The 288,358-nt window shown below is 38.2% G+C and overlaps 5 protein-coding genes, 2 long non-coding RNA genes and 2 pseudogenes across 12 annotated transcripts; 3 read left to right on the forward strand and 6 right to left on the reverse strand.

The window, feature by feature from the left end:
- Positions 1-401: 401 nt before the first annotated feature.
- LOC110544550 (UDP-glucuronosyltransferase 2B17-like) lies at positions 402-42,503 on the forward strand (annotated as a pseudogene).
- Positions 42,504-44,803: 2,300 nt separating this feature from the next.
- On the reverse strand, positions 44,804-92,014 carry LOC132646047 (UDP-glucuronosyltransferase 2B17-like). 3 transcript variants are annotated; one of them, XM_060380864.1, is made up of 6 exons: positions 58,575-59,360; positions 55,484-55,632; positions 54,087-54,218; positions 50,363-50,450; positions 49,719-49,938; positions 44,804-45,463 (listed from the first exon to the last, which is right to left on the reverse strand). In XM_060380864.1, exons 1-6 carry the CDS (start codon positions 59,296-59,298, stop codon positions 45,184-45,186), a joined length of 1,593 nt encoding a protein of 530 aa, XP_060236847.1. In that variant the 5' UTR covers positions 59,299-59,360; the 3' UTR covers positions 44,804-45,183. The 3 variants fall into 3 exon arrangements, 2 of the variants coding, with proteins under 2 accessions (XP_060236847.1, XP_060236848.1); XR_009590935.1 differs by lacking the exon at positions 44,804-45,463 and adding an exon at positions 91,997-92,014 and having other exon boundaries at positions 49,878-49,938; positions 50,744-54,218; XM_060380865.1 differs by lacking the exons at positions 49,719-49,938; positions 50,363-50,450 and adding an exon at positions 91,997-92,014.
- LOC132653189 (uncharacterized) lies at positions 82,898-100,113 on the forward strand. Its single transcript, XR_009590951.1, has 2 exons — positions 82,898-83,155; positions 99,781-100,113. It is a non-coding gene; the product is annotated as an uncharacterized LOC132653189 (long non-coding RNA).
- A 2,232-nt stretch (positions 100,114-102,345) lies between these two features.
- Positions 102,346-126,978, reverse strand: LOC110542873 (UDP-glucuronosyltransferase 2A3-like). Its single transcript, XM_021629362.2, has 6 exons — positions 126,218-126,978; positions 119,208-119,356; positions 117,467-117,598; positions 115,743-115,830; positions 115,120-115,339; positions 102,346-102,783 (listed from the first exon to the last, which is right to left on the reverse strand). Exons 1-6 carry the CDS (start codon positions 126,936-126,938, stop codon positions 102,489-102,491), a joined length of 1,605 nt encoding a protein of 534 aa, XP_021485037.1. The 5' UTR covers positions 126,939-126,978; the 3' UTR covers positions 102,346-102,488.
- On the forward strand, positions 117,664-179,415 carry LOC132653188 (uncharacterized). Of its 2 annotated transcripts, XR_009590949.1 has the most exons (7): positions 124,462-124,886; positions 127,982-128,037; positions 135,477-135,599; positions 153,715-153,786; positions 167,681-167,818; positions 170,331-173,369; positions 179,276-179,415. It is a non-coding gene; the product is annotated as an uncharacterized LOC132653188 (long non-coding RNA). The 2 variants fall into 2 exon arrangements; XR_009590950.1 differs by lacking the exons at positions 124,462-124,886; positions 127,982-128,037 and adding an exon at positions 117,664-117,728.
- Positions 163,687-189,033, reverse strand: LOC110541412 (UDP-glucuronosyltransferase 2A1). Of its 2 annotated transcripts, XM_060380872.1 has the most exons (7): positions 188,302-189,033; positions 178,791-179,420; positions 169,363-169,511; positions 168,388-168,519; positions 167,702-167,789; positions 166,950-167,169; positions 163,687-164,730 (listed from the first exon to the last, which is right to left on the reverse strand). In XM_060380872.1, the coding sequence occupies exons 1-7, from the start codon at positions 189,014-189,016 to the stop codon at positions 164,451-164,453; spliced, it is 2,214 nt and encodes a 737-aa protein (XP_060236855.1). In that variant the 5' UTR covers positions 189,017-189,033; the 3' UTR covers positions 163,687-164,450. The 2 variants fall into 2 exon arrangements, with proteins under 2 accessions (XP_060236855.1, XP_060236854.1); XM_060380871.1 differs by lacking the exon at positions 178,791-179,420 and having other exon boundaries at positions 163,692-164,730; positions 188,302-189,031.
- Positions 189,034-207,128: 18,095 nt separating this feature from the next.
- Positions 207,129-220,805, reverse strand: Sult1b1 (sulfotransferase family 1B member 1). Its single transcript, XM_060380882.1, has 7 exons — positions 220,457-220,805; positions 219,793-219,921; positions 215,383-215,480; positions 214,422-214,548; positions 212,675-212,769; positions 209,044-209,224; positions 207,129-207,352 (listed from the first exon to the last, which is right to left on the reverse strand). The coding sequence occupies exons 1-7, from the start codon at positions 220,602-220,604 to the stop codon at positions 207,240-207,242; spliced, it is 891 nt and encodes a 296-aa protein (XP_060236865.1). The 5' UTR covers positions 220,605-220,805; the 3' UTR covers positions 207,129-207,239.
- Positions 220,806-226,368: 5,563 nt separating this feature from the next.
- Positions 226,369-255,871, reverse strand: LOC110541414 (sulfotransferase 1 family member D1). Of its 2 annotated transcripts, XM_060378736.1 has the most exons (8): positions 255,771-255,871; positions 247,416-247,569; positions 245,296-245,421; positions 244,412-244,509; positions 233,320-233,446; positions 231,465-231,559; positions 229,151-229,331; positions 226,369-227,162 (listed from the first exon to the last, which is right to left on the reverse strand). In XM_060378736.1, exons 2-8 carry the CDS (start codon positions 247,558-247,560, stop codon positions 227,050-227,052), a joined length of 885 nt encoding a protein of 294 aa, XP_060234719.1. In that variant the 5' UTR covers positions 247,561-247,569; positions 255,771-255,871; the 3' UTR covers positions 226,369-227,049. The 2 variants fall into 2 exon arrangements, with proteins under 2 accessions (XP_060234719.1, XP_060234718.1); XM_060378735.1 differs by lacking the exons at positions 231,465-231,559; positions 233,320-233,446.
- Positions 255,872-259,760: 3,889 nt separating this feature from the next.
- On the reverse strand, positions 259,761-282,448 carry LOC132653190 (sulfotransferase 1E1-like; annotated as a pseudogene).
- Between the last annotated feature and the right edge of the window lie 5,910 nt (positions 282,449-288,358).

Raw genomic sequence — 288,358 nt, forward strand, 5'->3', positions numbered from 1 at the left:
ATGGCAGTTCAGTGTCCATAGTAATAGGAACAGGGACTATTTCTGACATTAATCAACATTCTTACAAAAATGTTCTTGAAAATGATATCCACAAACACTGGCAAGCTCTGTAGTTACTACATCTTGGGTTCTAGTTGAGAAAGAAAGTCAGACTCACGTCTCACTAACAAGTGTTCTTTCCACTATTCAAATCTTTTGCAAACAGAAGAGTTCTACACTCAGGACATAATTCCTAACTTTACTTCATTACAAAACATGTGACATTAAATACGCACATGCAAATATTAAAAAGTTAAATTTTTTCTTTAACTACCTTCCTCAGCCTAAAAATTAATTAAGTATATTTGCTTTAAATAACTCAGGTTATATTTTAACTCATTGCTCTTTTCTGTTTAGACATAAGGGCAAACAGTTAGAGAAGGGAAGACACTCTGAACAGAGGACTGTGCTCTCCCAGGATGCCTGTGAAGTGGATTTCTGCCCTGCTCCTGCTGCAGATGAGTTGCTGCTTCAGATCTGGTAACTGTGGGAAGGTGTTGGTGTGGCCGATGGAGTACAGTCACTGGATGAATTTAAAGATAATACTGGATGAACTTGTACAGAGGGGTCATGAAGTGACTGTTCTGAGACCATCAGCTTCCATTTTGCTTGATCCTGAAAAATCTCCTGGCCTTAAATTTGAAGCTTTTTCTACAACTATCAGTAAAGATGATCTGGAAAGTTTTTTCACAAAGATTGTGAATATGTGGACTTATGAGCTGCCAAGAGATACATGTTTATCATATTCTCCTTTGCTATAAAATATTTGTACAGAATATTCTGCTTATTATTAAAGTCTTTGTAAAGACACAGTTTCAAACAAACATCTTATGGCAAAACTGCAGAAACCCAAGTTTGATGTCCTGATCTCAGATGTGATTGCTCCCTGTGGGGAACTGATAGCTGAACTGCTCCATATTCCTTTTCTTTACAGTCTTCGTTATACATCAGGCTACACAATTGAAAAGTTCACTGGAGGATTTGTGCTCCCTCCCTCTTATGTACCTATGATTTTGTCAGGACTAGGTGGTCAAATGACATTCTTAGAGAGGGTGAAAAATATGATATGTATGCTTTATTTTGACTTTTGGTTCCAGACATTTGATGAGAAGAAATGGGATCAGTTCTACAGTGAAACTTTGGGTAAGTTATGTTTCTCATCGATAGCCTAGGACCTAACTTGCACATGCATTTAAAGCTATCTGTCCATGAAATATAAAGTGAGGTTTTCTTTTCTAGGTGGTCAAATATAATACAATATTGGCTAAGAAACTCTGAAACACTCTGCTAAAGCTCATTTTATTGATCAAATAGAAGAAGGCAGGAGACCTGATATAAAACATTCTGGTCAGCTATACAATTGCAAAGAGACACAAGTAGACTTTCTTTATGTGATTTTTTAATCCTTTTCCTGTAATTTACCCTCTATCTTAATAGGTCACTAGCTAGTTCCACAAACCTTCATTAGTGTACAGTAAAGAATGATATATTTAATGGAATAAACATGCATATATAACATTGAAGAAATTATTTTCTCTTGCGTAGGCCTATGCTTTATTTAAAACTAAAATGTAGGTTCTGGAAGCATCCTAGCTCTCACCCATGTCCAGGGATTCAAAATTGCCTCTCTGTTCAGCTTCAGAGGCCCTGCTGCCCTTGTAAGGTATCCACAGGTACCTAAATTAGCTTAGCTTATACTCACACAGACACAATACACATACATAAGAGGATAAATTATAATTATTTTTCCTAGGTTACTACAGAATTTCCCTAATTTTGAAATACACTGCGTTTGTTCACAGGCTTAAAAATGGAACTAAGGCTTCTACCAACCTCAAATTTCTTTATTGTATCCTTTTCTAACTTCCATTGAAAATATATCTGTATTCTATAGAAGCTTGGACACACAGTCCTTCAGTCGCTATTATTCAAGTCATGTTTATTCTTTTAAAAAATATGCCATAGTTAAGACTGGCCAAAAATCTCTCATTTCATAATTCTAAAAATATTTTAACTTTTTTGCAAGATAAGTGACATGGAATTTCTTTGTATGAAACAAGAGTAGAAGCACTTATTTGTAAGTATATACTGTGTAATTTTTTCTGCTTCTGGGATACCTCACTCAGGATGATCTTTGTTTAAAAATTATTATTATATTAATTACAGTTTGCTCACTTTGAATCCCAGCTGTAGCCCACTCCTTCATACCCTCCCAATCCCACCCTCCCTCATCTCCTTCCTGTCCTTCTCTAAGTCCACTGATAAGGGAGATCTTCCTCCCCTTCCATCTGATCCTAGCTTATCAGGTCTCTTCTGGACTGGCTGTATTGTCTTCTTCTGTGGCCTAGCAAGGCTGCTCCTCCCTCTGGGTGGGGGGAGGTCTAAGAGTCAGCCACTGAGTCCATGTTAGAGACAGTCTCTGTTCCCTTAACTAGGGAACCCACAAGGAGACTGTGATGCTATGGGCTATATATGTGCAGGGGTTCAACGTATATACTCACATATAAGTGGATACTAGATCTATAATGCAGATTATATAATGTAATCTATAATAAACTTACTAAAACCTGTACAACTAAAGAATTAAGCAAGGAGTTCCCTAGGTAAAATGATCAGTCCTCACTCAGAAAGACAAATGGGATGAACATTGGAAGGAGAAAACAGGAAACAGGACAGGAGCCTACCACAGAGGGCCTCTGAAAAACTCTACCCAGCAGTGTATCAAAGATGCTGAGACTCTTTAATCAAACTTGGGGCAGAGTGCAGGGAATCCTATGAAAGAAGGGAGAGGTTATGGGAACTGGAGAGGACAGGAGCTCCAAAAGGGGAGCAACAGAACCAAAATATCTGGGTATAGGGCTCTTTTCTGAGACTGATACTCCAACCAAGGATCTTTATGGTTATAGCCTAGAACCCTGTTCAGCTGGAGCCCATGACACCACAATCCCCAAGCTGGTTCCCTAGTAAGGGAAACAGGGACTTTCTCTGACATGAACTCAGTGGAGGGCCCTTTGATCTCCCCCACCCACTGCCAAGGGGGAAGCAGCCTTTCCAGGCCACAAAAGAGGACACTACAGCCAGTCCTATTGAAACCTGATAGGCTAGGGTCAGATGAAATGGAGGAAGACCTCCCCTATTGGTGGACTTGGAAAGGGGAATGGGAGGAGACTAGGGAGGGGTTGGGATTGGGAGGAAATGAGGGAGCCGGTTATAGCTGTGATACAAAGTGAATAAACTGTAATTAATATAAAAAATAAAAATTTATTTAAAAAAGATTAGAAGCACTAAGCGTACTTTCAACCATTCATAAACTTGCTGCTGCCTTGGCAAAACAAGGAAAAAGGACTAGCTACAAACTACACTGTCCCTGAGGAAATCTGTCCAGGGTACACAGCATGGGTTGAGTTTTGAACCTGGAATGTGTATTTGCATTTGCACTGGTCCTTCTGAAGCTTAGATAGGAGCAAAATGTGTGCTTATTGTTACAGTGGTTTAGTGGATCATTTCAAATTATTGTGAAAACATGAGGTGATTCTTATAGTTTGCATTAAAATTAAACCAAACTGACATTTATGTATATTATATGAGCTTCAAATCTATTATACATGTAAATTATGTTACATATAAATAAACATTAGGTTTATTTATTTTTTTGTTTAAATGCACATGCTCTACATCAAAGACAAATTCTTCCAACATCTCTATGAAAACATTTTACATTCAGATGACAATCCAGTTAGCTTTTTCCCTTCTCATTTGCTCATCTTCTCCATCTAGGAAGGCCCACCACCTTAGCTGAGACAGTCAGCAAAGCAGAAATGTGTCTCATTAGGTCCTACTGGGATTTGGAATTTCCTCACCCAACCTTACCAAATGTTGACTATGTTGGAGGACTCCACTGCAAACCTGCTAAACCCTTGCCTGAGGTAAATACATTTTTTTAATTTCTTTTTTAAATTTTCACTTGTGCTGAAAGTGTTTCTATACCTTTCACTACATTTTCTCCCAATGACAGAGATATATAGGAATCAAGCATACTGCTAACTAGCAGCTCAGTGAACTCAGGAGAGAACATGAGAGACATGGGAAATGTTCATAGCATTTGAGTTAAACTAAGTCAGGTAAGGTACTTGGGTAGTTAGTCACCGGGTAAGGTTATTACCAAGCAACCCAGAGGATGTGAGTTTGAATCCCCAACACCCATGTAAAAAGTTGGGTATCCTGGCATGTTATGTATGACTTTAGTCCTGAGATGGCAAAAACAGGGTAAGACCAACAGCTTGATGGCTATTAACCTGTTAAGAATAGTGGGATTCATGTTCAATTAGAGACAGAATCAAATATATATATTAAAGACTGAAAGGCAAAGACTCTTGATTTTGACCTTTGGATCCATGTTCAATATAGACACAATTTCAGCTTTAAGTAGTAGATTGTGGAGGTCATCTGTGAAAATACCATATTTACACATAATATCAAAAAATCATCATGGTACATTTTGTCAATGCAGTTATGATTATTTTGCAAAAGAAAACATTTTATTGATCATAGTTGGAAATTTTTATTAACTACATGTATGTATATACTACAATAAAGATACTATTTCATCAAACGTTAGTTAATAATATTAAATGAACCAACATAGAGAACAAAAAATACTAAGGAAAAAATTACACTCTCTTTAGAATGAGAAAATGTAAATGAGCTACAATTTAATGACTACATCATACATAGTATTCTTGTACTTCTGCGTTTTCATTTTGCCAGACCAAAATATTTAGTAGGTGGTTGAATTATGTGTGAGTACACTTGGAACTGCTGCCTGTGACATTCAAAGTGTTTGACCTTGCTATTTTTGTCTTCTGCATTTTTAACAGCAGTATTCTAAAACTTCCTAGGAACACTTCAATTTTTATTCTAGTTATTTTCATAAAAGTTTACACAAGTGATTTCTCTTCAGTTGTTACTTTGTGATGCAGCAGGCTCATTCTTAACAGGAAATGGAAAACTTTGTCCAGAGCTCTGGAGAGCATGAGATTGTGCTATTTTCTTTGGGGTCCATGGTCAGTAACATGACAGAGGAAACGGCCAACACAATTGCATGGGCCCTTGCCCAGATTCCACAAAAGGTGAGATAAAGTCCCCTCATTGGTGGCAACTCTATAAATGTCCCTCAAAGGTCTGATTACAGTGGAAACAGTGACTGCCTCTGACATGAACTGATTGGCCTGCTCTTTGATCACCTTCCCCTGAGAGGAGAGCAACCTTGCCAGGCCATTGAGGAAGACAATGCAGCCACTCCTGATGAGATTTGATAGACTAGGATCAGAAGGAAGGAGAGGAAGACCTTCCCAATCAGTGGACTTGTGTGAAGAAGGGGGAGGGAAGGTGAATTTGGGAGGGGAGGAGGGAGCAGTTTATGGGGGGATTCAAAGTGAATAAAGTGTAATAGACGAACAACTCCACATTTGGCTAAGGCCAAGGATCTGGCTTGCTTCCATGTATGTGGACCTATCTGCATTGCCCCCGTGGCACGCCTGGGTTGGCTACCCAGAGGCTATTTAAGCTGTGGGCTGGCTTTCCCCGGGGTCCGAGGATTGTTCAATGTTCCTGAATAAACTGCATTGAAAAAAAAAAAAAAGAAATAAAGTACCACTTGAAGTAATTGCACTTTGTAAGGTGAGTCTATCACAGAAAATACATTTGTAATGTGTTCAGGCAAGGAAGAGCCTTAATCACAACTTGGGTCAAACCCCTCTTCCCCTGACAGGATGATTTGTTGCATAATTAATTTGTTCCCTTGAGAGAAATGGTGTCCTTTGAGAAAACTCTAGCCAGCTGGGTGATATAAGTGGGACCATCTGCTCAAATAAACTCCATATCACATTCTCAAAAAAAAAAAAAATTGAAATAAAAATTGTTTTTTAAAAAAAATAAATGACAAAAAAAGGTCTGATTACAGAAATTAGTGGTGAAAGGTAAAGTTTTAGGTAAGCTGTAATTTACATTACCCAATTCAGAAACAGATATGCATAACAAATATTACAATGTACTACAAGTTGTCCAGAAGTTGTTTTTGACCTAGAATATCTCGTATATAAGCATTGTGATCTCTGTGGTCACATTCTGAAATGCTGGCGTGAGAGGACCTTGTACTTCAGAGTCACTTGTTGTATTTGTTGATTATTTAAACTCAATGCATGCATAAAAGTTTTGGTGGGATTATTCACATTCATTTTATTTTCTAGCCGAATAATATTATGTAGGTATTGAAACTGTCTGAAATGTATCATGGCTCTGCTAGGCATCCTAATTTTGAAGTAGGCCTGTTCAATGTGCAGGTGAGAGGGCCATTTAAATTCTCAATTCTTAATTCAAAGGGCCCAGGGGTCTTTTCTGAGACTGATGCTAGCAAATGCATTACACAGCAAGCCTACAGCCAACATCAAACTGAATGGAGAGAAACTTTAAGCAATCCCACTGAAAGCAGGGACAAGGTAAGGCTGTCCACTCTCTCCACATTTTTTCAACATAGTTCTTGAAGTCCTTGCTAGAGGAATAAGACAAGTAGAGGAGATCAAGGACATACAAATTGGAAAGGAAGAAGTCAAAGTATCACTATTTGTAGATGATATGTTAGTGTACATGAATGACCCCAAAAATTCAACCAAGGAACTCCTACAGCAGATAAACACCTTCAGCAAAGTGCATGGATACAAAATTAATTAAAAAAAATCAGTAGCCTTCCTTTATGCAAAAGTAAAAAGAGCTGAGAATTAGGGAAACAACGCCCTTCATAATAACCACAAAGGACATAAATTACCTTGGTGTGACTCTAACTAAGCAAGTCAAAGACTTCTATATAAAAAAAAATTCCAGTCTCTGAAGAGAGAAATAGAAGAAGATATCAGAAGATGGAAAGATCTCCCATGCTCAAGGCTTGGCAGGATTAACATAGTAAAAAAAAAAAAAGGACTGATATTCCAACCAAGGACCATGCATGGAGATAACCTAGAATCCCTTCACAGATATAGCCTGTGGCAGCTCACTCTCCAAGTGGGTTAATTAGTAAGGGGAACAGGAATTTTCTGACCTGAACTCAGTGGCTGGTTTTTTGATAACCTCCCCCTTAGAGGGTAGCAGCCTTACCAGGCCATAGAGGAAGACATTGCAGCCAGTCCTGATGAGACCTGAAAGGCTAACTAAGGTCAGATGGAAGGGGAAGAGGACCTCCCCTACAAGTGGACTTGGAGAAGGGCATAGGGGGAGATGCGGGAGTAAGGTGTGATGAGGAGAAAATGAGGGAGGGGGCTACAGCTCAGATACAAGTGAATAAACTGTAATTAATATAAAAAAATAAAAAAGTTCCCTTTTGATTAACTTAAAAAAAGATAATTAAAAAATGTTTCAGGGCTGCCTTGCCAAATATTTGTAGAAGAAATACATAAAGGAAAGACAGATGTGAATACTGCTCTTATAATAACCTCTGTGCATCATAAAATATGAAACACCCAGCTTTGTTTATAACTAGTTAGAATGAAAATCGTAAGATTCAAGAAAGTAATATGAAAATAAGAAAGAGTCTAACAGAACCTGCTATGAAAACAGTTTCAGATGGCTCATTTCATAAAGCAGACTACAAAGTAATTTTCTGGAGATTAAATTTAAATCTTGAACATTTATGAACATACTAAATTTTCTAGTGGAAAAACTGCTGTATAATCATCTACATTAGTTTATTTGCTGTGATCAATTATCAGTCACATAGTAAGTCTATGTTAGACATGTGGACCATTCTCCATTTTACAAAATTTGTCTACAAACAATAGTGGTTAAACTAAAGTAAACCCACTCCTATCCAATATACCTGAGAGGAGAGTGAAAACACCTTCCAAGTACAATCTCATGTTTTGAAGAAACTGAGGTCAAAAGACTCATCTATTTTCTTGGAATGGTTCCTACGAATCACTAAGAATTATTCTTCTGTGAATTCATTCCTGATATCACCCTCTTTGTAATTATTTTAGATGCGGGATGTCTAGAGTGATTTTGACTTGAGAGGTAAATAAACCTAATGGTCCTTTGATGTGTGAGTATCCACACATACACAGGTCTAAGAAGCTAGAATCACTAGAAAGAAATTCTCAGGGTTCTGTGTGATTCATAGACTGACTTCTTCCTTGGTGCTTATGGTCTTTATTTGGCCCAAGATGAGACAAAATTTATATAAAATATAAATTATTAGTAATGGGCCACTGCTTTCTTCAATTGAATTATGACACCATGTCCATATAGTAAACATAGTCATGTGTCATGAACTATCTGATTTGTGTAAATAACCCTGCTTGGAAAATGAGGATTGCATTCCACCTGTCTGAATGTAAAAATAAACACAGAAACTGCTGGCACACTCTTCATCTCCATCTTTGAACGATCTCATTACTCAACTCTTTTGATTTCCTCATCAATCCCAGGGGAAGTATTTAGCTCTGTTGTGTTTAAAATAAAAAAGTTACATATTTAAAGTTATTTTTTGAAATTACTTTTTGTTTTGTTTTATTTTTATATCTTTTGTTTAGATGTTTACTATTAATCTGAATCATAGCTCCCTGTTGCCTCCCTGTCCTCCCCTCACACATCTCTCTCCCTCTCCTGCCCCTAAAATAGTGGAGGCCTTCCCTGCACAAACCCACTTCAGCACAGGCAGTCTCATTAGGACTGTGTATTTCCTCTTTCACAGTGTTCTGGTTACACAGCCATGCCAGGGTGAAGTGATCAAAAGTCATGCAACAAAGACCTTGTCAGAGACATCCCTCATCCCTTTTCTGGGGCACACACATGGAGGCTAAGCTGACCATTGTGTATATACATGTAGAGGGTCTAAGTCTAGTCCATGCCTGGTCCTTGGTTGGTGTTTCAGTCTCCACAAGTCATGGTGGGACCAGGTAGATTGGAACTGTTGCTCCTCTTGTAGATCTCCTGTTCCCTCTGGGTCATTCTATCCTTGCCCCCATTCTTCTCCAAGGCTCCCTATATCATTTCTACCTTCCCATTCTTCTCTCGAAACATTCTTGTATCATGCCCCTTGCTCTCTTTCAAGTTCATGGCATCTTTTTCATTAACTGCTGGTACATAAATAAAAGTACCTATACATCCATTTATATTCCTAAATATAACTTGCTCAGTCTGGAAAAATGTTAACTTTGGCTCCAGAAATCAAGATAATCTCATATTTAACAGGTTCTTTGGAGATTTGATGGCAAAAAACTGGCCAACTTAGGACCCAATACTAGAGTCTACAAGTGGCTCCCCCAGAATGATCTTCTTGGTAAGACTCTGGAAAACAATGCTGAGTCATGACTGACTTTCTCTATACCCATCCTGGTTGACTTCAAAAGTCTTCATATTACACTTAGAGAAGGCACTATTTCTTTAAAGATAACAAGTTGTGTTATGCATCTGGTCTTTTGTTAACACTCATTTTCTCTTATATCCTATGTACTGTATGTGTTCAACTATGTACTTTATGTGTTCAGTATTACATAGTTCAAGTCTCAAGTCACACTAAAATCTACAAAACGGTCTCTGTATATTTAACTTCTTCTTTCTCTAAGAAAGAAAAACATTTCAGTGAGTTTTGAGTATAAAAATCTTCATGTAGAAAAATCTCCTTTGAGCTCCTCATAGTATTCATTTCTTTTCTTATGTCTAAGACAGCTAATTAATGTTAACCTGAATTCATCTTATTCTAGGACACCCCAAAACCAAAGCCTTTCTAACTCACGGTGGAGCCAATGGTGTCTATGAGGCAATCCACCATGGAATCCCCATGATTGGCATTCCTCTGTTTGGAGAACAACATGATAACATTGCCCACATGGTGGCCAAAGGAGCAGCTGTTGCATTAAATATCAGAACAATGTCAAAGTCAGATTTGCTCAATGCCCTGGAGGCAGTCATCGACAATCCTTCGTGAGTGTAACTTCCTAAAATGTGTATCCATTACTTCTTTATTCATTGTGCTTCTTATGGAAGGCCAAAGAAGCAAGAATTATCTTGAAGGCAAAAACAATGATAGGTGCAGAGACAAATTAGAACATGATTCAGTGCCATGATTTTTTTTTCTTCTTTCTTCTTGTTCTTTATTTCCATGTTTTACTTTATGTTTCCTTGCAATGTGTATCAGGCTGGTCCAAAGTGCAAAACTTTTCTGCTTCATCCTCCAGACTGCTTGACCAACAGGCATATGCCACCAGCACTGACCAATTTTTCTTTTCAATTCTTTTAGTAAAGTAATTGTTTAGCATTTTAAGGATAGTATAGAACTTATATAGCAAACAAGTGAAGTAAATAAAATGTCAGGTACCAACCAGATCTATTGCACACAGAAGCCATAGGATAACATTACCACAATTAAGCTTAAATGTTACAAAAGAGATATGTAAGTTTTATGGCAGTTACAATATTCAGCACAAAAATACAGTACATATTACCATAAAAGTAAAGCATATGGTTGGATGTTTAAATATGCAACCTAATATATTAGGATAAATTCAAATAGTGAAAACATAAGAGTGAAATAAAGAATATGTCCATCATCATTTCTTTAATGAAAAAATACAACTTGGAGGTAATTTCCTGGAAAAAGTTATTTCTCTACAACTCTCAGCATTCCTCAGATGCCTATAATATTATTTTGTAGAGTTGGGCCTAGGGTGAGATTTATTACTTTTCATATTACCTTGACTATTGATGTCATCCTTATTTAGATCTTATTTAGGCAACCATATTGTTGAGACCTCATGAGTGTAGCTTTCCTCAAAGATGCAACTTCACAGCAACTATCCTTGCCCTCTACTTCTTATAATGTTCCAATTTTCCATTCTATGTTTATCATGAAAGCTAGTTTTCAGGTAAGGTGCTTTGAAGTCAGTTACAGCTCAGAGGTCTGTGGTTTCTGATGTGCATGCTCTTTCATCAATAGAAACTGACTTTCTACCTCTGGAGAATAACTAAGGGCAACATCAAGTCTGTATGTTTTTAAGTCTGTAAGTCTCTTTGACAGTCCTGGCCAACATCTTAAAAAAAAGGGCTTTTCATGTCTGGCATTGGGGTTTATGTTAGGTAGTCCTTGGCTCTTGGAGCGATCACCATCAGTTCAGATAAGAACAGTTTATTACAAGGGACTGGGAGGGAATGAGGGACTGGGACACGGCTGGGATACAGAGTAAATAAAATGTAACTGATAAGAAAAAAAGAAAATTCAAAAAAAAAAACCGAAAAAAAAGAATAGTTTATTACAAGAAAATCATGAAATGCCTCCTGCCATTTGCAGGTGGCAAATGGCAGGAACTAAAAAAGATCATCCTGAATGAAGTATCCCAGAAGCAGAAAGACAGTCATGGTGTATACTCACCTCTACGTACATATTAGACATATAATAGAGGGTAAATACACTAAAATCTATACTCCTGAAGAAGCTAATCAAGAAGGAACACCCTAGGAAAGATGTTCAGTCCTCATTCAGAAGGATAAATGCAATAGCATTGGAAGCAGGAGAACACAGGGAATAGGACAGGAGCCTACCTCAGTCAGCCATTGGAAGATGCTACTTGTTGAGATATGGAAGCTGATGCTGAGACCTATAGCCAAACTTTGGGCAGAGTGCAGGGAATCTTATGAAAGAAGGGGGAGAAAGAAAGACCTGGAGGGGGCAAGAGCTCCAAAAGGAGACCAACAGAGCCAAACACATCTGAGCCCTAGGTACCCTGCAGAGACTGATACTCCAAATTAGGAAAATGCATGGAGAAGACTTAAAACACCAGCTCAGATGTAGTCCAGAAATGCAGTCTACAAGTGGGTTCCCTAGTAAGGAGATCAGGGGTTTTCTCTGGGATGAACTCAGAGACAGACTCTCTGATCACCTCCCCCTGGAGGGTGCAGCCTTGCCAGGCCACAGAGGAAGACAATACAACCAGTCCTGATGAGACCTGATAGGTTAGGGTCAAATAGAAAGGAAGGAGGACCTCCCCTATCAGTGTACTAGGGGAGGGGCATAGGGGTAGAAGAGGGAGGGAGGGTAGGATTGGTAGGAGACAAGGGAGGTGGCCACAGCCTAGATACACATTGAATAAAGATGACAATGCAGCCACTCCTGATGTGATTTGATAGACTAAGATCAGAAGGAAGGTGAAGGGGACCTCTTCTATCAGTGGACTTGGGGAGGGGCATGCGTGAAGAAGGGGGAGGGAAGGTACAATTGGGAGGGGAGGAAGGAAGGATATATGGGGGGGATACAAAGTGAATAAAGTATAATTAATAAAAGTAAAAAAAATTGCAATAAATGAAAAAAAATAATAGTTTCTTTTAGATGTACAGATTTTAGTAGGTTTATCCTATATTATATGTTTATATGAGTGCGTATATACTATGTTTGTGTTTCTGCTTCTGAGACAACTCACTCAGGATGATCCTGTCCAGGTCCCACCATTTACCTGCAAATTTCATGATTTCCTTATTTTTCATTGCTGAGTAATATTCCATTGTGTAGATGTACCACAGTTTCTGCATCCATTCTTCAGTTGAGGGGCATCTGGGCTGTTTCCAGCTTCTGGCTATTACAAATAAAGCTGCTACAAACGTGGCTGTGCAAATGTTTTTATTGTGTACTTGAGCCCGTTTTGGATATATGCCTAGGAGTGGTATGGCCGGATCTTAAGGAAGTGCTATTCCTAGTTGTCTGAGAAAGAGCCAGATTGCTTTCCAGAGTGGTTGTACCAGTTTACATTCCCACCAGCAGTGGAGGAAGGTTCCCCTTTCTCCACAGCCTCTCCAGCATGTGTTGTCACTAGAGTTTTTTATCTTGGCCATTCTGATGGGTGTAAGGTGAAATCTCAAGGTCGTTTTGATTTGCATTAAAATACATTTTAATGTGTTTAATAATTTAAAAGTATTTAATACTTTTTTGAGTCTTTCCTAATTATATGGTGGGAAAGCACAGTGGACGACTCCCTCTCCTTCCTTTGTGCTGTTGTTCTCTCAGATTAAGTGAATAGTTGAATTCATATAGAGAGTAAAAATACAATTCATGTGTTCTGTTTTTGGCTTTTGGTTCTAATCGCTTGCTGAGAAGAGATAAAAATAATTTCATAGTGAAGTTCTAGGTGAACTTTAAGATAGGTGATATATAATCTTAATATTTCTGTTCCTTTGAAAGTGAATCGTATGTTATTCTTTTAATCAAAATACTAAAGTTTTGTAAAACAATCAGGGAAATTGTATCTCCTAGTAACATAAGAAGTTATACCCATAAAAGTGATCACAAACATGAACTCCTAAACATGAACTGAAAAAGAATAACAACAGACATGACACACACACACATTCACACACACACACACACACACACACACACACACACACACCACACAAAAGGTCAACCCTACATATTGAGCTGCAGGAAACTAAGGAATGCTGAGTGTGGGAGAATAGTCTTCCCCAGGTCAGAACACACCAATTGGTTATGCAATACCAAATGGTCATTCCTGAAAACATACATACAAGTAACAGTTTAGAGACTTAGCTGGTTATATTTAGGGAGAGAGAGAGAGAGAGAGAGAGAGAGAGAGAGAGAGAGAGAGAGAGAGAGAGAGAGAGAGAGAGAGAGGAAGACAGAGGGATAAAGAGAGAGGAGAGATCACGCATATAACATTTAAAATCTACATAAGAGAAGAAATATGTGATATTCTCTTTCTTAGCTTTGCTAATTACTCTAATATGATGAACCCCCTTTGTCCATTTTCCAGAAAAGGACATTTATGGCTGAAACACCCCATGTATATAAATTAGTTTTCCTTTGTTCTCTATGCTGAAACCTAAGTTGTTTCCACAGCTTAGCTACTGTGAATAGGGTTGCAACATTGATGTGCTTATGTCTCTGTGATGTGCGACCTTGGAATCACAGAAGTTCATGTTCAGGAATGGTAGTTAGCTCACAGATAATCTAATTTAGCTGGGTTCCATTATTTGCTTGTTTTTCTGTATGTATGTCGTGTGTGTGTGTGTGTGTGTGTGTGTGTGTGTGTGTGTCTGTGTGTGTGTAAACAAATATGAAATACAACCTGCTTGGTCTATGGGAATTTTATGAAAGAGGGAGTAGAAAGATCATAAGATCCAGAATGCCAGGAAGTCTGTTGTTAAACAGTCTCTCCCAGAAACAGCTGCATAAACAGGACAGGAACAATGGCAATATCAATTGACATAGTAACATAAATGGATAAAACCTCTAGAGGTCCCTCCACTAGACGAAGAACTGCAAACAACTATTGACTCTTAGGAGGAAGAGAATTAGCCTCTCCCAGTAACGAGTCCCTTTGTTGGTTGTCCTAATCAGAGTGGTCAACACTGAAACCATGAGCACACAGTTTTCTGAGAACAGTGTGTTCCCATCCTTTGCCCTTTTACTAATTACACTGCCTCTTAATTTTAGTGTTTAGTTTGTGCACTCAGTGTATTCTGTGTATCAGTCCTCTGTCAGATATGTAGCCGGCAGTGTTTTCTCTCATTTCTTGGCTGTGTTTTGTCTTCATGGTAGCATTTGCTGGGTAGAAGCTTTTTAATTTCAGGCAATCCCACTTGTCAGTTCCTGACTTAATTTCTTACCTATGAGAGTTCTTTTCAGAAAGTCCTTGCCTAATGCAATGTCTTGAAATATTCCCCTTCTTTTCTCTACTAGTTTCTAAGTTCAAGTCCAACATTAGGGTCTTTGGTCCATTTTGAAGACCTTTGTGTTCAGGGTGAGAAATACAAATCTAGGATCAACCTTACCCATGTGGGTGTAATTTTTCTAGCACCATTTATTGCAGAATTTTCATTAGGTGTATGATATTCTCATCTGTTTTCCAAAAGTGATGCTAGTGGGAGCTGTGCATGTTCATTGAGTCTAGTCTCTGTCCCACAGAACTACATCTCCATTTTGTGCTAGTATCCTGTCACTGTGTTTACTATGACTCTGCAGTGTAATTTCAAATTAGACATGGTGATATTTTCTGCATTTTTCCCCTCAGGACAACATTGGCTATTTGGGATCTTCTGATCTTTCCTGTGAGTTTTGGGATGATTTCTACTTTTGTGAAAACTATCATCTTTATGTTGATGAGAATTGCACAGAATCTATAGAGTGGTTTTGCTAGTAAAGTAATTTGTATAATATTAATTGTCATAAAAAGAAAGGCCTTTCCATTTTATAGTGCCCTTTCAATTTTTTCCTTCAGTGTTGTAAATTTTGCACTATATTGGTCTTTCCCCTTATCCTTTTGGTGAGATAATTCTTATGTTATATTTCAGTGGTAGTGATGGTGTTTCATTGCAAAGCTGTTTTGAATAGAATTTTTTCCTAATTTCTTCTTCAGAATGCTCATTATTGACTTAAATTACACCTCCTGTTTTCTCATGTGTGGTTTTGTGTGTGCTTTGCTATGTATATTCATATGTGCATTGTGTGTGTGTAGCACATGTGTGTGTATGTGTGGAGGTCTGGGGTTGATACTATGAGTCTTCCTCAATCACTCTCCATGTCTTTTATTGAGTCAAAGTGCGTCATTTGAACACAGAACCCACCGACATGGACTAGTCTAGCTAGCTGACTTGATCTGCAGTTTCCCTGTCTCCATCTCCTGAACAATGACATACAGGTGGATGTCCACATGCATCTGGGTTTACTCTATTTGATTGAGTAGTGCTTGATTGAGAAGTGCTTTCACTGCTGAGTCATCTGCTGATGTTTGTGTTTTGGGTAAAATCACTGCTGAAAGTTCATTAGTTCTAAGAGTTGGCTGATGGACTATTAGGGTCTCTTACATAGATGATCATACAATATGCAAATAGCAGAAAACATTTTTATTTCTTACTTTAATCCATTTTATTTCTTCCTCTTGTATTCTTGCTCTAAGTTTTTTATAATTTTCATTTTTTCTTTACAATTTATTCATTATATATCCCAATTGAAGCCCCATCCCTCAACTCCTCCCAGTCCCACCCTGCCTCCCTCTTCCCCCATCTCCTTCCCCTAGTCCATTTGAAGGGGGAGTGCTCCACTATTGCCAACTGCCCATAGCTTCTTAAGTCTCAACAGGACTTCCTGGATCCTCCTTCTCCTTGGCCTGGCAAGACCACATCATCAGAGGCAAGTGATCAAAGAGCAGTCAGCTGAGTTCATGATCAAGGCAGGACCTGCTCCCCTCACTCAGAGATCAACATGGAGACTGAGCTGCCAATCTACCACATCTGAGCAGGGGGTCTTCTTGCATGGTCCTCCATTCGTGCATCAGTCTCTGTAAGACCCCCTGGGCTCGTATCTTTTATCTACCTAAGATTTTTTTTAAGTTTTTTTTTTAATTTTATTCTTCTTTTTTTTAATTTAATTTATTATTATTATTTTTTTATCAGTTACATTTTATTAACTATGTATCCCAGCCGTGTCCCGATCCCTCATTCCCTCCCAGTCCCTCCCTCCCTCATCTCCACCATGCCCCTTTCCAAGTCCACTGATAGGGGGGACCTCCTCCCCATTCATCTGATCCTGTTTTATCAGGTATCTTCAGGACTGGCTGCAAAGCCCTCCTCTGTGGCCTAACAGGACTGCTCCTCCCTTCGGGGGTGGGGAGACCAAAGAGCCAGTCATTGAGTTCCTGTTAGAAATAGTCCTTGTTCCCCTCACTTTGGGAAACCAATTGGTTACTGAGCTACCACAGGCTACATCTCAGTGGAGGTTCTAGGTTATAACCATACATGGTCCTTGGTTGAATGTCAGTCTCAGAAAAGACCCTGTGCCCAGATATATTTGGTCCTTGTGGAGCTCCTATCCTTTCCCCATCAGACTAACTCCCCTTCTTTCTTATGATTCCCTGTACTCTGCCAAAGGTTTGGTCATGAGTCTTTGCTTTGAAAACTCTGCGAGTTAGAGTCTTTCAGATGCGCTCAGTAGACTCCTGTCATACGTTCTTATTAGTTACATTTTGTTAACTCTGTGTCCCAGCTGTATCCCACTCCCTCATTCCCTCCCCAAACCCACACTCCCTCCCTGCTCTCCTCCCTGCCCCTTTCCAAGTCCACTGATAGGAGAGGACCTCCTCCCCGTTCATTTGACCCTGTTTTATCAAGTATCTTCAGGGCTGGCCACGAAGTCCTCCTCTGTGGCCTAACAGGACTGCTCCTCCCCTGGGGGGGGGGGTGGGGAGGTCAAAGAGCCTGTCCTTGAGATCCTGTTAGAAATAGTCCTTGTTCCCCTTACTTTGGCAAACTACCTGGTTACTGAGCTACCACGGGCCACATCCGAGCAGAAGTTCTAGGTTATATCCATAGATAGTCCTTGGTTGAGTGTCAGTCTTAGAAAAGACCCTGTGCCCAGATATATTTGGTCTTGTAGAGCTCCTATCCTTTCTATATCATACTAACTCCCCTTCTTTCATATGATTCCCTGCACTCTGCCGAGGGTTTGGTTATGAGTCTTAGTGTCTGCTTTGAAACACTGCTAGGTAGAGTCTTTCAGATGCCTTCTGAGGTAGACTCCTGTCATACGTTCAATGCACATCCCATTTGTCTTTCTAAATGTGGATTGATCATCTTCGCCCATGTCTGCTTTCTTGATTACCTTCTTTAGGTGTGTAGATTTCATTATGTTTATCATATCTTGTAGGTCTATATAAGAGGTATATACCATGTTTGTCTTTCTCCTTCTGGGATACTTCACTCAGAATGATCTTTAAGGTAAGATTTTAAGGACACTATATCAACTACACATGGACAAATTGGCCTATGTCTTATGCATGATCTCAGTGGTAATACTTGTGTTTCAATTGTTTAGTATATGTAAGCTACACATTATATATAGATATGTATATATATGTATAAATATATATGTATATATATATATATATATCCTTTTTATATTCCTTTAAATCAGTTTCTTCAGGGCTTTCATTGTGAAAGAATTTTGCATTTTCTAAAGGGTATTTCTCATCAATTTAGGAAATATAAAACCTTTCTGTGAATCTCCAACAATGGACTTTAGAACCATTCTCAACTGGACTTAAAATTACTCATTATCATTTTCTCTGTAATAAAAATAAAAGTTGTGTTACCTCCTGATATCCCATTTTCACTTTAAAAAATATTTCCCCATAGGAAGATTCCAACTGTAAACTAATGAATACATGGAGATGAAATCAAAACTTCATCATTTGGATGACAGGGCTGTGACATTTTGACATTTTTACTGTCGAAACCCTCCCATATGTTCAGCCCAGCCCTCCTTCAAACATGGCATCATTTTTTTCAATAATTCTTATTGCATGCATTAATGTATTTGTGCACACATACTAAATAGAATCTGTTTGGTCCATATACTGTTTCACATATGTATGTTTTCATGGCTGAGTTTTTGGCACTGAACAACCAATTGGTGTGCTCTTTCCTGAGAAGGACATCTTGTCTAACTCCCAGCTGTCTTGGTTGCCTATAGTTCTTTATGTAAGGTTGAGGATTGTAGGCTTTTCTCCATCCAGTTTGGCATGTTTGTTGTTGTCCTCCTTTTGCATCTCGTGTTTGGGCAGTCATGGTGTTGAGACTTTGGGGGGGAAGGTTAACTTCTGAGATTCCTAGCAGACACAGCCTCACAGAAAACTCCATGATCATCTGGCTCTTACAATCTTTCTGCTCCCTTTTCTCCAATGTTTCCTGAGCTTTCCATGCAGTATTGTTTTGTAAATGTTTCACCAGGACTGTGTTCCACAACTCTGCAATTTAATTGGTGTGGTTTTCTGTAGTGCTCTCTAAAATTTGCCAAGAGACCTTTCTTTGATGAAGGGTAAAAAAGATATTCACCTAGGGGCATATGGATAACAAGAGGAAAACTATGCCTGGCACTGAAAACCTAACTAACTACAAAGCACTAGCAAAGTCCTGATTATTGGAGGAAAATCTACAATCATTAATTTGCTATCACATTCATTTTTAATCACCTGTTGGGTACTTTTAATTTTTTAAATCGGTTTGGTGTACTGTCAAATTAACTTTCTTTCGTGTTAAAATATGTTTTTTTTTTCCAAGATAAAAAGAGAATGTTATGCTGTTATTGAGAATCCACCATGATCAGCCAGTAAAGCCCCTGGATGGGGTGATTATCTGGATAGTTTGTCATGAGCAATAAAGAAACTATGGTGGCAGCCTTTATCTGCAGCAGGTTTTAATGCCTTGCCCATTTGTGCTTAGGTTCCTGATAGCATGTGTAATGACTGTGACACTCATGATCACAGATATTACCTAGTTTGTTGAAACTGAAAAGAAAAATTAAAAAGCTTAAATCACATAATCATGTCCATGTTGGCAAGAATTTTAATACCTGATTTACTTTTCCTGAGACAAAATACTTTAAGAAAGAACCTGTCAAGTCTAATTTGTTTGCAAGATATTCACTACCTATGTCCTAACAGAGCACAGTATTTGTTACTCAAGAAAAGTTATTTTTAAAATAAATATAGAACTATGTATATTTGTGTTTGTTTGTTTTTATTAGTTCTTTGAAAATTTTGAAACATTTTGATCATAGTATGTCTCCCTCCCCCAAATATTGCAAGATCAGTCTCTGTCCTTCCCTTCCAACTTTCTGTGTTCCCATCTTTATCAAGGCCATGTGCTACACAAATTTTCTTAGGTTCATAACCGTGTACTAGAGCATGGATGAATTCTCAGGGGCTTTAGGGGAAACTGACCCTTTCCCTTCCAGTACTTAAAAGCAACCAATAGTTCTTTGCTTACAGGTGGACTTTCATGCCCAACAATGTGCTAGGATTTAGTTTGGTTTTGAAACATACAAATCTTGCATGTTGTATCACAACTTCTCTGAGTTCATATGTGCAACTTTCCTGCTGTATCCATAAGACATTCTTTCTTTGTAGTTACCTACTGCTCTTATGTCCTTTCCTCCTCCACCATGATCCTGAGCCTTTACTGGGAAGAATCAGTACATGTGTTCCGTTCAGGGCTGTACATTCTGTGGTCTCTTGTTCTGTGTACCTTGGCCAGTTGTAGCTCTCGTTATTGATTATCTATTGTAACCAGAAGCTTGTCTGAGAAGATTCCTTAACCTGGGAATATACTGGTAAATAAATACAAAATGGTTTACTACTATGTCCATTTAGCAGATTAATATTCTCTGCTAGGATCTATGATTTGTCTAACTGCAGGTGTTTGGTCTAATAATGGTGCCAGTACAGCTTTATATTGTGTAACAAGCCTCAAATTCAGTCATAAAATGATTGGGTAACCTCCTGGCATCTGTGCTACTATTGCATCATTGGGTATATCTGTCAGGCTGGTTGTTATTGTAGCTCACGGATTCACAGGTCAGTGCCAACCTGATTTCTCTGTTTCTCTGTGTTCTGTGATTGAAATATGTGGTGTTTTCAGAAATAGGAACACAGTATACAGGTGTTCCTTTTCTGCCACATTCACACCAACCTTTATCAGCATTTTTTTTTTTTTGGATCTTAGCCATCCTGTTAGGGTAAGATGAAATGAAATTTCACTGTATTTTTAATTTTCAGTCCCCTCTTGTCTAGGGATGTTGAAAATTTTTAGATATTTTTCAGTAGTTAGTATTCTTTTTATTTTTTAGAATTCTATTTAATCCCAGCTGCATTTTTATTGAACATAAAATTTTTTTTTTCAATGCAGTTTATTCAGGAACCTTGAACAATCCTCGGACCCTGGGGAAAGCCAGCCCACAGCATAAATAGCCTCTGGGTAGCCAACCCAGGCATGCCATGTGGGCAATGCAGATAAGTCCACATACATGGAAGCAAGCCAGATCCTCAGCCTTAGCCAAATGTGGAATTTTTCGTGACAGAGAGCACTCACCAAAAAAAAGGGAAAAAAATAATTTAAGAACCTTAAATGACTTTCAAAAGTGGAGGAAAACATGGAGTTAGTCAATTGGCATGGAGCACGTCTCGCCCCTGGGGGCAATGGTCTCCTGAACCTACTCAGACCTCGGACACCACCACTGCTAGTTCTAGAACTGACGCAGGATGTTCCAACGAGGGGTTAAGGCTTCTCATAATATTTCCTATAAGCCCACACCTGTTTGTCTATATCCCCCATTTTTATTCATTATTAGCCAGATAGAGCCATGTAGTTGTGGTAATGATACTTGCTTTTTTGCCCAACGCTGGAATGCTAGTAAATTTAGGTATGCCCTGGTTACTCGCATGCCTCACTGGGTGCCTGTGCCCATTGATGCCCCTCACGCTATGACTCTCTTCAGACAGAAAAGGGATCTTGTAACTACAGCCACCATTGTTACTACCATCTCTTTGGCGGCTGTTGGAGCTACCACCAGGGCATTAGCCATGAGTCATACTGGGCAGACTGCTCAGACCCTGAATAATCATTTAGCCAATGTAGCTCATGCCTTAGTTGTACATAAAGGAATTAATGCTCAACTAAAAGGAAGCTTGATGGTGTTCAATCAGAGGATTGACCTCGTGCAGGAGCAAATTGATACCCTATGGCAAATCGCTCAACCTGGCTGTCAATGAAAGTATGCTGGACTTTGTGTCACTAGCATACAACATGAGAATTTTTCCTGTGCTGCAAATCTGTCTAAACAATTGTCAAGCTATATTTTAGGTAATTGGACATAAAATTTTTATACAATACATTAAGATCATGATCTATCTTCCTTCATCTCCCTATAGATCATCTCCACCCTTATACCCAGCTATCTCCATGCCATCTTTCTCTCTTTTTAGAAAACAAAAACAATTTCTTTCAAAAAAATAGAGCACAAGACAAATAAAATCATAGACACATGTGCACACACACACACACACAAACACAGTCAAAAAATCCATAAAACACAAAATCAGAAACCATAATAGACAAGCAGAAGACCAAAGCAATATGAGGGGGAAGATCTTCCAAAACACTATTGAGTTTATTTTGTGTGGACGATCTACTACTGGGCATGGAGCCTCCTCTTAAGTGTGGTTTGTATATACAGAGAAACCCTGTTCCATGACTCAATTTTTATCTTGGTTGAAATGTGTGATTGTAAATCACAAGTTATCCACCATGCTAATTACTGAGATTAGCCATATTTCACAAACTGTTCATAAAAAAGTCTTTGAAAAATCCATTCATCACATGAATTGGTTTTATAAGTAGTCAGCCTATTTAAATATCATTTTAGTATAAAATTTCAGTTTTAACCAGCTCTAATAATTAGGAGTCACTTTGTTGAACTTTTTTGTAGACCGGTAGTGTTTGGTTTTATCTAGAACTCTGGGCTGTCTACTTGCTGGCTCTTGGTCCCCCAATCAGCATTGGGGGTGGGTTCTTCTCATTTAGGGGGCTTCAGACATTCAATGGCTACTCCCACAAGTTCTGTGCCACCATTTCCCTAGCACAATTTGTAGGGAGGATAGATGGTAAGTCTGTGGCTGAGATGGTGTTTAACTTTGTCTTTTGGTGGCATGAAAAGTACATTCCCCAACAAAGACAATATAATATAGGGGTGAAGGCTCCCTGTTCAAGACATCACCTTGACTTGTCCATGTTCAATGAGTTCTGTTGGTATTGACCTCAGCACTGGGACCTCATTGTCAGTTTGTGGACAGCATCCTTTGGTCTTAGCAACGGCCTGGGTTGTTTGGGGAATTCTATAGGATAGCCTTGGCAACAACTCAATGGATTGCAACCCATTCCCACTACTGGAAGCCTCATTCGGTGACAAGAAATGGCCATTTTGGGACTCTGCCACTCCCATTATTAGGAGACCTCATTAGGATCACCTTCATATGTTTTAGGAAGTTTCCACTGTGCTTGGTTTCCATATCATCTCTTAAATGGCCCTCAAATACAGCTGTCCTCCCCTGAATTCTTCCCCCCTCACTCTCTCTCTGTGTCCCTCTCCTCTATCTCATCTCCCTGTCCTCCCATTCCCATCCACACCTGGCCCCAGCTGACCCATAATATCTATTCTATGTCCTTTCCCAGGAAGATCCATGAATTTCCCCTCTAGACTTGTACTCCTAACCTCTCTAGGTCTATAGATGTTACCTTGAATATAATTTACTTAGTGGTTAATATCCTCTTATAAACAAATAGCTATAATTTTTTTCTGGGTCTGGGTTATCTCACTCAGGATGATTTTTCTAGTTCTCTCCATTTGCCTGCAACTTCCACAATGCCATTTTTTAAAAAATGCTGAGTAAAAATCCATTGTGTAAATGTATCATATTTTGTTTAATCTTCTGTTGAGAGAAATCTAGGTCACTCCCAGTTTTTGGTTATTATAAAATATCTACTGTGAATGAATATAGTGGAGTAGGTTTCCTGTGATAGGAAGGATCATCCTTTGGGTATATGCTCGGAAGTGGTATTTCTAAGTGTTAAGGTAGATGAATTACCAATTTTCTGTATTGATTCCTGTAGTAGCTGTTATGCATTTGCACTCCCACCAGTAATAAAAGAGTGTCCACTTGTTTTACAATCTAGCTAGCAGGAGCTGTCTCTTGTGGTTTTGATCTTAGCCATTCTGACAGATATTAGAGGGAATCACAAAGTTGTTTTGATTTGCATTTCCTTGGTGCTTACAGAAGTTGAACATAGCTTAAGTTACTCAGCCATTTCAGTTTCTTCAACTGAGAATTCTCTCTTTAGATCTGTACCGCAATTTATTTGGATTATTTGGGGTTTTTTATATCTAGTTTCTTGGTTTCTTTATGTATTTTGTATATAGTCTTCTATCAGATGTGACTTGATAAAAATCTCTTCCCATTCTGTAGGCTGCCATTTTGACTGAATGATGGTGTCCTTCCCTTACAGAAACTTGTCAGTTTCATGACAAACACCCTACCTTAAGAGCCCAGAGAACCCTGTGGAAGAGAAGGGGGAAAGAGTGTGTCAGAAGGGATGAAGGACACCAGGAGACCAAGGCCCTCTGAATCAACTAAGCAGGGCACATATGAGCTCACTAAGACTGAAGCATCAAGTGTGGGGACTCCATGGGTGTGCACCAGGTCCTCAATATGATAGATTTTGCTTGATATTATTTTGTCATGTTTGGTTGTCATCTCTTAGAAACCTATTCTTTTCTAAGATAAACAAAAGGGAGTGGATCAAGAGGGTCCTCCTCCCTGGAGGGGAGGTAAGAGGAATTGGGTGGAGTAAAGGAAGAAGAAACTATAATCAGGATGTATTGTATGAGAAAATAATCTATTTTCAATAAAATAAAAAAGAAAACTATTCTGGATATAATATAGTATACGTGGTCATCATTTGGAATAGTTTTTTTTGTACCTTCCTTATTTTTGTTGCATTAACATACATTTTTTATTTTTAAATTTTATTTTCTTATTTATTCATTTCATTGTTCTGATTGCAGCAGCCTCCCACATCTACTTCCAGTCCCACTCGCCCACTCTCTTTTCCCTTCCCCCTCCCCTATTCCACAGAAAAGGGGAGCCTCCACTTAGAAACTCACCTGAACACTTCAAGTCACATCAGGATGACATGGAAAAGTGGCCTTTTTCACTGAAGCCACACAAGGCAATCCAACTAGGGAAAGGTGATCCAAGACCAGACAACGGAGCCCATGTCAAAGACTGCTCCACTCCCCTTATTAGAGGAACCACATGAAGACCAAGCAGCCTATAAGTTATGTGTGAGTTGGAGCATATGTCCAGTCCATGCATGCTCTTTGGTTGGCACTTCAGTCTGTATAAGTCCCTATAGGTAATGGTTAGTAGCATTTGTCAGTTTTTTTGAGGACTTCTTCTCTCCTCTTGGACCTTCTATCCTTCTCTACTCTTCCAAAAGACTCCCCATGCTTCAACTAATGTTTGGCTGTGGGTCTCAGCATCTATTTTGAACTGCTGCTGGGTGGAGCCTCTCAGAGGACAGCTATGCTAGGCTCCTGTCTGCCAGCAAAGCTGAGTATCATTAATAGAGTCAGGGGTTAGTTCTGTCCAATGGGGTGGGTCTCAGGTGGGCCACTCACTAGGTGGCCATTCCCGCAAACTTTCCTCCCTCTTTATCCCTGCACTTCTTGTAGGCAGGGTAAATTTGGGGTCAAAGGTTTTGTGGATGGGTTGGTCTTCTCTTTCCTTCACTAGGAGTCCAGCTCAGCTAGGAGGTGGCCACTTCAGTCTCTGTGTCTCCTGATGTTAAGAGTCTCTGCTAGAGTCACCCCCAATTCCTGCCAGTAACCTACCCTGTTGCAGGTCTCCAGCTTGCATCAGAGATGTTCTTGCCTTGGTTTCCCTTCTCTCTCCTGGTCCTCCCAACCCTTGTGCCTGTGCTTCCCACATCTGATCACCACCCTTGTACCTTCTCCACACCCAGTTTCTTCTCTTAATCCACTTCTGATGTCTATTCCATCTCCTCTTCTGAGTGGTATGTAAGAATACTACCCTGTCCCCTCCTTGTTACTTAGCTTCTTTTGGTCTGGATTGTAGGAAAACATATATTCTCATGAAAATATTTTGCCATCAATAAATCAATAATAATAAAGGCATATTGCAAGACTTTTTAAATGTGTAACCAATATTTTAAATTTTTAAACCAATAATTAAAAGCGTTAGAAAGTCCACATTTTATGTACTAAAGAATTGGTAATGTTTTTGCTCAGCCTGCTGTCTTCTAGAACACAGGACCAACAGTCCATGATGGTAGCACCTACAATGGGCTGGGCTCTCCTCCATTAATCACTAATTTAGAAAATGTTCTATAGCTGGATCTTTCACATGCATTTTCTCAATTGAAATCTTCTCCTTTCAGATAACTATAGTCTGAATGTTGAGTTGACACAAGACTGGCCAGCACATACTCTTCCACACTGCATTCTAAATCTGATACCCATAGGCAAGTGTGTGACTTAGTCAATGTTCCATTACTGTAAAATGATACTGTGACCATGTAAACTCTTATAAAGGAAAGCATTTAATTGAGGATTTCCTACAGTTCAGAAGGTTAGTCCATTGTCATTGATGGTGGGAAGGATGGTGTCATGCAGGCAAACATGGTGCCCAAGCATATCAGAGAGTTCTATATCCATAAGCACAGGCAGCAGGAAGACTTAGATACTGGGCCTGCCTTGAGCATCTGAAAGCCCAAAGCCCCAACTCCAGTGAAACACTTCCTCCAACAAAGCTACAGCTACTCCAAAAGTGCCACACCTCTTAATAATGTCATTTCCCAATGACCAAGTATATTCAAATGCCCCCTATGGGGTCATTCCTATTCAAATCACCACAATATGGCTACCATGCTTCAACAGCATCTTTACAAGAGATAGCCATATCAGAAAAGCACAACTTGGCATGATGCAGATCTCAAAAGGTCAGAAAGATCTGCCCCAATAGATACTTCACATTGCACTTCCTGTACCTCCAGGTAAATGAATATGTTGAAAGTGAGAGAGCAGCATGGTTGTAACTGTCAGAATGCCAGGAAGTGAAAGTCCACAGTAAAATAGGCTCTCCCACTGTTTCCTGCATATGCAAGCCTGAGACAATGGTAACATCAGTGGACATATTAAAGCAGAAGGGAGGCAATTTTGCTTGTTCCCCTCCAGCTCTAAGAAACTGCAAACCAACATTTCTACCTCATCTTCTCTTTTCCTTACTTTCCCTACCAAATCAGAGACTAGTGAGGAAAAGAGCTTCATGCATTTCTGCTGGTGGTGGTTTTTCTTCTTCTTCTTCTTCTTCTTCTTCTTCTTCTTCTTCTTCTTCTTCTTCTTCTTCTTCTTCTTCTTCTTCTTCTTCTTCTTCTTTGACATTCTAATACCCTCCTTATAGAAGATAGTTCTTTACAGACCAGCAGCTGAGTCTCAGTTACATTTACCTCATCTACAGCAACAGCCATACAAACCACCCTTCCTAGAATAATCTTCAGTTTTTTTTAATTTTTATTTTTTATATTAACTACAGTTTATTTACTTTCTATCCCAGCTGTAGCCTCCTACCTCATTCCCTCCCAATCCCAACCTCCCTTCCTCATCTCCTCCTTGCCCATCTCTAAGTCCACTGAAAGAGGACGACCTCCTCCCCTTCAATCTGACCCTAGCTTATCAGATCTCATCAGGACTGACTGCATTGTCCTCCTCTGTGGCCTAGCAAGGCTGCTCTTCACTTGGAGAAGGAAAGGGGCAGGTCAAAGATAGAGCCACTGAGTCCATGTCAGAGACAATCCCTGTTCCTGTTATTATGGAAACCTACTTTGATACTGAGCTGTCATGGGCTATATCTGACCAGGGGTTTTAGGACCATATCCAAACGTGGTCCTTGTTTGGAGAATCAGATGCATAAAAGACCCATGTGACAAGATATGTTTGTTCCTTGTTCAGCTGCTGTCCTCTCCAGGTCTTACTAACTCCTGCTTCTTTTATGATTGCCTGCACTCTGCCCAAGGTTTAGTTATGAGTCTCAGCATCTGCTTTGATATACTGGTAGGTAGAGTATTTCAGAGCCCTTCTATGGTAGTCTCCTGTCCTTTTTCTTGTTTTCTCTTACTTCCAATGTCCATCCTGTTTGTCTTTCTAAGTGAGGATTGATCATCTTACCCCAGGTCCTCTTTCAGGTTTAGCTTCTTTAGAGGTATAGATTTTAGTATGTTTATCCTACCTTATAGGTCTAGTATCCACATATAAGTGAGTATATACCGTGTGTGTCTTTCTGCTTCTGGGATACCTCACTCAGGATGATCTTTTCTAGATCCCACCATTTGTCTTCAAATTTCATGATTTCCCTGTTTTTTTTTTTTTTTAATTACTGAGTAGTATTCCATTGTGTAACTGTACCAAAATTTCTGTGTCCATTCCTCATCTGAGTGACATCTGGGTTGTTTCCAGGTTCTGGCTATTATGAATAAAGCTTCTATCAACATTGTTGAACAAATGTCCTTGTTCTGTATTTGAGCATCTTTTGGATATATGCCTAAGAGTGGTATAGCTGGATCTTGAGGAAGCACTATTCCTAGTGGTCTGAGAAAGTGCCTGATTGATTTCCAAAGTGGTTGTACAAGATTACATTCTCACCAGCAATGGAGGAGGGTTCCCCTTTCTCCACAACTCTCCAGCTAATCTTCAGTTTCACCTGTATCTTTCCCTGTTAGGGCTAAAATTACATAAGATGTTTTTTTCCTGAAAATATGAGAACAAATTTTAAATAAGATCAGAAAATTCATTGACAAAAACAAACAAACAAACTAGTGCTTTCACTCAGGTGTGGCATGGTGATCCAAGGAATTTTGTCACAAAAGCACAGAAAACTCAGGCAACTATATCTCTGAAAGATCCACCTTGTCATGATAAAATCTTAGGAAAGAGGAAATTCTTAGGAAAGATTTTCTGTGTCATTTTGCCTTTGTGAGTTTGTAGCCAACTTGATACACATTTGTGTCATCTGAGAAGAGGAAATCTTAGTAGGGAAAATGCGTCAATCAAGTGATCCTGTTCTGGTTTGATGAAGGTTGTAGAAAAGTTCATCTTACCAAGATTGTTGGAATCCCTGGGAATGTAGTCTTAGATGTAAGAGAGAAAACACTGAGAATACCATCAGGATAAGCAAGTATCTATTGTTCCTCTATGGCCTCTACTTCAGTTCCTCCCTCCAGGTTCCTGCCTTGAATTCCTGCGCTAACTTCCACTCATGATGTACTACGAATCCAAGCTAAAGTAACACCCATGCTGTCCAAGGTGACTTAGTAATGGTGTTTGTCACACAAGAAAAACCTAAAGAGGACTCACCTGTAGATGTGTCCATCAAAGAATCTCCAGGAGCCAAGTAATCGTGTGTTTTATAGCAGAAGAGAAGTATTGTAAGATATTTTAGTTTCCTGGGTATTATATGACTCCCTCATTCTTCCAGGAGAAAATATGGCAATGTATAGGACCTAAAAACATACCATAATGTTACATAATCAACATTTTTAAAGGCACTGATGTCTAAGAAATGCTGATTCACCCACATCCTTGTTTGATCTCTACTGTTATGTAAGAACCCTTCAGAAATAGGAGCTTCTCATCTGTGATTATCAATATCACAAGATGTTTAAGACAGGATACTTGCTCATGAGTGGTGATTCAATCTTAGCTCAATAGTGCCAGGTACAAAAAAATAAAAAACAAACAAACAAACAGAAAAAAAAAACAAATATACTTTGTTAACCTTGAGTTCAGGTTCCATGCCCTTTATTTACACATGACATTACACCATCAAGCTCAGCAGTTCATTAATGTGTTTTGAAGTTATATGTTAACTTCTTGATTGATTGAACTTTGCATAAAACCATTAAAATCTGCAAAGAATATCAGATATCAAAAGCATTCCATCTCAGCAAGATGCCCATGAAACAGACTTTAGTTTTTCTGTTATTACAGCTGATATGCTTTTTAAGAACTGGAACTTGTGGAAAAGTGCTGGTGTGGCCCACAGAATACAGCCATTGGATCAATATAAAGATGATTCTTGATGAGCTTGTCCAGAGAGGTCATGAAGTGACTGTTCTGACATCTTCAGCTTTAATCATTATTGAGCCTAACAATGAAACTTCTATTAATTTTGAAATTTACTCTGTAAATATTGGCTTGGAAAATGGATAGGTGAATTGCCCCCGTGGCACGCCTGGGTTGGCTACCCAGAGGCTATTTAAGCTGTGGGCTGGCTTTCCCCGGGGTCCGAGGATTGTTCAATGTTCCTGAATAAACTGCATTGAAAAAAAAAAAAGAAATGGACTCCGTGATCATTTTCTGTTCTTGGTGCTGAAACCTCATCTGGCTTGAACCTGTATGTTGGTTTTATGTATGTTGCCATGGTCTGTGAGTTTGTAGGTACATCAGGCTCGTGGTGCCTGGAAGACACTGCGATGTTGTCATCCCTCTCTGGCTCGTAAGATCTTTCTGCCTCCTTTTCATGCTGTTTTTAAAATACCTCCAAATGATCCACTAATTTGAATGACATCTCTAATAGTATTACTTTTTCTTCTCTAATTTATGAGTTTTTGTCAACTGCACTATATTTTGGTCAAATGCACTCTCACTAAACATTGAGTATTGAGGCAATGAAACACTGGTCTTCCTAAAGTAATTCTGGTAAGGACAGACTAAGGTCTGTCCTAGTCCTTTAAATGTTTTCTGTGTCACTAATCATTTGTGATGTCACACATTTGTCTTTGTAGGAAATGGAAGAATTTGTTCAGAACTCCGGAGAACATGGCATTGTGGTGTTTTCTCTGGGGTCAATGGTTAAAGACATAACAGAAGAAAAGGCCAATATAGTTGCATCAGCTCTTGTCCAGATCCCACAGAAGGTGAGATAAAGTGTTCCCTAGGAGGACAATTGTATTTTAAGTCTACTGAACTCTGAAAGGATTTTAGTAGAAAAAATCCTTTGTGAAAAATAAAATGACGAACTCTTTCTTATTAATGTCAAACACTATTTTAAAAGAAAAGTATTAATTGCTGAGAATAAAATATTAGTCGGGTTCTGATTGACACTATGAACAGAATGATTATGCTCAGACCCATGCATGGTTGTGCATACCTGTCACCTGGAGATGAGGTAGGTTGAGCCACTCATATTTAAAGCCCGTTTACACTTAATGGTGATTTCCAAGCTTTCCTGTGCTAATCAGTGTGTCCATATTTCAAAAGAAGTGAGAAGAAAAAAGAAAAGAAAGAATAAAAGGAAAAAGAAATGGAGAAAAAGAGCAAACAAAATAATGAGAAATATTATGCTGGGGCTGGAGAGATGCCTCAGTGGTTAAGACACTCGCTGCTCTGCCAGAGAAACTAGATTTGATTGATAGCATTTATGTAATAGCCCCAAACTGTCTCCACCTCAATTTCCAGGGAACCCAATGTGCTCTTTAGGCATCCAGGCAACAGGCTCCCAGTGCACAGAATCACATGCAGGCAAAACAGCCACATACATAAACGTGTAAGAAAAAAATCTTTGTAAAGAAAGAGGAAAAATCTTCTACCCAATGAATAATGTAGGAAAACACAGGAGAAAAGATGAAAAAGGTCCTGAGCCTGAACTGAAGCTAAGATTACAAGATTATAAATGCAAGCAAGAATGATGTGGGAAGATTCTTAGAGGTCCCAACTCTAAAACTGTTCAATTGACTCATTTCCTAAAAGCACCGATTTTTAGCTGTTTATGAGCTAATTTACTCTATAACTTCATACAGATTTTCCTGATCATGAAGATATTTTTTTTATTTTACCAGACACAGAGCATACAGAAAGTGAAGATTGATAGTTTGTATTCCAGTTTATGGGGAACACCTGTAACTTAGAATTCAGTTTGATATTTGACATAAAATGTATTCAGCCCAATAAAAAGCATACTTAAAACTTTCCTATTGATACCTTTCTTTAGAATGTTTTTTTCTCTTAGTTTTTTTTTCCATTTTTTAAATTATTTTTTATTTTTTATTAATTACACTTTATTCACTTTGTATCCCCCCATAAGCCTCTCCCTCCTTCCCTCCCCATCCCACCCTTCCTCTCCCTTTTTCATGCATGCCCCTTCCCAAGTCCACTGATAGGGGAGGTCCTCTTCTCCTTCCTTCTGATCTTAGTCTATCAATGTTCTTAATAAGTTTTATCTGAAAATAAGTAAATACATTTCCTGATAACAAAGAAATATTTTATTAAAAATGGTAAATTACATCAATATAATTTTGTGCATCAAAAAAACCCTAATTATAATGAATACCCTAAAAACATGGGTATAAATCTCTTAGAGGACTTCTGTGGTAGGCTCCAGTCCTATTCCCTCTCTTCTACCACCTCCTGTGTCTATACTGTTTTCCCTTCTGAATAAGGATTAAGACTCTTCCCTAAGGTCCTCTTTTCATTTAACTTGTTTAGGAGTATACATTTTAATATGTTTATCATATATAATATGGCTAATATACACTTATAAGTTAGTATATACCATGCATGTCTCTCTGATTCTGGGATACCTCACTCAGGATGATATTTTCTAGTTTCATTCATTTATCTGAAAATTTCAAGATCTCCTTGTTTTGAAAGCTGAGTAGCATTCCATTGTGTAAATATACCACAATTTCCATTCTTAAGTGGAGGGATCTTTAGGTTGTTTCCAGATTCTGGCTATTATGAATAAAGCTGCTGTGAACATAGTTGAGAAAAAGTTTCTTGCTGTATGGTTGAGCATCTTTCAGAAATATACCCAGGAGTGGTAGAGCTGGGTCTTGAGGTAGTGCTTTTCCCAGTTTTTGGAGAAAGCTTCAGTTTGATTTCCAAAGTGGTTGTACAAGACTTCAACAAGCAGAGAATCAAAGCAAATGCAAAGACTCACAGCCAAACTTTGAACAGAGCACAGGGTGTCTTATGGAAGAAAGGGGTTCTAAAAGACCTGGAGACACACAAGACCAACAAATCCAAAAAAGCAGTTCCCAGAAAGACTTCAGAAATTGATGCATCAACCAAAAACCATGCATAGAGAGGACTTAAACCCTCTTTTCATATGTAACCCATATACAGCTCCGTCTCCATGTGGGCTCCCCAGTAAGAGAAAAGACAGTCTCTGACATGAACTCAGTTGCCTGCTCTTTGATCACTTCTCCCTAGTGGAGAGACCTAGTCAGGCCACAGAGTGAGAATATCCAGGCAGTTTTGATGGGACCTGATAGGCTAGGGTTAAACAGTACAGGAGGACTTCCCCTATCAGTGGACTAGGGAAGAGGAAAAGGAGAGGAAGAGGAAGAGAGGGTGGACCAGGAGGAAATGAAGGAGAGGGCTACAGCCTCATTAAAGTGAATAAATTGTAAATAATAACAACACTTGTGCCATACAGAATTTTGTAATTTGTTCATAGACTAAATGCAAATATAAATAGAAGGACAAAAAATAGAACATGGGTATTTAGATCATCTATGACTCAAAGACATAAAGTGATATTGAACTTGTAAAGTAAGGACACGATATATTCATAATCATAAATTATTACTAACTTGCTAAATATATCATACTATTTCAAATCTCCTCTCTCAGTTTCATTAGCATTCACCTGGATAAAGTTCAACTAAATAATTTCAGTTCCCCAAAATCAAAGTATACCAAACCTTTAGAATTTCTGTAGCTGAATATGGTGTTTTCTGTGCGTAACAGGTTCTGTGGAGATTTGATGGTAAGAAACCAGACACCTTAGGATCCAACACTCGACTGTACAAGTGGATACCCCAGAATGACCTTCTTGGTAAGGCAAGGGTCAATAAGGAAAACAAACAGGAAACAGTATTTCTTGAAGATACTAAAAATGAAACAATTTTTATATTCCTTTTCAAAAACACAAAATGGAAAATAACTACCTGTCACTGTTGCCATATTGCCATTAAAAACTATCTACTCCATGTCTAGAATCTAAGTATCTCTGGTTCAACTGTACTAAAGCTGCAAGAATTTTTCAGAGAGTGCATAAATTTCCTCTTTCTCTCTTGTTCCTTAGATTTTTCATTCTTTAATTCTACTACAGGAAGATGTCAATGCCATTGAGAACCATAACCACTCCTGTTTAACTGCTGACTGTGTATTTTCTCTTTTTTGATTAATTTTGTATTTATTCACTTTACATTCTGGTTTTAGGCCCCTCCCTCCTCTCCCAGTTCTACCCTCCCTCCCACATCTTCCCTCGCCTCTTTCTCAGTAAAGGGGAGCCACTCCAATTCATTAAGTCACATGAGGACTGAATTTGTCTTCTCGCCTTATGGCCTGGTAAGGCAGTCCCATCAGGGAGAATTGATCAACAAGCAAGTAACAGAGGTCATGTCAGAGACAGCCTCCGCTCCCCTTGTAGTGGGCTTCCATGAAGCCTGAGCTGTCCATTAACCACATATATATATCAAGGAGGAAGTTTCAGTCCACGCTTGGCCCTTGATTGTGTTTCAGATTACATAGGCCCCTCTGAGCCCTGGTTAGTTGGCTCTATTGGCCTTCTTGTGGAGCTCTTGTCACCTCTAGATCTTTTTATCCTTCCCCTCTGCCCCCACTATTGCATTAGACTCCCAATGTTTGGCTGTGTGTCTCAGTATCTGTCTCTAACCATTGCTGGGTGGGACCTCTCAGAGGACAGCTCTGATAGGTCCTGTCAGCAAGCACAGCAGAGTATCGTTGACAGTGTTAGGGGTTGGATTTTTCAATGAGTTGGGTCTTAGGGTTGGGCCAGGCATTGGTTGGACATTCCATCAATCTTTGCTCTATCGGTTCTATTTTTGTCCCTGCATATGTCTTCTAAGCAGTGTAAGTTTTCATGGGATATAAGTTTTCATGGATAGATTGGTGTTGTCCTCCCTCCACTGGGAATCTTGTCTAGTTAGTGGGTGTCCTTTTCAGTCCCCATAGCTCCTATTACTAGGAGTGTCAACTAGAGTCCCCCTAATATCCCCCAGAGGCCTACTTTGACTTACGACTCCAGCTTGTCACAGAGATACCCCTACCCACCATTTATCTTTTTTTCTACTGGCCTCCCCTCTCCCAGCTCCCTTCTCTCACTAGTCTGATCTCCATCATTATTTCTTTTTGCTCTCTCTCCTCTACCTTGTTCCCACTTTTCAACCACTACCTTTTTCTTTTCTGTGCAAACAAATGCTTTATCATTACCACAAAGCACTAATGTATTTCATGATGAATTGTAGCTCCATTGCCTTAGATTCCAATAGTGACCATCTTACTGACTGGACAGTACATATACAAGATGCAGTGACATAACTATTTCTATGTAAATATTCTATTTGCCATATGAATTTTTAATGTGTACATTGTGGTGAAGGCTTTGAGAATCTCTGTTGCTGATTACTAATATTTATTATAGATTTTTCTTTTAGTTAAACAGAGGTTATTCCTAAACCAGCTGTATACCGAAACCACCACACAGAAACTAAGATTTATTTAATTAACCTAGAGCAAGATGCTGGGAAATAGTTACTCCATCCTAAACCTCCAAACCCACATACATTCCGCCCTCTCAGATTACCCACATTACAATTGCTTTTAGTCATAGCTTAGGTCAGGTTCATCTCTCCTGGTTCCAAGTCCTCTCTTGTCAATATCTTCTCTCAGATCTCTCTTCTCCCACTCCCTTCTTTCTCCTTCCCTCTACACCATGATGTCCCATCCTATTCTCTCCATTGCTCAGCATTGGCTGGTTGTTTTATTGACAAGACAGAGAACAAATGGTGGCATGTTTACAAAAACTTGAGACAGCTGATGCTTAGAATAAACAACCCAATGCAATGTCCGATTGAAACCAGATAGTGGGGTAGAGAAATCAGCATTTGAACAAACAGGGTAAATTGTATACATTCCATAAGAACATTATACCAACAAATTTCATATAATATATTTTAGTCAAATTAAACCATCAACTACACCTTTCCTCTTTACTCCTCTCAGATCTATCTTCTCCCTTCCCAAATACTCTTTTTTTTTCTACTGGATTATTTTGTTGCATCTGTACATATATATGAATACTCAGATACAACCTGCTGAGTCCATTTAGTATTGCCCTTATTTATGTGTGTTTGGACTTGCCATCTCAAATCGGATAATAAATTTGGAGTTGTCCCTGAGAAAAACAGATTCTTCCTCCACCAGCACTCATTAAATAGCTGTACCTCTTCATCTACGGAGAGGGCACTGTGAAATTTTCCACCCCTACATTGGCATGTCAACTGGTATATTCATTACAATGATCTTGTTTAGGCCACTATGAAGTTGAGATTCAGTGACTGCAGTCTCCCTGTACTATATAAAGACACAATCTCAGAGCAGATTTCCTTGTCCCATGACTCTTCTATATTTCTACCTTCTCTTCTGAAATGTTCCCTGTGTCTTTCATGTGTTATAGATGTATCATTTGGAGCTTTGTATCTAAAGGTCAGTTGTCCTCTGTATTTTGAAAACTCTGGCTTTCTCTAATGATCTCTGTCTGCTGAAAATAAAACAGAAGATTCTTCAATGAGGAATGAGAGCTATATTGATAGGTGTGTATAAGGATATGGATTTCAATTGCAATTAGAAATTACACTGGTTTGAAAAAGTGTTAGTTTTGGGGTCTTTTCTATGTTTCAGAGCCTCAGAGGAAAGTAATGCCTGGTACTATAACATTAGCACATGGATTTTTCCCACTGATTTCTTTCACTGACAATCTTTCCTTCAGTATATTATAAGACAATCTTTTTTTTTCACTTTTCAAGTCTTGAGAAACATGCTATATTTTTTAAATAGCATTCTCTTATCTCTGCAGTCCATTTAATAGTTCCTTGCTAAAAAATAATCCAAAGCAGTTTCATTGCAAATTTGTGGCATTAATAATAATATATTTTCTATGAGAACAGTCCACATCTGAGGTATTATATTTTACCTCTCTTTAATATTATAATCAATAATCATGTGAAAATTCTTTTTCTCTTTATAGGTCATCCAAAAACCAAAGCTTTTATAGCTCATGGTGGAACCAATGGCATCTATGAGGCAATCTATCATGGCATTCCTATTGTTGGGATTCCCTTGTTTGCAGATCAACCTGATAATATTAACCACATGGTAGCCAAGGGAGCAGCTGTTAGAGTGGACTTTCACACACTGTCAGCTAAAGACCTTCTCACCGCCTTGAAGACAGTCCTATATGAACCTTCGTGAGTCTCTTTCTTTTGTTTAATTCTTTTTAAAGTATTTTGTTTTGTGTCTTGAGATAATGTCTCACTATACAACCACAAGACTGACCTCACCCTCATAGATATCTGCCTGCTTCAGACTCCTGAGTGCTGGAATTAAAAGTATGTGCCATCATGATTGGTATGTGTAACTATTTCTCCATCCATGCTGATCAGCCATGTGCTCTTTCACACTAACCTATCTCAGACCTCTCTTCCCTTCTTCCTCCAATACCTCTCTCTCTCTCCTGGTCCTTCTGTCCTCAAAGCCTTGGAATTTTAGCCACATCTACCTTCCTTTGGCCTGCCCAGGTCTGTTGCCATTTTATTATTAACCAATCAAAAATAACTTCTTAGGCAAAGTTTATACAGCAAGGACAAGTATACTGAATGTGCTCTTCTGGGCAGCAACCAGGTCTTGGGACCCGTAATTACCATTAGAATACATGAGACCAAACCAACACCCAGCACTATCATTATTTTTTTAAACAGGATCTCACATTGTAGCTCTGAGATGGTGCCAAATTCAGAGGGATCCTTCTGCTTCTGCCTCTGAAGTGCTCAGATAAAAGGCATGTTCTACTATAGTCCAACACTGCAAAGGAAGTTATGGTGACTGGCTTGGGTAAAATGTGTTCTAAATTTAATTATATGACATGCTGTTATGGTTTTGAAAAACTCTTAAAAGAGCTTATATCGTTTATCATTCTAAAATAAATATCATGTCTAATGTCATAACCAACATCGAAGACTTCTAAGCCAATGATGTCAACCAAAGAGCCTATGTTAGTAGATGCTTATGTTAAGGCCAGGACAATGAGATAAAAGCTACAGTGTTGCATAGATAGCAGTCAAAAAATGAAAGACAACATTAAATTTATACCAAACCCAGAGGAAAAGAATTGGCAGCTTCAAGTCTTACCAGAAGACAAATGTATCTAATCAGATTGTCCAGACTCAGAATAACAGGAGACAATGCTGCTGGTTCTTACATACACAAGTCTCCTAGGCTAGAAACAGAATTGGATTTTCTTTCATCATGGTGAGAGTTCTTATGGAAGTTCTGTGCAAGGGAGAAACATAATTCAACCAGTGTTTTCATTTTATGTTCAACAAGTATCTAGTGATAGACAGAAATTAGGAAAAAGAGGTAGAAGAGAAGAGGAGAAACTGAAACTGGAAAGCAGATATCCACCAAGATACATGGCCCCAGCAAAGCTTAAGACAATTCTCTGTCTACTTCACTTTTTGGTCTTAAATCATGCATTATATTCTTCATATATACATATATATGTATATATATATACATCTATATTTATATATATACTACCTTTATTACACACATACACACACACACACACACACACACATATATATATACTACCTTTCTCTTACCAATATTAAAAATATTGTTCAACTGCAAAATGTCCAATTACAAAAAACGTCCTGTGGGGAATAAAGCAAATACAGCCAGGACATGTAACCTAGGTGCTGGTGTATGCTGGTAAGCTAATCAGTTGGATGTGGATGCAGGAATTCATTAAGTAGCACAAGGTCAGTGTCAGCTACACACCAAGTCCAGAAAAAAAACAAAACAAAACAACTATGCTACACAAAAAAATATTTCATTGTACTCTCTGCCACAAATCTGCATTCTCTGCTACCTTACACAACACAGCACTCGTGTGGACATCTATGTAGTTAATATTGAGTCATTTCTAGAGCTTTTTTCCAAACCAACAAATGTTAGGTAAGTCTGCAAATTCACTCATCTTTAATTTTTTATTGTATGCATTGTTTCTTCAGCTATAAAGAGAATGCCATGAGATTGTCAAGAATCCACCATGATCAGCCAGTGAAGCCCCTGGACAGAGCTGTCTTCTGGATTGAGTATGTCATGCGCAACAAAGGAGCCAAGCACCTTCGCCCAGCTCTCCATGACCTCAGCTGGTTCCAGTACCACTCTCTGGATGTGATTGGGTTTCTGGTGGTCTGTGTGGTAGCTGTGGTATTCACTATCACAAAATTTTGCCTCTTTTGTTGCCACAAGACTGCTAACCTGGGTAAAAAGAAGAAAAAAGAATAGCTGCATTGAAGTATGAAGTGGAGAGCTCTGAGAGATGAGCCTCTGCCAGTGGCTTCCAGCAAGAAAAGGTTGCCATGTCAGGTTCTTTCCCTCTCAACCAAGACAGTGCCAGGACTTCTTTCAAGATTGCTTTCTCAGATTCACTGTATGTTTAAACAGGCAAATTTTCATGTCAAATATACACTTGAGGTTATAAAAACAAAATCAAGTGTTTGCTTTGGAATGTTTTGATGTAATTGAGGAGCTATGATCCCCAACAATCACTGAGCTTAACCGTGGTTTCCAAAATTCTTATGGGCATAAAGCCTTGGAAAAGGCCCCTCTAAGTAGCAATTACCTTTATAAACACCCAATATGCCTGGACTTTATTTGGTAGAATTCTTGTCTTTTTTTTTTTTAACCACTCCTATGTAATAGTGTTTAGATGCCATGCTTTTGAAATAGACTCACACTTCACTCTTCTGCCTGTCTAAGGAAAGCCATTGTTTCTGGTTATTTTACGGAAAACAGACCTCCCATTGTTTAATTCTGAACAACTGTGATGAAGTTTAGCCTCCTCCAACAGGGGCATTCTTCCATTCAGCACAATTATTCCTACCTGCTCCTTCTTTAAATTCCAGTAATAGGGAGGTTCTATGACGTGACCCACTTAAGATTTCATTTCTCTACTCAAGTTAGTAAAAGTCCAGGAATCCTAAAGATCATGAATACAGATTCAAATGGCAGTCATGTCATAGCATTGTGAGAAGTTGTAGCACTCATTTGCATCTTCAGTGACAGCTTACACCCACCCTTTATTAAGTTCATCCTGGACAGAGACCTGTTTTACTCATTTTGTATCTCCACTTCATAGAACAATATGATTCTTACTGAATGGTTTATTTGTTTGTTTGTTTGTTTGTTGGATGAATCCATGCATCTCGTTCTTTAATCCTGGTTGTGATTATGAATGCTCATGAGTAGGACAAAATTATAAATGTAATTGAACAGGACTGTTCTATTGTGATATTGCTAATTCAGACATTACTCGATAGTGTTTTTCGAGAAATGGAAAGACTGCTTCAGGGCATAGTGTGATATATCTATGTTGAAGACATTTGTTCTTCATTTTTATTTATTTTTATTAAGAAAGAAACAGGATTTTCTTCTCAAAGCTGTTCAGCCTTGTGACTGCACACTATCAAAACAATTCAATGTAATCCACTTTACCTGAAAACCATTGTCTTTGACAGTAATACTCCAGTGCAGGAGCCTGCCAGTAGAGTCAAATAGTTCCTGAGTGGGGAGTGAGAATTAAAAGAAAACAACACACAACACACAAGGGATCCACTCAGGGGGACTATCAATAGAAACTGTAGTACATGGTTTATTCCACATTCCATTTTTTAAAATTTAACTTTATTTATTCATTTATTACAATTTATTTAGAACCCCCTCCCTCAGAGGTGGGGTGAGGGAGGTCAAAGTGCCAGCCATTGAGTTAATGTCAGAAATAGTCCCTGTTCCCTTTACTAGGGAACCCATTTGGATACTTACCTACCATGGACTACATTCAAGCAGAGGTTCTAGGTTATATTCATACATGGTCCTTGGTTGGAGAAACAGTCTCAGAAAAGACCCCTGTGCCCTGATATATTAGGTACTTGTGGAGATCCTGTCCTCTCGTGGTCATACTGATTTCCCCTTATTTCATATGATTCCCTGCACTCTGCCGAAGGTTTGGTTATGAGTCTCAGCATCTGCTTTGATACACTGATAGGTAGAGTCTTTTAGAGGCCCTGTCTGGTAGGCTTCTGTTCTGTTACCTGTTTTCTCCTAATTCTAATGTCCATCCCATTTGTCTTTCTAAGTGAAGATTGATCATTTTACCCCGGGTCCTCTTTTTTGTTTATCTTCTTTAGGTGTACAGATTTTAGTATGTTTATCCTACCTTATAGGTCTAGTACCCACTTATATGTGAGTATATACCATGTGTCTTTCTGCTTCTGAGATACCTCACTCAGGATGATCTTTTCTAGATTTCACCATTTGCCTGCAAATTTCATGATTTCCTTGTTTTTAATTGCTAAGTAGTGCACCATATCTGAGGGGCACAGGATCTGAAATTCTGAAATTGGTGAGTAGAGGGGCAGCTAAAGCCAGAACATTGACATTGATGCTTCCTGGGTGAGAGGGAACAACCTGTGAGCTGATGCCATTTGGATCCAGGTCACCCCACAGACATATTTGGGAACTAAGAGTGGTAAATATTCAACCCCCTGCACCCAATCATGAGCCTCCCTCTGTGGCTGAGATGGTTCTCAGTACCCACTGCTCCACACGTGGGCCTCCCTGCTCTGTAACTGAGACAGCAGAGGCTGGCCTCCCAGTTCTGTGGCAGCAGTGGGCAGCTGCACTGTCCTCATAGGTCTGCAGAGGCAGTGGGCAGCTATAGGGGCATCTGAGGGCCTTCGAGTGGGCGGCTCTACCATCCACCCATGTCTGTGTCTGGGGTGGCAGCTATCCCAAACAGGAGCCTCCAGGCTCAGTGACTGAGACAACTGTAGAGGCTACCCGAATTTATGGTCTCCCTGCCAACTGGAAAAACAGTGGACACCAGAGAGCTGAAAGATCTACACTCACATTTGTCCCTGAAAGCCCAAATCTGAGAGAATAAGACTATAAGAGCCAGAGGGCCAAGACATCTGCTGTGAAGTTGCATCTTTGAGAAATATCAGGAAAGCTACACCCAAGTAGCCTCTAAAGCATGGGTGCCTAAAGAAATTTTGAATAAGGATGACACCAATTGTCCTGCTAATATGGAAAGGGGTAAATCTCATCCTGACCCCAACTCTACACAAAATTATCATAGGCAGTTCAGGAATGCTGAGAGCGGGATACAGTCTTTTCAAGGCAAGTACCTCCCAATTGGAATTTCTTTAAATAAAAGAAAGCTGATAATAGACAAATTCATTGCTTCATTCTGTTTTCATTATTTGAATTTATCCTAAAATATTAGGTTGCATATTTATACTTCCAACCATACCCTTATTTTTATGTTAATTTCTTTTGTATTTTGATGCTGAAAGATAACTGCCGTAAACATTACATAGCTCTCTTATAAGAGTTCTCAAATCACAACAGATCCTTGCATGAATGACCACCAGTGTGGCTGCTAGTCAATATCCCTTGCTCATGTACTTCATTTCAAACATACATCAAGCTTCATGATCACAGGTAACTTACACTGAAGAAGTGCAAGTGTTCTGTGGTGCTGTGGTAGACTTAGAGTAACAGAATGCTAACAACATATGGGATGCTAAGAAATGAGACTTTAGAAACAAGGTTATTTCCTGCTATGGTTTGAATGAAAAAAGTCACTGATAAACTGGTGTAGCTGAACCCCTTTTCCTAAATTGGTGGTGCCGTTTGAGGTTATAGAGTTCTAAGGAATTTAAATCTTGCTGGAGGAAGTGCATCACTGGAAGAAGCTCTGCAAATCTGCAGCTTGGCCCACTTTCTACTATTGTCTCTGCTGCTTATTTGTGATCAGGGAGAATCCTTCTACTCCCTACAGCCTTGCCTTCTCACCTGCCATGCATTCTAAGGACCTAATCAGAATTCATAATAAACTGTTATGTTTTTGCCTTGAGCTGCAGTATATTATTTTTAATTTTTTAATTTTCTTTTAATATTAGTTACAGCTTATTAACTTTGTATCCCAGTTGTAGCCCTCTTCCTCGTCCCAATTTTACCCTCCCTTCCTCATCTCCTCCTTGCCCCTTTCCAAGACAACAGATAGGGGAGGTCCTCCTCCCCTTCCATCTGACCCTGGCTTATCAGGTACCTTCAGACTGGCTGCAAAGTCCTCCTCTGTGGCCTAGCAAGGCTGCCCTCCCTTGGGGGGGAGTCAAAGAGCCCGCCATTGAGTTTATGTCAGAAACAGTCCCTGTTCCCCTTACTAGGGTACCCACTTGGATACTGAGCTACCATGGGTTACATCTGAGCAGAGGTTCTAGGTTATATCCGTACATGGTCCTTGGTTGGAGAAACAATCTCATAAAAGACCCCTGGGTCCTGATATATTAGGTCCTTGTGCAGCTCCTGTCCTCTCCAGGTCATATTAACTCCCCATTTTTTCATATGAGTCCCTGCATTCTGCCAAAGGTTTGGTTATAAGTCTGGGCATCTGCATTGATACACTGCTAGGTAGAGTCTTTCAGAGGCCCTCTGCGGTAGACACCTCTCCTGTTACCTGTTTTCTCCTACTTCCAATGACCATCCCATTGTCTTTCTAAGTGAGGATTGATCATCTTACCCCAGGTCCTCCTTTTTTTTATCTTCTTTAGGTGTATAGATTTCAGTATGTTTACCATATCTTATAGCTCTATATAAGTGATTATATACCATGTGTGTCTTTCTCCTTCTGGGATACCTCACCCAGAATGATCTTTTCTAAATCCCACCATTTGCCTGCAAATTTCATGATTTCCTTGTTTTTAATTGCTGAGTAGTATTCCATTGAGTAAAGGTACCACAATTTCTGTATCCATTCCTCCATTGAGGGACATCTGGGTTGTTTTCAGGTTCTGGCTATTATGAATAAAGCTGCTACAAACATGGTTGAACAAATTTTCTTGTTGTGTGCTTGCGGATCTTTTGGATACATGCCTAGGAGTGGTATAGCTGGATCTTGAGGAAGCAGCATTCCTACCTGTCTGAGAAAGTGCCAGATTGATTTCCAAAGTGATTGTTCAAGTTTACAGTCCCACCAGGGTTCCCCTTTCTCCACAACCTCTCCAGCTTGTGTTGTTATTTGAGTTTTTTATTTTACCCTTTTGGATGTGTATAAGGTGAAATCTCAGTGTTGTTTTGATTTGCATCTGTCTGATGGCTAAGAATGTTGAGCATCTCTTTAAGTGTTTCTCTTCCATTCTATATTCCTCTATAGAGAATTCTCTGTTTAGCTCTGTACCACATTTTTAAATTGGATTGCTTGATTTATTGCTTTTTTAACTTCTTTAGTTCTTTATGTATTCTGGATATCAGCCCTCTGTCAGATATAAAGTTGGTGAAGGTCCTTTCCCACTGTGTAGGCTGTCATTTTGTTCTGATGACAGTATCTTTTGCTTACAGAAGCTTTTCAGTTTCCTGAGGTCCCATTTATTGATTGTTGCTCTTAGAGCATGTGCTGTTTGTGTTCTGTTCAGGAAGTTGTCTCCTATGCCAGTGAGTTCTAGGCTCTTCCCCACTTTTTCTTCTAACCAATTTAGAGTATCTGATTTCATGTTGAGGTCTTTGATTCACTTGGATTTTAGTTTTATGCAGGGTAAAAAATATGTATCTATTTTCATTTTTCTGCATGTAGACATCCAGTTGGGCCAGCACCATTTGTTGAAGATGCTGTCTTTTTTCCATTGAATGGCTTTGGCTTCTTTGTCAAAATTCAAGTATTCATAGCTGTGTGGGTACTGCAGGATATTTTGATACAACAACAAAAGAGTAGGTAATTCATTTTCCAACCCTGTTTTTACTTAATCTTTCAGCCTCAAATGTTTTCTTTGCAAACTCTTGAATAAAGGCCTTGAAATATTGCTTCTCCACTAGATTGCAGAACTCTGTTCTTTATCAACATTTGATAACTGGAGTGTATGATTTAAAATGCTCTAAATTTCATATGAAAATATTGGAGAAAACCTTGTTTTAGTATGTCACAATTTTACATATTTTAATAGTTAACCCATTCTATATAGATATTAATTCAGAAAATTTATAGTCTATGAAGTAGATGACTGAATTTTATACACTATTTTAGAATGAAATTTTGATCATTTGATGTTTGCTAATAATTTCTATGGAGCGTACAAATCCCTACCATTTAAAATGTATTTCTAAAATAAGCCACACTATCCCCAAGACTACAAAAATGAAGACTTTTACAGGAAAACCATATTTATATGTGAGTACTTAAATTTAGTGCTTTTTTATTTTAGAAATCTCCAGAGTCAGATTGAAGAATGAATCAAGTGAACAGTGTTCAAATACTGGTAGGTAAATAGTTTCATTTTTAAGACTTTGTCAAGTACTTCCTCATTTTCCTTTTTTATACCCTATGCATGATTGTTTTACATTACATAGTTTAGAAATTAAAAGAAATGATGGCATTCTTTGATCACATATCAGTAGCCACAGCTATATATATGTCTTCTTACATGCTATAAAAATTACAAAGAAGATATGCCTTGATAAAGTAATCAGTGAATGTCTGGAAGGTGGTTCATAAATTAGAAGGATGCTGAAATTCAGTTCATGTAGTGTGTTCTCAATGAGCTCTATTCAGTCTTCTTTTTCTTTTCCTCCCTTGCAAAGAATCGGTAAACAAGCAAGCAGCCCTTTACAGTAAGGGTAGCAATGGCTGCCACACAGGCGAGTAGGAATCCTATCACATCCAGAGAGTGGTACTGGTACCAGGTGAGATTAAAGGCGAGTGGTCTCAGGTGTTTGGCCCCTTTGTGGCGCATGACAAACTCAATCCAGAAGACAGCTCTGTCTAGTGGCTTCATAGGCTGGTCATGGTGAATGGTTGATAGCCACATAACATTCTCTTTATAGCTGTAAGAGATAAAATAGGCATCAATTCACTGAATGAATTAAAATACACATTTACAAGTTTTTGTGTAGGCAGTAAAGATGATTATACAAAATAGCAGGAAAATGATTTGTTTTACATTCATGCCTAGGAAGATGTTATCAGGGATCTCTGAGCTTCTTGAGCATACAAGAAGCATATGGAAGCACATACTCAGAAAGGCTGGAAAAGAGAAAATGTCCCGAAAATGAGACAGTTGAAGGACCACGCATGGAGGTAACCTAGAACCCCTGCACAGATGTAGCCCATGGCAGCTCAGTGTTCAAGTGTGTACCCTAGTAAGGGGAACAGATTTTGTCTTTGACATGAACTTAGTGGCTGGCTTCTTGATCACCTCCTCCTGCTGGGGGAGCAGCCTTATCAGGCCACAGAGGAAGACAATGCAGCCAATCCTGATGAGACATGATAGGCTAGGGTTAGAAGGATGGGAAGGAAGACCTCTCCTATCAGTGGCCTAGGGAAGAGGCATGGAAGGAGAAGAGGAAGGGAGGGTAGGATTGGGAGTGGATAAGGGAGGGGGCTAGAGCTGGTATATAAAGTGAATAAATGTAGTAAGTAAAAATAAAATAAAAGTATTGTGAGCCAGGAAAAAAAAAAAAACTTTACAGAACAAAGTGAGGTATTATTTGAGTCTATGATACTTCAGTTGTCCAGTGTCATAATATGGTTCAAGATCATGTGAGGAGATTCCTCAGTGCTTGTGAGAAAACTCCAAGAAAACAACATAAAAAAATAAAAAACAAAAAACAAACAAACAGAAAACATGGACTCATTCATGGATTATGCCTCTTAGATGTAGCAGACAGGAGTGATTTTATATCAGGTTATTCATAACAACTGGCTCTTGCCATTTGTTTATATGCCTCTATGGAATACCATACTTCACTGGAGAAGGCTTGTCCACACTGCTCATGTGACTCCTCTTAACTCTCAGAGAACAAATTGCCTGATGCTCTAAATAAAGCAGGAAATTGCATGACACTATTTTGTCTCATTTATCAGCCCCAATCTCCCAGGTTCCGTTGCCATTCTAGAATGATAAACAACCTAGTAAGCAATGAAAAACTAACTTTTCATGAAAATTTTATACTAGCATCAGAATATACTAGTTTAAGACTAAATTCTCCCAAGTTCCCACAATGACACATGTATTTCTAATGGTTGATAAGAGGTTGGATTTGAAAAGAAAATTTTATGAAATGCCATATCAGTCATTAAAGACTGTAATTACAAAAGTTTCCTGGTTCTTATTAATTAGATATAATGGCTGCTTTTCGTTACTTTTATATATTTCTCATGAAAGTTACTAATTTTTCAGTGAAATTAATAGAAAGTCTAACTTTCTTCTCATTTACAATGACAAGAATTATTATTGAATTACATAAATTATTCTAATTGTAAAATGGAATAAAAACTTTTGCTATTATATTTAAGTGTGTGTATGTGTGTAAGGTATTTGAGGAGTTGGAGTTTTTGTATATCGACAGACATGGGCACTGGGAACTGAGCTGTGGTCTTCTGCTAGCGTAAGCCTTGCTCTTACCTACTAAGCCATCCTAGATTCTATTTCCTGCTATTATTTTATTATCTTCTTTTTGGTTAGCAGTGTGATTTTTAGAAATAAAGTGGTCAAAATTTCACAATGAAGCATTACAAGAACATTGATTCTAGTTCTGAAATGATTATTAATGAATATGTAAAAGAGAAGGGTTACACAGAGACATGAGTCAACAACCCTAAATATCAGTTTGATGTAGCAAAAGAAGTAATTGCAATGGTGGTAACATACCCTCCTATTATTTACAAGGACTGATTGGAAATTTGTGTATTACTTTTTATTATATCATCCTCATTTCTTAGGATGCATATTGCAGCATTTTAAAATTAGGATTCAACTTCTTTGATGGAAGAATAGGAAGAATTAGAGAGGGGTAGGAGGCAAATAAAGAAGAGGGTGAAGGGAAATGGCTGTATTCAGTAGTCTGATAAAGAAAATTGGAAGAAGGGTGGGTCCTTTGGAAGGGGGAACGAGGTTATTACAAAAAGAGCAAAATGGATAAAATAACAATAAAGATGTCTAAGAAAGACACTAATAAAAATATTAACTTATATCCAACTTCCTTTTCTATATGCTATTCCATGTATAAGCATATATGTAGTTTCTATAAACTATTCTTTATTATTATTATTTTCATTTATTACAATTTATTCAATGTTTATCCCGGCTGTGGCCACCTGCTTCATCTCCTCCCAATCTAACCCTCCATTCCTCTTCTACTCCTATGCACCTCCCCTAGTACACTGATAAGAGAGGTCCTCCTTCCTTTCTATTTGACCCTAACCTTTCAGGTCTCATCAGGACTGGTTGCATTGTCTTCCTCTGTGGCCTGGCGAGGCTGCACCCTCCAGGGGGAGGTGATCAGAGAGTCTGTCTCTGAGTTTATGCCAGAGAAAGCCCCTGATTTCCTTACTAGAGAACCCACTTGTAGACTGCATCTCTGGACTACATCTGAGCTGGTGTTTTAAGTCTTCTCCATGCATTTTCCTAGTTTGGAGTATCAGTCTCTGCAGGGTACCTAGGGCTCAGATGTGTTTGGCTCTGTTGGTCTCCTTTTGGAGCTCCCGCCCCCTCCAGGTCTTTCTATCTCCCCCTTCTTTCATAAGATTCCATGCACTCTGTCCAAAGTTTGGCTATGGGTCTCAGCATCAGCTTCAACACCTCAATAAGTAGCAACTTCCAATGGCCGACTGAGGTAGGCTCCTGTCCTATTCCCTGTGTTCTCCTGCTTCCAATGTTATTGCATTAATCCTTCTGAATGAGGACTGAACATCTTTCCTAGGGTGTTCCTTCTTGATTAGCTTCTTCAGGAGTATAGATTTTAGTGTATTTACCCTCTATAATATATCTAATATGTACTTATAGGTGAGTACACACCATGTCTGTCTTTCTGATTCTGGGATACTTCATTCAGGATGATCGTTTTTAGTTCCTGCCATTTGCCTCCTGCAAGTTTCATGATTTTCTTGTAAAAAACTATTCTTATCTGAACTGATGGTGACCGCTCCAAGAGCCAAGGACTACCTAACATAAACCCCAATGCCAGACACGAAAAGCCCTGTTTTGAGATGTTGGCCAGGACTGTCAAAGAGACTTACAGACTTAAAAACATACAGACTTGATGTTGACCTTAGTTATTCTCCAGAGGTAGAAAGTCAGTTTCTATTGATGAAAGAGCATGCACATCAGAAACCACAGAACTTTGAGCTGTAACTGATTCCAAAGCACCTTATCTGAAATATTAGCTCTCATGATAAATCATAGAATGGAGGATTGGAACATTATAAGAAGTGGAGGGCAAAGATAGCTGCTGTGAAAGCTATACTCATGAGGTCTCAACAATATGGTTGCCTAAATAAGATCTGAATAAGGATGACGTCAATAGTCAAGCTAATATGAAAAAGAATAAATCTCACCCTAGGCCCAACTCTACACAATATTATTATAGGCATCTAAGAAATGCTGAGAGTTGTAGAGAAATAACTTTTTCCAGGAAATTACCTCCAAATTGTATTTTTTTCATTAAAGAAATGATGATGGACATATTCTTTATTTCACTCTTATGTTTTCACTATTTGAATTTATCCTAATATATTAGGTTGCATATTTAAACATCCAACCATATGCTTTACTTTTATGATAATATCTATTGTATTTTCGTGCTGAATATTGTAACTTCCATAAAACGTACATATCTCTTTTATAACATTTAAGCTTGATTGTGGTAATGTTATCCTACGGCTTCTGTGTGCAACAGAGCTGGTTGGTACCTGACATTTTATTTACTTCGCTTATTTGCTATATAAGTTCTATACTATCCTTAAAATGCTAACTATTTGCCTTACTAAAAGAATTGAAAAGAAAAATTGGTCAGTGCTGGTGACATATGCCTATTGGTCAAGCAGTCTGGAGGATGAAGCAGAAAAGTTTTGCACTTTGGATCAGCCTGATACACATTGCAAGGAAACATAAAGTAAAACATGGAAATAAAGAACAAGAAGAAAGAAGAAAAAAAAATCATGGCACTGAATCATGTTCTAATTTGTCTCTGCACCTATCATTGTTTTTGCCTTCAAGATAATTCTTGCTTCTTTGGCCTTCCATAAGAAGCACAATGAATAAAGAAGTAATGGATACACATTTTAGGAAGTTACACTCACGAAGGATTGTCGATGACTGCCTCCAGGGCATTGAGCAAATCTGACTTTGACATTGTTCTGATATTTAATGCAACAGCTGCTCCTTTGGCCACCATGTGGGCAATGTTATCATGTTGTTCTCCAAACAGAGGAATGCCAATCATGGGGATTCCATGGTGGATCGCCTCATAGATGCCATTGGCTCCACCGTGAGTTATGAAGGCTTTGGTTTTGGGGTGTCCTAGAATAAGATGAATTCAGGGTAACATTAATTAGCTGTCTTAGACATAAGAAAAGAAATGAATACTATGAGGAGCTCAAAGGAGATTTTTCTACATGAAGATTTTTATACTCAAACCTCACTGAAATGTTTTTCTTTCTTAGAGCAAGAAGAAGTTAAATACACAGAGAAAGTTTTGTAGATTTTAGTGTGACTTGAGACTTGAACTATGTAATACTGAACACATAAAGTACATAGTTGAATACATACAGTACATAGGAGATAAGAGAAAATGAGTGTTAACAAAAGACCAGATGCATAACACAACTTGTTATCTTTAAAGAAATAGTGCCTTCTCTAAGTGTAATATGAAGACTTTTGAAGTCAACCAGGATGGGTATAGAGAAAGTCAGTCATGACTCAGCATTGTTTTCCAGAGTCTTACCAAGAAGATCATTCTGGGGGAGCCACTTGTAGACTCTAGTATTGGGTCCTAAGTTGGCTGGTTTTTTGCCATCAAATCTCCAAAGAACCTGTTAAATATGAGATTATCTTGATTTCTGGAGCCAAATTTAACATTTTCCAGACTGAGCAAGTTATATTAAGGAATATAAATTGATCTATAGGTACTTTCATGTATATACCAGCAGTTAATGAAAAAGATGCCATGAACTTGAAAGAGAGTATGGGCACCATACAAGAGAGTTTGGAGAGAAGAGTGGGAAGGTAGAAATGATATAGGGAGCCTTGTAGAAGAATGGGGGCAAGGATAGAAAGACCCAGAGGGAACAGGAGCTCCACAAGAGGAACAACAGTTCTAACCTACCTGGTCCCAACATGACTTGGACTAGACTTAGACCCTCTACATGTATATACACAAAAGTCAGCTTAGCCTCCATGTGTGTGCCCCAGAAAAGGGATGGGGGATGTCTCTGACAAGGTCTTTGTTGCATGACTTTTGATCACTTCACCCTGGCATGGCTGTGTAACCAGGACACTGTAAGAGAGGAAATAAACAGTCCTAATGAGACTGCCTGTGCTGAAGTGGGTTTGTGCAGGGAAGGCCTCCACTATTTTAGGGGCAGGAGAGGGAGAGAGATGTGTGAGGGGAGGACAGGGAGGCAACAGGGAGCTATGATTCAGATTAATAGTAAACATCTAAACAAAAAAATATAAAAATAAAACAAAATAAAAAGTAATTTCAAAAAATAACTTTAAATATGTAACTTTTTTATTTTAAACACAACAGAGCTAAATACTTCCCCTGGGATTGATGAGGAAATCAAAAGAGTTGAGTAATGAGATCCTTCAAAGATGGAGATGAAGAGTGTGCCAGCAGTTTCTGTGTTTATTTTTACATTCAGACAGGTTGAATGCAATCCTCATTTTCCAAGCAGGGTTATTTACACAAATCAGATAGTTCATGACACATGACTATGTTTACTATATGGACATGGTGTCATAATTCAATTGAAGAAAGCAGTGGCCCATTACTAATAATTTATATTTTATATAAATTTTGTCTCATCTTGGGCCAAATAAAGACCATAAGCACCAAGGAAGAAGTCAGTCTACGAATCACACAGAACCCTATGTCACCTGAGAATTTCTTTCTACTGATATTATAGCTTCTTAGACCTGTGTATGTGTGGATACTCACACATCAAAGGACCATTAGGTTTATTTACCTCTCAAGTCAAAACCACTCTAGATATTCTTTATCTAAAATAATTACAAAGAGGGTGATATCAGGAATGAATTCGCAGAAGAAGAATTCTTAGTGATTCTTAAGAACCACTCCAAGAAAATGGATGAGTATTTTGACTTCCGTTTCTTCAAAACATGAGATTGTACTTGGAAGGTGTTTTCACTGTCCTGTCAGGTGTAGTGGGTAGGACTGGGTTTACTTTAGTTTAACCACTATTGTTTGTAGACAAATCTTGTAAAATGAAGAATGGTCCACATGTCTAACATAGACTTACTATGTGACGGGTACTGGATCACAGCAAATAAACTAATGTAGATGATTATACAACAGTTTTTCCATTAGAATATTTATTATGTTCATAAATGTTCAAAGATTTAAATTTAATCTCCAGAAAATTACTTTGTAGTGTGCTTTATGAAGTGAAGCACACTACACTGAAAATGTTTTCATAGCAGGTTCTGTTAGACTCTTTCTTATTTTCATATTCCTTTCTTGAATCTTACGATTTTCATTCTCTCTAGTTATAAGCAAAGCTGGGTGTTTCATATTTTATGATACACAGAGATTATTATAAGAGCAGTACTCACATCTGTCTTTCCTTTATGCATTTCTTCTACAAATATTTGGCAAGGCAGCCCTGAAACATTTTTTTAATTATCTTTTTTTAAAGTTAATCAAAAGGGAACTTTTTTATATTAATTACAGTTTATTCACTTGTATCCCAGCTGTAGCCCCCTCCCTCATTTTCTTCCTATCACAGGTTACTCTCTCATCTCCCCCTATGCCCTTCTCCAAGTCCACTAGTAGGGAAGGTCCTCTTCCCCTTCCATCTGACCCTAGCTAGCCTTTCAGGTCTCATCAGGACTGGCTGCAATGTCTTCCTCTATGGCCTGGTAAGGCTGCTACCCTCTAAGGGGGAGGTTATCAAAAAGCCAGCCACTGAGTTCATGTCAGACAATCCCTGTTCCCCTTACTCATTAACACACTTGGAGACTGAACTGCCACAGGCCATATCTTTGCAGGTGTTCTAGGTTATCTCCTTGCATGGTCCTTGGTTGGAGTATCAGTCTCTTTTTTTGCTTGGTTAATCATGCCAAGCTTGAGCATAGGAGATCTTTCCAACTTCTGATATCTTCTTGTATTTCTCTCTTCAGAGATTGGAATTTTTTTTATATACAAGTCTTTGACTTGCTTAGTTAGAGTCACACCAAGGTACTTTATGTCCTTTGTGGTTATTGTGAAGGGCGTTATTTTCCTAATTCTTTCTCAGCTCCTTTTTCTTTTGCATACAGGAGGGCTACTGATATTTTTTTCAAATTAATTTTGGATCCATGCACTTTGCTGAAGGTGTTTATCTGCTATAGGAGTTCCCTGGTAGAATTTTTGGGGTCATTCATGTATACCAACATATGATCTGCAAATATTGATACTTTGATGTCTTCCTTTCCAATTTGTATGCCCTTGATCACTTTACTTGTCTTATTCCTCTAGCAAGGACTTCAAGAACTATGTTGAAGAAATGTGGAGAGAGTGGACAGCCTTACCTTGTCCCTGATTTTAGTGGGATTGCTTTAAGTTTCTCTCTGTTTAGTTTGATGTTGGCTATAGGCTTGCTGTGTAATGCCTGTACTAGCATCTGTTTCAGAAAAGACCTCTGGGCCTTTTGAATGACAGTTGATTATTTAAATGGCCCTCTCAACTACACATTGAACAAGCCTACTTCAAAATTAGGATGCAGAGCAGAGCCATGATACATTTCAGACAGTTTCAATACCTGCATAATATTATTCGTCTAGAAAATGAAATAAATGTGAATAATCCCACCAAAACTTTTATGTATGCATTGAGTTTAAATAATCAACAAATGTAACTAGTGACTCTGAAGAGCAAGGTCCTCTCACACCAGCATTTCAGAATGTGCCCACAGAGATCACAGTGCTTATATAAGAGATATTCTAGGTCAAAACAACTTCTGGACAACTTGTATTACATTGTAACATTTGTTATGCATATCTGTTTCTAAATTGGGTAATGTAAATTACAGCTTACCTAAAACTTTACCTTTCACCAGTAATTTTTGTAATAAGAACATGTTTTGTCATTTATTTTTTTAAGGAACAATTTTTTTATTTTAATTTTTATCAATTACACTTTATTCACTTTGTATCCCCCCATAAACCGCTCCTTCCTCCCTTCTCAATTTCCCTCCCCCTTCTCTACACATGCCTCTCCCCAAGTCCACTGATAGGGGAGGTCTTCCTCTTCTTCCTTCTGATCCTAGTCTATCAGATCTCATCGGGAGTGGCTGCATTGTCTTCCTCTATGGTCTGGTAAGGATGCTCTCCTCTCAGGGGAAAGTGATCAAAGAGCATGTCAATCAGTTCATGTCCCTGTTCCCACTGTAATCAGAACTTTGAACGACTTTTATACAGTGGAGTCCAATGAGGGGACTTTATCTCACCTTTTGTGGAATCTGGGCAAGGGCCCATGCAACTGTGTTGGCCATTTCCTCTGTCATGTTACTGACCATGGACCCCAAAGAAAACAGCACAACCCCATGCTCTCCAGAGCTCTGGACAAAGTCTTCCATTTCCTGTTAAGAAAGAACCTGCTTCGTCACAAAGTAACAACTGAAGAGAAATCACTTGTGTAAACTTTTACGAAAATAACTAGAATAAAAATTGAAGTGTTCCTAGGAAGTTTTAGAATACTGCTGTTAAAAATGCAGAAGACAAAAATAGCAAGGTCAAACACTTTGAACATCACAGGCAGCAGTTCCAAGTGTACTCACACATAATTCAACCACCTACTAAATATTTTGGTCTGGCAAAATGAAAACGCAGAAGTACAAGAATACTATGTATGATGTAGTCATTAAATTGTAGCTCATTTACATTTTCTCATTCTAAAGAGAGTGTAATTTTTTCCTTAGTATTTTTTGTTCTCTATGTTGGTTCATTTAATATTATTAACTAACGTTTGATGAAATAGTATCTTTATTGTAGTATATACATACATGTAGTTAATAAAAATTTCCAACTATGATCAATAAAATGTTTTCTTTTGCAAAATAATCATAACTGCATTGACAAAATGTACCATGATGATTTTTTGACATTATGTGTAAATATGGTATTTTCACAGATGACCTCCACAATCTACTGCTTAAAGCTGAAATTGTGTCTATATTGTTTCACTGGATATCAAACCATTACCTCTGATATACACTAATCACCACTTTTGAATAATTGACAGTTTCTCATCCAGTTTAACTAACTTAATTTGTTTGTCTTTTGTGTGTCTATGCATGGACATGTGTGTATGTTTTTGTAAGTGTGTTGAGAGGTCGTGGTATTGGAGAGAGTCCCGGTCTTTGTTTTTGCACATGGATCCAAAGGTAAAAATCAAGAGTCTTTGCCTTTCAGTCTTTAATATATATATATTTGATTCTGTCTCTAATTGAACATGAATCCCACTATTCTTAGCAGGTTAATAGCCATCAAGCTGTTGGTCTTACCCTGTTTTAGCCATCTCAGGACTAAATCATACATACCATGCCAGGATACCCAACTTTTTACATGGGTGTTGGGGATTCAAACTCACATCCTCTGGGTTGCTTGGTAATAACCTTACCCGGTGACTAACTACCCAAATACCTTACTTGACTTCCTTTAACTCAAATAATAGGAACATTTCCCATGTCTCTCATGTTCTCTCCTGAGTTTACTGAGCTCCTAGTTAGCAGTATGCTTGATTCCTATGTATCTCTGTCATTGGGAGAAAATGTAGTGAAAGGTGTAGAAACACTTTCAGCACAAGTGAAATTAAAAAACAAAAGAAATTAAAAATTGTACTTACCTCAGGCAAGGGTTTAGCAGGTTTGCAGTGGAGTCCTCCAACATAGTCAACATTTGGTAAGGTTGGGTGAGGAAATTCCAAATCCCAGTAGGACCTAATGAGCCACATTTCTGCTTTGCTGACTGTCTCAGCTAAGGTGGTGGGCCTTCCTAGATGGAGAAGATGAGCAAATGAAAAGGGAAAAAGCTAACTGGATTGTCATCTGAATGTAAAATATGTTTCGTAGAGGTGTTGGAAGAATTGGTGTTTGATGTACCCCATGTGCATTTAAATAAATAAATAAACCCAATGTTTATTTATATGTAACATAATTTGCATATATAATAGATTTGAAGCTCATATAATATACATAAATATCAGTTTGGTTTAATTTTAATGCAAACTATAAGAATCACCTAATGTATTCACAATAATTTGAAATGATCCACTAAACCAATGTAACAATAAGCACAAGTTTTACTTCTATCTAAGCTTCAGAAGGACCAGTGCAAATGCAAATACACATTCCAGGTTCAAAACTCAACCCATGCTGTGTACCCTGGACAAATTTCATCAGGGACAGTGTAGTTTGTAACTAGTCCTTTTTTCTTGTTTTGCCAAGGCAGCAGCAAGTTTATGAATGGTTGAAAGTACGCTTAGTGCTTCTAATCTTTTTTTAATTAAATTTTTATTTTTTCATATTAATTACAGTTTATTCACTTTGTATCCCAGCTGTAGCCCACTCCCTCATTTCCTCCCAATCCCACCCCCTCCCTCATCTCCTCCCATTCCCTTCTCTAAGTCCACCAATAGGGGAGATCCTCTTCCCTTTTCATCTGACCTTAGCCTATCAGGTTTCAATAGGACTGGCTGTAGTGTCCTCTTTTGTGGCCTGAAAAGGCTGCTCTGCCCTCGGTGGGGGGTGGGGGGGAGATCAAAGGGCCCACCACTGAGTTCATCTCAGAAACAGTCCCTGTTTCCCTTGCTAGGGAACCAGCTTGGGAATTGTGGTGTCATGGGCTCCAACTGAGCAGTGTTCTAGGTTATATCCATTAAGGTTCTTGGTTGGAGTATCAGTCTCAGAAAAGATCCCTATGCCCAGATATTTTTGGTTCTGTTGCTCCCCTTTTGGAGCTCCTGTCCTCTCCAGTTCCCATTAACTCTCCCTTCTTTCATAGGATTCCCTGCACTCTGCCCCAAATTTGGTTAAAGAGTCTCAGCATCTTCTTTGATACACTGCTGGGTAGAGTTTTTCAGAGGCCCTCTGTGGTAGGCTCCTGTCCTGTTTCTTGTTTTCTCCTTCCAATGTTCATCCCATTTGTCTTTCTGAGTGAGGACTGATCATTTTACCCAGGGAACTCCTTGCTTAACTCCTTTAGTTGTACAGGTTATAGTAAGTTTTATAGATTGTATTATATAATCTGTATTATAGATCTAGTATCCACTTGTATGTGAGTATATACCATGAACCCCTGCACATATATAGCCCATTGCAGCTCAGTCTCCAAGTGGGTTCCCTAGTTAGGGAAACAGAGACTGTCTCTGACATGGACTCAGTGGCTGACTCTTTGACCTCCCCCACCCAGAGGGAGGAGCAGCCTTGCTAGGCCACAGAAGAGGGCAATGCAGCCAGTCCAGAATAGACCTGATAAGCTAGGATCAGATGGAAGGGGAGGAAGATCTCCCCTGTCAGTGGACTTAGAGAGGGGCAGGAAGGAGATGATGGAGGGTGGGATTGGGAGGGAATGAGAGGGGGGCTACAGCTGGGATGCAAAGTAAGAAAACTGTAGTTAATATAAAAATAATTAAAAAAAAAGATCATCCTGAGTGAGGTATCCCAGAAGCAGAAAGACTTATACAGTATATACTCACATATAAGTGCTTCTACTCTTGTTTCATACTAAGAAATTCCATGTCATTTATCTTGCAAAAAAGTCACAATATTTTTTTATTTGAAAGCCTTATTTATCATATTATTTGCATTTTTACTGTTAAATGAGATACCAAGCTATCTTTTTAATAATTGTTACAAAGAAATAAATCCGTTTCACTGAAGTAGGTTCACATCTGTCCCACACTACAAATTGTACATTTACTAAGTGCCCTTAGAAATCAACTTACCTAATCATTATAAATTTAACGGTGCATAACATTTGCTGGAATAAGCACTAAAATATTTTATGTTTTTATTATTACTTCTCAAAATGATACTTTTTGCCTGTGTCCCATAATAAGAAAAGTTAAATTTATAATGATTAGATAAGTCACAATATTTTTAGAATTATGAAATGAGAGATTTATTTTTTGAAAGAATGAACATGACATGAAAAATAGCAACTGAAGGACTGTGTGTCCCTGTTTCTATAGAATTTAGATATTCTTTCAATAGATGCTAGAAAAGGATACAATTAAGAAATGTGAGGTTGGTTGAAGCCTCAGTTCCATTTTTAAGTCTGTGAACTAACGCAGCATATTTCAAAATTAGGGAAGTTCTTTAGTAACCCAGGAAAAATATTTATAATTTATCCTCTTATGTATGTGTATTGTATCTGTGTGAGTATAAGCTAAGCTAATTTAGGTGCCTGTGGATACCATACAAGGGCAGCAGGGCCTCAGAAGCTGAACATAGAGGCAATTTTGAATCCCTGGACATGGGTGAGAGCTAGGATGCTTCCAGAACCTACATTTTAGTTTTAAATAAAGCATAGCCCTAAGCAAGAGAAAATAATTTCTTCAATGTTATATATGCATGTTTATTCCATTAAATATATCATTCTTTACTGTACACTAATGAAGATCTGTGTAACTAGCTAGTGACCTATTAAGATAGAGGGTAAATTACAGAAAAAGGATTAAAAAATCACATAGAGAAAGTCTACTTGTGTCTCTTTGCAATTGTATAGCTGACCAGAATGCTTTATATCAGGTCTCCTGCCTTCTTCTATTTGATCAATAAAATGAGCTTTAGCAGAATGTTTCAGAGTTTCTTAGCCAATATTGTATTATATTTGACCACCTAGAAAAGAAAACCTCACTTTGTATTTCATGGACAGATAGCTTTAAATGCATGTGCAAGTTAGGTCCTAGGCTATCGATGAGAAACATAACTTACCCAAAGTTTCACTGTAGAACTGATCCCATTTCTTTTCATCAAATGTCTGGAACCAAAAGTCAAAATAAAGCATACATATCATATTTTTCACCCTCTCTAAGAATGTCATTTGACCACCTAGTCCTGACAAAATCATAGGTACATAAGAGGGAGGGAGCACAAATCCTCCAGTGTACTTTTCCATTGTGTAGCCTGGAGTGCAACGAAGACTGTAAAGAAAAGGAATATGGAGCAGTTCAGCTATCAGTTCCCCACAGGGAGCAATCGCATCTGAGATCAGGACATCAAACTTGGATTTCTGCAGTTTTGCCATAAGATGTTTGTTTGAAACTGTGTCTTTACAAAGACTTTGATAATAAGCAGAATATTCTGTAAACATATTTTGTAGCAAGGGAGAAAATGATAAACATGTATCTCTTGGTAGCTCATAAGTCCACATATTCACAATCTTTGTGAAAAAACTTTCCAGATCATCTTTACTGATAGTTGTAGAAAAAGTTTCAAATTTAAGGCCAGGCGATTTTTCGGGATCAAGCAAAATGGAAGCTGATGGTCTCAGAACAGTCACTTCATGACCCCTCTGTACAAGTTCATCCAGTATTATCTTTAAATTCATCCAGTGACTGTACTCCATCGGCCACACCAACACCTTCCCACAGTTACCAGATCTGAAGCAGCAACTCATCTGCAGCAGGAGCAGGGCAAAAATCCACTTCACAGGCATCCTGGGAGAGCACAGTCCTCTGTTCAGAGTGTCTTCCCTTCTCTCACTGTTTGCCCTTATGTCTAAACAGAAAAGAGCAATGAGTTAAAATGTAACCTGAGTTGTTTAAAGCAAATATACTTAATAATTTGTAGGCTGAGGAAGGTAGTTAAAGAAAAAATTTAACTTTTTAATATTTGCATGTGCGTGTTTAATGTCATGTTTTGTAATGAGGTGAAATTAGAAATCATATCCTGAGTGTATAACTCTTCTGTTTGCAAAAGATTTGAATAGTGGAAAGAACACTTGTTAGTGAGACGTGAGTCTGACTTTCTTTCTCAACTAGAACCCAAGGTGTCTTGTCAGTGTTTATGGATATCATTTTCAAGAACATATTTGTAAGAATGTTGATTAATGTCAGAGACAGTACCTGTTCCTATTACTATGGACACTGAACTGCCATGGGCTACATCTGTGCAGGAGTTCTAGGTTATCTCCATGAATGGTCCTTGGCTGCAGTATCAGCATGAACTGATTGGGCTGCTCTTTGATCACCTCCCCCTAAGTGGGGAGCAGCCTTACCAGGATACAGAGGAAGATAATGCAGCTTGATTAGACCTGATAGACTAGGGTCAGAAGGAAGGGGAAGAAGACCTCCTCTATAGGTGGACTGGGGTAGGGGCTTGGTGGAGAAGAAGGAGAGGTGGGGTCGGGAGGGGAAGAGGAAAGGAGCTACAGGGGAGATACAAAGTGAATAAATTGTAATTAATAAAAATAAAAGTTAAAAAAAAATTAAACCTGATTTTAAAAAATAAAGATATGAAAGAGGCATGAAAAAGAGAATGTTGATTAATGTATTTACTTACATACAATATCGAAATATGCTTGACAGTGTGTCTTACTGATAGGAACCCTGGGAATCAGATAGGTAAGAGTTTCTGAGTGAGTTGTCCCAGAAGCAAAAAGACACACATGGTATATACTCACTCATATAGACATACAACATAGGACAAACCCACTAAAACCTGTGCATCTAAAGAAACTAAGGAAGAGAGAGGACCCTAACTAATGTGTCCAATCCCCATCCGGAAAGGCAAAGAGGATGCACATCAGAAGAAGAAGAAAACAGGAAACAACCTAGGAACCTACCACAGAGGGCCTCTGAAAGTCTCTGCCCTACAGACTATCAAAGCAGATGCTGAGCCTGATGGGCAACTGTTGGGCAGAGTGAATGGAATTTTATGTAAGAACTGGGAAATAGTAAGAGCTGGAGAGGACAGGGTATCCACAAGGAGAGCAACAGAACAAGAAAATTTGAACACAGGGAACTTCCCAGAGACTCATACTCCAACCAAGGACTATTCATAGAGATAACCCAGAACCCCTGCACAGATGTAGCCCAAGGCAGTTCAGAGTCAGGGTTACATAGTAATGTGAAGAGGGACTGCCTCTGACATGAACTGACCGGCCTGCTCTTTAGTCACCTCCTCCTGAGGGGAAGCAGGCTTACCAGGCCATAGTAGAGGACAATGCAGACACTTTTGATGTGAACTGATGGACTAAGATCAGAAAGGAGAGGAGAACCTCCCCTATCAGTGGACTTGGGGAGTGGCATGCATGCAGAGGGAGGAGGGAGGGTGGGATTGGGAGGAGAGAAGTGAGGGGCTTATGGGGGGATGCAGAATGAATAAAGTGTAATTGATGAAAAATTTTAAAAAAAGGGAAAAAATAATTTAAGAACCTTAAATGACTTTCAAAAGTGGAGGAAAACATGGAGTTAGTCAATTTACATGGAGCACGTCTCGCCCCTGGGGGCAATGGTCTCCTGAACATACTCAGACCTCGGACACCACCACTGCTAGTTCTAGAACTGACGCAGGATGTTCCAACGAGGGGTTAAGGCTTCTCATAATATTTCCTATAAGCCCACACCTGTTTGTTTATATCCCCCATTTTTGTTCATTATTAGCCAGAGAGAGCCAAGCAATTGTGGTAATGATACTTGCTTTTTTGCCCAATGCTGGAATGCTAGTAAATTTACTATCTTGTTACTCGCATGCCTCGCTGGGTTCCTGTGCCCGTTGATGCCCCTCACGCTATGACTCTCTTCAGACAGAAAAGGGATCTTGGAATTACAGCCGCCATTGTTACTGCCATCTCATTGGCGGCTGTTGGAGCTATCAATGCGGCATTAGCCAGGAGTCATACTGTGCAGACTGCTCAGACCCTGAATAACATTTTAGCCAATGTAGCTCATGCCTTAGATGTACAAAAAGGAATTAATGCTCAACTAAAAGGAGGCTTGTTGGTGTTCAATCAGAGGATTGACCTCGTGCAGGAGCAAATTGATACCCTATGGCAAATTGCTCAACCTGGCTGTCAATGAAAGTATGCTGGACTTTGAGTCACTAGCATACAACATGAGAATTTTCCCTGTGCTGCAAATCTGTCTAAACAATTGTCTAGCTATATTTTAGGTAATTGGACTGGAGAATAGATACTACGATGGAGCAGCTGAGAGTGGCCATTGTCACAGTAAATTCTACCAGAGTGGACACAGGAGTAGCCACAGGATTATCATCATGGATTGCTACAGCCATGAATCATCTGAAGGAATGGGCGGGCATGGGAGCGTTAGCAGGCCTTCTGGTGTTGGTCTCCTTGGTTTGCCTGTGGTATATATGCAAGATTAGAGTCTCACAACAGTGTAATGCAGCCATGACCATTCAGGCCTTTACAGCCATTGAAGCAGGACAGTCTCCCCAAGCATGGTTGGCTACCATAAAAAGCTAAAATGTTATGCTCAGGATGCGAGGCTAAGCACTGCACTCAGGGTCAGCTGCTTTGGACCCAGAGAAGAGCATGTCTGATTGCATGAGGGTTGATGCCCCAGGTCCCGCCTCTGAGAAAAAGGTATCAGATGGGTCTGATGCCCTTTGGGTGGATGACACCTAAATGAACATCAGTACAAAGTCCCAATTTATTTCTAATATCAGAGATCAGACCTCTACTCTTGCCTGATGCGTCTAAAACAAAAAGGGGGAACTGTAGAGAGCTGCGGAATGCCATGCCTTAAAGATGGAGCTGGTTTCCGCCTTCCACCTTACTGATGGTGAGTGCTCTCTGTCACGAACAACTCCACATTTGGCTAAGGCTGAGGATCTGGCTTGCTTCCATGTATGTGGACCTATCTGCATTGCCCACGTGGCATGCTGGGGTTGGCTACCCAGAGGCTATTTAAGCTGTGGGCTGGCTTTCCCCAGGGTCAGATGATTGTTCAAGGTTCCTGAATAAACTGCATTGAAAAAAAAAATTAGCCCCTTGGGAAAAAAAAATAGTTTCTGCCAATCACTGTTGCCAGGAAAACAGCCAAATATACAGGCCTGAGTAGCACTTGTTGCTAAGCTTTGCTGAGGCAGCTAGTTATGTGGACTTAGATTTTTCAAACACCTAATTTATTTGATGCTCTTAATCACCTCTACCGCCCTCCCACACCCTGACCTTAGGTAGGAGATTAATAGGAAAAAGGTATCTTTACCTCTTTTACCTAATTCCACCTGACCAGAATCTTTGGGCTCTTTTGGGATATACCAGTCTCAGTAGTCAGGATATCAGCAGTCCAGACAAACAGCAAAGCAGCAAACCACAGCAGCAGCAAACAACAAGCAGCAGCAACAGAGGTGGTACCACTCAGCCAAACAGTAAGACTCCACCTAAACTACATCACTACACCAAAGTGGGAAAACTCACTTGATTCAAATAGTTTCCAGCTGACAAACATTGAATGCTTTTTTAACAGGGCAGTTTTCCACAGGAGAAAGACATTGTCATATCCCACACTTGGAACCCAAACAAAATCTGTATTTAGACGATACAACTGGGTTTCCAAAGAAATGAGAAACTTCTCCTTCATATTTGGTTCAGCCTATCTATCCATGAGCCTTTCCTAGGCCCAACAAGTAGCTGGGTAGTTTATTCTCAGAATCTTAGTGCACAAATCCCCTGAGTAGATGAGTAGGTAAATCTGCCTACTTCAGGAAACACAATGCCTACCATTTCTGAGATTCCCCAATGTTTCTGTTTGCCCATGTTTGGATATTGACATGTGATCTCTCTGTGTCTTATTGTTTGCCCTCATATTCTACTGAAGCTACAAACTTTCAAACCACTGTAGGCTGCATTCCTTGTAGAAATTATTTAATCACAAAAGCCACCTGTATTTCTCATCACACTGACCAAGTCCTTTGCCAAAATCAAATTTTTTTACAGATGTATTTTATCCCCTGATAGGAAGGAGTAGTATCCAGCATGGCAAGCAAGGAGACCTGAGAAAGTAATCCTTTCTGAAAATTTACTCATAGATATATTCAAATATTTATTTCAGTATTGCCTTTACCAGTCAAGGTAGCAATGAGAAAACCACAAACTTACAAAAAAAGAACAATATGAGAAAAAAAGGAACCATAGATATATAAAAGAAGAAATAAAATAAACGAATTACATGGAGATAGATTTAATTATAAATAATGAGGTTGGGTGTTAACAGGTGAAATTCCTGAACCAAAAAATCTGAGCACAGGGGTCTTTCCCGAGAATGATACTCCAACCAAGGACTATGCATGGAGATAACCTAAGACCCCTGCACTGATGTAGCCCATGGCAGTTCAGTGTCCAAGTGGGTTCCATTGTAATAGGAAGAGGGACTGTCTCTGACATGAACTGATTGGCCTGCTCTTTAATTACCTCCCCCGAGGGGGAAGCTGCATTACCAGGCCACAGAAAAAGACACTGCAGTCACTCCTGATGAGATCTAATTGACTAGGATCAGGAGGAAGGAAAAGAAGACCTCCCCTATCAGTGGACATGGGGAGGGACATGCATGCAGAGGGTGGAGGAAGAGAGGGATTGGAATCCGAGGATGGAGGGAACCACAGGGGGGATAAAAAGTGAATAAAGTGCAATTAATAAAGTATATATATATATATATACTGCCTAAATCAACAAAACATCTAAACATGAGATGCTACCTTATGAGAAAATTACTTCATAGGTAAAGAAACACTTGGATTGAAAATTAGAAAAATAAATATTTTACATAAGCAAACTGCATGTGTACTGTATTAGACATACCTATAAGTGCAAGAATAGATTTAAGTCATAGAGTATATATTGTGACCTCTAAAGTCAATAAATATTTTCAAAAACATCAGTATGAGAAAAGGAAACAATAGCTGCAATAATATATTTCATATCATATCCAATAACATATTTCTAATAATTTTCAGCATACATCCGATGTGCTTTTTTCATAATAAAAGCTGGATCTTCATAGTAGCTTTATTTGTAACAACCAGAAACTGGAAACAACCCAGATGTCCCTTAGCCTAGAAATGGATATAGACATTGTGGTACATTTACACAATGGAATACTACTCAGCAATTAAAAAGAAGGAAATCCTAAAATTTGCAGGCAAATGGTGGGAAAAGATCATCCTGACTGAGGTATCCCAGAAGCAGAAAGACACACATGGTATATACTCACTTATTAGTGCATATTAGACATATTATATTGGAAAATCATACTAAAATCTGTATACTCAAAGAAGCTCATCAAGAGGGCGGACCCTGAGTAAGATGATCAATCCTCATTCAGAAAGGCAAATAGAATGGACATCAGAACAGGGAGAAAACAGGGAATAGGTTAGGAACTTACCATTACCACAGAGGGCCTCTAAAAGACTCTACCCAGCAGGTTATCAAAGCAGATGCTGAGACTCATAGCCAAATTTTGTGCAGAGTGCAAGGAATCTCATGAAAGAAGGAGTGAGATAGAAAGACCTGGATGGGATATGTTCTCTACAAGGAGAAATAAAGAAATGTGGGCACAGGGATCTTTTCTGAGACTGATATACCAACCAAGCACAATTCAGGGAGATAACCTACAACCCTGCACAGATGTAGCCCATGCCAGTTCAGTCTCCAAGTTGGTTCTCTAATATTGGGAACAGGGACTGTGTCTGACATAAACTCAATGGCCTCCTCTTTGATCCCTTCTCCTGAGGTGTTCTTGCCCTATCAGGCCACAGAAGAAGACAATGCAGCCAGTCCTGATGAGACTTGATAGAATAGGATCAGACTGTAGGGGAGGAGGACATCCCCTATAAATGTACTTAGGGAGGGGCTATTGTGTAGAAGAGGGAGGGAGTGTGGATTTAGAAGGGGCTGAGGGAGAGGACTACAGTTGGGATACAAAGTGAATAAACTATAATTAATAAAAATATATGAATTTAAAATTAAAAAAAGAAACTGGAGACAATCTAGATGTCCCTCAACTTTAGAACTGATGAAGAAAATGTGGTACCTTTACACAATGGAATACTACTCTCTATTTAAAACAAAAGCGTGATGCAATTTGTAGGCAAATGGATGAAACTTGAAAAGATGATCCTGAATGAGGTAAGCCAGACCCAGAAAGAAGCACATGGTATGTACTCACTTGTAATTGGGTATTAGTCATAAAGTACAGGATAACTATGCTACAATCTCCAGACCCAGAGAAGCCAAGGAGGGCCCAAGGGAGGACATTTGAATCTCACTCAGAAGGGGAAATAAAATTGACCTCCAAAGTATACGGAGGGAGGGATCTGGATGGGAGATGGGTAGAGCCTATAAAGGGGGAGGGGATAGGGTGTGGAGAGAGCAGGAGGGTGTGAGTGTGGGAGTGGCAGGATCTGGGGAGAAAATGAAAACTGTTGGGTTGGGGAGTATCTGAGACATAGGAAGCTCCCTGGAGTCTGTGTGGTTGATCCTAGCTGAGGCTCCTTAAGGGCTATAGAACCTGAAGTGACCACTTTGTGTAGCCAGATTGGGCTTCCAAAGGAGGGAGGGGGACACCAAACCACTCATAAAACTTTCACCCCAAAATGTGTCTCACCTACATGAAGTGAATCCATAAAGATGGAACAGAGATTGAGGGAATGGCAAAACAACGACTGGCCCAACTTGAGAACCACCCTGTGGGACAGAACAAGCCTCCAACATTATTAATGACACTCTGCTGTGCTTGCAGATAGGAGCCTAGCATAAATGTCTTCTGAGAGGCTTCATCTAGCAGCTGATGGAAACAGATGCAGAGACCCACAACAAAACAATTGGAGAGTTAGGGTGAAGAGAGGGAAGAATAATTGAAGGAACCAGCAGGGTCAAGGACACCACAAGTTGAGCTACAGAGCCCCTTGGGGTCGCACAGAGACTGAAACATCAAGCAAAGTGCATGCATGGGCTAGATCGAGGCCCCCTATACAAATTCGTAGCAGCTGTGTGGCAGGTCAACATGTGGGTCCCTAACAGTGGAAGTAGGGCTGTCTCTGACCCTGTTGCCTGTCTTTGGAATTGTTTCCACTAGATGGTCTGCCTTGTCTGGTGTCAGCAGAAGGGGCTTACCTTAGTCCTGGTGCATCCTGAGGTAGCAGGGGTGGGTTTGTTCCCTTTGAAGTCTTCCCCTTTTGTGAGAAGGACAGAGGGGAGCAGGAGAAGGAAGCATGAGGGTGGGACTGGGTTGAGAGGAGGTAGGGGAATGAGATCAGCATGTAATGTGATTAAATTTTAAAAATAAATAAAAATTTAAAAAGAGACTCAACACTATGAGAGATAGTGTTCTGAAAATCTCACTTCAATCCATGGGAAGATCACTGAGGCAATAATTGCAGTTCAGAATTGCAGTTCAGCACTAACTCGAATGGCTAAACAGATAAATACAGAAAATTTCATTCATCAGGTGGAGTATGTGGCACACTCCAAAAATTCACCATGAATAGGGCTTCAAAATAATTCTCAATAAGATGATACAATTAAAAATATAATTTTTGACCACAGAATAATAAAACCCACATTCAACAATAGAAACATTTTAAGTTGTACAAATACACAAAATGTATGGAGATCCAAAGGACACTATGTGTGAGGAACAGGACAGCAGTGTTGGCACAGTGACCAGGAGACAGAACCCTGGGCCTTAAAACACCAGCAACTGTGTTTCCCAAGTGAGAGGAAACCCCACAGTGTGGGAATCAATTGAGCCCATTCTCAGGTCGCCAGCTAAAACCCGGAAGAGTTCCAGGGAAGAGTTCCAGGGTCCGTGCATGCATGTGGATGTCGGACCAGAGCCACATGCCTGCTTGTCCTGACAACATTCCCAGGCTGAACTGTAGGCCCAAAACACCCGACACTGGGATTTCCACTCCAGAGAGAACGCCACAGTGAAGGAAGCAAATGGGACTGTCCTCAGGTCATAGAGTTAATCCCTGGAAAATATTTCAGGATCTGATGGGTACTCAGTTGCCAGCCTAGAGACTTGCTGTGCACACAACTCACCATCCCAGACAGAACTGTGGGCCCCAGGGCATGAGAGATGGGGTTTCCCTGTTTGGAAAAAACCCCACAGTGAGGGAAATAGCAGGTCCTAGCTTAGAGCACTCAGCTGGCCCCCCACTCCTACATGGAAAAGTTCTTGTGAGAAGTTTCCAGATTCCTGCAGGAGCCCAGTCCCCAGCTTGGAGCCACAACTTGCCTGTGACTTCGTGCTCTACATGCCACCCCAGACAGAACTGTGCACCCCCAAACACCACAGACTGGATCTCACTGTTGGGAGAAAACTCCCTGATGCAGGGGGAAACATGTGGTCTGACCTCATGACACCCAGCTCCAGAAAAGTTTCTGGGTCCCTGCAGGGTCCAGGTTCTAGCTTCCTGCAGCATGCATGAGAGCTGTGCTCACCTGACACTGATTACTGCTTGGGTACTGGGGCACAGAGTTCTAATCTCAGACCTATGAAGCCTGAGATCCCTGAGATCAGCCCCCAGATACTACTCCAAGGGGAAATGAGTTATCCCTAACTAAGCTGACCAAACTCACAGGTTCTTCAAGAGGGCTGTGCCTAGAAAACAGTTTAAGAACAACAGTAGCAGCTCACTAAAAAACTCACCAAGAAAGCTCACCAAGAAACTCAGCAGCAGGGCAGCTATCTCTAGAAATTCTCTGGATGACAGGCGAGTCCCCATGACTAAAAGAGACCATAATTGCCACTCACGTCTATTTGCCTGAGGTGAGCTGTGGCAATTCCTAAAACATCAGCCATACAGTGACCATAACCAAAAAGCTCTTGAAGGAGGCCTCCTTAAGGAAAAATCATCTTCCTGCCAAAGGGATTCTCCCCACCCTAGGATTCCAGGAAGCGCCAGAAACTAACAGCCAATTAGATAGCATAATGGGTAGAGGCCAGTGTAAAAGCTCTACCAACAAAAGACAGAGCAATATGGCATCTCCGGAACCCAGTCATCCAGAGTCAAGCAGTCCTGGACACCGCAGTATAAATGAAATTCAGGAAGGTGACCTTACATCTATACTTATAAAGAGGATAATAGAGGAAGCAAATAAAATGCATAAAGAATTGGAGGAAGATAAAGTCAAACAGATTATGGCCATCTATAAAGAAATAAAGGAAGATGCAGCCATACAGTTTGTGGCCTTTAGAGAGAAAATAATTAAATCACTGAAAGAAATAAAAGAAAGGGAGGAATGTTTAAACAAACAGCTGACGGAATTCAAGGAACATACAGACAGGTGAAGAAAATCAACAAAATGGCTCAATATCTGAAGATAGAATTGAAAAAAAAAAGAAAACACAAATGGAGGAAATCATGGAGAGGAACAACTCAGGGAAATAAACAGGAACTACAAAGGTAAACATAACCAATAGATTACTCAAGAGATGGAAGAAAGAATCTCAGGTGTGGAAGATATAATGGAAGAAATCAATGTATCTGTCAAAGAGAGTGTTAAATCTAAAATATTCCTGACACAGACAGTCCAAGAAATTAAAGACAATATGAAAAGAGAAAACCTAAGAAGAATAAGAATAAGAAGATTCACTCCTCCAAGGCCCAGAAAATATTTTCAACAAAATCATTGAAGAAAATTTCTCCAACTTAAAGGAGGGTCCTATAAGAATACAAGAGGCCTACAGAACATCTTTAATTAGACCAGAAAAGAAAATCCTCCTGCCACATAATAATCAAAACAGTAAATATACAGAACAAAGAAAAAATACTAATAGCTGCAAAGGAAAAAGGACAAGTAACATATAATGGCAAACCCATCAGAATCACACCTGACTTCTCAGCAGAGATTATGAAAGCCAGAAGGACTTGGACAGATAACATGCAGACCCTAAGAGAATACAGATGTCAGCCCAGGCTATTATAAGCAGCAAAACTCTGTCATTACAGCTGGAGAAAACATAGCTATTCAATGACAAAAATCAATTTCAACAGTACTTCCACATGAATCCAACATTACAGAAGATACTATAAGGAAAAATAGAACCCAGGAAAGTTAACTATTCAGGAAAACTCAGGAAATACATAACCTCACTACAGAAAAACGAAAAGTAGCCAAGCACACACACACACACACACACAAATACAAAAACAAAAACAAAATTCCAACAGCAAAATGAAAGCACCTAACAACCACTGGTCATTAATCTCCCTCAATAGACTCAACGGACTCAATGGACTCAACTGTCCAATAAAAAGACACAGACTAACAGAATGGATACAAGATACAACAATCTGTTGCATACAAAAAAACCCACCTAAGACATAGATAGTCGTTAACTGGTAGTAAAGGGCTGGAAGACAGTATTCCAAGCAAATGGACCCAGATACCAAGCAGGAGTAGCCATTCTAATACCTAAAAAAATATATTTTCAACCAAAGTTTATCAAGTGAGATGGGGAAGGTCATTTCATACTTATCAAAGAAAATGCCACCAAGAAGACATCACAATTCTAACATCTATGCCCCAAATACAAGAGCACCCACATTTGTAAAAGAAACATTAATAAAACTGAAACCACACATAGATCCCCACACATTAATAGTGGGAGACTTCAACACTCCTCTCTCAACAAGGGACAGATCAACAAAACAGAAATTAAAAAAAGAAACAATGACTCTGACAGAGGTCATGAATCAAAAATACCTCATAGACATCTACAGACCTTTCACTCAAACAAAAAAGAATTTACCTTTTTCTCAACACCTCATGGAATCTTCTCCAAAATGACCATATAGTTGGTAACAAAACAAGTCTCAACAGATACAAGAAGATTGAAATAATCCTTTGTATCCTTTCTGACCACAGTGGATTAAGCTGGACCTCAACAACAGAAAGAGCAAAAAGCTACACACACATGGAAACTGAACAACTTGCTACTCAACGATAGCTGGAAAAGAGGACAAAGAAAGAAAGAAATCAAAGACGTCCTAGAATTAAATGAAAATGAAGGCACAACATATCCAAACTTATGGGACCCAATGAAAACAGTGCTCAGAGGAAAATTCATAGCATTAAGTGCCTTCAAGAAGAAATTTGAAACATCTCATACAAGCAACCTAAAGGCTCACTTGAAAGCCCTAGGGGAAAAAAAAAAAAGAAGAAGCAGATATACCCAAGAGGAGTATATGGCTGGAAATAATCAAACTCAGGGCTGAAATCAATCAATTAGAAACAAATAAAATAATTCAAAGAATCAATGAAACCAAGAGCTGTTTCTTTGAGAAAATCAACAAGATAGACAAACCCTTATCCAAACTAACTAAAAGGCAAAGAGACACTACCCAAATCAACAAAATCAGAAATGAAAAGGGAGACATAACAACAGACACTAAGGAAATCCAAACAATCATTAGGTCTTCCTTCAAAAGCCTATATGCTGCCACAAAATTTGAAAATCTAAAGGAAACGGACAAGTTTCTTCTTCAGTTCCACTCACCAAAGCTGAATCAAGACCAGGTAAATCAATTAAATATTCCTATACCCCTAAGAAAATGGAAATTGTCATCAAAAGTCTCCCATCCAAAAAAAGCCCAGGGCCAGATGGCTTCAGCACAGAATTCTACCAGACTTTCAATGAAGAGCTAAGACAAATATTCTTCAAACTATTCCACAAAATAGAAACAAATGGAACATTACCAAACTTATTCTATGAAGCCACAGTCACCTTGATACCTGAACATCACAAAGACCCAACAAAGAAAGAGAATTTCAGTCCAATCTCTCTTAGGAACATTGATGAAAAAGAAAGAAAGAAAGAAAGAAAGAAAGAAAGAAAGAAAGAAAGAAAGAAAGAAAGAAAGAAAGAAAGAAAGAAAACTCAATAAAATACTTGCAAACCGAATCCAAGAACACATCAAAGAAAAAGACACCATCCACTATAACCAAGTAGGCCTCATCCCAGGATTGCAGGGGTGGTTCAATATGTGGAAAACCATCAATGTAATCTACCATATAAACAAAATGAAATAAAAAGACCACATGACAATCTCCTTAGATTCTGAAAAAGCATTTGATAAAATCCAACATTCATTTATGTTTATAGTCCTGGAAAGGTCAGGTATATAAGACACTTAGGTAAACATAGTAAAGGCAGTATAGAGCCAGCCGAGAGCCAACATGAAACAAAATGGAGAGAAACTTAAATTAATCCACTGAAATCAGGGACAAAGCAAAGCTGCCCACTCTCTCCATATCTCTTCAACATAGTTCTTGAAGTCCTTGATAGAGCAATAAGAAAATTAAAGAAGATCAAGAGGATTCAGTTCAGAAAGGAAGAAGTCAACTTATCACTATTTGCAAATGATATGATACTCTACATGAGTGACCCCAAATATTCTTCCAGAGAACTCCTACAATGGAAAAACAACTTCAGTCAAGTTCCTGGATAAAAAAATCAACTAAAAAAAAATCAGTAGGCCTCCTTTTACAATAGACAAAAGGGCTGCGACAGAAATAAGGGAAACAACACTCTTCACAATAGCCACAAAGAACATAAAGTACTTTGGTGTTACTCTAACCAAGCAAGTCAAAGAAAAACATTCAAGTCTCTGAAGTATTAGAAGAGTATATCAGAAGATGGAAAGATCTCCCATGCTCATGGCTTGGCAGGATTAACAAAGTAAAAATGGCTATCTTACCAAAAGCAATCTACAGATTCAATGCAATTCCCATCAGATTACCAGCACAATTCTTTACAGACCTGGAAAGAAAAATTCTCAACTTCATATGGAATAACAAGAAACCCAGAATTTGCTAAAACAATCCTCTACAATAAAAGATCTGGAGGTATCTCCATCCCTGATCTTAAGTTGTACTATAGAGAAACAGTAACAAAAACTGCATGTTGCTAGCATGGAAACAGACTGGTGGATCAATGAAACTGAATAGAAGACCCAGAAATAAACCCACAAACTTATGGACACTTGATCTTTGACAAAGATGCCAAAACCATAAGATGGAAAAAAGATAGCATCTTCAACAAATGTTGCTGGTTTAACTGGATGTCTACATGTAGAAAAATGCAAATAGATATATACTTATCACCCTGTACAAAACAAAAATCGAAGTGGATCAAATATCTAAATATAAAATCAAACACAATAAACCTGTTAAAAGAAAAAGTACAGAAGTGCCTTGAACTCATTGGCATAGAAGACAACTTCCTGAACAGAATACTAACAGCACAGGCTCTAAAAGCAACAATCAATAAATTGGACCTCATGAATGAAAAGCTTCTGTAAAGCAAAGGACAATGTCATCAGAACAAAATGACAGCCTACAGATTGGGATAGAATCTTCAACCCTATATCTGACAGAGGGCTAATATACAGAATATATAAAGAAATAAGAAGTTAAAAAGCAACAAATCAAGTAACCCAATAAAAATTGGGGTACAGAGCTAAACAGAGAATTCTCAGTAAAAAAGATTGAATGGCAGAGAAACACTTAAAGAAATGCGCAATATCCTTAGTCATTAGAGAAATGTAAATCAAAACGACCCTGAATTTTCCACCTTACACCCATCAGAATAGATAACACATTGGACTTCTACTGCCATGAACTCAGTGGCTGGCTCATTGACCACCTCCCTTTGAGGGCAGGGCAGCCTTGCTAGGTCACATAGGAGCACAATGCAGCCAGTCTTGATGAGACCTGATAAGCTAGGGTCAGATTTGAGGGGAGGAGGACCTCCCCTACCAGTGAGCTTGGAGAGGGGCATGAGAGGAGATGAGGGAGAGAGGGTGGGATTGCAAGGGAATGAGGGAGGGAGCTACAGCTGGGATACAAATTGAAAAAACTGTAATTAATATAAAAAATTTAAAAAACTCAAGTTCAACACATACTGCAGAGGATGTGGAGAAAGAGGAACCCTCCTTCATTGCAGGTGGAAATGTAAACTTGTACAACCACTTTGGAAATCATTCTGGCACTTTCTCAGACAATTACAAATAGTGCTACCTCAAGATCCAGCTATACGACTCATAAGCATGTATCTAAAAGATGATCAAGTATACATGAAAGACATTTGCTCAACCATGTTTGTAGAAGCTTTATCCATAATAGCCAGAGCCTGGAAAGAACACAAATTTCCCTCAATTGAGGAATGGATACAGAAATTGTGGTACATTTACACAATGGAATGCCACCCAGCAATTAAAAACAAAGAAATCATGAAATTTGCAGGCAAATGATGGGATCTAGAACAGATCATCCTGAGTAAGGGATCCCAGAAGCAGAAAGATACACATGGTATATACTCAACTTATTAGTGGATATTAGACATATAATACAGGATAATCATACTAAAATCTATACACCTAAGTAAGCTAAGCAAGAAGGAGGACCATGGGTAAGATACTCAATCTTCATTCAGAAAGGCAAATAGGATGGGCATCGAAGAGGAAGAAAACAGGTACCATGACAGGAGGCTGTCAAAGAGGGTATCTGAAAGCCTCTACCCAGCAGGGTATCACAGCAGATGCTGAGACCCATAGCCAAACTTAGGGTAGAGAGCAGGGAATCTTATGAAAGAATGGGAGGATAGAAAGACCTGGACAGGACAGGAGCTCCACAAGGAAAACAACAGAACCAAAAAATCTGGGCACAGGGGTCTTTTCTAAGACTGATACTCTGAAAAAGGATGATGCATGGAGTTAACTTAGAACACCTGCACAGAAGTTGCCCATGGCATTTCCGTGTCCAAGAGGGTTCCCTGAATATAGGAACAGGGACTGTCTGTGACATGAGCTCATGGGATGGCTCTTTGATCATCTCCACTTGACATGGGAGCAGCCTTACCAGTCCACAGAGGAAAACAATACATCCAGTCCTGATGTGACCTGATAGACTTGGTTCAGAGGGAAGGGGAGGAGGACCTCCCCTATCATTGGACAGGGGGAGGGACATTGGAGAATGAGAGAGAGGGAGGATAGGATTTAGAAGGGATCGGGAGGGTGCTACAGCTGGGATACAAAGTGAATAAACTGTAATTAATAAAAATAAAATTAAAATTAGAAAATCTCACTCAAGATGAATGTTAAAAGCCAGAACTTTAGTATTTAATGCCAAGATGAATATGACTCTTTTGTCCACTGACTCTGAGTCTGTCCTTTTAATGATAGTGTCAAAGAATAAGCTTAGAAAACTCTTAGTCCTGATTATCATATTTTGGTGAATAATTTATTAGGCTAAAGGGGCTTTTCAACTGGAGTACCCTGAGCTAGTGTGTTTATACCAAAAGCCTGGGGTGTCTAACTCTGACATAAAATGAGGCTGATAACTTGCACCTGATGTCTGGGATACACAAGGTAGAAGGAAAGAACTGCCTCCCCTGCAATTCCCCCTCTATTTTGCGATGCCTCCCTAAGGTAATAAAGACATAAATGTAACAGAAATTATTTTTATTACAAAGCAACATTTAACATAACAGAGCAGATTGTGAGAATATGGGTTTTATCCATGGTCAAATTATGTCAAACTGAGGGAATATAGATCATGAGACTAATTTTGAACTCTTTTCTGTTCCCTTGATAAACATATCTGTCCTTTCATAAATACATATTGTCCAAAAGAATTTAAACTTTTAGTATTTCTTAAATTTTTCTGAGCTAACTTCCAATTTTCCTGTTTTATTAATATTCAATCATTACTTGTGATTATTCTGTACATCACTGAAAACTCCCATTGTTATTTTACCCAAAATGTAAGTGTTGACTTAGAATGCAAGTGCTGTAAAATAAAGCAATTTTGAAGAATTGGCACTTTGATAAAAAAAAAAGTTACAAACATTATTTTGTATAACCATTGAGTCAAGGAAGAAGCCAAAAAGAAAACAAAACAAAACATACAAAAAAAAAAACAAATAAAACAGTTTCTTGAAATCAGTGAAGAATGAGAACACACCCTACTAAATGTTTTGAGATACTATGCCTTAAAGATGGAGCTGGTTTCTGCCTTCCACCTTCCCGATGGTGAGTGCTCTCTGTCACGAACAACTCCACATTTGGCTAAGGCTGAGGATCTGGCTTGCTTCCATATATGTGGACCTATCTGCATTGCCCTTGTGGCACGCCTGGGTTGGCTACCCAGAGGCTATTTAAGCTGTGGGCTGGCTTTCCCCGGGGTCCGAGGATTGTTCAATGTTCCTGAATAAACTGCATTGAAAAAAAAAAAAAAGATAAAAGAGGGAATTTCAAAGACCACAAGTCTATGCAAAACTAGAAAATATTGAAATGAACTAAAATGGTTCAACTCAAGTCCCTGAAAAAGCAATAAAGAAATTGAAATCCAAAACTAAACATAAGAAAATCACCATGACAAAAGAGAATGAAATACACACTAAAAAATACACAGATGAGTGTAGTATTTCAAAGAGATGCACAAACAAACAAAAATGCAAATTCATTAGTATTCTGTTTCTTTGGCTCTGATAAAACACAGACCCAAAGCAAGCTGGGGAGGAAAGGGTTTGTTTGATTTACACATCCTGATCAAGCTTCATCATAAAGCAAAGTCAGGGCAGGATCTCAGTGTGGGACCTAAGGCAGGAACTGAAGCAGAAACCATGGAGCAGTGCTGCTTATTGAGTACTCGGCTTGCTGTCTTCTACAACACAGGATCAACTGCTCAGGTTTGCCATCTCACAGGGTGGGCTGGACACCCTCACACCAGTCATTAATCTAGAGAACACCAGCATAGCCTTGCCTAGAGACCAATTTGATGGAGGCATTAGCTTAGTTCCTTAACCGAAGTCTGTTCTTCCAACAGGACCCTAACTTTGTCAAGATGACAAAGACTAGCCAGGATAGTTAGACTAGATAGCAAAAAATGAATGAAAATAAGAATAAAAAGAAAAACAGAAAAGAAATAAAATGATGGAAAATAGTAGAATTTAAAAAAGAGTAAGAAATTGGTAGCAGAGTAGCAGAGTGAAGTGGCTACATTTCTAATTCCATATATACTTAAGAAAGAAATATTTTAGCTGGAATAACCAAAAGTTTCCTCTTGTCTTAAAGGAAAACAACAACAACAACAACAACAACAAAAACAAATACCCATGGTACTGAGATGGTGTCCATGTTAATTTCAGATATTCTTTCCTAAAACTAATATTGTATATATAAAACTTGTTTTTAAGTACTCAAGATATAGTATATAAAGTAGACCTAAGTGATGGTTAAAGATATCAACAAATTTTAACAAGATGCCACAAAATAAGCTAGATTTAAATGGTGTAAAGTAAAATAAAAATTGAAAAAATAGAATAAAACACATATTCCAAAATATATTCTTTTTTTTCTTTAATTTCCAACCCTGCAGGGTTGGAAAGAACCTGTATAGAAAGTGCAGGTGGTGCACATCTGTAATACCAGCATTAGGGCAGCAGAGGCACACAGAACTCTGTGAGTTCAAGGTCAGCCTTGTCTACAAAGCAAGTCCAGAACAACCAAGGCTACCCAGAGAAGCCACTCTCTACAAAAACAAACAAACAAACAAAACACAAAAAAATCATAAAAAGAAAAAGTGATAAAATATTTACTCAACATTTCCTCAATTCTCAAGATATAAATCCAGAACAAAGGCAACAAAAACATCCCAGCAAAATATGTAAATAAAAGGGACACACACACACACATATATAATTTTTATATAATGGAATTCCATGAACACATGCTTGTAAGACCTATAAAACATGACTTTTGATTGGAATACAAGTAAGACCCAGTTTATATTTTTAAACACAGCAGCTTTCTTCCTAAGCATTAGAAAAAATTGTAACAGACCTAGAAGTTGACATACAATATATAAGGGGTGAAAAATTGAATCTAAGGAGATGTTGTCAAATCTAGATGCTGACAAGAAATTAGAGTTATCACTACTGTTGAAGATTCATTCATGAAACTACATGGGGAAATTGTCCATATGAAATAGAAGAGTTTACATGCCAGTTTTGCATTAACAAGTAGAGCAAAACTAAAAATGGGGTGTTAGAATAAACATGATGCAGATACCCAGAGATGAGTGAATTGGTAAGTGAAGATAAAAATGTTAAAAAGAGAGAATGATGGATATGAAGCAATGACTAAATGAGTTCTAAAAACATGAACATCCCATTTTATATGTACTATAATTAAATATGCAATATTTGCAAAAGAATAAATGAAAGGATGTTTGCGATCAGCATGGGACAGAATTATACTTTTCTCCTTTCTTGACCTGGAGTGTTATCAATAGGTCTTTACTAACTATTCCAGAAGTTGCCAGTAAACCAAATAGAAATGTTACTTCTTAATAATTTACTTTGAACTAAAATGATTCAACGCAAGTCCCGAAAAAGCAAAAAAGAAATTGAAATCCAAAACTAAACATAAGAAAATCACCATGACAAAAGAGAATGAAGTACACACTAAAAATACACAGATGAGTGTACTGTTTTAATGATGATGTGTGTGCATGTATTTGTTCCTGAAATTTTACCTTAAAATTCTCTTCAAATTAACGGCTTGTTGAGCATAACTATATTTTATATGATCCAATGTTGTTGTCTCAATTTCTCCTTCTGTTCTCGCATACCCCATAGCTCTACTCATTAAATATATCATTTAATTTCATCCTATCAGACCCAGAATTTGATTTTTAAATTTATTTTTTTATTTGCGGGAGCCAAAGCTATCTACAGAAGCCAAAGCCAAAGCTATCTAGGGAAGACAAAGGTATCTATGGAAGCCAAAGTCAAAGCTATCTAGTGGAGACAAAGGTAGTTACTGAAGCCAAAGCCAAGTAGAGAGCAAAGGCCATTTAGTGGAGACCTAAAGCTATGTAGTGAAAGAGTTATCTAGACCCTAAATCATGGGTGATAGATTGTGAGGACATCCTTTGTTAGAGCATCCGTAAGATATCTTAAGAGAACATCCTTATGGTATCTTGCAGGTACAATAGTTAACCCATGAAAGCACTCCTCCTATTTCCTGCAGCAGTAGATTAACCTTCCCCCTTTCCTGCCTTCTCCCTATATAAGTTGGGTAAAAATTTCTAATAAATAGAAGCCTTGATCAGACAAACAGACTTGGCTTCCTTCCTTGCGCTTCTTGTCCCCCTCCCCCCAATTCCTTCCACTCTCCTCCCTTAGGAACCCCATTGAAGCCCTGCAGATCAGAGCATTTTATGAATTACAGTTTATTCACTTTGTATCCCAGTTGTAGCCCGCTCCTTCACCCCTTCCCAATTCCACCCTTCCTCCCTCATCTCCTCCCATGTCCCTCCCTAAGTCCACTGATAGGGGAGGTCCTCCTCCCCTTCCCTCTGACCAGAGCCTATCAGGTCTCATCAGGACTGACTGCATTTTCCTCCTCTGTGGCCTGGTAAGGCTGTACCCCCATCAGAGGGAGGTGATCAAAGAATCAGCCACTGGGGTCATTTCAGAGACATTCTCTGTTCCCTTTACTAGGGAACCCACTTGGAGACTTAGCTGCCATAGGCTCCATCTCTGCAGGGTTTCCAAGTTTCTTCTATGCACTGACCTTGGCTGGAGTATCAGTCTCAAAAAAGATTACTGTGCCCAGATTTTTGGTTCTGTTTATCTCCTTGTAGAGCTCCATCCCCTCCAGTTCTTTCTATCTTTGCCCTCTTTCATAAGATTTCCTGCATTCTGACCAAAGTTTGACTAGGAGTCTCAGTATATGCTTGAAAAAAAAAAAACACAAACATAAAATTTATTCTCTGTAATAAGTTTAAGTGGTTGCTCAACTGATCTTCAGACTCTTAATTTCTTAAATATCTGACAATCTAAAGTAAGTTTCTTCTCTGTTTGAGTTCCATCTTCCCTTTGATAATTTGCTGGATAGAGTCAAAGGCCCTCTGTGGTAGGTGCCTGTCCTGTTCCCTGTTTTCTCCCTTTCCAATGTCTGTCCGTTTGCCTTTGTAGGTGAGGATTGATCATCTTACCCAGGGTCTTTCCTCTTGCCTAGCTTACTTAGGTGTACAGATTTTAGGATATTATTCCTATATTATATGTCTAATATCCACTTAGAAGTGAGTATATACCATTTGTGTCTTTCTGCTTCTGGTATAACTCACTCAGGATCTTTTCTACTTCCCACCATTTGCCTGCAAATTTTGCAATATCCTTGTTTTTAATTGCTTACTAGTATTCCATTGTGTAAATGTACCATAACTTCTGTATCTGTTCCTCAGTTGAGGGATATCTGGGTTGTTTCCAGACTCTGGCTATTAAGAATAAAGCTGCGACAAACAAGGTTGAGCATATTTTCTTGTTGTACACTTGAAAATATTTTGGATATATGCCTAAGAGAGATATAGCTAGATTTTGAGGAAGCACTGTTCCTAATTGTCTGAGAAAGTGCCAGAATGATTTCCAAAGTGGTTATACTAGTTTACACTCCTATCAGCAATGGAGTAGAGTTCCTCTTTCTCCACAACCTCTCCAACATGTGTGTCACTTGTATTTTTGGGCTTAGCCATTCTGATGTGTGTAAGGTGAAATCTTAGGGTCGTTTTGAATTGCATTTCCCTGTTGACTATGGATGTTGAACTTTTCTTTAGGTGTCTCTCTGCCATTCAATGTTCCTCTATTGAGAATTCTCTCTTTAGCTCTGTAACCCATTTTTAATTGGATTACTTTGTTTGTTTCTATTCAATTTCTTGAGTTCTTTATATATACTGGATACTAGCCCTCTGTTAGATATAGGGTTGAAGATTCTATCCCAGTCTGTAGGCTGTCATTTTGTTCTGACAACAGTGTCCTTTGTTTTACAGAAGGTTTTCAGTTTCATTAGGTACCGTTTATTGATTGTTGATCTTAGATCCTGTGCTGTTGCTGTTCTGTTCAGGAAGTTTTCTCTCATGCCCATGAGTTCTAGGCTCTTCCCCACTTTTTCTTTTAAGTAATTTAGTGTGTCTGGTTTTATGGTGAGGTCTTTGATCCACTTGGATTTACTTTTGTGCAGGATGATATGTATCGACCTATTTGCATTTTTCTACATGTAGACATCCAGTTAGACCAGCACCATTTGTTGTAGATGCTGTCCTTTTGCCATTGTATGGTTTTGGCTTCTTTGTCAAAAATCAAGTATCCGTAGGGGTGTGGGCTTATTTCTGGATTTTCTATTTGGTTCCATTGATCTACCATTCTGTTTCTATGCCAATATGATGCAGTTTTTATTACTGTTGCTCTGTAGCAGAGCTTGAGTTCAGGGATGGAGATCTCTCCAGATGAATTGTTCTTGTTCAGGATTATTTTAACAACTCTGGGTTTTTTGATTTTCCCTATGAAATTGAGAATTTTTTTCAATGTCTGTAAAGAATTGTGTTGGTATTTTGATGGGAATTGCATTAAATGTATAGATTGCTTTTGGCAGTATGGCGATTTTTACTAGGTTAATCCAACTGATCCATGAGCATGGGAGATCTTTCCATCTTCTGATATCTTCTTCAATTTCTTTCTTTAGAGAATCAAAGCTTTTTGTTTTCAAACAAGACCCAGATTTCTTGATTAATTATTACCAGTATACCTCGTATTGATTGACCCCTTTCTTCTCCACTAATGCTGAGTCACTTTCAACATAACACATGAGTTGAGCTTAAATCAGCAAATGAAAATTATTCTTTCTGTCAAAATATCTGTACTTAAAAGTCTTCTGAGACTGATAGTACAACCAAGTACCATTTGTGGACATAACCTACAATTTTTGCACAGATGTAGCCTATGGCAGCTCAGTTTCCAAGTGGGTACACTAGTAAGGAGAACAGGGACTGTCTCTGACATGAACTCAGTGGCTGTCTCTTTGATCACCTCACTCTGAGGGGGAGCAGTCTTACCAGGCCACAGAGGAAGACAATGAATTCAGTCCTTATGAGATCTGATAAGCTAGGATCAGAGGGAAGGGGAGGAGGACCTCCCATATGAGTGGACTTAGGGAGGGGTATAGGAGGAGTTGAGGGAGGAAGGGTGGGTTTGAGAGAAAATGTTGGAGAGAGCTACAAGTGGGATAAAAAGTGAATAATTTTTAATTAATAAAATAACATTTAAAAAACAAAAAAGAAAATTACCCTTTTCTGTACCTAAGAGATACTAATATAAATACTTCAAGAGAAGATTGGTATAATATATACATGTTATTTATATATAAGAACATTAACAATTGAAACTTAAACAGAGCACACCCTTAGGAAAGTGATCAATTGTATTATTACGTATTTGCTACTTCAAGTGATGATATATTTTTTATACAGTGAACTAATAAAAGTAAGTATCGACCATAATTATTGCACCAAGTAACTACCTTTTCTGGTTCCAGTTTGCCATATAAATATGGAATGGTGGTATTTAATGAAAACGAGAAGGCCTAAGAATATTGACTCTATGTCCAACATTGATCTAACCACTGTAGGGAGAATCCAAATTATTAACATGTCAGTTATCAATACACATTACATCACGTGAATGACCACAGCTGTGACTGCAGACCAAGGTCCAGTTCTAAACTCACCTTTCTGAGAATTTCTCTATGGTCTCTTGCTCAGGCATTTTATTTCCAAAAGAACATCATGCCTCTAATTTATGGTTATCTTAACAGGGGAAATATGCACAAAGCACTGGGGTACTGAGTGCCAACATTTGGGATGCAAACAAATGAGAATTTTGAAATCATGCTATTTGCTTTAATTTTTAATTTTCTCTCTGTTTAAAAATATGCTTTGCTAAATATCAAGTGAAGTCTCTCACAGTGTTACTTATATCCCAAATAGCTAAACATTGATCTTTATAAACACTGAAAATTGAAGTGAATGATTTAATATATTATACATTCTAATAACTAATGTAGGAGCAAACCTATTAGTATAGTTATATTGTATTATATGGCTAATATCTGCTTAAAATGAATACATACCATGTGTGTCTTTATGCTTCTGGGTTACCTTACTCAGGATGATCTTTTCTAGTTACATCCATTTGCCTGCAAATTATATAATTTCCTTGTTCTTAATAGGTGAATGGCATTCCAGTGTGTAAATGCACAATTACTGTATCCATTCTTCAGTTGAGGGACATCTGGGTAGTTTCCAGGTCTAGCTATTATGAATAAAGCTGCTGTAAATATAGTTGAGCAGATGTCCTTGTTTTATGGTGGAGGACGCTTAATTCTCAGGTACAAGGGTAAACAGGATAGACACTGGAAGTGGTAGAGGAGAGGAAACAAGATGGGAGCCTATCATAGATGTTCTCTAAAAGACTCCACCCAGCAGGAGATTGAAGCAGATGCTGAGACTCAAAAACCAAACTATGGGCAGAGTGCAGAAAGTCTTACAGAAGAAGAGAGATAAAGACCTGGAGAGGACAGGAGCTCCAGAAGAAGACCAATAAAGCCAACAAATCTGGAACTAGGAGGAATATGCAGAGAGTGATGCACCAACCAAGGACGATGTATGGAGAAAGCCTAGAACAACAAAACTTGTTAAGGTATTATGATAATGCCCAGAGAAGAAATACACAGTTATTTTTTGTTGTTGTTAAATTGATTATAATTATATATGGTGCATTCTTACAACACCAAGAAGAAAGATAACATAAAATTAAAGAAAGAAAATGTAATGCATTATTATATTTTAACAGCATTACTCTACCAGTAGAAACACTTAATTGGTCATCTTTTAAACTTAAGATACACTGTTTCTTTTCCCTGCTCACAGGTTACACTGACCTCTTGTGGACAGACTGTGCTAAAGTCTAGTTTGGTGACCTTAAAATAACTGGAATCCACTGCAATAATCAGTGTAACTCAGTGAAACTGACAAACAACTGAATCAATTAATGATGATAATTAACTAGAAATTCTAGGTAGAAAGGTCAATCATAACTACATGCAGCTTGCACAATCACGCTATGATAAAATGAACACAAACACGGTGAATCACAAATACTTAAATAAAATGGGTGACTGTGACTGAGAAAATAATCAGAAAAAAGAGGATTCTTTCTGTAAGTCAGAATGAGGATGGGCCTAATGTCAGGGGCTTAATGTAAGGTGGTAACAATACTTTGAGTCTGTTCACTCATTGTCTAAGGCATGTGGCTGGCTCTTGGGAGTTTCTGAAGTTGAGATTCGATGAGGTCGAAAATTAATATTCCCTACTGTGATCTTGTTCATCCTTTTGCATTAAGCTTTATTTATTTCTAATGATGTGTTTGGGTTAGTATGTACATGTGAGTTCAGGTGCCCACAGAGGCCAGAGACATCTGGTTCTCTGAAGACACAGTTACAAGCAGTTGTAAGCAGCTTGATGAGGGAGCTGAAAATCAAACTCAGGCCTCTGCAAGAATAGTAAGTGTTCTTAACCACTAAGGCATTTCTCCAGCCCTTGTTTATAATTATTTTATTATTCTTTCTGTTCTTCTTAAATTTGTATATTTAACTACACCACCCACAATTGGTGAATGCACTTCCAGTAGTTAAAAATTCATCTATTTTATTTTCAGATCATTTTGTTTTACACAGATATGTATTCTCCTGTGAGTACATGAATAATAATTTCATATCACATTTTGATTTTTATTTCTGTCTACAATCCTTAGATACAAATGTTCTGATTATAGTCTGTGTGTGGCATTTTCTCAGTTACAATCACTCATATTGTGTTTTTTTCTTTTTTCACTATTTGAAAAAAATGATGGTTTGTGATCAAAGCAGATGCTGAGACTCATAGCCAAACTTTAGGCAAAGTGCAGGAAATATTATGAAAAAGTGGGAGATAGTAAGACCCAGAGAAGACAGGAGCTCCACAAGTATATCAACAGATCCAAAAAGACTGGGCACAGGGGTCTTTTCTGAAACTGATACTCCAGCCAAGGACCACTCATGGAGTTGGCCTGGAACCCCTACACAGAGGTAACCTATGGTAGTTCAGTGTCCAAGTGGCCTCCATAGTAATGGGGACAGGGATTGTCTCTGACATGAACTGATTGGCCTCCTCTTTGATCACCTCCCCCTGAGGGGGGAGCAGCCTTACAGAAGAAGATAATGCAGCTACTCCTGAGCAGACCTGATAGACTAGGGTCAGAGGCAAGGGGAAGAGGGCCTCCTTTTTCAGTGGACTGGAAGAGTAACATGAGTGGGGAAGAGGGAGGGTGGGGTTGGGGGGGAGCAAAAGGGGGGTACAGGGGGAATACAAAGTGAACAAACAGTAAATAAAAAAATAAAAATAATTAAATAAAAAAGAAAATATAGTAAAATAAGATAAGTACAAGAGGTGTTTGCATTCCTGTAAACAGAATTATTGGCTTAAATTTTTTTAACCAATTATATTGGTATTTGTGTTTTTATCATGAAGATTTGTGAAATTACAATTACTGACAGCTATTTAATAACTATTGATACTTGCCTCTATATTTTTATATACCAATATGCAATGCAGGCCAGACATATGGGCTTCCAGAGCACACAATTGTTGACACTGTGCTAAAAATTCCACACACAGTATATATAATCTAAAAAAAATGCAAAATCATTCCCTCTTGAGGGGAAGATAGCACTTTCAAAACTTAAACGATGGAAAATAAACTTTTAGGACTTTGGGGTCATTTAAGTCCTGTTTGACAAACTGTGCCACACCATCAGCTGCTGCCAGTGAATGGTGGACTTTGAACTGGACGAGTTACACATTAACTTCTTTGATTTATTGTTGCATAGCAGCCTGAGTTCATAAGGACAGCCAATGAGAAGGAAACCTTTACATTGCACCCAGATACCTACAAAACTTCCTTGTTTCTTTCTACTCATGCCAGTGATGTTATACTTTAACTCAGGAAATTGATTAAGAGTCCTGATGTGGACATGGAATACAGCCATCGGGTCACTATTACCATACCCTGAATGAACTTGTACTGAGATCATGAGTAGAATTCGGTTCTTACAAATTTCAGCCAACCAGATTGTTTTTAATATTTTAACTATTTATTTTTTTATTAATTACAGTTTATTCACTTTTTATCCCAGCTGTAGCCTCCTCCCTTGTCCCCCCACCCCCAAACACACCCTCCCTTCTTCATCTCCTCTCAAGGCCCTCCCCAAGTCTACTGATAGGGGAGGCTCTCTGCCACTTCCATCTGACCCTAGCCTACCAGGTCTCATCAGTACTGGCTGCATTGTCTTCCTCTGTGGCCTGATAAGACTGCTCCACCATCAGGGGGAAGTGATCAAAGAGCCAACCACTGAGTTCATGTCAGAGACAGTCCCATTTTCAGTTACTTGGAAACCCACTTGGAGATTAGTTGCCATGGGCTATATCTGATCAGGGGTTCTAGGATATCTCCATGCATGGGCCTTAGCTTGAGTATCAGTCTCAGTCTCACAAAAGACCCCTGTGCCCAGATGTTTTGGCTCTGTTGATGTCCTTGTGGAGCTCCTGTCCCCTCCAGTCTTTCTGTCTTCCCCTTCTTTCTTAAGACTCACAGCACTTTGCCCAAAATTTGGCTATGAGTCTCAGCATCTGCTTTGATACCCTTTTGGTAAATTCTTTTAGAGGTACTTTGTGGTAGGTTCATGTCCTGTTCCCTGTTTTCTCCCTCTTCTTATGTCCATCCTATTTGCCTTTCTGAATGAGGATTGATCATCCTAACCAGGGTCCTCCCTCTTGATTAGCTTCTTTAGGTGTACAGATTTTAGAATGTTTATAGGATGTCATAGGTCTAATCTCCACTTATAAGTGAGTATATACCATGAGTGTCTTTAAGCTTCTGGGATACCTCTCTCAGGATAATCTTTTCTAGGTCCCAACATTTGCCTGCAAATTTCATGACTTCCTTGTTTTTAATTGCAGAATAGGATTCCATTGTATAAATGTACCACAATTTCTGTATCCATTCCTCTGTTGAGAGACATCTGGGTTGTTTCCAGGTTCTTGTTATTACAAATAAAGCTGCTATCAACATGGTTGAGCAAACGTTCTTGTTGTATACTTGAGCATATTTTGGATACATGCCTAGGAGTGGTACAGCTTGATCTTGAGATAACACTATTCCTAATTGTCTGAGAGAGCAACCAATTTATTTGCAAAGTGGTTGTACAAGTTTACATTCCAACCAGCAATGAAGGAGGGTTCCCCATTCTCCACAGCATTTATTGTCACTTGAGTATTTTGATCTTAGCCATTCTGATGTGTGTAAGGTGAAATCTCAAGGTCGTTTTGATTTGTATCTCCCTGATAACTAAGGACATTGAGCATTTCTTTAAGTGTTTCTTTGACAATGATATTCCTTTATAGAGAATTTTATGTTTAGCTCTGTACTCCATTTTTTAATTGCATTACTTGATTTGTTGCTTTTTAATTTCTTGAGTTCTTTATGTAGTCTGAATCTTAGTCCTCTGTGAAATATAGGGTTGGGAAGATCCTTTCCCAGGCTGTAGGCTGTTGTTTTATATTGATGACATTGTCCTTTGCTTTACAAAGGCTTTTCAGTTTTTTTGAGGTCCCTAACTGTAGGCCCTGTTATTGGTAATCAGCCATCAAAGGTGCTTGGCTACTTTTTGTCAGTTCTTCTTACCATTTACTTTTAGTCCCCATCCCTTGTTACATTGGAAAGTTAGGTAGAACTATATTAGTGGTTTTAGTATTAAACTCTGAGTGCTTGGACTTTCCTTAACAAAGCCACTAGAAGAAATAGATTTAAAATATTTCTAAATCCTATATCAAAGTCTACCTCAGAAATGTAAAATATTAAAAATATCATAATAAAAGCTCTGGCTTTTGTGTTAGATATATACATTGTATAGATGTGTTTAGCATGATGAAATGCACTTCTAAGTCTATCTCCAGAAGACAACCAAAAGGCAATTAAAATCTCAAGCTTGTGACTGAATAATATGCAATCAGTGTTTCAACATATCAAAACTCTATTGTTCAATGTCAAAACTCTGGACTTCTGAAATCTTATAACAACATACGCACAACAATAGCAGAAAGAGGAGAGAAATCTGAATTATCTCCCACTTTTAATAGGCCTCAAATCACTTTTCTGTATCATTACAATTCACATTCATATACCTTAAAACATCTACTTATACCATCCAATCTTTCTTGCATTTGTCAACCCTGAAACATTTTCCCAGACCAAACAACATTCTCTAGATTCTCAAAACCTAAACTCCTATATCTTCAGACCCTACATAAACTCCATGATCTTTCTATCCAACTATTCACCATAAGACGTAGATAATTAACATGAAGCTTGTAAGCAAGGCAACCCTGCTTGCCTTTTTAAAAATAGAAGACCTAGTACCTGGTAATTTTAACTAACCAATAAACTAACAATGGATCTAAGTATCTGCTCTTTAGCTGCAAGACTACCATTAGCTTAGCTTAGCCATCAATGTAATCAGAGACCTGAGAAGGATAAATATGTACCAATCCATGTATCAATCCAAATGACAGTGACAACTAGTCTGTCCATCACTCTAGGCAGCTGTCCCTGCCTCCTGTGGTCTCATGGCATCATGATGAGGGTGGTCCAGTGACCAGGCACAGAAGATGAGAGACTAATTCTGTGGAGAAAGAAATGAGAGAATGGCCTCACCTCGCCCTTAGCAACATGAAACATTGACTCTCCAGGTGACCATATTTCTGTCCACAGTTTAGACTGGGCCCTAGCGGTAGGCCATTTGGGGCAGTCTTGTCCAGTAGTTAGCATACCGTAATCCAGAGTCGCATTGTGCCCAAATCTTCTTGGAGACCTTCAGGGAGCTACTGCCAGGATTTTGGGACTCTCTGTCATAACAAGCTTACACATATTAAAATGCTATATTCATCAGATCTCTGACAAGCTTGAGGGACAGCATATTTGAATTATTTTTATCTCTCTTTTAATTTTTTTATTCTAAATTGCATTCTATAAAATAGAATGTCATAATCTCTAATTCTGGCATATTCCTTAAATAAATGTTTTAAACCCATATTTATCTCAAATAGGTCTACATAGACAAACTTCATAATTACCCATCCTAGGCTTAACTTTAAAAATATTCTTGGGGAGACTATCCTGCTTCAATGGCTATAAAGTCCTGAATGGTCATGGCTGCATTACACTGTTGTGAGACTCTAATCTTGCATATATACCACAGGCAAACCAAGGAGACCAACACCAGAAGGCCTGCTAACGCTCCCATGCCCGCCCATTCCTTCAGATGATTCATGGCTGCAGCAATCCATGATGATAATCCTGTGGCTAGTCCTGCATCCACTCTGGTAGAATTTACTGTGACAATGGCCACTCTCAGCTGCTCCATCGTAGTATCGAATTCTCCAGTCCAATTACCTAAAATATAGCTATACAATTGTTTAGACAGATTTGCAGCACAGGAAAAATTCTCATGTTGTATGCTAGTGACTCAAAGTCCAGCATATTTTCATTGACAGCCAAGTTGAGCAATTTGCCATAGGGTATCAATTTGCTCCTGCACGAGGTCAATCCTCTGATTGAACACCATCAAGCTTCCTTTTAGTTGAGCATTAATTCCTTTTTGTACAACTAGGGCATGAGCTACATTGGCTAAATGATTATTCAGGGTCTGAGCAGTCTGCCCAGTATGACTCATGGCTAATGCCCCGGTGGTATCTCCAACAGCCGTCAATGAGATGGCAGTAACAATGGTGGCTGTAGTTCCAAGATCCCTTTTCTGTCTGAAGAGGGTCATAGCGTGAGGGGCATCAATGGGCACAGGCACCCAGCGAGGCATGCGAGTAACCAGGGCATACCTAAATTTACTAGCATTCCAGCATTAGGCAAAAAAGCAAGTATCATTACCACAATTACTTGGCTTTATCTGGCTAATAATGAATAAAAATGGGGGATATAAACAAACAGGTGTGGGCTTATAGGAAATATTATGGGAAGCCTTAACCCCCTCGTTGGAAAATCCTGCATCAGTTCTAGAACTAGCAGTGGTGGTGTCCGAGGTCTGAGTAGGTTCAGGAGACCATTGCCCCCAGGGGCGAGACGTGCTCCATGCCAATTGACTAACTCCATGTTTTCCTCCACTTTTGAAAGTCATTTAAGATTCTTAAATTATTTTTTCCCTTTTTTTTAAATTTTTCATCAATTACACTTTATTCATTCTGCATCCCCCCATAAGCCCCTCCCTCCTCCCCTCCCAATCCCACTCTCCCTCCTCCCTCTGCTTGCATGCCACTCCCCAAGTCTACTGATAGGGGAGGTTCTCCTCTCCTTCCATTCAGGCCTTTATAGCCATTGAAGCAGGACAGTCTCCCCAAGCATGGTTGGCTACCATAAAAAGCTAAAATGTTACACCCAGGATGCGAGGCTAAGCACTGCACTCAGGGTAAGCCGCTTTGGACCCAGAGAAGAGCATGTCTGATTGCATGAGGGTTGATGCCCCAGGTCCCGCCTCTGAGAAAAAGGTATCAGATGGGTCTGATGCTCTTTGGGTGGATGACACCTAAATGAACATCAGTACAAAGTCCCAATTTATTTCTAATATCAGAGATCAGACCTCTACTCTTGCCTGATGCGTCTAAAACAAAAAGGGGGAACTGTAGAGAGCTGCGGAATGCTATGCCTTAAAGATGGAGCTGGTTTCCGCCTTCCACCTTCCCGATGGTGAGTGCTCTCTGTCACGAACAATTGCACATTTGGCTAAGGCCGAGGATCTGGCTTGCTTCCATGTATGTGGACCTATCTGCATTGCCCACGTGGCACGCTGGTGTTGGCTACCCAGAGGCTATATAAGCTGTGGGCTGGCTTTCCCCAGGGTCAGATGATTGTTCAAGGTTCTTGAATAAACTGTATTGAAAAATAAATAAATAAATAAATAAATAAATCCTTGAAAAAAATATTCTTATAACTAATTGCAATCATTAATATAACTTCAAATATTTTTTAAACTAAAATCAAAACACAACTTTTAATCAGATACAATATACAGAAGGGCCTGCAAATCTTGCTCATCTTATCACATTGCATTAAGACTAAACAGCAAAAAAAAAAAAACAAAAAACAAAAAACATAAAGGACAAAAGTTTCATTTAGCACTAAATGGAGAACTAAACACAACTGGCAACCTTAGCAGAGGTGGAAAATGGACAATTCTGGCCATTTCACACCTATCAGCCAGAAAGAAACAGCATTAAATCATTTATATAGGAACTGGAAACCAGGCATATGTTTTTATAATCACTAACAACGACTTGATATAACCCTGTATAAACCTAGGCTAAAAAGCATAAAAAAAAAAAACATTTTACATTGAAGAAACACAAGCCTTTTAAATGAAGAGCAACATATTTTACAGTTCTTCCTCAAATCATACTTGTAGGTATGAAAAACAAAGCAAATAGTTTATACCTTCTATAACATTCTATGTACCTTCAGGTTTGGTTTTTCTGATCCATTATTCTTTTTTTTTTTTTCTCTCCATGATTTTTTTTTCAATGCTGTTTATTCAGGAACATTGAACAATCCTCGGACTCCGGGGAAAGCCAACCCACAGCTTAAATAGCCTCTGGGTAGCATTATTCTTTTTTTTTTAACCATACATTTTTCTTGATTTTCAGACCATATAAAAGTTTTCATCAGAACCCTTTTCATTATTTTATCATTCTGACTCAATATATCATAAAAACTGCAGTTTTCTTAATTGGCTCAAATAGTATGGTTTGGTTTCATTTGGTAAAATTAACAAAATAAATACCAAAGTCTCTTGTCTTCCCCCAAATATTGAGAAACTGTTCCAGTATCCCTGTTAGAATGCCCAAGGTCATTGTCTAAAATACCTGATAAACTTTAAAATACTTCACAGCCTTCAACATAATTTTTTAAACCTGTTTTTGCAATATCACAATAAGGTTCCCTTTTTAGAAATGAAGTCACAAAGTATAACCATAATTTTAAAAGTCAAAACCAAATTTTATCAATGCAAACAATTCAGTACTTTTAAAATCAATACCAAGTGTATTATTTTGATGTTATAAACTGTGGCTGCCAGCAAGAAAAGTTCTTGTATACAAACACATGGAGGTGCAGTTTTAATATTTTATATAAATAGAGTTTAAAACCTTATTTTTATAAACCTGGTTTTTAAGACAGGCCAGAAATTATGTAAAGTCTAAATACGTTTAATAATCAATTATCAGACATCAAGATATATAGAACATAGTAAACTTATATATTCAAAACAATCAAAACTGTAAAACTCATTTTTACTCCCTTTAGCTATTATTTCAAGGGAGGAACATCTTGATACCTGTTGAATCCATTGTTTTTTACAACCATAGAGGCTTGTAGCTTTCTTACCTGAGAAGCTGCTGTTGCCCCTTTAAGAGCTGCCTGCTTGCACAGAAGCTTTAAACATTTCTCAAAAATCTGTTTTATCCATTTCAGCAGTAGCATCAGTCTTAAAGTTGGGAACTATAGGAGCTGGCATCCCGTATATAATCTCAAAGGGAGTTAAACCTAGCTGGTAAGGGGAATTCCTAACCCTATAAAGGGCAAAGGGGAGGAGCATCATCCAGTTAGTGCTGGTCTCCAAGGTCAATTTAGGTAAGGTCTCTTTTAATGTTTTAGTTATTTTCTCTATCTGTCCTGAACTTTGGGGCCTATATCTCCAATCTGCCCCAATAAACTTAGGTACATTCTGACTTACCTTCCACACAAATGCTGGCCTAGTCTTCCCTGTGTCTGTACACCTTGGCCAAATTAGTGGGCCGTCTTGCAGCTGCCTTGAGACCTGCCAACAGAGCTTGGTGGTAGACTAGGAGACTCTCCTTACCTGCAGGAGTGTTGTAATCCCAATTGGACCTCTAATAGGGAAAGTAATCATCAATACAGGCTTGATCTGTGGTTGGAACTCCTGTAGTGTCTGGGACATTTTTGCGCATCTCTGAAATAATACTTCCCTGCTCCTCTGTGGTAAACAAGACCTGTAAAAGCTGCTGGCAATCGTCTCAGGTGGGCTGGTGGGTCAAAAGCAGAGAACTTGGCATTTTGAGTTCTCCAGCTATAAACCTGCTATGTGGCAAAAGGCCAGTAATGATGAGCTTGATTGCCATTAACAGTTGGAGGGCCAAGTGGCCCATAAGGGAAAGACTGTAGAATCTGCCTCTGGTTCTGTCTGAAGGCTCTCGGTCCTTGGCAATTATGGGTTTTTTATTTTTCTATAGGAAATTGAGAATTGTTCTTTCGAGTTCTGTAAAATATTGCATTGGTATTTCGATGGGAATTGCACAGAATCTGTTGATTTCTTTTGGCAGAATGGCCATTTTCACTTCGTTAATCCTACTGATCCAGGAGCACAGGAGATCTTTCTGTCTTCTTATATATTCTTCAATTTCTTTCTTGAGCACTTGAAGTTCTTTTCAAACAGGTCTTTAACTTGCTTGGTTAGAGTCACACCAAGGTACTGTATGTTATTTATAGCTATTGTGAAGAGTGTTGTTTCCCTAATTTCTTTCCCATTCCTTTTGTCTTTGGTATACAGAAGGGCTACTGACAATTTTGAGTTAATTTTGTATCCAGTCAACTTGCTTAAGGTGTTTTTCAGCTGAAGGATTTCTTTGGTTGAATTTTTAGGGTTGCTCATGTATACTATCATATCATCTGCAAATAGTGATACTTTGACTTCTGTTCTGATTTGTATCCCTTCGATCTCCTTTAGTTGTCTTATTGCTCTAGCTAGTGTAAGACTCATGGGAGTCATACGTTACTGGGGAAGACACTAGAGTGAGGCACAAAGACCAGTGTCAATGCAAACTGAAAGAGGCTTATTGAAACCAACATGTTGGGGTCTCCTGAACCTTAAGGATAGGCGACCCTGAGGAAAAAAAAGCCTTGGGTTTTTATAGGCCATTCTGGAAATAGCAACAGGGCAATTTTTCACTGGTGGATATTCTGGGTCTAGCTACCAGCTTGAGCCAGTACACTCAGGGTTAAGCTGCCATTTTTGCAGTTTCTCCAAGGATTGCCTGCCCTCAACTGTGTCCTTGGGGGCTTTTCCAGAAATAGTCTGTGTGAATGTGCCAAGGACTGCCTACATCTAGTCCTAGGGGTTTTTGCAGCAACTGTCTGACTGTGAGGTATGAGTCCCCTGGCAGGGGTGGGGCAGAGGGAAGAGGGTATAGTCTGCACTTAGCAATTTGTGAAAAGTTCCCAGTTTTCCCAGTTTTCCCAGTTTTCTTGGTTATACTCAAGCTAGATCTCATCACTAGGACTTCAAGGACTATGTTGAAGAGATACAGAGAGAGTGGGCAACCTTCCTCTTTCCCTGATGTCAATGGGATTGATTTTAGTTTCTCTCCGTTTAGTTTGATGTTGACTATAGGCTAAAGTATATTGACTAAATTATATTGTCTTTACTATGTTTAGGTAAGTGCCTTGTATTCCTGATCTCTTCAAGACTTTAGACGTGAATTGGTGTTGGATTTTGTCAAATGCTCTCCCGGTACCTAAGGAGATGATCACGTGGTTTTTCTCCTTCAGTTTGTTCTATATTGTGGATTACATTGATGGATTTCCATATATTGAAGCACCTCTCCATGCCTGGGATGAAGTCTACTTGGTGATGGTGGATGATATCTTTGATGTGTTCTTGTATTTGGTTTGCAAGTGTTTTGTTGAGTATTTTTGCATCCATGTTCATAAGAGAGGCAGGTTCTCTCTTTTTGGTGAGTCTTTGTGTGGTTTAAGTATCAAGGTGACTGTGGCTTCATCGAATGAGTTTGGTAATGTTCCTTCTGTATCTATTTTGTGGAACTGTTTGGAAAGAATTGGAGTTAGCTCTTCTTGGAAGGGCTGGTGTAATTCTAAGCAGAAACCCTCTGGCCCTGGGCTTTCTTTGGAAGGGAGACTTTTGAAGAGTACTTCTATTTCCTTGAGTGATATAGGATTTTTAAATCTATTTACCTAATCTTGATTTAATTTTAGTAGGTGGAATATATCAAGAATTATGTCCATTTCATTTAGATTTTCAAATTTTGTGGCATATAGGCTTTTAGTAATATCTAATGATTTTTTTGGATTCCCTCAGTGTCTGTCATTATGTCTCCCTTTTTGTTTCTTATTTTGCTGATTTGGATAGTTTCTCTGCCTTTTAGTTAGTTTGGCTAAGGATTTGTCTATCTTGTTATTTTCTCAAAGAACTACCTCTTGATCTAATTGATTCTTTGAATAGTTTTCTTTGTTTTTAATTATTGATTTCAGCTCTGTGTTTGTTTATTTTCAATGGTCTACTCTTCTTGGATGTGTCTGGTTTTTTGTTTGTTTGTTTGTTTCTTTTTCTGAGGGCTTTTAGGTATGCTGTTAAGTTGCTTGTATGAGATGTTTCAAACTTCTTCCTTAAGCACTTAGTGTTATGAACTTTCCTATTTACACTGCCTTCATTGTGTCCCATAAACGTAGGAAGTTGTGCCTTCATTTTCATTGAATTTTAAGAAGTCTCTAATTTCTTTTTTCATTTTTTAGCTGATCAAGCTGTCACTGAATAGAGAATTGTTTAGTTTCCATATGTATGTAGGATTTTTGTTATTTCTGTTATTGTTGAGGTCTAGTTTTTAGGCCACCATGGTTGGATAGGATACAAGGGATTATTTCAATCTTCTTGTTTCTGTCGAGGTTTGCTTTGTGCCCAACTAGATGGTCAATTTTTGAGAATGTTCTGTGAGGTGCTGAAAAGAAGTTATACTCTTGGACAAAAAGTTTTGTAGAACTCTATTAGGCCCATTTGATTTAGGATCTCTGTGTCATTATTTACCTATTTAGCTTCTGCCTTGATGATCTGTCCTTTGGTGAGAGTGAAGTGTTGAAGTCTCCCACTATTAAGGTGTTGGAATCGATGTGCGATTTCAGCTTTAATAATGTTTCATTTACTAATGTAGGTGCTCTTGTATTGGGGCAGAGGTGTTCAGGATTGTGATCTCCTCCTGGTGGATTTTTTCTTTGATGAGAATGAAGTGCCCCTCCTCACTTTTTTGATTAATTTTGGTTGAAAGTCTATTTTATTAGCTCTTAGAATAGCTGGTCTGGCTTATTTTTTGAGTCTGTTTGCTTGAAAACCTATTTCCAGCCCCACTCTGAGGTAGTGTTTATCTTTGTAGTAGAGGTGTGTTTCTTGAATGCAGCAGAATGTTGGATCCTGTTTCCATAACCGTTCTGTTATTTGTGTCTTTTTATTGGAGAGTTGAGTCCATTGACATTGGTAGATAATAGTGACCAATGAATGTCAGTTCCTTTTATGGTAGAGTTGGTGGTGTTATTGTGTTTCTATGCTTGTTTCCTTTTAATTTACTTGTTGTGAAGTTATGTATATCCTGTGTTTTCTTGGGTGTAGTTGTTTTCATTAGACTGGAGTTTTCCTTCTAGTATCTTCTGTAGGTCTCTCTTGCTGTGTCGCTATTGTTTAAGTTTAGTTTTGTCATGGACTATTTTGTTTTTTTCCGTCTATGTTTCTTGAAAGCTTTACTGGGTATAGTAATCTGTGTTGGCATCTGTGTTATCTTTGAGTCTGCATAATATCTGTTCAGGCCCTTCTGGCGTTCATAGTTTCTATTGAGAAGTCTGGTGTGATTGTGATAGTTCTATTTTTGTATGTTATTGGGACTTTTTCCCTTGGTGCTTTCAATATTTTTTCTTTGTTCTGTAAATTTCGTGTTTTGACTATTATATGTTGTGAGGAATTTCTTTTCTAGTTTAGTCTATGTGGTGTTCTGTAGGCCTCTTGTATATCAATGACCATCTCTTTCTTTAAGTTTGAAAATTTTTCTTCTATGATTTTCTTGAAAATATTTTATGGGCCTGTAGCATGGAATCTTCTTTACTTTTCCTTTTATACATATATATATATTATTTTTAATATTAATTACAGTTAATTTAAATTGTGTCCCAACTGTAGCCCCTCCTTCATTCCCTTCCAATCCCACCGTCCCTCCATCATCTACTCCTTGCCTCTACCTAAGTCTACTTATCAGGAGGTCCTCCTCCCCTACCATCTGCCCTAGCTTACCAGGTCTCACCAGGATGGGTGCAATGTCCTTCTCTGTGGCCTAGCTAGGCTGCTTCTTCCATGGGAGGCTGGGGAGGTCAATGAGCTTGTCATAGAGTTCATGCCAAAGACAGTTCCTGTTCCCCTTACTAGGAAAACCCACTTGGATACTGAGCTTCCATGGGCGATGTCTGAGCAGGGGTATTAGGTTATAACTATGCATGGTCCCTGGTTGGAGAAACAGTCTCAGATAATCTCCTGTTCCCAGATATATTTGGTCCTTGTGGAGCTCCTGTTCTTTCCAGGTCTTATTAACACTCTCTTCTTTCATATGTATCCCTGCACTCTGCCCAAAGTTTTGTTATGAGTCCCAGCATCTGCTTTGATACATTGCTATGTAGAGTCTTTCAGAGGCCCTCTATGGTAGGTTCCTAGATTGCTTTTCATTTTCTCTACTTCCAATGCCCATCCTTTCTGGCTTTCTAAGTAAGGCTTGGTCTTCTTACCCTGTGTTCTCCTTCTTATTTAGCTTCTTTGGGTGTAAAGATTTTAGTGTGTTGATGCTATCTTATCTTATAGGACCAGTATCCACTTATAAGAGAGTATATATATATATATATATATATATATATATATATATATATATATCATGAGTGTCTCAGGATGATCTTTTCTAGGCCCCACTATTTGCCTGAAAATTTCATGATTTCCTTGTTTTTAATTGCTGAGTAGTATTCCATTGTGGAAATGTACCACAGTTTCGGTATCAGTTCCTCCATTGAGGGACATCTGGGTTGTTTCCAACTTCTGGCTATTACAAATAAAGCTGCTATGAACATTGTTGAGCAAATGTCCTTTTTGTATACTTGAGCAAATTTTGGATATATGCCTAGGAGTGGTATAGCTGGATCTTGAGGAAGCACTATTCCTAGTTGTCTGAGTTAGCGGCAGACTGATTTCCAAATTGGTCTTTCAAGTTTACATTCCCACCAATGATTTAGGAGGGTTCCCCTTTCTCCACAACCTCTCCAGCATGTGATTTCACTTGAGTTTTTGATCTTAGCCATTCTGGTGGGTATTAGATGAAATCTCAGTGTCATTCTGATTTGCATCTCCCTGATGGCTAAGGACTCTGAGCATCTCTTTAAGTGTTTTTCTGCCATTCTACAATCCTCTACAGAGAGTTCTCTGTTCAGCTCTGTACCCCATCTTTTTACTTGGATTACTTGATTTGTTGCTTTTTAACTTCTTGAGTTCTTTATCTATACTGGATATTAGGCCTCTGTCAGATATAAGGTTGGTGAAGATAGTTTCCCAGTCTGTAGACTGTCATTTTGTTTTGACAACAGTGTCTTTTGCCTTACAGAAGCTTTTCAGTTTTATGATGTCCCATTTATTAATTTTTGCTCTTAGGGCCTGTTCTGTTAAGGAAGTTGTCTCCTGTGCCAATGAGTTCTACGGTCTTCCCCACTTTTTCTTCTAATCGATTTACTATGTTTGGTTTTATGTTGAGTTCTTTGATCCACTTGGACTTTACTTTTGTGCAAGGTGATAAATATGGATCTATTTTCATTTTTCTGCATGCAGACATCCAGTTGGACCAGCACCACTTGTTGAAGATGCTGTCTTTTTTCCATTGAATGATTTTGGCTTCTTTGTCAAAAATCAAGTATCTGTATGTGTGTGGGTTTATTTATGGGTCTTCTATTGGGTTCCATTGATCCACCGTTCTGTTTCTATGCCAATACATTGCAGTTTTTATTACTATTGCTCTGTCGTACAGTTGAGGTCTGGGATAGAGATACCTCCAGATGATCTGTTGTTGTACAGGATCATTTTGGAATTTTTGGGTTTTTTTTTCCTCCATATGAAGTTGAGAATCTTTTTTTCAAGGTCTGTAAAGAGCTGTGTTGGTATTTTGATGGGAATTGCATTGAATCTGTAGATTGCTTTTGGCAGAATGGACAATTTACTTTCTTAATCCTACCAATCCATGAACACGGGAAATCTTTTCATCTTCTAATATCTTCTTCAATTTCTTTCTTCAAAGACTTGAAGATTTTCTCAAACAAATCTTTCACTTGCTTGGTTAGAGGCACACCAAGGAACTTTATGTTACTAGTGGCTATTGTGAAGAGTGTTGTTTCCCTAATTTCTTTCTCATTCCTTTTGTCTTTGGTATACAAGAGGGCTTCTGATTTTTTTTTTAGTTGATTTTGTATCCAGCCACATTGCTTAAGTTGTTTCTCAGCTGAAGGAGTTCTCTGGTTGAATTTTGGGGGTTGCTCATGTATACTATCATATCATCTGTGAATAGTGATACTTTTGACCTCTTCCTTTCTGATCTGTATTCCCTTGATCTTCTTTAGTTGTCTTATTGCTCTAGCTAGGACTTTAAGTACTATGTTGAAAAGGTAAAGAGACAGTGGTCAGCCATCCTTTTCCCTAATTTCAGTGGGATTAATTTAAGTTTCTCTCCATTTAGTTTGATGTTGGCTATGGGCTTACTGTGTATTGTTTTTACTATGTTTGGGACTTAATGTGCTGGGATGAGTATGTGGGGTGCAGGCTCCCTTTTTCTGTGGGGAAGGGACAGGGCATACAGAAAACAAAAGGAAGAATGGTGGAGCTGAAAGTAGAGGAGGGAGGAGGCTATGGTAAGCAAGTAAAGTGAATAAATAAATACATTTTTAAAAGAATGAGGATTTCAACTGAAATTAGAAATTACACTTTTTAATAAAAGTGTTCATTGTGGATTCTTCTCTATTTTTAAGAACCTCAGAGGAAATTAATACCTGGTACTATAAAACTAACCATGTGGACATTTTTCCACTGCATATATTTACCCATAGTTTTCCTTTCATTTTATCATGTGGCAATCTTGTTTTCATTTTTCAAGTCTTGAGTCACATACTACTTTTCTCAAATAGCATTCTGTTATTTCTCCAGTACACTCCAGAGCTCCTTGATATAAAAATACAAGGCAGTTTTATTGCAAATTTGTTGATATAATAAATTGTTTTGTATGAGAACAGCTTCTTCTTTTTAACCCTCATCTCTCTTTAATGTTATAATCAACAATTACATAAAAATTCTTTTCTTCTAGGTCATCCAAAAACCAAAGCTTTTGTAACTCTTGGTGGAACCAATGGCATCTATGAATCAATCTATCATGGCATTCCTATAGTTTCTGTGCCATTGTTTGAAGATCAACCTGATAATATTAATCACATGGTAGCCAAGGGAGCAACTGTTAGAGATTTTAACATACTGCCAACTATAGACCTTCTCACTGCCTTGAGGACTCTCATTAATGACCCTTTGTGAGACTGTTACTTTTGTTTGAAAAAAAAGTTTTAATATAAGGTGGATTCATTTTTTTTCTCTTTTGAGATTGTGTTTCATTAAATAAACACAAGACTGGCTTCAAACCTATAAACCTGTGTCTTCTTAAGCCTCCTGAATGCTGAGATTAAAAATATGTGTCATCATGATTGCTGTGTATACCTATTTCTTTAAAAAGTTGATAGAAATAGTTTCATCATAATCAGTTTTAATTTTTATCCTATTTGAAAGAGAATAATTTTGAAAAACTTTAAATAATTTGGCACATCTGAAATATGTGTTATTTTCAACAATTAAGTTAATCTAAATTTATATATTCAATAAATAAGAAATAACTAGTTTAAATTTTTCTATAAGCATAAATGATGTTTCAATTATTCAGCTACTGGCAACAAAGATACTGTTTATAAATATGACAGAATATATTAATAAAATAATCATGAATGTTAATATTAATAAAAATGTTTGAGCATTCACCCATCTTCTCTGAAACTGTAAAACTTTTGGTAAAATTTTATTTTATATCTATTATTGTTTTTTTAAAAACAGGATCTCATGTTGTGGCTCTGAGCTGGCTTCAAATTCAGAGAGATCCTTCTGTCTTTGTCTCTGAAGTGCTCAGATAAAATTCATGTTCTAGCAACCCTGTAAAGGAAGCTACGGTGACTGGCTTTCGGAAAAAAGTGTTCTAAATTCAATTTAATGACATGCTATTATGTTTTTGAAACATAATGAGAGTAGTTTAGGTTGTTTGATCATTGTAAACTAAATATCATGTCTACTGAAGTCAGATCCAACATCTAAGGCTTCTAACCCAATGTTGTCAAGAAAAGAACAGAAGTTTGTTGACAGTTATGTTAGACCTTGATGGTGAGATAAAAACTAGCATATTGCACAGATAGTCCCCAAGGAATGAGAGGCAAAATTCAATTCATATTATACCCAAGGAACTGTACCCTGTAGGCAGCTTCAAGGTTTACCAGAAGAGAGTTCTACATAATCAGAATGTCCAAAGGCAAAATATGAAGAGAAAATGTTGGTTCTTACGTACAGTCTCCTAGTCCAGGAACAGAACTGATTGATACTGCTTCAAGAGTGGCATACTTGTTATGAGGATAACCAAGCACTCTTTGATTGCACAGAAGGTCTACTCCATGAAATGGATACAATACCTGGCACTGATAACTGCCAAGAACCTGAAACTTGATAGGTCATGGGCCCAGTAGAAAACTTACTACTACTATTTTACTAAAGGGATATAGCAATAAAGTGACTCCTAATCACTGAGAGTGATACCCTTGGGTCAATGCCTCACTAAACTTATATCAAAACACTTATTTTCTCAGCAGATGGGAAGTAAAGCAGATACTCAAAACTGGACATTGTGTAGAGTGAGAGTCTTTGTTGCACTCAGTGCGAAATGGGATGTCTTTATCAAGCACCTCTATAACACCCAAGGATCAATATGGAAAAGGAGGAGGAAAGATTGTAGGAGCAGAGGATGGCTGACTCCAAAGAGACAGTGTTAGGCAGAAACAACAGGAGACTGATATGAACTCCCAGAGAGTATGATAGTATTTGTGAGACCTGTACAGGTTCAGACCAGACAAATTCCTGGCACCAATGGAAATTAGGATCAAAATCCCACCTTAACAGAAAAGCTGTTTGTGACTGACACATTAAGCGAAAGTAAAAACCCAGTTTCTCCAACAGAGTTCACTGGGCATATCAGCTACACCCCATGCCAAAGTGTACTTAACCAAGAGAAAACAAAGTCCACATTCTGTTTTCTGTTTTGGTGTACTTTTTGGTTTTGCCTCACTGATCTTTCTTTGCTTCTTCCTTTATATCTTTTGATTTTAGTTTTTTGTCGTTTTTCCTTTTTTGTAGTTCTGAGAGATAAAGAAAATAAATTTGGATGGGCAGTGAGATTGGGAGGATCTAGGATGAATAAGGGAAAGTAGAAAACATGGTCAAAATATGCTGCATAAAAAATTCTTTTAAATAAAAAAGAATTTATACTCTAATACTGGAGAAATAGAAAGGTTCATTTTTATCAGAAAAGCATCTTTTCATAACACACTAAATTCCTGTGGTCGTGCTTAGATACTCTGATAGGCCTGTGACATTGACTCTTATGAGTGCCTGCTCTACATCAATTACATCTATAGTGTGTGCCTTCCCAGGGTCTAACGTACTGCTATTCATCACTTTATTTCTATAGAATATATTTATAATTAGCACTTCCTATGTCTGAGAACAGTAAGAAGAGAATAAGACTGCCTGCAAGATAAAAGAGAAGAATGAGAAACTCAGTAGTGGATCATCATGTTAAATGTTTATATTTATTTCTAGTCTGAAAGAGAAGAACAGGCTATATGAAAATAGGATTAATGCAACTGACTGTGAACTTCTTTTGATTAAAATTAATGTAATGGTCACTCAGGATTTTCTCAAACCTTGAATAACCTAGTTTTCTTTTTTTCTGTTCACCTTTTTCTTCTTTTCTGTCACACAACATTTTTGATAAGTAAACAAACAACATTTAGTGATGATGAATGTCAGAGTTACAACACAGGCCAGCAAGAATCCAATCACATCCAGAGAGTGATACTGGACCCAGCTGAGGTCATGTGCTGCCACACGAAGGTGCTTGGCTCCTTTGTGGCGCATGACATACTCAATCCAGAAGACAGCTCTGTCCAGGGGCTTCACTGGCTGATCATGGTGGATTCTTGATAATCTCATGGCATTCTCTTTATAACTGAAAGATAAACACACAAAAACTATTTTATTGATTGTTCATGGAACACCTATGTATTATGCAAGCCATCAGTCATATATAAGGTGAAAAAAATGCTTAATCCTTTCTTAGACTTTGTTGGTTTTAGAGGTTTTCGTGAATTTAAAGAAAAAGATGTGGAAGTAATCTCTTCTTAAGACAATGCGGTCAAATGCAGACATAATATAAAATGTAGGACTGAGCATAAGATCTACAGTCTCATCTTATTGAAAGAATTGTGGTATCAAGGAATTATAGTGCCCATGATTATTTCAAGATATAGACGGGGGACCTCTCATGTATGTATGACTACTAGCATCTAGATAGTCCATGTTGTTGATACAGAGAACAGGCAGTCAGCTTAAGTCAGTCATTTTAGAGTTCTAAGATCCTTCACACCTTTATGCATTGGGGCACCAGAGGTCCTTACTCTCAGAGAGAAGCACTAAGAGAACATGGAATGTTAATCACACAGGGATGTGTGTGATTGACTTGCATTCCATCTAGAAAGCTGAAAGCGATGGTTGCTAACAACCTGTTGGCCAGTTTGCTCTCTGTGTGGCAGACCTCACCTTCATTCCCCAGAATGTTTTTTTTTTCCAAACTCTTCCCCCCTTAGACTGCTACCCAACATTACTGCTACCCAACATTAGGGGAGATGTTGCATGTACATTTTGGCCTGGTGACATCTATGCTATTGATCAGAGACCATATTAGATTCTAGGCCTTTCAGTTATAAAGCCTCACCCTCATGGTCAAGTGTAATTTGTAAATCTTTGGGGTTGCACCGTAAGGGTTGTTGTACCTGATTTGATCAATTGTTGCCTGTCAACTTTTCTCCAAATTGTGCTTTGTTTTAAATATGCTCACAACGAACCCCTTGGCATTAGATTCCCTGAAGTCTGATCCAGGTAGATGAAGACAATAAGCACCAGGTTTTCAATTTTATTTCTTCTCAGGGTTTGCATCCCTATCTGACACTTTTAGAGACCCCTTCATTCATCCACATTTATACTCTTGTGATTAAAAAACAAAAAAAACATCTCAGCAATGTGTGACTGAATACAAAAAACAAACATACAAAAACCGACTGCTTTCATTTAAGGATGGCATAAGCAAGTACAAGGGCTTTGAGGCTGTGCAGAAAATAAACAGTACCCTAAAATCAATTGCCTCAGTCTATTTCCCATGAAAATTTGCAAGAGTTAAGTTTTAAGCAATTCTGAAACAGCCCATTGCAGGGATCTATATATTTAAAGGGCAAAATATGTTGTCTCTTTTAGTTTCCAGAAATGGAGTCAGAATGATGATTCTGTCTCATGTTGATTCTGCTGGGTTAATCTCAGTGGTGGTAATAAGGGAAGGTATGTGGTTTATGAATCGATGCTTCCATGCTGCTGGATTGGATTGGAAAAGAGGCAATGTGCTCATCAAGCCCATGGAATGCAGTAGACCCCTATGAGCAGCAGGGAGCATAGGTATGAATTCTTGGCTCATTGTGGAAGCAAATTGATTGCTCAGTTTCCAACTTGGTTCCTAGTAAGGGGAGCAGGGGCTGTCTCTGACATGAACTCAGTGGCTAGCTCTTTGATCACATCCCCCTAGGGGGTGCAGCCTTGCCAGGCCACATAGGAAGACAATGCAACCAGTCCTGATGAGACCTGATAGGCTAGGGTCAGATAGAAGGGGAGGAGGTCCTTCCCTATCAGGAGACTAGGGAAAGGGCATTGGAGGAGAAGAGGGAGATCCATTGGGTGGGACTGGGAGGAGACGAGGGAGGGGGCTGCATCAGGGATAAAAGTGAATGAATTGTAATAAATTAAATATATAAATAAAATTAAATTTTAAAAAGAAAAACAAAACAGAACAAACAATGCAAAGAAAAAGGAAACAAAAACCTTATACTATTTCTCTGAGCTATGCATAGAGTCAAAGGACAGTTCCTCAGAGATATTCAGCTGAATTATTTATTTTTTTTTGCTTTTTTTATTGTTTATTATTATTAGTTACATTTTATTAACTCTGTATCCCAGCTGTATCCTGCTCCCTTATTCCCTCCCAATCCCACTCTCCCTCTCTAAGCTGCTACCTGTCCCTTTCCAAGTCTACGGATTGGGGAGGACCTTCTCCCCTTTCATCTGGCCATGTTTTATCAGGTATCTTCAGGGCTGGCTGCGAAGTCCTGCTCTGTGGCCTAGCAGAACTGCTCCTCCCTTGGGGGGTGGAGAGTCAAAAAGCCTGCCATTGAGTTCCTCTCAGAGATAGTCCCTGTTCCCCTTACTATGGGAAGCCAATTGATTATTGAGCTACCACAAGCTTCGTCTGAGTAAAGGTTCTAGGTTATATCTGTACATGGTCCTTGGTTGGAGAAACAGTTTCAGAAACCATCCAGCTGAATTTCAAGCTGATAAAACATCAATATTGCAAATTCATTTTGTTCAACAAAATTCCCTGCTTACACTTGGAGATTAAATTTCAAATTTACTTATATTTGGTAGAAAGTGTTGTGACTTTAAATTTTACAAGTTCCTGATTTTATAAGCAAGACAGAAAAAGAAAGGGCCATGTGTACTAATTTACTTCACATTTTAGTTACTAAATGTTCAAGCACAAAACTCTTAAAACACTGAATATCTTTCTAAGTGAGGATTGACCATCTTACCCTGGGTCCTCCTTCTTCTTTAGCTTCTTTAGGTGTACAGATTTTAGTATATTTATCCTATCTTTAGGTCTAGTATCTACTTATAAGTGAGTATATATCATGTGTGTCTTTCTGCTTCTGGGATACCTCACTCAGGATGGTCTTTTCTAGATCCCACCATTTGCCTACAAATTTCATGATTTCCTTCTTTTCAGGAGCTCCACAAGGACCAAATATATTTGGGCACAGGGGTCTTTTCTGAGACTGATTCTCCAACCAAGGACCATATACCTTAGAACCCCTGCTCAGATGCTCATTGTCTGTGGCAGCTCAGTATCCAAGTGGGAACCCCAGTAAGGGGAACAGGGGCTGTCTCTGACATGAACTCAGTGGCTCTCTCCTCAACCCCCACCCCACCCCGAGGGAGGAACAGCTTTGCTAGGCCGCAGAGGAGAACGTTGCAGCCAGTCCTGGTGAGACCTGATAAGCTAGGGTCAGACGGAAGGAGAGGAGGACCTCCCCTATCAGTGGACTTAGAGAGGGGCAGGGAACAGATGAGAGAGGGAGGGTGGGATTGGGAGGGAAAGAAGAAGGGGGCTACAGCTGGGATACAAAGTAAATAAACTGTAATTAATATAAAAAATTAATTTAAAACATTTTGAATAATTAACATCACTACCATTTATATGAACGGCTAGAATGCACCCTCTTTTGACTCTATCTTTGTGTGTGTCAGTGCCCAGCAGGGCTGAGTGACACATGTACATGGAGAGGTCAGAGGACAGTTTCTAGGTGTTAATCCTCCTAAGAAGGGTCTGTTTTTCACTATTGTGCCCACAACCCTAGCTCGGCTGATCCTAGGGGTTCTCCTGTCTCTACCTCTCATTTTGCTCTAGAAGCCCAGGGATTACAGGCAAAATCTACCACACTGGGGATCTGAACTCAGGCCCACACATTCGCACAGCAAGCGCTTTCCCAGCTCCCTGTCAAAGTCTTCCTTGTTTTACAGAGTCAGAGAATGGAATGAAAACACTGTGCCCTGTGTTATCAGGCAATCTTAACAGTACTTTTTGGCTTAGTGTTTAACTTTAAATTACTTTAATGGTTATATATATATTAATATATTCCACATATAAATATGAGAGGGAGGAGATAAAATATAATACCCATATTCCATATACTGCTTGATTGCATATATTGGCATTCCTAACCCTAAGGTTGTCTCCTCAAATATATTTCTGGACTAGCTTAAATATTATAACATCCTTACTCAGAAATAACTGTTAATAAGAGTAATGTTTAATAACACTATGTTTTTATTTCTTAAAAACATTTTGAGCAAAGGTCTTCCAAGATGGCAGCAGCGGCTAGTGTGCAACTTAGAGGAAGGGGAGAGGACCCGCAACGCAGAAATTGGTGAGTGAAGGGGCTGATCAACCCAGAACAGAGTTATCCAGACTTCCAAGAAGAAAGAAACTAACCATGATCTGAGCCCATCTAGAATCAGGTCAAGGCAGACTCCTCAGGGAGGAGACACCCTGAGAGGTGATCCCCAGGCACTTCCTGGCACCCAAAACCCTACTCCCTCTTCGGAGGAGGCAGGAGGTGTCCAGCAGAATCTGCCACAGACCACATTGTCTGTACCCCAGCCCCAGCGAAAGCTGCAGCTTCCACCAAAAAAAAAAAAAAAAAAAAAAAAAAAAAAAACCGAGATCTGGGCTGAGAAAACCCAGTCCTTTCGGGCACTTCCCCAGAACCAAAATGCCACCATACCCTGCCACTCGGAGCAGAGGGATAGAGAGGTGCACAGAAGCTTCACAGCTCCCTGACCCCAGTGTTGCTGGCTGCCCAACAAGACCTGAGATTCTCCTGGGTCCAGCGCAATAAGGTATATCACCAAGTCCTAACACCGGTGGCCCACCTGGCCCCTGGCATAGAAACCCCAGCTCAGGATTGGGACTGAGAAGTCCCAACACCTCTGGCACTCCCTTGAAAGCACCACCATAAGCTTGCCCTAGTGGAGGGGAAGGTCAGAGAGGAAGGACAGAGAAGCAGCCTGCCACAGGACACAGCACCCCCTCTCTACCACACCCAGCAGCCCCTGGCAGAAAAACCCAAGCTCTGGATCTGAGGGCACTCAACCATACCTGGTACTCTCGGAATCAGCAAACAAAGGTTCTACCACCAGGCTGCTTCTGGCAGAGAGATCTGGGCCCGGGATCTGGGATTAAGAACACTCAACCTAACTCTTTCCCACACTACCCTGGCAAAAGGAAAGGACAGAGAGGCAGCACACAGGAAAGGTGGAAACTGAGTCCTGTGGCCACAGTGTCACAGAGCTGACTGCTAGCCTACCGGCGCACTCTCCGCAGCAGGACCAAATCAGAGAGTAGAGAGCAAGGGGAACCCCTGTGCATTCCAACTGGTCCTGCAAGAGAGTGAGTGAGCCTTCTAGGGAAAGTTTGCCCCAGACCCAGGGCCTCTCCACAGAAGCAACCAGATGAGATCTCTGCCACCTACACCCCTAGTGTGGGCATCATAGGGATTCTTGGGCTAGCAACCCCAATGTTGAAGCCTCTGTCTTGCGGGTCCACCAGTGTAATCCAGGCAAACAATCCCTGGATCTCAGACAGAACTGCATAATAGTGGCCTGCAGGCCACTGCAATAGTCAGAGAATCCACGCATGCACACTGCGCCCACTAAAAGCACACGCGAATAGTGCCAGTGTCACATTCCTTACTTAGGCAAAACTGAAACCACAATGCACATTCCCAAACCAGTGAACCTCTCCATTCTTCCTGAAAAAACAGTCCAGAAAACAGAAAGAGAGGATCATAGCCCAAACTACAAACTCGAGGAACAAACAGAGAGGGTTAAAAATAACCAGATGGCTAGAGGCAGACATAAGAATACACCCAACAAAAATCAGGACATAATGACCTCACCAGCAACCCCACAAAACAATGGACACTTCAATTCACAAGATATACAAGAAAACGACCTCAAAACTATGTTTCTCCAGCTATTAGAGGCCCATAAAGATGAATTGAACAAATCACTCAAAGAAATAGCCAAAGAAATCGAGACGAACAAAGAGGAAACCAATAGAGCTTTCAGAGAAATGTCCATGAAAATTGAGGCAAACAAAGAAGAAATGAACAAAACTCTCAAAGAAATGTCCACACAAATGAAGGCAAATAAAGGAGAAATAAACAAAGCTCTCATAGAAATACAGGCAATTGTAGCCAAAGAAGTAGAGGCACAAGTACTGATACATAGAGAGGAAACGGACAAAAAAATAGAAGCTGTCATTGAAAAGCAGGACTCCACATTCAAACAGATGAAGGAAATGGTGCAAGACATAAAAACAGACTTAGAATCAATAAAGAAAACATAAATAGAGAAAAACCTGGAGCTGGAGAACATAGAGAAAAGATCGGGAACTACAAAGTTAAGCATCACCAACAAGAGATGGAAGAAAGACTCTCAGGAGCCGAAGATAGACTTGTGGAAATTGACACGTCTCTCAAAGAAAAAATAAAATCAGAAAAGTTCCAAACACAAAACATCCAAGAAATCAAGGACACCATGAAAAGACAAAATCTAAGAATAATAGGAGTAGAAGAAAAAGAAGGCATCAGGATCAAAGGTCCGGAAAATATTTTCAAGAAAATTATAGAAAAAAAACTTTCCCAACTTAAAGAAGGAGATGTCCATAAACATACAAGAGGCCTACAGAACACCAAGTAGACTAGACCAGAAAACAAATTCTTCATGTCACATCATAGTCAAAATATTGAACCTACAGAAAAAGGAAAAAACTCTAAAAGCAGCAAGGGAAAAAGACCAAGTAACATATGAAGGTAGACCTATCAGAATCACACCAGATTCCTCAACAGAAACTATGAAAGCCAGAAGGGCCTGGACAGAAATCATACAGTCCTTAAGGGAACACAGATTCCAAACCAGACTACGATACCCAGCAAAACTTTCAATCAACATAGACGGAGAATTCAAAATATTCCATGACAAAACCAAATTTAAACAATATCTGCATAGTAACCCAGCTCTACAGAAGTTACTAGAAGGGAAACTCCAAACCAAAGAAAACAACTACACCTAAGGAAACAGAGGAAATAGATAACTATATAACAAAAAAACCAAAAGAATACAAGCAATGAAACTCAGTGACACCAGCAACCCCACATCTAAAGTAAGTAACAATTGTTGGTCACTAGTATCTATCAACATCAATGGACTCAACTCCCCAATAAAAAAGACACAGACTAACAGAATGGGTGCAGAAACAGGATCCAACATTCTGTTGCATCCAAGAAACACACCTATGCAACAAAGATAAACACTAGCTCAGAGTAAAGGGCTGGAAAACTGTTTTTCAAGCAAATGGTTCCAGAAAACAAGCTGGAGTAGCCATCCTAACATCTAATAAAATAGACTTTCAACCCACGTTAATCAAAAAAGATAAGGAGGGCCACTATATTCTCATCAAAGGAAAAATCCACCAAGAGGACATCACAATTTTGAATATCTATGCCCCAAATAAAAGAGCACCTACATTCGTAAATGAAACAATATTAAAGCTTAAATCACACATTGATCCTAATACCTTAATAGTGGAAGACTTCAACACTCCACTCTCACCAAGGGACAGATCAACTAGACAGAAAACAAATAGGGAAATAAAAACACTTACAGAGTCCCTAAATCAAATGGACCTAATAGATGTCTACAGATCTTTTCACCCAAACTCAAAAGAGTATACCTTCTTTTCAGCACCTCATGGAACCTTCTCCAAAATAGACCACATAGTTGGTCATAAAGCAAGCCTCAACAGATACAAAAAGATTGAAATAATCCCTTGTATTCTATCTGACCACCATGGACTAAAGCTGGACCTCAACAACAAGAGAAATAACAAAAATCCGACACACACGTGGAAACTGAACAACTTGTTACTCAATGACAGCTGGGTTAAGGAAGAAATAAAGAAAGAAATTAAAGACTTCCTAGAATTCAATAAAATGAAGTCACAAAATACCCAAATTTATGGGACACATTGAAAGCAGTGCTTGGGGAAAATTTATAGCACTAAGTGCCTTCAAGAAGAAATTTGTAATGTCACATACAAGTAACTTAATGGCCCAACTGAAAATGCTAGGAAAAAAAGAAGCAGATACACCCAAGAGGAGCAGAAGGCTGGAAATAATCAAACTAAGGGCTGAAATCAATCAATTAGAAACAAATAAAACTATTCAAAGAATCAATGAAACAAAAAGCTGGTTCTTTGAGAAAATCATCAAGATAGACAAACCCTTAGCCAAGCTAACTAAAAAGCAGAGAGAATCTATCCAAATCAGCAAAATCAGAAATGAAAAGGGGGACATAACTACAGACACTGAAGAAATCCAAACAATCATTAGGTCATACTACAAAAGGATATATGCCACAAAATTTGAAAATCTAAACGAAATGGACAATTTTCTTGATAGATTCCATCTTCCAACATTAAGTCATGATCAGGTAGAAAGACTGAATATCCCTATATCCCCCAAGGAGATTGAAGCAGTCATTAACAGTCTCCCCTCCAAAAAAAGCCCTGGGCTAGATGGTTTCAGTTCAGAATTCTACCAGACCTTCAAAGAAGTGCTAAGACAAATTCTCCTCAAACTATTTCACAAAATAGAAACAGAAGGTACATTACCAAACTCATTCTATGAAGCCACAATCACCCTGATACCTAAACCACACAAAGACCCAACAAAAAAGAGAACTTCAGACCTATCTTTCTTATGAACATTGACGTAAAAATACTCAATAAAATACTTGCAAACCAAATCCAAGAACACATCAAAGATATCATCCACCATGACCAAGCAGGCTTCATCCCAGGCGTTCAAGGTGGTTCAACATATGGAAATCCATCAATGTGATCCACCATATAAACAAACTGAAGGAGAAAAACCACATGATCATCTCCTTAGATGCTGAAAAAGCATTTGACAAAGTACAACACCCATTCATGTTTAAAGTCTTGGAGAGATCAGGGATACAAGGCACATATCTAAACATAGTAAAGGCAATATACAGCAAGCCTATAGCCAACATCTAACTCAATGGAGAGAAACTTAAATCAATCCCACTGAAATCAGGGACAAGACAAGGCTGCCCACTCTTTCCATACCTCTTCAACATAGTTCTGGAAGTCCTTGCTAGAGCAATAAGACAACTAAAGGAGATCAAGGGATACAAATCAGAAAGGAAGAGGTCAAAGTGTCACTTTTTGCAGATGATATGATAGTATATATGAGCAACCCCAAAAATTCAACCAGAGAACTCCTCCAGTTGATAAACATCTTCAGCAAAGTTGCAGGATACAAAATCAACTCAAAAAAATCAGAAGCCCTCCTGTATACCAAAGACAAAAGGGCCAAGAAAGAAATTATGGAAACAACACCCTTCACAATAGCCACTAAAAACATAAAGTACCGTGGGGTGACACTAACCAAGCAAGTGAAAGACCTGTTTGAAAAAAACTTCAAGTCTCTGAAGAAAGAAATTGAAGAAGATATCAGAAGATGGAAAGATCTGCCATGCTCATGATTGGTAGGATTAACATTGTGAAAATGGCCATCCTGCCAAAAGCAATCTACAGATTCAATGCAATTCCCATCAAAATACCAACTCAATTCTTTTTTTTTATTTAACTTTTATTAATTACACTTTATTCCTTTTGTATCGCCCCATAAGCCCCTCCCTCCCCCCCCCGGTCCCACCCTCCCCCCCTTTCTGCATGCATGCCTCTCCCCAAGTCCACTGATAGGGGAGGTCCTCCTCTCCTTCTTTCTGATTTTTTTTTTGTTGTTGTTGTTCTTCTCAATGCAGTTTATTCAGGAACTTTGAACAATCTTCTGACCCTGGGGAAAGCCAGCCCACAGCTTAAAATAGCCTCTGGATAGCCAACCCCAGCATGCCTCGTGGGCAATGCAGATAGGTCCACATACACGGAAGCAAGCCAGATCCTCAGCCTTAGCCAAATATGGAGTTGTTTGTGACAGAGCACTCACCATCAGGAAGATGGAAGGCGGAAACCAGCTCCATCTTTAAGGCGCGGCATTACGCAGCTCTCTATAGTTCCCCTTTTTGTTTTAGATGCATCAGGCAAGAGTAGAGGTCTGATCTCTGATATTAGAAATAAATTGGGACTTTGTACCAATGTTCATTTAGGTGTCATCCACCCAAAGAGCATCAGACCCATCAGATACCTTTTTCTCAGAGGCAGGCCAACTCAATTCTTACAGACCTTGAAAAAAAGATTCTCAGCTTCATATGGAGAAACAAAAAGCCCATCATCTCCAAAACAATCCTGTACAACAACAAATCATCTGGAGGTATCTCCATCCCCGATCTCAAGCTGTACTACAGAGCAATAGTAATAAAAACTGCATGATATTGACATAAAAACAGAAAGGAGGATCAAGGGAACTGAATAGAAGACCCAGAAATAAACCCACACACCTATGAATACTTGATTTTTGACAGAGAATCCAAAACCATTCAATGGAAAAAAGACAGCATCTTCAACAAATGGTGCTGGTCCAACTGGATGTCTACATGCAGAAAAATAAAAATAGATCCATATTTATCACCCTGCACAAAACTAAAGTCCAAGTGGATCAAAGACCTCAACACAAAACCAGATACTCTAAATCTGTTAGAAGAAAAAGTGGGGAACAGCCTAGAACTCATTGGCACAGGAGACAACTTCCTGAACAGAACACCAACAGCACAGGCTCTAAGAGCAACAATCAATAAATGGGACCTCATGAAACTGAAAAGCTTCTGTAAAGCAAAGGACAGCATCATCAAAACAACATAACTGCCTACAGATTGGGAAAGAATCTTCACCAACCCTTTATCTGACAGAGGACTAATATCCAGTATATACAAAAAAATAAAGAAGCTGAAAAGCAGCAAACCAACTAATCCAATTAAAAAATGGGGAACAGAGCTAAACAAAGAACTCTCTGTAGAGGAATATTGAATGGCAGAGAAACACTTAAAGAAATGCTCAACCTCATTAGCCATCAGGGAAATGCAAATCAAAACGACACTGAGATTTTACCTCACACCCATCAGAACAGCCAAGATGAAAAACTCAAATGACAACACATGCTGGAGAGGTTGTGGAGAAAGGGGAACCCTCCTCCACTGCTGGTGGGAATGTAAACTGGTACAACCACTTTGGAAATCTATCTGGCACTTTCTCAGACAATAAGGAATAGTGCTTCCTCAAGACCCAGCTATACCACTGCTAGGTATATACCCAAACTTTGCTCAAGTACACAAAAGAGATACTTGCTCAACCATGTTTATAGCAGCTTTATTTGTAATAGCCAGAACCTGGAAACAACCCAGAATTCTCCATTGATATGGAGGAATGGGTACAGAAATTGTGGTATTTTTACACAATGGAATACTACTCAGCAATCAAAAAGGAGGAAATCATGAAATTTGCAGGCAAATGGTGGAATCTAGAAAAGGTCATTCTGAGTGAAATATCCCAGAAGGAGAAAGACAAACATGGTATATACTCACTTATATAGACCTATAAGATATGATAAACATAATGAAATCTATACACCTAAAAAAGATAATCAATTGAGTGGACATGGGGTAAGATGATCAATCCTTGTTTAGAAAGAGAGATGGGATGTGCATTGAACCTATGACAGGAGTCTACTCTAGGCATTTGAAAGACTCTAACTAGCAGTGTTTTCAAAGCAGATACAAAGACTCATAACCAAACCTCCCGCAGAGTGTAGGGAATCATATGAAAGAAGGGGAGTTTGATGTGGAAAGGATAGGAGCTCCACAAGGACCAAACATATCTGGGCACAGGGTCTTTTCTGAGATGGACACTCAACCAGAGACCATGAGAGGATAAAACCTAGAACCTCTGCTCAGATGTGACCCGTGATAGCTGGGTAATCTATTGGTTTCCAAAAGTAAGGGGAAGAAGGACTATTTCTAACAGGAACTCAATGACTGGCTCTTTGGCCTCCCCACCCCCCAAGGGAGGAGCAGTCCTGTTAGGCCACAGAGGAGGAATTTGCAGCCAGTTCTGAAGATACCTGATAAAACAGGATCGGATGAATGGGGAGGAGGTCCCCCTATCAGTGGACTTGGAAAGGGGCACGGTGGAGATGAGGGAGGGAGGGAGGGACTGGGAGGGAATGAGGGAACGGGACACGGCTGGGATACAGAGTTAATAAAATGTAACTGATAAGAAAAAAATAAAATTAAAAAAAAACATTTTGAGCATATTATCAGTTCCATCTTGCATTTAAAGATTGCATCTAAGTGCTTATATATTTATTTCTTAAATGAAAGCTATGAGTAAATTTATATATTCACACTATATTTTGCAAACTTATTGATTATACAATCTTCAAAGCAAATCTTTTCCCCAGTTTCAGGAACTCACTTCAGCAGATAGAAAATGAGAGAAAAAAAAATTCTTTTTTTGTCTTTCTTTTAAGTTTTCTTGTTTGCACGTAAGTCAAATATAAGATATGAAACATTGGAAAATGAAATTTTTAGAATGATGGCAAAGCTAACCAATGACTGGCAGAGCTCCATAAACTGTAATACTCACGAAGGCTCATTAATGATGGCTCTCAAGGCACTGAGTAAATCTGAGCTTGTCATTGTGTTGATGTTCATTTTCAAGGCTGCTCCCTTGGCCTTCATGTGAGCAATGTTGTCAGGCTGATCAGCGAACATGGGAATTCCCACCATAGGGATCCCATGGTAAATGGCTTCATAGATCCCATTTGTTCCACCATGAGTGATGAAAGCTTTGGTTTTAGGATGTCCTGTTTGAGGGACAGAGTGACAAGTTGCTGTGGATTTTAATCTATCCCATTCGAAAAAAAGAAATGCGTAGTGTGAGTCTCTGAAGCAGGTAACTTCCTCCAAAGGTTGGGAACATGGGACATTTCTTCCCTAGAATTAATCCCCTTTTCACTGAGAAGGTGTCACTGTGTACCAGAAGACATCTGACGAGATTCTGAAGACTGATGAGAATCTTAACTGAGCAATATCTTCTGTGAACCAAAGCAAAAACATGCAAAACTAAAAGAAAACTACTAATTTAATGAACAATTATTCCATTGTATTTGTCTCTAAAATGGAAGTGCAGCATGAAAATTCAAATTAATGTCATCAGCTGATTTGGTGTTGGTTTGCCTGCCCAACTTTTCTCCCTCAAGGTCTTACCAAGAAGATCGTTCTGAGGAATCCAATTAAAAAGCCGAGTATTGGATCCTAAAGTGGTTGGTTTCTTGCCTGAGTATCTCCACAAAACCTGTTGAAGACAATGCTGTGAATTTGGAGGCTAAAAACACAATGAGGAAGTGTAATGGCTGCAGCACTGTTATTTGGAGCAAACATAGCCTATACTTGTTAGGTAGTACTTGAGAAGGGAATATATTTGAGGCAGCTTGTAAAAATTGAGATATAATAAACCTGCTCACACCTACCTGCTCAAGAAAGCTTCCACTGATAGTCTAGTAAGCATAACCTTTCCACTTTGATCTTTACTACTGAAGGGCCGGCAAAACAGAATGTCAATGAAGAACTTCTTTAATATATCAGAAGATTTGAGATCAAGACCACCAGGAAAGTGAATGCCACACACATTTATTTCTCATGATCTAGTGATCCTTATCATCATGTTCATAGTGTAATTTTTTCCCCAAAATTTATAACTAGGTTTAGTGTTTGTGGTAACTTTTTTTCCTATTTATTTGATGTCTTTCTTCTCCCTCTTCACATCTCTTTCCTTACCTGAATTTTCCTCTTACCTTGCCTTTTTGTTCCTGCTTCTGTTTTGTTCTTTTCTCTTTATCTCTCTCTGGTCTCAGTTCTCCCTCCCCAGTCCCTATTCCCTCTCCCCAGGACACCCCCAGACCCTGGACTCATCATTTGAATGATTGATTAAAAATTTAACAATCTGTTACATAATATTTTCTGTGGAGAGAGTGAGAAAATTTCATATAACTCAAAAACTAGAAAACTGTAAGAGAAAATTGTGGAAATAAACACAAGGTTTTTATTTAATAGAAGTAAGAGTTAGAATAGGTTTTAAAAGCATAGTCAGCATGCTTCATACAATATTACATACTTTGTCTGGCACATAAATGCAAGAATCTTGTTTCTATATAGTTTATAAAGTAAAGTATGTATGAAATAAAATTCTACTTATTAAATTTATAAAATTAATTAAAAATTGGAAAATTCATATTTCTTACAATATTAGAAGTCTATAGTTAAAAATATAGAATATTCAAACTGGAAAGAATGAGTGACTCCAGGTTTTTAATTGTACATGAACTACACTTTGATAAAGTCTAAAGTCTTAATAAAATTTATGATTTTTATTTCTAAGCCTTCTTTCTCTCTGCTGTGTGTGTAAACTTTCCCTTCCTGTGGACCACTTTGCTAAATTGTGAATCGGCCTTTCTAACATTTAATGCAGGCCTCATGATTTCAAGTGGTCTGGGATCTTCCTCCATAAAGGTTTATACCTACTTATTGTAACATTTTATGCCTTTGTCAGTGATATTCCTGGGGGGCCTGCTCTCTTTTTGTTTTTTTGTTTTGTTTTACTTTTTGGAAGGGATTCAGGGAAGCATCAGAAGATAGGGTAGGTGGTTGGTTGGACTGGGAAGAGGAGAGGGAGGGGAAACTGAGGTAAGGTATGAGAGAAGGATAAAGAAAAAGAAAGTGAAAGACCACTAATGTATGTTTTCCCATAGTTGTGCTAAGAGTCAGTAGGCAAATGATCGAACGTAGCTAAAAACGCCATTTATATATGCTATCACTATTTCCTGAAGAGTTGAGGTCAGCTGTGCTTACTGAGTAACAGATTTCAGTTTCTATGTGCAAAGAACCCTGTCAAGTTTTTCTCTGGGGTCCACCCAAAGCTGCTGTGTACCAACCTTCTGAGGAATCTGGGAAAGGGCTGAGGCAATGAGGTTGGCCTTCTCTTCTGTAAGGTTTTTGACCATTGACCCCAGAGAAAACACCACAACACCGTGTTCCCCTGAGCTCTGGACAAATTCTTCTATTTCCTGCAAACAGAACATTTTTTTCACTGTAAGCACACACGATGTTGACACACAACACATGCCTTTAACCCCAGTCGTATGGAGGGAGAGGAAGGCAGACCTCGGTGAGTTCAAGGAGAGCCTGGTTTACATGGTGAGTTCCAGGCACACACATAGAAACATACATTGATAGACAGGCAGACGCAGATGCTTACACACACATACACACACACTCACACACACACACACTACAGGAATGATGTTGAACTTACTTGACTGAGCCTCATTTTTTTCCTTATTCTGTTTTTTCCAAAAAGATGAAAGCCATGACTGACATTTACTTGGTCAAAGTCTATTTTGTTACACTTTGTTACACAAGCTGAATTTAGAGCACAGGTAGCTCTTACTTCTATTAAACAAGGTCTAGGCACTTTTGGGGAGTTTTGCATAGTCAAGGACTCTAGGAAGTTAAATCTCACAGTGAGGTGTGGAACTTACGTAGCAAGCAATGTATGTATTGTGTCTGCGTCCGTATCATTTGGATATTGATTCATTAAATCTTATAAAACACTATGCAATTAAATTTAGTGATTTTATAGATTATAAGAAAATAATTTTAACAATATTCATAATACAAAATGAAATTTACATTTAAATACTCCCTTCACAGTCTCTACAGGAATCGAAAACTTCTAAGGAAGTAGTATTTAATCTGCAATCTTCTGAAAATTCTGTGCTTGTGAGCTTACAAACCAAATAATTTGTACTTGTCTCTTCACTCTCAACGGATACAGTTTTTCAACTGTGTTCATCTATTATCTTCTTCTGTTTCCAGAAATTTTTGTTTCAAGAAATCTGACATTCTTTTTTTTTTTCATAAGGTCCAAGACATGATGTGCAATTTTCTTTTTTACTTCAAAAACTGCTGACTTCATATTCATAGATGCCCATATATCATTTGATTTTATTTGTCTCTTTACATTTACTGGATGTTAATGACTCTCAACTTATGCCAACTGGTCATTTTTTTAGACTTCTCAAAAGTTTTCTTCAGTGAAATAAATCATTGGCTCTTTGCCATATGCAGTTGAAGGGCACACGCATTATTGTCATCTCTGGCTAATTTTTCTACCAAAATTATAATGACAACACTAAAGATAAGCACATCCACTAAAGGCTAAGACTATGTCTGAGATGCTCTGCTTCTGAAGGCCTCCCACAAGTGCTTTCCCTGACTCATTGAATCCTAAAAATTTGCCAAGATTTTTTTTATGAAGGTATCTTTCTCTATAAAGCATTTGGGCACAGATTATTGTTCACAGTTCTATCAGACACATGAAGAAGACTATAGGAAGTCTCCTTGTTGATATTTGTGACTCTATTTTTTTCCAGAACACACACATATTCTCTTAGTACATCATCCAAACATTTTATTTTTAATCTTAAATTCTCTAATAAAATTTGAAAGATCCAACAAGTTTCATTGAAAAGTAACTATGATGAGGAAAGTAAATTCTACTGGTACAGTGAAGCTACTAAATAGCAATATCTCTGTTACTGAAGTTATTAACCTTGAAGAAAAATCAGCTATTGTATCATGAAATACCTAGTATCTTCTCTGTCCTAGACTTACCTTAGGTAATGGCTTGGCAGGTTTGCAGTGCAGTCCTCCCACAAAATCAAAATTTGGCAAATATGGACGAGGAAATTCAAAATCCCAATATGTTCGGATGAGCCAAATTTCAGCTTTACCCACAGTCTTACAGAACGTGGTGGGTCTTCCTTGGAAACGTACAGAGAGTTGAGAGGACAAAGTTAGCACTCAGGTTTTCTGAGAAAAAAAATGTACCAAAGAGAAGCTGGAGAGAGGGTTGAGTTTTCCCAAATTGACACAAATCTAGACATAGCTGGGGTGAGGGAATATCTGTTGACCAATTACCTGATTCATATTGGCCTAGAAAAATCTTTAAGATTTGTTGTTGATTTATGGTGATTATGAGAGGATTCATCTCACTGTGAAGGCAATGCCACTACTGGGAGCAAACACCTAGATGGTGTAAGGAAGTGGGCTAACCAAGCCATTGGTGGTAAGACATTAAGCACTGTTTCATCTTTGCTTCTACTTTAGTCATTGCCTCTAGGTTTCTGCCTTGGCTACTCTCAAAAGACTATCATCCAGGATAGGTAAGCCAAATAAACCTTTTCCTTTCCAATTTTCTTTTGATCATGGTGTTTTATAACAATAGATTCCATAACTGTGATCTGTGTGTGTGTGTTTGTGTGTGCAAGAGAAAGATAGATAGATAGATAGAGAGAGAGAGAGAGAGAGAGACTGTGTACTTTAAATGAAGTTAAATCAAATGTAGTTATGTTTCCACAAAGGGCCATAGACTACCTAATATAAACACCAGTGCCAGGCATAGGAAACCTCCCTTGGTTTATTAGAACCAGCTGTAAAGCCTATGAACAACAACAATGTCTGCCTTGCAAGATATCCCCAATAGTACAAAAGTAATTCTTTTTAGTGGTTAATAATCCCTCCTTAGGGCTGAAGAGATGGCTCAGCGGCTAAGAGCCCTGGCTTTTCTTCCTAAACAGTCCTGAGTTCAATTCCCAGCGACCACATGGTGGTGCCCTCTTCTGGTGTGCAGGCACATGTGGAAGAAGAACACTGTATAAATAATAAATAAACATTAAAAAAATAATCCCTCCTTAGTTGGGCTTTAGACTTTCTCAATAACACGGAACTTAGATCTTATACTGTAAGCCTACCAAACTACTCATGGCTAATGAGGTCGACCAGAAAAACAAAATCTACTACTGTTAATCTCCTAAAATTGTGTGACTTCTGATTGTATTCTAGGTATTTTTGTTCGTCCACCCACAGATAAATATAACTCTCGGTCCAAATTACTTTTTTTTTTTTCAGCAGAAGGCTATTACAGCAATCTGCTACTGGTCAAAATGCAGATATTAATAGACCATAGGAGGCCCAACTTTAATTGGTACACCTACAATGTCACTGCCATGTCTTACATTTCAGAAAACTTCATAAAAGAAAAGTAAAAAGATATTGTAAGAATCAGAGAACCAGGACTCTTGCTGTGAGACAGCAACAAGAATTTGTAATAATTTGGTCATTACAATTTCAATAACCTGGTCATCTTAAGAAACACTGCAAAATGACAACACCAGTTGACAAGCCAATATGGAGGGGAGAAATCTCTCCTGACCCCATCATGAAATGAAAGCAAGAGCTAATTAATGGCTGCTGAGAGAGGGAGAATCAGTCTTCTCTAGGGATGAATTATCATGGACATCATCCACTACCAAATGGTCAGCCTTAAACACAAATGTTGGAGCAACAATAAGTGTACTAAATGGGTTACACATGATGTATATGTGTATGTGTGTGAATTTATATATGTACAAGAATAATTAAAGAAGGTCATGAATTTGGAGGGAGTAGGGATACCATGAGAAGAGTTAAAGGGGATGCAGAAGGTAGAACTGCTCTAAATTCTAAATCTCTGTATTAAATCCTCAAACTAAAAAACAACTAAATTAAAAAAAAAATTAAGTAAGAATAAGTTAGTTTGCTCCAGTGTTGTATATACAAGATCATTTTTGTGGAGTGATTATTAAGAATTTCAGAATCTGGAATCTTTAACATGCAAAAAATGATGATAGTTATCTAATATTTTTCTAACTTGTGAATTGTACTCTCCCCAAGAGGAATGAAATATATAATCTTGCAGAGGATAATTCACAGACCAGAGCCCACTTAAATGATGAAGCTTAGCTTGCACACCAACATCTTAAACCAATCACCCATTTGCTGTTGCTTGAACACCATTTTCAGAAACAGAGTGCAGATGTGTTCCCTTTCTTTCTTTCTTTCTTTCTTTCTTTCTTTCTTTCTTTCTTTCTTTCTTTTTTCAATTCCTTCTGCATTCCAACCACAAAAACCATTACTCACCAACCTATTATTAAGGGTGAGACAAGGAGGAGATGAGGGAGTGGGCTACAGCCAGAATACAAAGTGAATAAATTGTCATAAATAATAATAATAATATAAAAAGAGAAAGAAACCAGCCTGCTATTGTCCCATCTTTTGTAATCTTAGATGGCCCAACTGCTTGTGGATTTTCTATCTTGTGATGCTTATCTTACACAAGTTGCTTAATGTTTTTCAAATTTAAAACCTGTGAAAACTTAAAACCAAAAGAATGAGGTCACAGTATCAGCTCCCAAGTTTCTGCTACATGTCTGGGCAGTCAGTTTGATGTTCAAATCAATAAAGTTGCTCAGCTTAAGAAAATTTAGTGTGTCCCTGGTGTTGGATTTTCACTAGACTGGATAACATTTATGTGATAATTGAGCTCCTACAAGTGGCAGGTACCCTGACTTGTGTAGGGATTTTTTTTAATTTTTTTTTATTTATTACAATATATTCACTCTGTATGCCAGCTACAGTCTCTTCCCTGATTCCCTCCCAACCTCTTCCTCTTTCCCTCTTCTCCTTCGATGCCCCTTCCCCAGTCCACTGATAGGGGAGGTCGTCCTCCCCCTCCCTCCGACCCTAGATTATCAGGTCTAATCAGGAGTGGCTTCATTGTCTTCTCCTGTGGCCTGGTAAACCTGCACTACCCTCAGGGCAGGTGAACAAAAAGCCAGCCACTGAGTTCTGTCAGAGACAGCCCCTGTTCCCCTTACTAAGGTACCCACTTGGATACTGACTTGCTGTGGCCTACATCTGAGCAGGGGTTCTAGGTTATCTCCATGAATGGAACTTGGTTGGAGTATCAGTCTCAGAAAAGACCCCTGTGCCCAGATTTTTTTGGTTCTGTTGCTCTCCTTGTGGAACTCCTGTCCCCTCTAGGTCTTTCTATCTTCCCCTTCTTTCATAAGATTCCCTGCACTATGCCCAAAATTTGGCTAGAGTCTCAGTATCTGCTTTCATACCCTGCTGGGTTTAATCTTTCAGAGGTCCTCTATGCTATTCTCCTCTCCTGTTCCATATTTTCTCCATCTTCTGAGGTCGACAGCTGGGATACAAAGTAAATATATTGTAATAAATAAAAAATTAAAAATAAAGGAAAACAAAACTAATGATACTATCTGCAGTTCAAATGACAGCATTCCTGTTGAGGACAATTTCAGCCAAAGGCAAATTCAAAATAAGAGGCTGAATAGAAAGTATAGACATGAATCCACATAAGTATAACCATCTTTCCTTTTGACAAAGTTGACCAAAATATACATCTTTAACAAATGGGGAGAGGGAAAACTGAATGTTAAAAGAATGGACTTGATCTGTATCTATCACCTTGCATAAAATAATCTCCAAATGCAGCAAATATCTCAACTCGAAAACAATAAAATACAAAACTGTTTAAAAAAAAACAAAAAAACAAAAAAAAACAAAAACCAGACACAGTCCTACAAAAATAGGTGGAGAAAATTAAGCACTGGAATTGATAAATGGGACCTCTTAAACAAAAAAGTAGAGGAAGAATTTGATTGAAGAGAAAGCCCTGAGCATGTTTTCAGAATATTTTACAGCTGTCTATCAGATAACGTATTAATATCTAGAAAATTAAAAAAATCAAATATAAAGTATCAAGGAAACAGCAAAATAATTAAAACTAGGTGCTGGATCTGGATTGAGAGTTCTCAAAATAAACACAAAACTGACTAAGGGATATCTTTAAAAGTGTTTAACATCCTTAGCAATTAGGGTACTGAAAATTAAAATTATTTTGCTATTTTGTCCTACCTAACTACAATGGCTAAGGTAAAAACAAAACCCAACTGACAACAGACGATGATAGGGATAAGGTAACATTAATATATAAGGTATTCAAAAATACATAAAATTATTTCTGTGCAGAGAAACCTAAGTAAGTATGCCACAAAGCACAAAAAGTGATAATGTTTACCACCACAACAACAATCATAGTTTATCACAAAAAAAGTAATCCCAGTTCCAGGCATGGGAAAACTTCTTCAAGTTGTTGATTTTGGGAAATCTGGGAATCTAGGAGATACCTACCACAACCTATTTTATTGCTATTGCCTTTAGGTACTCACAAAATCTGAAAGAAGCTATTAGTGAAGAGAGTAAACAATTCTGAAACAGAATGCAATGGAAACTAGCTAGAACTAACCTGGAATCATCCCTTCTGAGCACTAGTGGCTTTCACAGTAATGAAAGTGCTATTTAAGCTGCCTTGGGGGGAAAAATCAAGCAATTTTTCTACTAGTTGTAAAGCTTAAATAAAATGAAGGTCCATTCACATTTTTACTTACAGGGGATATAGTGTCAAACTTTACTATCATGTAGCAATATGTATGCCTTTCTCACTATGGCCCCTACTGGGAAAAATATGGCTAGGCCTCACTCATAACTAGTGTAACAAATGCCAACAGTGATTTATCTGTGGATCTCTGTGTCCCGTTTATCTCTGAAGAAAAGCTGAAACTGATCATATTTAGCTTAACACATGGATTAAAAGCTGGGACAGTAAGCATATATGGTTGCCATCTTTAAGAAAGAACTATGGATATTCATGCAAAGAATTTAAGTAATAGAAGAGAAAGGAGCTTTCTACAAGAGCAGGGACTAGGTCTGAAACAAACAAGCTCTGAACCTGTGGACATGAATGGAAGATAAAAGTTCTTGCTTTGTCATCATTGTACACTCAATTGACTCAAAGTCGTACTCTGAACTCCAGTGCTGGTAACTATAACCCTTTAAGAAGGATGATGATGTGGCAAGCCTTGGTGAGAACTGAGAAGCTAGGGTCAGACAGAAGGTGAGGAGGTCCTCCCCTATGAGGGGACTAGGGAAAGGCATAGGGGGAGAAGAGGGAGGGGGGGTGAGACTGGGAGAAGACAAGGGAGATTGCTGCAGCAAGGATAAAAAGTGAAATTGTAATAAATAAATTTATAAATAAAATTAAATTTAAAAAAAAAGGATGAAGCTCTGATAGTGTCACCGGGGACTGCTTCACAACAAAGACCATACACAGAGAGGACCTAGCCCTCCTGCTCAGATGTGCATAGAGAGCTCAGTCTCTATATGAGTTCCCTAGTAAGGGGAGAAGACAATCTCTGACATGAACTCTGTTGCCAACTTCTTGATCACTTCTACGTGGAATGGCGACCTAGATAACCCACAGAGGAAGAGAATTCAGGAAGTCCTGATAGGCTAGGGTCAGACAATAGGGAAGGAGGACTTTCCTTATCAGTGGACTAGGGAAGAGGGACCAGGAGGAGATGAAGGCGAGGGCTACAACTCGGACACAAAGTGAGTAAATAATAGTAATAATAGAGTCAAAGTGAAAATTTGATAGAGTAGTTTATACTTCAGGCAGTGGAATACAGAAACCTGGAAACAATCCCAAACACTAAAAGACTTTCGTCAGAGGTTAAAGCACAGTAAATTTTTCACTTCACCAAGGACATTTATTCTGTTTCATTCTGTTTTCTAATGAATGATTACTTTTGCCTTTCAACTTGATGTTCAATCTGAGACTGAGTCTATCAGTTTCCATTCAGTATTTTTTTCTTAGCAAGAATCTCAAAGATACATTAAATAACAAACATAAAGACATACACATTTTTAAAAATTTTAGTAGTTTAATTCTTGATTATGCTAGGTTGCTTTAACCACAGTCTTCCATGATTAATCCATAATTTGAAACATGCATAAAATACCATTATCAATTCTAAGAAAAATGATGCGTAGATAAATGTCAATAGAAAATAACATGATTTTATTTGCCAGATATATGAATACAGTTAATCCCGGGACATGGAATATATATTCTCAAAAATGACAGGTACATTTTGGTAAACAACATGCACTGCTGAGAAAAAACGAAACTTTTGTGCCTGTAATAAGATGTTTTGTGCCAGTAATAAGAATCTGAATGATACGTTAAGGAACAAGCGGAAAGACACGCTGATTATAAAAAAAGGTAATAGTTTAATTCTTTATTGTGCTACATTGGCAGGGTTGGTTTAACAACAGTCTTCCATGATTCATCCATAATTTACAACATGCATGAAAATATTAGGCACCTTAATTGGCAGGAGAATGGTACAAATTTGAGACCAATAATTGGTGGTTTCAAATATGTGTGGAATAAAATTCAGAGGGAATGCATTGCATACTGAACTGTTCTCATCCTTAAATTAGTCTATTTTTCATCTTATTACAGGCATGAAATTTTTTTCTTTATTTTTGCAAAAGAGTATTGTTCACCAATAAAAGACACATCAGTTTTTAAAATATACATTCCATGTTCTGGAATTAGTTGTAATCTTGTATCTGACAAATAAAATCTATTTTATTGCCATTTATCTGTGCATCATTTTTCTTAGAATTGGCAATGAGCTATTAAATTTCAAAATACTATTAAACATTTTAATGATTATAAACACATGGCAATAATAGCAAAATAACTTTTTTTGTCTCTCTAATTAGTTATCAATAGACAATTTATTACTTTCACTTGTAGAGTTTTACACCGCCACCAGGATGTATAAAATACAATTCTCAAATTGTTTTTAAACATTTCTTTTGCTTTATAATAATATTTAACAACTAGCTTAGCATCAAAAGTAGTCTCTTACCTAGTGCTTCACTGTAAAACTGATCCCAGAATGAAAAGTCATACTGCTGGATCCAAAATTCAAAAAACAGTGAAAGTATCATATTTTTCACCCTTTCTGTAAAGGTCATACTGTCTGTTAGTTCACCCATGACGACCGGTACATAAGAAAGTGGAACTGGAAGCTGGCCACAGTATTTTTCCATGCTGTAGCCCATGCTGAACCTCAGCGTGTTTACAAAAGGAATCTGAAGCACGTCTGCCGTGAGCTCTCCACAGGGAACGACAGGGTCTATAACCATCACATCATATTTTGCATCCCGGAGCTTGCTCATGAATGTCTGGTTGTACAACACACTCCTGCAAAGATCTTCAAAAACTTCAGTCAGCTGAAGAAAGAAATCCTGCAGTGTTCTTGCTGCTTGCCACAAGGACAAGTTTGGAATGACATTCACAGCTAGATTTACCATCTCTTTTAGATAATGCTCAGCGATCTCATTTTCATAACGCAAAGGGATATTCTCAAAGTGCAGTGCAGAATGTTGATTCTGATCTATAAGGATAGCAGAATATTTCAGGACTGTCACTTCATGCCCTCTTGCTGCCAGCGCCTCAAGAATAGTCTTTAGGTTCAGCCAGTGGCTCATATCACAGGGCCACACAAGGACCTTGCCGCAGAAGCCACAGCCAGCACAGCACAGGTGCAGCAGAAAAACTACTGCAGCCCACTTCTCAGGCACCATGATGTGCCTCCCCAAGTAGCTCTGCAGAGATTGAGTGTTTGTCAAGTTGCATAACAATGTAGATATGAAATAAATTAAATATTAACTTTTTAAGTTACGAAAACACACAAGTAAAGAGATTTCTGTCTGATAAAGGACCCACAGACCATTGTTTTGTACAGAATAAGCATTTAAATACTTACGAAGAACGGGATCTATTTGTTTAACTCCTCTACCTTAAGCTCATTGAAACTGGGACAAGATGTGATATTTTAAAATTAAGAATGTACTTTTTCCTGTCTTTTCCTACTTCCTATGTCAATCCTGTTTGTCCTTCTGAATAAGGACTAAGCGTCTTCCCTAGAGTCCTCCTTTTTGTTTAGCTTCCTTAGGACTACAGATTTTAGTATGTTTATACTATATTATATGGCTAATATCCACTCATAAAAGAGTATATACCATTGTGTCTTTCTGCTTCTGGGTTACCTCACTCGGGATATCTTTTCTAGTTCCCACCATTTGCCTATAAATTTCATGATTAATTCCCTTGTTTTTAATAGCTGAGTAGTATTCCATTGTGTAAATGTATTACACTTTCTTTATCCATTCCTCAGTTGAGGGACATCTGGGTTGTTTCCAGGTTCTGGCTGTTATGAATAAAGCTGCTATGAACATAGTTGAGCAAATGTCAACAGGACAGGAGCCTTCCACAGAAGGCCTCTGAAAGACTCTACCAAGCAGGTGATAGAAGCATAAGCTAAGACACATAGTCAAACTTTGGGCAGTGTGCAGGGAATCTTACAGAAGAAAGGGGTGATAGAAAGACCTGGAGGGGGTAGGAGCTCCACAAGGAGACCAACAGAGCTGAAAAATCTGGACCTAAGAGGCCATACAGAGACTGATGCATCAACCCAGGACGATGCATGGAGAGGACCTAGACCCCCTGCTCAGATGTAACCCATAGGCAGCTCAGTCTCCATGGGGGTTCCGTAGTAAGGGGAGTAGAGGTTGTCACTGGCATGAGCTTGGTTGCCTGCTCTTTGATCAACTCCTCTGGGCCACAGAGAAAGAAGATCTAGACAGTCCTGATGAGACCTGATTGCCTAGAGTCAAATAGTAGGTGAGTAGGACCTCTTTGATCAACTTCCCCTGGGGGTTGTAGCCTTGCAAGGCCACAGAGGATAACAATGCAGCCAGTCCTGATGAGATCTTATAGGCTAGGATAAAAAAGAATGAGAGGAGGACCTCCCCAATGAGTGCAATAGGGGAGGGGCTTAGGGAGAGAAGAAACAAAGAGGGTGGGATGGGAGGAGATTAGGAAGGGGAACATAGCCATGATAAAAAGTGAATAAATTGTAATATATAATAAATTTAAAAAAACAAATGAAAACAAACCAGATTCCATTAAAAATAAATAAAATTAAGAATGTAATGATAGCAGGCATACCAGTTGAGTGTCAGAAAGGAAGCTACATAAAAGTTATTAAGGAAAATGAGTAAGAGAACATATGCTAAATATAAATGATGTTGGAATTATGATCACTGGAGTGGAAAGTTCTCATTTTACAATATGAATCACAGAGTATGCAAGAAGAAGCCCTGTTCAAATAGGAGGCTCTGAGACTCTTAATACTATGCTATGAGTTTGTTTTAAATCTCTAAGAAAATGTGTCAGGGAGAATATATATTGGTCTGTGAATGGAACCATAGGGTTAGAGTTCTTATGACTGATGAAAAGTGATAGTTAATTGGTGTTTTTAGAAAATGGCTGATGCCACATGCCTGCAATCCTAGCACTTCAGGAGGGGTACAGATGCCAATGGGAGTCAACCCCTGACAGTGTCTGGAGGGCCAAGAACCAAAGGTAGGATAGCCCAAAGATTTTGGCCACCTAATATCAGTGGCCAATAATAATAATAATAATAATAATAATAATAATAATGAAATGAATCCTAAGGATATTCAGCTATGTTAATAATTTCATGCCTAGCCCAATTGTTATCCGAGAGGCATCACCCAGCAACTTATCAAAACAGATAGAGAAACTCACAGACAACCATTTGGCAAAGTTTGGAGAATTCTATGGAAGAGCGAAGCAAAGGATTGAAGGAGTCAAAGATGTCAAGGACTTCACAAGAAAACCTACAGAATCGACTAATGTGGCCTCATAAGTGCTCACAGAGACTGAACCACAAACTAGGGAGCCTGCATGAAACTGACCTAGGCTCTCTGCACATGTTACAGTTTTGTAGCTTGGTCTTCTTGTGGGATTCCTAACAGTTGGAGCAGGGACTGTCTCTGTCTCTGTTGTCTAACATCAGGACCCTTTCTTCCTTCTGGGGTATCGTATTTAGCCTTAATAAAAGAGGAAGTGCCCAGTCTTCCTGCAACTTGATATGCCATGGCTGGTTGGTACTCACCATTGCTGGCCCACCCTTTTCTGAAGGGAAATGGAGGAGTGTGTGTGTGAGGGAGGTGATGCAGGGAGTCAGTGGAAGAAGAGAAGGGAGGGGAAACTGTGGGTGCAATGTAAAAAAAAAAAAGTTCAGTATCAGTTCATAAGCTGAGGAAGCAGAATGAGGTAATGTCTGTAGCAAAGATATGAAAGGATCAGAGAAATAGCAATTGACTGGCCAGGGAAAGTAAGGATACAATAATGCTTCAGCAAAATCCTGAAGGTAATTTAGGAAGTGAAAAGACACAATTTTAGCTTAGAATAGGAGTGCATGTGCTACAGTATAGTGTGACCCATTAAGTTTTATGCTCAGCCATGAATTTGATAAGAAATGGATTATCAGATTTCTAGAGCTGAAGACAGGGCTCAGAGGCAAGGAGAGCATATAGTTATTTTTGAAGAGGATCCAAGTTTATTTCACAGCTTTTTCTCCGAAGACTAACAGGTATCTGAAACATTAGTTAGAGGAGAGCTGATGCCTCTAGGCTCTGCAGACATCTACACTCATCTTCAGATACCCATCCACAGACACACAGAACAACACACACATGCACAATTAAAAATAAATTCCTCATTTTTGCAAATTTCTTTGGAAGTTTTGTTTTGCTAACATTATGTTCTACAACATATTCATCTAAAAATCTCAAACTCAAATTAGCAGCAAAGTCAAAGAATTCTATGAAATTACAAGGGTATGGTTTACAAAATGGTTAGTGGCTTCACATAGAAAGCACTACACCAAAGGTCAGAAACCGTTCAGAATATGCGAGAAGTTTAACAAGTGCTCTAAGAAAATATTAACAATATTATCTTAGAGAGCAAAGTCTGTGAAATAAGATGGGAAAGTTAACAAGTACTCTAAGAAAATATTAACATCGTTATCTTAGTGAGCAGAGTCTGTTAAATAAGATTAATGGCACAGAGGAAATAAAAATCATTTTATATAATGTGAAAAGTTTTGTGATATTATGTAAAATTTGAAGTAAGGAAAAAGGTGCAATGGTGTATAACATCACTTGAATTTTTTGCAACTGATACCCAGATACAGATGTCATTAAAAATCAAAGTGGTTTGATTTTGTGAAAAAAAAAGTAAAGTCTAGCTCTTTAAATTTGAATGGCATTTCATGAGCTCAGGTATTTGAAAGCATGATATCCAGTTGGTGGACATTTGGGGAAAGGATTAGGAGGTGTGGCCTTATGGAGAAGGTATGTCACCAGAGGTTTTCTTTGAACTTTCAAATTCCTTGCCTTTCAGTTCCAGGTTATCTCTCTCTGTGTGTGTCTCTTTCTCTCTTCCTCTGTCTCTCTGTCTCTCCCTGTCTGCCTGTGGTTGTTGTCTCAAGCTGTAAGATCTCAGCTCCTCAAGGTTACATTTCCACCAGCAACGGAGGAGGGCCCCCCTTTCTCCACAACCTCTCCAGCATGGCCCCTGAAAAAAACTCTCTTGAGTTTTTGATCTTAGCCATTCTGATGGATGTAAGGTGAAATCTCACGGTGTTTTGATTTGCATCTTCCTGATGACTCGGGACGTTGAACATTTCTTCAAGTGTTCCTCTGCCTTTCAATATTCCTCTATTAAGAATTCTCTATTTAGCTCTGTACTCCATTTTTAATTGTATTGCTTGGTTTTCTTCGTGTTTAACTTCTTAAGTTCTTTATATATTCTGGATTTTAGCCCTCTGTCAGATATAGGGTTGGTGAAGATTCTTTCCCAATCTGTCAGTTGACATTTTATTCTGCCAACAGTGTCCTTTCCTTTCTAGAGTATATCAGTTTCATGAGGTCCCATTTATTGATTGTTGATCTCAGAGCCTGTGTTGTTGATATTCTGTTCAGGAAGTTGTCTCCTGTGCCAATGAGTTCAAGGCTCCTCCCCACTTTTTCTTCTAACAGGTTTAATGAGTCTGGATTTATGTTGAGGTCTTTGATCCACTTGGACTTTAGTTTTGTGCAGAGTGATAAATATGGATCTATTTGCATTTTTCTACAAGTAGACATATAGTTAGACCAGCACCATTTGTTGAAGATGTTATCTTTTATCCATTGTATGGTTTTAGCTTCTTTGTCAAAAATCAAGTATCCATAGATATGTGGGTTTATTTTTGCATCTTTTATTAGAATCCATTGATTCACCATTCTGTTTCTGTGCCAGTACCTGCTGCTTTCTCAGAATATTAGGACTAGTGCTACCTCAAGATCCAGTTATAACACTCTTAGGCATATTTCCAAAATATGTTCAACTATAAAACAAGGACATTTGCTTAATCATATTTGTAGCAGCTCTATTTGTAATAGCCAGAATCTGGAAACAACCTAGATGTCCCTCAACTGAGGAATGGATACAGATTGTGGTACATTTACACAATGGAATACTACTCAACTATTAAAAACAAAGAAATCATGAAAGTTGCAAGCAAATGGTGGGAAATAGAAAAGATCATCTTGAGTGAGGTATCCCAGAAGCAGAAAGACAGACATGGCATATACTCACTTATAAGTGGATATTAGACATATAATATAAGTTAAACATACTAAAAACTGAAACCTAAAGAAGCAAAGCAAGAAGAAGGACCCTGATTAAGACGATAAATCCTCATTAAGAAAGGCAAACAAAAAGGCATTCAGAAAGGGATGGACATCGGAAGAGGGAGAAAACAGGGAACAGAACAGGAGACTACCACAGAGGGCCCCTGAAATACTCTACCTTACAAGGTATCGAAGCAGATGCTGAGACTCATAGCCAAACTTTGGGCATAGTGAAGGGAATCTTGTAAAAGAAGGGGGAGATAGAAAGACCTGGAGGTGACAGAAGCTCAAAAAGGAGAGCAACATAACCAAATAAATCTGGGCAAAGAGTTCTTTTCTGAGACTGATACTCCAACCAAAGACCATTCATAGAGATAACCTAGAACCCCTGCATAGATGTAGCCCATGGCAGCTCAGTGTACAAGTAGGTTCCCTAGTTATGGGAACAGGGACTGTCTTTGACATGAATTCAGTGGCTGGCTCTTTGATCACCTAAACCTTGATGAAAATAAAATGATTATATAACCTAATCTGCTCATCAAAATTAAGAAGCACCCAAACTATTGCCGTTGGTACCAGATGCTTTTTACTTTGTACTAGTGGTTCTTAAAGTGTATGTATCAACCCCATTGGTGGTTGCATATCGGATATCCTGAATATTAGATATATGATTCATAGCAGTAGTAAAATTGCAGTGATGAAGTAGCAGCAAACTACTTTAATGGCTGGGGGTCACTACAACATGAAGAACTGTATTAAAGGGTCACAGCATTAGGAATGTTGAGAACCACTGCGTAACACCCTACCAAATGAAGGCCTGCCCTGTAGAAACTTCACTCATGTAATCCACTTGTCAATCATGACAGTGTATTCTTCTTTAACTTATAATTTTGCTCCAAACAAATTATCTTGCTTCTTTTGCAAGTCTGGTGTGTCCTTTCTCATTTTCAGTTTTTGGATAAGAGGCCAAGAACCTGGAACACGTGTGCTAGAGCCCAACCACCAGTAAATTTGGGAAACAATCCAGGGAATAAGAGAGTAATACTGAAATAAGAGAGTAATCTCTTGTTTCAGTATTAATATGTCCCTCATTACTCTCTGGGTTCTTTCATTCTGAAAGTTGAGATAGACTCTGGCCTCTCCACCCTACAAAGTGGGCATGGCTGAAATTGGCATTCCTCACCAGCTCCCTCCTTTGCTTGAGATACCAAAGCACAGTGAGAGGCAGTTAACCCAATTAAGGACAAGATAACCTCTCACCCTTTCTTTTAGTATTGCATCTGCCCTCTGAGACATTTTCTAACTCTTTCAGCTACCTGAGAGCTTAAAAAGGTGTTTTCCTCCTTCCAGCCTCGTGTAAATCTGAAATAAGTGTTGGTATTTTTGAATTACAAACATGAAGAATGTGATTTATTGATTGTACTCTGGTTTCACTTGAGTAACTCACAGACTTGCTTGTAAAAACAAGGTGATTAAAAGAAAATAAAACAAGTTTAGTAATGCAGTGACTGTAGGTTCTTCTACAAAGATCCAAAACTTTACTAATCATGGGTAGTGGTTAGGCTTGCAGCATCAGACACAGTTTTCTTCTTAATGAGTGAGTCTTAAGTCTAATAAGAGAACTCTTGGTTACTGCCAATGTGTGTGTGCCACTATTGTACCCTTAGGGTTACCATGCCATGATGATATTGATGTTATCCATAGGGTCTCATAGCTGGCTAGGACTGTTGGTTACTTACCTATTTAGGAAGCTTGCATGACGACTTGGGTACCATGAAAACCAGTATATAAGTCAGTCCAGCTCAGGGCCCTCTGGTTATATTTTTAAAAGTGATTGGTGTCTTCAGCACTAAGGACCTACTACTTCTGAATGGCAGCATAGAACAGTATCAATAGTTTTTTTTTTTTTAAATGTTTTGGGAGTCCTCTGGACAAGCCTGACCAAAAATTCACTAGAGTGTTTCTTATGCCTGCTGATGGCATTTAAATTAGATTGGCTTTAGCTCTTTGAGGGTCCATTGTCAGCTCAAATGAGAAAATTTCATTTAAACTATGTATATATGTTTTAATAAGGTTGACATATATTGTAGGCTTTTTAGGTAGATTATTAATAGTGCGATATTTTAAAATGACATTATGAGGCCTCCTTATAGTTATTTCACCTTTTTCTCTCCTTTTGCATCTATCTCTCTGCTTTATCTTTTTACTACTTTCTTTACAATTTTGATAAACACCATAATTCCATTTTAAATATTTGTCATTTTATGTACAAATGACTAGAGTCCTCACCCCTCATCAAGGAAACTTATTTTTCAAAAGATAGATTTTATTACAGAAAACCACAAGCAATCAAAACACATTTTTGTGGAGACCAGTCCCAGCAGTTACATCTACAAAACAATTCTGTTACCTAAACTCAGAACAAAAGAAATTTCATAACAGCCAGATGATCAGGGAGTGTGTTGTGAGACCATCTACTCTAGTAAAGTCAGAAGTTGTACCAACAAAAAGTTAAATCAACATAACTGCCCAAACATGAGCTTAACAAGGACAACTATAGATATGTGAAAGGAGATAGAGAGAGACCATAGGCCTCAACCTTTCACAAAGAACTATAGAGAACTAAGAAATGCTGAGAGTGAAAGAAATAGTTTACTCCAAGGAATAGCATTCCAATCAGTTATATTTACATATACATATATGTGCATAACAACAATTATGGAAAACAAAGAGACCATGAATGTTTAAGAGAGCATGGTGGGGCATGTAAGATTGTTTGGAGACAGGGAAGGAAGGAAAGAAATAATGTAATTATAATATAACCTCAGGAAAAAAAACAAATTAAAAAATAACACACACAAACACAGAAGCACGCATTAATGGGTCTGGAAAAAAATAAGTAGTTTAAATATAAAAAGTTTGAAAAAGGAAGAAAACCAGAAAATGAAGTTTGAAATATCAGACTACTATCTATCTTGAAAATGAGTTTTTGCCAAGAAATGAAACTGTTTGTACTTCAACTGCTCAGTTATCTCTCTTATTATTATTTTTTCTTCTCTCAAAGCTTCTGTTGTCTTCCATAACCAATAAGAGTATCTTGTGGTTTTTGTTTTGTTTTGTTTTGTTTTGTTTTTTCCTGTATCTTAACTCTCATTGCTACTTTAAACTACCCTTTACTAAACTTGGGTGGCTTTACCTTTTCCAATTAATATGTGTTTAGACACCTGACACTAGAGAACTGCCTACTCATGCCTCTGAAGAAAAAAAAAAGTATTTCTAGGACTCTGCTGTTCGTGAAAAGTATGGATGACTCTTGAGGATCAGGGAGATACTTACTGTGCCCACCAGAGAACATTGTCATCAACACTGAGGGATTCTATGTATCTAAAATTGCTGGGACCAAGGAAATAAAAGAGGCCCATTAATTGGGTTTGCCGCTTCAGAATTTTAAAGTCCATGGTAATAGAGCTAAGGCATGCTGACAGGAATAACTGGGAGCATACATCTTGTTCCACAAGCAGAAATGAGAGAGAGGACACATGGAATGATATGGCTCTTTAAAAATGTCAATCCTAGATATGGAGGGGCAAGATGGCGGCGCCGGGAGGACTCTCATTCTGAGCAGCAGCACAGCAGGATCATCACAGTGACCAGCAATCAGAACTCTCGGCCATAAAACACAGTCAATGTGTTTCCCAGGTGAGAGGATACCCCACGGTGGGGGATTCAATCAGCTTTTAACTCACCCGGCTAAACCGTGGAAGAGATCCCGGTTCCCCCAGACGCTTGGCTGCCGACCGCCAGCCCCAGCCCCAGCACAGAGCCACAAGCCAGTGTCTCTGGTCAAGGTCCCAAACTGAACCTTGGGCACCACACTATCAGAGACTGGAATTTTCAGTCGAGAGATAACCCCAGGGTACAGGAAACGATTGGGACCGGCCTTAGGTCACCCAGACATCCTGGAAAAGACTCGGGCGGGTTCCACGGGCACCCCAGGAGCCAGCCCGGAGCCAGAGCTGGGGACCCAGGTTCTGGCACAGAGCCCTGCCTGCCTGCGCACCTGATTCGCCGCCTGAGATAGAAACGGCGGGTCTGATCTCAGAGCACTCAGCTCACCCCCAACCTGAAAAGGTCCCCGGAAAATTACCCAGCTTAGGGAGGCACTCAGGCTCCCAAAAGCCTCAAAGGCAGACACAGGCAGTTTCTGCGCACCAGACAGCTGGCAGAGACTGAGCCGCCATCACACAGCTGTGCTCCAGGCACAGGCAGTTTCTGCGGCCAGCCAGCTGGCAGACACTGAGCAGTGTGCACCAGGGCAAAAAAAGACACTGGGAGTCCATGTCTCCAGAGAATCCATGGGGAAGGAAGGAAACTGTACTGACCTAAATCACCCAATCCTTCCCTAGAAAAAGTCTAGCAGTCTAGTGGGGCTGAGGCACCAGCACTCAGCTGTGCTCCAGACACAGGCACAAACAGTTGAGGCACGCCTGATGTCCAACTGGGTCACAGCAGCTGATCATTAAATTTACAACAAGAAACCCAGAAACAGGGCAGCTGCCCTCAGGACTTCCCTGGGTGAGAGGAGAACCCTCTCGACTAACAAAGACCACAGTTACCACTCAGGTCTATATCCCTGAGGTGAGCAACTCCTGAAAAAACACCAGCCATCCAGGGACTATACCCAAAAAGCTGAGGGAACATCCTTCAGGAAAAACCAGCTTTCTGCAAAGGGGATTCTCTCCACCACAGGATCCCCAGGAACCACCAGAAAATAACCCCAAACACCTAAGATAACACAATGGGTAGAGGCCAGCGTAAAAGCTCAAGCAACAAAAGACAGAGCAATATGGCATCTCCAAAACCCAGTTACCCAGGGGCAAGTAGCCCTGGATACCCCACCATAACTGAAATCCAAGAAGACGACCTAACAAGTATGCTCATGAAGATGATAACAGAGGAAACAAAGAAGATTCGTAAAGACATAGAGGAAGATAAACTCAAACAGAATATTGCCATCTGTAAAGAAATAGAGGAAGCTGCAGCCAAACAGTTTATGGCCTTTAGAAAGGAAATGCTTAAAACACTGAATGAAATGATAGAAACAGAGTTGAAGGAACTAAAAGAAAAACAGGAAAGTACAATCAGACAGGTGAAGGAAGTAAACAAAACAACTCAAGACCTGAAGATAGAATTGGAAAAATTAAAGAAAACACAAATGGAAGAAATAATGGAAAGAAAGAATCTAGGGAAGAAAACAGGAACTACAGAGATAAGCATAACCAACAGACTACAAGAGATGGAAGAAAGAATCTCAGGTGTAGAAGATACAATGGAAGAAATCGATGTATCTGTCAAAGAAAATGTTAAATCCGAAAAATTCCTGACACAGACCGTCCAAGAAATGCAAGACAATATGAAAAGACAAAACCTAAGAATAATAGGTATAGAGGAAAAAGAAGACTCCCTTCTCCAAGGCCCAGAAAATATTTTCAACAAAATCATTGAAGAAAATTTCTCCAACTTAAAGGAGAGGCCAATTAGAATACATGAGGCCTACAGAACACCCAACAAATTTGACCAGAAAAGAAAATCCTCCCGCCACATAATAATCAAAACAGTAAGTATACAGAACAAAGAAAAAATACTAAAAGCTGCAAGGGAAAAAGGCCAAGTAACATATAATGGCAAACCCATTAGAATCACACCTGACTTTTCAACAAAGACTATGAAAGCCAGAAGGGCCTGGACGGATATCATGCAGACCCTAAGAGAACACAGATATCAGCCCAGGCTACTATACCCCGCAAAACTCTCAGTCCTCATAGATGGAGAAAACAAGATATTCAATGACAAAAACAAATTTCAACAATACCTACAAACAAATCCAGCATTACAGAAGACACTGGAAGGGAAAATACAACCCAAGAAAGCTAGCTACATTCAAGAAAACACAGGAAATAAATAACCTCACTTCAGTAAAACAAAAAGCAACCAAGCACACAACCGTATGACCATAGCCAACATCAAAATCAAGAGAGCTAACAGCCACTGGTCATTAATCTCTCTCAACATCAATGGACTCAACTCTCCAATAAAAAGACACAGATTAACAGAATGGATACGTAAACAAAACCCAGCAATCTGTTGCATACAAGAAACACACCTAAGACACAAAGATAGACATTACCTGAGGGTAAAGGGTTGGAAGATGACTTTTCAAGCAAACAGACCCAAGAAGCAAGCAGGAGTAGCCATTCTAATATCTGATAAAATAGACTTTTAACCAAAATTAATAAAAAGAGATGGGGAAGGACACTTCATACTCATCAAGGGAGAATTCCACCAGGAAGACATCACAATCCTGAACATCTATGCCCCAAATACAAGGGCACCCACATTTGTGAAAGAAACATTGATAAAATTTAAAGCACATATAGATCCCCACACATTAATAGTGGGAGACTTCAACACCCCACTCTCAACAAAGGACAGGTCAACAAAACAGAAATTAAACAAAGAAACAATGTCTCTGACAGAGGTCATGAATCAAATGGACCTAACAGACATTTACAGAACTTTACACCCAAACACAAAAGAATTTACCTTCTTCTCAGCACCTCATGGAACCTTCTCCAAAATAGACCATATAGTGGGTCACAAAGCAAGCCTCAACAGATACAAGAAGATTGAAATAATCCCATGTATCTTGTCTGATCACCATGGAATAAAGCTGGACCTCAACAATAACAGAAATAACAAAAAGCCTACACACACATGGAAACTGAACAACTTGTTACTAAATGACAGCTGGGTCAGGGAAGAAATAAAGAAAGAAATTAAAGTCTTTCTAGAAATCAATGAAAATAAAGACACAACATACCCGAACTTGTGGGACACAATGAAAACAGTGCTAAGAGGAAAGTTCATAGCACTAAGTGCCTTCAAGAAGAAATTCGAGACAGCTCATTCAAGCACCCTAATGGCTCACTTAAAAACCCTAGAAAAAGAAGAAGCAGACACACCAAGAAGGAGTAGACGGCTGGAAATAATCAAACTCAGGGCTGAAATCAATCAATTGGAAACAAATAAAACAATTCAAAGAATCAATGAAACCAAGAGCTGGTTCTTTGAGAAAATCAACAAGATTGACAAACCCTTAGCCAGGCTAACTAAAAGGCAGAGAGACACCACCCAAATCAACAAAATCAGAAATGAAAAGGGGGATATAACTACAGACACTGAGGAAATCCAAACAATCATTAGGACTTACTTCAAAAGTCTATATGCCACAAAATTTGAAAATCTAAATGAAATGGACAATTTTCTTGATCGATTTGACTTACCAAAGCTGAATCAGGACCAGGTAAATCAACTAAATAGTCCTATATCCCCCAAAGAAATAGAAGCGGTCATCAAAAGTCTCCCATCCAAAAAAAAGCCCAGGACCAGATGGCTTCAGCGCAGAATTCTACCAGACCTTCAAAGAAAAGCTAACACCAATTCTCTTCAAACTATTCCACAAAATAGAAACAGAAGGAATATTACCAAATTCATTCTATGAAGCCACAGTCACCTTGGTACCTAAACCTCACAAAGACTCAACAAAGAAAGAGAATTTCCGGCCAATCTCCCTTATGAACATTGATGCAAAAATACTTAATAAAATACTTGCAAACCGAATCCAAGAACACATCAAAGATATTATCCACTATGACCAAGTAGGCTTCATCCCAGGTATGCAGGGGTGGTTCAATATATGGAAATCCATCAATGTGATCCACCATATTAACAAACTGAAAGAAAAAAACCACATGATAATCTCCCTAGATGCTGAAAAAGCCTTTGACAAAATCCAACATCCATTCATGTTCAAAGTATTGGAGAGATCAGGGATACAAAGCACATATCTAAACATAGTAAAGGCGATATACAGCAAGCCTATAGCCAACATCAAACTGAACGGAGAGAAACTTAAAGCAATCCCACTGAAATCAGGGACAAGACAAGGCTGCCCACTCTCTCCATATCTCTTCAACATAGTGCTGGAAGTCCTTGCTAGAGCAATATGACAGTTGAAGGAGATCAAGGGGATACAAATTGGAAAGGAAGCAGTCAAATTATCACTATTTGCAGATGATATGATAGTATATGTGACTGACCCCAAAAACTCTACCAGGGAACACCTACAGCTGATAAACACCTTCAGCAAAGTGGCTGGATACAAAATTAACTCAAAAAAATCAGTAGCCCTCCTGTATACAAAAGACAAAAGGGCTGAGAAAGAAATTAGGGAAACAACACCCTTCACAATAGCCACAAATGACATAAGGTACCTTGGAGTAACCCTAACCAAGGAAGTCAAAGACTTGTATGAAAAAAATTTCAAATCTCTGAAGAAAGAATTAGAAGAAGATATGAGAAGATGGAAAGATCTCCCATGCTCATGGCTTGGCAAGATTAACATAGTAAAAATGGCCATCTTACCAAAAGCAATCTACAGATTCAATGCAATGCCCATCAAATTACCAACACAATTCTTTACAGACCTGAAAAGAAAAATTCTCAACTTCATCTGGAATAACAAGAAACCCAGAATTGCTAAAACAATCCTCTACAATAAAAGATCTTCAGGAGGTATCTCCATCCCTGATCTTAAGTTGTACTATAGAGCAACAGTTTTAAAAACTGCATGGTACTGGCATAGAAACAGAATGGTAGATCAATGGAACCGAACAGAAGACCCAGAAATAAACCCACACACTTATGGACACCTGATCTTTGACAAAGACGCCAAAACCATACAATGGAAAAAAGATAGTATCCTCAACAAATGGTGCTGGTCTAACTGGATGTCTACATGTAGAAAAATGAAAATAGATCCATACTTGTCACCCTGCACAAAACTGAAGTCCAAGTGGATCAAAGACCTCAACATAAAACCAGACACATTAAATCGGCTTGAAAAAAAAGTGGGAAATACCCTAGAACTCATTGGTACAGGGGAAAACTTCCTGAACAGAACACCAACAGCACAGGCTCTAAGAGCAACAGTCAATAAATGGGACCTCATGAAACTGAAAAGCTTCTGTAAAGCAAAGGACACCGTCATCAAAACAAAGCGACCACCTACAGATTGGGAAAGAATCTTCACCAACCAAGAAATGTTCAACCTCACTAGCCATTAGGGAAATGCAAATCAAAACAACCCTGAGATTTCACCTCACACCCATGAGAACAGCCAAGATCAAAAACTCAAGTGACAACACATGCTGGAGAGGTTGTGGAGAAAGGGGAACCCTTCTCCACTGCTGGTGGGAATGTAAACTTGTACAACCACTCTGGAAATCAATCTGGCGCTTTCTCAGACAACTAGGAATAGCGCTTCCTCAAGATCCAGCCATACCACTACTGGGCATATATCCAAAAGAGGCTCAAGTACACAAAAAGGACATTTGCTCAACCATGTTTGTAGCAGCTTTATTTGTAATAGCCAGAAGCTGGAAACAACCCAGATGCCCCTCAACTAAAGAATGGATGCAGAAATTGTGGTACATCTACACAATGGAGTATTACTCAGCAATGAAAAATAAGGAAATCATGAAATTTGCAGGTAAATGGTGGGATCTGGAAAGGATCATCCTGAGTGAGTTGTCCCAGAAGCAAAAAGACACACATGGTATATATTCACTCATATAGACATACAACATAAGACAAACCCACTAAAACCTGTGCATCTAAAGAAACTAAGCAAGAGTGAGGACCCTAACTGAAATGTCTGATCCCCATCCAGAAAGGCAAAGAGGATGGACATCAGAAGAAGAAGAAAACAGGAAACAACCTAGGAACCTACCACAGAGGGCCTCTGAAAGCCTCTGCCCTTCAGACTATCAAAGCAGATGCTGAGCCTGATGGGCAACTGTTGGGCAGAGTGAATGGAATTTTAGGTAAGAACTGGGAAATAGTGAGAGCTGGAGAGGACAGGGTCTCCACAAGGAGAGCAACAGAACAAGAAAATTTGAACACAGGGAACTTCCCAGAGACTCATACTCCAACCAAGGACTATTCATGGAGATAACCCAGAACCCCTGCACAGATGTAGCCCAGGGCAGTTCAGAGTCCAATTGGGTTACATAGTAATGTGAAGAGGGACTGCCTCTGACATAATCTGATTGGCCTGCTCTTTGATCACCTCCCTCGGGGGGAGCAGCCTTACCAGGCCATAGTAGAGGATAATGCAGCCACTTTTGATGTGATCTGACAGACTAAGATCAGAAAAGAGAGGAGAACCTCCCCTATTAGTGGACTTGGGGAGTGGCATGCAAGCAGAGGGAGGAGGGAGGGTGGGATTGGGAGGGGAGGAGGGAGGGCCTTATGGGGGATGCAGAATGAATAAAGTGTAATTGATGAAAAATTTAAAAAAACATGTCAATCCTAGCCTAGAGATTCAATATCTTCAACAAAGCCACAACTCTTAATCCTTCTTCAAAAGTTGTAATAACTGATGACCAGGTATTCAAATATTTGAGTCATTGAAAATATTTGTATTCAAAGAACAGATTTGGGTAATTCTGAATATTATGGGTAAATTCACTTTAGAAGTAGCATATTCTGTTTTTATTACATATCTGGGAAAACTGTCTTTTTGGTTCACAGCTGTTACTAGAATGGAAGGCTAAAGTAAAAGTAGTTAATATCGCTAAGTAAATAGGAATGGATGTACTAAAAGGAACATATATGAGTTGCTAGTGAAACCTCTGAAGGGAATAAGAAAAGATAACTAGAAACCAGGACAATTGCCTGATGGATACCTTCTGTGTTACCCATCAGAACAACATACATCAAAATAGAAAGAAGCCCACAACTGTCATGATCATTTCAATGACAGTAAGATTCACTGGAGTAGACAACTGCATTCATCTTTCCAGGGCAAACAGGGACAGGGAAAATTTTTGTGTATTCATTGAAGGTCTACAACAGTATTTTAGGAAATAGTCCCAAGATAAGTTAAACCACCTGGTAATGATGCAGAGGCCATCATACTTGATCTTAATACTTTTCCTATATTTCTTAATGGTCCCTCTCTTTGAAACACAGATGCCTAATGGACTTTGTGCTTATGATTGGATTGATTGTACTGCATGTCTTATATTTCACTAAACACTGCCAGTTATGTCTTTCTCCACTGAGAAGGGGTTATGTGTACCCACCATCAGCAAAAAGCTGGGACATGAAAGAGGCTTATTTCGAGACTAATCCTGGAAAGAACCTGGCTACTGCCAATCAGCACAAGAGGAAGAACTGGATACATATTTACACTCATGCTCCATTCCTGAATTAACACAAAATATAAGACCTTCTTCCCACCTTGCCCTTATTCTCAAATATGACTTGGTGCCCTATTTGCCTATGCAATGAGAAAATGGTCAAGCCTCTGGATAGAAAGCTTGTCTAAACGTGGCTCAAGGTCCAACTTCCCTGCAGGAAACTCTTGAAGATTTTTCAAAGACATTTTCTCAGAGGCATTTTCCTTTCCTTTTTTTCTGGTCCTGCCACTCCTCTTCATTTATTCTGTAGTCCACCTAACTCACACTTCTGCTAGAGAAGGCATTACCTCTGGATCAGTTCTGACTCCATGTTACTGATGTTTGTTGAACCCTAAAAAATAGTCATAATCCTTGAGTATCTTCATTCATGCTGCCAGCCAAAAGTCTTGCTTCTTTGCAAATCTATTAGAGCCTTATTTTCTTTTTCTTTTTTTTTTTTTTTTTTTTTTTTTTTTGCAGCCCCATTCCTCCTCTTCCCACACCAGTCCCACTTATCATCCCTCCTACCTCCCCTTTTCCTGGGAAAAGGGGAGCTCCCTTTCCCACCCAGCCCAGCTCATCAAGTTGTATCAGGACTCAGCATGTCTTCTTCCCCTGTGGCCTGGTAAGGCAGACCCACCAGGGGAACGTAATCAAAAAGCTGGCAAGTGAGTCTATGTCTAATGTATTCCACACTTTCCTTACTAGCAGACCCCCATAAAGCCTAAGCTGCCCATCTGCTACATCTTTGTAAGGGCCTAGGTCCAGTCTGTGCATGGTCCCTGGTTGATGCTTCAGTCTCAGCAAGCCCCTCTGGGTCCTGGTTAGTTGGCTCTGTTGGCCTGCTTGTGGGGTGCCTGTCACTTCCAGGTCCTTTTATTTTTACTCCTACTTTTTCCACAGGACTCATTGCCCAATTTTTGGCTGTGAGTATCAGCATGGGTTTTGAGGCACTGAGCACTTCTCAGAGGATAACTCTGTCAGGCTCCTGTCTGCAAGTTTTGCAGAACATCATTCATAGTGTCAGGGGCTGGCACTCACTGATGGTGTAGGTCTTTGGTTGGGTCAGGCATTGGTTGACATTCCCTCAATCTCTGCCCTGTCTGCTCTATCTTTATCCCTGCATATCTTGTAGACAGGGTAAATTTTGTGTCAAAGTATTTGTGGGTGGGTTGGAACTTTCCATTCTTGGCTGGGAAACTAGTCTAGTTAATGTTGTGTCCTCTTTGGCCTCTGCTACTAGGTGTCTCTGCTTGAGTCCTCTTAGTACCTTCCCAGGAGGCTACCCTGACTTAGGTCTCCAGCTTGTCACAGAGTTACCCCCACCCTCAGTTTCTCTTTTCTCTACAGGCCTTCTTGTCCTCTCACCCTTGCTCTCCTCAGGTCTGCTCTCTGTCTTCTTAACCCTAAGTGCCCCTCTCCTACCCTGTTTCTTCTCTTTAGACACTGCCTCTGTTTATTCTATCTCCTTTTCTGAGTGAGACTTATGCATCTTCCCTTGGACCCTCTAGGTTACTTATTTTCCATGGGTCTGTGCCTCATAGTATGCTTATCCTGTACTATATGGCTAAAATCCATTTATAAGTGAGTATATACCATGTGTGTCTTTCTGGGTCTGGGTTAAATCACTGAGGATGATATTTTCTAGTTACATCCATTTGCCTGGAAATTTCATATCTTTGTTTTTAATAGATGAGTAGTATTCCAATGTTTAAATGTGCCAGAGTCTGAGAAAGAAATTAGGGAAACAACACCCTTCACAATAGCCACTAATAACATAAAGTACCTTGGTGTGACTCTAACCAAGCAAGTGAAAGACCTGTTTGAGAAAAACTTCAAGTCTCTGAAGAAAGAAATCGAAGAAGATATCAGAAGATGGAAAGATCTCCGTGCTCATGGATTGGTAGGATTAACATTGTGAAAATGGCCATACTGCCAAAAGCAATCTACAGATTCAATGCAATTCCCATCAAAATACCAACTCAATTCTTTATAGACCTTGAAAAAAAGATTCTCAGCTTCATATGGAGAAACAAAAAACCCAGAATCTCCAAAACGATCCTTTACAACAACAGATCACCTGGAGGTATCTCCATCCCTGATCTCAAGCTGTACTACAGGGCAACAGTAATAAAAACTGCATGGTATTGGCATAGAAACAGAAAGGAGGATCAATGGAACCGCATAGAAGATCCAGAAATAAATCCACACACCTATGAATACTCGATATTTGACAAAGAAGCCAAATCTATTCAATGGAAAAAAGACAGCATCTTCAACAAATGGTGCTGGACCAACTGGATGTCTACATGCAGAAAAATGAAAATAGATCCATATTTATCACCCTGCACAAAACTAAAGTCAAAGTGGATCAAGGACCTCAACATAAAACCAGATACCCTAAATCAATTGGAAAAAAAAAGTGGGGAACAGCCTAGAACTCATTGGCACAGGAGACAACTTCCTGAACAGAACACCAACAGCACAAGCTCTAAGAGCAACAATCAATAAATGGGACCTGATGAAACTGAAAAGTTTCTGTAAAGCAAAGGATACTGTCATCAAAACAAAACGACTGCCTACAGATTGGGAAAGAATCTTCACCAACCCTTTATCTGACAGAGGACTCATATCCAGTATATACAAAGAACTAAAGAAGCTGAAAAGCAGCAAACCAAGTAATCCAATTAAAAAATGGGGAACAGAGCTAAACAGAGAATTCTCGACAGAGGAATATCGAATGGCAGAAAAACAGTTAAAGAAAGGCTCCACGTCATTAGCCATTAGGGAAATGCAAATCAAAACGACCCTGAGATATCACCTTACACCCATCAGAATGGCCAAGATGAAAAACTCAAGTGATAACACATGCTGGAGAGGTTGTGGAGAAAGGGAAACCCTCCTCCACTGCTGGTGGGAATGTAAACTGGTACAACCACTCTGGAAAGCTCTCTGACACTTTCTCAGACAATTAGGAATAGTGCTTCCTCAAGACCCAGCTATACCACTGCTAGGTATATACCCAAAGTTCGTTCAAGTACACAAAAGGGATACTTGCTCAACCATGTTTATAGCAGCTTTATTTGTAATAGCCAGAACCTGGAAACAACCCAGATGTCCATCAACAGAGGAATGGGTACAGAAATTGTGGTATTTTTACACAATGGAATACTACTCAGCAATCAAAAAGGAGGAAATCATGAAATTTGCAGGCAAATGATGGGATCTAGAAAAGATCATTCTGAGTGAAATATCCCAGAAGGAGAAAGACAAACACGGTATATACTCACTTATATAGACCTATAATATATGATAAACATAATGAAATCTATACACCTAAAAAAGGTAATCAATTGAGCGGACATGGGGTAAGATGATCAATCCTCGTTTAGAAAGAGAGATGGGATGTGCATTGAACCTATGACAGGAGTCTACTCTAGGCATTTGAAAGACTCTAACTAGCAGTGTTTTCAAAGCAGATACAAAGACTCATAACCAAACCTTCGGCAGAGTACAGGGAATCATATGAAAGAAGGGGAGTTAGTATGATGGGGAAAGGATAGTAGCTCCACAAGGACCAAATATATCTGGGCACAGGGTCTTTTCTGAGACTGACATTCAACCAAGGACCATGTATGGATATAACTTAGAACCTCTGCTCAGATGTAGCCTGTGGTAGCTCAGTAACTAATTGGTTTCCCAAAGTGAGGGGAACAAGGACTATTTCTAACAGGAACTCAATGACTGGCTCTTTGGCCTCCCTACCCTCCAAGGGAGGAGCAGTCCTGTTAGGCCACAGAGGAGGAATTTGCAGCCAGTTCTGAAGATACCTGATAAAACAGGATCAGATGAATGGGGAGGAGGTCCCCCCTATCAGTGGACTTGGAAAGGGGCATGGTGGAGATGAGGGAGGGAGGGAGGGACTGGGAGGGAATGAGGGATTGGGACACGGCTGGGATACAGAGTTAATAAAATGTAACTGATAAAAAAAATAATAATAAAATAAAAAAAAAGAAACATGAAAAAAAAATGTGCCAGAGTTTCTTTATCCATTCTTAGGTTGAGGGATTCTTTCCAGATTCTGGTTATTGTGAATAAAGCTGCTATGAACTTAGTGTCCTTGTGTATGGTGGAGTATCTTCTGGGTATATGCCTAGGAGTGGTGTAGCTATGTTTTGAGTTAAAGCTATTCACAATTTTTTGAGAAAGCGCCAGTCTGATTTCCAAAGTGGATGTACAAGCTTTTACTCCCACCAGCAATGGAGGAGTGTTCCCCTGTCTTCACATCCTTGCCAACATGCTCTGCTGCTTGAGATGTTGATCTTAGTCATTCTGGCCAATGTAAGATGGAATTACAGTGTTGTTTTTATTTGAATTTCCCTGATTCTTCTCTTGAGAACTTTGTTTAGTTCTGTGTCTCATTTTTTTTGTTTTTTTCCATGATTTTAATTTTTAAATTTTTTTTATTTTTATTTTATTATTTATTTTTAAAAATTCTTTATTAATTATACTTTATTCACTCATTTTTTAATTGAGTAACTTTGCTTATTGGTGTTTGATTTCTTGAGTTCATTATATATTTTGGATATTAGCCTTTTTTCAGACCTAGGACTGGTGAAGATCTTTTCCCAATTAGTACACTGTCATTTCATTCTACTGAAAGTGTCCTTTCCCTTACAAAAGCTTCGAGTTTTAAAAGGTCACAGTTATTAACTTGTTGATCTTAGAGGCTGAGCTGTTGTTCTCTGCAGGAAGTTGTCTCCAGTTTGTTCAAGGTTCTTTCCCACTTTCTCTTCTAATAGATTTAGTATATTGCTGTTATGTTGAGGTTTTTGATCCACTTGTATTTGAGTTTTGTGCAGGGAAATATTTTTGATTGTGAGCTTAGCCTTCAACGACTGAGCCATCTTTCCAGCCCTTGTGCAGGGAAATAAATATGTATCTAATTGCATTTTTTCTACATGCAGACATCCAGGTAGACCAGCATCATTTAAGATGTGTTTTTTCCATTGTATGGTTTTGTTTCCTTTTTCAAAAATTAAATGGGTTTAGTTCTGCATCCTTGATTCTATTCCATTGATCAACCAGTATATTTACATGCCAGTACCATAAAGTTTTTGTTACTATTGCTCGGTAGCAGAGCTTGAGGTCAGGGCTAGAGACACCTGCAGAAGTTTTTTTATTGTATAGGATTGTTCTAGCTATTCTGAGTTTTTTTGTTTTTCCATATGAAGTTTAGAATTGCTCTTTCAAGGTATATAAAGAACTTTTTTTGGTATTTTGATAGGGATTGCATTGAATATATAGATTACTTTTGGTAATGTGACCATTTTTACTATGTTAATCTTACTGAACCATGAGCATGAGACATTTTTCCATCTTCTGATATCATCTTCAGTTTCTTTCTTCAGAGACATGAAGTTCTTGTCATAAAGGTCTTTAACTTGCTTTGGTTAGTTACCCCAAAATATTTTATATTATTTGTGGCTATGAGAAATGTGTAGTTTCCCTAATTTCTTTCTCAGTACATTTCTTGCTTGTATTGTAGACCTACTGATTTTTTTTTATTAATCTTGTATCTCTCTGTTTATCAGTTGTAGGAGTTCTTTGGTGGAATTTTGGAAGTTGTTTATATATATTATCATACTGTCTGCAAAGAGCGATTCTTTGAGTTCTTCCCAATTTGAATCTGCTTGATCTCCTTTAAGTGTTCTATTGCTCTAGCTAGAACTTCAAGTACTATATTGAAGCGGTGCAGAGAAGGTGAGCAGCCTTGTCTTTTCCCTGATTTTAATGGAATTGCTTTGGGTTTCTCTACATTTAATTATGTTGGCAATTGGCTTCCTGTCTATAGTCTTTCTAATGATTAGTTATGACCCTTGTATCCCTGATCTCTCCAAGACTTTCATCATGAAGGGTTGTAGGATTTTGTCAAAGACTTTTTCTACATCTGATGAGATTATCATGTGACATTTTTCTTCTTTGAGTTTGCTTGTATGGTTGATTACATTGATATATTTTTGTATCTTGAACCATCTGGGCATCCCTGAGATGAAGACTACTTGATCATGGTGGATAATGTATTTGATATGTTCTTGGATTTTGTTTGTGAGTCTTTTATCGAGTATTTTTGCATCAATGTTCATGAATGAAAGTGGTCTAATATTCTCTTTCTTTGTTGAGTCTTTGTGTGGTTTACATATCAGGGTGATTGTGGCTACATAGAATGAGTTTGGCAATGTTCCTTCAGTTTCTATTTTGTGGAATATTTTGAGAAGTATTGTATTAGCTCTTCTTTGAACGTTTGGTAGAATTCTGCACTAAAACCATCTGGGCCAGAGCCCTTTATCTTGGGAGACTTTTGATGACTGGTTCTATTTCCTTAAGGGTTATAGGATTGTTTAAATTGTTTACCTGATCTTGATTTACCTTTGGCAGGTTAAATCTATCCAGAAAACAGTCCATTTCTTTCAGATTTTCCAATTTTGTGGAATGTAGGCTGTTAAAGTCATAACTAATGATTTTTTTATTTCCTCATTGTCTGTTATTATGTCTCCCTTTTCATTTTTTTATTTTGTTAAGCTGGATACTTTCTGCCTTATTGTTAGTTTGGATAAGAGTTTGTCTATTTTGTTGATTTTCTCAAAGAAAGAGCTCTTGGTTTCATTGATTCTTTGTATTGTTCTATTAGCTTCTAATTTGCTTTCTAATGATTAGTTATGAGCCTTGTATCCCTGATCTCTCCAAGACTGATTTATTTATTGATTTCAGCCCTGTTGCTTATTCTTGGTGTGTTGGCCTTTTTCTTTTCTAGAGATTTCAGATGTGCTTCTAAGTTACTAGTATGGGATCTCTCCAATTTATTTATGAAGATGCTTAGTGCTATAAACTTTCCTCTTAGCACTGCTTTCATTGTGTCCCATACGTCTGGGTATATTGTGCCTTCATTTTCATTGAATACTAGAAAATACTAGAAAGTCTTTAATTTCTTTCTTTATTTCTACCATGAACCAGTGGTCATTGAGTAGTGAGTTTCCAGGAGTTTGTAGGCTTTCTATTATTTCTGTTGTTTTTGAATTCCAGCATTAATCCATGGTGGACTGATAATATACAAGGGGTTATTTCAATCTTTTTGTATCCGTTGAGACTTGCTTTGTGAAATGGTATATGGTCAGTTTTGGAGAAGGTTCTGTGAAGTGCTGAGAACAATGTATATTTTCTTGTGTTAGGTGAAATGTTCTGTAGATATCTGCTAGGTCCATCTGATTAATGACATTTATTTGTTTCTTCATTTTACCATTTAATTTCTATCTTGATGATCTATCAATTGCAGAGAATGGGATGTTGAATTCTCCTACTATTAATGTGTAGGGCTCAATGTGTGCTTTAAGCTTTAGTAACATTTCTTTTATAAATGAGTATGCATTGGGGGCATAGATGTTTAGAACTGCGACATCATCTTGGTGGTTTTTTTCCTCTGATGAGTATGAAGTGTCCTTTCTCTCTTTTGATTAGTTTTGTTTGAAAGTCTATTTTATTAGATAATAGAATGGCTACTTCAGCTTGCTTCTTGAGTCTGTTTGCTTGGGAAACCCTTTCGCAGCCCTTTACACTGAGGTAATGTCTATCATTATTGCTGAGGTGTGTTTTTTTGTATGGAACAGAAAGATAGGTCCTCTTTTCATATCCATTATGTTAACCTGTGTCTTTTTATTGGGGAGTTGATGCCATTGATGTTGAGCGATACTAATGACCAGTTTTTCTTCCTTTTATTTTGATGTTGGTGGTGGTAGTGTGTGTGTGTGTGTGTGTGTGTGTGTGTGTGTTTCCCCTACTTTTGGTTCTGCTGATGCAGGGATATTTATTACCTGTTTTTCTGAGTGTAGTTTGCTCCCTTGGGTTGTAGTTTTTGTTCTAGTGTCTTATGTAGGTCTGGATTTGAGGACAGGTACTGTTTAAATTTGTTTTTGTCATGGAATATCTTGTTTTCTTCCTCTGCGGTAATTAACAGTTTTGCTGGGTATAGTAGTCAGGGCTGACAACTGTGGTCCCTTGTATCTGCAAGATATCTGTCCAGGTCCTTCTGGCTCTTGGAGTTTCTGATGAGAAGTCAGGTTTAATTCTGATATGTTTGCCTTCATATGTGACTTGGTCTTTTTTTCCTTGCAGTTTTTAATATTCTCTTTCTGTTCTGTACATTTAATGTTTTGATTATTATGTGGTGGGGTAATTTTCTTTTCTGGTTTAATCTATTTGGTGTTCTGTAAGCTTCTTGTATGTTTATAGGCCTCTTTTTCTTTATGTTGGGGAAGTTTTCTTTGATTTTGTTGGGAATATTTTCTTGGCCTTGGAGCTGGGACTCTTTTCCTTCTTCTATTTCAATTATTCTTAGGTTTGGTCTTTTCATAGTGTTCCAAATTTCTTGAATGTTCTATGCAAGGGATATTTTAGTTTTAAAATTTTCTTTGACTGGTGCATCAATTTCTTCAATCGTATCCTCTACCTCTGAGATTCTGTCTTCCATCTCTTGTATTCTGTTGTTGATGCTTGTGTCTGTAGCTCCTGTCCCTTTCCCTAGATTTTCAATTTCCAGGATTACCACAGATTGTGTTTTCTTTATTGTTTCTCATTCCACTTTTAGGTCTTGGAGAGTTTTATTTATTTCCTTCTCCTGTTTAATTATGGTTTCCTGTATGTCTTTAATTTCTTCATTTGAGAGATTTATTCAATTCTGTCACCTGTTTATTATATTTTATTGTATTTTCCTGTGCTACTTTAAGAGCTTTATCTCTCACCTTTAATGACTCTATCATTTCCATAACCTCAGCTTAAGAATCTTTTTTCTTGTATTTTGGGTGTGATAGTATCACCAGGGCTTGCTGCAGTAGGACTGTTTTCTGGTGTTGCCATATGGTGCTGAATTTTGTTGCTTGTGTTCTTATGCTGGCCTCTAGCCATCTGGCTGACTGTGGTGGTCACCAGCAGTGTGGTCCCTTTGCTGGGTTCACTATCTGTGTTCCAGTTGGGCTAAGCAGATGCAGAGCAGGCAGAAAGATCTTGAAGCAAAAAGGTAGTCCAGTGCCACCAGGGCTCCTGGAGATGAAGAACAGTGGGGCTTGGGTCCCGCGCCCAGCTAGTCTTCACTGGGGTATGTGTCTGTGAGCCAGGTGGGCCAGGCAGTTGGGAAGCAGGCAGAAAGTTGGTCTGGTGCCACACAATCCCCCTCAGAATGGGGGACAATTGGGCTTGGTGTCTAGTGCCCATCTCACCTCCCCTGGGCTCTGTATCTGTGAGGTAGGTAGTCCAGGCAGATGGGGAGAAGAAAGATCTCTAAGCTGAAAGCTGGTCCCATGACACACAGGCCTCCTCAGGATGGGGGACAATGGAGCTTGGTCCCTTGCTCAGCTCACCTCCCACACCCAGTTTTAAAAACAGGTTGAGAATAGGTAGAATAGGTACAATTTATACCCATATATATATATATATATATATATATATATATATATATATATATGTTAAGGTTCAGTGGTGTTCAACCCCAGTTTCTCACACTGTTGGGTTGGTTAGTCCACTCCTTCTCAATGTGTGTTTACCACAGTTTGATCTCAACTGAAAAGAAAATATTTAAAGGTAGGGATAATTATCATGTGACCAGCACTAAAAGCCCTTTTCAAATAAAAATATGTCAATATGAATCACTTTTTCAGAAAATCTTTAACACTTTTAAAGTGTTTTCAGTGTTTACAATATTATAGCGATTAATGTCCACCTTCAATTCTCTATATATGCAATAATATTATGTAGTTATTTTTAGGTGGGGTCATCTTCAAACATCTTACTGAAAGACGTAAGCCACTTTTATATTTTCCTCTTCTGGTGATACATCCCTGTAGATCTAGCTATGATGTATGTATTTAAATGTCAGTTTGTCAGAACTCATGATTACTTGAGCAGTGAGACTTGATTGAGAATCCTCTACTTTAGGGTGGCCTATGAGCACATCTCAGGGTCAGGGGAGTCTTGATTTTCTTAATTGATATAGGAATCCTCCCTGCCTATGTAGGCAGTACAGTTCTGGTAGCAAGCCAGATAAACAAGGGTGCAGAAGAAGGAAGATTCTTCATGTTTTGCTTTTGTGGCTTTCCCTTTCGTTGCTGAGTCAGTTTATCCTGTTAATGATAATGACTTTGCTGATTTTAGAGCCAGCTTTCAGGACTATCAATCTAGACTGAGGATCAATGATTTCCATGAACCCTCTGAGCCTTCAGTGCAAGACTGGGTCTGCAGAGTTATCAGACCTCTATGGGAATTTAAATGGTTCTCAGCCATTTAAATGTGGGATAGCTGCTGTCAGTCTATTTGAGCTCCATTGAGTAATCCAGTGTAATAACTTCTGCCTGCAAAGCAAGTCCTAGCCCAGGCTAGTCTACAAAGTGAGATGCAGTAAAGAATTTCAAAATCTTTCACTGAGACAATGGATGGCATCTCCTTAATTATGTATCAAATTCTAGGAAGGACTCCAAGATGGCGGCGAGCAGAGCACACTGTTTTGGAGAGGCAGAAGACATGAATTTCCGGATTTGGTGAGTGGAGAGTCAATCGAAGCTAGAATTTGGACTTTGGGCTTTCTAAAGGAGAGGGGCCACCACAGAAGCGTAGAGTGCTAGTAGATTTAGATCGGGCGCGGACTTCTTCGTGAAGGAAATAGGGTACTTCCCTTGTCTGGGCCTTCCACGGGGAAACCCGCACACAGCACCAGGCAGCTGAGCACAAAGCTCATATCTGAGAGATAAAGGCAGCAGAGACAGTGCTCCGGGCCCCTTATAGCAGTGGTCTGCTGTAACCATCCGTTGAACACCCGTCCCCTCCTTGAACACACGTCCCACTCAGGGCCCTCCGGACCCGCGGAGCGTCCCCTCCTCCATCCCGCTGACATGATCCCAAGCTAGACCACAGCAGGAAGTGCAGTGTAGCTCACATTTCAAGCAGCCAAAGCGCAATAACCCCAGAAACCTCCTCACAGGAGGAGCGCAGGCCCAATCACAGAGCTCCAACCACTGAGCGCTAACCACAGAGACTCAGATCCACAATACAATTCTTCCTGGATACCAAAGCCGCAAAGCTCAGTGTCTGGGACCCAAGACGGGCGGAGACAGGGAGACAGGGCTCCAGACCCCGCAGCGGCAGAGGAGAGCAGTAACGACCTGCTGAATGCCACCACTCAGAGGAGAACACACCCCACCTAGGGCCCTCTCGCCGAACTCTTGACCTGTGGAACACACCCCCCACTACCACCACCACCCTGCTCTGCAGGAGTGCACGCACCACTGAAACTCCACCCTGCCAGAGTGCACTCCCAATACAGGGCTAGCCACAGAGACTCAAATCCACAGTATAACCCTTCTGAGACCCCAAGTCTGCAACCGGCAGCACGGAATACACAGGGCTCCCCAGCCAGTGATTGTATGGGCCATCCAACCCCTCAGTGGCAGAAAACCAGCTGAATAGACACCAAAGACCAGCAGACTTGAAATCAATACACGTGCGCACATTCTTCAACAGCGCTTGCGATCCCTTAGCACCTGCAACAACTTCAGTGCCTGCAGGGTACCCCTCTCACACACTGAAGGCCTCTTCATTCACCAACACCCTGTCCCTTAGGACACACCCACAAGCACACGCTCAAACACACGCTACCCTGCGTTTGTCCTTCTGCGCCTGCGAACTTTCCTCCTACAGGTATAGTTGAATAACCAATGCACACACCGAAACCACTAGACCTCACCCATTTTCCTGAAGAATTCTCCAGATACCAGAGAAAAACCAGTCTGACCTGCAGAACCCAGGAACAGACAGTGAACGCTACTGATAGCCAAATGGCCAGAGGTCGGCAAAAGAACACAACCAACACAAATCAAGATATCATGGCTTCACCGGCAACCTCCAAAATTATTGGACACTCCAACTCAGCAGAAACACAAGAAAATGATTTTAAAGCTATGATTATCCAGTTATTTGAGGCACATAAAGAAGAAACCAACAAATCTCTCAGAGAAATAGTCATAGAGATTCAAATAGTTAAAGAGGATACAAAAAAATCCCTTAAAGATTTGGCCTCCCAAATAGAAACAAAGAAAAACGAAGTGAAGGAAGAAGCTCTTAAAGAAACACATGCAAATATAGCCAAACAATTGGAGGCAGAAGCAGAGGCACTAAGAGAGGAAACAAACAAAAAAAAATAGAGACCATATTGGAGACACAGGAATCCACACTCAAACAGATGAAGGAAATGTTGCAAGACATGAAAACAGAATTAGAATCAATAAAGAAAACACAAACCAAGAAAAACCTGGAACTGAAGAACTTAGAGAAAAGAGAAGGAATCACAAAGGTAAGCATCACTAATAGAATACAAGAGATGGAAGAGAGACTCTCAGGTGCTGAAGATACACTCACAGAAATTGAGACTTCTCTCAAAGCAAAAATAAAATCAGAAAAATCCCAAACACAAACCATCCAAGAAATCAAGGACGCCATGAAAAGGCAAAATCTAAGAATAATAGGAATTGAAGAAGAAGAGGAGTCCAGGCTACAAGGTCTAGAAAATATTTTCAAGAAAATCATAGAAGAAAATTTTCCCAACCTAAAGAAAGAGATGTCCACAAACATACAAGAGGCCTACAGAACACCAAATAGACTAGACCAGAAAAGAAACTCCTCATGCCACATCATAGTCAAAACACTTAATCTACAGAACAAAGAAAAGATGCTAAAAGCAGCAAGGAAAAAAGGCCAAGTAACATATAAAGGCAAACCTATCAGAATCACACCGGACTTCTCATCAGAAACTATGAAAGCCAGAAGGGTCTGGGGAGATATCATGAAGGCCCTAAGGGACCACAGATGCCAACCCAGGCTACTTTACCCAGCAAAGCTTTCAATCAATATAGATGGAGAAAATAAAATATTCCATGACAAAACTAAATTTAAGTAATATTTGAACAGCAACCCAGCCCTACAGAAGATACTAGAAGGAAAATTCCAATCCAATGAAAACAAATATACCCAAGAAAACATAGGTTAAAGATAATTTCCAACAAAAATCAAAAGCAAACAAGCAATGATTCACAGTAACATCGCCAACTCCACAATAATAGGAAATAACATTCAATGGTCATTATTATCTATCAACATCAATGGACTCAACTCTCCAATAAAAAGAAACAGACTAACAGAATGGGTGCGAAAACAGGAACCAACATTCTGCTGCATCCAAGAAATACACCTACGCAACAAAGATAAACATTACCTCAGAGTAAAAGGCTGGAAAACAGTTTTTCAAGCAAATGGACCCAAAAAACAAGCAGGAGTGGCTATCCTAATATCTAATACAATTGATTTTTCAACCAAAACTAATCAAAAAAGACATAGAGGGGCACTACATTTTCATCAAAGGAAAAATTCACCAAGAAGACATCACAATTCTAAACATCTATGCCCCAAATACAAGAGCACCTACATTCATAAATGAAACATTATTAAAGCTTAAACCACACATTGATTGCAATACCCTAATAGTGGGTGACTTCACCACCCGACTCTCACCAAGAGACAGATCAACTAGACAGAAACCAAATAGGGAAATAAAAGCACTTAAAGAGTCCCTAAATCAAATGGACCTAATAGACGTCTACAGATCTTTCCACCCAAACTCAAAAGAGTATACCTTCTTTTCAGCACCTCATGGAATCTTCTCCAAAATAAACGATATAGTTGGTCACAAAGCAAGCCTCAAAAGATATAAAAAGATTGAGATAATCTCTTGAATACTATTGGACCACCATGACTACAGCTGGACATCAAGAACAATGGAAATAACCAAATCCTACGAGCACATGGAAACTGAACAACTTGTTACTCAATGACAGCTGGGTTAAGGAAGAAATAAGGAAAGAAATTAAAGACTTCCTAGAACTCAATGAAAATGAAGGCACAACATACCCAAATTCATGGAACACATTGAAAGCAGTGCTCAGAGGAAAATTTATAGCACTAAGTGCCTTCAAGAAGAAATTTGTAACATCACATACAAGTAACTTAATGGCCCAACTGAAAATCCTAGGAAAAAAAGAAGCAGATACACCCAAGAGGAGCAGAAGGCTGGAAATAATCAAACTAAGGGCTGAAATCAATCAATTAGAAACAAATAAAACTATTCAAAGAATCAATGAAACAAAAAGCTGGTTCTTTGAGAAAATCATCAAGATAGACAAACCCTTAGCCAAGCTAACTAAAAAGCAGAGAGAATCTATCCAAATCAGCAAAATCAGAAATGAAAAGGGGGACATAACTACAGACACTGAAGAAATTCAAACAATCATTAGGTCATACTACAAGAGGATATATGCCACAAAATTTGAAAATCTAAACAAAATGGATAATTTTCTTGATAGATTCCATCTACCAACATTAAGTCAAGATTAGGTAGAAAGACTGAATAACCTTATATCCCCCAAGGAAATTGAAGCAGTAATTAAGAGTCTCCCCTACTAAAAAGCCCTGGGCTAGATGGTTTCAGCTCAGAATTCTACCAGACCTTCAAAGAAGTGCTAATACCAATTCTCCTCAAACTATTCCACAAAATACAAACAGAAGGAACACTACCAAACTCATTCCATGAAGCAACAGTCACCCTGATACCCAAACCACACAAAGACCCAACAAAAAAAGAGAACTTCAGACCTATCTCTCTTATGAATATTGATGCAAAAATACTAAATAAAATACTTGCAAACCAAATCCAAGAACACATCAAAGATATCATCCACCATAACCAATTAGGCTTCATCCCAGGCATGCAAGTGTGGTTCAACATACGGAAATCCAACAATGTAATCCACCACATAAACAAACTGAAGGAGAAAAACCACATGATCATCTCCTTAGATGCTGAAAAAGCATTTGACAAATTCCAACACCCATTCATGTTTAAAGTCTTGGAGAGATCAGGGATACAAGGCACATACCTAAAGATAGTAAAGGCAATATACAGCAAGCCTATAGCCAACATCAAACTCCATGGAGAGAAACTTAAATCAATCCCACTGAAATCAGGGACAAGACAAGGCTGCCCACTCTCTCCATATCTCTTCAAAATAGTACTTGAAGTCTTAGCCAGAGCAATGAGACAACTAAAGGAGATCAAGGGGATACAAATTGGAAAGGAAGAGGTCAAAGTGTCACTATTTGCAGATGATATGATAGTAGGCATGAGTGACCCCAAAAATTCAACCAGAGAACTCCTTCAGCTGAGAAACACCTTCAGCACAGTGGCAGGATACAAAATCAACTCAAAAAAAATCAGAAGCTCTCCTGTACACAAAAGACAAAAGGGCTGAGAAAGAAATTAGGGAAACAACACCCTTCACAATAGCCACTAATAACATAAAGTACCTTGGGGTGACATTAATCAAACAAGTGAAAGACCTGTTTGAAAAAAAACTTCAAGTCTCTGAAGAAAGAAATTGAAGATCTCAGAAGATGGAAAGATCTCCTGTGCTCATGGATTGGTAGGATTAACATTGTGAAAATGGCCATCCTGCCAAAAGCAATCAACCGATTCAATGCAATTCCCATCAAAATACCAACTCAGTTCTTTACAGACCTCGAAAAAAAGATTCTCAGCTTCATATGGAGAAAGAAAAAACCCAGAATCTCCAAAACAACCCTGTACAACAGCGGATCATCTGGAGGTATCTCCATCCCTGATCTCAAGCTGTACTACATAGCAATAGTAATAAAAACTGCATGGTATTGGCATAGAAATAGAAAGGAGGCTCAATGGAACCGCATAGAAGACCCAAAAATAAACCCATGTGCCTATGAATACTTGATTTTTGACAAAGAAGCCAAAACCATTAAATGGAAAAAAGATAGCATCTTTAACAGATGGTGCTGGTCTAATTGGATGTCTACATGCAGAAAAATGAAAATAGATCCATATTTATCACCCTGCACAAAACTAAAGTCTAAGTGAATCAAAGACCTCAACATAAAACCAGATACTCTAAATCTATTAGAAGAAAAAGTGGGGAACAGCCTAGAACTCATTGGCACAGGAGAGAACTTCCTGAACAGAACTCCAACAGCACAGGCTCTAAGAGCAACAATCAATAAATGGGACCTCATGAAACTGAAACGCTTCTGTAAAGCAAAGGACACGGTCATCTAAACAAAACGACTGCCTACAGATTGGGAAAGAATCTTCACCAACCCTTTATCCGACAGAGGGCTAATATCCAGTATATATAAAGAACTAAAGAAGCTGAAAAGCAGCAAACCAAGTAATCCAATTAAAAAATGGGGAACAGAGCTAAACAGAGAATTCTCTGTAGAGGAATACCGAATGGCAGAGAAGCACTTAAAGAAATGCTCCACGTCATTAGCCGTTAGGGAAATGCAAATAAAAACGACCCTGAGATTTCATCTTACACCCATCAGAATGGCCAAGATGAAAAACTCAAGTGATAACACATGCTGGAGAGGTTGTGGAGAAAGGGGAACCCTCCTCCACTGCTGGTGGGAATGTAAACTGGTACAACCACTTTGGAAGCCAATCTGGCGCTTTCTCAGACAATTAGTAATAGTGCTTCCTCAAGACCCAGCTATACCACTGCTAGGCATATACCCAAATTTTGCTAATGTACACAACAGGGATATTTGCTCAACCATGTTTGTAGCAGCTTTATTTGTAATAGCCAGAACCTGGAAACAACCCAGATGTCCATCAACAGAGGAATGGGTACAGAAATTGTGGTATTTTTACACAATGGAATACTACTCAGCAATCAAAAAGGAGGAAATCATGAAATTTGCAGGGAAATGGTGGAATCTAGAAAAGATCATTCTGAGTGAAGTATCCCAGAAGGAGAAAGACAAACACGGTATATACTCACTTATATAGACCTATAATATATGATAAACATAATGAAATCTATACACCTAAAAAAGATAATCAAGAAAGCAGACATGGGGTATGATGATCAATCCTCACTTAGAAAGACAAATGGGATGTGCATTGTACGTATGACAGGAGTCTACTGCAGAAAGCATCTGAAAGACCCTACCTAGTAGTGTTCCAAAGTAGATACTTAAGATTCATAACCAAACCTTCGGCATAGTGTAGGGAATCATATGAAAGAAGGGGAGTTTGATGTGGAAAGGATAGGAGCTCCACAAGGACCAAAAATATCTGGGCACAGGGTCTTTTCTGAGATGGACACTCAACCAGAGACCATGAGAGGATAAAACCTAGAACCTCTGCTCGGATGTGACCCGTGATAGCTGGGTAATCTATTGGTTTCCAAAAGTAAGGGGAACAAGGATTATTTCTAACAGGAACTCAATGACTGGCTCTTTGACCTCCCCACCTCCCAAGGGAGGAGCAGTACTGTTAGGCCACAGAGGAGGACTTTGCATCCAGTCCTGAAAATACCTGACAAAACGGAGTCATATGAAAGGGGAGGAGGTCCTCCCCTCTCAGTGGACTTGGAAAGGGGCAGGGAGGAGATGAGGGAGGGAGGGTGGGATTGGGGAGGGACTGAGGGATACAGCTGGGATACAGAAATTAACAAAATGTAACTAATGAGAAAAATAAAATTAAATATATATATAAAAAAACAAATTCTAAAATGAAAATTTAAGGATGTTGTTACTTTTACTAATTAAGAAAATGCAATCTTTAATAATATGTTTTTTTCTTTTTTGATTTTTATTTTATTTTATTTTTCTTTATTAAGTACACTTTACTCACTTTGTATCCCCCCATGGTTCCCTCCCTCCTTCCATCCCAATTACTCCCTTTCTCCACCCTCTCCTTGCATGCCCCTCCCCAAGTCCACTGATAGGAGAGGACTTCTTTTCCTTCCTTCTGATCCTAGTCAATTAGGTGTCATCAGGAGTGGCTGCCTTGTCCTCTTCTGTGGCCTGGTAAAACTGCTTCCCCCTTAGGGGGAGATAATTAAAGAGCAGGCCAATCAGTTCATGTCAGAGACAGTCCCTGTTCCTATCAAAATGGAACCCACTTGGATACTGAACTGCCAAGGGCTGCATCTGTGCAGGGGTCTTAGGTTATCTCCATGCATAGTCCTTGGTAGGAATATCAGTATCAGGAAAGACCCTGGTGCTCAGATTTTTTTGGTTCAGTTGCTGTTCTTGTGGAGGTCCTGTCCTATCCAGATCTTACTCTTTCCCACTTCTTTCCTAAGATTCCCTGCACTCTGTCCAAAGGTTTCCCATAAGTCTCAGTATCTACATTGATAGTCTGCAGGGCAGAGCTTTTCGGAGGTCCTCTGTGTCAGGCTCCTGACTTGTTCCCTCTTTTCTCCTTCTGATTTCCAGCCTCTTTGCCTTTCTGGATAGGAATTGAACATTTTAGCAAGAGTCCTTCTTCCTGATTAGTTTCTTTAGGTGTACAGATTTTAGTAGGTTTATCCTATATTATATGTCTATATGAGTGAGTTTATACCATGTGTTTCCCTCTGCTTCTGGGATAGCTCACTCAGGATGATCTTTTCCAGATCCCACCATTTACCTGCAAATTTCATGATTTCGTTGTTTTTTATTGTTGAGTAATATTCCATTGTGTAGATATACCACAATTTGTGCATCCATTCCTCCACTGAGGGGCATCTGGGTTGTTTCCAGCTTCTGGCTATTACAAATAAAGCTGCTACAAACATGGTTGAGCAAATGTCCGTATTGTGTACTTGAGAATCTTTTGGATATATGCCTAGGAGTGGTATAGTTGGATCTAGAGGAAGCTTTATTCCTAGTTGTCTGAGAAAGCGCCAGATTGCTTTCCAGAGTGGTTGTACAATATTACATTTCCAACAGCAGTGGAGGATGGTTCCCCTTTTTCCACAATCTCTCCAGCATGTGTTGTCTCTTGAGTTTTTGATCTTAGCCATTCTGATTAGTGTAAGGTGAAATCTTATGGTTGTTTTGATTTGCGTTTCCCTGATGGCTAATGAGGTTGAGCATGTCTTTAAGTGTTTCTCTGCCATTCGATATTCCTCTGATGAGAATTCTCTGTTTAGCTCTGTACCCCATTTTTTAATTGGATTACTTGATTTTTTGCTGTTTAACTTCTTTAGTTCTTTATATATACTGGATATTAGCCCTCTGTCAGATATAGGTTTGGTGAAGATCTTTTCCCAATCTGTAGACTGTCATTTTGTTCTGAGGACAGTATCCTTTGCTTTACAGAAGCGTTTCAGTTTCATGAGGTCCCATTTATTGATTGTTGCTCTTAGAGCCTGTGCTGTTGGTGTTCTGTTCAGGAAATTGTCTCCTGTGCCAATGAGTTCAAGGGTATTCCCCACTTTTTCTTCTAAGCGGTTTAGTGTGTCTAGTTTTATGTTTTAACTTATCATTTTACAATAATATTTCAATCAATGTTTTTACCACTGCATTATCAAAACTAGGCTTTCTAAATGCTAGATTGTCCTAGAATTATTATTAATTTATACTCCCAGTGAAAAAATCACTCTTGACACTTAGAAATTATTAAAGTGAGCAAATCACTTTAATAGTAGTGCAGGTCTGGGTCTGGCTACTGCTCAAAGAGGAACCAGCCATGAATAGAAGATTTTTACTAATTCATATACATCTTAGTTTTATGCAGTTCATAAACACTATCATTCTCAAATTGCTTTCAGGTCTCCGACCCAGGTTTCAGTTTAAACAATTTAAACAGAGACAGGGGACTGAAAGACTAAAGATACTGTGTGAATTATTTCTGAAGTACAAAGGGTTGTTTCTTTTGATAGCTATTATCCACATTCATCTGCCCACCTGGCAGAACTGTGATTATCCTGGTAGGAGAACAGGAGACCTGATGATGGACCAGGACTTAATGGAGGTTATGACACTGTCCAGACAACTTGAGCTGCCCTGTGGAGGCATGTTCCTGGATATGAGAATGGATCTAATTTCTGGTTATTTGTCTAGGTTGTCTCCATTGTTTTCAGAACTGAGCCCAATGAGCCTAATGAGACTAATTATGATGAACAAACATTAGCCTCCTAGCATCCTGAGTTTTGCTGGTCCCTAATAAGCTTGGTTAGCCCAATATTTACCTTTGGGATATTTTGGAGGCAATGTTCCCTTAGATAATTTCTACTTTGTGCTATTTAATGCCTTTTAAGCAAATCTATTGGTAACTCCTTCACAGCATCAATTTTAATCACTTCAGGCCTCCACTACAACAAGCTAAAAATGTTTTGCTCCTTAATTCAGGCACCTGTCATATTCTCAGAAAATCTGATAAAGTAGTATATTCTTATGGTTACAGCTAAATAATGAGTTAAATTCATAGAAAACAGAGACTAGAAAATAACAGTGATCTCAATATTAGTATTTATTTTAGCGGAAAATTAAACAATTAATTATAAATATTTGTTATGGATTATGAACTATACAATTTAAGTATAATGGATTAACATAAAAAGCCAAGTTAAAATTTAAGAAATTACTACAATTTTTCAATATTGCTTAATTTTCACTTTTTCTAGAACTAACCTTTTAGATACTGTTGGTAATTGTTATCTGAGAAAAAAAATGGTAGCTCAGTTCACCTCTTCATTTCTTTAGATTGTATTAAAACCCATTCACTGAGACTATACAGATACATGTTTTAAGGAAAAGCAGGAAAATACACCATTATAATTTAAATGTGCTAACAAGTTTTACATAGTTTTCCTGTTATAACATGCCACCACAGTTCTGAATTCATCCTCTGTGACATTAGAGAATCACAAAAGCTGGTGCTTATTTAGAAAGAAGATGATGAATCTTCTCACAACACACTAATTCCTGTGGTCAATGCTCCTTTTGTGTGGTCTGTGAGGATCTGGATAAGTGGGCCTTAAATAAAATTTAATAGACCCTGTGTGCCTTCTCAAGGATTTGTAATGCTATCGGTTATCATTTTCTTTATAATTTAAATGACATTCTGAAAAAATATTAAATTAATAGTGCCCCTGTGCCAAAAAGATAAGAAAAAATATCACTGAAATAGCAAAAGAAAGATGAGGCTCTTTCAAGAAAGTGTGATTATGTTGCGTCCTAGAGTTATATTCAGGCTAAGACAGGAATGGGATATTTGAAAATGTCATGAGGATTAGTAGCTGACAGCTCTCTGTACCTCTAAGTACTAGGACTACCAAACCCGGGGACTTTTCTTGTTCTAGTCTCTTTTTTTCTTTTTTCCTTTTTTACCAATTTTTTGAAATACAAAAACACAGCATTTTGCAACCAAAAATATAGCAGATGCCACACAGGCCAGCAGGAACCCAATCACATCCAGAGAGTGGTACTGAAACCAGCTGAGGTCATGCGCTGCCACGCGAAGGTGCTTGGCTCCTTTGTGGCGCATGACAAACTCAATCCAGAAGACAGCTCTGTCCAGGGGCTTCACTGGCTGGTCGTGGTGGATTCTTGATAGTCTCATGGCATTTTCTTTATAACTTGAAAAGTGCACAGACAAACATTTGTTTTTTGTTGTTGTTTGTAAGTAGTAAGACATGTTTAGTCAATTTGTTATTACAAGAACATTTGCTACAAACCTAACAGTTTTTTAAAAATTCTTTTTATTGTTGTTATTATTATTATTACTTGCAATTTATTCACTTTGTATTCTGTTTATAGCCCCCTCACTCATCTCCTACCAGTCCCACCCTCTCTCCCTGTCCATGGAATACTACTCAGCAATTAAAAGCAAGAAAATCATGATGTTTGCAAGCAAATGGATGGAAATAGAAAATATCATCCTGAGTGAGATATTCAAGAAACAGAAAGACACACATAGTATATACTCACTCATAGATGAATATTAGCCATATAATATAGGATAAACATACTAAAATCTATACTCTTAAAGAAGCTAAACAACAAGGAGGACCCTAGGAATGATGCTTAATCCTCATTTAGAAGAGCAAACAGGATAGAAGTGAAAGTGGAAGAAGGTAGAGAAAAGGCCAGGAGCCTACCAGAGAGAGCCTCTGAAAGAGTTTACCCTGCAGAGTACTGAAGCACATGCTGAAACTCAGACTAACTTTGGGGAGATTTCAGGGAATTTTATGGAAGAAGAGGGAGGTAGAAAGAACTGGAGAGGACAGGAGCTCCACAAGGTGATAACACAGCCAAAATATCTGTGCCCAGGGGCCCTGCGAGGCTGATGAACCAACCAAGGACCATGCAATCATTGAGAGGACTTAGACCTCCTGCACAGATGTAGTTCATGGGTAGCTCAGTCTCCAAACAGGTTGCTGGGAAGGGGAACAAGGGCAGTCTGTGGCATAAATTTGGTTGCCTGCTCTTTGATCACCTCCCCCTGGCAAGGTGGCCTTACCAAGCCTCAGAGAAAGAGGATCCAGACAGTCCTGTCAAGACCTGATAGGCCAGGGTCAAATAGTGGGAGAGGAGGACATCCCCTACCAGTGGACTAGGGCAGGGATATGATGGTAGGAAGACAGAGGGAGGGTGGGACCGGAAGGAGATGAGGGAGGGTGCTAAAGTTGGTATACAAAGTAAATAAATTGTAATAAATACTATTACTACTACTAATAATAATAATGAAAAAAGAAAAACAACACTTTACATATTATTCTAATGGATATTAGGCAAATGTTTTATTTATTTCTAAATCAAATACTTGGTCAAGATTTCTAATACAGATTTTAAAGTTAAAATTTTTGATTGAAACATTTTTATGAATACCAATAAAATTATGTTATTATATAAGTGAGGCAGCCTAATTGATAGCCATATTTACATCATATGTAGCAATGAAGTATGTCTGTTAAAATACTCTACATAATTAAAATCACTATCATTTAAATGTTTATACACATTCTTATACTTTTTAAAGTTTTTATGAAATTAGAGACTGTAATGCAAATATACAAGTATCCTTGTGATTTCAGGTAATATCAGTACTTGTATTAGGCTTGGAGTTTATTGAGAAATCGTTTTGAATTGCATGCATTTTAGTGCTCAGATGAATTTCTGATGATTGTGGGCTTTTTTGCATAAATGTTTTTAAAATCTAGCATGATATCTAATGAACATTCTGTACAGTTGAATGAAAAGTACCATAGACTTTCTGACTTTAACGTTCAATTAAATGATTCAAATTATCAGCAATTAATTAATATTTTGATAATGGGTTAGCTGAATAGATTGCAAGGTCAACATTTATAAAAAATGAAAGCTCATATTGAAAGTTACTGATATTCATAACCCCTAATACAGTTTCTGATTTAAGATTTTATAATGTTTATTCAATTATAAAACACTTGGAAGTAAGAACATTAAATGCTTGGCAATACAATGTTACTAGTTAATTATACATGATTAATGTTGAGCACATTATCACTTCCATTTTATTTCTTCTGAATGGTTTATAATGCTTAAGTTCTTACTTATAAGTATGTAAAATGAAAGTACATAAAATATATGCTAATAAATATGTTTGGAAAATACATTGACTGAATCTTTAAAACCAATTTATTTTCAATTCATTAAAAAATAACTTCATTAATTGCAAATGAAATGATGAGTGTTTACATTAGACTCTGGTTACTTGAGATTAAACCAATTTCAAAAGTATGAAATTTTGCAAACATTCTAGAGTGATTTACTGCCTAACTATGTCAGACATGGCTTTACAAGATCCAATACTCACGATGGCTCATTGATAACTGTTCTCACAGCATGGAGCAAATCTGCACTTGTCATAGTGTTCATGTTCACCTCCACAGCTGCTCCCTTAGCCTTCATGTGAACAATGTTGTCTGGCTGATCAGCAAACATGGGAACTCCCACCATAGGAATTCCATGGTAAATGGCCTCATAAATTCCATTTGTTCCACCATGAGTGATAAAAGCTCTGGTTTTGGGATGTCCTAGTTTGAGGTCGAAAGAAGGAGTGAGTAAAGATTTCAGGCTAATTATTATACAGAATTTCTGAGGCAGAAGGGATAAAGAGTACAAGTCATCAGTGAAGGCAGTATTTTCTGTAAGTGTTGAAACATAGGAGACATTGCTACTCTGGGAATTACACTCCTAGAAGAGGGGATATAAACTCTTCTTCATTGTCTGGGAAGGAATTACTGAGGTAGTGAAGTGTGACATATGATGGGAACTGAAGACTGATGAGATTCTTTAGATGTCTTTTTTGTGCCCGAGGAAACCATGGATCTGTATGATTTAATTTTACCTTTTGTATGCTGGAGGTGAAGGATTGGTCTGAAGCTCAATGGTAGAGGATTTGCTTTGCATGCAAACTCTGCTAGATTCAATACCCAGTACTAACACAGAAGGAAAACTTGAAGTGATATATAGAAACTTAAAATTACTGATGTTTTCAACGTCTTGATGGTAAGCAATGGCTTAACTGGTTCTCTGATTGCACAGATTTTTCTACCAGAGTCTTACCAAGAAGATCGTTCTGGGGAATCCAGTCAAACAGCCTTGTATTGGATCCTAATGTGGCTGGTATCTTTCCTTTGTATCGCCACAAAACCTGTGGAAGACAATGCTGAGAGATTGCAGGTAAAAAACACAATGGGACTGTGTGAAGGCAATGAGTTTTCAGAACAAATGGTGTACATACTTTAGGTGGTATTTCGGAAGGAGGTTACCGATATGACCATTTGCAGACACTGAGTTACAGAGAACTGCCTACAACCAGCTATTCCCAAAGGCTTCTATTACAGGTCTAATAAGCATAACTTTTACACTTTGCTATTTATTACTGAAAAACCATTAGGAATAAACTAGAGTGTAAATAGGACTATATTAATAAATCAAACACAATTGCAAGGTATATTTACTAATTCCATGTGATCTGGTCACACAAGATGTCATCTTGTTTTTAGCATCATTTTTTCTTTTCCCTTCATACTTTCTACCGTCTACTTTTCTTTACTTTCCTCTCTTCCTCTTCCCCTTTTTCTTTCTTTCTCTGTGACTATTCTATGTCTATCTATTCTATGCTGGTATTGTACTTCCACTTTTTGCTTGATTTCATTTTGTTGTTTTTCTTGTTGTTGATACTTTGGTGTTTGTTTGTTTGTTTTCTCTTTGTTTTGAGGGAGAATTAGATCAGGGGTTTTACTGACCTTCTGGGGAATCTGGGCAAGGGCCGAGGCAATGAGGTTGGCCTTTTCTTCTGTCAGGTTTTTGACCATTGACCCCAGAGAAAACACCACAACACCATGTTCCCCTGAGCTCTGGACAAATTCTTCCATTTCCTACAAACAAAATGATCTTTTGAAAATGTGGAGAATCATTAGGAAGAATTTTGTTCCTAAGTCTAGGCAGAAAACACGAGAATAACAATCAAAGAAATTTTTTATTTGCCTATCCCATGACATGTAAAACTAGATAGTAACTATATAAGAAAGCACATTTTGTGAAAAAAAGATTCATAAAGTATATGCAAAAAAATATGTGACACCAAATCATCAAAAATGGGATCAGAAAATAGGAGCAGCACTTACCTTTGTAAGTGGACATTGTTATTCACAAAATTTAACTTAGACAATGAAATGTTTGTTGACCTGGATGAACACTAGTGACGCCAGAGAGCCAGACTTTTAGAGTTATTATCACACCTGTTATAACCTTGATATAATGATCACGTAACTACTGTATTATTTGAATCTATTTACTCATGTTATTATTTTTACTTGATGGAGCTGAGTCTCAATCTGCATGAAAAGTTCTGTGTTGATCAAACAAATGCTCTCTAGAAAATCACCTAAAATATCCCTTTATTCCCTTAATTATGTTATGCTAAACTTAGAGTCACCTTCACTATCAGTTCCTGAAATTTTCATACCAGTTGTTACTATGACAGTATGGGGTCACCACCGTGTCTATTAACTCACACACCTGACCGATTCTGAAGACCCTCAACATATTCTCACTCTTACTCATCAAATCCTAAACAAGTCACCAGGACTTCTCTGGAAGGTGTCTTTCTCTATTAAACAGTGAGGGAAGGTGTCCCTGTTAATTAAAGGTATTAACTTTGAAGGAAAATCAGTTATTGTATCATGAAATACCTAAAATTTTCTCCTTCATTTACTTACCTTAGGTAAAGGTTTGGCAGGTTTGCAATGCAGTCCTCCCACAAACTCAAAATTAGGTAAATATGGACGAGGGAATTCAAAGTCCCAGTATGTCCGCATCAGCCAAATCTCAGCTTTCCCCATAATCTCACATAAAGTGGTGGGTTTTCCTGGACAGTACACATAACATGGAGGAAATTTAGTACTTAGATTTACCTATTGGAAGAAAGTTGGAAGAAAAGTTTACCTATTGGTCCTAAGTTTTCTTATTACCGAGGCTTATTATATCAATAAGCTTAAAAAGGACAGTGTGAAAGGAGAGGACTCAAAGATAATCAGAAGGAAGGTAAGATGCAAGAATTACCATCTCCTAAAAATAAATCAATAAGCACTTAAATGTAGCTACAACTACTGATACATTTCACAACACTTTTTTCTCTCTAGTAAATGGCATGCGGTAAGCTTGTCTCTGTCCTGTAAGCTACTTTCCACCCTTCATTGCCCTCCGGTCTCTGCTTAGGAACACGTTTCCATTATGCACCATGTTTGTTCTTGCTTTCAGAATTCTGTTGGAGGATTCCCATTTGGCAAATGATTTATTTTTTATTTTGTCATTATTTATTCAGTAAGAAAACTCAGATTGATTCTCTCTATACACAGTACACTTTGGGATACAAATATTGGGATCTCCGTTGTCTCTCTTTATACTTACCATTAAGAAAAAGATTGAAACTAGAAAAAATACTAAACACTACTTTCAAGAGTTATTTAGAGAACATGACTATGTTGAAATACTAATGTCAGCCAATTCTACAAATAGAAAACACGTGCTTCAGGTGAGAAAAGAAACACTCGATGGGAATCTTTTTATATAAATCTGTTGATCTTGTGCAGGTAGGGCAAATACTATGTTTAAATGTCATAATTTAGCAATTTTGACACAAGCTCATTTGGTGACTTCTCATTGATCTTGTCCTTGCTGGGCACAGGATTCTATTGAGGTTCAGAGCAGTGCATTTGATGTGCCCTGATCTGGGAAGATACTCTGATGTCACAGCTGCCAGCCTTGCCTTCTCCCCAAAAGCTCCTTGAGAAGAGGCTTTAGGTTGAGCCAATAGCTCAGACCTTGTGTGCACTCCTGGACCATGTCTCAGAAGCCATGATCAGCACAGCAGAGCCACAGCACAGAAATCGCCACAGGCCTTTCTGGAAAGCCATTGCTGCGCCTCCCCACCCGGCTCTGCAGAGGGTTAGTCTCTTCCATTCAGTGATAATTTTTATTATTATTATTCAATATTAGTTACAGTTTATTAACTCTGTATCCCATCTCTATGCCGATCCCTCATTCTCTTCCAATCCCACCCTCCCTCCCTCATCTTCTCCCTTTCCAACTCCACTGATAGGGGAGGACCTCCTCCTCTTTCATCTGACCCTAGCTTATCAGGTATCTTCAGGCCTGGCTGCAAAGTCTTCTTCTGTGGCCTAGCAGGGCTGCTCCTCCCTTGGGGGGTGGGGAGGTCAGTTTAAACTTGAAGAAAGTCAACTACTAACTTCAAGAGTTATACAGCACAAAAATGGGGAGAAATGTGTGAGCTCTTGTCTATGTACAGCACTGATAGTCTATAGGCATCCATAGGCTCATGAAATTCAACCATTTAAATATATATGCATATCGATTAATATTAAATGTGAATTAGTTAATGTTGAATGCTAGTATTAGAGTTTTACATTGAATAAATGAGGGTCAATTTATTTTTGCTATTGTTATGATATTTATTAATATTGGAATTAAGTGGAAGCGTGCTTATTCAATTATTTGTATGTATTTCTATCATCTCATTTTATATATTTTATTCAATTATTACAGTTTCTAGGTTGATGGTCAATTTTTTTTTCCTTTTCATTGGTTCTTTCTTTCTTTGATATTGTGTCCTCTCGCTGTTAAATTTCAGAATGTATTTTAGAGTCACCTTCTCCTTTCAAAATCTAAGTCTTAAAATCAATATTTTTTTCATAGACCAGAGTTTCACTTTATTAAAGGATAGAATCTAAAACCCAAGTATTGACACTGGGCATTTTCATTCCTTGTGGTGTTTAGACATCTTTGGAGGACAAAGCAAGGAATCAGTGAATACCCTCTCCTCATGTCCAAACATTGTATTCAACGGTGAGAAACCTGTGTCACCACAAGGTGATATGTACTTACTCCTTCAATCTTAGTGAACAAATAAGCCTATAAAACACACATTTGACAAGTAGAGAACATTCATCATAAAATTTGTGAATACCGAAACAATGAAGAAAACCTTTTACAAAGAAAGTACGGCACAAATGTGCTTTCATATATATTTTTTTCTGAGTTTTAAATGATGAATCTTGTTTTTTGTTTGTTTGTTTGTTTATTTTTGTATTTTTTATATTTCTCAGACTTTATTTTTTTTTACATTTTTTAAATTTTTTTTACACTTTGTATCCCCCCATAAGTCCCTCCCTCCTCCTCTCCCAGCCCCACCTTCCCTCCCTCTTCTTCATGCATGCTCCTCCCCAAGTCCCCTGATAGGGGAGGTCCTCCTCTCCTTCCTTCTGATCTTAGTCTATCAGATCACATCCAGAGTGGCTGCATTGTCATCTTCTGTGGCCTGGTAAGACTGCTCTCCCCTCAGGGGGAGGTGATCAAAGAGCAGGCCTATCAGATTGTGTTGGAGGCAGTCCCTCTTCCCATTACTATGTAACCCACTTAGACACTAAACTGCCATGGATTACATCTGCACAGAGGTTCTAGGTTATCTCCATGCCTGGTACTTGGTTGGCGTATGGGTCTCTGGGAAGACCCCTGTGTTCAAATCTTCTGGTTCTGTTGCTCTCCTTGTGGGGTTCCTGTCCTCTCCATAACCTACTATTTCCTACTTCTTACGTAAGATTCCATGCACTCTGCCCAACAGTTGGCCATAAAGTCTCAGGGTCTGCTTTGATAGTCTGCAGGGCAGAGACTTTCAGATGCCCTCTGAAAGTGGCAGGTTCCTAGGTTGTTTGCTGCTTTCTTCTTCTGATGTCCATCCTCTTTGCCTTTCAGGATGGGGATTGAGAGTTTTAGTCAGGGTCCTCTCTGTTGATTAGTTTTTTTAGATGTACAGATTTTAGTAGGTTTATCCTATGAGTCTATATGAGTGAGTATATACCAGGCTAGACAAAAAAGGAGAGGTGCACTTAAAATATTTAATATTCTACATACTTAAAGTCTATAATCACTTATAGATACAAGTATCTATTTAAAGCCTATTGTACAAACTATACATTTATGCTCCAGATTCATTCACTGAGATGCAATAACATAATTTTGCTAATTAACTATGATTGTCTACTACATGAGTCAGAAACCACAATTTTCTTTGCCTATGATTTAGCAATAGACATTTAAATTTCTCCTATCCAGCTCTATGGATCCAACTGTCTCTGCTTCAAGAGCTCTAGTGTTAGAAGTAGGTGTTACTATACCCTGTATTTTCATGTGGATTAGGGGGATCAATATCAAATCTTCATAACTGCAAAGCCACCCATTACTGATGAAGAAATCTTACCAACCTTGTGATTATTTTCATGTGTAGAAGAACTTTTAAGGTAATAAACACCTCTAATGGTTACTCTGCAGTGTTTAGGGAAATAAACTAATTGCCAGTCTCAGAAAGTGCCAAGATGACATACAATGAATTTAAGATGTGACTTAAAGAAGAAGATGAATATTTTAATAATCAAATTTAAAAGATGACTTAATTTCTTACCCAAAGTAAAAACCTTTTCTCTTTAAAGCTATGCTTTGTTTTGTGTTCTTTTGGCATAACGAAATTTACTTGGCTAAGTAACTGATGAAGTGAATCAGTTTACCTGGCTCACAGTGGGAGATTGAAATGTGACACCAGGAGGCCACCTTAAGCTCTGGGTCTGACTACATCAAAACACAATGGATGGCATTTCCACTGCAAAGCATGTAAAAGCTAGAAAGCAACCACTCTGGAAGATGGGACGCAAAGGTAAGCGCAATGAAGAGCAAATGCCACGTGCACTCCTGGATGTGAACAATGATTGTTCTGTTTCTGATGCTCCTGCTCCATTGGCTATTAGGAGTATAATGGTGACTAGTCACTTCATCCTAAGATTTACTGTATCCTGACGATACAGAATATATAGGCTTTTGGATGAGTTTACTTGGACATATCCTTCTACTCATCCCTGTCCCCTTAAAAGCAAGTATGGTTGTCTGTAACCACAGACCAACTTTTTTTTTCTATGAAGAATGAAAGGATAACATTATAATGGAAACTCTGCGGAAAATGAACAGTATGAAATTGCTTATGTTCAGAATAACAATATAAAAGTAATGTATTTGTTTTGTTCAATATCAGTTTATTCACACTGGGTAAGTCTATCTCTATAAAAAATCATAATTGCTAAGAGAAGGCATTACATATTGCCAGTTTTGGACAATGTACTCCTACTTAAACTATTTCCTGTTCAAAGTTGTTTAGTGGGAAAGTGAGATTGCTCAATGGGTAAAGAAATTTGCCACCCAGTTTAAGGGCCCGAATTCAATCCCCAGGACTCACATTGCAGAGGGAGAAAACTGATCCCCAACCCAAATTATTGTTTTACAACCTCCACCTATGCTCATGGCAAGACATGTACACACACACACACAATGAAAAGAGATATTTAGTTACATAAGGAACACAATTAAGTATTTCACAATTTCTTAGGCAGTGGGATTTGTAAGCCTGGATCATTATACTATAAAGTAAGAGGTTGGGAATTATATTTTGAAGGCTTTCACAGGCGTTATATAATTGTTACGGCTTATGTTGAGAAGAAAGATTTAGTGAATACTGGAGGCCTTTAGCAAATATTTTTGATTTGTTTTTAAATTTAACTATTACCACACAGGGCAAGAAACTACCGAAAGTTTGAATTATTTTTCGAGTAACCCCACATTTTATTTGTCAGTTACCACCTGGTTATTATAATCATGGAAGATTAGCACTTATCAATTTTACCAAATCCAAGAATATAAAAACTCACAGTTAACCTTTTTGGGTTCCTGTGGGAATCCTCTATTGCTCCCTGTGTGGGCTCTTTAAGAGTTTCCTACTTTTTCTACCTTCCCAATGGTGAGTGCTCTCTATCACGAACAACTCCACATTTGGCTAAGGCCGAGGATCTGGCTTGCTTCCATGTATGTGGACCTATCTGCATTGCCCACATGGCATGCTGGGGTTGGCTACCCAGAGGCTATTTAAGCTGTGGGCTGGCTTTCCCCAGGGTCAGATGATTGTTCAAGGTTCCTGAATAACCTGCATTGAAAAAAAAAAAATAGAGTTTCCTACCACTTATTTTGATCATATTCACCCCCTTACCCAACTCTTCCTAGATATACACTTTCTTATCCACCTAAAATTTTGTCCTATTTTAAAATTTCTAATTAATTATTTAATTACATCCTGGTCTTAGCCCCATCCCTTGTCATTGACCATTCCTCCCCCTCCCTCCTTCCCCTATTCCTCAGAAAAAGGGAGACTTCCTTCCCATCTATCGAAGCTCATCAAGCCTTATCAGAACTGAGCATGACCTCTACTCCTGTGGCTTGGCAAGTAGTCCCTCCAGGAGGAAGTAATTGAAAAGCTGGCAAGAGAGTCAATGTCAGAGAGAATCCCTGCTCCCCTTATTAGGGAACCTACATGAGACCTGAGCTGCCCATCTGTTACATCTTTGTATAGGGCCTAGGTCCACTCTATGCAATGTCCTTGATTGGTGCTTCAGTTTCAGAAAGCCCCTCTTGGTCCCAGTCAGAAGGCTCTGTTGGTCTTCTTGTGAAGCTCCTGTCACCTCCAGGTCCTTTTCTCCTTCCCTCCACTTTCCCACAAGGCTCCCTGTGACTAGAAGGACACTCTCTAATTAGATAAGTCTCCTAGTAGAGGAAGGGGAACACCAATCCAGCCATAAAAACTTCAGCTCAAAATTTACCCTGCATACAAGATGTGCAGGGATAAAGATAGAGCAGACAGAGACAGAGGGAAGGTCCAACCAATGCCTGACCCAACCCAAGATCCATCCCATGGGAGAGAACCAATTCCTGACACTATTAAGGATACTCTGTTATGCTTGCAGATAGGAGTCAAGCAGAGTTGTCCTATGAGAGGCTCGACCCAACAGTTCCTCGAAACAGATGCTGAGACTCACAATCTATTTTGTTTTTATAAATCCTTCAAGACCAATTTGTGCTATCTTAATATTTTAATATTTATTTATAATATATCTTATATATGCCTTACATTCTATATTTATCTCAGTATTTAATATTTTAATATTTATTTTAATGTATCTTATATATGTCTTACATTCTATATTTATCTCAGTATTTAATATTTTGATATTGATATATTAATATCAATTTGTGCTATCTTAAATGTCTGGTCTTAACTGGTAGAGTTATTACCCTCTCAGAGAAAACTGCCTCTGTCTTTCCTAGCAGCTGACAACTGCCAATAGCTCCAAGGTTATGGGTAGGATTTCATGACCAACTCTTATCACCACACACAGATTTGGCACAGATTTTGCTGGCATGGGTTTTATTCATATTTTTGTAATCACTGTGAGTTTATATGCACAGGTGGCCTGCTGTGTCCAAAAGACTCTTTTTCTTGTATTCATTTACTACATCTGCATACATTTCTGTATTTACATCTGAGATCATGCACTGTCTCTACGTGAGTTAGTCTGTGTAAGATATGAGATCCATCTCAGGAGTTGTTTCTTGGGTGCTACTTATTTTTGTTGTTGTTGAATTAGGATCTCCCAGTACCTAGAACTTGACAAATGGACTAGGCTGAGTGACAAGTAACCCCCAAGGAAATGGAATTACAAGTATGCACAGCCCTGTTAGCTGTTTTTACTATTGTTTGTTTTGTTTTTGTTTTTTCTTTTTGTTCATTGACTATTTTTTTAAAAAATGTGTTCTGGGGATTCAATCCAAGTTCTCATGTTTGCAAAGCAAACGCTTTACCTGCTGAGCTATGGTGGTCCACCTTTTTAGCAGATATTTGTTAGTTAATTTTTAGGTACAGATCTTCATGGAAGTATAATTATGGCTCTGCCATTGAAGAGTTAATGAACATTATGGTGTAAGCAAGAGATATACTAACTTGTCCATATAAGACCTGATAGGCTAGGGTCAGATAGTAGGGAGGAGACTTCCCCTATCAGTGGACTGAGGGAGAGGAATGGGGAGGGGAAAGGGAGGAAGGGTAGGACCAGGAGGAGATGGCAGGAGCTACAATTGGGAAACAAAGTAATAAATTGTTAAATAATAATGATAATTATAATAATAAAATAATAACTGCTAAGGAAATAAATAAATAAATAAAAGTGACAATGCATCCACAAACATATACCTCTAAAGTTCAGTGAAATTATTAACCCAGTTTACATAAAACAAAGGACTCTGATTGAAAGCTTCATTAAATCATGCACTTCATACCAGAACAAACCAGACAGGTCTCTAGTCAAAATGAACATATATTCCAAAGCCTTCACTATCACACTTTTTAAAGGTCTCATTTAGTACCTATGATACTCTGTGTAGCGCAAACATAAGCAATGAATGACAGCTGTCATAGAGCATGTTTCAAGGTAGATAATGCTTCAACCTAAATCAAAATGTATGTTTGAAGAGTTTGACAGATGGCTTAACAGTTCATAATGCATAAATTTCTTTCAGAATACCTACAGTTCAGTCACCAGCATCCAAGCTAGATAGCTCTAAGTTACTTGTAACTCCAGCCCCAGGAGCACAATATTTCTCTAGCCTTCCTGGACACAAACACACACACACACACACACACACACACAAAACCACACACAGGCATGAAAAAAATCTATTTTAAAATACCTTCAAAGGGAATCCTAAATTGCATTCTATGGAATACACACACACACACAAAATGAATCATTTTACTTACCAGCTTTTGACCTCCAAAGATCATCTGAAAATTTTAATTAGCTTTCATATTTTACATACGTGACATGTAGAATATCTTCAATTATGAAATTTTATGAAGAAGTTAAAAAATTCTGTAGAAATTTGGGTAAAGATATATAATATAAAAAGGCAAACATGAATAATTTCCCCTGTGACAGAAAATGTTAAGTCAAATAGAATTTCAGTATTCCAGGACACATACCGTGCTGTGTCCAGTAATTCTCTGTAAGACTGATTCAGTTTTAACACAGGCAAAGCACTCAGCATTCTTGGATTCTGTTCAAATATCACTGCTATCTTTGATACCTCCCATGGCTACTCTAAATAAGCACAATTTCAATTTCACTCCAAAGCATCTCTTTTCTTGTTCTACTGCATAGCATGTATCATAGGCTAACATTTATAAATATGCACATATATCATTAATAAAAGTATATTTATGTTTTATACAAATGTATGATATATTGTTATATGTAATGTTAACTTAGAACGTAGCTCTAAAGGATAATTTTGTCTGCTTTTCTTATTATACTTATTATGTGTAGGAAATTATTAGCCATCTATTTTATGTTTAGTAAATATTGCTTTGAACAAAGAAGAGGAAAGGAAAGGCTAGAAGGAGGTAGAAAGGAGAGAAAACTAGGCAGGGGAAAATGTTTTGTATCTAACATCTGTTAGTAAATACCACTGGGAGCCTCCAATGTTAATCTGTGTACGAATTAATTCCCCTGAGTGCTAACAAATCTGGAGGATTTGTGTGTGTGTGTGTGTGTGTGTGTGTGTGTGTTTGTGTGTGTGTGTAAGCAAGGTTCATGAGAGTCAGGAAGAGAAATACTATCAACAATCATCCAGAATTGGCTTCCTTAGTTGGCCTTGTTTTATTTTGGCATCTGATTCTCATAAGGAACCTTTAAGGCCAAAAGGCTGTAGAAGATACAGAAGCATTATGAGGAGAGAGGGCTAGCCCTCCTGAAATGTCTAAGACAAATAAGAAATAATAGGGCAGGATAGAAATGTGGGCTTTCCAATGATAATCTTTTATGTTTTCCAATATATGTTCTGCAAAGAAATGCTGAAGAATAAAGAGAGAATATATACAATATTTTCCATTTTGTTTATATGGCTATGCCATAATTTACCTTAGTAAAGTGGATTTTACTATATTCGAAGATTTATTTAAACATTGAAAAGCTACTAACAAAAATAAAAACACTTTCTTTCCAGTGAATGATAATTCCATACAAATTAATAACACCACAACATTTTCTTTAGAATTGTCTTAAACAAAAACAGTAAATAAAGACCTGTAGAGATATAACATTCACCCCGTTATGTCTCATCCAGCGAGGTGGATAACTTTAGCTGAATGAATAAGAGTGAAGTTATCTGGGGTCATCAACAGGGGAAAAACCCTGAGACTCACCCAGAACTCTGCTGTAGTAGGAATTCCATCCTCCCCAGTAGGACTTAAATATAAAGTCTTGTAGAGAATAAGATAGGGTGTTCTTAACCCTTTCACCAAAGGACATCTGGTCACTGAGCTCTGACAAGGCTGCAGGTACGTAAGAGAATGGTGAAGGAATTTTCCCACAGTGCCTCTCCACTGTAAAGGCTGGAGAGAATCGCATTGTGTACACAAACGGAATTCCCAATTTCAGGGCCACCAGGTCTCCACAGATGGTTACTGGATCAGCTATCAACACATCGAAGCTAGCCTTTTGAAGTTTTGCCATTAGCGTGGGATTGTTTAACACACCATCACAGACTTGTGTATTAATTTTGTAGAAGGCCTCAAAGAGCTTTCCCAGTTCTTTGTAGAAAGTCCACATTGTGAGAGGTGTCGGTCTGTGGTTTAGCCACAGTGAGATCATATGCTCAATTATTTCCTCTATGTTGCTTTTTTTGTAGGAAACCGGAATCTCTTCAAAATGCAAGAAGGCATCAGGAGTGGAGTTGATGAATAAAGTTGTTGATGAAGTCAGTACAGTCACACTGTGATTTCTTTGACTCAGCTCTTCAAGAAGAATCTTAATATTTAACCAATGGCTGCAGTCTGTAGGCCAAATTAGCACATTCCCGCTGAGAACAATTTCAGTCAGAGCCAAATGAAAAACAAACAGCTGTAAAAACTTCTTAAACATGATGACATCCAATGTGGATAACTGTCTATTGTGGCTCTTTTAAAATGAAAAAAAGAAAAATTCAATCTATTTCTGTTTCAATATATTTAGATTTCAGGTAAAATAATATTGGATATTATTATAGTCTAGTTATACCCATTCAATTGTTAGGAAAGTTAGGAAGAGAGTTACAAACTTCAGATAAATCAACAGGATTTGGGCAGAAAAGAAATCTAGTCCAAATGTAATGAAAAGAAGCTAAAAGAAATGTGTCTGTGTATTCTGTGAGGCCAGATCTCACTTTATAAAATCAATATGTGTCTTCATTATAAGGCATTTCTGGATATATGGTCTTATTAAAACCCTCCAATATTGTATATCAGATGTTGTCTCTTTCATTTCATTGAGAACTAAAATTGAGTTTCATTGCATATCCTAAAACCAAGATGTAAAGTTATTTAGCTTGGATTATGGTTATAAAATCATCTGTCACACTGCTGCACCAGCATCAATCACTTTTAGGAAGAAAACTGAAAACGACTTCCATTTATTGGAGATTTCCTCCAACAACTACTTGTAGAAGTTTTAGATTGGCTGGGTCATGGACTGGTTAGTACACAAATAGAGGACATTTTTGTTTCTTTCACTTTCCTTCCTCTTTGTTAGAAGCGATTCTCTTTTTCCTTCATATAGTACTTTTCAAAAACAGTTCGAACCACAATTTCTTGAAGGCTGTTGAAACAGAGTCTGTTTTATGCACTCTGTGTAAGAGATTAAGTACGAGGAGCCCAGGAGTAGAGTAAGCCACAACTGAAACCATTGTATCCTTTGAAGGGTATGAGAATTGTCTGGACCCTCTCAGTCTCACTTTTCTTGGGTGTAAACAAAGGACAACAGAACTAACTTGTTGAATTGCTTTGTGAGTTATCAATCTCTGCAGACCTACCCTGAGGCCTGCTCCCCTCAGAGCAATGGCATAATATTTTTAACAGTTCTACTGATTTGCCCAAAGTTAGTAGATTAAAAGGTCCCATGATTAATTTAGTGATTTAGCTTCAGACGTGGGTGAAAACAGATTTGGAGAAAACACTTGCAATTCTGAATGCATCTACACCTAACAAAGGCAATCACATAATGGTTGGATGTTAGAATCATGAGTATGCCACTAAATAAAGCCACGAGAACAAATGAGATGATGAAGGGGATAAACAGGAAAGGGGAAGAAGGGATATTCATAATCAGTTGCTTCTGAATCAGTTCCAAGCCCTTCAGTCACTAAAGGATCAGGAAGGGAGAGCACAAGAAACTTGTGAAAGATTCACTGTCAGAATTGTAAAAAAGAATTGTCATTTTTATAATCTTAGCAGAGACAGATCCAATTTGGAGACAGCTGTAGTGCTTTTACAGCCAATTTAGTTTTAAAAGGAGCCAGAGGAGGACAGTTTGAAATATCTCATAATATTCTCTTTCTGTAAAGAATATTATTTGCAGTGGCAAATTTAGAAAAGAAAATTTTCCAAGAGTCCTGCTGGACAATAAACTAATTTTATTACTCTCTAATGAAGAAATGTTGCATTCAGTTAACCATGGGTGCATACATTTGTTTGTTTGAAAATTATACTTGGATGGTAAAGAGTTTATCTTTATAAGCATTGCTTTAGGCATCTAATATATTTGTTCCCTAGTTCCAGATACTACCAAAATATTTCATAATTGCAAATTCAAAACATGCAAGTAAATTATATTTGTGGATGCTTGCAGGTATTAATTTGTGGATGTGAATTTCCATTAGTGGAAAAGAAGTCATCAAATCTGTCTGGTTTAATAACAAAAGTGCAACTTGACTAGATAAAATTACTTATTAATTTCTAATAATTTATTTTACATTACTTAGTCTCCATGAATACTTGATTCAAAGAAACATCTGAATACAACATTTAGTTAAAAAAAGTTTATTGTTATTTCAAATTTATCAGTTAAATTTACACATGTAACTTTCTTATTTACATATGTAATATTATGTTATATAATTATATATAATATATTACCCGAAATATATAAAAGTTTTTTATCAAATTCCTATTTGGGAAAAGCATAAAACTCTCAATAGCACATAATGGATTTTATATATTCCACTGTCATTTTATATTATTTTCCCTTTAAAATATTACACAGTTTTGGTGGTGTTTTGAAAAATATAAAAATAAAATTTACCTACTTTAAGTTTAAAAAATTATATTTGAAATGTACAGACTTTCTTTTTCTTATTTTCAGCTACAAACTGTTCACAGAGGTCTCTTAGAGCAGCCAGAAAAATATGCCAGACAACAAACCTTAGACATCAGAGAGCCACAGAGAGCTATCCCTTAAGGAATAGTAAGTAACATAGTAACAGCACGGACAATTAAATTTCATGCAGCAAATTAAGAAGTGAAAGACAAAATTACAAATTTCAAAAAGGAAAAGAAAATCTAAGAATGTTCAAATAAAACTATGTTAATTTGTATTCATTTAATTTTCTTCCTTTGTCTTATTGCTCTACCTAGGGCTTCAAGCACAACACTGAAAAGAAGCAGGGAGAGTGGGCAGGCCTGTGTCTCTCCTGATTTTAGGAGAGTTTGTTTTGTGTTTTTCCTTCACTTAGGATGATGTTGGCCTTGGATTTGTTATGTTGAGATTTCCCAGCCTTAACTGATACAATTGCAATGTACTCTATAGCTAAGGCTCACTGAAAAATCACAGTGGGAAGATTGTAGGAGCAAGGGTTCTAGGGCCTCACTCCCTAGACACAACAGGAAAAATGCACCTGTGGAATCTCAACAGTATGGTTGCCTAATCAAGAACAGAATATAATGACAACATCAATTGACTGCCAAAATACATTGGCAGAATTCCTCATGGTCTTGCTCCTAAAATGAAGAGCTACAGGTAGCCAAAAGCTCCCAAGAAGGGAGAACAAGTTTCTTCCAGTGAGAAGCTCCTGCCTTGTTTTGCAAATCCCAAGTAGTGAAGTCAGGACACTGCACATATAAGGGCTCAGTCAAGTTTATACATATTTAAATACATATATGTCCATATACATGCAGCAATAATAACTGACAAAGAGATCATGACTTTGGAAAGGAGAGGGGGATGACAGGAGGAGCTGAAGGGCAAGGAAGAGGTGGGGGTGATTCGGATTCAGTGTTAGTATATGAAGTTATAAAAAACAAATTAGAACAATAGTATAAAACAGCCCAAGAGAGTTAATTTGAATGCTATTTTTTAAGCTATGAGTATGTAACCTTACATTAACCGGCCTGATATTTTGAAACCTGAATACTTTCATCTCTCATAATGATTTTACTCTGAAGTAAAATGAATTAGTTGTGAAGATATGTGACAAAGACAAAAATATATGAAGCCTTTATCACAGCACCTAGAAACTGGATAAATTAATTATTGCTAGATCTAGCAGTTTTAATGAAAGAGTTACGATGGGAAAATGGGTAATTTTGTAAGGTCCAGTTTCTAGCAATAAGCAGAGATTAAGGACTCTCTCTGTGGTTCTCATTACATTCTTCCAGGGAGAAGTAATATCTGGGATATTTGGCTCATGTGTTTTCTCAACTGTGACAACTTGAGACCTGAATGTATTTGTAGCCATTACAAAAAACTTCTATTTGACTGGTGGAGTAGAAGCAGATGATAAATTCACATGACTCTTTGGAAGAAAATCCAAACTCACTGCCTGTCTTATTCTCATTACATCAATGATTTCTCACACTAAAATAAGTTACTTACTCCAGCATCTCAGTATCTTTTATTCTTACCTGATCTTTTAAAAAGGAGTGTTCATGTCGCTCAGATCACCAGATTCCTATGTCTGGGTAAAACATTCAAACTTATATAGGCATTCTGAGTCAGAAAAGGGTAATTCAATTTGCAACACAAACACTTACATAAACTCTCATTATTTTCTCATAAACAAATTGTTAAGAAAGATTAGTCTCCAGCTTCTGGCTATTACAAATAAAGCTGCTACAAACATGGTTGAGCAAATGTCCTTTTTGTGTACTTGAGCCTCTTTTGGATATATGCCCAGTAGTGGTATGGCTGGATCTTGAGGAAGTGCTATTCCTAGTTGTCTGAGAAAGCGCCAGATTGATTTCCAGAGTGGTTGTACAAGTTTACATTCCCACCAGCAGTGGAGAAGGGTTCCCCTTTCTCCACAACCTCTCCAGCATGTGTTGTCACTTGAGTTTTTGATCTTGGCCATTCTCATGGGTGTAAGGTGAAATCTCAGGGTTGTTTTGATTTGCATTTCCCTAATGGCTAATGAGGTTGAGCATTTCTTTAAGTGCTTCTCTGCCATTCGGTATTCCTCTACAGAGAATTCTCTGTTTAGCTCTGTTCCCCATTTTTTAAGTGGATTACTTGGATTGCTGCTTTTCAGCTTCTTTAGTTCTTTATATATACTGGATATGAGTCCTCTGTCAGATAAAGGGTTGGTGAAGATTCTTTCCCAATCTGTAGGTGGTCGCTTTGTTTTGATGACGGTGTCCTTTGCTTTACAGAAGCTTTTCAGTTTCATGAGGTCCCATTTATTGGTTGTTGTTCTTAGAGCCTGTGCTGTTGGTGTTCTGTTCAGGAAGTTTCCCCCTGTACCAATGAGTTCTAGGGTATTTCCCACTTTTTTTTCAAGCCGATTTAATGTGTCTGGTTTTATGTTGAGGTCTTTGATCCACTTGGACTTCAGTTTTGTGCAGGGTGACAAGTATGGATCTATTTTCATTTTTCTACATGTAGACATCCAGTTAGACCAGCACCATTTGTTGAAGATGCCATGAGTCATACTGGGCAGACTGCTCAGACCCTGAATAATCATTTAGCCAATGTAGCTCATGCCTTAGTTGTACATAAAGGAATTAATGCTCAACTAAAAGGAAGCTTGATGGTGTTCAATCAGAGGATTGACCTCTTGCAGGAGCAAATTGATACCCTATGGCAAATCGCTCAACCTGGCTGTCAATGAAAGTATGCTGGACTTTGTGTCACTAGCATACAACATGAGAATTTTTCCTGTGCTGCAAATCTGTCTAAACAATTGTCGAGCTATATTTTAGGTAATTGGACTGGAGAATTCGATACTACGATGGAGCAGCTGAGAGTGGCCATTGTCACAGTAAATTCTACCAGAGTGGACGCAGGACTAGCCACAGGATTATCAACATGGATTGCTGCAGCCATGAATCATCTGAAGGAATGGGCGGGCATGGGAGGGTTAGCAGGCCTTCTGGTGTTGGTCTCCTTGGTTTGCCTGTGGTATATATGCAAGATTAGAGTCTCACAACAGTGTGATGCAGCCATGATCATTCAGGCCTTTACAGCCATTGAAGCAGGACATTCTCCCCAAGCATGGTTGGATACCATAAAAAGCTAAAATGATACGCTCAGGATGCGAGGCTAAGCACTGCACTCAGGGTCAGCCGCTTTGGACCCAGAGAAGAGCATGTCTGATTGCATGCGGGTTGATGCCCCAGGTCCCGCCTCTGAGAAAAAGGTATCGGACGGTCTGATGCTCTTTGGGTGGATGACACCTAAATGAACATCTGTACAAAGTCCCAATTTATTTCTAATATCAGAGATCAGACCTCTACTCTTGCCTGATGCGTCTAAAACAAAAAGGGGGAACTGTAGAGAGCTGCGGAATGCTATGCCTTAAAGATGGAGCTGGTTTCTGCCTTCCACCTTCCCGATGGTGAGTGCTCTCTGTCACGAACAACTCCACATTTGGCTAAGGCCGAGGATCTGGCTTGCTTCCATGTATGTGGACCTATCTGCATTGCCCCCGTGGCACGCCTGGGTTGGCTACCCAGAGGCTATTTAAGCTGTGGGCTGGCTTTCCCCGGGGTCCGAGGATTGTTTAATGTTCCTGAATAAACTGCATTGAAAAAAAAAAAAAAAAAAAAAAAAAAGAAAGATTATTCTCTTCTGCCTCAAGTCTAGAGTAGTGTTATCCTATAAGTAGCACTGACTTAAAAGCAAAGAATAATGGTATTTGTATTCTGAAACTCCATTCTGGGGAAGATTAGGTGACAAATAATCTCACAGGTGTGATATTATCCAAGAGTCATGATTGTAAAATCCGGGATGGCTTGTTGATATTAGGACGATGGTGTAAAGATGATGCAATCCAAAAAGACTCAGAGATACTTCAAGTACATTCTTCTCTTGCATCAGGTGAGATGCCACACACATTCAGATACCTTGTTTACTATAGGCATCAAGACAAAACGGTGTTGTTTTTTCAGTGCCTCATTTCTCCATGAAACCTCTACTTTTCTTTACTTCTTCTCATCCTTTTTAAGAACTTACTTTGGCTATGCAATATGACCCATGTACATGAATCCTCGTAGCTTCCCATATAGACCTCAGACCCATCCTTGTTTTCTCTGATGGGCAGATGGAGTAGATTGTTATTTACATGCTGAAATAGATCATTGGTTTATGAATCATAAAACAACAGTTAACACAGTCATAGAGGTTGATAGCTGTAGTTATCATCACAGAATAAAGAGTTAAAATTGGCACCCCAAATTTCAGTCATGTTCATCTAACTTTAGTAGTTTCTACTTGCATCCAAAAGTCACTTGTGAACATTTATTCTGATTAAGAGGTATACATTCACAATTATTTTAGATTGGATAGTTGAAAAGAAGTCAGGGTTCAAAATATGATTACAAAGAAACATCTAGTTTTCTTTCTGAAGTTTTTGTGAACTATTCATTTACACTCTTCATTTTTTTAAAGGATGCTTGATGTCACTCAATATTTTCATTCATTAGCTAGTAAGTATTAATAGGCCATACAAGTAGCAAGCTGGCAAACACTGTAGCTTCTCCACTTGTACACAGTGATTTTCATTACTCAGGAAGATGAGAGAAAGCACAAACTCAAATTTATTGAAGTTCAAAAAATGATAATAAACTTCAAAATTGAGCAACAAGACATACATCTCATCAAACATGAGATTCATTCCTTGTTCGTCTTGTTCAGTGAGAACAGTTCCATCTGGTTACATTGTATCTGAACAAAAAAAAAAAAAAAAAAAACACCTTCATATTTAGCACCCTATAAAATGCATCACTCTCACTATGCATTTAGAAAGAATTATAGGTACCTCCAACTATGTTGACCCCATGCAAACTCAATACTTGCTTCCTAAATCATTTATTTCCTGGAAAAATCCAGAAATATGCTATGTCATAAAACAAACAGAAAAATAGCAAACAACCTGCATGTGACAGGAAAGCAGGAAACATGGAAAAGAAGATAGTGTCTGAAAACAAATACGATTTTTATACGGCTGGTATTCCAATCTCTAACCCATGGCCTTCTCTCTGAAATACAATTCTGTTAATCTCATTATGTATTGGACCTTGCCAGATCTCCTACAAAGTAGCGCTTATATAAGAATGAAATGTTTTGTTCACACTACCAAATTTTGTCTTTTAAAATCACTGCTTCAGTTAGCCATGCCATTTACAACTTTCTGAAATTGAAAATACTGAAATTATTTTCATCTTATATTGTTTATCAGTCTTCACAAAGATTCCATCAACCTTAAAAAATGTATCTTATAAATTATTACAAATTGGGTATGTAGTATCTCTCAGTTTGCAAAGTAACTCTATATATACATGAATTTTAATATTTAAACATCTCTGTTAGAAATGAGATAAATAAAATGTAGATGAAAAGAGTCATATTACTTTTCCATGAACACACAACTGTAGGCTCCTACTGTGTATCAACACACTATTTGTTATTCTGTACTTTCTTTGTACATGATTTATTATTTTTGGCAAATTTCTTTAGTCACCTTCCCAACACATGCCCTTACCATACATTTTCAGGAGAAAGAAGCAACAAAGACTCAGAGCCCTCCACTCAGTCTCTGCATCTGTCCAGGCATTTCGATAAAACCCAAATTCTGTCAAAACAAATCCCTCTAAACAACTCCAAGGTGAAATACTTAGTAAAATGCACAAAAGACTATTAAGATATATACTGAGGGTCTGGAGAGGTAGCTCAGAAAGTAAGATCATTCGATGACGAATCATGAGGACTTGTGTTCAGATTCCAGCACTCATTTGAAAACAGTTATGAATATGGCCACATATGCCTATAACCCAGAACTGTTGAAAAGAAGAGGGTTGCAGAACTTGTTGCTCAGAGAAATGTTCAGTTCCACAACTAATGCTGTCTGAAAGGAATAAGGCAGAGAGTGACAGAGGAGCGAAACCAATGTCTTCTACACCCTGGCAAAAACAGGCACATACATGTGGACATGTGCCAAAACACACAGGCACACAGACACACAGACACACACTGAATTAATAACCCTGACATCACTTCCATTTTTTCTAGTATATATACTAAGATATTTGGTGAGAAATTATATATTTAGCACCAGCTGGAGAAAATATGTGTATAAGAAAAGTTTTATACATTTTGGGCTATAAAACACTTGCACAAATCTGAAATTTCTAAGCATTTTTTTTCTAGTGTAAGTTCTAAATAAGGTCTGGTTCTTTTTATCAATCAAAATATCTTTTTAAAATGTTATCCATATAATGGTTGTAACTTTAAGTCCCAAAATTAACAAATTGGTCTGATAATTGTTCAGTCTATGCTTGTTTAGAAATCTTTCCTTCTCCTGTGTCACAACCTCAGTGTACTACTATGCAGACTTGTCATTGTAGATTTACGCAAAGAATTTGCTGGAAGCCTTGTTTACAGTCAAATAAAACAACAAAAATGGCTACATACCTAAAGCTTTACTGTAATAGGAATCCCATTGCTTCCAAAGCGTTTCAAACATGTAGTCCTGCATTCGGTAGGAGATGAAGTTTCTGACTCTGTCAGGGAAGGACATCTTGTCTGTGAGTTCTGACAAAATTGCAGGAACATAGGAAGGAGGGAATGGGACCTTTCCACAGTGCTTTTCCACGGTAGAGGCTGGAGAAAACCTCAAGGAATAGATAAATGGGATTCCCAGTTTTATAGCTATGATATCACCACATGGAAATACTGGGTCTGATAACAGTACTTCAAACTTTCCTTTCTTCAGTTTGGCCATCAGCTTTTCATTTTTAAGAACGCCATCACAAATACCTCTGCACACCACATGGAACTCCTTAATGACTTTGGCCATTTCATTATAGAACTTCCAGATAGTTGAAGGAGACGGCCTGTTTTCCAGCCATGTCAAGACAAAGTCCTTAATCACACTTTCAATTTTTTCCTTGCTGAAGGGCACTGGATATATATCAAAAGTCAGAGATGGGCTAATTGATGGTGTGATGAAAAGCGCACCGGATGCAACAAGGACAGTCACATTATGTTCTTTCCTTATGAGCTCATCTATTATTATCTTAATATTTAGCCAGTGACTGCCTTCCATTGGCCAGATGAGAACATTCCCGCCAAGAGTAATTCCCAGGAGACTTATCTGAAGAGACCACAGGAAAACGTTTTTCAACATAATGTCGCTTGACGTAGACGTCAGAAGATGTTGAACAAACCGATTTCTCCACTTTCCTAAGCCAAATAAATAAATCAATTTATTCATTTATTAAAAATACAAAAACATGGCTCAGTTTTTATTCAAATAATTGATATTTTAATAATCCTCTCTCTTGCAAATGTTATTAGCAGCAATAGAAACATGTTTAATGGGATCAGTTTTAAAATAAGGTGTCCTACCTTCCAATGTGATTCCTACTTTTTGACCTTTCTAAATTTGGTCCTTTGACCCTGCTTGTTGATAGTTTCTCCTTAAATTGATCAACTTATGTACTCATCAACTGTACATTCAAGTGTAGATAATGTCAGCTGAAAAGGGACAGAATCTACTCAGATATGTAAGGATACTAACAGTAAGTGCTACGTGTCCTTTTTTTTCTTTGTTTGTTTGTTTCTTTCTTTCTTTCATTCTTTTCCTGCTGTAGCACATTCATATAATTACATTACTGATGATAAAACTTTTGTTTTAATGATATAATCATAAAAGTTTATGACAAAAGCGCAATAATATGAAAGTCAAGTACGTGCAGCACATTTATATTTATTAACACTTTACCAACACATTTGAGAAATTATTTTGTCAATTACTGAGCGAAGTATAAGGAAATAAAATATGTACTAAATGATATATAATGGACAAAGAGTGATGCTCTGGAAGACAGATTTTTATCTAAAGGTTTCCTTATTCAAGAACAATCTGACAGAATCCTGTTGAAAAGCAAGCTAACCAAGGGTACAGCAGCTGTCTTACATCTAAACTCAGCCCTGAGGACCTGCTAACAAATGTTAATATGAAAGACAGCAGAGAACTCTTTGCATGTACTAGTCTCAATCTTTTATCTTTTAATTTTAAAAAGAAAAGATTTACCAGAAAAGTTTTTTACACTACATTTTTTATCTGCTGCTGCCAGCCTCATCCACAGTTATATAAATGTAATTTTTAAAATAGATATACTAGTTTACTGAACTGGACAATTGATAATGATTCACTTTATTCATGTTATTTTCATATAGCCTCTTATGATTTTTTTATTTATTGGGTAAAAATCCTTTATTAGTTAGAAAACTAATGCAAAGTATGCCTTTACATTCATTATATGTAAGTAATAATTAAAAATAAAGTTTATAAAATTTGTGACTGCATGAAATATATAATTATGTAATATAGAATTTATACTTACACAGTAATATGTACAGTATTAATGAATGCATATGAAATAAAATCATATTTATTAATCAACCAGTACTGTGTCAGAATAAACATTTTGCCAATTTGCTCACAGAAGAATTAAGCATTTATTTGAGTAGGTGACTCCTTTTACACCTGAGATTTTTATGTAGAAATTGCATTCACTTTCTCATTTTTAATTATTTTGCATGGTGTATATTACACTTATATTTGAAACACATGAAAATTAAAATTAACATATAATTTGAAAAAAAGAAGGTGTCACAACATGCCAACAGTTTGGCCCGGTTTGTGCAGGTGTATCGTAAGGACCATAATGGGCCTTTTTGAGACTTACCCTTTCTTTTTTCATGACTTAGTGTGCATCTTACTCCATTATGCTTCCCTAACGAAGCACAAGTCAACTGTGTACTGCAAACATTTGAGGATTTGAGATAATTTCTCAAGTAAGCGAAGGAATTTACCTTCAGACCAAACTCGATTAACTTCTCTCTTACACATCTCCTTAAAAGCAATAAATCAATCTAAAAGGCACAATCTTGATAAAAAAAATCAAAACAAAACAAAAAAACTAAGCTTATTTCTCAGTGTAATATTTTCAAGAGGAAGCAGTTAAAACAAAACAAAACAAAACCATGCACCTCAGTTTCAGTCCAAAACTTTGTCATTGGCAATAAGTCAACAAGTACATTATGCAGTATACGAGAAGGATTTGATATATTTTCCAAAGGAAGACTAACAAAAATTTTAGGTTACAAAACTCTCTCCACAAGACAAATTTTTAAAATACCCTTTCTCTAATAGATCATTTTATATTGACTATCATTATGTTTATAAATCTCTTACCTCGTATTTCTAGCAGTGCTATCAGCATTCATTTGCAGACAAGAAAAACTTGAATTTAAAGAAAAGGTAGCCAGACAAAGGGATATGATGAGGAATACGATCTTGAGGGTAGAAAGATTAAACAGATTTGCTTACACTCTACCACCCTTCCCATTACGCCTTTTATTAAAGGTGTATATTTCCATGATGAAAACTTGGAGACCCTGATGCTGGTTCAGCAACAAGAGCAACAACAAGACAAGTCAACTCCACAGCAAGAAGAAAGGCCAAGAAAGCCAAAGGAGAGAACACTTCATTCTGAAATACCCTTTAAAACAAATCTGGACTGCAACCTCCATATACCTTAAACAATAGGAGTGGACTTTCCCCTGTCAATCATATCAATAAGGACAATTCTTTAAGAGAGGCAAGTGACAAGTTGCTATGAAAACTGACTGTAAGTCTGAATGTCTCATATGGAAGAGAGAGAAAGCATCTGGAGACACTGAATGATATAAACAATAAATTTCATTCAAAGTGAAAGGGGAAGTGGGTGGGCATGGGAGGCCAATGCCATGGATTTCTCCTTTGCATTTTCACCACAGAAGAACACATTCACGAACTATCGGGATATAGATACAAAAAAGATAAAGTTTGCAAAGACTGACTGTGTACCACAGTTTTGAGAATTACACACTGGATTCAGGGAGAGTTCACCGGCAAATAAAAGGTGGGTATAATGAGCTGGCTGAGCAGAGGCATGAAGGTTTGTTAGCAGATATTTATTTATTTATTTTTCAGAGTGAAACCATTGTTTTAATTTTCATTATTACCATTATTTTTATTATTATTACTATTCACAATTTATTTGCTTTGTGTCTCCGTTGTCTCCCCCTCCCTCATCTCCTTTGGTTCCCACCCTTCCTATCTTTTCCTCCCCTATTCCTCTTCCTTAGTCCACTGATAAGGGATGTCCTCCTCCCCTACTCTCTGACCCTAGCTTATCAGGTCGAATCAGGACTGCTTGGATCCTCTTCCTCTGTGGGCTGGTTAGGCTGCCCCACCAGAGAGAAGTGATCAAGGAGCAGGTAACAGAGCTCATGTGGGAGATTGTTTCTTTTTCTCTTACTAGGGAACCCACATGGACAGCTCATGAGCTGTCCATGGGCTACATCTGAGCAGGAGGTCTAAGTCCTCTCTTTGCATGGTCTTTGGTTGATGCATCAGTCTCTGCAGTCTGTCCCCCTCCCCCTGGGTCCTGCTCTTTTGGCCTTTGTTAGTCCCCTTGTGTGTGGTTCCTGTCCCATTTGGCTCTTTTTATATCCCCCTTTTTCTGGCCAGGAGGTAGGGGCACAAGATGATAGATTATTTATATGAGCAAGGTAATTTAGCACTGGCTACACTACTGAGGACTATGACTCTCCCTTTCTCAGCAACTGCTAACTTCCCTTACATCTTTAAAGAGAGTAGGGACCAATGAGACTCTCCCAGTTTGATCAATTTTTGAAGACTTTATTGTAATTTACAATGACTATGAATATTGAAACTATTTGTCAACATTTTTTAAAAGAACTTTTATTTATTATGGGGCAAACAATACTTTTTAGTGTATTACAAATATACATTATCTCTAAGGGCTACTATTATTCAGTCGCTAGATGTGGTTATAAAGCATCAAGAAATTTGCAATTTTCAAACAGACATTGTCTTTTCTCCTTAGCTAACTCCAAAGTACTAGAAAGAACCTTGTATTTCAGTGTGCCAGAGTGAACGTGATGCCCCTACAACATAAATGCAAGAGCTGCTTTACCGCTCCAGTTTCCTGCAAGGATGGTACAGGTGGGTGCTTCTATCATTTCTTTCATTGGAGAAAAGAAGGGACTATTCTCTAAAGTAAACACTATATTGAAAACCAATAACTTCAAGTTCTGTACACTTTCCAAGCATACAGATAGTTGGCCTTCTTTATCCATCCTTTATCAAAGGCACATTCTGTTTTATCAATAAAACTTTTTCAATTAAGCTTTAGTTAATGATTTGTGAAGCTTAGCTTTAGCATCTTTCAGAAATTATATGATTTACAAAGACACAAATTTAAGACTTTCAATAATTTCTCAAAGAAAGACATTATCAATTATGTTCATTCAAAAGTTCCTTATGATTCTGTCTGTATCATGGGGTTCTTTGAGCTCAGAGGCATTTGGTTGTCTTAATGCCAATGTTCTTGTTTCTTTACCACTTTTATACTTTTATAGCAAGTTTCTCTGTATAAATGAGTTCAAATTGAATAATACTATTTTAATAATGATGATTTAAGTGATAACTTTATTTTTTTTTCTCTAATTTGGTACAAATGTCAGTCTTAAAATTGATAGTCAAGAAATTTACTTAAATGTCATATGTAGAATATACTTTTGACTTTTACCTGCCTTCTAATCCTAACTATTTCCAAGTAAAAACTATTGCCTAGAACTGGTGAACTCCAAAGGGTGCTCTACTCAAGCTATCCTATATGTCCTAGGAACAATATTTTCTTGGAACAAGAACTCAGAGTTCCAATCTGTGTTTGAAGGATACAAAGTGTTCCTCTTCATGACAGTACACCGAGTACCTTGTACTCAGGCTCATGTTAACACACAGAGGCTAAAGTAAATTAACCTTACCATCCCTAGTATTTCATCTGTCAGGAAGCAAAATTTATAATTCAGTGGGGAAAATGAGAATAAGAAACACAGCATAACATTTTTAAAAAATATTTTTATAAAATAAATGGCCTACATTTGACACATTCTTAATATTTGTAAGGTCAGAACAAAAGGGCAAATGAGAATTTTGGCTCAGAGTCCTGCTTAATTCCATTCACCACTCAAAAAGTTCTCACTTAAAGGTATTTGGACTCTCAATTGCTATTAATTACCTGTCTTTTAAAGGAAAGAATGCCTATCCCAACACACAACACATGTGCTTAGAAAGATGAAGTTGAGAAGAAAGCTTCATCAGTCTCATGGTTTCGACTTCAGGTCATAAGGAATCTGAGAATTGTTTGGATAGAAAAGAGCTGGCTGGCTTTCCAACTGTTTATTCCAGAACCACTGTGAGATGTACAGCCAGAGACTGGAAGAGTTGACCTCCTGAAGTTAGAGCTACCAGAATACACTACTTACCAAAATGAGGAGGGGGGAGCTAACCCACAGGATATAAATTCTGGAGAGCTAAACACAAAGAGCTGTAGCATCAACATGGCCAGTGTGATGAGTTTGAAGTAGGCTAGCGTAGCAGCAAGGATCATTTACACTTGTGAAATTCTATGTTTTAGTTTTTTTTTCTCTCTGGACTGCAGAGGTAAGTCCTCTTGCTTCCATTTTTACACTTGGTATCTAATACTTCCAGCCTAATCTCAAGTAAAAATTGCTTCCTTACACCTTCCTTGTGGTGATGCAAAACATACAGCTCTCACTTCAGAGGGGATAAGAGACAGTTTATCCTGGAGCATAACATGAGTGACAACAGCCAAGAGACACAGACTTAAGTCATCCAAAATTCCATGTTCTAATAAGGTAGCAGTTTGACTAAGCTCTATACTAACAAAACAAGATAGTCATAAATTAATACAATTTAAGATACATTGGAGGAAGGTTCAGAGAAATGGCTCCATAGTTGAGTGTGCTTATTGTTCTTACAGAAAGTCTGAGTTCAGTGCCCAGAACTCACTAATCCTGGGTGGCTCACAACCACCTACGTAATTTTAGCTCCAGGGGGATCAATCCAATGCCTCTGGTTTCCTGGGTATCAGCACTTGCATTCACCAACCCCCTCCCCCAAAACACACACATACCATCATGAATAAAATAAATCTTTAAAAATACATTGGTGGAGATATTAGGTAGATTAGAGCAAAGTGGGAACATTTCTGCCATCATCTCAGAGGCTGTCTAATTACACCCTTAGCAATTTGGATGGTAGAAGCTAGTGGTTGTTAAGTTAATGCAGTCTAAAATGTTTTACCTGTTATTTACAAGGATGTTATGTCAGGCATGGAAATGGGAAATGAATGAATGACTATTTTTATTTTGGCATTTTTCTTTTATTTTTGAGATTATAATACACTTGCATCATTTCTCCCTTCCCTTTCCTTACCATAAACTTTCCCATATATCCTCCCTTGCTTTCTTCCAAATTTATGGCCTTATTTTTATTAATCATTGTTAAATACACCTATATACACACGTATGTATATATGTGTATATCTGCATACATATGCATATATCTTCCAAAATATAACCTTCTCAGTCTGTATATTGATATTTGTGTGCATGTATTATTTTTATTTTATTTATTTAGGTTTTTTTTTTACGTTACAGCCCAAGGGTGCTAATACCTAAAATACATAAAGAACTTAAGAAATTAAACATCAAGAAATCAAATAATCTATTTTAAAAATAGGGTACAGAGCTAAACAGAGAAATCTCAATAGAGGAATATCGAATGGCAGAGAAACACTTAAAGAAATGCTCAACGTCCTTAGTAATCAGGGAATGCAAATCAAAATGACCTTGAGATTTTACCTTACATTATCAGAATGGCTAAGATCAAAAACTCCAGTGACAACTGGAAACATACTAAAGAGGATGTGGAGAAAGGTGAATACTCCTCCATTGCTGGTGGGAATGTAAACTTGTAAAATTACTTTGGAAATCAATCTGGCACTTTCTCAGACAAACAGAAATAGTCCTACCTCAAGATCTAGCCATATCACTCTTAAGTATATATCCAAAAGATACTCAAGTATACGACAAGGACATTTGTTCAACCATGTATGTAGCAGCTTTATTTGTAATAGCTTAGATCTGGAAACAACCCAGATGTCCCTCAACGGAGGAATGAATACAGAAATTTACACAATGGCATATTACTCAGCAATTAAAAACAAAGAAATTATGAAATTTGCAGGCAAATTGTGGGAACTAGAAAAGATCATCCTGAGTGAGGTATCCCAGAAACAGAAAGACACTCAGGGTATATACTCACTCATAAGTGGATATTAGACATATAGAATAAACATGCTAAAATCTGTATATCAAAAGAAGCTAATCAAGAAGGAGGACTCTGGGTAAAATTCTATATCCTCATTCAGAAAGGCAAAGAGGATGGACATCAGAAAAGGGAGAAAACAGGGAACAGGACAGAAGCCTTCCACAGAGGGCCTCTGAAAGAGTCTACTTGCAGCATATCAAAGCAGATACTGACATTCATAGCCAAACTTTGGGCAGAGTGCAGGGAATCTCATAAAAGTAGGGGGAGATAAAATACCTGGAGGTGTCAGGAGCTCCACAAGGAGGCCAACAGAACCAAAAAATCTGGACACAGGGGTGTTTTCTGGGATGGATACTCCAACCAAGTACTATCCATGGAGATAACCTAGAACCCCTGCACAGATGTAGCCCATGGCATCTCAGTGTCCAAGTGGGTTCCCTAGTAATCAGAACAGGGACTGTCTCTGACATAAACTGATTGACCTGCTCTTCAAACACCTCTTCCTCAGGGGGTTGCAGGCTTACCAGGAGACAGAGGAAGACAATGCAGCCACTTCTGATGAGACCTAATAGACTAGGATCAGATGGAAGGGGAGGAGGACCTCCCCTATCAGTGGACTTGGAGAGGGCAGGGAGAAGAGGGAGGGAAAGTGGGAATTGGAGAACAAGAGGGAGGGAGCTACAGGTGGGATTCAAAGTGAATAAACTATAATTAGAAGACCTCCCCTATCAGTGGACTTAGGGAAAGGCATGCATGCAGAGGGTGGAGGAAGGGGGGATTGGTACTGGAGGAGGGAGGAAACCACAGGGGGGATACAAAGTAAATAAAGTGTAATTAATAAAGAATTTTTTAAAAAGGGGAGAATTCACCTCTCCTAAGTATAAGCACCCTAATTGTTTATCCAATACAAAGTAGTCAACCATGAAACACCTAAAAATAAAAACCCCGCGTCCGCAGGAGAATCAGAGAATTCTGATATCAGGAAGGCACAGATAGGCGAAATGACACTCAGACTCACACCAGGTGGTATTGGTTTGGATTTTCTGCGCTTTACTGAAGTCAAGCCAACACTTTTATAGTAATCTTTTTTTTTTTTTTCAGGTTGATGAAAGTAATTTATTGTTTGCTGTGTCAAACATGGCATGCTATTTGTCACATTGTGGTCTGCATGTCTTTCTAGGCGCTTTTGACTTTGATCTAAGTCAAAGTACAATCAGTAGCACAGATGACAGCACAAAACCCCCCATAAAGCAGTGATGTGCATTGTCACTCAGAGACTCTAAACCAACAAGTACAGAGGTGCAGAGTAAAGAGCTACCTGACTTTAAAGAGGCTTGTGCGTTCTTGTGAGAGCAGACCTCTGTGCCTCTCTGCAGAGACAAAGGTGTGGAACAATTTATTGGTTAAAGATTGGGTTCACTGTGTGCAGTCAAAGGCGCCTCTTCAAGGCCAGATTCTGGTCCTTGCCAGGTAAAAAGCATGCCGAGGTGAAAGTTAAATAAGAAGCTATCTCAAATACCATTTTTAAAAGGCAAACATCAACCTTGTAAGTATTAAAAGCATAGTCTAAAATCCACTCTGATGACAGTTTAAGAAAGCCGCTTTTATGTGCTGGGAGCCTGGCCCTGCAAGGTCTTTTAAATGCCAGTGTTTACCTTTTATAGTAATCTTACAAAGAAGCACCTTAAAGTTGACATATCCCCCGGAACATTTACAAAGTTTATATTTTAACTGAAACAGTAACCTGGTAGAAGCAGTGTCTACAAAAAATCTTGGCCTAACAGCCTCTTAAGCAGAGCAAACATAGAACTAGTGACTCATTTGCCAATTTAGCTAGTAGAGGGCCAGGGGCTTGTTAAACTTGTGGTCTGTTTACATAGTTTATTGTTAGTTAATTAGGAGTTGTTAATAATCCTCTGAACTAGGGCAGCTAAAGATTTACAACTCCCCTGGAGGTAAGCACTGAGGGGAATTTTTTCTGTTTGGCTTGCTAAAGATTTACAATCTTTCCTTAAGATGCTTGAGCTAGCCTGTCCATAAAACTTATAGTATAATACAAAACTTTTTGACCTCCTATGTTTGCCTATCTTCTTTCTGCCTCATCATAAATACCTGTGTTAGGGAAAGGTTTTGTAGTAGCTTTACTGCAGTGGGAATATCCAGAGCATTTATCCTAACAGATCCTGATTAAACATTTTCTTTAGAAAGCCCTAAAACTCTTGTCCTTTTACTACCTACAATGTTTGGTTTTTCCACAAGCAATTCCTGATGCTGAATCTGATTTATTACCTCTCCTAAAATTTATTTTCCTGCTACTGTTATTTGCTAAAGCTTTTAGTGGTCTGTTAGAAATGTTTCCTTGAATAGTTAATTGTACTGTTTCAAGAATCATAGAGAAACAGCAAAAAAGGAGGTCATCAATTCCAGTCTTGTAACCAAATAAACGTGGGACTTAGAACTGACAGACTAAGATCAGAAAGAAGGAGAAGAGGACCTCCCCTATCAGTGGACATGGGGAGGGGCATGCATGAGGAAGGGGGAGGATAGGGAAGGATCAGGAGGAGAGGAGGGAGGGGCTTATGGGGGAATACAAAATGAATAAAGTGTAATTAATAGTAAAAAAATAAAAAAATACGTCTTTTGGCTTAGATGGCCATGTTAGGGTTCTTGCTAGGGACTTCCAGGAAGCTGATTCCCGTAGGAAACATGACTTCTCGTTTGTTTGCATAATTTTATGCTTGCATAACAGATTTTTATGCTATACAGATGGTTCTGGAGTTAGTGTAGCAAGAAAGAAGCCAGAATATCTTTACTACTAGTTGAAAAATAAGTTGGAAAACAAACTTTTGGAGTTTTTAGAAAAATGAATTTATTTAGAGTGGCCTTGATGTGGAGTGGTCAGTTTACTTGCTGGAATTTTAATGTGGAGCAAGTCCACAGTGAATATGTATTGTTACCAAGACACAGCAGAACAGGAAAATGCCTAGAAGAAGTATAAGAAGAAGAAACATAGCTGACTAGAACTCTCTCCACTCTTAAACAAACATACCTAGCAGATGTGACTTGCTATCATCACCATAATCTACAATATTTTCTGAAATGTTATAATTCTTGTTAGGAGTAGCTAGATATATTCTTGGTGATTTAAGTGAGTCAAGATTTATTTTTCCAGCCAATTGAATATTTCATAACCAGAGTAGGGACTGCTCCTTTCTCCTCCTATTCAACTTCAGAAAACCTAAAGAAAGTTACTTAAAGTTTAATACTAATAAGATACATTTTATGCATGTACATGTATATGTGTGTGTGATAAATGGGTATATATGTATGCATGTATTCAGATGTGGTTTGTTCTGTATGTGCATGTGAAAGGTCAGATGTCTTTCTGAACTACTTTCTACATGATTTTTTGAGTCAAGGTCTCTATCACTAAATATGGAACTTACTTCACTAAATATGTAACTTACTATTTCAATGAGAATGGCTGTTTAGCAAGGCTCAGCGTCAGCCCTCTCAGTGCTGGGGTTTACAAGTGGCCATTATGTGTCCACCTCTTATGTATACAGATTCTGAGAATCTGAACTGAGTTCTTCATACGTGTGCAGCAGATACTCTATCCATTAAGACATTTCTTTCCAGACCTTAAAAAAGAATATTTCTTGATCTTATTAAGATGATAGACATGTAAGTCACAAAATAAGGTATGTTTTAGTTAAGGTTACTGCTCCATCATGATCAAAAGTGACTTCTGAAGAAAAGAGTTTATTTGGATATATATACTGAATCACAGTCCATTGAAGGAAGCTAAGGCTGGAACTCAGTTCAAGCAGGGAACTGGAGACAGAAAATGATGAATAGGCCACATAAGGGTGCTGCTTACTGGCTTGTTTCTTACGGCTTGCTCAATACTATGATTCTATGATTTATTTCAATGTACATGTGTCATTTCTCTTGATTTACACACGATTAAGGAAACTATGACTCCCCACCGTATTACCTTCCTTTGCCATTTTTTCCAGTGATGATCCTGCAACCCTGGCCTTCAGCCTCAACTATAAAGACAAATTGTCTTTGACTTCAAGCCATGCTGGAGGAACAGGACTCCCTAAAGGTCTGGTGACCTGCCAGGACACTGCAAGGATCCCTGCTATCAGCAGGGTGTCCTTGGCCTTTATCAGCAGAAGAACTTAGGCTTCTTCACAGAGACTGAGAGGACTTTATAAGCCAGGAATCATACAAGGAATCATACATGTCAGAGAAAGAAGGGAAGCTAAAAGACACTAATTAGTAAATTAGTAGGCAGGTTGAAAATTACCTCGGGTTTACTTACTGTCCTTGAAATTGTTACTAATTCAGCTAAGATTTCTGTAATTATATAAATAAACCGCTGTGCGGGGCGATTGCTGAAGGAAATTACAGCTGGCTTTATGGACCTAGGTGCCTATGTCGCTATAAAGCGGTGTGCATAAGGAGAACATCACAATGCGTTGAATATGCTTCACATATCTACTAATTTAGCTACTTATGCTGTCCTGTTCGCATTTCTTATATATTTTTATGGCAGACAAACACTGCAATTCAGATGTACGCCTTAAAATAGGATCACAAAACAATGCATGGCACATACCTTGGAGGCATAGTTTCCATGTACACTGGTCTCATCAGAAACTTAGCTATTGTACAGTTAAAGGATTAATTTCTAGGGAAATAACAAAAGAAATCTTCAAAGAAGAACCCAATACATAGTAATTATCCTAATTATTGGGTCACAGAGAGCAGGCTGTACTGAAAACTCGCCCATTTGTTTGTTTGTTTTTTTTTTTTTTTTTTTTTTGAAACTCATTGCACACTTGGAAAAGATCCTGTGTTGAGCTTTGACTTGCCAAGCTCCTTTATCTTTTAAAGTATATTAAAAAATTGGTTTCAGGTTTTGCCTGCTTTTCTCATTTTACGTTTTTGTGTTTGACCTATGGAGCAGTCATATGGAAAAGGGAAGTGGTTTGTACTTGTTGCTTGGAAATGGTATTAGGTAATCCTGCCACTGAGCCACGTGAAGCGATTACATGAAACACAGAATGTGTGGCCTCATTCTAGAGTTTCTTAGTCAGAACCTCCAGGGGGAAATATGAGAATTTCCTTTGCTTTGCAGAGCTTCTAAAATGCATAGCAGTTTGGGTCTGAAGAAATGGATATAGGAATGCAAAGTGTAAGGCATTATTTCATCTCTTTATTCTTTTTATGTTTGCTATATTCCAACTTGAGAAAGAAGTTTCTCCATAAAATTTATGACAGCTTGTGCATGTATAGAAAAGAACACTACAGAGGACAGTCAGTAGCTAATATACTTCATTGCAAAATTGCCTTGTTAATCTTTTGTTAGGGTAGTGCAAATTTCACCAGAGACATTCCTTTCTAATAAATAAGCTTTCATATCAACACTGTGAATTTGAATTAGCCTATACAAGTTTGAACAATGCTATTGTCATTGTCACTGTTATTTCAAACTCTGAACAAGCACAAATTGTGGGTGACATGTTGATGACATATAATACTGTTGATAAAGAAATAACATTCATAAATCTAATTATAGGTTATCAGGAAATTTCCCTGAAACTAAAGAGATTTCATACTGACTTTAGCTTGGAACTTTTACATTGTCATCTGTGGCCCTTTTACTTTATTTTTGTAATGAATATATATATTAAGCACCATAAAAATGGTTAAGAATGGTATTCTGAAGACAGAAATATTTGAATCTTTAAGTTATACTTCATGTAAAATTAATGTGGTATTTTTTTTTCTGTATGACAGTATGGGATGATCTATGATATAAACAATATAACAATAAAATTTGAGAAGTCCACCATTCTGGGTCTAGAGGATGGCTCAACAATTAATGGAGCTTGATGCTCTTCCAGCGATTATTATTCTAACTACTCATGTAGGGTTTTACAACTGCCTGTTATTCCAGCTCCAGGACATCTAACATCTTCTGTTCTTTTTGTATGCATGCACACATGTGGCATGAACAGAGAAAAACAAATAAAATAAATCATTAAAAGATTTATTGTATTCCTTAATTTCAAATTAAAATATATTATATTATCTAATTTCATAGTAATTATGAAAATTATTTCCTTCTGTAAACCAATGAGGAAAGGTTGGGTTTCACAAGAGATGTGGCTATTTGTTATAGATACATTCGTTTCAAAATGAAAAAAAAAAAAACATAGTCCCCACCTTAAAAAGAAAAAGAGATATGACTGTTGCCCAAGAACACAGATCTAGGTTAGCCCAACTATCATGTTGACAATTATAAGACATAATATTCAGCCTTCAAAACCTTCAAAGTATGAAACTTTATCAGGTAGGATGAGGGACAGAGACAAGTCAGAAACAGATCTCATCACAGCAAGGCTGGGAGAAAGGGAGCAGCTAACAGATCCTTTGAAAGTCTACTCTGGCAGGGCTCATCTAGTTGTGATGAACTCTTAAAAATAAACAGCTCTGCATGCATGCCACTCCACAAGTCCACTGGAGGGAGGGTGGGATTGGGAGGGGAGGGAGGGGCTTATGGGGGGATGCAGAATGAATAAAGTGTAATTGATGAAAAATTTAAAAAAAAAAGGGAAAAAAATAATTTAAGAACCTTAAATAACTTTCAAAACTGGAGGAAAACATGGAGTTAGTCAATTTACATGGAGCACGTCTCACCCCTGGGGGCAATGGTCTCCTGAACCTACTCAGACCTCGGACACCACCACTGCTAGTTCTAGAACTGATGCAGGATGTTCCAACGAGGGGGTTAAGGCTTCTCATAATATTTCCTATAAGCCCACACCTGTTTGTTTATATCATTTTTGTTCATTATTAGCCAGATAGAGCCAAGTAATTGTGGTAATGATACTTGCTTTTTTGCCCAATGCTGGAATGCTAGTAAATTTACTAGCTGGTTACTCGCATGCCTCGCTGGGTGCCTGTGCCCGTTGATGCCCTCACGCTATGACTCTCTTCAGACAGAAAAGGGATCCTGGAATTACAGCTGCCATTGTTACTGCCATCTCATTGACGGCTGTTGGAGCTATCACTGCGGCATTAGCCATGAGTCATACTGGGCAGACTGCTCAGACCCTGAATAACCTTTTAGCCAATGTAGCTCATGCCTTAGATGTACAAAAAGGAATTAATGCTCAACTAAAAGGAGGTTTGATGGTGTTCAATCAGGGGATTGACCTCGTACAGGAGCAAATTGATACCCTATGGCAAATCGCTCAACTTGGCTGTCAATGAAAGTATGCTGGACTTTGAGTCACTAGCATACAACATGAGAATTTTCCCTGTGCTGCAAATCTGTCTAAACAATTGTCTAGCTATATTTTAGGTAATTGGACTGGAGAATTGATACTACGATGGAGCAGCTGAGAGTGGCCATTGTCATGGTAAATTCTACCAGAGTGGACGCAGGACTAGCCACAGGATTATCATCATGGATTGCTGCAGCCATGAATCATCTGAAGGAATGGGTGGGCATGGGAGCGTTAGCAGGCCTTCTGGTGTTGGTCTCCTTGGTTTGCCTGTGGTATATATGCAAGATTAGAGTCTCACAACAGTGTAATGCAGCCATGACCATTCAGGCCTTTACAGCCATTGAAGCAGGACAGTCTCCCCAAGCATGGTTGGCTACCATAAAAAGCCAAAATGTTATGTTCAGGATGCGAGGCTAAGCACTGCACTCAGGGTCAGCCGCTTTGGACCCAGAGAAGAGCATGTCTGATTGCATGAGGGTTGATGCCCCAGGTCCCGCCTCTGAGAAAAAGGTATCGGTCGGGTCTGATGCTCTTTGGGTGGATGACACCTAAATGAACATCAGTACAAAGTCCCAATTTATTTCTAATATCAGAGATCAGACCTCTACTCTTGCCTGATGTGTCCAAAACAAAAAGGGGGAACTGTAGAAAGCTGTGTAATGCCGCGCCTGAAAGATGGAGCTAGTTTCCGCCTTCCACCTTCCCGATGGTGAGTGCTCTCTGTCACAAACAACTCCACATTTGGCTAAGATCTGGCTTGCTTCCATGTATGTGGACCTATCTGTATTGCCCACGTGGCTTGCTGAGGTTGGCTACCCAGAGGCTATTTAAAGTGGGCTGGCTTTCCCCAGGGTCAGAAGATTGTTCAAGGTTCCTGAATAAACTGCATTGAAAAAAAAAAAAAGTGCTCTCATAATTAAAAAAAATAAATAAACAGCTCATGAAGTGCTTAATGAAACTTTCCATTGTTACGTACTATCACTGTTTTTACATTATAGAAGTTCAGTTGAAAAAAAATAGAATAGAATTTTGTGGAAATTAGTGAAACAACACAAAACAAAAGCATTGTAAATTAACTTAGTGGCAGTGTTTTAGATGCTATAAAAAGATAAAAAGATCATTGAAAAATAAACTCTACGTTTTACTTTTTTCAATCTATACTTAAAATAGCCCCCAAATAGTTCAAGCTTACAAAGCTATCATTGTTCAAAAGAGTTTAATAAAATAATTAATTCCCAAAAAAGAAAGTAGAAATGATCTCATTGAACTTCAGGCAATGCATTATAACACATAGTTTGATGTTTATTGTTTTTACAGTAACTTGATGTTCTATATGCCTGTCTGAGCTTAATTTTTTTTCATCAGAAGAGTAACGTAGAAAGTGGAATTATTTTTTTTATTTCCTCCAAATAGTCTAAAATAACTTCTACGAGGTATTTCTAAGCATTAGTACACACGTTTCATAAATTCTATGAAACAGCTGTCTTCCTAACCAGAGATATGTTTTCTAGGGGGTTGCACTTACACTGGAATACTTTCTTTGCTGTGCTTGATCAGGGACCTGTTGTAGCTAAGACACACTTGTAAAAATACGAATACTTCAACCACTTCTCATCTTGACTGAGGTTGTGTGTAAAAGCACAAATATTTCACCCTTCTCATCTCGACTGTGGTTGAGATTGTGTTTACAATGTAAATGGGACCTTCATCCCTTGAATAGGTAACAGAGAAATCCAGAATGCATCAACCAGCTTTAGTTTGCAGACAGGTTTGCATGCAATTTGACAGGTTGATGTGATCAACAGGCAGAGAACATTTTCACACAAGAAGTTATGCATAACCATGTCCAAGACAAATCTGGAATAAGAAACAAATAGTCAATGGAATCATCTATCCATGTGGCTCTTTTCTGTATCCCTTTCCTCTCTCTGGATAGAGGAGATATGGTTCTCAGTCTAGAAACTCTCCCTTGGACACTAGGTTGGATAGATTTCAGTTGCAGTGATAATTTCATCTTGTGAAATGAAAGCTCTATGGTTGAATCCTTATACCCTCGGGCCCAAGTAAACTGATTAGCACACAACAGATGCTTCTGAGACATTCAAAACAATCAGTTGAGAAGACCCTCCATGGGGCTGGGTTGATTGTAGCCCCTGCATAGGCTCTGAGAGATAAGCTCCCATCTCAAGGGGAGAGTTCTAAACAAAATAAAGTAATTCTTAAAATAGAGAGAAATATTTCCAAAACCTCAGCTTCTAGACCTGGGACATGAACTATGCTATGCAAGAAGAATCGTGACAAAGCATGAGTGCTGACTCACAGAACAATAGGAAAATCTGGGAGCACAGAGCCCAGGATCAGATATTCAGGAAATGGAAACCAGGACAAGTGAAGATAATGCAGTCCGTGAGCAAGCATGCAGACTGTTTCAACAGCAAAGGAACACAACTCCAAATACTACTACATGGGAGACTGAGTGGGAAAGTACAGTCTTCTTTGAAATATGGTTCTCAAGAACATGAATGCAAGCTCCATGCCACAGAACAGGTTACAATCCGTGTTATCATAAACTCAGCCCGAGAATTTTCTTTAAGAATCACCAAACTATTTTTTATCAATTCAGTAGTCACCTAGCAATCTACGCAAGTCTCCTTTAAAAATAAGAAGACAACCATGTTTGTAGCAGCTTTATTTGTAATAGCCAGAAGCTGGAAACAGCCCAGATGCCCCTCAACTGAAGAATGGATGCAGAAATTGTGGTACATCTATACAATGGAGTATTACTCAGCAATGAAAAAGAAGGAAATCATGAAATTTGCAGGTAAATGGTGGGACCTGAAAAGGATCATCCTGAGTGAGTTGTCCCAGAAGCAAAAAGACACACACGGTATATACTCACTCATATAAACATACAACATAGGATAAACCCACTAAAATCGGTACATCTAAACAAACTAAGCAAAAGAGAAGAGCCCAACTAAAATGCTCAATCCCCATCCTGAAAGGCAAAGAGGATGGACATCCGGAGAAGAAGAAAAAAGGAAACAACCTAGGAACCTGCCACAGAGGGCCTCTGAAAGCCTCTGCCCTGCAGACTATCAAAGCAGATGCTGAGCCTGATGGCCAACTGTCGGGCAGAGTGAATGGAATTTTATGTAAGAAGTGGGAAATAGCAAGAGTTGGAGAGGACAGGAACTCGACAAGGAGAGCAACAGAACAAGAAAATTTGAACACAGGGAACTTCCCAGAGACTCATACTCCAACCAAGGACTATTCATGGAGATAACCTAGAACCCCTGCACAGATGTAGCCCATGGCAGTTCAGTATCCACGTCGGTTACATAGTAATGGGAAGATGGACTGCCTCTGATACAATCTGATTGGCCTGCTCTTTGACCACCTCCCCCTGAGGGGGGAGGTGGCCTTACCAGGCCACAGAAGAAGACAATGCAGCCATTCCTGATGTGATCTGATAGACTAAGATCAGAAGGAAGGAGAGGAGGACCTCCCCTATCAGTGGACTTGGGGAGGGGCATGCATGCAGAAAGAGGAGGAAGGGTGAGATCGGGAGGGGAGGAGGGAGGGGCTTATGGGGGGATCCAAAATGAATAAAGTGTAATCAATAATAATCATAATAAAAAAAGGAAAAAAATAAGAAGACAAAGGACCTTGCCTCTAGATAATTTGGAACATTACTGAGCAATGTGTAGGACATATTTCATCAGTGTTTTGAAGGCACATTTATTTCCCCTTCACCATCCCATTTAACTTTCCAGTCAAGCTACTATTTAAAAAAAATCACATATTCAAGCTGCAGTTTAAACACTCTAAAGGTCTGTGCGGAACTTAAGTGATGTGTCAGACATTTCCTTCTTAAAGATGGCATCAAATTCTTCATTTTGGGCCACTGTGAAGTAATTTTTCCAGTCACCAACAACACCTAAAAGTAACAAGAACACATGAAAGAATAAACATGAATTGAATAAAAAAAAATAGTATGGACCAAGGGAAAGCCTGGATACTTAGGGAATGAATTTAAAAAACACTTTATTAGGATTCAAAGATAATTTGTAATATAAAAGAACACAGAAAAGTGTTACTAGTTTTATTCAAATTTAGAACAAGGGTGACTGATGTATATTCATTTATAATGGTACAAAATTGTCTGATAAACCTTTAAAAATAATCTCATGTTGAATAAATATGACTGTGTAGAGCGTCATTTAAAAACTAAATAATATCATTGATAAAAACAGGCTTATAACTAAGCTCAGAGTTCATATTTCAAAAGTCATCTTGAGAGATATAATGTTCTTATGTAATTTCTCAGGAAGTAAACTATTTCATAGAAGAGTTTTTTTTTTTTTTTCACACAGTCCTGGAGTTATACCTCAATGTTCAACAGTAACAGCACATTTTATTTTCTCAGATAGTTATAGTGTCTGTACAATAGAGATATCTAGTGGGCACCAGATGAGTTTAATTTCCTGAAATTTATAAATGAAAATTCTTTGATCTTTGGAAGACACTTGTCCCGAATTCACAAGATTTCTACATTATTTGCGCCTTAAATGAGAATAACATTAAAGCCAAACATATAAAACACCTGTGCCATCTTAAGAAAAACATCTGACTTTGAATGAACAACATAGTCACAGGAGCCTGTAAGAATGAATCTATTTCTCACTTAAGTGGGAAACGGTAAGATCTGGAGAGGACAGGAACTCCACAAGGAGAGCAACAGAACCAGAATATTTTGGACACAGGTGTCTTTCCAGTGACTCATACTCCAACCAAGTACCAGGCATGGAGATAACCTAGAACCCCTGCACAGATTTAGCCCATGGCAGTTCAGTGTCCAAGTGGGTTCCATAGTAATGGGAAGAAGGACTGCCTCTGACATAAGCTTGCTCTTTGATCACCTCCCCCTGAGGAGGGAGCAGCCTTACCAGGCCACAGAAGATGACAATGCAGCCACTCTGATGAGATCTGATAGACTAAGATCAGAAGGAAGGAGAGGGGACCTCCCCAATCAGTGGACTTGGGGAGGGGCATGTGTGAAGAAGGGGGAGGGAAGGTGAGATTAGGAAGGAGGAGAGAGGGGCTTATGGGGGATACAAAGTGAATAAAGTGTAATTAATAAAATCTATTTCTGACAGGAACTCAATGGCAGGCTCTTTGACCTCCCCACCACCAAGGAAGAAGCAGTCCTGCTAGGTCACAGAGCAGGACTTTGCAGCCAGTCCTGAAGACACCTGATAAAACAGGGTCAGATGAAAGGGGAGGAGGTCCTCCCCAATCAGTGGATTTGGAAAGGGGCAGGGAGGAGATGAGGGATGGAGGGTGGGATTGGGAGAGAATAAGGGAGTGAGAATGGGATACAGCTGGGATACAGAGTTAATGAAATGTAACTAATAATAAAAAAATAAATTTAAATTAAAAAAAGATTTCACTTTTGAGACAAAAAAAAAGTTAAAAAAAGAATGAATCTAATAAAGCAACGTTTGACTGAGTGTTTTTAGTTTTCATTGATTCCTTATGAAGAACCGAAGCTTTAAAAAGTTAAATAAAAGATAGACCTGGTTTTTTGTAAGAAACTAAAGGCAGGAATTACACTCAGCAAAATTATACCTTTTCGCATGAAAGGAGACTTGCTGTGATCCATCATGGCTGTGGACAGATGGGTGTAATTGACCAGGGGGTTGTCCTTCATCATTTCAAAAGAGGTGTGGCGGATAATCCTGTCCAAGATCTCTTCATCCAGAGTCTTGCCTAGGAAGCTGGCGATTTTCTTTATTTCTTCCTTTGGATTCTGTCAGTGAGTTAAACCATAAGTGCAAGGAAATGGCAAACGTGTAAACCACTCATGTAATTTAGAAAATGAGCAGATTTTATAATTATGTTCTTCTGGTTTAGTCTACAGATACAAACCTCAGCAGAGAGGTGGCCGAAGGAAGAAAGATTACAAATTCAAGGTCTGCTGTGCTACACTGAAAGACACTAGTTCAACAAAGAAAAGAATATGCTGGGGAGACAGCTCAGTGAAGAGCGCTCACTCTCCTCCAGATGACCTAAGCATGGTCCCCAGTCTCTTCACAGGGTAGCTCATAACCTCCCTTAACTCCAGCTTCCAGGGATCAGGCTCCACTGGCCTTTGACAGCACATTCACTCTTGTACACAGACAGACACACTCCGGGAGGGCTGATATGGGAGGAGGGGGCTCTCCTTTTCTGGGGAGAAAGAAAGAGGGGAAGGAGATGAAAAGGGAGGGGCTGGGAAGAGAAGAGAGAGGGGTACCCTAGGGATGTAAAGTAAATAAACTTAAATAAAATAAAATTATATTAAAATGAATTGGGAAACATAATAATATTTTAGGATATCTTGGTGAAGAAGGTGAACTATACTTATATTAACTGGGAAAACAACAACTTTTAAAAACACATTATTAGCTATATGTGTGCCTATATACACACATGTATGTATTGTTAAAGGATTTCCTTTAAGGGAAGTTTTGGTAATATTTCCAGGCTGTGTAGAAAAAAGCAGTCTCAGTCAGATTATCATGAAAGAAGAGCTCATTGAATCTTCCTCTGCAACATATCCTCAAGAAACAAGACCCACATTATATGCATACACACACACACACACATATATATATAATACAAAATATATACATATATTACATATTAACTTAGATTTTTTAGATTTTTAGAGCGTTTACTCTTGATATGTACTCTACTCCCTCTTACTATTCTTATATTATATTTTTTATAAAACATTGTCTAACATGACAATGAGCAAATCACTTTCTAGTAAGAATAATGTATTTAATAGATTTCAAGGAGATTAACAAATGTTTGGATATTCCAGCTCGTTGAGATGGTCCAGGAATTGACCAGTATATGTCCCTCTGAATAAATAACATCAACTTAATGAGGACAGAAGTTCTTCCAAAGATAATATAGGACATCATTCAGAATTTGAGTTATTTGGATTCTCTTTTAGGCTACAAACTACAATGTGGAGACAGTGGAAAATTTCAGATTACTAGAGGTAAAATATGAGAAATTCCACGGGGTTTCCTAGAAGTACATTCACCATACACAGGGGCTTACTGCCACTAATATTTGGGCTCCTACATTCAATCAATTGTACAAATAATCACATTGTCAAAGCTTCTTTTTATGTCTGACTACTGAGCCACAATCTCTAAGGTGAGAACCATATTCAATACTATGAGTATAGTTTCAAAATTGACAGTATTTTTGTTTCCATCATGGATTTGAGAATTGAAAGGTGTTTTAAATTGTATATCTGGACCTTTTCAAATAAAGAAACATGTCTGTGAATTTTAAATGGTGAGTGAGGATAGAAAGGATTGTCCAATTTTGGTAGAAAAGTCTAGAATAGTGGCAAAGGACATTGCAGTAATATTGAACAAACTTACCTCACAGAGACTAGGTGAATTGAAAAAAAACAAAATTGATACAATGAAAAAGTTCAAGAGAAACATTTGAAAGATACAAAAGACAAAGCATGTGACTCATCCCAAAGTCTATGCATGAAGGGTAGACTCCAATTATAGTAGACTTACAATCTAACTGAAATCTTGGAAAACTAAAAAGAAAAATAAAGCTAACATCCAAAGAAGAAAATAAAAGGTGTAAAGTGTGACATGATTGAGAACAAAACCAATTAAGTGTGCTTTTGAACACATTAAATTAATTCCAACGTGAGTTTGCAATTCAATTTAGAAAGTTATGAATATACATATGTGGGGATTACTCACAAATAAATATTTGTGGAAAACCTTAATAAAGGAGTGAAGGTCAAACTATAGCAAGCAATTAAAAAGGAAAGCAATGAGTGGGTGGATACACAGATACTAAGTGCAAAATTGTAAGTGTGATGTCCTGGTAAGTCTAGGAGAGAATTTATGGGTGAAACAATAGTTGAAAATCACATACTCACTAAAAGAAGAAAGAAACAAATATAGATAAATGATTTCAATATTGCAAAGTGATTACTGATCTGATAGATTTGCAGATAAGAGATATGAGTAATAAGAAAATAGCTATTACAATTAGGACTAGTGCTTCCTCAAGATCCAGCTATACCACTCCTAGGCTTATATCCAAAATATGCTCAAGTACACAACAAGGACATTTGCTCAACCATGTTTGTACAGCTTTATTTGTAATAGCCACAAGCTGGAAACAACCCAAATGTCCCTCAGATGAAGAATGGATATGGAAACTACACAATGGAATATTACTCAGCAATAAAATAACAAGTAAAAAAGGAAATTTGCTGGTAAATGGTGAGAACTGAAAAATATCATCCTGAGTGAGATATCCCAGAAGCAGAAAGACAAACAGGGTATATACTCACTCATAAGTGGATATTAGACATATAATATGGGATAAACCTACTGAAATATGTACACCTAAAAAGACTACTCAAGGGGGAGGACTTTGGATAAAATACTCAATCCCCATTCAGAAAGACAAAGAGGATGAATATCAGAAGAAGGAGAAAACAAGGAACAGGACAAGAGCCTGTCACAGAGAGCCTCTGAAAGGCTCTATCCTGCAGGGTATCAAAGCGATGGTGAGGCTTATGGCCAACCTTTGGGCAGAGCGCAGGGAATCTTATGAAAGATGTGGAAAATGGTAAGACCTAGAGAGGACAGGAGCTCCACAAGGAAAGCAACAGAGTAAAAAGAAATCTGGGCAAAGGGGTCTTTTCTGAGACTGATACTAAAACAAGGACCATTGAGGGAGATAACCTAGAACCCCTGCACAGATGTTGCCCATGGCAGTTCAGTGTCCAAGTGGGTTCCATAGTAATGGGAAGAGAGACTGTCTCTGACATGAACTGATTGGCCTGCTCTTTGATCACCTTCCCCTGAGGGGGGAGCAGCATTACCAGGACATAGAGTAAGAATGAAGCCAGTCCTGATGAGACCTGATAGAATAGGATTAGAAGGAAGGGGAGGAAGACCTCTCCTATCAATGGATTGGGGGATGGGCGTGTGTGGAAAAGGGGAAGAGAGGGTGGGCTTGGGAGGGAAGGAGGGAGGGAGATACAGGGGAGAGAGATACAGGGGAGATACAAAGTGAATAAACTGTAATTAATAAAGAGAAAAAAGGAAAACAGCTATTGCATTTTGGACTCCAAATTTAACTTGAAAACTACAATTTAATTATTTTCCTATGACACAGTATGCACAGTCTTTGAAATAAATATCTACTATGTTACCTGTTTCATATCTTCGTAGTACAAAAACAGTAATGGATACCCTTTCTTCTTTTCCCACCAAGTCTTAACATGATTGAACCATGAACCATAGGGCACTAAAACAGGAAAAAATAGTACCTTTAAAAGTGTTCATCAGATCAAAATAATTTTAAGGGTAAGTCAGTTACAAAGACATTTTGTGGGATACAAATATCAAAGAAGCTAAAAATATATGATCAATTTTCAAAATGTTAAAATTAGTCACTTATAGATGTACAATCACCTTTTTTTTTGGGGGGGGGCGTTAAGACATGGTAGCCCTGGCTGTCCTGGACTCACTTTGTAGCCAGGCTGGCCTTGAACTCACAGAAATCCAGCTGCCTCTGCTTCCCTGAGTGCTGGGATTATAGTTGTGAGCATACAATTAACTTTTAAAACATAAATTACAAAGGGAGCATTTCAAGTAAGAGTTGATTGGCTGCCATTGAGTTATGTTAAAGCCCATGGAAGATTTCTTACATAACAAGTAGCAAGTGTGAATCTAAATATTTAAGATACAACATGTATAAAAGATCTAATGATGAACAAAAACTGAGGATGGGGAAGCAATTCCTGAATGTGTTGAACTTGAACATTCTGACTTAAAAAAATTAAAGAAAATAAATTATTTAAATTTATTTTAATTTATTTTTATTTTTTATTTTATTATTATTATTATTAATTACACTTTATTCATTTTGTATCCCCCCATAAGCCCCTTCCTCCTCCCCTCCCGATCCCACCCCTCTCCCCTTTCTGCATGTGTGCCCCTCCCCAAGTCCACTGATAGGGGAGGTCTTCTCCTTCTTTCTGATCTGAGACTATCAGTTCTCATCAGAAGTGGCTGCATTGTCATCTTCTGTGACCTGGTAAGGCTGCTCCCCCCTCAGGGGGAGGTGATCAAAGAGCAGGCCAATCAGATTATGTCAGAGGCAGTCCCTCTTCCCATAAGATTTTATTCTATTTCACGTTTAAACTTAAATTTAATTTCTGATACGGCATTTCACATCTCTACAGGAATATGGTGACATCATGATACACATGGACACAGCATTTTGTTCTACTAACAGTCATTAGCTATACTCCTTGTAGATTAATATATTTGGCAACTGACAGTTGTGTTAACCTTAATCAAAACATTTCTATCTTCAATTCTCGAGAATAAGGTAGCTCTGGATGATGGGTACTTCACACATGCTGCAACTTGAAAGTGATCACTTGGAAGTCATCAGAAATGCCAACTTGAGCGTGCTTTCCTGAGACCCAAGAAGTCCTACACACTAGTGCCAGCAAGTTCCTCTGGACTAGTACTTTGGTGCTCATCACTCTTACAGTTGCATTGCCCTATGGGTCCCTTTGTTTTTTTTTTTTGTTTTGTTTTGTTTTTTTAACTTCTGTAGCTCCACATTCTCATAGAACGGTGCTGGCATGGACACTGGCTGTGCATCCTTGGGCTGCTGCTACCCTGCAGAAGCATGCACATAATTAAGTGTGTGCTGACTGGGAACAGCTCCTGCTTTGCTTGGTATGCCAAAGGCCCCTGAGCAGTATGGAATATGGGAAGTTTTCATGTGCCTTATGTCACATTAAGAAATAAAAAAAAAAAAATGGAGCTGATGCTCAAAAAGTCACTTCTCTTTCAAATTTAGAGCACCTACAGGAGTCACACCTGACCCTGTGGATGGTAAATAAAAGCTAGTTAGCATTTTTAAGTTAATGGCCTACCTACCATTTCCAGCTAGGAATTTCTGCAGATACTCTTTCCAGGTGCCAGGAAGAGGGTGTAAATTATTCATTAAATCAAAATGGTAATAGGAAACAGCAACATCTTTGGCATTTCGAGCCATATAAATCATCTACATGAGAGAAGAAGAAGAAAAGCAAAGGATGATGCATTAAAAATAAAGAAAAATATTTATAAGTAAATAAAATAGCAGAGAACTCTTGCTTCTAGAAGATATGGATCATAATATTTCTCTGAAGGAAACAAAATTTTAGACCAATAAATTAGGGAATTTGCTCATCTAAATCTTTAAGTCTTTTTAAATTCTAATAAAATATATATTTCACTTTTTAGTTTAGTATAACTTTTGAGTTATACAAAATATAAGTTTAACATAAAAATGTATCAACATGACAAAGCCTATTACCATAAAGCATAAAGAAATGAAAGAAACAATTAAGAACAAAACATCAAACCCACAAAATAGCTGTAACATTGATCAGAAATACTCCAGGCCTTCATATGGAGAACCAGATATTTTTGACTAAGCAGAGAGTAAATATATTTTATCCATTTTTAAAATTTTATTACAATTTATTTACTTTGTATCCTGGCTGTAGCACCCTCCAAGGATGCAAACTCCTATTATTGTAGAATCTGGGGAGTTGTGGAAAGAAGAATAAAAGGATAATAGCAGTATCAAGACTTGCCTGGAATATATAGTGATACCCTGTTTCAAACCAACCAACAAAACAATACCAGAAGGAGAGGAGGGGAAAGTAGATAAGGGAAAGACCAGAAGAGGTGAGGAGGGAAAAGAAGAGCAAAGAGTAGAAAACCAAGCAACCAAGCACTTACTTGTATAGTTTTCTATGTCGCAAAGCATGCTACTCTTTCTCCCAATAAGAATAGATAAATGGACAGATAAACAGGTAAATGCAAGCTAGGCCCGAATTCCACAATATACCTTGCAGTTGTTCTCCCAGAAGGATTTTGGGAGTAGATCGATTGGTAGATGCGTCTTTATAATCCGAGGTGATGGAGTCGTCTTTAAGAGTTCAATGCCTGGAGATTTCAGTTCAGAACATAGAAAGATCAGAATATCAAAGAAGCTCAGATTTCTTCATCTTTCCCATGAATGTTTGTAAATGCTATTTGTATGTGTGTGTGTGTGTGTGTGTGTGTGTGTGTGTGTGTGTGTGTGTTTGTGTCTCTGTGCAGGTGTCATTTATCTATCATAGAACTCTTGTGGAAGACAGGACAACATTCAAGAGTCCATCCTTTCCTTGCACTGAGACTTCTAGATCCTTCTACCTATGCAACAATAACTTTTTCCTGCTAAGTTCGCTCACTGTCCTCCAACCATTCTTTCATTTTTGAGCAATATTAAATGGGGATGAATTCTAAACAACTACAGGTATTTATTTTGGTAATTTTTTTTTCAATTCCAGGCATTCATATCAGGAGACAGGCAACACTGTAGTGTCTGGCATTTAACCTCACTGTTAAATTTCTACTGTCATTTTACACATTGTGAGATATTTTTAAATTACTTTCTTAAGAGTCTTTAGTTTCATTTTCTTATTCCCAAAATAAGGAATAAAAACACTACTTTAGTAACTTGAAGTTTTATCACACCTATTTTTCTCAGCTCTTTCTTACAAATCTTAAAAGTCCTACGCATATTTTCTTTTCAATATCACTTAGATCTACTCTTTGAACCATCTACTAATAGAACATACTCTTGCTATTTTTTGGCGTAGGAAATATATTTCTCAAAAAACTTACATCAGATTAATCACCTCCAGACAATCACTTGTTTTAAGTAGTTTTAATTTATAATACAACGTCTAGTCCCAGTGTTGTACACACACAACACTTATTTGTATGTAATACTGCATGTACTTTCTCATCATGACACAATCTTTTAACCCTAGTGCTCTAGAGGTTAGGGCATGAGGATCTTAAGTTCAAAACCAGCTTACACTGCTTAGAGATGTTTATGCCAGCCTTTGTGGGAAACTTCCCACAAAACAGAAATGGGAGTAGAAGGAGGAAGGGTGGGATCCAGAGGAGATTATGGAGGGGGTCACAGAGGGATACAAATTGAATAAATTGTAATAAATGAAAGCAAAATATTTACGAAAGAAAAAAAAACAGAAATGTTCTCCCTTCCTGTGTTCCCATACTTATTGCCTATGCCTGCTCAATAATATACATTCATTAGGATGGAAACTCTCTAAGAACAGGAATGTTATTTATGTTATTTACCGGTGAATATGTTGTTGGCCGGACTCCATGATCCACAGGAACTATTAAACAAAGTCCTTTTATAACAATAGAAATATGGTCTTAAAAATCAAATAAAAATCTAAGATGACCAGTTAAATTTGAGTTTTAGGTAAATAACAAATATTTTTCATTTGTGTCTCCTATAAATTTTAGGATATAAATTTATACTAAATTAAATGATTTGTGGTCTGAATATTTAAATGTAGGTGGAAGTTAGATGTCCTGGATTTTATCTAAAGATATTAATTACAAAATTCCACCATGGATCTCATGTCTCCAAATTAGAAGCTACAGCCTTGTTACTCTGTACTGAAATGTACTCTCAAATGAAAAGTGCAATCTTCTATAGGCACCACCTTCCCCCTATTAATTTCAGACTGTCTTTCCATGCCTATTCTCCTTTGTCCCTGCCTCAACTTTCATAAAAGCTTTCTCATTATCCTCTCTCTCATAGTCATTTTTCCAAGTAGAGTGGATTAAATGAGCCCTTAATATCATGATTGTAACTGCTAGCAGTATATGAAAACGTCATAGGTACTAACACTTAGTCTGTAGAGTAAATCTAAGTACTTCTCTTGGTTAAACTTCAACTGATCAATGGCAGTCTACTCCACCCTACCCGCACCTTCACCATTAATCCCAGACTCCTATGTCTACATTATTTGGTTTAATTGTTTTTTATTTCATTTTATATTTTTCTGAGGTGTTAAAGTTATTGTTAATTTCCAAGCTTTTATCTTTCCCTTCTACTTTAGAAAGCAGCTAAGGATCAACAGAGCCCTGCCTCGGGAAGTTACAAACCTTCTTGCTATGAGCCATCTCTGGTGCAGGAGAGGATTCAGGTTCTGCTGTTTAAATTGAAGAGTGGGAAGGGTCACTCCCACTCTTATGGAAGTGTCTTGTGTTCTTATCTAGCTTCACTCCAAATGACCTTCCACACTTGCCTATAAGACCATGCTTTTCCATTCCTTCTTAGCTTGACGATTTTCTGGTAGCTCCTCTTCATGATGGTAGTTTTTAATGAATAACCATCATATTTTGATACTGTATTACAATTTTGTGGGTCAACAGTCTCCACCAAGGGACATTTATGCAGAAAGTTGCCGAAGTGTTTATCTTTCAACTGGTTATTTAAAATAGTCAATACCTGAAGTCTAACATTTCATACAGAATTATTAATAATCTTACCCAGATACATCCTTCCCCAGTTTCCAAATAAACACCTGGCTTCATAGAATATTTGGTTGACCTAAATAAAACTAGACTCAACTTTCATTCATTTTTCTCACATTTCTTAGGTAATCTGTCTGTCAGTCAATCCAAAGTATAGCTCTAGCAACCCCAAAACTGCTACTTACTGACTCACACTTCCCTAAAGCCTTTCAATCTCTTCCCTACCATGTTTAGAGTAAACTTAAGAAACTTCTAAGCATTTCACACCTTATTTAATCCATCACTGTACGGCTTTAAAATTGCTTCACATCCTACTCCAACCCCTTTCTTCACTGTTGTTTTAGTCCATATATCACCCTAAAGATTTTTATACATCAATCTGTTTACACTTGGATCCCTCATGTGTCAAAATACATGTATAATTCTGGGCCTTAATTAGGTGTAGCTAGAAATGGACAAGCGATGGATGTAGGGCAATCTTTCTTATGATTACATCTCATACTGTCTTAGCCTTTGGCTTTGTAAGATTAGGAGAACTGATTTAAGTTATTTGATTTCTTTATTTTTTATATTAATTATATTTTTATATTAATTATATTGTTTAGCTTCTTATATATTATATATTTATTTACTTTGTTTTCCAGCTATAGCCCCCTCCTTCATTCCCTTCGAATCCCACCATCCTTCCCTCATCTCTTTCCTGCCCTTCTCTAAGTCCATTGAGAGGGGAGGTCCTTCTCCCCTTTCATGTGACCCTAGTTTATCAGGTCTCATCAGGACTGGCTGCAATGTCCTCCTCTGTGGTCTAGCAAGGCTGCTCTTCCCTCATGGTGGGGGAGGCCAAAGAGCCCACCACTTGAGTCATGTCAGAGACAGTCTCTGTTCTCCTTACTAGAGAAATCCAATTGGCTGGTGAGCTGCCATGGGCTACCTCTGACCAGGGGTTCTAGGTTATATCTATGCATGGTCCTTGGTTAGAGAATCAGTCTCAGAAAAGACCCCTGTGCCCAGATATATTTGGTACTTGTGGAGCTCCTATCCTCTCCAGGTCATAGTAACTCCCCCTAACTCCCCCAACACTATGCCCCAAGTTTGGTTCTGAGTCTCAGTATTTGCTTTGATACACTGCTAGGTAGAGTCTTTCAGAGGCCCTGTCTGGTAGACTACTGTCTTGTTTCTTGTTTTCTCCTACTTACAATGTCTATTCCATTTTTCTTTCTAACTGAGGGTTGATCATTTTACCCCGGATCCTTCTTCTTGTTTAGCTTCTTTAGGTGTACAGATTTTCGTATGTTTATCCTATCGTATAGGTCTAGTATCCACTTACAAGTGAATATATACTGTGTGTCTTTCTGCTTCTGGGATATCTCACTCAGGACGATCTTTTCTAGATCCCAACATTTGCCTGCAAATTTCATGAATTCCTTGTTTTTAATTGCTGAGTAGTATTCCATTGCGTAAATGGAATCCATTCCTGTATCCATTCCTCCAGAGGGACATCTGGGTTGTTTCCAGATGCTAGCTATTACAAATAAAGCTTCTTTGAACATGGTTGAGCAAATGTCCTTGTATACTTGAGCATATTTTGGATATATGCCTAGGAGTGGTATAGTTGGATCTTGAGGAAGCACTATTCCTAATTGTCTGAGAAAGGACCAGATTGCTTTCCAAAGTGGTTGTACAGTTGATTTGCTTTCTAATGTTATAGTGTTTCTGTATATTCCCTGATGAGAGAATGCATATTTTACTAATAATTCTATAACTAACTCAACACAGTGAGTTAGTTTTTAATTCATAATTACGCACACATTTTTGCTCTGTTTCTCTTTTTTCTTATGTGTAATTATAAACAGGAATATGTTAGGCGAAAATAGTCTTGCAAAATTACAATTGGCAAGAGATTTAAGTTTACCTGATATTCTTTCTCCAGGGACACTCAGTTCCAACATTGGAACCTTAGAAGTAATAACATCTCGCTTACATTTTTCAACATTTCCATCATTTAGAACCATGTCTACGATTTCACTAAGCCAAGTAGTACCTGTAACAAAAGCCAGCATTTAAAAGAAGCAATGAGCAGCTTGTTTTAATGGTTTGTTTTTATTTACTGACTTATTCTTTGAGAAGCTCACACATGTAAACATGACACATTTTTTTCATGACTTTTTAAATAAATAGATGCTTTTAAGATTACAATATAATAACATCATGTGCCCCTTTCCTCTCCTCCCTTGGAACTTTAACAGGTGCCCCACCCATGCCAGCACTGGAGATTGAATTCACCTCACTTCTTTGGGCACCCACAGCACATGTCACCCACATACAAACAAATACACTCATATGCATGAATAAAAAAATTTATACAAGCCAGGTTCAGGTGGATTGGAGGAGTGGCATAGGAAGAGAAAAGGGAGAGAGAGCGGGATAGGGAGAGGAAGAGGGAGAGGGCTACAGCTGGGATACAAAGTGAATAAACAGTAATTAATAAAAAATAAATTTAAAAATAAATAAAATAAAATCTTAAGTAAAAAAAAAATGGTGAAGTTAGACTTCATTATTTGGGATTCATTACTTACCTGACTTTGGGTAAGTAGTTATCACAAGGTCATCTGGTTTGCTCTGGAATGCCTCAATCCTTTCCCAATTGAGTGCAAAAGCATAGACCATGGGATAGCCATGAATCATCTTCAGATCTTTTCTCCGAACATCTTCTGGGGTGCTCATTTTTTCTGTAGCAGACTCTACAGACGCTGAATAGGCTATGCAGAAATAGCCTATTAAACTGTGGAGAAATAGAAGGAGCAGAACGAGTAATAGTCAGAATCTCTGTGAGAAATAGGAAGCTTCATACACCAGAGTATAGTACTTTGTAAAGAGTAAAGTGTAAAGAACAGAGTCAAGTGACCTTTGATTTTATCACAGTGTATACTGAAACACAAAGGCTGCCCCGTGGGAGTAACAGAGCAGACCGGCGAGGGCCGCCTTTGGCTTTCTTACAAAAGAACAAAGGTCTTCAACAGAAGTTTTTAAGAGGAAGTGGCAATGCATCTGGGAATTAAGTAGTTTTTCACTAAAAATATGCTAAAAGTTCTCCACTGACAGTAAAAGATCAGCACCTTAGTTGTACTTCATTGTTCTTTAGGGCTAGTCTTCCGACATTCTGACTTTTAAAGTGCACTCAATTCTCCTTCTTGTCAAAACTCTTAAGGAAATGACTCAAGATGCCCCCAACTGCGGTTATTTCTATGTTTATGTGTTAATATGCCCACACATGCAAATATTGACTTCAGCTACATGGAGCATCTTGGAATTGTGGGTACTCAGTTTCTATTATACTTGGTGAAATTGCCCATCAATTCTTAATTTTTAATTTAGTTTGTAATACTGTTTTACATTTATATTTATAATGTAAACTGACATATCTAGTCTATCTACAGTACCTGTGTTACTGGTGTCTTCTGAGATTTTTGAATTGCAGGACACCCAAGTTCCAATGTAAATTTAGGATCTACATTCTAGTGAAATTCCCTACAATAAACAATGCCTTAAAATTTGAACACAGGGGTCTTCCCAGAGACTCATACTCCAACCAAGTACCATGCATGGAGATAACCTAGAACCCCTGCATAGATGTAGCCCATGGCAGTTTAATGTCCAAGTTGATCACCTCCCCATGAGGTGGGGAGCAGCCTTACCAGGCTACAGAAGATGACAATGCAGCCACTCCTGATGAGATCTGATAGACTAAGATCAGAAGGAAGGAAAGGAGGACCTCCTCTATCAGTGGACTTGGGGAGGGGCATGTGTGAAGAAGGGGGTGGGAAGGTGGGATCAGGAGGGGAGGAGGTAGGGGCTTATGGGGGAATACAAAGTGAATAAAGTGTAATTAATTTAAAAAAGAATGGGAAAAAAGGTGTTTTCATTTTTAACTGAGCATTTTATTAGATCATGAGGTAAACAGTATTTTCTATAACAAATCATTTTCAGTTATGCATTTAATTTTGTTTATGGACTGCAGAACTTTTTTGTTACTTAACTCACAAAAAAAATCTTAGTCATGTGACAAATTTTTGATTTCCAATTTTTATTTTAATTCAATAGCTTATGTATCTTATAAATCTAAGATAATAAAAATCATGGTAGACAAATGTATTTTGGCCATCTACATAACATCCTAAGCTACCAACATGAAAGTTTGAAGCATCATTTGGAATTCCATACTTCAAATACAGCATTGTAAAACATTAGAATTTGATGCAAAATAACAGCGTTTTAATAGATGAAACATCTGTTTCATGATGGAGAATGTCTTGTTTTCTGAGAAATAGTTGTCTTAGGATGAAAATAAGTGTAGGTAACTGAGAATAAGTAAACAACCCTTCTCCCATGGGAGAAAGAAATGATTTACCCCTGCTGGCTTAAAAGATTAAGTTTCAGTTTCACAGCACAGGCATTTTGCTGTTACCACCAGAACAGACTGTACTTAGTTGTTTTGTGTGTTTTCTTGCAACTCAATCACTGTAATCCACTTACGTTAAATCTCCATCCTTACATTAATAGATAAGTCGCTATGAATAATGTTTGGGACCATTCCAGAATGCCAGTAGATATCCCCCCTCCCCCATGTTTTCTATTCTACCCACAGTAACTGCAGGCTTGGACTACTGAGAAAAATACTTCATCTGGCTTTCCTTCTGATATAAACACACACAAGCAAATGTTTATGTACAGATTCAGTTAACCAAAAAGTCATGCACTGAAGCCCCAAATAATCATGGGACGAATTCAGCACATGCCAACCTGTGGAAGGGGAGATAGGCTCAGACTGTACTGATGTCATTGAAATTAGATTTTGTTTAATTATTATTTTCTAATTTGAAGAGATACTTTGTTTTATTCCATACTATATCTAAACACTCAGCCATCCATTTCTCCCAGAGCTAAGGGAAAAGACATCTATGACACAGCAATGGGAATAAGTTGAAGACCTGGAGTAGTCTGTAATAAGATGACAAATCTTTACTCCCTTTAGGTCCTCTGTGTCCAATTCTGAAAGAGACTGTATGTATGAGTGGAGTGTTTTTTTTTTTTCACATTCTAGAAATTCTGTATCTTGAGGCAGAGAAGCTACCAGAATTCTTGATCAAGAAGTGTACAGCTATATAAAATTTATAGTTATATAGCTGATATATAACTATATGTAGTTTATAGATGTGATCTATATCCCCTTTTGTGAGTGGAGATAATGGTGGCTATCCTGTTATATTATCTAGTATAGTACTGAACAAAATGTTTCTAATGTATTTTGTCTGTATTGTCATGGTATGTGTATGTCTGCATGTAGGTATGCATACCACCTGGGAGCCTAAGGTCCATGGAGGCCAGAAGAAGCTGTCAGATACCTAGGACTGGAGTTATCGGGGGGGAGGGAGACCCAGTGTGAAAGCTAGGAACCAAACACAGGTCTGGAAGAGCAGCAATTGCCCTGCATGTGTATTCATCAGTTCCAAACATTTACTTTTTCAACACCATATTCTAAAGTTAAAAATATTTTCTGTAGAGTGTCCAATTTAAGTACAAAGATGTCTGTGTTCCCCAGCTACCAACATAGGTTTAAAGGCTGACTTCTTTCTGTACAGCTGGATTCTATCTGCCTTGCTCTCCTATAGAAGTCCTGGAAGATTTTTCAAATGTGTTTTATTATAAGTAAATGATATAGCTGAAATTGGTAAGAGCCCAATTACTGATATTTTGATAAATGAAAAAAATGATGTTTTGCTATTTTTCATACAGGAGAATAAGAAATGTGTTACAAATTATGTCTGTATCATAAAGTGGAACTTGTGTCAAATAGAGTCATGCAATCAGGCTTTCTGATATCTCATTGAGATATCTATATTGCATTCTTTTCCATCTCTATTATTCTGCTTAAGAAAGGAGCTAAGTTCTAAGTGGTCATTTAAAGAAGGGAGAATAGGAAATGTTATCTGAAAATCTGTTCTTCAAAGCTGCTTTTCATTTTAACTACTCACTCTTCGTGAACTGTGAATACAATTCTGCTACAGAAAACACCAATATTCTTCTGGGTTGCTTAGCTTTCTATATAAAATGCCCATATGCCATAGGCATTGGTAAACACAGGCAGGATACCAGTGCCATTGTTCAGTTGTTGTTGTTTATCTACTGGGCAAAGTGATTCAGTAGAATAAGTCTTTTGGGGTTTGTGAGTCTCTACAGTACAAACTACCACAGCATGTACTATTATTTATTACAAAAAAAAAAAAAAATGCCAGATCTACTTTAAGAACTCATGGCCTATAATGTTTGTCCTTCTGAATGAGGATTGAGCAACTTCCCTAGGGTCGTCCTTTTTGTTTAGCTTCTTTAGGACCATAAAATTTAGTATAGTTATTGAATATTTTATGGATAATATCCACTTATAAGTGAGTATACGCCATGTGTGTCTTTCTGCTTCTGGGTTAACTCACTCAGGATGATCTTTTCCTTTTGCCTGCAAATCTCATGATTTCCTTGTTTTCAATTGCTGAGTAATATTCCATTGTGTAAATGTACCACACTTTCTGTGCCCATTCCTCCATTGAGGGACATCTAGGTTGTTTCCAGATTCTGGCTATTACAAATAAAGCTGCTATGAGCACAGTCGAGAAAACGTCCTTGTTGTATGGTTGAGGACCCTAGGGAAAATGCTTAATCCTCATTCAGATGGGGGAACAGTATGGACATTAAGACAGGAAAAAGGACAGGAGCCTACCAAAGATGGCCTTTTAAAGAATCAATCTACCCAGCAGGATATCGAAGCAGATGCTGAGACTCAGGCCCAAACTTTGGGCAGAGTGCAGGGAATCTTATGGAAGAAAAGGGAGAAAGAAAGACTTGGAGTGAACAGGTGTTCCACAAGGACATCATCAGAGCCAAAAAATCTGCAGAGACTGATGAATCAACCAAGGACCATGAATGGAGAGGACCTAGACCACTGCCCAGATGTAGCCCATGGGCAGCTCAGTTTCTAAGTGTGTTCCCTGGTAAGGGGATCAGGAGCTGTCTCTGACATGGACTCAGTGGAGGGCTATTTGATCACCTTCCCTGATGAAGGGTAGGGGCAGCCTTTCCAGGCCACAGAGGAAGAAGATGCAGCCAATCCTGATGAGATCTAATAGCCTCGGGTGAGAGGGAAGGGGAGTAGGGCCTCCCCATCAGTGGACTAGGGGAGGGACATAGCAGGAGGAAGAGGGAGGGAGGGTGGGACCAGAGGGAATGAGGAAGGGGGCTATAGCCAAAATACAAAGTGAATAAATAATAATAATAATAATAATAATAATAAATCAATTAAAAAGAAAAATTCTTACATTCTAAGAGACTGGAACTTTTGCTGGACCTTACAGAGTTACTAATGCCCCTTGAGGTTTCTTAAAACAGATGGTTCAGATGTTAAGAGCGCTGGCAGTTTTACCAAAGGTCCTGAGTTCAGTTTCCAGCAACCACATGGTGGCTCACAACCATCTACAATGAGATCTGGTGTCCTCTTTTGGCATGCAGTCATATATGCTGGCAAAGCATGGTGTATATAATAAATAATAAATAAATCTTTTTAAAAGATAACTCATTGCCTAGTATAACAGAAACCATGCTAACATTTTACATTTTGTAGTCTTTCTGCCTATATACTGGCTTTATGAGTTTCTCAAGATGTCTGTCATCCTGCTTAACTTTGCTAGCAGTAAGAAAATTATTATAATCCTTGCATCACAGTATCAGAAGCAGATTTCTGCTATTAATATTGGCCCTACGGTCTCTACATTCAGGTACTATTTGGGTGAAAATATACTTACTTACCAACTTCATTAGAGGGTGAGATTTCACCATATCATGGCATTGAGTTTGAATGTTTACACTGAGAGACATATCTAGAATATGCTAAAGGTTTGTGGACTTTGGCTGGAACAAATAGAAAGAGGCATTCTGGAATGACTAAGCATGCACAGATACCATGATTCAGATGGAACCTAAAGAAGCTCTCTGGAAAGTTCTTAGAGTAAATTTGTGTTGAAAGCCTGAAAAACCTGAATTTGTGAGTGATGGGCTTTACTAGGCTACAGAGAAAGGGGATTCATATAGTCCTGATAGGCTAGAGTCAGATAGGAGGGGAGGAAGAGCTCCCTATTAGTGGACTACGGAAGGGGAATAGGGCTAGAAGAGGATGGGTGGGACTAAGAGGAGATGAGGGAAGGGGCTACAGCTGGGATACCAAGTGAATAAGCTGTAATAAATTATAAATAAATAAAAATTTTAAAAAAGGAAAAAAATTCTCTATTGCACATGAAAGAGTGTTATTTAGTTCTGAGTATACAGACAGTTTTCTAATCCTTCAATGTCATACTCAACAAAAGAAAATAATGAAGAAGAGAGATTAGTGAAATTAATTTATTGTACGGAGATTTCCTCTCAGAAGTGATACCAAATGGGCATAATGTAGAACAGCATTAGACACAACATTAGAATAGTGATTTGGAGAATTTTGAACAAGCCTCACATTTGCAGCAAATAAATTTCACAATACCTTCAATATCTGACATGAAGAGTAGAAATAATTAGATCTTTACTTTGAATTTTATAAATTATGTGCTATTGATTCATTCATTTATAATATAATATTCCTAAACTAGCCATAGGGGTAAATGGGATATTCTGACATAATGAATTTGAATAACTTGTCAATGTTAAAGACTTGGTGTTTTTAGATGTAAAATAACAGCCGATTAAGTTGAATTAGAGTTAATGAAATGAAATCTTTCTCTAAAGGGTAATCTAATCATGGATACAAACATCATTCAGAAACCTATATCCTGAGAAAATGAAGACCATATACAGAGGGACAGGAAGCTGCAACTAGGACCATATTGTGTTATAAATCCTCTAAAAATTGTGCCCTTTTCATAACAGGAAGTGAAGAGGACACTACTGTGTGAACCTATTACTGTAAGGAAGAGATTTAGAAGCAAATTATTACCTGCTGTTTTTAGGTTTGTAGATCATGAGTCAGTAAATATAGAAAACTCATATACCAAATTTTATTTCACTGAACCATGAATGTGCTTTTTTCTCTAATTTTAGTGCCAGCCAAAGGGGATTGAGAAGAAACAAATATTCCTTAGATCTCTGATCTGAACTTAAGTGTTGAATCTTTCATTTTCTTCACATAATCTTCTTCAAATTTCTCATACTGGGCTACAGTGAAATGATTCTTCCAGTCACCGGAAATTCCTGTAAAACACAATAGAAAAAATTTGGAATACTATTAAATATTCATCTAATAGGAATCTGAGTTATCAATTTGAATGTTTATGCATGGTCTTTAACTTTTGATGTGCATCATAAATATAATCTTCAACTTCCAACCATATCTAAACTTTCTTAGCCTTCCAATTTCTGTAGATTTTACAAGTATCTTATATGAAAAAAAAAATTCCTAAGTATCTTAAAGGAATGTAATTGGGGAAACTACCACCTGATCATCTCAATTCTAGTGTTTGGGCCTTAAAAGCCTTGGAAACAACTAGTAAAAGGAAGTTCTCAATCATTTTAAAGCTTTAATTAACAGGGTGAAATGATGTCTTATGAGAAAAGTTTTACTATCGAGACAGATTTGATATTACTGGGGGTAAATGTAATTATATATATTTGCTTACTGTACTTGCTGGGACTTATATATACTTAAAATATCAAAATTCTTATGGAATGATATTAGACATACCATGAATAAAACTATAATTTGGTTAAATTATAGTTTTCACAGAATAATCCTTAGTAATATGAGAAACACAATTAGAAAACTAGTTTTTAATGTCAAATAGAGCCATTTGATGCAGAAAATTCTTGGGTATTTTAAAAGCAAGGCTTCCAGTTATATTTTAGGTCATCTAGACACCAATAACTATTTCCTAAGTGTAACAATCAAAGGTGTCACTAAATGCTTGATCCCAGAGAAACAAACAAACAAAATCATACTTTGAGATATTGAAGTAAATCTTAACCATAGCTCAATTCCTTACCTGACAGAAATCGTTTATAATTTATAAAAATTCAAATTATAATTAATCTTGATTGCTTTTTTATAGCTCCTCAACAAGTCTTCTTTATCTCAAAAACTTTCCTAAACTTTATTGCTGCTAATAAACTTTTCTCTACAATAAAAATATATTCTACTTCAATTCATCTTTTGTTACGTGATTGTTTCCTGTCTCAGAAACTTCAGATGTGGGTTTTTAGGTTTTGGACAGTGGAAGTGATGACAGTCTGATGTACACAACCTCTGAAAAGAAGATTTAAAAGACAAGCCAAGTTTTCATAATCTGTAACATGATCTCATGCATGTCACCTGTGTGGGCCCTGCTTTTTGTTTTGCTTTAAAGAGAGAGAGAGAAAGAGAGAGAGAGAGAGAATACACAAGGAGATGCAGCTAGGGAAAAAATGTGTATCACAATAACCATTACCTATCAATACATTGTTTAGATAAAAGAAGAAATCTTGTGATTAAATTACCAACTTCTAGGAGTCCTGGGGTTTTAGAGAAAAGGTGGTTAGTACATATGCAATGTTATCTATCATCCACTTATCTATTATCTATCTATTAATTATCTTCATCTATCCCTCATCTATCCATTTGTCTGCCTGTCATCTATCATCTACCGAGTTATGCACAAGCTATCTATTTTTGTCTTCTACTCATACACAAAGATACATGTGAACATATACACACAATTCAATATATAATTCATGTATATCTACTTTATACAAGATAGTAATGTTGAGTTCAATACTGAGGACAGAATGATAACAAAATTATAAAATTTCAAAGTTAACACTTTCACTCCTCAATCAGCTTCATTCAGTATAATTTAAACTAGATTTGCAAAACAGTCATTTTAATTTAAGGAACATGAACCACGTTTAGATAACTCAGACAAATAAGGGCATTCTTGAATATAGCAGTGGTATCAAGACTCATACTTATTGGTACACAGGGCACCAAGGAAACACTTCTCATCATAAATCTCTCATTACATCTTAAGAAATAATACAAAATAGTATACAATATTTTATAAAGATTTTGCTTTCTCTACTTTTTAGGGGTTTTTTTATCTTAAGCATAATTAATTGCTTTTAATTTCTTACACTTAAACATTACTGTCATTATTCATACCTTCCACACTGTGATCAGAAATACAAAAATGAGTTTTCACTTTTCTCACCCTTTCTCATAAAAGGAGACACAGAATGGTCCATCTCCTCTTTCTTCATAGTGGTGTAATTTGCATTAGGATTCTCCTTCATCACATCGAAAGAGCTATGGTAGAGGATTTTATTTACAGTTTCTTCTGATATGTCTTTCTCTAGAAACTTTAATATTTTTTTAATTTCACTCTTTGGATCCTGAAATGGTATGGGGAAAAATTAATCAATTCAGTTAGATTTAATCACAAAGAAATGAACGCACTTCATAAGGGTCTGTTTAAGTTTAACTAGTTGTAAAGCTACTGTGGAGTTTTATGCTACTATTTGGGAAAGCAAAATGATTTCCGCAGTCAATCAAGATACCAACAATGTGCTAAGAGCAAGAATAGAATTTAATTCATGAAATTAAAAAAAATTGATTGGGTTAATTCTTTACGGAAGAGGCTGAAACCTCATTCAGAAGGGTAAATAGGATAGACATCAGAAGTAGGAAAAGGCAGGGAATAGGACAAGAGCTTTCCATGGTGGGGTGGGGGAAGGAAGTGATTCTGAAAGACTCTACCCATCAGTTTATTGAAGCAGATGCTGAGACTCATATTCAAAGTCTGGGCAGAATGCAGGGAACCTTATAGAAGAAGGGGAAGATAGAAAGACTTTGAGTGGACAGGTGATCCATAAGACCAACAGAGGCAAAATACCTGGGCCCAGGGGAACCTACAGAGACCAATACTCCAACCAAGGACCATGCATGAAAAGGACCTAGATCACCTCCTCAGATCAAGCACATAGGCTACTCAATTTCCAAGTGGGTTCCCTAGTAAGGAGACCAGGAGATGTCTCTGACATGAACTCAGTGGCAGGCTCTTTGATCACCTCTCTATGGGGTGGAGGGAAGCCTTGCCAGACCACAGAGGAAGAGAATGCAGCCAACCCTGGTGAGACCTGATAGGCTAGGGTCAGATAGAAGCAGATGAGGTCCTCCCTTATCAGTGGACTAGGGAAGGGGGATAAGGGGAGAAAAAAGAGGGTGGATGGGACTGGGAGTTGATAAGGAGGGACAACAGCTGGGTTACAGAGTGAATAAATTATAATAAATAGATAGGAAGAAAATGTAAAAATTTCTCAGTATTACTATACAAAAATACAATGAACTTGAGGATTAATAGTAATAAGACAAATCACTATTTTATACAACTAATATCTTCAACCACTTTGTTTTAAAAATACTACGTTAAGTATAGATTATACTTCTAAAGAATTTTCTGGCAGTAAAAAAATAGTCTATGAACTCTAGTACCTACACATATTTTTTAAGAATATGAAGAAGTGAAATAAGAAAGTTGTGCCAAGTCTTTCATATACAAATCAGGGGGAATCATGATGGAGAAGGGTGAAATGATCATTTTTAGAATGAAAATGTCTAATGTCGATCTAATGAGACAGAAAGTCTTTAATGCTAGCGAAATTCTGCACCTTCTTTACCAACAATGTAAAATGTCCACCATATCTGAGGGGACTGAACCTCATTTACTTGAAAACCTCATGACAAATGAGGTAAGGGCGTTTTATCTAAATTAACATGTGAATTCTTAAAGACCCATATTGCCCACTTCTCATTTCCTACAGGCCCATAACTTGGGCACAATGTAATGTAATCATGGTGCCAAGTATAAAGTTGATCTCACAGGAGCAGCTATAGAATTGATTAAGGAACATACAGAATGATGAGATGATTCCTGAAGAAAAGCATAACAAATTTCTCAAGCCAAAGAATTATTTATCCATCTTAAAAGATTGATAGAATTCTAAAAAACAAGATTAAGTTGAGTCAGACCTACCAAACTCAGAGCAGACTAAGCCTTAATAACCATAATTATAGTTTTTTCCCTGCTAGACAGCGGTTTTGAATGACAGCATGGCTCATGGACTTTAGTTGGTATGTACTTCACTAGTGAAGTAGTGTTAATTGGAACAAAACTGTTTAATTTAGATTCAGTGAGAAAAAGAAAAGTGATACAAAAAGAGCCTGTGTGGCTAGAAGGGGCTTAATTAAGGCCAGAATCTAGTAATTATCTTGATAATTTTATATTTCAGAAGCAAGTCAGCTTTTTGAAAGCATGAGTGCAAACACACGGATTTTTATTTCAAAGATATTTATTGTCTTTGATTGGATAGCAGTACCAAGGTGATGGAGTTGAATTAATTTATGCAGTATTCCAAAATTAGAGTTAAAATTAAATTATCTATGTTTAAAAACTAAGAAGAAAAGAGAGCAAGAGAAATAATTGAAATCTTAGGTTTCTTAAAAAATAAATTGAAATGTCTACTTACTTCTTTCATATCTTCATAAAATAGATAAAGGATACGGTAATCTTTTCTTTTCTCCCACCAGCCCTTCACATGATCATACCAGGGACCAAAACTCACTACAGTTAAATACAAAATGTACAATGAAAATTATTTACATGAAGAAGAAAATAGCTAAATGTCTCTTTAAGTGATGATTATCTGCCCATATACACAGATTTCTGTAGTTGAAGAAAAGGGGGTCATAGCAATGATAGCATATAAGATAACCACTTTCTCACAGAAATTGAAATCTGTTTTAAGAAAGAAAAGTAATTCTGTTACAAGGTGACTCGTGTTGTCTCAAAATCTATGTGCTGAAATGTCTACACTACGTACCTGACAATGAAATTGTACTTAAAGAAAAGATCCCTACAATAAATAAAATTAGTTCTTGACTATGCCATGTTCACTTGCAGGCAACAGCAGTAGAATGGATACACCAAGATGGAAGATCATGGAGAGAACAGGAAGATAGACCCTCACAGTTTATGGAAGAAGACTGTAGATGAACCATAGAATTTTCCTTGGATTTGTAATTCCTACAAATGTGAAAAATAAATTTCTGTTATCTAAGCCACTCATTGTGATATTTTGTTATTGGAACTCTTGAAAACTAATATAACATTTGGTACTTATAACTAAGACCACAAAAAAATGAAGCTGCAGAGTCTGAGTGTTGCAAGTAGTAAGTAGTATGTAAGTTCACAAGAGAGAGAGTAGTGAATAAATAAGATGACATAAAGAAGAAGTGACAAAAGGACTGTGGAAGAGTAGTGTGTGGGTTTCCTGAGAAGCATTCAGGGTTGACATGCTGATGAGATTGAGAGCAGAAATATTTAACAGCTCAAGCCCTGGCAGTTGTTAAGTCTATGCTAGCTGCCCCCTATACACATTTCCTTCTAAGAGGGATTTATTATGGGAATATGTCTCAAAATTTTTTCTATAGTTGCTTCATGATGAAGAAGAGACTTGTTTGTTTATAAAAGAACAGAGGATATAGAAAGACCTAGAGGGGACAGAAACTCCACAAGGAGACCAACAAAACCAACAATACTGGGCCCAGGGAGCCTGCAGAGATTGATGTACCAACCAAGGACCATGCATGAAGAGGATCTAAACCCCTGTTCAGAGGATGGCCATAGGCTGCTCAGTTTTCAAGTGGGTTCTCTAGTAAGGGGATATAGATCTATCTCTGACATTAACTCAGTGGTTAGCTCTTTGATCACTTCCCCCTGGGGGGAGCAACCTTACCAAGCCACAGAGGAAGAGGATGCAGCCAGTCCTGATGAGACCTGATAGGCTAAAGTCAGATATAAGGAGAGGCGGTCCCTCCCCTAACAGTGGACTAGGGAAGAAGTATGTGGAAGAGCAGAGGGAAGATGGATGGGACTGGGAGGATACGAGGGAGGGGGTACAGCTGGGATACAAAGTGAATAAATTGGAATAACCAAATAAATAAATTATATAAATAAAGAACAGAGTCTGTAGGAACAGTCCCTCAAGGGTTTTTGAATACTGAAGAGGAGGATCCAAAGAATAGGCACAAAATTGAAATACTACAACATAAACATTGAGATTTGAAGGCATTTAAATAACCCAACAACAGCTATTCATCATTAATAAAATGAAGAAACCTAGAACTAGAGCCTTCGTGTAGCACAAATTACCCAAAAGTCCTGTCAAAGAAAAAAAAAGGCATGTTTTATTTTTATTTTTTAGTCTTCCCAATGTATAACTAGATTGCTTGGTAAATACTAATTTTATAATAAACAGAAGATTTAGATTTAAAAAAACATACTAGTTTTGAAATCATAATTATAGAAACAGTTGGACACACCTTGCCCAGCCATGAATTTATCAAGGAACTCTTCCCAGGTGCCAGGGTCTGGGTGCAATTTTGCCATTTGGTAGAAATAATAGTAAGAGACAGCTACATCCTTTGCATTCCGTGCCACATAGATCATCTGTATTGGCAAATGAAACACTGATGTTTACTTTTGTAACTTAATTTTTAACATTGTGGGGATTTTTCTTTATCTCTTACAGTTTCCAGTCATGATATTTGTGCACATATGCTCAGCATAATACATTCACAACTATATCTTGTTTTAATACACAAATCTCATCTCCTATTTCTGACACATCTGCATTCTGCTTAACCTTTGTAAAGATTATCTTTTGAAACAAGAAAAATAATTGTAATAAAAACTAGAACCTTCAACTCTATGTTCTTATGTCTTTGACACGAGGAGGTACTTTGCAGGCTACAGAAAGAGGAATCTGGACACCAACTCAGGCACAAAACCCTCTATCTGGGAGCCCAAGATTGCAGTGAGCAGGGTGCATAGTATGTGAGGGGCACAGGATCTGAAACTCTAAAATGGGAGAGTGGAGGGGCAGCTGAAGCCAGACATCGACATTGAGGCTTCCCAGGTGAGATGGGACAACCTGTGAGATAAAACACTGTGGATCCATGTCACCCATGGAGATCTCCAGGGCCTGAGAGTGGGGATTACTCAACCCCCTGCTTACCCTTACCCAAAGCACAGGCCTCCCTGCCATGCTGAGTTGGCAGTGGTTGCCCCAAGCATGAACTTCCTTGCTTGGTGACTGAGACAGGAGAGGCAGTGGCAGTACAGGACTCCCAGATGTACTGCTGCAGTGAGTGGTGGCTAGCTCAAGCAGGAACATCCATGCTAGGTGACTGAGATGGCAGAGGCAGCTGCCCCAAGTACAGGTCTCCCTGCCCAGGAGGCAAACAGTGGACACCACTGAGCTGATGCATCTCCTACACTCTCATTTACCCCTGTGCCCAAATTTGAGAGTAGACAACAAGGGAATCCCCTGTGCTTTCTGATTAGGTCTGCGAGGAATGGAGGGCATCATCAAGTGAGTGCATGAAGAGCCCCAAATCCAGGGTCCCTCTATGCTAGCAGACAAGACATTGCATCCCTCCCACCCACACTTCCACTGTGGGCAACATAAGGATCCTTGGGACAGTATTCTCAACATTGAAGGCCCTGTTCTGTGGGTCTACCAGTGGAGTCCAGGCAAACAATTCCTGGAGCCCAGACAGATCTGAATACCAGGAAGAAAGTACAAAAGGCCTGTAGGCCACTGAGGTATTCAGGGCACCTGCACATGCACATTGCACCCCAATCACTGCCAGTACCCCCTCCTACCACCCTTTCAGGCATTTGCATGCTCTAATACCCTGTCCTTCAAGGCACACTTCCACACATACTCCCACACTTACACACATGTACCTGCGACATTCCTCCCTTAGCTACAGATGAAACACCGGCATCCACTCTCAAATCAACAGTCCTCTCTCATCTTCCTGAGGAATACTCCAGACACCAGAACAAAAGAGACCCAGTCTGAAGTACAGACTCCAAGAATAAGCAGCAAAGTTAATGACCAAGCAGATGACTAGAGGTTGGCATAAGAACACATTCAACAAAAACCAGGACGTCATGGCTTTACCAGCAACCCCCCAAAAAAATGTATACTCTAATTAATCAGAAACAGGAAAATTATCTCAAATCTATGCTTCTCAAATTATTAGAGGCACATAAAGAGGAAATGACCAAAGCTCTCAGAGAAATACAAGCAAATACAGCCAAACAAATAAAGGTACAATTAGAGGTATACAGAGAGAAAATGAACAACAACAAAAAATAGAGGTTATTATGGAAAGACAGGAATCCACATTCAAACAGATGAAGGAAACGGTGCAAGACATGAAAACAAAATTAGAATCAATAAAGAAAACACAAACAGAGAAAACTCTGAAGCTGGGGAACTTAGAGAAAAGATCAGGAAGCATAAAATTAAGCCTCACCAATAGAATACAAGAGATGGAAGAAAGAATCTCAGGCACTGAAGATACACTTGCAGAAATTGATACATCTCTCAAAGAAAAAGTAAAGTCAGAAAAATTCCAAACACAAAACATCTAAGAAATGAAGTACACCATGAAAAGATGAAATCTAAGAATAATAGGAATAGATGAAAAAGAAGATTCTGGGGTCCAAGGTCCAGAAAATATTTTCAAGAAAATCATAGAAGAAAATTTCCCCAACTTAAAGAAAGAGCTATCCATAAACATACAAGAGGCCAACAGAACACCAAATACACTAGATCAGAAAAGAAACTCCTCATGTAACATAATAGTCAAAATAAATCTACAGAACAAAGAAAAAATATTGAAAGCAGAATGGCAAAAAGGCCAATATATGAAGATAGACCTATCAGAATCATACCAGAACTCTCAACAGAAACTATGTAAGCCAGAAGGGCTGGGCAGATGTCTTGCAGATTCTAAGAAACCACAGATGCCAACCCAGACTACTATACCCAGTAAAGCATTCAACCAACATAGATGGAGGAAACAAAATATTCCATGACAAAACAAAACTTAAACAATATCTACACAGCAACCCAGCCCTACAGAAGATACTAGAAGGAGAACTCCAATCCAATGAAATCAACTATACCCAAGAAAACACAGGATACAGATAAATTCAAAACAAAAAAAAAGAAAGAAAAAAGAAAAAAAAAGAAAAGAAAACAAGCATAGAGAAACAGTAACACCACCAATTCCACAATAAATATAACTAACATTCACTGGTCACTATTATCTATCAACATCAATGGACTCAACTCTCCAATAAAAAGACACAGACTAACAGAATGGTTGCAGAAAAAGGATCCAACATTCTGCTCCATCCAAGAAACACACCTCTGCAAGAAAGATAAATACTACCTCAGAGTAAATGGTTGGAAAATGTTTTTCAAACAAATAGATCCAGAAAACAAGCTGGGGTAGCTATCTTAATAGCTAATAAAATAGACTTTCAATCAAAATTAATCAAAAAAGATGAGAGATTTTCATCAAAGTAAAATTTCACCAGGAGGACATAACAATTCTGAACATGTATGCCCCAAATACAAGAGTATCTATATTTGTAAATAAAACATTATTAAAGCTGAAATCACACATCAATCCCAACACCTTAATAGTGGGAGACTTCAACACTCCACTCTCACCAAGGGACAGATCATCTAGACAGAAGCTAAATAGGGAAATAATGACACCTACTGAGGTCTTAAATCAAATGGACCTAATAGATGTCTACAGAACTTTTCACCCAAAAGAGTATTCCTTGTTTACAAGCACCTCACAGAACCTTCTCAAAAACTGAGCATATAGTTGGGCAAAAAGCAAGCCTCAGCAGATACAAGAAGATTTAAATAACCCCTTGTGTCTTATCAGACCAGCATGGCTTAAAACTAGACCTCAAAAATAACAAAAAGCCTACAACCACATGGAAACTAAACAACTCTTTGATCAATGGCAGCTTGGTTAGGGAAGAAATGAAAAAATAAATTAGAGACTTCCTAAAATTCAATGAAAATGAAGGCACAACCTACCCAAATTATGGGACACAATGAAAGCCGTGCTAAGAGGAAAGTTCATAGCACTAAGTGCCTCCAGAAAGAAGTTTGAGACATATCATACAAACAACTTAAACAACCTAAAACAATGTCACTGAAATCAAGGAAAAGGCAAAGCTGTCAATTCTCTCCATTTCTCTTCAATGTAGTACTTGACACCATAGCTAGAACAATAAGACAACTAAAGGATATCAAAGGGATACATTATAGATGGTTGTGAGCCACCCTGTGGTTGCTGGGAATTGAGGTCAGGACCTTAGAAAGGACAACTAGTGCTCTTAACCTCTGAGCCATCTCTCCAGCCCAAAATATAAATTTTAAATAAAAAAAAATTTAAATTTTCACTGAAAAAATCTTTACTAGGTAAATATAGACACAAAAGAATAAATTCCCTTGTGTAAGATAATAATGTAAGACCTGTAATGTGTACAATGTCATAAGAAGTAAATGTTATGTTATTGTGGAATATTCAACATGGGCAATGCATTGAGACAAACGATACCACAGATAGTGTTTTGATGAAGCTAAAATTATGGGAAACTAAGAATGTTTTATTCTTACCCAGAGGAGAAAAGAGCTACACAAGGAGAGCAACAGACCAAAATATCTGAGATGAGGGGTCTTTTCTGAGACTGATACTCCAACCAAAGACCATGCATGAAGATAACCTAGCACCCCTGTACAGATGTAGCCCATGACATCTCAGTGTCCAAGTGGGTTCTCTAATAATGGGAACAGGGACTGTCTCTGACATGAAGTCAGTGGCTGGCACTTTGACCACCTCCCCCTGAGGGGGGAGCAACCTTGCCAGGCCACAGAGGAAGACCTGATAGGCTGGGGTTAGATGAAAGGGGAGGAGGATCTCCCCTATCAGTGGACTTGGGGAGGGGTATGGGAGGAAATGAGAAAGGGAGGGTGGGATTGGGAGGGGATGAGGGAGAGGGCTACAGCTGGGATACAAAGTGAATTAATAATTAATAAATTAATAAGTAATTAATAAAAATTAAACACAAGCCATATGTGTTGCTTATGTATTAGAGTATGTGTGGATGTCCCCTAAATTGCTGCAATACTGCAAAGTTTCACACAATGGAGAGCAACCTCATGTAAGTGGAATTGAGGACACTTCTTCCAATTTATCCTCCAAGTGTCTTCTACTCTATTTTCTCACAAGTCCACTTCCAGTATGGTATTGGAAAGGCACAGAAAGTTGTAGAAATCAGTTTGACTGCTCTGTCACTTTTTCTTAGCATATCAGCCGAATAAGAAAACTGAATCACACCTGCTGTTATGTCAGTGACAGAATTTCCAGAGAGCATTAGCTATGGGGAGAAGACCCATTGAGATGATCAATATTGAATTAAAACTTGGTAGGATCTGGAATCACCCAGGTTACAAGCTTCTGCTCATTTAGTTTTTAGATTAGGTTACTTGAAGGAGCTGTGGCCCTGGTGGGAATAAAAATGAGTTGTCAACTAAACACTAGAAGTCACCCTGTTGGCTTACTACTTGCACAGTGTGCCCAGCTGCTTTGTGATTTATTCTCATAGAAGACATCTTCCATATCAAATAATGGCTTTATTCATAATAGCCAGAAACTGGAAACAACCCAGATGTCCCTCAACTGAAGAATGGATAAAGAAAGTGTGGTATCTTTACATAATGGAATACTATTCAGCTAGTAAAAACAAGGCCATATGGAAATTTGCAAGCAAATAAATGGATCTGGAAAACTTCATCCTGAGTAAGGTAACTCAGACCCAGAAAGATACACATTGTATATACTCACTTATAAGTGGATATTAGCTGTATAATACAGGATAACCATACTGCAGTTAATAGACCTAAAGAAGCTAAGTAATAAGGAAGCCCCTAGGGAGGATGCTTAATTATCATTCAAAAGGGAAAATAGAAGAGACTCCAGACATGGTTGAAGAGATGGAACAGGATGGGAGCTTTCCACAGATGTCTTATGAATGATTCCACCTAGCAGAGGATTGAAGCAGATGCTGAGACTCAGAGCCAAAATTTGGACACAGTGCAAGGAGTCTTATGGAAGAGTGGAGAGGTAGAAAGACCCAGAGAGGACAGGAGCTCTACAAGAAATCAACAGAGCCATCAAATCTGGGCCCAGGGAGGCCTATGCAGACTGATGCACCAACCAAGAACCATGCATGGAGAGGACCCAGGACTCCTGCTCAGATAAAGCTGATATGCAGCTCACTCTCCATGTGGATTACCTAGTAAGGGAACCAGGGTCTGTCTCTGACGTGAACTCTGTAGCTTGCCCTTTCATCACTTCCCCCGGGGTAAGGGGAAGAGGATGTAGGCAGTTCTAAACAGACTTGATAGTATGGGGTCAGTAGGTAAGGGAGGAGGGCTCCCCCTTTATGAGGACTAGGGAGGAGATAAGAGGGAAGAGGGTGGGTAGGACCATGAGAAAATAAGGGATGGGGATATGAACCCAATGTAAAATGAATAAATTAATTTTAAAAAAGAAATAGGTTTTAGAGATGTAGTTTTAGGCTCTTATGGAATACATACTGTAGCTTGCAACCTTCTTGAAGAAGACCTTAAACCCTGTAAACATTATTAGTTATTTGTTATATCAGTATCAACAGACTATGGCAATAAGCCCAAAGTATCTAGCGATGCCATCTGTAACCTTTTGCAAGATGTATTGGACTTGGTGTAGTACAGAGAAGATGCTTTAAGATATCTCCACAAACTCCTAAAAGTAAACTTTACCTCCTTCCAGCACTTTTGTTGATATTCATTACTAGATTACCTCTGTCTCTCTGTGAGTCTGTCTCTGTATCTCCTCTCTCTCTCTCTCTCTCTCTCTCTCTCTCTCTCTCTCTCTCTCTCTCTGTGTGTGTGTGTGTGTGTGTGTGTGTGTGTATGTGTGTGTGTGTATTTGCTGAAAATGAAGTCCTTACGTAAATGAACCCAAGAAGAGATAGCTCAATTCAGTGGTCAATAAGCCAAATTAAAGGTACTAATCTAATTAATAAATAAGAAAGTACAAGTTAAACCCCAGAATAGACACTATCATGAGGCAAATAATGTTTTACCTATATTTCGTGTTAATAAAGAGTAACTTTGTCAACATCATTCATCAATACTTCAACTACTTCAAATACTATTTTTAAGTATCCACTATACAAATGAGTGAGTACTTTAAGTTTCAATAATTCTATTCCTAAATATGTGGCCAAGAGAACATGTACATACATACACTAAAAGACCTAAAACATGCACAGCAACACCATTTCTATTGCAGACAACTAGCAGAAACTGAGCCATCTATCAACAGTACTGCTTATAACTAAGCTATGAAGTGGTCACATGTATTTCATGCTGTGTAGTAGTACTGGTCCTCAAATGTCAATTTGAATTAGCTTTAAAAATGATATTGTTAAATTTTTAGGCTTTTGGTCTTCATTCCCACAATTTGTGATTCAGAAGATCTGAATAAAACCTGAGAATTATATATCTAGAAATCTGGTTACCTGTTTCTTGTAATGCAACACAATGCATATATTTATACAGGAAGAACTACACTCACATCTGTATTAAGTAATATTACCCTGAGTCTCAGCATCTGCTTCGATCCCCTTTGGGTGAATCCTTTTAGAGGACCCTTCATAGTAGACTCCCATCCTGTTCCCTCTCTTCCACTGCTTCTGGTGTCTATCCTGTTTGCGGTTCTGAATGAGATTTAAGCATCCTCCCTAGGGTCCTCCTTAGTGTTTAGCTTCTTTAGTTCTGTAGATGGCTGTCCTATTATACAGCTAATATCTGCTTATTAGTGAATGTATATCATGCCCGTCTTTCTGTTTCTGGGTTACCTCACTCAGGATGATCTCTTCTAGTTCCACCCATTTGCCTGCAAATTTCATGATTTCCTTGTTTTTAATAGCTGAGTAGTATTCCATTATGTATCCAAACTTTAGGCACAGCACAGGGAGTCTTATGGAGGAAGAGATATGTGGAATTAGAGGGTCATGGAGGGGACAGGAGCCCCACAAGGAGATCAACAAAACCGAGAGATCTAGCCAACGGGTCCCGCAGAGACTGATGCACCCACGGAGGACCATGCCTGGAGAGGAAGTAGAGCCCCTGCTCAGATGTGGCCGATTGGCAGCTCAGTCTCCATGTGGATCTCTGAGTGAGGGGATGAAGGGCTGCCTCTATCATGAACTCAGTTGATTGTTCTCTGATCACTTGCCCCTGAAGATGCAGCCTTGCCAGGCCATGGAAGAAGAGGATTCAGGCAGTCCTGATGAGACTTTACAAGCTATGGGCAGATAGCAATAGTGGAGAACTCCCCATTTCAGTAGACTAGGGGAAGGAGATGAGGAGAAGAGAGAGAGAGGGTGAGACTAGGGGAGTTGAGGGAGGGGGCTTCAATTGGGATATATAATGCATAAATTGTGAAGAAAAAAATTAACAAAAGAAATATGACAATAAATTACACAATATACACAGTTTATAATTACAAGATAAATAGTCAAAGTTACTTCTGGTGAAAATACAAATGTTACTGACAAAAAGTTTACTGTAACTGAACTTTTGGAGCAATGACAATATAAAACATCTATTGATTAATTTATGGAATTTTATATGCTTATTAATTCATATAAGTTTCAATCAATCTGTTCTGGTACTATTTGAACATCAATTCTTTAAAATTAATTGAATGACAAGTGAAAGAGTTAAGAATGAGAGAAATGTATGACAGTGATTCAAGCACAGTGTACAATGTCTTTCTTCATAATAGATGTCTAAAGTGTCTATAGAGGCTACACCTGAAGAAAAGAAAGAAAATGAGACAATGGACTTGTTGAGCCATGCCTACCAATACTGTTGAGTCTGCCTATCAATACTCACTCTAGTAAAGGAACTAGTAATGGGGTAAATACATGGTGAAACGTCGGGGAATGTATGACTGCAGGATTGCCCTTTTCTTGTTTATTTGTTTGTTTCCTATGTTGTACTTGCTGAATCCCTGTGTTACTGCTGAAACATATTAACATATTGAGCTTATGTGCACTGTTCAAATTGTTTAAACTGTTCAAACTTTCTTTAACTGGAAAGAAAATAATATTCCTGTTTATGTCAAGGACCCAGATCTTAGGTGTCTTCACTTCTAATATGGTCAGATGATAAATAAAGTACTGACACTCAGGCCGTCCATGACTAAATCGTAACCACTTATCATTCAAAGTTAAATGAATACCCTTTACATTTCCTACACAAAACCTGGCAGAATTTTGCATTATTTTTCTGTCTCTAATTGCACTTCTAAATTATGGTCCATAGAAATGTAGCTAGGGTGTTTGTTTGTTTGTTTGTTTGTTTGTTTTGCTGGTTATACTTGGAAACTTCATAAACTTGTGATTGACTTGCTACTCTATTTTGCTTTAAAAATTGACTTAAATACCCTCAAGTTAAAAAAAATAAAAAAGGGATAACTGTAGCAAACCTTGGGGTTGGCTTGGCCTAGCTGTCTTGAAAGGCATGCATCATAGGTTTTTCAGGTTAAAGTCCATGAGTCCTGGGACATGTACCTTCAAGCTCTTGAGAAAACAGTGCACTTTCTCAGGCAGTGAAGCACGCAGGACTCTCTGTCTTTATTTTTCTATTTCTTTTATTTATTATTAATTACAGTTTATTCACTTTGTATTCCAGCTGTAGCTCCTTCCCTCGTCCCCTCCCAATCCTACCTTCCTTTCCTCATTTCCTCCCATGTCCCTACCCAAGTCCAATCCTCCCCTTCCATCTGACGCTAGCCTATCAAATCTCTTCAGAACTGGTGGTATTATTGTCTTCCTGTGTGGTCTGGTAAGGCTGTTCCTCCCTCAGGGGAAGGTGATCAAAGAGCCAGCCACTAAGTTCATGTCAGAGACAGTCCCTGTTCCCATTACTAGGGTACCCACTTGGACACTGAGCTGCCATGGGCTACATCTGTGCAGGGGTTTTAGGTTATTTCCACGCTTGGTCCTTGGATGGAGTATCAGCCTCAGAAAAGATCCCTGGGCCCAGATATTTGGTTGTGCTGCTCTCCTGGTGGAGCTCCTGTTCCCACCAGGTCTTTCTCTCTCCCCTTCTTTCATAAGATTCCCTGCACTCTGCTCAAAGTTTGGCTATGAGTCTCAGCATCTGCTCTGATACCTTGCTGGGTAGAGTCTTTCAGAGGGCCTGTGTTGTAGGCTCCTGTCCTGTTCTCCATTTTCTCCCTCTTCCAATGTCCATCCTGATGTTCTGAATGAGGATTGATCATCTTACCCAGGTTCCTCCTTGTTGCTTAGCTTCTTTTGATGTTCAGATTTTAGTATGTTTATCCTATATTACATGTCTAATATCCACTTATAAGTGAGCATATACCATGTGTGTCTTTCTGCTTCTGGGTTTCTCTCTCTATGTTTCCTAGTAGTCAAGGAAGCACAAAAACTTGTCAGAATAACTGCTCTGAGACATTAATCATGTGTACCCTGTGTAGCTTGCAAATGTCTTTGTGTCCTGGAACCTAAAACTGTATTGATCCTGGATATTTACATTGTATTCTGTTTCTAATAAATGTATAAAAATCCAACTGCTCTCAATAAAATTTCTCCTGACTCAGTTCTGCTGCAGCCCCTATAACCTAGCCAGATTTAATTCCTTGTGGCCATATCAGGTTATTGGCCTGGAAAGTGAGTGCGGACTCTCTCTACACACACACACACACACACACACACACACACACATACACACACACGTTTTCTCTTCATCCTTTTATCTCATTTACAATATGAAAAGATTGAATGAGAATATTTCAAATTCTTCTTTGATCTCTCCTCTCTCTCTCTTTCTCTCTCTCTCTTTCTCTCTCTGTGTGTGTGTGTGTGTGTGTGTGTGTGTGTGTGTGTGTGTGTATCAGGGCACAGGGATCTTTTATGAGACTGTTTCTCCAACCAAGGACCATGTATGGATATAACTGAGAACCCCTGCTCAGATGTAGCCCATGGTAGCTCAGTATCCAAATGGGTACCCCAGTAAGGGGAACAGGGAGTATTTCTGACATGAACTCAATGGCTGGCTCTTTATTGCAGCCAGTCCTGATGATACCTGATAAGCTAGGGTCAGATGAAAGGGGAGGAGGTCCTCCCCTATCAGTGGACTTTGAAAGGGATAGGGAGGAGATGAGGGAGGGAGGGTGGGATTGGTAGAGAATGAGGGAAGAGGCTTCAGCTGGGATACAAAGTAAATAACCTGTGATTAATACTAAAAAAAATAAATTATTAAAAAACATTTAAATGCAAAAAGCCAAGAATTTGAGTGACAGAAAGAGAAAGGAATATATAGGTTCAGTTAGAGGAAGAAAATGGAAGGTGGAAATGACATAATTATATTCTAATCTCAAGAAAATTTAAAAAGAACAAAAAGAAATAAAACATAAAGAGAGATTACTTTTCATTTGCTACCTTGCAGTCATTTTTCCAAAATGAGGAAGGAAGAAGCTGAACAGGCAGATGTGTTTTCACTAGTCGAGGAGACTGCATGTTTCTCAACAGTTCAACCCCTACAAACATACACAATAACAAACTGCATTGTGTCATAAGTTTAGAATTACACGGGTTATTTTCAATTTATCCTAAGAACTTCTAACCATTAATAAAGTTTTTATTTTATTCATTTATTTATTTATCTACCTACCTATCTATTTTTTATTTGTTTTACTTTTTGGCTCTATAGATCAACAGCTTCATATATTTCTAAAATCTCAGAGAACAACTTTCAAAAGTCATGGTGAAAGGGGCTATCTTATTCTCTGTAAGTTTTATGGTATAATGATATCTACATGTCTGTAAAAACAGTTCCTCATTCATAACACAAGATGAACAGCTGTTTGAACCAGTCTCCAGGTTTTTTTTCTTCATCTTTTAGCTCATTTAAAATATGAAAAAATTGAATGAAAATATTTCATTTTCCTCTATTCAAACTCTATGATGAAATTATGTCATAATCTTCATTTGTATTTTTCAAGATTTAAAATAATGTTAAGAAATGTATATATGATTTTATATTTCACTGAATTTATATATACAAATATAAACTAACTAGTCAGATATAATGCACTAATTAAATAATAAAGTCTTCCATATATTAAGAGATTTAATCTAGATCAAGATGTTCCCATATATTGATGACAACTTTGAGTAACCAAATTTTAACTTCTACTTTAGATACTTACGATTTCATAGCGCTTGATCTTTCTGTCTTACTGATGTTCCTACTCCTTCACACATACTAAGAATGCAGGTAAGCATATTTCTATAGCAAAAAGGACTATTAATAAAAAAAATACCGCTTGATAATCCAGGAACTATAAGCTCCATGAAGGGTACTCGTTTGTAGATTGCATCCCGTTTACATTTCTCTACATCCCCATTGTTATAGATCAAATCCAGTATTTCACTGGTCCAAGTTGTTCCTAAGAAGGCAATGGAAAAAATTAAATACCTTTGTCAAAAATAAAATGAGAAAGTCAAGAGAGGTAGAGGTGTATTATAATACCGGAAACAAACAAACAAACAACCAAACACCCCTGTGGGTTTTATTTTCACTCCCATTCTTCTACTCCCTCCCAGGAAACAATCTTATCAAGAATATATGCATATCTATTACATAACCTATAACTAAGGCAGCCTCCAAAGGTAGACAAAACAAATAATGGCAGCATACTCTTTGTTTCTCCACAATATCCCTAGTTTGAAATAATTTCATTTAAATCAAAATATTCTAAAAATAATGTTCGTAGCAGCCCTATTTGTAATAGCCAGAACCTGGAAACAACCCAGATGTCCATCGACGGAGCAATGGATACAGAAATCGTGGTACTTTTACACAATGGAATACTACTCAGCAATTAAAAACAAGGAAATCATGAAATTTAAAGGCAAATGATGGGATCTAGAGAAGATCATTCTGAGTGAGGTATCCCAGAAGGAGAAAGACACACACAGTATAAACTCACTTATAAGGGGGTACTAGATCTAGAAGTTAAGATAAACATACTGAAATAGGTACACCAAACAAAGATAAACAAGAAAGAGGACCCAGGGTAAGATGATAAATCCTTATTTAGAAAGACAAATGGGATGGACATTGGATGTAGGAGAAAACAAGTAACAGGACAGGAGCCTACCACAGAGTGCCTCTGAAAGACTCTACCTAGCAGTGTATCAAAGCAGATACTAGACTCATAACCAAACTTTGGCAGAGTGCAGGGAATCATTTGAAAGAAGGGGGAGTAAGTATGACTTGGAGAGGACAGGAACTCCACAAGTACCAAATATATATGGGCACAGGGGTCTTTTATGAGACTGTATCTCCAACCAAGGACCATGTATGGATATAACTGAGAACCCCTGCTCAGATGTAGCCCATGGTAGCTCAGTAGCCAAGTGGGCAGCCTAGTAAGGGGAACAGGGACTGTTTCTGAGATGAACTCATGGCTAGCTCTTTGACCTCCACCCCCTACCCCGAGGAAGGAGCAGCCTTGCTAGGCTACAGAGGAGGACAATGCAGCCAGTCCTGAAGATACCTGATAAGGTAGGGTCATATGGAAGGGGAGGAGGACCTCCCCTATAAGTGGACTTGGAAAGGGGTGGGGAGGAGATGAGGGAGGGAGGGTGGCACAGGGAGGGAATGAGGGAACAGGCTACAGCTGAGATACAAAGTTAATAAACTGTAACCAATATTAAAAAAATAAAAATTTAATAAAAGAAAAAAATAATTTCAGTTGTACCACAAGTAGGATGACCCAAAACTTTGGTAAATTATCAAGTTATATATTTCCTATCAATATAAAAGGTATTAGAGCTTAGAATTGGAGAGAATGTCAGATAAGATGGTTGACATAAAATGAAGGTATAAAAAGATAACACAAGAACTTTTGCCAGTAAAAATCAAGATGCTATAATGCAATAGAGTGCATTTGAGCTCAGTACAGTGATTCACTCTGACAAGTACGAAATTATGTCTCACCAATCCTTTGAAAAAGTACCAAACTCATTTGAGAACATTGTCAATTCAATGGCCTATGCCCATTTGTTCACTTTCTAAGACCCTGTACTCATGTGGGGTTTGTTTGATCTTGGCAGATCGTAATATCCCAAATTCGATTTATTATTTTTTCCCTTAGGGAATAAAGTAGAAATATAGAGGAAAGTTGTTATTAGAGTATTTATTGATTAGGAAGTTTAATGAATTTTCTTGGGTTCAAGTAAATTAGTAGATTAGTGCTGGGATTTCAGAAGTGGGTGTGAAGTGATATGGTCTGAGGCAACATTGCCCCAGCAAGCTGCAATGCTCCCTTAACATGTTTTAAAAAAATCACCTTAGACCAGACAAGTATCTTCAGGTAGTCAGTTCCTGAGTATGGGTCATTACCTGTCTAGAGTAAAAAAAATTAAAAGTTCTTACCAGATTTGGGATAAGTGGAGATCAAAAGATCATCAGGTCGAGCCTCAAATGACTCCACTTGGGACCACTCCTCAGCAATGCTCCAAAAGAGAGGGATGCCTTGAACATCCACAAGATCCCTCCTGAAGACATCAAGCTTGTCCATCTGTAGAGACTAGATTTTTAACAAAAAATATCATCAATCAACTGTAAAATGTTACTATATCTACTAGAACAAAAAGTGGGGAAGAGCCTTAAACTCGTTGGTACAGGAGATAAATTCATGAGCAGAACACCAATAGCTCAGGCTCTAAGATCAACAATCAATAAATGTGACACTATCAACAGGAAAAAAAAAAACAGCCTACAGACAGCGAAAAGATCTTCACTATATTCAACAGAAGGCTAATATCCAGAATATATGAAGAACTCAAGAAATTAAACACCAACAAATGAAATAATCCAATTAAAAATGGGATACAGAGCTAAATGGAATTCTCAAGAGAAGGCTATTGAATGACAGAGAAACACTTAAAGAAATGCTCAATTAGAAAAATGCAAATCAAAACAACTCTGAGATTTCTTCTTAAACCCATTAGAATTGCTAAGATCAAAAACTCAGGTGACAGCACATGCTGGCCAGGATGTGTAGAAAGGGGAACACTCCTTCATTGCTGGTGGGAGTGCAAATTTGTACTACCACTTTGGAAATCAATCTAGTGATTTCTCAGTAATTGGGAATACTGCTACCTCAAGATCCAGCTATACCATTCCTGGGCATATACCCAAAATATGCTCCTCCACACAAGGAAATTTGCTCAACTTGTTTATAACAGCTTTCTTCATAAGAGCCAGAATCTGGAAACAACCTAGTTTTCCCTCAGTAGAAGAATGGAAGTATTTCATTTACACTTTGGAATACTACTCAGCAGGAGGGATTGGGAAGGGAGGAGGGAGGGGGCTACAAGGGGCTACAAAGTTAATAAAGTATAATTAATAAAAAAATTAAAAAATATATAAATTCACATAAAAAATTAGAAGATAGGATTTTGAATGTTTTTTTTACAAAAAAACAATGTTTGAGGGTAAATCTATTTTCCCTGATTAGAGTATTATACGGTACATACATGTGTCAAAACATCATGTGGTATCTTAGAGATATATATTCATTTATGTACCAATTAAGAAAATATAAATAAATAAAAACATAAGAGAAAAAAAAGAAATCATAAAATTTGCAGGCAAATGGATGGAGCTGGAAAAGATCATCTTGAGTGAGTAACCCAAATCCAGAAAGACACACGTGGTATGTACTCACTTAAGTCGATTTTAGTCATACAGTACAAGATATGCATACTACGAGGCAGACCCAAAAAAGGTAAGCAATAAGGAGGACCCAAGCGAGGATTCATAAAACTCACTCAGAAGGAGAGTTAGAATAGACAGAGGCGGCTGAGGAGGGAACAAGGAAGGAGAGGAGGCACAGAATTAAGAGGGTGGAGACCAGACTTGAGGAGAGGAAGGGTAAGAGGACAGAAGGTCTGTAGAGGAAAGAGAAGCTGAGGATAGGGACACCCTGTGATAAGCTGGAGACCTAAGTCAGGGTAGGCTCCTGGAAGGCTATGAGGGGCATCCAAGAAGAGTCTCCTAGTAGCAGAAACCATAGAGATTAAAGAGGACATCCTCTTACTAGACTAGTCTTCTAGTAAACACACCCACAAAATCTTTGACCCAAAATTTTCTCTGCTTTTGAGAAGTATAGAGATAAAGATAAAGCAGATAGAGCAAAGATTGAGGGGATGCCTTACCAATGCCTGGCCCAACCAAAGACCCACCCTATCAGAGAGTGCCAACCCCTGACCCTATGAATGATACTCTGTTAGCTTGCAGACAGGAGCCTGTCAGAGTTGTCCTCTGAGAGCCTCTACCAAACAGTGCATCAAAACAGGTGCTGAGGCTCACAGCCAAATATTTGGTCAAGCATAGGGAGGCCTATGAAAAAGGAGGAAGAAGACCTGGAGGTGAGCTCCACAAGTATAACAGAGCTAACTAACCAGGGCCCAGAAGGGTTTGCTGAAACTGAAGCATCAATCAAGGATCATGTACGAACTGGAATTAGACACCCTACAAAGATGTAGGAGATGGGCAGCTTAGGCTTCCTCTGGGTACACTAGCAAGGGAAGTGAGGACTGCATCCAACATTGACTCTCTTAGCTTTCAGATCACTTTCCCCTGGTGGGACTGTCTTGACAGGCCACAGGGGAAGAGGACATGTTCAGTCCTGATGCAACATGATGAGCTGGGGTGGATGGGAAATGGAGCTTCCCTTTTCTGAGGAAAAGGGGAGGGAGTTCGGGGAGGATGAAAAGGTAGGGCTGGGAGGGGAGTAGGGAAGGGGCTACATGGATGTAAAGTGAAGAAAATAAAGAAATGAGAAAAATGTTACTAATTGAATAGTAATTATCATTTCTTGAACTTCAAGACATGAACTCAGTTTATGTGTATTGTTATCAAGAAAAGAATTTGAACAAATAAAGTCTTGTATATTTATTTTCATTTGTACTATTCATAAATAAGATATTATCACATGTCATTTGTATATCAATAGCATATGCCAAAGTAAAGATTTTTGAGATGTACAGTAAAATTATTACACTTGAAGTTAAGAAAAGACTGCAAGACACAGGACTATCAGTTCATTCCAAGTCTAGAAATAGCAAAGTCCTATTTAAATCAAAACTCAAAGACAGCCTAAATTAAAATGCCCTTCCTTTAAATTTCAAGATAAACTTAGACATAGAACATACTATACTATATTTGTGGAATCTATACTCCTAAAGAAGCTAAGAAGAAAGAGATTTAAAAGCAGGCAATAGAGTCTTATATGTCTAATAACTACTTATGACTGACTAAATACCATGTGTGTTTTTCTCTTTCTGGGTTATCTCACTCAAGATGATCTTTTCTAGTTCCCAACATTTGCATGCAAATTTCATGATTTCCTTGTTTTGAATAGTTGAGTAGTATTCCATTGTGCAAATGTACCAAAATTTCTGTATCCATTCCTGCATTAAGGAACATCTAGGTTGTTTCCAGTGTCTTACTATTATGAATAGAGGTGCTAAAAACAGGATTGAGCAAATGTCCATGTTGTATAGTTGAGCATATTTCAGATATTTGCCTAGTAGTTGTATAGCTGGATTATTTTTAGAATTTATTTATTTATTTTCTTAATTACAGTTCATTCACTTTGTATCCCAGCTGTAACCCACTCCTTTATCCCCTCCTATCCCCACCCTTCCTCCCTCATCTCCTCCCATACCCCTCCCCAAGTCCACAGATAGGGGAGGTCTTCCTCCTCTTCCTTCTGACTCTAGCCTATCCAGTCTCATGAGGACTGGCTTTATTGTCCTCCTCTGTAGCCTGGCAAGGCTGCTCCCCCAGTTCCTCAGGGGGAGGTGATCAGTGAGCTAGCCACTGAGTTCATGTCAGTCAGTACCTGTTCCCATTACTAGGGTACCCACTTGAACATTGAGCTGCCATTGGCTACATCTGTGCAGGGGTGCTAGGTTATCTCCATGTATGGACTTTGGTTGGAATATCAGTCACAGGAAAGAACCCTTTGCCCACATTTTTGGTTCCGTTGCTCTCCTTGTGGAACTCCTGTCCCTTCCAGATCTTTCTATCTCCCCCTTCTTTCATAAAATTCCCTGCACTCTGCTCAAAGTTTGGCTATGAGTCTCAGCATCTGCTTTGATACACTGCTAGGTAGAGTCTTTCAGAGGCCCTCTATGGTAGGCTCCTGTCCTGTTACTTGTTTTCTTCTACTTCCAATATCTATCCCATTTGTCTTCCTAAGTGAAGATTGACCATCTTACCCCAGGTCCTCTTTCTTGTTTATCTTCTTTAGGTGTACAGATTTTAGTATATTTATCCTATCTTATAAGTCTAGTATCCATTTATAGGTGAGTATATACCATGTGCGTCTTTCTGCTTCTGGAATATCTCACTCAGGATGATCTTTTCTAGATCCCACCATTTGCCTGCAAATTTCATAATTCCTTGTTTGTAATTGAGTAGTATTCCATTGTGTAAAAGTAACATAATTTCTGTATCCATTCCTTTGTTGAGGGTCATCTGGGTTATTTACAGGTTCTGGCTATTATGGATAAAGCTGCTACGAACATGGTTGAGCAAATGTCCTCATTGTGTACTTGAGCATCTTTTGGATATATGCTTAAGTGTGGTATAGCTGGATCTTGGGGAAGTACTATTCCTAATTGTCTGAGAAAGTGCCAGATTGATTTCCATATTGGTTGTACAAGTTTACATTCCCACCAGCAATGGATGAGGGTTCACAAGGGGAATCTTAAATTCCATCCTCAGAACTTTCTTTAAAGAAATGGTAGAATTTGATTTAGAACAAGACATTTTGCCTGTAGGTCCTATTGTGTTAAATATTTTAAAGTTATATTATAAAATTTTAAACAATGAATAATACAATATACAATAGGTAAAACTCCAAGTTATGCCAATGTGCTTGGCAAAGGAATAATAAAGATGAAGTCATATGAATTTTTGTTAAGAGTCTAGAAAAGAATATGCTAGTTTAATAGGTTAGCACTGTTAATTTTATTCACTTTATTCCAAAATGAGCTTCACATAAATATGTATTTGTATTAAAGAGCATGTGAAATAATTCAGAAAACATAAGCCTACTTTACCAATAATTTCTGTAAGTACTATTTTTGTTCTTTCAATATTCATATTGTCTCCTTGATAAAAAGTAAGATTCCATCCGGTGTCATATCCGATGAATATGAAAATATTTTAAGATACTTTAGATACTGTTCTTTGGACCTTTGAACTATCTGTGCTTTGATAATTATCTGACAATCACAATTATATAATGTGGTTTTCAGATTCCAAAAGTATGTTTTATAATTTTGGGTCTTTCAAACATTGTGTATAAATTTAAGTTTCCATGTTGCAATACTTCTTAAACTTCACAGTCCACATATTTATCAAAGTTATACAGTCAAATTTCGCTTACCTTTAAATCCTGAGAACTTTAAATGAATTTGCTCAGATAAAGAATAAGAGCCAAAAATTCATTAAAATTATGATGCTCCTGAATAACACACAACTTAATATAAGAAAGAAAAGAAGGAGTAAATGTTGAAAGATGTTCGTTTTCCTAATGCTGCTTCTCAATTTACCTTCCTAAAAATGTCCTCTGAGTATAAATTTCTCATGGGCATAATTATGAAACCATAAAAACAACTCAATGTTCTATGCATTGAAAACAGTCATTACTAGTCAATTATTAACTGACTAGTGGACTATGGCCTTTCCAAACTACAGTGAGTTGAACAGCATTAAAGCTAAAGATACTTTGTGCCTTAGATATAAAAGTGAACACCAAACTTCTGACAACCAATACATTATTCTCCTGTAAAATGCTATCTTGATAGTCAATAAATCCTTTGCAAGGTATTTAACAGTTTCTGTTTTCATGCAGTGAAAAATTCACCTAAACCAATGATAGAGATAGTATGTCTAAGTCTTTCTGAGAATGACACTGGGAGACTCAAGGAGGCAGTTGTGTCTGGCTCTTCTACAAACCAGTAAGTCATAGTATCCTGAACTGCATCTTTCATATTTCTGATCTCTATTACTCATCAAAACAGGAAATATTAAAAATGATGACTCCAGTTTTCTATTGTGATGCTCTTTGTAAACTGAATGTTCTTTGACTAACAGATTACATGTTTAACAAACCATAGAAACAAAAACAAGAGAACAATGAACACATGATCAGAACACTCTTCTATTTCTAGAAAAATTTTTTCTTTATTAATTATACTTTATTCACTTTTTATCCCCCCTGTAGTTTCCTCCCTCTTCCCCTCCCAATCTCTCCCTTTCTTCCCCTTCTCCACGAATGCCCCTCCCCAAGTCCACTGATAGGGGAGGTCTTTTTTTCCTTCCTTCTGATCCTAGTCTATTAGATCTCATCAGGAGTGGCTGCATTGTCTTCTTCTGGGGTCGGGTAAGCCTGCTCCCCCCACAGGGGAAAGTGATCAAAGAGCAGGCCAATCAGTTCCTGTCAGAGATAGTTCCTGTTCCTATTACTATGGAACCCACTTGGACCCTGAACTGCCATGGGCTACATCTATGCAGGGGTCTTAGGTTATCACCATACATTGTCCTACTCATAATGACTTTTACACAAACACAAAAAATAATGCTAGAGAGGACACAGAGGAAAATATCATTCATATACTTGTGGTTATGTGGGAAATATAAATTAATATGTTCATTATGGAAAACATGAAAGATATAATTGAAAAAGTAGCATTTTAACAAGCTACCTACATTGATATGTTTGATAGAGTATTATTGATAGTAGTTTAAAAAAGGAATTAACCTAGATGTTCAACAAAATATAAAGAAAATTGTGTGTGTGTGTGTGTGTGTGTGTAGGTGTACAATGGAATAGTATTAAACTTTACAAAATAAATACTATCAGTTGTAGAAAATGAGTAGAAGATAATCAACTTGAATATGGAATAATTGTAACTGGAGACTGGAAGCCTGGAACACAAGTGAAAAAGGACATTTCTATAACAGGTATGGAAACACAAAAAGAAGAATTAAGTCCAGGTGTTCTGCAGTCCATTGGGTCTATAGTCCTTAGTATCTTATTACATCATTCATGAAGAGTTACAAAAGAAAAAGAATAATTAGACGAAATAAAATGCTGTCTTTGTAACTGGATCAGGGAACAAACCATGCAATTATCAAAATAGCACATCATTTTATTACTATGAATAATTAACATATATTTTATTAATAATGAAACAATAATTGAAAATTTTTATCGACTTTTACTGATATGAAACACCATGATACATCAAGGCAAGAGCTAGATCGAAAGTATCATTCCTTGTTTAATGTAACGATACAATCCACTATTTGAATATATCTTATCTCCATTACTGTTTTTTCCTGTCAAATGCTAGCATTTGAGACATCTCCCATTTGCGACTATCTGTAGCTTTCATTCCCAGCTTATGACACACTGACAGGTGTTTTCATTCATGAGTCTCTAATTTAAGGGCATCAGTGGATTTTTATGAGCTTTTATTATTATTATTATCATTTATTACAATTTATTCAATTTTTATCCCGGCTGTGGCCCCCTCTCTAGTCTCCTCCCAATCCCACCGCCCCTCCCTCTTCTTTTCTCCCTCCCCCTTCTCTTTCCCTATGACCCTCCCCTAGTCCACTGATAGGGGAGGTCCTCCTCCCCTTCCATCTGACCCTAGCTTATCAGGTCTCATGAGGACTGGTTGCATTGTCTTCCTCTGTGGCCTGACAAAGTTGTATACCCCATGAGGAGGTGATCAGAGAGCCAGCCATTGAGTTCATGTCAGGGACAGACCCTGCTCTCCTTACCAGTGAATCCACTTGGACACTGAGTCTATGGTCTACATCTGAGCCAGGGTTTTAGGTTGCTGTTACTGTGATAAAGCACAAGGACCAAAATCAGCTTAGGGAGAAAAGCGTGTATTTTTTTAGAGCTTGTAGTCCATTACCCAACTAAGTTAGAGTAGGAACTCAAGGCAGAAACCTGGAGACAGAAACAAATGCATCATATGCAGCAAAGTGCTGCTAATTGGGTTACTCCTGTGGCTTGCATAGACTGCTTTCTTAGAGCACTCAGGACCTCTAGCCCAAGGATAGCACAACCTACACTGAGTTGGTTCACAAATCAAAATGCACCACTCATCACCACACAGTTAAATCCACTGGAACTGTTTTCTTACTTGAGGCTCTTCACAGGTTAGTCTGCTTAAACGCATTGACAGAACAACAACAAAAACAAAGGCAAAACAAACCAAGAGAGTCTGGTACATTACTTTCTTTATGGAGGGTCTCATGTACACCAATTTTCCATGGCTAGTTTCAAGTACATGTTAAACATTTTACCACACTTTGGAGCCATAAATAATACCCAAATTATGAAAATTAAACAAAAATATTTTCAATCTCTTTGTTCCAATTATTTTTAGCAATATAAGGGAAACATTTTATTGTTTGGTAGGTAGATAAAAGCATACAGTCATGACACTGTTGTTTAAAAATTAAATGTTTACAAGAAAATATAATTGACATTTCATATTCATAAAAATTGGGGTGTTGATAATTCATTACTTCCTTGAGAATTATCCAGATTGAAAAAAATCTGTAAATGCCAGACTGCCCAGTCTCCTCTGCTTGACTCTATTATTAGTCTAATTATTCTGCAATTAATTCTTTGCTCAGAATTCAGTAAAATAAAATATGTGCAATATAAATAATATAACTGACCTTGGACTTCTCAGAGAAATAAAGGATTGCCTTGTGGAAACACTTGTGTTCGCAACAGTCTGAAATAGGTAGATTTTGATAGGACAGGAGACCTTGCCATCTTGTTGAAGGCTTTTGAAAGCAACTCCTTTTAAATAGAGAACAAAGTGTATACATATATTTATATTTTTTATTAATTTAATTTATTTAGTTTAAATCCTGTAAGAAGTTCCCCTCTTTCCTCTCCTCCCAGTTCCTCCCTTCACCTTCCCTGCCCTCCCCCTGAAAGCCCTCCCTTTCCTTTCAGAGAAGGGGAGACCACCCATGGATATCAACCCATGGATATCTTGGCATATCAAGTAGGACTGAGCACATCTTTTTCTACTGAGGCCAGACAAGGCTGTCCAGCTAGGGGAAAGAGATCCCAAGGCAAACAACAGAGTCAGAAGCAGCCCCTGATCCTGCAGTTAAGAGGTGAAAGCAATTTCTACACAACTTAGCTCCAAAGGTTCTTTTAGAATTATGTATGCCAATTTTTGGAGACCAAGACTAAGTTGCTCTTTGTTTCAAAGAAGAAAACACATAAATTTACATGCCAGTGATAACTGGACTAGTGGGATGGTTCCGTGGTAAAACAAGCAAACAACAAAAACAGAACAACAAGAAAAAAAAATGTTGCTTTTGCACAGGACTCAAATTCATTGCTGAGCACCCATGTGGCAGCTCACAAAATTCTGTAACTCATATTCGAGAAGAACCAATGCCCTCTACTGGCCTATGTAGCCTCAGCCACATACTTGGTAAGCAGAGATACGTGTAGACAAAAATAACCATATATAATTCACATATATGTATATAAAGTTGACTCTCATAAAATGGAAGAAGACTTACGAAGATCAAAAAGAATTGAGCCTTTTTAAAAATTATATAAGAGCTCTTTGGTAGTTGGAAATGGAGATATTACAGGACTGTACTAAGTGACTTTAAACTAACATCCCTGCTTGATGTTAATTTGGAGATGAAATCATTTAACTTCATTATAGCTAATAAAGGCCAACAGGTGACATGCTTACATTTCATTAAAAATAAAAATGCAATTTCAGACTTTATTAGAATACTGGTTTCAAATTTTCAAATGTACATATTTTCACAAAGCTGAGAAAAATAATTGTACTTTTATTTGTAAAATCGTAATTGTGAGACATTTATTTACCAAAATTTATGATTATTAACCTAAAACCTCCATTAGCTTCACTATAATTGTTTTACTTTCTCATATTTTTGCTTTATAATGCATCTATGTTTACTGAAACAATCAGCATTCCCATTAATACCCCAAGTCGGACCTCACTCGTATTTGGATCTGCCAGAAAGTTTTGTTCTGTGTGAACTTGTTACCATAGTGTTGTGGTATTCAAGTGAAGCCAAGGAGAAGGAAATGAATAAAAAGAACACAGTGAAATGGAGAATCCTTACAGTCACAGAGGCAGGGAGAAAACTTAAAATCTTGTATAAATACCTTTTAGAAAATAACAAATTTCTTGAAATTCAAGAAAAATCACTATAGTTTTTTTGACTCTATGACAAAAAATAGGTATGTAAAATATACCAAATAGCCAAAATATTCTACAAAGCAACATGAATCACATGCCAGTGGCAAATGTGCTTAGCTAGTATTGGCCTGGGTTTTCATTGTAGAGAGTTTCAGACAGAAGCCAGCTTATTTTTGACTACTCTTGACTACCTGTTTGTTTTTATGTTCCCAGGTGTAGATTGTAGGCCTAGTGGTGTCCTACATATGAATATACCCTTACAATGAACAGAAATGCTGAAAAGATGAAAAGTAATAACCTTCAACATCACTTAATCTTTCCAAGCCTAAAAAAAAAATGATGAAGTATGCAAACATACTTACTTACCAATCCTTTTGTTTCGATTCACCATTAATATTAAACTTTAGAACTTCAATATGAGCGCTGCATCTATCTCACTCCGCCCCTCCCCCATTCCTCCAAATTAATAGTCTCTTCTTTATTATTGTTACAGGTATACACATATGCTACATGTCTGTATGCATGCACACATGTATATGTAATCTAGAAAATCCATTTAGCCTTGCTTGCAAGTACATGTGTCCAGTGGATTGGATAACCTATGTCAACGTTTGCTCCTGGAGGAGACTGGTTATCCCTCTCTCAGCAGCCATTCATTGAGAACCTTTCCTTTTTGAGTCAGGGCCTCGTGTAAACCAGTGTGGCTTCAGACTCATTACATAGCTTGAACTTCTGCTCATCCTATCTCAATCTCCCAATGCTGAGATTATAGATGTGTGCTTATCACACCTTTTTTTTTTTTTGAAGATTCATGGCTATCTTTTAATTATAATCTCCTGTAAAATAAAAATGAAAAGGTAGTTCACATACTTCCAACATAGAATGTCACAGGATATATATTACTGTTCCAAAAGAGAGCATAGTAAGGAAATACTGGACCAAAGCAAGACCAAAAACCAGCTGGGCAGACTCCAAACTCTGCATCTCCATGTCTGACGTCAAACTGCTCTTCAGGTCTCCAGTCTTCTTTCAGTTTTGTTGACTGCAACACACTTCTTTCTCGTGGGCTGGTTCCACTCCCTGTTAGCTGTTTTCCTCAGCAGGTATCCCGTGGCTCAGGCATCTCCAACATCCTGGGGTCTCCAAGGCAGTCCAGGCTTCACCTTTACAGCTTCACCCAATGGCCTCTCCAGGCCTCCATGAAGGGACACCTCCAAATCATGTCTGACCTCAGTAGCTTTCCTTAGTCATGGAGGGAGATTGCATAAACTCTTTCTCCTATCATTGACTCTAAAGTCAGAACCACATAGCTGAATCTGTCAAGTTCTGCTGCTTGCTGGGGCTGGAACTTGTCTCTTTCATTCAGTTACATCTTTACCAGCTTTCTGTTTTTGATGGTATCTTTCACTGCCTAAGCTCGGCTATCTTAAAACTCTATCTGTAGATAGAGTTCCTCCCGTGCTGGGATTCACCTGTGCTGAGATTAAAAGCATGAACCATCACACCTGGCTCTAAGGATCACACCTTTTTTTTAAGGCTGTGCTGGAGAATCAAACTTAAGGATATGTGTTTGCTGAGTAAGCATTCTACCAACTGAGCTACATACCCAGTCCCTGAGATTCCATCTTAGCAGTTTGGCATCTTTCTATTTATTTGTATGAACCAGAAATGCGGAAGCAATTCTGAAACACTAATGATGCTTCTCCATCTGGGGTACTCTGCTCCTTTTGGCTCACTGCAGTTCCTATGCTTTGAGCTCTTCACCTGGTTCCTCTATTCTCATTCCTCCTGGTTAAAATACATATGCACTGAAAAATCAGTGGGGGTACCTTATCACTGATTTCAGATTTCTGTGTAAATGTTACCATGTGGTGAACTTTTGCCAGTTTTTAATATGATAGCATGTCCTCAACTCCTGTCTGAGCCTCAAGCTCATGGCACTTTCCCATGGCACTTTCATCAATGGTTAAGAGAGAAGTAAAGAAAGGGAAGGAAGAAAATACATATAAGATTGGTGAAGAGTGAGTATTTACAGATAGTGCAGAGCTGTTAAATACAGAAGATGACAATGCAGATCCTGATGAGATCTGATAGACTAGGATCAGAAGGAAGGAGAGGGAGACCTCCCCTATCAGTGGACTTGGGGAGGGGCATGCGTGAAGAAGGGGAAGGGAAGGTGGAATTAGGAGGGGAGGAAGAAGAGGTTCTTGGGGGGATACAAAGTGAATAAAGTGTAACTAATGAAAGTTAAAAAAATACAGACCTTTATATTTGGTGGTCTGTGTGTCCCCAAGGAAAGATTTATATTGTAATAAATGAATAAATGGATGGATGTTTAAATATAGAGACATCAAATTATTTTTATTAGAAATATTTGAGCACTGTTAGAGAACACATGTTTATGTTATATATGTTATATATAAGAAAAATGTGATTTTGCTGTCAAACTCATTCAGAAATTAAAGTGATGTAAAAGTTTAAAAGACAATGAAATTAAATCATCAGCCTTCAAAAAGACTGAAAAGCGAAACAAGAGAAACTGGAGGATAAAGTGAAAAACATTCCAGTTTCAGATGCAAGAAAAGGAAGCATCTCAGAGCTCTGTTCTGAACTTCACAGCGCAGTCCTTCATCTGCTCTTCATAGTGCTCATCGAATCTCTTCCTTAGCGCTGCTGAGAAGTGGTTCTTCCAGTCTCCCGTGATTCCTGTCATGAAAGAGAAGCAAGGGTTCTAGGTTATATCCATGCACGATCCTTGGTTGGAGAATCAGCTGCAGAAAAGACTCCTGTGCCCAGATATATGTGGAGTTCTTGTCCTCTTCAGGTCTTACTAAATCCCCCATTCTTTCATATCATTCCCTGCACTCTGCCCAAGGTTTGGTTATGAGTCTCAGCATTTGCTGTTACACTGCTAGGTAGTCTCCCTTGCTCAGATGTAGCCCATGGCAGCTCAATATCCAAATGGGCTCCTAGTAAGAGGAACAGGAACTGTCTCTGACATGAACTCAGTGGCTGGCTCTTTGACACCCCACCCTGCCCCCAAGGGAGAAGCAGCCTTCTTTGGTCAAAGAGGAAGACAATGCAGCCAGCCCTGATGAGAACTGATGAACTAGGGTCAGATGGAAGGGGAGGAGGACCTTCCCCTATCTGTGTAGACTTGGAGAGGGGCATGGAAGAAATAATGGAGGGTGGGTGGGGATTGGGAGGGAATGTGGGAGGGGGCTCCAGCTGGGATACAAAGTGAATAAGCTGTAATTAATATAAAAAATAAAAATTTGGAAAAAAAAACGGATAAAAAAGAAAGTGCCAAGTTGTTGAGCCAGAATCGTGAGTTGTTTTTTTTAAATCTTGTATATATTTCAGATACTGTGAAAAATTCTCCTAATCTTTAATTTTCCCCATAAAATATTTAAGCATTACATTATTAGATTTTACAAAGATAAATTTGTTTTCATTGTCTTAAAAAAATTCCTACTTGATGCATACTTTCTTTCCTATACCAATTCCAGTGAGTTTTCTTCTTTGATTTTCTCTCATATTTCAGGCCTTCTACGATGAGATCCATGGTGCAGTGATGACCAAATTATTGAATATCATCTTTGTGATGATAAACCTCTCAAATCAAGACTTATGCTTTTATATCCAGTTACTTACATGGCATTGTTCCCTGAATGTTATAAAAAAAAAATCCCAAATTTCAGGTTTATAATTGAGTATAGTTCACTAGATAATGCTTCAATGTAAATATTTCCTTTTTGATATTATCGATAACTATAATTGTTTTGAATTCCTACCTTGTCATTTAGTATTCAAAACTTTCTGTCATTTGCACAAGGAAAGTATGACTTTCAGAATTTATTATCTTATCTCAAAATAAGATAGTAAATCCACTTTCCTAGTTGCAAATCAAAATCTGTAGAGATAATATGTATAGGGCATAATGGTATACACCCAATATACATTGACCTAGTTAATGACAGTGGGTACATTATGGTATCATTGTTGATGCTGAGGTGTCTGCCATTATGCAGTGAACGATATCCTTCTTAAACCAAATAACTAGGAAACAGGAATTCAGTATTAATAAAACTCTTCTTGGATTATTAACAAATAGTGTTTAATTCAGCTACAAACTTTATAATTCAATAAGAATATTCAAGATAAAATAGTTGTAAAGAAAACACATGCTGGTTATGCAGGGTGAATAACTTTAGTAGATTTTTGCCTAAGTCATGGCAGCTTAGACCTTTTAACATAAAGCCACATGACTTCCTTGTAACATGGTCTGGTGCTTCGTATTTGATTGTTGATTATTTTGTTCCCCAGGGTCTGCTTGTTGTCTTTTATGAGCAGACACTCATATATCCCGAAAATAACATTTGTAATTTTGCCTAAGAAATTATTCCTGATTGCCTGAGTAAAAGGACTATCCCTGGGAAGGACAGAAGTGAGAGGCTGAACTAAGACTCCCAGGCTTTGGGGACAGAAGGATCATGGGAAAGAGACAGGTACTGGAGGAGAAAGAGGGTAGTCAGGATGGGGTAGATAAAGAACCATGTGACTCTGAGGATCCGCATGGAGAGAAGCAGCCCAGATGGAGAGCATCAGTAAGTATTTAGCGAATTATGGGTAGAAAGTAGCACAGACAGAAATGATTAAAGCAGATGGCATGGGATGAGGGCTGGGAGATAACAAGATAGCTTAGGTGGAAATATCTGCCCAGACCCAGATAAATTAAGACTTATTCTAAAATAAAACGTGTCTGTATCTTTTATTGATTATAATAGTGGGTTAGATAATAACACTGTAATAATTACAGGCATTTAAGAATAAACATTTTAAGCTAATTATATATTTTCAACAATACTTTCTTTTCTCACCTTTTCTCATGAAAGGCGATATTTTTTGGTTCATCACATAGTCTGGCATCATTGTATAATTGGTGGATGGATTGTTCTTCATCTCCTGAAATGAGGTGTGTTGAAAGATTTTGTCCACGAGCTCTGCTGAGGGCTTCTTCCCCAGGAACTCTATCAGTTTTACCACTTCTCTTCTGATATCCTACAGAGAAACAAAATGATTTGAAGAACAAGTTGACAAAAATTGGTGAATAGGTAATAGCTAAACATGATAGAGAACATTATTTTCTACTTGGTCATATTGGAATTAAATATATAATGAAGAAAACAAACTATTCTAAAACAATTCTTCTATATCCAAAAAATAGGTTCAGGAGACACTTTAAAAACTTTTAGGCCTAAATAAAATGAGGTGCAAAATGGTAATTTTACAACTAGTAAAACAGTACTTTCTAATTCTTTTCATTTCTGTTTATTTTTCCATAGATGTGTGTGTTGTGTGTATATATGCAAGTTTGCATGTACATGCGCACACACTTGTATTCAAGTGAATGAAAAATAGAAACGTAGTAATATAAATTCCTCTTTTAGAGAATTCGTTATTTTCCTGAGGCAGTTTGTCTCCCTCAACACTGATTCTGTTAGTTTGTCCTGTCAGTTTTCCTCTGGCATTTCCTGTGTCCATAGCACTAGGATTAGAAGCCAGCTTCCATGCCTCCCTAGTTCAATAAAGGCTGGGGAGCTGAATTCCAGGCCTCATTTTGCATAGCAATGACTTATCCACTGACACATCTACCTGGCCAGGAATATTTAATTATTTTTTATTCATTTTTAGGCAAGTCTTGCTACACTGTTCAAACATGGCTTGAACTCCTAATTACCTGCCTCAAAAGTGCTGGAATTGCAGGTGTCAGCTACCATACCTAAATGTTAAAATCTCATACATGGTATATATCACAACCAATATCATACACTAAGCACATAAACTCTCAGACTACAGTGTGCAGTGAAAGAGCAAGTTTGCTGAGCACCCAAGTGTGTATATTGTGATTTTGTTTCTTATTTCTATAAATTCAAGGTTCTTTTTGCAAAGTTTACCTTTAGAAAAATTTTGACACTGGTATTTAAGCTGTACGTAATCACTAAACATTTTTATTTACTAGATTAAAATTTAATCAAACTGGATGACTGTTCTTTTTCTTTCGTAGCTCTGCAAGTGGTTGATGCCATGTTTCCAGTGTTAATGTTGCATCCAGGGTATTGTCAGATGCTAAGAGAATCTTTAAGCTTACTGAAAATGTTTATATGACTTCCATCCCTTACCTCTTTCATGTCCTCATAGAACATAAATAGCACACGTGGATTCTTACTCTTTTCCCACCAAGATTTGACATGATCATACCAGGAACCATACAGAACTAAATAGGAAAAAAAAGTGTAGAGATATTAGATTATTATTTTGTAATCTTGACAGAAGTATTCAAATTATTTTTAAAAAGGCAAAATGATCATAGAATCAGAACAGGTCAGTTAGACTTATTAAGAAGAGTTCTGTACAGCAATGATTAAAAAATGTTGAATAATTTTATCTTCAAAAACATACTTTCAGTTTAACAGCATGACATGAATTGTGATGCTGAGAAAAGACAAAACAATTCAATTTAGAGCAATGAGAGCAGGTTTTAAACTGCTGTGTATGTGTGTGGAGAGCTATGTGTATGTGCCTGTGTGTAGACTCTGTATATGAGTCTATCTTTCTATGTATATCTGTGTATTTCTGTTTGTGTGAAACAGAGAGACAGACAGAGGGAGACAGAGTAGTTATGAGACTAGTAGTTATGTAAGCATTTACTATAAGACTAGTAATTCAGATTGTGAAATTCACTCTCATAGGACAATTTTAATCCCTCTTGTTCCATAAAGTTAGATTTTGGAAATGATGTGATATTGCAAATGCTGTCACTTTTTCTTCTGTTGCCTTTATACAACAGTTTCATCAAATCCAAGGCTAGCACAGACATGTTGAGTCACCACTAGACTTGACATCGACCCACTGTGTACTCTCTCTGTGCTCTGATGCTATAAGCAAATTTTCTTTTGAGAAGACCCACAATGACATTAAAATGATATAATTCACCATTTTAAGGCACATAAATTATTTTTCTCTGTATTTCAAGGAGAATCTTGACAATCTTGAGGCATATTTTTCCTCATGATGCTTTAGAATATATTTTTTCTGCAAGACACAACTGCTAATGAGCAATATTATGTTCTATGGATATAAAATATTTTTTCCATTATCCCTATATAATTTACATTGCTGACTTAATGAAGCTTAAACTGCTTTTCCCCCTTTGTCTTCAAATACAAATACCCCATTGCTTTAGTCAGAATTTTAATGGAATGGTAACATTCCTATAATATCTGCTCAAGAAACTCTTTACTGTTCAGTGAAATAAAAAAGAACATATTCAATCTACATACCTAGAAAAATAAGCAAGAGTTTTATAGCTATTCAGAATAACAATAAATACCCACATATGACTTCATTTAATAACTTGGCATTTTACTGGAAAAAATGAGTCATGCTTTTACAACTTTACCCACTTTTAAATCATGATTCAAGAACATGTTTTAAAACATTTTGAAAATATAAAAGTATATGTTAGAGAAGGGACACTTTAGCTCTCAGACTTATAAAAGGGAAACTACCAACTCTGCTGGTTACAACAGAGTCAATGCATTTACTTGTTGGCACAATATTAGAATTCCTAGATTTCTAATTTTTCATCCTCCTCACATACAGCAGCCTGCCATTAATCTAAGCATCTGTGTTTTCGAATTTGTGAAATATTATATCCGTTTGGAACCTTATAGGCTATATATGTTTACATATAGATTTATATTATATTTTATTTACATTATATTTATCTTCACATATATCTATATTTTCTTATATTTTATTTTATTCTGTTTAAGTACTATATTCATCTGTTGTACATATTTATATATTTACTTATCTTGTGTTTCTGGCTATATATGTTTATATTGTTTACATTCTATCTTTATTTATATAATATATTATAGTTCTTTTTATATGTTTATATTATACTTTTTTATATTATCTCTGTATATATTAATTCATTTATATTCATTTGCACTAAATAGCATATGTTTTTATTTTTCTTTCCTGAAAAAAAATCCAACGTAGTTAAGATACTCTTACCTTGTCCTTGCATAAATTTCTCCACAAATTCTGAAAAATCAGGGTTTGGATAACCAGGTATCATTCGGAAAAAGTAATAATAAGAAACCACCACATCCTTGGCATTCCGGCAAAGATAGATCATCTAGAGGATGAGATAAATTGTTAAATGAGACTGACATTCAACCAAGGACCATGTATGGATATAACCTAGAACCTCCACTCAGATGTAGCCTGTGGTAGCTCAGTAACCAATTGGTTTCCCAAAGTGAGGGGAACAAGGACTATTTCTAACAGGAACTCAATGACTGGCTCTTTGGTCTCCCCACCCCCGAAGGGAGGAGCAGTCCTGTTAGGCCACAGAGGAGGGCTTTGCAGCCAGTCCTGAAGATACCTGCTAAAACAGGATCAGATGAATGGGGAGGAGGTCCCCCCTATCAGTGGACGTGGAAAGGGGCACGGTGGAGGTGAGGGAGGGAGGGAGAGAGGGAGGGACTGGGAGGGAATGAGGGATCGGACACGGCTGGGATACAGAGTTAATAAAATGTAACTGATAAAAAAAAATTTTAAAAAAAGACATAAAAAAATTGTTAAATCACTGGATAGATTATCAACCATGTTGTAATCAAGTTTTAAAGATTCATGTTTCCAGCAAGTAACAATATAAATTTAGTGTGAAAAAGATAAAAGCATAAACAGTATGCAGAAAAAAAAAACATAATATAGTATGTTACATTAAAGCAGGGTCTGCTCTATTTCCTAGTGGCTATTAGTCTGATTCTTCTAAGAAACATATTCAGTAACCTAAGTACCCTGGGTAAGATGATCAATCCTCACTCAGAAAGATAAATGGGATGGACTTTGGAAAAAGGAGAAAGCAGGAAACAGGGCAGGAACCTACCACAGAGGGCCTTTGAAAGATTCTACCCAGCAGATGCTGAGACTCATAACCAAACTTTGGGCAGAGTACAAGAAATCTCATGAAAGAAAGAGGCGATAGAAAGACCTGGAAGGGACAGGGGTTCCACAAGGAGAGCAACAGAACCAAAATATCTGGACAAAGGGGTCTTTTCTGAGACTGATATTCCAACCAAGCACCATGCATGGAGATAACCTAGAACCCCTGCACAGATGTAGCCCATGGCAGTTCAGTCTCCAAGTTTCCCTAGTAATAGGAACAAGGACTGTCTCTGACATGAACTCAGTGGGTGGGTCTTTGGTCACCTCCCTCTGATGGGGAAGCAGCATTACCAGGCCACAGAGGAAGACAGTGCAGCCAGTCCTGAAGAGACCTGATAGGCTAGGGTCAGATGGAAGGGGAGCAAGACCTTCCCTATCAGTGGGCTTGAGGAAGGGCATAGGAGAAGAAAAGGAATGGAGGGTGGGATTGGGAGGGGGGATACAAAGTGAATAAATTGTAATTAATAAAAAATAAATAAAATCTAAAGAATTCTGCCCCTACCACTCTACAACTAAGAAGCTGAAGTTGAGATCACTACCTTCTTTATGCATTACAAACGGTTTTAGAGAAACATTTCTGCTTATTCTTTGAAGAATTATTCTCATGTGTAAAGAATTTTTTGAAAAAAAAAATTTCAAAGGAGAAGAAAAGGACTTCTACTTTGTACCTAAGTTGTTCATTCATTTCTTTGAAGTAATAATTTGAATACTAGCCTACGTTTTTAACCCTTTCCAACTTCTATGCTTTCTTTTTTATTTTATTTTTTAAATATTAGTTACAATTTATTAAATTTGTATCCCAGCTTTAGCCCCCACCCTCATTCTCCCACCCTCATTCCCTCCCTCATCTCTTCCCTGCTCCTCTCTTAGTACACTGGTCGAGGAGGTCCTCCTCCCTTTCCATCTGACCCTAGGTTATCAGGACTGCCTGCAATGTCCACTTTTGTGGTCTAGCAAGCCTTCTCCTCCCTTGGGAGGAGGGAGTGGCAGGAAAGAGTTCAAAGACCCTACCATTGAGTTCATGTCAGAAATAGTCCCTTTTCCCCTTACAATGGTACCCACTTGGATACTGAGCTACCATGGGCTACATCTGAGCCAGGGTTCTAGGTTATATCCATACATGGAACTTGGATGGAGATACAGTCTCATAAAAGCCTCCTGTGATCAGATATATTAGGTCCTTGTGAAGCTTCTGTGTTCTCCAGGTCTTACTAACTCCCTCTTCTTTCATATGATTCTCTGACAACGCCACAAGTTTGGTTATAAGTCTCAGCATCGTCTTTGATATACTGCTAGGTAGAGTTTTTCAGAGGCCCTCTGTGGTAGGCTACTGTCCTGTTCCTTATTTTCTCCTACTTCCAATGTCCATCCCATTTGTCTTTCTAAGTGAGGATTGATCATCTTACCCCAGGACCTCTTTCTTGTTTTTCTCCTTTAGGTGTACAGATTTTAGTATGTTTATCCTATCTTACAGGTCTAGTACCCACTTATAAGTGAGTATATACTGTGTGTGTCTTTCTGCTTCTGGGTTTTCTTATTATCTAAATTCATAACTCATTTAATTTACTAAACTCATGTACTCGATCATGATCAATTTTGTTACCTGTATTCTTACGCCGGCCTCTAGTCATCTAGTTGTTTGTAGCATTGACTGGTTGTTCCTAGAGCCTGTACTGCAGTCTGGGTCACCCTGTCTCAAGGAGTCTATGCTAGATTCTCTGTTTCTGCTGGCTCACTGTCTGTGATCCATAGGTAGCAGAGGATCAGACAGAAAGATCTCTGAGACTAGAGCTGCTTCAGTGCCATTTCTGAGATTTTGTTCATTCATTTGTTTCAACTAACAATTTGAACACAGTCTCCTCTAAACCACATTGCAAGTTCATATTCATTGTCCGAAAGTGGTTTTCTGACTCATTGTCCTGCCCTTTTTATTTATTTATTATTTATACAGTATTCTGTCTGCATTTGTGCCTACAGGCAAGAAGAGGGCACCAAATCTCATTATAGATGGTTATGATTCACCATGTGCTTGCTGGGAGTTGAACTTTAAAAAAACATCAGTGCTCTTATCCTCTAAGCCAACTCTCCAGCCCTGTCCTGCTCTTTTTAAAATCACTTTCTTTACTTTGTCACTTATTCTTTCTGATCCTCTAGTCCAAACATACAAAATCCTCTCTACTACCTCTTCTCTGGTGGATCAATAAACCAATCTGAAGATAATCCAAAGACAAATTCATTTCATACAATCATATCTGTTTCTTTGATGGACTCTGAGGTATAAGAAAGTATGCAATAAACCCTATCTGCAGATTTCAAAGTAGCAGTAATATCTTACAACACTTTTCAGAAGAAAAATAAAAAAAGTGGCTTGATTAAAACTCTTAAGAAGTCTTTCAGAGGTCTTCTGTGATAGATTCCTGTCCTTTTCCCTGTTTTCTCCCTCTTCCGGTGTCTATCCTCTTTGCCTTTCTGAGTGAAGATTGAGCATCTTACCCAGGGTCCTTCTTCTTGCTTAGCTTCCTTAGGTGTACAGATTTAAGTGTGTTAATCCTATATTATGTGTATAATATCCACTTATAAATGGTTATATACCACGTGTGTCTTTCTGCTTCTGAGATACCTCACTCAGGATGATCTTTTCTAATTCCATCCATTTGCCTGCAAAATTCATGATTTCCTTGTTTTTAATTGCTGGGTGGTATTCTATTACGTAAATGTAAAACAATGTCTGTATCCATTCCTTTAACCAGCAGGGTATCAAAGCAGATGCTGAGACACACAGCCAAACTTTGGGTAGAGTGCAGGGAATCTTATGAAAGGAGGGTTTATAAAAAGACCTGGAGGGGGCAGGAGCTCCATAAGGAGAGCAACACAATAAAAAAAAATCTGGGTTCAGTGATCTTTTCTGAAACTTATATTCCAAGCATGCATGGAGATAACCTAGTACGCCTGCTCAGATGTAGGTCATGGAATATCAGTCTCCAAGTAAGTTCCCCAGTACAAGGAACAGGGACTGTCTCTGGCATGAACTCAGTGGCTGGCTCTTTGATCATCTCCCTGTGAAGAGGTCACAAAGGAAGATAATGCAGCCAGTACTGATGATAGGCTAGGGTCAGATAGAATAGGAGGAGGACCTCCCTATCAGTGGGCTTGGGAAGGCGCATGGGAGGAGAAGAGGGAAGGACAGTAGTAGAATTGGGAGGGGATGAGGAGGAAGCTAAAGCTGGGATAGAAAGTGAATGAACTGTAATAAATAAATAAAAAGAAAAAAACACTTTTATTAATTAAAATTTTAATGAGAGAACATAAAAATAGCAGGCCCTGAAGTACTTTCTTGTAACACAGTGGCGATATCCCAGGACATATTCTAATATGACACAGATGAAATCTGATCTCTCCACTATAAGCTGTACACAGTGAAGACAAAGCCATCCTTCAAAAAAGCTACAAATTGTATTCTCCCATTTGGATACCAATCACATGAAAAATAACACTATTATTCACTTTAGATTCTTATTATCTCTGTCCTTGAGAGAAAGAATACAGAATTATGTTCATCTTCCAGGTTAAACAACTGAGATTCAGAAATATTAGATGCCTGGCCTACTGTCATGAAATGAGTCAGTAGCAAATCTCTTAGATGTTCTGACTCTCAGGCCTGGGTTTGGTTTACTGATTCATACTCTATGAAAAAAAAAAAAAAAAAACGAAAAGACTCTTAAGAAGAAAAATGTTCAAGAGACATCTGAAGAAAGTACAGAGCTGTGGGAAAACTTTTCTCTAGAAAATCTACAGAGGATGTATATTTAATGTTATTTCAGTTGAAAATAAGAAAGCATTAGAACCTTTGAAGTGTGAAGCCCCAGATATCTAGAAAGTGACAAATATATCAAGAAACTCTAGCAGTCATGGTGCACAACATTCTTTCTGTTGTTGGACACTGCCTATGCTGTAAAATTGTGTGACTTTTTCTCTACAAAGCTACCCAGGCTTACTGTAATTAAAGTAAAATCAAAGTTTCTGAACCTGATCCAATTTTCTTATATATAAGTCCTAGGTAATATTCTTTCATTTTTTACCCAGCATGGCCACTAAACTGGCAAGCTGAACTGGTTTCAGCAATCTCTGGGAACTGTCTCTGGGTTTGAATAGACTTCTCCTCTATTTAAACCATGTATCTATTTAGATGTCTTCTCTTCCATGATCTAAGCACTACTCATAGGGTCTGTTTACTTATGCCTTTACTCTAAGTGACTGTGTCTTTTTTTTTTCAGTTTATCGTTTTATTTAATTTTTTAATTTTATTATTTATTACAATTTATTCAGTTTGGATTCTGGCTGTGGCCCCCTACCTCATCTCCTCTCAATCCTACCCTTCTACTCTCTTCTCCCTCTAAGCCCCTCCTCTAGTCCACTGATATGGGAGGTCCTCCTCCACTTCCATCTGACCCTAGCCTATCAGGTCTCATAAGGACTGGTTACACTGACTTCTTCTGTGGCCTGTGTCTTGTGTGCCCAACATTTTACAGGAACCAGTAGCTTTGAATATGGTTTGCACCCTCCAAATTCACATTCAAGTTCAATGCTCACAATGAGGGTTGTGTACCTATAGAATGAACACAACCTGGCTGGTATTCAGAAGCTGGGCTTTTGGGAGGTGTCAAGATTTAGAAAAGGTCACCATAGAAGCAAACTACTGAGCACTGGTGGTTCTAAAGTTTTAGAGACTAGAGACATAAATGTTTATGCATCCACTCTCTCATATGTTGCCTTGAAATTTTGTCAACAAGAAGGCCATGAGCGAGTAATATATCTTGTCCCTGGATCAAAACCACAAACAATAATAAATCTCTTTCTCATAGTTTTTCAATGAGAGTGCATTGTTAGCAAGTGAAATGGAGGGCAACAGTCATTTTCATTCACTGGGTAAATGACTATCTCGGACACTTGTTTAGATATCCTATTCTGATTCGTTTGAATGTTTCACGATGTCACACATTTATTTTACAATGTTTTGTAAAACAAAGACATTCTATCTACCGAGAAATAAATATAGCCTCCTAGCATTCATCCCATGGTTCCAGTGAGTTAAACACTAGGCTTGAGATTTCAAGATAATCGTACTTAGCTCTATCAGAGGAATGACACAACTACTCTTCTTTTACCCAGAAACAAGCCAACGCTTAGTGTTTAACTAGTTTTCGGAATCATCTTAAGTAAAGGAAAAAAATAAAGAAAAGTGTAATTACAATCTAGACTTGTGTTATAACAAAAATAATTCACATTGTTGAAAAAAATCTTTGTTAAAGAAAAGAGGAATAAAGTATGTATAAGATGCATTTTAAATGATAGCTGCCTCCTTAAAGTGGTAGAGTTTAGCATAAGTCAAAAAAATGTAATTCTGGTTACCTTGCAATTCTTTTCCCAAAATGATGTTGGAAGAAGACTGGGTGGCAGGTGAGTTTTCACTATTCTAGGAGATTCCTTCTCTTTCAATTGTTTCTCTCCTGATTTAAATAAATAAATAAATATATATATATATATATACAATTTAAAAATGTTCATATGAATTTTGATGGACTTTTTAAAAGATTACTTCAGATTATAAATTGACTTAATAATAATAATAATACAAACTCACTGTGAAGAAAATTATTAATTAAATGAATTGCAAAGTAAGATCAAATATTTTCATCAATTAAACTGAATGTTTTTTTTACACGTTGGATATCAAACCTTTATGAATACAGTTGTGAATGTTCTTGAAATTCAGTGAATAGTTTTCTTACCATGTACAATATTTTAAACTACTGGAAACTGAGAAAGAAATGCTGACATAGTAGAAGATTTTCTGGAATACATATAATAGTTAAGATCATTTACTCTTTCAAACACATGCAATGGTATCAGACTACTCTGGGTTTAAAGTTTTAGAATCTCCTATATTCATGACAAAATATTAACTGACTATGTTTATAAAATCCTTTTACATTTATTGCAGCATAAACTTATCTCTATCATCTATCAACCATATCCTATACATATATCTTAAAATGTATGCCTGCATTCTTAAAAATTAATTTAAAAAATACCTTCCACCTTCCCGATGGTGAGTGCTCTCTGTCACGAACAATTCCACATTTGGCTAAGGCTGAGGATCTGGCTTGCTTCCATGTATGTGGACCTATCAGCATTGCCCACGTGGCACGCCTGGGTTGGCTACCCAGAGGCTATTTAAGCTGTGGGCTGGCTTTCCCCAGGGTCCGAGGATTGTTCAAGGTTCCTGAATAAACTGCATTGAAAAAGAAAATTAATTCCACTTAATTCATTGTATTAAGAGAGGGGCAATAAATGCTGAAATTTGAAATTCTATGTTTTAATAATCATGTTAATAAAATAATTACATAACCTTTAAAAAAATACCATTTATTTGGTCTTCATTTCTGCATTCTAGGTGAGGTATTCTATTAAAGATTGCATCCTCCTTTCATTTTTCCACATCACCTTCTTTATAGATCATATATACAATTTCACTTAGCCATGTGGTTCCTGTAAAATTTAAAAACACTTGAGTCTCCAATGAACCTTTATGGATGATAACAATATTCTTTTAATACTGTTTGATATCATCCAACCCAAAACAATGTTTTCTTGAATATTTTAATATACATCACCCAAAATAACTTCAGCAAATATGGATGTATAGTGTTATGAACAAGAATTGGTCAATGTGTTCAGGCCTTCCCATGATGAGTTGTGACATTATGAAAACTATTCACTCTCTGAACTTTAACTGTTCTGAATAAGAAGTGAAGATACTTGAATAAAAGGTGAAGCTTGAGTTCACACATACAAGCATACTTTTCAGCTTTAGACTTCCCTAGTAGTTTTTGTGCCTAAACTGAGGCCTCACTCAGAGAATATAGAAGAGTATGAATTGGTTTCTGGCTTTTGATGATAATCAAAATAATTAAAAAGAAAACCAGTAATGACAAAGTATAGTTTTATTACTTAGGATGTTGTAATACAGACAAGAGTACAGAGCTTAAAGATAGACAAAGGAAGGGTACATGCTGCTGCTGTTGCTATGGTTTCTAGGATGCTGACTGAGAAGTTCCCCTCATGAAGCTGGAGCAGTGGTTCAGCAGTTGAGAACATTGTTGCTCAAACAGAGGATTCAAGTTTGACTCCTAACACCAACATGGCAGCTCAAAGAATCCATCACTCTAATTATATGAAAACAGACACCCTCTTGTCTTACTTCTATGTGGACACTAATCATGTATGCAGTGCATAAACAGTCATGCAAATAAAACATTACTATGTATAAAATAAAAATTAATTAATCTTAGAAACAAAGAAGTTTCCTTAGGAAGAGAAGACAATTGAGCTTAGGTTTACTAAATTGCAAGCATGATTTCACCACTTTTATGATATAGGGAAGAGCCCTATCAGGTAGCAGCATGAGATACTTTTTTTCAGCAGGGGACATCTAAGAATTATATAGTGGTGAAAAGTAAATTAAACAAGAATAAACAGGTCAAAACTCTAGTAACAATATATGCTGGAGATTCTGTGGAGAAAGGGAAACCCACCTGCATTGCTGGTGGGAATGTAAACTCCTACAACCACTTTGGTGCTTTCTCAGACAATTAGGAATGGTGCTACCTCAAGAGGCTGGCTTTACCCAGGGTCAGATGATTGTTCAAGGTTCCTAAATAAACTGCATTGAAAAAAAAATAACAAGAAAAAAAAAGATTCAGCTATACCACTCCTAGGCATATATCCAAAAGATGCTCAAGTACACAACAAACAACATGTTTGTAGCAGCTTTATTCGTAACAGCCAGAACCTGGAAACAACGCAGATGTCCCTCAACTGAGGAATGGATACAGAAATTGTGGTACATTTACACAATGGAGTACTACTCTGCAATTAAAAACAAGGAAATCATGCAATTTGCAAACAAATTGTGGGATATAGAAAAGATCATACTAAGTGAGGTATCCCAGGAGGAGAAAGACACACCATATACAGTCACTTATAAGTGGATATTAGACATATAATATAGGATAAACATACTAACATCTGTACACCAAAGCAAGAAGGAACACCTTAGGTAAGATGATCAATCCTCACTCAGAAAGACAAAAGGGATGGACTCTGGAAGAAGGAGAAAACAGGAAACAGGACAGAAGCCTACCAGTGAGGGCCTCTGAAAGACTCTACCCAACAGTGTATGAAAGCAGATGCTGAGACTCATAACCAAAGTTTCGGCAGAGTACAGGGAATCTTATGAAAGAAAGGGAAGATGGTAAGACCTGAGGAGGACAGGATTCCACAAGGAGAACAAACAAACCAAAATTATGGACACAGGGAACTTTTATGAGACTGGTAAGCCAATGAAGGACCATTCATGGATATAACCTAGAACCCCTGATCAGATGTACCCCATAGCAGCTCAAGTGGATCTCTAATAAGAGGAACAGGCACTGTTTCTGACATGAACTAAGTGGCTGGCTCTTTGATCACCTGCCCCAGATGGGGGAGCAGCCTTGTCAGAACACAGAGGAGGACAATGCAGCCAGTCCTGATCAGACCTGATAAGCTAGAGTCAGATGAAAGGAGAGGAGGACCTCTCCTATCAGTGGACTTGGTGAGGGGCATGGGTTGGATTGGGACGGAATGAGGAAGGGGCTAAGGCTGGAATACAAACTGAATAAACTATAGTTAATAAAAAAATTAAAATTAAAAAATGAAATTGCTTGGAGAGATGAATTTGTGAAGATTATAGAGTTAAGTTGATGGTAGACATAATACACCTTGATATTTATATTGGGTAGGGAGTATCAAAGTTATTCAGAAAGAACATAAAAATGTGTTTTTACAAACTAAGCAAAAAAGAGGACCCTAACTAAAAGGCTCAATCCCCATCCTGAAAGGCAAAGAGGACTGACATCAGAAGAAGAAGAAAACAGGAAACAACCTAGGAACCTGCCACAGAGGGCCTCTGAAAGCCTCTGACCTGCAGACTGTCAAAGCAGATGCTGAGCCTGATGGCCAACTGTTGGGGAGAGTGAATAGAATTTTATGTAAGAAGTGGGAAATAGCAAGAGCCACAAGGAGAGCAACAGAACAAGAAAATTTGAACACAAGGAACTTCCCAGAGACTCATACTCTAACCAAGGACTATTCATGGAGATAACCTAGAACCCCTGCACAGATGTAGTCCATGGAATTTCAGTGTCCAAGCGGGTTACATAGTAGTGGGAAGAGGGACTGCCTCTGACATAATCTGATTGGCCTGCTCATTGATCACCCCCCCCAAGGGGGGAGTAGCCTTACCAGGCCACAGAAGATACCAATGAAGCCACTTCTGATGAGAACTGATAGTCTAAGATCAGAAAGATCAGTGGACTTGGAGAGGGGCATGCATGCAGAAAGGAGAGGAAGGGTGGGATCGGGAGGGGAGGAGATAGGGGCTTATGGGGGGATATAAAATGAATAAAGTGTAATTAATAATAATAATAATAAAGGAAAAAAAGAAAAAATGTGTTTTTAAAGAAATCTATTGAGAGAATAAATGCAATGGTGATATCACAATGAGATATCCAGTAAGATGCTAACTGTGAGACATCGCTATCAGAATAAGTTGGCTCAAGACCTGAATATAGAATTGGACAACTTAAAGAAAACACAAATGGAGGAAATTGTGGAAAGAAATAACTTAGAGAAGAAAACAGGAACCACAGATGTTAGCATAACCAATAGACTACAAGAGATGGAAGAAAGAATCTCAGGGGTGAAAGATACAATGGAAGAAATAGATGTATCTGTCAAAGAAAACCTTAAATCTAAAAAATTCCTGACACAGACTGTCCAAGAAATTCAAGACAACAAAAAAATGACAAAACCTAAGAATAATAGGTGTAGAGGAAAAAGAAAATTCCATGCTCCGAGGACCAGAAAATATCTTCAACAAAATCATTGAAGAAAATCTCCCCAACTTAAAGGAAAGACCAATAAGAATTCAAGAAGCCTACAGAACACCCAATAAATTAGACCAGAAAGGAAAATCCTCCCGCCACATAATAATCAAAAGAGTAAGGATACAGAACAAAGAAAAGATACTAAAAGCTGCAAGGGAAAAACGCCAAGTAACATATAATGGTAAACCCATTAGAATCACAGCTGACTTCTCAACAGAGAATATGAAAGCCAGAAGGGCCTGGACAGATATCATGCAGACCCAGAGAGAACACAGATGTCAGCCCAGGCTACTATACCCAAAAAAACTCTCAGTCTTCATAGATGGAGAAAACAAGATATTCAATGATGAAATAAAATTCAACAATACCTACACACAAATCCAGCGTTACAGAAGACACTAGAAGGGAAAATACAACCCAAGAAAACTAGCTACTTTCAAGAAAATACAGGAAATAATTAACCTCACTACAGTAAAACAAAAAGCAACCAAACACACAACCTTATGATCACAGGCAACAACAAAATCAAAGGATCTAACAGCCACTGGACATTAATCTCTCTCAACATCAATGGACTCCATTCTCCAATAAAAAGATACATACTAACAGGATGGATGCATAAACAAAACCCAGCAATTTGTTGCATACAAGAAACTCACCTAAGTCACAAAGATAGACATTACCTGAGGGAAAAGGGTTGGAAGACAGCTTTCCAAGCAAATGGAACCAAGAAGCAAGCAGGAGTAACCATTCTAAGAGCTGATAAAATAGACTTTCAACCAAAATTAATAAAAAGACATGGGGAAGGACACTTCATACTCATCAAGGGAAAACTCCAACAAGAAGACATCACAATCCTGAACATCTATGCCTCAAATACAAGGGCATCCACATTTGTAAAAGAGACATTGATAAAAATTTAAACTACACATAAATCCCCACACATTAATAGTAGGAGACTTCAACAACCCACTCTCAACAAAGGACAGGTCAACAAAACAGAAATTAAACAAAGAAACAATGTCCCTAACAGAGGTCATGAATCAAATGGACCTCACAGACATTTACTGAACATTACACCCAAACACAAAAGAATTTACCTTCTTCTCAGCACCTCATGGAACCTTCTCCAAAATAGACCATATAGTTGGTCACAAGGCGAGCCTCAACAGATACAAGAAGATTGAAATAATCCCATGTATCCTGTCTGATCACCATGAAATAAAGCTGGACCTCAACAACAACAGTAATATCAAAAAGCCTACACACACATGGAAACTGGACAATTTGCTACTAAATGACAGCTGGGTTAGGGAAGAAATAAAGAAAGAAATTAAAGTCTTCCTAGAACTCAATGAAAATGAAGACACAACATACATTTCAACACAATGAAAGCAGTGCTAAGAGGAAAGTTCATAGCACTAAGTGCCTTCAAGAAGAAATTTGAGACAGTGCATTCAAGCAACTTAATGGCTCACCTAAAAACACTAGAAAAAGAAGAAGCAGACACACCAAAGAGGAGTAGATGGATGGAAGTAATCAAACTCAGGGCTGAAATCAATCAATTAGAAACAAATAAAACAATTCAAAGAATCAATAAAACCAAAAGTTGGTTCTTTGAGAAAATCAACAAGATTAACAAATACTTAGCCAAACTAACTAAAAGGCAGAGAGACACCACCCAAATCAACAAAATCAGAAATGAAAAGAGGGACATAACTACAGACACTGAGGAAATCCAAACAATCATTAGGACTTACTTCAAAAGTCTATGTGCCACAAAATATGAAAATCTAAATGAAATGGACAATATTCTTGATCAATTCGACTTACCAAAGCTGAATCAGGACCAGGTAAATCAATTAAATAGTCCTATATCCTCCAAGGAAATAGAAGCAGTAATCTAAAGTCTCCCATCCAAAGAAAGCCCAGGACCAGATGGTTTCAGTGCAGAATTCTACCAGACCTTCAAAGAAGAGCTAACACCAATTCTCTTCAAACTATTCCACAAAATAGAAACAGAAGGAACATTACCAAACTCATTCTATGAAGCCACAGTCACCTTGGTACCTAAACCACACAAAGAACCAACAAAGAAAGAGAATTTCAGGCCAATCTCCCTTATGAACATTGATGCAAAAATACTCAACAACATACTTGCAAACCGAATACAAGAATACATCAAAGGTATGATCCACTATGACCAAGTAGGCTTCATTCCTAGTATGCAGGAGTGGTTCAATATACGGAAATCCATCAATGTGATCCACCATATTAACAAACTGAGAGAAAATAAAACACATGATAATCTCCCTAGATGCTGAAAAAGCATTTGACAAAATCCAACAGCCATTCATATTTACAGTATTGGAGAGATCAGGGATACAAGGCACATATCTATACATAGTAAAGGAGATATACAGCAGTCCTATAGCCAACATCAAACTGAACGGAGAGAAATTTAAAGCAATTCCACTGAAATCAGGGACAAGACAAGGCTGCCTGCTCTCTCCATATCTCTTCAACATAGTTCTGGAAGTCCTGGCCAGAGCAGTAAGACAATTGAAGGAGATCAAGGGGATACAAATTGGAAAAGAAGAAGTCAAATTATCGCTATTTGCAGATGATATGATAGTATACGTGAGTGACTCCAAAAACTCTACCAGGGAACTGTTACAGCGGATAAACACCTTCAGCAATGTGACTGGATACAAAATTAATTAAAAAAAAATCAGTAGACCTACTATATACAAAAGACAAAACGGCTGAGAGAGAAATTAGGGAAACAACACCCTTCACACAAATAACATAAAGTACCTTGGAGTAACCCTAACCAAGCAAATCAAATACTTGTATGAAAAATTTTTCCAGTCACTGAAGAAAGAATTAGAAGAAGATATCAGAATATTGAAAGATCTCCCATGCTCATGGCTTGGCAGGATTAACATAGTAAAAATGGCCATCTTACCAAAAGCAATCTACCTATTCAATGCAATTCCCATCAAATTACCAACACAACTCTTTACAGACCTAGAAAGAAAAATTCTCAACTTCATATGGAATATCAAGAAAACCAGAATTGCTAAAATAATCCTCTACAATAAAAGATCTTCCGGGGGTATCTCCATCCCTGATCTTAAGCTATACTATAGAGCAACAGTTATAAAAACGGCATGGTACTGGCATAGAAACAGAATGGTGGATCAATGGACCCGAACAGAAGACCTAGCGATAAACCCCCACACTTTTGGATACCTGATCTTTGACAAAGATGCCAAAACCATACAATGGAGAAAAGACAGCAGCTTCAACAAATGGTGCTGGTCCAAATGGATGTCTACATGTAGAAAAATGCAAATAGATCCATAACTATCACCCTGCACAAAACTAAAGTCCAAGTGGATCAAAGACCTCAACATAAAACCAGACATATTAAATTGGTTAGAATAAAAAATGGGGAATACCCTTGAACTCATTGGCACAGGAGATAACTTCCTGAACTGAACACCAATATGACAGGCTCTAAGAGCAACAATCAATAAATGGGACCTCATGAAGATGAAAAGCTTCTGTAACTCAAAGGATACTGTCATCAAAACGACTGCCTACAGATTGGGAAAAGATCTTTACCAACCCTCTATCTGATGAAGGACTAATATCCCATATATATAAAGAACTAAAGAAGCTGAAAAGCAGCAAACCAAGTAATCCAATTTAAAAATGGGGAACAGAGCTAAACAGAGAATTCTCTGTAGAGGAATATCGAATGGCAGAGAAGCACTTCACGAAATGCTCAACCTCATTAGCCATCAGGGAAATGCAAATCAAAACGACCCTGAGATTTCACCTTACACCCATGAGAATGGCCAAGATCAAAAACTCAAGTAACAACACATGCTGGAGATGTTATGGAGAATGGGGAACCCTCCTCCACTGCTGGTGGAAATGTAAACTTGTACAACCACTCTGGAAAGCAATCAGGCACTTTCTCAGACAACTAGGAATAGCACTTCCTCAAGACCCATCCATACCACTCCTAGGCATATATCCAAAAGAGGCTCAAGTACACAATTTGCTCAACCATGTTTGTAGCAGCTTTATTTATAATAGCCAGAAGCTGGAAACAGCCCAGATACCCCTCAACTGAAGAATGGATGCACAAATTGTGGTACATCTACACAATGGAGTATTACTCAGCAATAAAAAATAAGGAAATCATGAAATTTGTAGAAAGGATCATCCTGAGTGAGCTCTCCCAGAAGCAGAAAGACACACATGGTATATACTCACTCATCGACATAACATAGTATACACCTACTAAAAACTGTACTTTTAAAGAAACGAAGCAAGAGAGAGGACCCTAACTAAAATGCTCAATCCCCATCCTGAAAGGCAAAGAGGCTGGACATCAGAAGATGAAGAAAACAGTAAACAACCTAGGAACCTGCCACAGAGGGCCTCTGAAAGCCTCTGCCCTGCAGACAATCAAAGCAGAAGCTGAGACTTATGGCCAACTGTTGGGCAGAGTGTATGGAATCTTATGTAAGAAGTGGGAAATAGTAAGAGCTGGAGAGGACGTGAACCACACAAGGAGAGCAACAGAACCAGAAAACTTGAACACAGGAAACTTCCCAGAGACTCATACTCTAAACAAGGACTATTCATGGAGATTACCTAGAACCCCTGCACAGATGTAGCACATGATAGTTCAGTGTCCAAGTGGGTTACATAGTAAAGGGAAGAGACTGCCTCTCACATAATCTGATTGGCCTGCTCTTTGATCACCTCTTCCTGTGGGGTGAGTAGCCTTACTAGGCCACAGAAGATGACAATGCAGCCACTCCTGAGATGATCTGATAGACTAATATCCTAAGGAAGGAAAAGAGGACCCCCCCATCAGTGGACTTGGGGAGGGGCATGCATGAAGAAGAGGGAGAGAGGAGGGGATAGGGAGGGGAGGAGGGAGGGGCTTATGGGGGAATACAAAATGAACAAAGTGTAATTAATAGTAAAACATATAAAAAATTATTTAAAAAAAGGATTTAAGGAGAATTACTCTGTGCTCTTTCTTCCAATGATAATCTATGTTGTCTTAGAGCTGAGCTAAGAAGAGAAACAGAGGAACATCTTTAGGGAAGAATATTCAAACACACAGTGGTTGTATCTCATGTTACCTTGTGTGTGTGGGGGGGGTGTGTGTGTGAGAGAGAGGGAGAGAGGGAGAGAGAGAGAGAGAGATTCTGCTTAGTTTGAGACAAATTATGTCAGTGTAGCTATGGTTGGACTCAAACTCATGATTCTCATGTCTCCTAAGTATTGGAATTATAGGATCACATGATCTTAAATAGATGACTAAGTTATTTTTAAGTACAAAATGTTAATAAGTAGACAGAGAATATAAGATTGGACTTTTCCAGCTGTAGAATAGTGCATACAATACTAGTAAACTATACTGTGTATAATGCATAGTATTATACTATGTATTTGTAGTATACTAGTACCAGAGGGAAAAACAGAATTGTAATCTGTGAATATATGTATGGAATTCAAATTTGTTAATACATGCAATGAAGAGGAGGTGGTTGCCTGAAAGAGTGTTTTTGATTCCCTTTGAAAAGGTTTTAATCCCTCTGCACAGTAATAATATAAATAAAATTGTTAAAAATAGTCATTACATAGTGCATTTCTCAGACTGAATTGTTTTAAATAATGTAATTCTGTAATTGACACTTTTCATCTATTCATGATTAATGGGGTTACTAACTGTGTTGTTGGAATTTGAGATTGTGAACAGAACTGATAATGTGAAATTTATTAATATTTTTGTCACACCAAAATTATTACAACTCTCCTTTTTTGGAAAATAAGTGTCAGTCAGATAAACACTTTAATATTGATAATTCAAAGTAGGTTCATAGTTTCTATGCTACAAAGAAGCACACTGTCACAGCAAAACCACTTGCCAGATTTGGGATAAGTAGCAATCACAAGGTCGTCTGGCCTCGCCGAGAATGTTTCAACATCATCCCAATATTTGGTGAAACGTTTATCCAATAGAACTCCACGGAACTCCTCAAAAATTTCATAATACTCAGACATAGGAGGCTCCATCTCAAAGGGGTGTGTACTGGTAAAAAAAAAAAACAAAACAAAAAAACAAAAAAAAAAAAACAGATGTTTTAAAGTTTGTATGCACTTTGTAATGCTTTCACATTAGCAATAACTCTGCACATAAAGGCCATTTACATTTAAATGTCTGTTCCTTCTTACCTGTTACACAGGGCAAAAAAGCACTTAATATTACTAGAGGTAGTAAAAACTATAATCAGACGAGATCGGGCGCGTTCAGGGTGGTATGGCCGTAGAAATTGTGGTATTTTTGTACAATGGAATACTACTCAGCAATCACAAAGGAGGAAATCATGAAATTTGCAGGCAAATGGTGGGATCTAGAAAAGATCATTCTGAGTGAAATATCCCAGAAGGAGAAAGACAAACATGGGATATACTCACTTATATAGACCTATAAGATATGATAAACATAATGAAATCTATACACCTAAAAAAGATGATCAATTGAGCGGACATGGGGTAAGATGATCAATCCTCGTTTAGAAAGACAGGTGGGATGTGCATTGAACGTATGACAGGAGTCTACTGAGCACATCTGAAAGACTCTAACTAGCAGTGTTTTCAAAGCAAAGACTCATGACCAAACCTTTGGCAGAGTACAGGGAATCATAAGAAAGAAGGGGAGTTAGTCTGATGGGGAAAGGATAGGAGCTCCACAAGGACCAAATATATCTGGGCACAGGGTCTTTTCTGAGACTGACATTCAACCAAGGACCATGTATGGATATAACCTAGAACCTCCACTCAGATGTAGCCTGTGGTAGCTCAGTAACCAATTGGTTTCCCAAAGTGAGGGGAACAAAGACTATTTCTAACAGGAACTCAATGACTGGCTCTTTGGTCTCCCCACCCCCGAAGGGAGGAGCAGTCCTGTTAGGCCACAGAGGAGGGCTTTGCAGCCAGTCCTGAAGATACCTGATAAAACAGGATCAGATGAATGGGGAGGAGGTCCCCCCTATCAGTGGACTTGGAAAGGGGCACGGTGGAGATGAGGGAGGGAGGGACTGGGAGGGAATGAGGGATCGGGACACGGCTGGGATACAGAGTTAGTAAATTGTAACTGATATAAATAAATAAATAAATAAATAAATAAATAAATAAATAAAAGAATTTGAACAAATTCCCATAAGCACATATAGATAAACAATCAGACATGTAGACCTGTAAATACTCATATACACATTCAATTGACAATACAAAAGGAGCTCCTAACATACAGACAATCGACATGCACTCATGTAACATATGTACAAAAACCAGACAAATAGACATATTTACATGTAAGCACATACCTATATACATATTTACAAGTCATGGATGAAGCAAATTTCATCAGACTTACATTCTATGGCTTCCACCACTGGGCCTCTGCCAGAGGAATTTGTATAAGTGTGTTCTACCACCGTTTATTGGATAGCCTTTTTGCCTCTCAGAGAAAGTTCCCACAGAAGGAATTACCTCATAGTCAAAAAGGCAATTAATAACAAAAACATGAATTCTTTTTAAAATTTTATTTTTTATTAATTATACTTTATTCATTTTGTATCCCAACTATAGCCCCCTTCCTCATCCCTTCTCAATTCCACCCTCCCTTTGTCTCCCACCTCCCTTCCTCTAGCTGAGACTCTAGCTGAGACTCCTAGGAGCAGGGCCCATGGAGACTGAAGAGGACAGCTTCTAACTAGACAAGACTCCTAATGGAGGAAAGAAAGCACCAACCTACCCATAAAAACTTCAGCCCCAAACTTACCCTGTCTACAAGGCATGCAGGGACAAAGGTAGGACAGGCCGAGCAGAGACTGAGGAAATATCCAACGAATGCCTGGTCCAAGCCAAGACCCACCCCATGGAAGAGAGCCAACCTTTGACACTATTTATGATACTCTGCTATGCTTGCAGACAGAAGCCTATCAGAGTTGTTTTCTGAGAGGCTCCACCCAACAACTGTATGAAATAGATGCTGATATTCACAGCCAAACATTGGGCACAGCATAGAGAGTCTAGGGGAAAAGTGGGGGAAGGATATACAGACATAGAGGTGACAAAAGCTCCACAAGAAGACCAGCGTAGCCAACTAGCCAGGGCCCAGATAGGCCTGTGGAGTCTGAAGCACCAACCAAAGACCATACATGGACTGGTCCAAAGTCTTCTACACATATGTAAGCAGATTTTGCCTGTTGCCTGCTTGTTAATCATTTACCTCTGATGGGACTGCCTTAGAAAGCCAGAAGGAGAAGAGGTTGAACTCAGTCCTCATGTGACTTGATGATATTGGGTGCGTAGATGGGGGGGGTCCCATTTTCTGGGGAATAGGGGAGAGGGGTGTGGAAGTAGGGTAGGACTCGGGGGAGGGGAGGGAGGGAGGAGCCATGACCAGGTTGTAAAGTGAATAGATAAATAAATAAATAAATTGAAAAACTGATTATTCAATATGATATGGCCAGCCCTAATATTCAATACCATATGATCATCCCTGAAAACATACACACAAGTAATATTATACAGAACAAACTGGTTGTATTTAAGTATTTAGGATTTGTGTTTGTGTGTGCACATACAAGAATATGTGTGTGTAATAATAATCAACAGAAGAGGCCATGAATTTAAAAAAGAGAAAGAATATATTGGTGGGTCTGGAGGAAAGGAAGGAGAAGGAAAATGATATATTATAATCTCAAAAAATAAGAAAAAAATCAAATTGATCAAATATATTGTACAATATTATCAGAAAATTAATAAAAATATTACTTTAAAATTGTGGTAAAGAACTAAACAGGGAAATTTCAAAAGATTTAGTGAAAATGTTTAGAAAGTTTTAAACTTTTTTCAAATGGCTCTTCAACCAGGGAAATGCAAATCAACACTTTGTACTGTGACCTAACTTGAGCCAGAATGGCTGAGAAGAGAGGAACACGCCTCCTCTCCCACCAATAACCCACACCAGCACATCCAGTCTCATTAACAGGACTGAAAAGTTCCTCTTTCACAGTGCCCTGCAAGGCAGCCGAGACAGGTGAAAGTGATCAAAAGCAGGCAACAGACACCATGTCAGAGAGAGCCCCAACTCTCCTTTCTAGGAAACCCTCATAAAGGCCAAGCTGTCCATTGGGTACATACATGTAGGGGGCCTAGAGACAGTCCATGCATGGTCCTTGGTTGGTGCTTCGGTCTCCACAAGGCCCTCTGGGCCCAGGTTAGTGGGCTCTGTTGGTCTTCTTATAGAGTTTCTGTCCCCTCAAGGTTCTTCTACTTTTCCCTCCACTATTCCACAAGGCTCCCTTTGTTTCGCCCAATAGTCATCTGTGATTCTCAGCTTCTGTTTTATTCTATTGCTGGGTGGAGACTCTCAGAGGACAGCCATGCTAGGCTCTCATCTGCAAATAAAGCAGAGTGTCCTTAATAATGTAAGGGGTTGGCTCTCTCCCATGGGGTGGGTCTCAGGTTGGGACAGGCATTCCTTCAATCTCTGCTCAGAAGAGTTTGCACAAATATCTTACAAACACTAGGAGACCACAGATGTCAATCTTGACTCCTATACTCAGCCAAACTTTAATCACCATAGATGGAGAAAACAAGATATTCCACAAATAATAATAATAATAATAATAATAATAATGAAAGAAAGAAAAACAAAACAAAAAAAAAAAAAACAATATCTAACCACAAATCCAGCCCTATAGAAGATACTAGGAAGAGGCATACTTAATCAGTGATGGTGCAAAGGCAAACTGATACAGCCACCATTATTAAAATCAGTATGAGGATTCATCAGAAAGTAAAAAAAAACTTATCTACCACTTGCTCTAGCTTTACAACTCCTGAGCATCTAATCAAAGGACCCTATGCCCTACTAAAGGGACACAGCTCAGCAATGTTTATTGCTGTTCTGTTCACAATAGCCATGAAATGCAAATAGCTTAGAGGTCCATCTATGAAGGGATAGATAATATTGATGTGGTATATTTTCACAATGGAATGTTATTCAGCTGTTAGGAACATATAATTATGCATATAACTATGAAGTCCACTGTAAATGAATGGAGTTGAAAAAGACATCTGGTATGCTACCTGAGGTATGTCAAACCCAGGAAGAAAACGTCACATGATTTCTCTCATATATTGATGGTAGCTTTGAAATATAAAAGGAAACCTTTTTTTTTCATGTGGAAACCCTATAGAGGTCAAAACCCAATAAAAGTCGATATTGCTGAAGGATTAAAAGGAAAGGGAGACAGAATTCAATGTTATATAAGAGTTAAGGAGAATAATGGAACAGGAAAGTTAAATTAGTTGGATGATGGAAAGGCAGGTTACAAAGGGAGAATAGAAAAAGACAATTTTTATAAAGGCTTTTTGAAATCTATTCTGGTAGATGCTTCATAAATTATAAACATATATATGAATGAATATAACTTAGTGTACTATACACACTACCAGAGAACAAAGGTAATCATCAGTCTTCTCTAGCACAGAAGCCTGAAAGCTAAAATAATGACTGGTTTTGAAACATCATGTCTACTCATGCATTAACAGAACAAATATTATGGGAGCAATCAGTTTTATGTTGATCAGATTCAAGACCCAGTCTATGAATGAAACCCAAGCTTTACCAGTGTTGGGTCTAAGAACATGAGGCTAGATAAGTTATAAACCCTACAGGAGAAGCTGCTATTAATATTTCGTTAAACAGACAAAGTATTTACCTATACTATCACTAATCAGTTAATGCTAGGTTCCTAGACTAGCATCTCTCAACCCTTTTCAGAGAAGCTTCCTCTTGCAGTAGATAACAATTAACCCAAAGAGCAGCAACTGTTAAAGGTGGGGCAAACAAGAGGTCTTAGGTCCAAATTGTACTCCTTTGCCCCAAGGCTTAGGATTTATTGAAGAAATGAAGTCAGTAAGATTATATGAGCCAGTAAAGATTATATGGCATGAGGAAACAATGTTTTTCTGACAAAACATGACAGTTGCATATATGAAACTGCAGCAGCTATGACAACACATGCAAAACTTGTGCAGAGCCAAGCCAGACAGGTAAGGATATGAATGTGGAAGTAGCCATAAGGCCCAGTCCCTAGCTAAGAAGAACCGCACTCCTATGGTTGTCCCATACCCAATCCTATTTCGGTAACACAAACTGAACTCACTGTGCTTAAAAAATGATGTACCATATCCACAAAGGAATACCACAAATTGTTTACTTTCAAAATATATTACACTGATATATGAGAGTGTCTATTCACAAGACGATTCTCTCCTTCCACCATTTGGGCCTTTGGGGTTATCAGCCTAGCTGCAGTAGTTTTTGCTCAGTGATTCATCTGAATGGCTCACCATGGATAATGTGTGTACTTCCTCTGCAGTTCTACACGTCTTACTCTGAGAGGAGTTCTGTGTTAAGTTTTGGGACAACCGGGAGAAATCCTAATATATGACAGAATTCTATGACCTTTAGTTATTTCAGAAATGAGATCTGGAGCTCTTACCGAGCTTTCCCTATGAGCCTTTCCCCTAGGAGAAATGAGATTCCCTAAAACCTTTACTTAGATTTTCTGTCCATCTGTCTATCCATCTTTCCATCCATCTGTCTATCCATCTATCTATCTATCTATCTATCTATTGGGGTTATTTATTTATTTATATTTTTCATTTATTTATCAATGTAAACACTTTACAGCCTGACTCCAGCCCGGTACCTCCTCTCTTCCCAGTCACACCCCACCTCCCACCCTCCCATTCCTCATCTCCTTTTTCTCAGATAAGGGGAGGCCCCCAAGGGATATCAATCCACCTATGCATCTCAAGTTGCAACAAGATTAAGTGACTCCTCCCCCACCGAGGTCTGACAAGGCAGCCCTGCTAGGGGTAGCCAATAACAGGCAATAAAGCTGGAAACAGTCCCTATTCC

This window comes from Meriones unguiculatus, chromosome 3 (assembly GCF_030254825.1).
Source record: "Meriones unguiculatus strain TT.TT164.6M chromosome 3, Bangor_MerUng_6.1, whole genome shotgun sequence".
Taxonomy (NCBI): domain Eukaryota; kingdom Metazoa; phylum Chordata; class Mammalia; order Rodentia; family Muridae; genus Meriones; species Meriones unguiculatus.

Coding starts and splice junctions, on each gene's coding strand:
- LOC132646047 (XM_060380864.1), bottom strand. CDS start 59,298: ATGCCTGTGAAGTGGATTTTTGCCCTGCTCCTGCTGCAGATGAGTTGC. Junction 55,633..58,574: donor GTTCTACAGTGAAACTTTGG/GTAAGTTATGTT, acceptor TTCTCCATCTAG/GAAGGCCCACCACCTTAGCT. Junction 50,451..54,086: donor TTGCCCAGATTCCACAAAAG/GTGAGATAAAGT, acceptor CATATTTAACAG/GTTCTTTGGAGATTTGATGG.
- LOC110542873 (XM_021629362.2), bottom strand. CDS start 126,938: ATGGTGCCTGAGAAGTGGGCTGCAGTAGTTTTTCTGCTGCACCTGTGC. Junction 115,831..117,466: donor TTTCCCAGATTCCTCAGAAG/GTTGGTACACAG, acceptor TGTCTTCAACAG/GTTTTGTGGAGATACTCAGG. Junction 115,340..115,742: donor TCCTCAGAACGATCTTCTTG/GTAAGACCTTGA, acceptor TCCCTCAAACAG/GACATCCTAAAACCAAAGCT.
- LOC110541412 (XM_060380872.1), bottom strand. CDS start 189,016: ATGTTGAAAAACGTTTTCCTGTGGTCTCTTCAGATAAGTCTCCTGGGA. Junction 179,421..188,301: donor CTATTACAGTAAAGCTTTAG/GTATGTAGCCAT, acceptor TTTGGCCTACAG/ACTGCAGCCATTGGTTAAAT. Junction 169,512..178,790: donor CTACTACAGCAGAGTTCTGG/GTGAGTCTCAGG, acceptor TGTACTGTCCAG/GAAAACCCACCACTTTATGT.
- Sult1b1 (XM_060380882.1), bottom strand. CDS start 220,604: ATGAGCACCCCAGAAGATGTTCGGAGAAAAGATCTGAAGATGATTCAT. Junction 215,481..219,792: donor CCCTGGAGAAAGAATATCAG/GTAAACTTAAAT, acceptor TGAAATCTCCAG/GCATTGAACTCTTAAAGACG. Junction 209,225..212,674: donor ACTACGAAGATATGAAACAG/GTAACATAGTAG, acceptor ACTCACTGACAG/AATCCAAAGGAAGAAATAAA.
- LOC110541414 (XM_060378736.1), bottom strand. CDS start 247,560: ATGGACAAGCTTGATGTCTTCAGGAGGGATCTTGTGGATGTTCAAGGC. Junction 245,422..247,415: donor CTCCACTTATCCCAAATCTG/GTAAGAACTTTT, acceptor TTGCCTTCTTAG/GAACAACTTGGACCAGTGAA. Junction 244,510..245,295: donor AGTTCCTGGATTATCAAGCG/GTATTTTTTTTA, acceptor GTATGTTTGTAG/GGGTTGAACTGTTGAGAAAC.